Below are 288,358 nucleotides of genomic sequence, written 5' to 3' on the forward strand. Positions count from 1 at the left end.
GCCGCCAGCTTTAAACTCTGCCTGCTGGCTAACACACGAGTGGCTCCTTACCCCATCCCGCCAAGGTCACTCAAAGCCTACCTTGAACCTAGTCCCCCTAAAGTGGGTGGAAACAGAAGAGGAAAATTCTAAACAACTGTCTATGCCTTGTACCCTCTTCTGGAAACACAATCTACTAAAAGGAAAGCCAATTTGGAAAAAAAAAAAGTGTAGATGCTACTCAAATTTCAGAGCTGTTATCATTGTGGGAAAACTATTAACTAACGTGGATGGCATGTTTCTTTTCTTGTACTACAAAGTAAATTCCTCTTATTTAATAATTTTGATTAGTAATGAATTTGGATTACTTTTGATTTAACAGAGAGAATGAATCAGACTGGTTAAAACCTTAATGATGTCATATTTATTAATATAGTAACTACTGAATATAGAAGATCTATGACTCCACTAATACTTTCACTGGCTTAAAAAAAAAAGAAATGCACTTTCAAAGAACAAAGTTATAAGGCTTAAAGGAAAGAGAAAGTAATTATTACAAATTCACGATGGATCCATCAGAGATTTTTAAAATCCATATAAATCCAGGTATAGAAGATCTGACTCTGATCCTACATTATTTTTACAATTTAGGACAACTTTTCACTCACAAATTCAAGGTTACAATGGCATCTAAAATATCCACAGGAAAAGACTAACATGAAATACAATAATACGAATAATACTTGTTGCATTAGAGTGGTTATTTTCATTTTCTCTATTTTTTAAATTTCCTATAGCATGGTTATATAATTTTTATAATAAAAATTGTAAATTAAGAATTTGAGGTTACCACACATAGTTGACTTTATAAAATAAATCTTCAAACAAATATGCGGAAAGGGGACATTCAACCAAGATGAAGAAGATGCTCAATGGAAAGGTCCACGAGGTCCTGAGAGGAGCTCTGGACATGAAGCCCTTCATTAGCATTTCCAGCCCCCCTCTCCTGTGGCACCAACGATTCCCACCAAGGTGGGCATGATGCAGGATTGCTACACGTTTATCAGCCCTGTGTGCCTGGGGAATCTCAAAGCACTTTTGGAACCTACACTTGATTCGGTTTCATGGTGAGGAGACTGAGATTCACACACAAGGACCAAAATGACCGATTAATAGTGACATCACTGGCAAGAGCAGCCACTGTAGGAACCACATCACCGGACCAGCATCCTGTAACCCGCGGGCTGAGGGGAAGATTAGGTACCCCTTCTTTTTTCATATTATATTTCATTTACTCAACTATGTTCACTTTAAAAAACAAGTATGAGATTGTAAACAGACCTCACTCACTCTGACAGCCCACAGAGGGCACTCTCTGTACCCCTGCAGGGGTTTTTGGGGGCAATAAAACCAAAATCGGTATTGAAAATACGTGTGCATCTCATAAGATAAATTTTTAAAACTCATTTTTAAAATAGCCTAGTGGACATTCCAAACTAGTAACTTAACCCAGAGAGGGGAACTATAAATGCTTACTGATTTGGTCTATAAAAATACCCCTCAATAAGGATTTCAGAGTCCATTCCTCAAGAAGGTACACAATTTGTGGCCAAAGGCTACGCCCACACCAATGTAACTCCCTCCCTAACGCTAAATACATCCTCCTCCACCTCGGAGGCGTCTGGAGGCTGGGCACCTGCCAAATCCCAGTGGTGCTCTGGCGGGGTCACAGCTGCTGGCTGCTGAAGAAGAACTTGGTCTCCCTGCAGATGGGATTCACGCAGAGCGGGCAGCTCAGGGTCAGCTGCGTGGAGCAGCGCTCGTTGGACTGGATGTGTGAGTGCACCAAGTCGGCCAGGGCCTGGAGACAGACAACAAGAAGGAGAGACCCATCAGCAGCAGAGCGGCCGCTGCTTCCCACACCTCCCCTGGCCCATCTCCCCGGAGGAGCACTGTGGCATGAGGTTTCTTTTCATTCAAAACCTATGAAACCTTTGAACCCAATTCTATAATGTCTTCCTTTCTTAAGAATTCTCAGCTTAGAGAAAAGTTTCAAATACAGGTTTTAGAAAAGGAAATCCTCTCACCCCACCTGCTGAATCTTGTCTCTGAAAGGCAGATTTTTAATTAGACATAGTGCTAGGTGGGTAGAAATAAGAAAACGGGGGCTCTCTAAAGGAGAAAAGAGCGAGAGCATAAGGAATTCGATTTTATTTTTGTAATTAATTGGAACTCAAAATGTTCTAATATGTGAGAAAACCAATATTCTGTAAGAGTTTCTCAGAGGACTGCTCTTCGACATGTTCTACTAAAATGGTTGTAACACTGGAGATACCTTCGAGAACAGTGGATTTCCATTAAGAGACTCTGCTCTTCTGATGTTTTCAACCCCACACTGAAATCAAATGAGAAAAGGGAGGGAAAACACATACATGTTTTATTTTCCTTTTTTTTTTTTTAAAGAAACTGCTACAAAAAATAAAATAAATAAATAAACACACATACACAAACACAACTCAAAGTCTTAGTACCAGAGTGTTCCCAGACTACCCAGAAATGAAAAACAGTCCCGGGACCAGACACAGATGCTGATTTTCACCCCTTTATCATAAAATTGCTCTTCAATTTCTATTCCTTCCCTCATCCCATTACCTTCCCATGGGTGCTTTGTTTCCAAACCATTTTTGAGGTTTGTATCTGATAGAATACTCAAGTAATTAAATCTGCTTACCATTCTTTTTTTAGTCTACCTTTCTAATGCATACTTTTACAGACTCTACCTAAGCAGAATGTTGCTTTAATGACTTAAATTTTAACACATGTTTTGATTCCAAGTGCCAAAAGAGGTAAATTAATTTAATGTATATTGAAACTAGATTGGATCCAATATGCAGAGTTGGGTTTTTAAATATATTCTTACATAGAAAAATCTAAATTAAAAACCTAAGGATTGTATACAACCATCCCTGCTCCACTCTCCAAAAATATCCAGTTGATTCCAGCTAATTATCCCCCAAATAACTGAGAAATATCTAATTCTTATTTACTCAGGTAGCGAGGATCTTCTCTTTCCCTTTCTGAAATGCTGATGGCTTTTTTGTTGCTTTATCTTTTAAGTTAGAGGACTGGAAAGTGGAAAATGGTGAGATTCAGCAAACACATAGTTCTCAATTTAAAAAGAGATCGATCATAGTCCAAAACTTCATGGAGAAGTAACAGCAGGATAACCAGTTGGTCAGTGTTCTCAAACACTGTTTTTTTCTTTCTGGCCACACTGCACGGCATGCAGGATCTTAGTTCCCGAGCAGGGATCGAACCCATGCCCCCTGCAGTGGAAGTGAGGAGTCTTAACCACTGGACCACCAGGGGAGTCCCAAGTGTTCTCAAACACTGTTCATGGGAGACTTAAAGGATGTATTTCTGTAGGACAATCCAATAAAATATGTATCAACATTTACATTCCATTGCTAGGAATTATTTCTAAGAAAATAATCAGAAAAATGATGTTTATTACAGAGCAGTTTATGAAAGCAAAAAATTAGAAACATCTTAAATGTATGCCTCCTAGAGAAATGGAAATAAAAACAAAAATAAACAAATGGGACCTAATGAAACTTCAAAGCTTTTGCACAGCAAAGGAAACCATAAACAAGACCAAAAGACAACCCTCAGAATGGGAGAAAATATTTGCAAATGAAGCAACTGACAAAGGATTAATCTCCAAAATTTATAAGCAGCTCATGCAGCTCAATAACAAAAAAACAAACAACCCAATCCAAAAATGGGCAGAAGACCTAAATAGACATTTCTCCAATGAAGATATACAGACTGCCAACAAACAGATGAAAGAATGCTCAACATCATTAATTATTAGAGAAATGCAAATCAAAACTACAATGAGATATCATCTCACACCAGTCAGAATGGCCATCATCAAAAAATCTAGAAACAATAAATGCTGGAGAGGGTGTGGAGAAAAGGGAACACTCTTGCACTGCTGGTGGGAATGTGAATTGGTACAGCCACTATGGAGAACAGTATGGAGATTCCTTAAAAAACTACAAATAGAACTACCATATGACCCAGCAATCCCACTACTGGGCATATACCCTGAGAAAACCATAATTCAAAAAGAGTCATGTGCCAAAATGTTCATTGCAGCTCTACTTACAATAGCCAGGAGATGGAAACAACCTAAGTGTCCATCGTCAGATGAATGGATAAAGAAGATGTGGCACATATATACAATGGAATATTACTCAGCCATAAAAAGAAACGAAATTGGGTTATTTGTAATGAGGTGGATAGACCTAGAGTCTGTCATACAGAGTGAAGTAAGTCAGAAAGAGAAAGACAAATACCGTATGCTAACACATACATATGGAATTTAAGAAAAAAAATGTCATGAAGAACCTAGGGGTAAGACTGGAATAAAGACACAGACCTACTAGAGAATGGACTTGAGGATATGGGGAGGGGGAAGGGTAAGGTGTGACAAAGCGAGAGAGTGGCATGGACATGTATACACTACCAAACGTAAGGTGGATAGCTAGTGGGAAGCAGCCGCATAGCACAGGGAGATCAGCCCGGTGCTTTGTGACCACCTAGAGGGGTGGGATAGGGAGGGTGGGAGGCAGGGAGACACAAGAGGGAAGAGATATGGGAACATATGTATACGTACAACTGATTCACTTTGTTATAAAGCAGAAACTAACACACCATTGTAAAGCAATTATACTCCAATAAAGATGTAAAAAAATGTATACTAATATACTTTTAATGTATACATAATACATTTTTAAGAGGAAAAAAAGTTACAAAAACAGTGTGAATAAAATACCATTTTTATTAAATGTGTAGAAGAATACCACTTTCATTAAGATACACGCACATTTAGAGGGAAAAGGGGACTTATTTTGAACAAAATATTAACATATCTCTCGGGGGTAAGAGTCTGAGTGAATTCTACTCTCTATGTCATACTTCTCCGAAATGAGTTCTTTATTATTTTTATTATCAAAAAGCAATAATTTCTATTTCGGGCAAAAATTTCAAACTACGTTTTAGAGAAAGTTAACAGTTTTAAATGTAGTGTATTCTCCCTTCAAAATAATGAAATTAATTGTAGTAGATGGTTTTCTTTATTCTCTATATAGGCTAATATATCAGTCACTAATAATCCATTTGATTACTAAGGAATGACCTCAGTTTGGTAATATGAATGAATGTGAATTATCATGCAATACAAACAAAAATTTGTTTTCCAAATACACTGGTAGGAACTACCTTTGCACTTCAGTTTTCTAGCAAGGTCACCATTAGCCAAGGTCATTGCTGGGATACAGAAGGCATCATTTTTTTGCTTTGTTTTGGCTGTGCCTCATGGCACGTGGGATCTTCGTTCCCCAACCAGAGATCGCCTGTATCTGTAGTGGAAGTGCAGGGTCTTAACCACTGGACGGCTGGAGAAGTCCCTAGAAGGCATCGTTAAATGAAGTCCATAGACAACCCTACGACCTCAGTTTAGCCAACTACAACTTTCCCATAAATTCCTTATCGGAACTACTGACAAGTAACTTAGGCACCCTCTACCTTCATCAATGTGTGGTTGATGACCAGTACGTCCGTACAAAAACCTGTGGGGTCGGGTGCTGCTGAAGCTCTCCCCCAGCCCACTCTCCACCCTTCCTTGCACCTGCCACCTGGTCCCAGAGAGGGTGAAGTATCCTTCGAGGCCAGGGCCCCATCCATCACACGTGGGATGACCGGGGCCAAGAGGTCTGGTGGAAGACGAGAGGGAAGGGCTCCTTGGGTCCCAAGGGTTCCACAATTCCCATAGAAACAATGCTAAGAAGTGGACTCAGGTTTCAGGCCGGCCCTCAGAAGCCCTGAGACGGGTCAACAATAGTTTCTCTCCGTGTGAATGACAATCACATCCATCTTACATTACAAGACAACTCAGAATGGTATTTGTTATTTCAGTAATCAGATTGATCACAACATAGGAGCAAAGAGCTAATTAAGTGAGTGCATACAAGAGGTCAAGGAAGTTACACATACTGTGCCAGTGTCCATTCCATGCCCTTCTCTTAAATGGCGATGACTCCTATGTGCCTCCAAACCCAACCAGAAGCAGTGTAACGGCCCAAGTAAAGGGCACTGTTAGGTGAAGAAGAGGAATTATAGAACAATAAAATTCTTTTCCTCCAAACTGGTGAGAAGTACAATTATTTTTTTCTTAAGGAAATGTAGTTTTTATTACTTTCAAGGGGTATAGTAACTCAACTAAACAAAATGATGTTACCCACAGTGATCCCTGGGCCACCTAGTTTTACAAAGGCACAAAAGTGCTTTCCCACTGCAAACATGCAATTAAGTTGATGTGTTCAGAGCAGTGCTCAGATGAAGCATTATTCACAGCACTGAGGCCACAGTACCTGCAAACATATACACTGAACAATAGTTTTGAACGATACAATCAGATCACCGCAGAGAGGGTTTCCCTTTAAAACAAGTCACAGTGGGATTAATAACCACACTCACCTCACTGGCTAGAACTTGAGAGTACTCGATGTCCAGTTCATACAGCGTTTCAATGTGATCGCTGGTAAACGCTATCGGAACCAAAAGGATATTCTTCCTCCCCCTCTCACAAAGCCCTCTAATGGCCTCGTCTGTCAGAGGACCCAGCCAGGGCATCGGGCCAACCTATGAGAAAGGAGGATGAATGCACACAGGGACCCACGTCTCACCACAGCCCACTGCCCTGGACATACACACACCTCCCTGTAAGAGGGAGGGCCACGTTTTACACTTGCTCTAATGGGTTCTGGTATTTCTATATTAAGCTTGAATCCTTCTCGAAATGGGCAAAATATAAAAAATAACAATGTCTATGATTACAATTAAAAATAATCTGTTCTTTCAATGGAATCAAGGAATTCCAGTAGTCACTTGATTTTCCCTCCATCTTATTTGCTTGCAGAGTTCTTTCTGCTCATGGGAGCAGTCGGGTTACAGAACATTCTGCCTACGTGAAAGGGCCAAATCTAATCATTTTATAACTAAGTCCTAAAATACACATCCTCAAGAGAGCTGACTGCCTGCAGATGTGTGGAAGCCACCTACCTTGGACTGCCAAACCAGTCTGTAGGGATTGGAGTAACCCAGCTTATCCATGACTCTCTGGACAGTGGCGCCCACCTCCTGAGGATAGGGGTCTCCTCTGTTGACCACCTGCAACAGAGACACAGGTGTTCAGTCACCAACACCATGAAGGGTTCCAAGAGCCTTGGACTGTGCGGTGAGGTGGCGTGAGCCCTGGACCTGAGGCCGCCCCTTGTCTTCTGCGCTAACGACCATGCCGTCTGAGCTCAACGCCCAACTTCCTTGGATCGATTTCATCAGCCAAAGGAGAACACTGTTCTCAATCATCTCTAAGGTCCCTAAGAACACGTCAAATTCTATGTCCATGTTATTCACGGGAGATTGACAACGTGTGACGATGGAGGATGGGTTTCTTCAATCCCCCATCTGAAATAGGGAAAATGAGACAGAAAAGCTGGGAAGGAAGAGGCAACAAGGGATGGGCCTTCACTCTTGGTAGTCACCTGAGGGGCTGACTTTATTTCATTTTATTTTATTTTTATTTTTGGCTGCGCTGCACACCTTGTGGGATCTCAGTTCCCCAACCAGGGATTGAACCCAGGCCACGACAGTGAAAGCCTGGAATCCTAACCACTAGGCCACCAGGGAACTCCCTGATTTTAGAAATGAAATTGAAAGAGTGCTGTATGGACAGTGTACAGAACTACTGAGTCTATGGGGACCCGGTGGACACAGAGGTAAACATTAGTGGAATAAGAGAAAGAAGCAGCACGCGGGCTCAGACTCCAGGCTCCTCAAGAGCGTGGCCTGTGCCTTCTAGTTTCTTTTCCCCACTCTTCCCACAACAGCGGACCATGGCAACGCTCTGTGCACAATGTCTGTAAATGCTACTCACAGCCAGAACAGCTACTTTTACTTCTTTAATATTTAGTTGTGTACTAACTCCCTAACCCCCCGATCCTGCTTTATTTCTTCCCATAGCACTTACTACCTCCTAATATTCCAGATTGTTTTCTTACGTAGTATGTTTATTATCTGTCCCCCTTCCCCCATTCTCTGGAGGCAAAGACTTCTGTCTATTTTGTTCATTCCCGCATCTTATGATAGAGGATGGAAGACTGCCTGGAATATAGTAGGTGTTCAACAAACACTGTCGAAATAAAATGATGAACCTTTTCATGATATTACTAAAAGTTAGTTTGCCATTAGAAACATAAATGCAGAAGGAATGAGGGAAATATAAAGTCACCATTAGAACAGCGCAGAAATATCCACTGATGGAGGCTAAAATTAGTGGGCAAAAGTCTGAGGAACAACAAGATATTTGCACCGTCTCAAAGTAGCTTGCGTAAGATATCTGTAATCACAGAGAGAAAAATAGTGACTTTATAATGGACAAATCCAGAAGATACCACCTTAGACAAATGACCAGGGATCACGTCACGAGTAGTAAGACATATTGCCAGCGTGTTCCCTGGATATGCTACACCGAGGACAGACCACCCCAGGGTTTTTTTTTCCTGATAATACACTGAGAAATCATGAGAATTCCTGATAATCATGAGAAAATACTAGACAAATCCAAATGGAGGAGCATGCTACAAAATAACTAACATTCTACTAAAATCACTCTTCAAAAATATCAAGGTCATGAAAGACAAGGAAAGTTTGAGGAACTGTCACAGACTGGAGGATCCTGAGGAGACGTGACAAGTAAATGCCATGTAAGATCCTGGATTGGATCCTGGAACAGAAAAGAGACAACTGAGGAAGAAGTGGTGAAATCTGAGTAAGGCCTTCAGGTAACAGCACTGTACCGCCGTCCGGTCCTTAGTTTTGATCGCTGGACTCTGGTTATGTGAGATGTCAACATTAGGAGAAGCTAAGGGAACACTGTACTATTTTTGCAACTTTTCTGTAAGTCTAAAATGACTTCAACATAATACGTTTTTAAAAAGTCATTACGGGGAGGGCTTCCCTGGTGGCGCAGTGGTTGAGAGTCCGCCTGCCAATGCAGGGGACACGGGTTCGTGCCCCGGTCCGGGAAGATCCCACGTGCCGCGGAGCGGCTGGGCCCGTGAGCCATGGCCGCTGAGCCTGCGCATCCGGAGCCTGTGCTCCGCAACGGGAGAGGCCACGACAGTGAGAGGCCCGCGTACCGCAAAAAAAAAAAAAAAGTCATTACGGGGAAAAAGTCATTAGAAGCAAATGCAGGGGAAAAAGAAGAGCCTGTGAGAACAGTTTTCTTGCTCGACAATCCCTCTGCCTTCCCTACCCCATCCTCATCCTCCCGACTTCATGGTATTTCTCAGTCTTACCCAAGACCCTGGGCAGCAAAATAAATAAATAAACAAACAAGGAAGCCTCATGTTCAGTCCCTGAGGGGAAGAACAGGAAGTGAGGTGAGAGACGAGAGGAGAGAAGGCAGCACCTGGAATCGGTCACGTACAAAAACGTGCTTCCTCCTTTCCTGGCTAGAGAGCTTCCCTGCTGGCACTTCAGACACGGCCTCATCACACACAGGACGGCTATGAAAAGGAGAAGCACGGAGCAAGAGGATGGACATGTGAAGAGAATTTGCATGGGACCAGAAAAGAGAATAGGCAGGCTTCCAGAAGAGAGAAATTTCTCTCCAGAGCTACCTACTGCGGAACCTGGCACCGCTTAGGTGACATGCAGGAGAGAGAAGCTGCAAAGGGCTTGCCCCTGGTGACCACCAGGTGGCAGCACAGACCAATTAGAAGAGTGGCCCCAGACCCGACACTTGCACTAACTCCGTGATCCCTGGAGTTAAAAACCTTAATAACACCGAAGAAAATGTAATTCTCTACCTCTCCAGCTTTGAAAGCAATGTTTTTCGGGTACAATGCTGGTTCTAAGCTGATGAAACTGGCTGCTTATCCCAAGCACTGCTGTATATCATACATACACCAGCCCCATCATGCTTGTCTCCACAAATGCAACAGTGATGGCACAGATGCGGTATCTTAAGGAACACCCAGTGTAATACGAGAAACTCAGGAGCAACCAGATCATAATTTGACACGCTCTATATTCACTGGCCAAAATGTGCTCCCTAGCCTTGGCAAATTAAAAACGAATCACTTCCCGGAATTCAAACAGCCCAAGTCGTGAGGACAAAAGAATGGGGTTGAGAGTGCTGGGCTCTAAATCCAACACCCTGAAACATCAGGCTGAGTTCCTTCAACGGGGCAGGCAAAAGCAGTCTCCTTTTAACTGTCCCACTTATTAAAAATTCTTATGTAGGGATGTATCTTCAAGTTACCATTTTAAAGGGACTTATTAAGGCAATGTCTATTCACAATAGTATAGTCTGAATGAACTGTTACTAGGCTTCAAGAAACGAGTCTGAAATTAGCACCAAGTTCAGTGTGAGATTTTAGAGCTCCTCCTTGCCCTGGGCTTAGGCTGAATGGAAGCTGAATCCATGTCACACGTTTCAAAATCCTCTACCACTGGGTCATCCAACAGAACGTTCTTACTTACAGACATCGGCAGTGAGTGAGCAGAAAAAAGAATGACCACCTCGCGTCTCTTCTCAAGTGGAAAATGGTCCAGTTCTTTCAGAATGTGGTCGGCAAAGCACTGTGGGAACACCAAGAAAGGGGGATGAGGAGGGAGTGGGAGGAAAGACGTGGAAGGAAAAGAAAATATTTTTTAAATGAGAGCGACACCGAAGCTCTCAGAGAAGCCCTCAAACATCAGAACTGTCTTTGTAAAAAAAACTGCAAACTGTACAGTCTCTCTTGCTTTGGTTCATCATCAAAATGGCTCATAACGGTTTCAGGGGCCTGGGGAATTTGATGGGAAACTTCTAAAGCTCACTAATGGCTCACTGAAAACGAACGCTCTGGATGCTTCCCCTTGGGAGGCACAGGGCACACTTCCAGATGGAAGGGAAACACAGATGGGAAGGAGAAGAAGTTGTTTTAAGACCTCTCGTTTGCTCGGCTAGCAGGAAAACAGCTTACAGGGTCTTACTAAATCTCCCTTAGCTGGGCTTTCAGGCATATCACATTAAGGTACATTAGACAGAAATAACAGAGGAAAAAGAAAATATGATTCTATTTTTACAACCTTTTCCTCACCGAGTCAATCTTCATGACAACCTTTATAACGACAGATGAGAGGTTGTCCAACTCTCGTTAAATCCACAGAGGGGGGAGCTGAGGCTGACTGGGGGGCCCGTTCAGCCCGCTCAGCCGCATGGCATCTGCAGAACCTGGGCTAGAACGCAGCCCCCTTCCTCCTCACATCTCGCTCCACCAGACCAGTTAATTCCCTTCCTTAGTTGGCACGTCCCCCAGTCACAACAATAGGTGCTGAAGTACCAGATCTGAAGAGGCTTTCTTTTATCCCACTCTTTAATCACTCTGTCATTTAACTTATAAAGCAAATGCTACAAAGGACATTAATGGGTCAATTGACAAAATTGGAATATGAATGTAGATTAGATAGATTTAAGTATCAATGTTAAATTTGCTGAAGTTGAATATTGTATCATTGTTATGGAAAAGAATATGCCTGCTGTTTAGGTGTAAAGGGTGGTTTTATAAGTCTGTATGTATGTGTGTGTGTGTGTGTGTGTGTGTGTGTGTGTGTGTATATATATATATATATATATAAAACTTATTCTCAAAAGGTTCAGGAAAAAAATTATGTATACATAGACACACATACATATGCATACACACACACAGAGCATGCAAATGATAAAGTAAGTGGGATAAATGTTATTAATATGTGAATCTAAACAAAGAGATGAGAGTTCCTTATATACTATTCTTAGCCTTGTAACTTTTCCAATGCTTGAAATTATTTCCAAATAAAAAGGCTTTTAAAGCATTATTTTAAAAAATTACAAAGGACAATTTACCAGAACCATGTAAATGTGTACTTGTTGGCATTTTGATATATCAGTGGTTAATACTATAGGATGAGCAAATTATTCCCTAATAAATATTGGGATATTATTAATCTTTCCAGAACCCACAAAATTTGACAAATTAATGCTCTAAGGCACAAAACGGTGCCTAGAGAGTTAGCTCCCTTTTCAAAATTTATAATTTACCTATAGAGTCAATGTGATAGGATTAGATACAGACAAAAGCAATATTTTCTGGTGGTCTCTGCAGTGTTTGGAGACTAAGGATGCTCAGAAAAGACTGTTTGTACAAAAGCCTAAATAAGGAGGCCCAATGCAAAGTTTAAGTAGGAGCCTGGAACATACATTTACACCAAATATTCCAACAGCTAGATACAGTAGTAAAATGACTATTTTGAGTAATTACTACCTACAATATGTATTGACAGAAATGTAGACTAAACACAAAATTTTTAGTTTCAGTTTTTACTTTTAGTTTTTGTTTAGTTGGGTTTTTTTTTCTATTTCCACTAGATATCAAATCTCCTCACGTACTTGTCATAATACTAATAAAATCTAACCATAAATTTTTGTTTCCTCAAAATTTTAGTAGTATTTTTTCCTTTTATCATCTTGCATAACTGCAAGTAGAAACACAATTTGTTACAGCTTACAACAGACTCAGCCTTCATCAAAACTGAGGAGCCGTGGGGGAGCAGAAGTGTTCCTGAAATCATCTAAAATCCATCTGCGGTATTTTCTACGCGCAATCCCTCTGCAGCATGAAAGAAGCAGGCGGCCCTCAGAGCCTTCAATCACACCATATAGGAGGGCAGATAAATGCCTCTAAAATTCCCTTTCATTTTATGAAGGGAGACTTCCTCAGTGAAGAGACCTTTCCATCTTTCTGCTTCCCCCCTTTTCAAAGGACTGAATTTTAATGCAAATCTAATTACTCCCTCAATTAGGGCAGGCAGATGCTGTGCAGATCCCTCGCTTCTCTGCGGCCACATGTCAGTGCTAACCTGAAACCCCCCTCGTTTACAATCACAGGCCTCCAAGAGCAGAACAGGCAGGCCAGGCTGGGGCTCAGGCGGTCCGGACTGGACCCAGCAAAGAGCAAACTGGGAGGGAGGTGGGGGGGGGGACACCACACTGAGACCAAAACTACACCCATCCCTGAGGGAAGGTGCCTCCTTTTCACTTCGCACTTTTTACTTAAAACTGGATTTCAACCTAAGCGTTAACCCTTGACAGCACCTACAGGCCTAAGGAAAACACCGTCTGCTCAGGGGCGAGCCGGCTGCTTTCAACGATGTCTACCACCATCTAGTGGTTATCGATTTTAAGTTACTCCAGGCTTCAAAAAAGTGTTAAGCTGGTATTTTGCCAGAGACGGTCCGAGGAATGAAAAAATAAACGGATGAAATCCACATCACTTAGTATTTCTTCTACCTAAACTAACTCGAAGGTAGAAACTTCCGCCAACAGAACAAAATAATATTTGTTTGATCAAGGACAATAACCAGTAGTACTCCCCTATTCAAAGGGCGAAAAAGTACATAATAACACGAATTCAAAACTTTAGAATTGTAGCTTTAACTGATTCTCCTAAAATCAAACATCTATTACTATAAACATTATAAATATAAACTATGTAGGAGAAATTTGAAATTTCTTTTAATATATGAAACTTTCTCAATTGAAATGTTAAATTTATTCTATCTCAGAACATGTAGATATATTACCTTTAAAATTTTTTGATCTTTTGATATTTTAAAGGACTTAGAAAATAGAGGATCTGTTTGTCAGCTGTTCAGTCTATGAATGGAGGTTAAATGAAACAACTTGCATAATCTTTTTCTTTCCTCACATAATATTTAACGTTCTTTTGGTCACTGTGGAACACAAAACTCAAAACATAATTCTGCCATGGTCTGTAATTAATACTATTAATCTGAAGAAAGAAAAGAGTTTACCCTTTAATCTTTAAATTTATTTCCTCCTGTCATAATAAGTCAAGACTCTAATACCTTTTTTAAATCCCCAGCACACAATTTAAGTAAGAGAACAGTAAGACTTGGGACACCCACAAACCAGGCAGGGACAAGAACCTGACTCACACCAGAAGCTGGGGTGACAGACGCAGCTGGCAGTGGCTGACTTACCTGAATGAGGAGGGGGTGTGTGGGCCACCTGTCAATCGTGCTCCACTTCATCGTGGGCTTCTTGCCCACTTCATTATAGTATCTGTAAATGGCATTTAAGCTGCTGCCTGAAATAGACAGGGGCCACTTAGTACATGCATGTGGACTACGGTGAAAATAAAAAACAGACTAGTAAAGGCAGTAATTATAAGTTCAAAATAGGTAAGTCTTCTGCACTGAATCAGTCTAATTACAATCACCTCAATACTCTAAAATGCACATAGATTTAACTACCCTGCAAATGAAGATCACTAAAAAGCAATCAATTTCAATGGCCTTTCAAAGAGTATTGAGGCCACTTCTCTAGAGAAGCACAATGGCAGTGGATTTATGAAATACAAGCAGTCATTATTTGCAAGGACCAAGTCTTACAATTGAAAGCATGTTAAATTTTTTTCCCATTATGAAGGTAATCAACCCCATTTACAGAAAATGTAGGGGGTGGGAAAGAAAGCAAAAAAGAAACTGGCCATGACCCCAGCATGCTAATACAGTCATTGTTTTATTCTAAGGTAGGTCTTTCCAATTATTTTTCTTTACAGCTGTTTTGTTTTACAAAGTTATACTTTTAGGACATGTGCAGTTTTGTATCCTGAGTATTAAGGGCATTTTTACTTAGTATTATGAGATGAATATTTTCCACATTACAATAAAAGCTTTATAACCATCCTTTTTCATGGCTTGTTTGATAAGAAGATCAGCTTATTAAGGTTTCTAAGTGCATTCTCTGTTTTTACCTGCTTTATAAAATTATCATCATTCCCTAGAATAAGTTAAATGAATACCAAATCCTTACAGGTAATCTAACAAAACTTGTATTTCTAAGCAAGAGATGGAAACCATGAAAATTCAAAGACTAAGGGAAAGCAGATGGTGCCAACCCAGTGCAATTTTTTTCCTGGCCTAGAGGAGCTGGCACTGGAGCCAAGCCTTAATCCTAGGAAACTAACCCTGACATGGGGCCTCCTCCTCAATCTTCACATGAGGCAAATGCTCCAAAACCTTGCCACGCTTCCCAACACCACTGGTTTCTCCATGAGAACGATTAATCAGTTAGGTCTCCAAATTAAAATGCTAGCCAGGACAAAGCCATATTTAAATCACATGTACTCTCAGGCTAAGACTCAATTTTCAAAAAAATAAATGGAGTTCCATTTCTCTGAGCAGAATACAATGAGTCAGATAAATCCAAATTGAGTCCATTCCAGGTTCAAAAACCATCTCTCCAGAAATCACAAAGTAGTTGCCACCATCTTCACATTGCAAACCACATTTCACAGGTGAATAGCATCTTCAGATGTACAGAAGGACTTCGGGAAGCCACAGCAGGTCTTCTGAATCACTCAGAAACATGCAATGAACTATCAAAAGTAGTAATTAAGGGAAAAGCATAACTAAAAAAATTGCATGATTAAAAAAAGTGATTGATACATAGAATATACTGGCGCTGCCACAATATGTGTCTAAATAAAACAACAGATGAATGACACTCTAGTGGCCTCAAAGAATGCACATGCTTCCCAAAGGCCTTCACATCTCTGAAGTAGGGATGTACCTGCCCTTACACCAGAGGTACTAGGGAAAAGCTGCAGACACTACTGTTTTAAACACACTGCTAGAGCCAGCTGTGAAATGAAACCCTAGTCAACCCTTTGTCATATAAATAACCATCTTCTTAACTTGTTTAATTTTGAGAGCGGACATTTACGTGCTGAGTTATATTTTTGAAAGCCCGGCCAAAGTATCGTTTAGAAATTTATAAAATCTGATTTATTCTCCAATAACGTTACCGGACATTTTAAAGGTATCGAGGTACATGTCCAAAAGAAATCACAATTCAAACTCTTGAGGGTGTCTGAGAACTCAGACATTGTCACAGGTGCTCTGAATAAACATTTAAGGCACACACCAGGCTTCCAAGATTTCTTCCAGTAGCCTTTTGTTTTCTCCTTATAGTTATAGAAATAATATGCACTAATGTCCAAAAGCAGTTTGGGAGTAAAAATGTGCTGACCGCAAGCCTTGAGAAAGGATGTAAACAAATGTATCTGTGGGCGACAGTAGAAGGTTCACCTATACCTCATGATACAGAGATGGGCAAAACAGATTATTCTCCAGCTCCAATTAAATATATAGGAAACAACACCTAGTAACATTTCCCAAAGTCTAGAACACTGAGAGAAGTTTGCAAAGGAAACCCTAAACTGGGTTTTGGTTTAACCAGGAACCAACCCCTAACCAAAGCATAACCAAAATACATACCAATATTTCCAATGTTACATGGACATCTCTGCTGGCAAAACGCAAACAGCTATCCACTTTGCTACATTAATAAGAATATTAGGGTAGCCGTAAAAATAACGGTTATTACACAAACATAGAAAGTAGCTTAAGGTTCATTACTGATCCATTATACAGCTGCATTAAAGCACTGAACACTGGAAGCCACCGCCTTTCACCCACCATTTGTAATTCTCAGTCAACTGGCTAATGACTCAAGGGACAGATGAACCATGAGATTTCCAACGGACTGACCTGAACTCTCGTGTTTAACACAGACAGACTGGACCTGCCATTCAAATCGAAAATGATTTATCGTTTCCTTCCGCGCTCAGGTTCCCTGGTTATTTTTGCCAGGGCCAGATCTACCCTCCCACTGTCAGAGAGAAGCCTTACCTGTGGTAGAGCAGCTGTACTGTGGATACTGTGTGAAAGCAATCGCCCTCTCCAGCCCATCTCTCTCCATCTCTTCAACTGCTTCTTCTGTTAACGGGTGGACATACCGGAATCCGATGTAGTATTTGTGAGGGGCTATTAGGAAGCATGTGTGGAGACAGCATTCATCTTGATATAGATTCCAAACAGAATGCAGTGTCCAGAACAAAGACACTTAACCTAATTTCCTATGATGCTGATAACATGAGCGAGTTTAGAAGAGTCCTTGGATCTTAGCCAGTCTTCTGCTAGTATATGGATTTTTAATCACTATTTTCTGTGTTCAACCTCCCCTCTCACACACACACCTTTATTTAGCATATGGTTTTTAAAACTCAAGCTTCTGGGCCTTATTCTCTGCTCTTGGCTGAGATAAGAGAGACTCAAGAGCAGAGAGCATTTATCCTTAAAGTATAACCTCCTCCTATGTACCAGATACCACGGGAGACATTGTGCTTTTTTTTTTTTTTCTCATCTAAACCCCATTTTTCAGATGAGGAAACCGACTCTTAAAGGTTAATGAACCTGCCCAAGGTCACAACTAGCAGATGGTTGAGATGAGATTGCAACGTGGGTCTCCCCACCCCAAAGCCTGTGCTCCTTCCATGCCTCACCCCCAGCCTCTTCCAACACCCACGTCCCCTCCTTCTGTTCCCTCAGACCCCAGGCCACCTAGTTTATATAAAAGCTCTGGGATACTCGATAAAAGTGCACTAATAACAAATGATTCCAATGATTCTCCTCACTTATATGAAAACCAAATCAACGAACAAACCAACAACAATGCTTAAGTTGGAGGCGCTAAGTGGGATTTAAAAAATCATTATTCTGGCACCTAAATGGCCCAAGTCAGGGCACATCTTTGCGTTCCTTCTCCTATCACTTTACCAATATCCTCCTGTATTTTAAAAGCATCCTCAACCAATTTCTTAGGCATTTATAAAATCATAAAACTGAAAGTTTCCTAAAGTTACCCAGTTTTATTTCCTTGTCCTTTCATAGGATTACACTCAACTTATACTCAGGGATGAAGTTGAAAATACACTACATAAACTTTAAGTAATAGTAAACCTGAGAAGACGTTACTGTCCAGGCATAAGCCAGGGCTGCAACTAAGAACATGACACTAACTTGCCACATGAAACATTTAGGTTGAAGTGAAGAAAAAGATAATACATTTATTGCATGTGTGTCTCTCTCTCTGTGAGTGTGTGTATACATATGTGTGTATATTTTATACATATGTATATATGTGTGTGCTATATATAGATACAGATATAGAAAACATTCCTCAGAAACTTGACCCAGGGGACTGAATCAATGGAGCATGCTGCCAAGAACAGAAGCAGAATATCAATAGGGGAAGAGAAGCATGTCTGTGCAGGGGAAGGACAGTCTGATTCAATATTCTCCAGTTGGGAACTAGAAAAAGAAGAAGGAAGGGATACAAATGAAATCATTCTCAGCTGCCTGTCCCTTCTAGGCTACCAATTCTTTGGTCTCTTGCATAAAATAGGACGACCTGCAGTTAAAACACCCCAGAGGGCACGGCCCTGTAAGCAAACTCCAAATGACCGATTGTTCAAAGATTACGTGGTTCGTGCTAAAACTGCCAACTATCACAATATCATCAAGTCCATTTTTCAGGAGCTCTTGGTGCTCTGAGCTGAGGCTGAAGTGGAATTTGCTTTCTTATCTATCTTGAGACAATCCAGTGATCAGATTGACACAGTAAGGTCCCCTGAATGCTGTGGGTCAACCAGCTTCTCCCGTTATCTTTTCAGCTGCCCGGTAGTTGAAAGTTGTAGCCTAAATGCCTGGGGTCTGGGAGTTCCTCAAATGTTACAGACTAAGAGAGGTGGAGAGGCCTCCCTCACAGATAAAGGCAGGGCGGTGACCATATCTGAAAGTGAGACAGATAAAATACTCTGGAAAGAACAGATAATGCTTTCTAAACGGTCCAATTCAAGATGGCCTGCAAAAACATATTTTAGAAAAAGTGACAACGCACTGTCTCCAGCTGGGTCTATCCTGAGGAGCTAACAAGCATGCACGGAGGCTCCTGGCTCCCCCCGCAGGAGCGCGGGGAGAGGAAGGAGTCTCCTGGATGTCATCTAGCACCACATCTGGTGGGCAGCCCATCTGGCCAGAGTGAGCGCCAAACACAGGACTCGCTGGCCCAGCCCCGTCCACCCTCAGAGCAGCTGCTCGGTGAACACTCCTGGGTGAGAACTACAAAGAAGTAAAAAAAGGAACAAATAGAAAAGCCATTTTTTAAACAGTAAAACTTCATTAATCTCCAGTCCATTCATTTAGCACATGCAATAGTTCAAATGTCTGATTCGTACATGATTCTTTGAGAGAACGGTGTGAAGTTATTATAATGCTTTGTAATTTGTATCAGATCATGAACCCTATGCCAATGGTGAATAATAAAAGCTCACATTTCCTGAATTTTTATCATGTATGCTGCACCGTGCTAATGCCTTTCAGGATTATCTTATTTCATTTTCACAGTGATCCCACGAGTTGGGTTCTGTTATCATCCCCATTTTCAAGATGAGGTTTAGTCGGGTAAGTTATTTGCCTGACGTCATACAACCAGGGATGGGGAAGCCAGCTCCATCTGAAATGAACCCATTTTGCATCCAATAAAGAACGAAATTATTTTACTGAGTAGCACTTACTTAGAGCTTCATTAAAAGCAGCCATATATAACTAAACTATAATTTTTAAAATGTATTTTAGATTTAGACTTTTCATGAAGTGCAATGATTGCACTTCTCATCTATTTCCCTCTGTGTCCACTAAATGACTGCAATGCAGTATTACTACATGAAACCAACTCCAAGTCACATTCCCTCATGTAACGCACTGTAACTAGTCAATAGTAATTCTATGCAGAGCCTGTGCAAGTCTCAAAATATCTATACCGGCCACCAAGCAACAACTACTTGCCCCAAAAATGAGAGTCTGAAACATTTTTATCTGGTTGTAATCATCACTTTTTTTTTTTTGACTAAAGAGAACTTTTCCAAATACATGTAAACAAATAGACACAGTTCAAAAGTAAACTTTATAATTTTGTAGGAAAAAAAGTATAAGAAGGGAGGAGGAATGAGAAAGAGATGAATAGAAAGGAAACTCGATGATGGCCATTCTGGCTGGTGTGAGGTGATACCTCACTGTAGTTTTGATTTGCATTTCTCTAATGATTAGTGATGTTGCGCATCCTTTCATGTGTTTGTTGGCAATCTGTGTATCTTCTTTGGAGAAATATCTATTTAGGTCTTCTGTCCATTTTTGGATTGGGTTGTTTGCTTTTTCATATTGAGCTGCTTGTAAATTTTGGAGATTAATCCTTCATCAGTTTCTTCATTTGCAAATATTTTCTCCCATTCTGAGGGTTGTCTTTTGGTCTTGTTTATGTTTTCCTTTGCTGTGCAAAAACTTTTAAGTTTCATTAGGTCCCATTTGTTTATTTTTGTTTTTATTTCCGTTTCTCTAGGAGGTGGGTCAAAATGGATATTGCTGTGATTTATGTCATAGAGTGTTCTGTATAGCTGATTCACTTTGTTATAAAGCAGAAACTAACACACCATTGTAAAGCAATTATACTCCAATAAAGATGTTTAAAAAAAAAGAAAGAAAGAAAGAAAGGAAACCTGAAAGCAGGAAGGAGAAGCAGCAGGAAGGGGTGAGGGAGGGAGGGAACCCAGTGCTAGCCCCACCCAGTGGCAGCTGGGGCCTCACTGCCGAGCTTCAGGTCCACTCAGCAAAGCATGAACAGCAGAACAAGAAACTTCTTTCTGGGTAACCTGGGCGAGCCCCAAGGGGGCCCGAGAGCCACATCTGGTAATCTTCTTGCTCTTCAATGCAAAGTTCCCCCAAAGAACCTGCTAAACTTTGAGACTGTTTCCTGTTTCCTATATCCACACTCTGTGTGATCATCAGCTGCTATACTCGTTTTGTAGGGTATCCCTCCAATAAGTCTTCAAAGGATTTTTCTCTCTGCCCCTGGAGCAGACTGGCCTGCAGCAGCAAGGCCCCACTAGACTAGAAGCTTCTTGTAAGTAGAAACCATGTTTTTCAACTTTGAGTAGCAGCACTGACCAGCGCAGGGCACTCAGTAGGCCACTGATGAATGAATGCGTGGGTGGTCTTGGGCCACATTAAACACCCCCAAAGCAGGCTTGCTTAAATGATGAGGTGGTCACCTACCACGCAGGAGGAAGGCAGAATTGAACTTGCCTGCCTCAGAGGGTCCCAGCGTGGGCCACAGAGGCTGGTGATATGTCCTAGGGTCATCAACACCAGGTATCTGATAGCGAGTGGGACACTGCTGTACATCCAGGTCATTCCATGGGACTCATTCCAGACCAACCAGGGAGGCAGAGGCCACTGCTGGCCTGTCTGGTCTGGACAAGCCAGCAGTCTCACCACAGAGAAAGAAGGATGCATCTGTACTCCTTTTTCAAGGCTGACAGCTCTACTAGGGCTTTTATGGTGACGGGTGCTAGATTAAGACGTCAACAGGAAAAATGGCATCTTTCCGCCGCCTTCGTCCACCGAAGACAGCATAGCAACTGCAGATCTGGTTCACGCTAAACATTTTATCGTGATAAGCGGTTCATGACTAGAGAGTTTGTTCTCCATCAGGTAGGTGAGAGGTGAGGTCAGCCAAGAGTCCCTCACCCGACATTTTAAAAGATACACTGCGTCCCATGTGGCTGAGCTGTATAAGAAATGCCCTGAAGCCACAAGGGAAGGCAGGGAGCAAACCTAATATTCAAAATCACAATTGAACAATTTTCCAAGTGAGATGCTCTGCCGAGGGCTGGAGCCCTTTGTCCCGTGTGTGACACAAACAGTGGATTCTGAGAGCAACTCGAGCTGATGCTCAATGAAACGCTTTTGGTCCTGCCTAGCGGGGCTGCTCTCCGTGAAGGTCCCCACTGTGTCACACTGTCCTGATCCTGAGCCCTGAACTGTCTGCAATGAACACATTTCATGTGTCCTAAGATGCACAGTATTTGTTTTAACACCTTATATTGGTCTACAACAGACACCATCTTAAAATTAACTGACAGAGGTCTTGTGTCTTCGTATCATATAAAAACAATGGTGTGAGCTTCCCTGGTGGCGCAGTGGTTGAGAGTCCGCCTGCCGATGCAGGGGACACGGGTTTGTGCCCCGGTCCAGGATGATCCCACATTCCGAGGAGCGGCTGGGCCCGTGAGCCATGGCCGCTGAGCCTGCGCATCCGGAGCCTGTGCTCCGCAACGGGAAAGGCCACAACAGTGAGAGGCCCGCGTACCGCAAAAAAAAAAAAAAAAAAAAAAAAACAGTGGTGCGTCCTGCAATCAATGGTGTCTTGAATGCAATTAAATACGGCACTTAGAGTCCTTTGTGTAGTTAATGTTTCATTCAGCACATTATAATTTGCGTTAGAGGCGCTCAGAGAACAGTCACCAGATGTGTGCAATCCTCTTTTTAGTGCCATGCACAATGAGGCACTTAAATGACTCATGATCATGGTATTGCCAAGAGCTGAAAGCGGGTGCTGAAAGTTGCTTAGAGCCTCATGGCTGCGGTAGCAGGTAGCTAATTCTGTTCTAAATGCTGATCAAATTAGTCATCCACACAGAAAGAAACAACAATAGCAGCAGCCTCAACCTATTTCCCAAAGATTTCTTTCCAGGACGATGATGTATGCATCGTTTTTTTCATGGTAGGTGGCCTCTTCCTTATAATCCAGCTCAATTTAACACACACCTCCAACTTCCTTTTGAGACTAATGTTCCAAAACTTTAGCTTTTTTATTTGTAACATAAGGAAGTAATAGAAAAGGCATACATCTGGGGACAAAGGAAAATGCCACAAGAACTGAGTTCAGTGGCCGGGCATCATGTAGGAACCCCTGCAAATCGAGAGCTGCTGGTACCCAGAACTGCATTTGGCTTCCAACAGTGTTGTGAATTTCGTACCTATACTTTGAAAGAACAAACCTAGTGAGATGTGAGTTGAGAAACACCATACCTGTGTGCGGGGACAACTCATCCAGCAGCTTCACCATGCCTTCCCCTTGCTTAGAAGTCCACATCTTGATGGGGGATCCGCCTCCAATCCTGCGGTACTGCTCCTGAATTTTGGGGGTTCGGCGTTTGGCAATGAATGGTCCCAGCTTACTAAATCATTGAACATTGAAATCATTTTATTCCAGCTAAGCAACCTCAGAAACATTTTCTACTCAATTAAAAAAGAAAAATAAGATAAGCAAAATTTTAAGAAGAGCCTATTAAGATCAAGCCTTTAAAAACAGAAGCTCGAGGTCATTGACACCAGCCTGCTCTTTCGGCCCAGATTAGAGAGAACCAGACAGTCTCTGAGGAGTATCCACCCTGCCCTACAAGCTGTTCTAGCAGCAGGCCCTGAAGATTCAGGAGCCCAGACACCTGTGCAGAGCACGTGGCTGTGTGCTAGCTGCTAACTTACCACCTCTGGATCCTGCACCTAATAGGAGCTAGGACATACAAGACATTAGGCAGCGTGCAGCCCTCTTATTTAAGAAAATGCATGTTAATCCTATGATAGACTTGCCCACGTGAGCAAAGACGTATGCACAAGAATGTTCATTGTAACACTGAAAACAATCTAAGTGTCCGTCAGTGAGGCACTGGTTAAATAAATTAAGGTATGACCATACAGTGCAATTCCATACAGTCATGAAAACAGAATGAGCCAGATCTATATAATCTGTTCTGGAATAATCTCCAAGAAAAATTAAGTTTCAAAAAAAAATAGCAAAGTGCCAAATGATGTACATAAGTACATTCACGTTTGTGTAAAAAAAGGGGGGGATGTGTGTGTGTGTGTGTGTGTGTGTGCATGTATATATACACCTGGATGTGCCTGGACTATTTCTGGACCTAACAGTGCTTACCTCCGGGGTGGGTAAGTGGGAGGCTGGAGTCCAAGGGGAAAGAAACACCTGCTTTTTACTATAAACACTTATTAACTATTTGCAATTTTTTATCATATGCATATATAAATTTTAAAAAAAAAAACCCTATGCTGGGTGCTCTGTGATGACCTAGATGGGTGGGATAGGGGAGGGGGGTGGGAGGGAGGTCCAAGAGGGAGGGGATATGTGTATGCATATAGCTGACTCACTTCACTGTGCAGCAGAAACTAACACAAAATTGTAAAGCAATTATACTCCAATTTTTAAAAAAAGATATTGTGAAACTCAGTCATATACATCAAAATATACAACAAATATCAATCATACCTCAAAAAAATAAAGAAAGAAAGAAGAAGAGAAAGGAGGGAAGGAAGAATGAAAGGAAGGGAAGGACAGCAAGAACTCAGTTTCACAGCACGAATGAATAATACTCACTGCTTCCCTGAGTGTTAGACAGTTAAGTACAAAGTACAAACACATCTTTAAAGCTCCTTCAGCTGTGTCCAGACTGCTGCAATTTCCAGAGCTCTGGGGAGGAAACGGCCCAAGGGGAATCCTCTCTAACTTGCTTTCTCTCTCCCCTACAATTCTTCTTACATCATAGCCTTCTCATAACTAATAGAAAATAATAATGCTGCTCTAGCACTACCAGATGTGCGCTAAAACCATTTATTTATTTATTTTTAAACTACAGAACTGAGACACATGGAAGGCAAAATGCACTGCACAGGTTATGGATAAGTATAGGCATTTACATGTATCTTACTTTTGAACAGGAAGGGTCATGAGGTCTCGATCCAAGAAGAGCCTCAGGAGGAAGTCGTGAACTTCTCCAACGGTTTCAGGGCCTCCCATGTTCAGCATTAATATTCCAGTTTTCGGCTTCCTACATAAATCAAAAGGCAACAGTTGATTTGTAACACTTCTAGGGTAGAATTTTGTTTCTGCTAGCAAACTCTCATCTAATCTGTTCAATGCAAAGATGAAAAGCTACAGATCTCTTCACTACCGTCACAGTGAACACATGAGGCCTCCAGCTCTGCACAGTCCAAGGTCCAAGCTCAGACTCTGACTTTCACCTCCTGGCTCCATGCCTGTCCCTGGACTTTCCCTGGGCTCCAAATATTCCTCTATTAAACTGTCAGCCCTGACCAAAGATCCCATTCGTTGGGGACTGAGGGTCAAGGTGTAAACCTAAAATTGTCCTGAGGCGGAAACACTTGTTCATATGACTGCCTCGTGCCTACACAGGTTACCTGATCTCTCCAAGCTTAAGTTTCCTCATCTGTAAAATAGAGAGTCCACCAATTACCTCAAAAAGTTATTTTGAGGGCTTCCCTGGTGGCGCAGTGGTTGAGAGTCCGCCTGCCGATGCAGGGGACACGGGTTCGTGCCCCGGTCAGGGAAGGTCCCACATGCCAGAGCGGCTGGGCCCGTGAGCCATGGCCGCTGAGCCTGCACGTCCGGAGCCTGTGCTCCACAACGGGAGAGGCCACAACGGTGAGAGGCCCGCGTACCGCAAAAAAAAAAAAGTTATTTTGAGAATTAGTGCATAATGTACTTATTCAGCATAAGCTGGCACAAACAGTAGGTTCTATTCTACACAGAGGAGCCGTGGGTTTCCCTATAATTTTAAACCTCCCCAGTAAACCACCAGCCCATCTCTCACACCCTTATTTACTCTCTTCTCTTTAGTTAATTATTAAATTATTAATGGCTTAAATTATTTCTTGCTACTCTGCTTCCTTCTCCAGAGCCTGCCTTTACTCCTGTTCAGTGTCCCCTGCTGTGACAAACTACATTTCTCACTTTACACTCACCACGCCATCCTTCCTCTAAAACCCACTACTTAGATACTTCCTGTAAAACACTGTTCTGAATTATTCAAATTAGTCCCAAGCTAAAGAATCAACCACTGGATGAGCAAAAGGAAACAAAAAGAAAGTCAAGCAGCTTCTGGGAAATTTTTTTAAAAAAGGACGGTGCGAAAATGTAAACTTATAAAATCCAGAGCAGCTCTGAGGCCTGCACCGCTGAAGTGAGCCAGGCCAGGATGAGTTCTCTATTCCTAAACCAGCCAGGGGGCAAGATGGAGCCAGAGCAAGACCAAGTGTCTCCCCTGAGCTTTGGGGAGCCACCAGAAGACCATGACTCTGGTCGGAACCACAAGGTCAAAGCCTGAGATGGGAGCGTGGAGAACTGCGGGCCTGTCTTTCCCCATGTGACAGGAGTGAAAGAGGCTGCCGGTGGGCAAAAGAAAGGACAAGGAGTGTTTCTTCCACTCATCCTTTTTTTCCTTCTTGTGCACTGTAAACATTTAGATATAATTCACATACCATAACACCTGCCATTTTAAACTGTACAATTTGGTGGTTTTTAATATATGCACAAGGTTAGGCAACCATTACAGCTATCTAATTCCTAAACATTTTCCTCAGCCCCCAAAACCGCACTTATCCGTTACAGCCATTCCCCATTCTCCTTCTCCCTCACCCCTGGCAACCACTAATCTACTTTCTGGGCCTATGGATTTGCCTATTCACAGAAATAGAATCATAATGTGTGGCCTTCTGTGTCTGGTTTCTTTCACTTAGCATAAAATTTGCAAGGTTCATCCATATCATAGCATGAGTCAGTACTTCCTTCTCTTTCATGGCTGAATAATATTCCATCGTATGGGTATCCTCTCCATTCACTCTTGATAAAGCAGCCGAGGAATAAGCAGCCTGGTGTTGATTTAAAACACCATTATTACAAATGCTGAGCGGTCTGCTTTCTAAATCTCCTACGTCAAGACCACCTCTAGCTAATGCAGTGACTACAGCAATCCTGCTGAGATGGGTCTTGTTTGGAAGATTGCTCTTAAAGTGTTCTAAAGCTAATGATATCATGATGACATTTTAATTGTAATTTTAAAAAATGTTAATAATGTTTGGCAATAGTTTTAGGCAACAGAGTGTGTCAAATTTATACAAGTAGGAACCATTTTCTTGATCAAACATAGTATAGGTAGATGAAGTAGAAATCTGAATTCTCAGCCTAAGTTTTCAAAATAAGAACCAAATCCTGGGGGAAGGGAAGTGCTGCATTACAATGAACTCAGGGATTTTCTAATTTAGACCCCATTATATAGATTAACCAAGTTCACTTTTCACATCATTGTCTTAGGCCAGGGTTTCTTGACCTCAGCACTGCTGACATTGGGGGCTGGATAATCCTTTGTTGTGGGACTGCCTTGTGCTTTGTAGGAGGTTTAGCGGCAACCTTGGCCTCTACTTACTAGATGGCAATAGCACACACCCTACCCCAGCTGTGACAACCAAAAAATGTCTCCAGACATTGCCAAATATGTCCCAGGGACAAAATTGATCCCCCATCCCACCCTCTGTTCAGAACCACTGTGTTAGAGGAAAGGGGTTTAATCTCTTGTTACTAAACCAAGCAACCACTTTGAAGTTGTTGTTCCATAACTCTTCTACCCCCTTGGGCCAGAAGTCCTATCAATGAATTAACAAACTGGTGTTTTGTTTTCTTGATACCTGAAAATTCCAGATTCATTATATTGTGAAATTGTAATATTCCCTTAATCTTTCTACTTAGGCCACTGGTGTTCTGGGATTCTGTGTCTCACCCTCAAAAGCTGTGACTCACAATAAATTAAGGGCATTTTTCCATGGATTGCTGCCAGTTAACAGATTACTGGTTAAGAAACCCCACACTAAGAGACTTACCTAAGCCACAGAGGGCATCAATGTGCAAATGGGATTTAGAACTGTTTTTCATCTATAACACCTGAGCTCAGAACAAGAGTGGCTTTAAATGGGATGTTCCTCTGCCCTGCAAACCCATGTTTTGCAAACCATGTTGATCTTATACATGAAAGAAACACACGATTTGAAAATACCTAAATACGCTTGCACTTAATTCAAAACTGTGTTGTGCATGAGGAATGGGGCATTAGGAAGCCCGAGTCCAACATCCCTCTATTCCCGAATGTGAACTGCAAAGCTTTAGTCAAGGGTTACTGTCTCTTCTCCCCTCCGGACACAGAACATCTGACACCAAGGTCTGAATGGTCAAGTTCCCCTTGTTTGAATGTAAAAGTGTATACGGCAAACATATTGAAAGCTTCTCATTTGAAAAGGTGGCCACACTTGGCCATTTATATTCTTGCACTCTCAAAATATGAGGTTTTTCCTTTGAACTATTAATTGGACAAACCAAAACTTAAGCTCATCAATTAACAAAGGAACAGATTAATTCTATTCTACTATATATAGTCATCATCAAGATAAAAAAAACAAATCCCAGCTCTTCATTAAATCTCCAAGATGTAATTGGCCAGAGGATCTGTGCTGCCTCTAGAGCAGGGTTTGGCAAACTCCAGTCCATGGGCCAAATTTGTCCACACACCCCCTGCCTGCTTTTGTAAATAAAGTTTTATTGGAACAGGGCTTCCCTGTCTGGGAAGATCCCACATGCCACGGGGCAACGAAGCCCGTGTGCCACAACTACTGAGCCTGCGCTCTAGAGCCCATGAGCCACAGCTGCTGAAGCCCGTGCGCCTAGAGCACGTGCTCTGCAACAAGAGAAGCCACTGCAATGAGAAGCACACGCATCGCAACGAAGAGTAGCCTCCGCTCGCTGCAACGAGAGAAAGCCCATGCACAGCAACAAAGACCCAACACAGCCAAAAATAAATAAATAAAATAAGTTAATTTTTTTTTTTTTTTTTTTTTGCAGTATGTGGGCCTTTCACTGTTGTGGCCTCTCCCGTTGCGGAGCACAGGCTCCGGACGCGCAGACTCAGCGGCCATGGCTCACAGGCCCAGCCGCTCCGCAGCATGTGGGATCTTCCCGGACCGGGGCACGAACCCGTGTCCCCTGCATCGGCAGGCGGACGCCCAACCACTGCGCCACCAGGGAAACCCAGGTTACTTTTTTTAAAAAACGTTTTATTGGAACAGAGTTCCACTCATTTGTTTACGTATCACCTGTGGCTGCTCTCACATTATGATGGGGGAGGTGAATAGCAGCAAACAAGACCAAATGGCCCACAAAGCCTGAAAACATGTACCATTCAGCCCTTTGTGGACAAATTTGTAGTGTAGTATTGTCTAGAGTAGTCTGAGCACTAAGCAGCACAAGGCCTTCATCATATCTGGCATCAGAATGACTCACAAAGACACTCACCACTTCATCATCTCTAATATTTAAAACCCAGAAATAACCTATGTGCCCCATAACATGAGATTGGATAAATAAATTAAGATTTAATAAAATACTCTTAGGCTATTAAAATTATGTAGGCTTTTTATAGTTATGTGGTAGACATTAAATAAAAAGAGGAAGTTATAAAAATAATATATGTAGTATTATCACATTTTGATAAAATATACTGAGTAAATATTAATAGATACAGGTATAGAGACAAAATACTGGGTAGTGAGGTTATCAGTGATTTTTTTTTCCTGTCTGTATTTTCTAAAATGAACTGATTTCTTTTGTATAAATATGATATAAAGTTACTTACTAGAATTTGGGAGTGTTTTTAGATTTTTATTCAATTTTAATAATTTAATCTTAAGGCGATTTATGTTGTTGACTTTTGCCACTAGGATAACATAGTCATGAAATAATTTTTCTCCCAGGGTTCCACATCCAATCAGTTCTTCAGTTTATACCAAATACTTACCCCAAACCCTAAATACTTAAAGCACTTTGTACTATGGCTGAGGTGAGAAAAGAGGGGCCGTGGGGGGCAAGGAGGAGTGGCGTCCTGCTGGGCATGCCCCCAGGATGGAGACAGTGTCTGTGCTTCCTGTCTCCCTTCCCACGTGTGGTTTTTCAGGAGGCCGGAGAGTCGAAAGGAGATGATTTGGGACCCCACCCTACTGCCCTATCCCCAACAAACCTCAGTTCACTAAGTGCTCCATCATCATACATACCCAGGATCACACAATGAAAAGTAACAAACACAAAATATGACTATTTTCAAAGCTATAAAGCTCTCGTGGAACATCTGGTCTACCAGAAAGGTCAAGGCGTTAATAGTTCACACCTACTTTCTCTCTGCCCAGTGTTAAAGTGCATTACTCCTATCTGTGTACTCATCTAAAAAGCGACCTTTACAGTCTTCTGTTGCCTCTGTACCAGAGGAAGACTTGAAAACAGCTGTGGCCTCTGATATTGAAGAGGACACCCAGTAGCAATGCCATGCCTGCTGACATCCACCCGCAAACAGCAGAGGTGAGGTAGGGAACGTACATTATTTCTTTAATAAACTGTAAATCACATTATGTCATTTACAATAATATTCACTGCATTAACAGTTTACTACAGAAATTCTTGGTGGATTAGTTATTCCTTTTCCTGCACAGGAGATGTATTTCATAAGTATAATATGTTAGGTTCATATACATATTTCCAGCATACACATAATTTCTGTTATGGGACATATTCCAAAACTAAATTCCCACACGATTTGAAGACTGTTTGTACTCAACTATGTGTCCTTTAACAAAAGCCCTGTGGGATTTTTATTTGTCAACCAGACCTCAATAAAGCTGGGGAAAAAAATTTTAATAGAAAATGTAAAAATCTGTCAAAATTCAAAAACACTTTTAAAGCCTTAATTGGGCATGAAATCTATAAGTTTAACAGCTATTGAAAGGAAGCCAAGAAAATAACATACCACTCCTTACATACTGGGTTTTCCCAACACCTCTCCTCCTAGGTAGCTGGTATCCACCGGTGTTTGTGTCAAGAAAGAGAAATCCGTATTAGTACCTAAAATTAGATTCATACCTGTTCCCGGGCTGAACTTGAGATCTGGGGCTTCTGGCACGTTGGGCTGTTTCTGTGACGGCTGCTGCTGTGGCTGCACCCGACTGGCACCTCCGTGGCTGACAGGCCCTTGAGCCACCATATACCACTGTGACAAAATTAAAGTGGCAGCATGAAATCTAGCTGGAAAGTAATTGCTTTTGAAGAGGTCCTCAGAACATAATTCCTGGATCTAAAATTCGAAGAGATGCTACAGCAGAGGTGACTTCCCCAGCATTTCACTGCAGGTGGGTGAAGGCTCTTAAGACCTCTCTGAGGGGGTGGGACGGCGTCCCCTAGGATGGCTTACAGGACTTGCATGGAGCCTTTTCAGAAGCCACACACACCCCCTCTCACTGCCTTGGCCGTCGCTTTTGATATGACCCCTCATGAGATCACTGCATGTTATGATGGCAGCATTACTGCTCATATGAAAGGTAAGGAGCCTGCAGAAAAGGTCAAGAGCCACTGATTGAAGGAGTGGAAACTGGGCCAGTTTTCCACCACTTGCGTAGATCTCATAGCTGCCTCCTAGCCTTCTCCAATATGGTACCAGAACTAAGAACCCCAGAACTGCCCTTGGACTCTGACACGGGCCGGGGGACGGAGGTGATCTGCTTTGAAGGGCCGATTCTGGTCCGCCTCCTACTGCCCCCTGCCCCATGGGGTATGCCATCTGCATGGCCAAGGATTCATGGACCCCCAGAGTCCATGCCCCCCCCACTCCTGACCAGGCTCCCAGGACCCAGGACCTCAGAATTCCCTGCCCCAAAAGCTCCACTTCCAGGGTCTGGCGCAGGCCTCTTTCCTGCATCCATCCTCCTGATGGCAGATCCCACCATCAGTATAAGCAATTCTTGATCTGAAGGGTAGCCAACTGGTGGCTGTTCATTGGGTCAAGAATGGAGCTTGAACATACATACACACTGGAGTATGCACAAGACTCTTCACCATGCCGGGCAGGCCAGGAGTGGGAAGAGAAGAAAGGAAGTTTGCCCGCCCCAGGCAACTTTCTCAAGGCCGCGGCATTTCTGTCGGAACTGTGAAGAGTTCAAGAGTTCACCGTTCCAGGCCGTTAGCAAGGTCTATTTGTCAGCACAGCAGAACAGAACATAATTCGCAGTCTGTTAGCTTGCTGTATACGGGTCTTGTCCTGGGCACCACAAAGTTAGCTGTGGGCCTGGAGAGCCTATCTGAATCGAGGAGTCCATGGGCCATACCCAGTTATAGCATGAAGGGTATTCAGCCTTAAACAACACAGAGTGAAATTAAACTGAAACCACACAGTAGGTACTCAAGATGGCAATGCAGGACAGTAGTTACTACCGTGCCCCACAGTATACACACAACCTCCCTTCCCCAGTCTCAAACCAGCGGGTCTGAAACCAGCCTGAGATCAGTCTCCTACCCTCCTCCTACTTACAAGTCAAAGGTGTTCTGGTGAGGAACCAGGGCTGTGGACCAATGGACCCGACTCTGAATCCAGTTCTGCCACTTACTAGTAATGTAACTGGGGCTGCATTGTAATCTTTCTGAGCCTTAGTTTCCCCAGCTGTAAAATGGTGAAACCCTGCTATCTGGATCCTTGTAAAGATTACAGCAGATAAGACCAGTGAAGCACTCTTCACAGGGCCTAACTCATATAATTGGTACCAGTATTATTTTCCTTGCTAAGTGTCTAGAGCATAGGGACTACAACTTCTCTGATTTTTTTCTTTTTTTTTTATCACCTAGCAGGTCTATAAAATATAGGAGAATGATATTTCCAGGCCACTTAGATTTCCAGCTATCCAGATTGTGCACATTCCCAACAGAGCCAATTACGTGAGCTTGAGCTGAATAATCCTTAACTCAAAACGGAAGTGCAAAGATTGACATAAAGAACTTCAATTCCGCTCACATGAAGTCTCAAACCAACACACATCTCCTTATTTCAGACAAGTTCAATTCTGAACTGCACGATGAGAGTTAACCAGGTTCTCAATCAAGCTGCGATGTCTGCAATTCCTTATATAAATGAGGTTATATCAGATTCCATGGGGTATCAGAATAGAACTTTGGCATTACATAATTTGACTGCTGGTAATATAATAAGATTTCCTCCTGCAAACTTTAAAAGGGGGTGGGGCGGGGTTGGGGAATAAGGATGAGACTAGAGTCTCCAACCAGTACATTAGCATTGCTTAGTACAGTTTGGGAGCTGGTAGCTTTTCAAGCTGCCGAAAACTATTGCCATGCCCTCTACTTACAAAATTCTCTTCTCTGAGGTTAAATAAATTCTCAAAGAAGGTGATGCTGCTAATGATGGATCCTTTCTGCTCAGGACATAGGGTTAACACACGCACCTCTCAAGGACTTCTCTAAAACACTCCTCTCCCTTGATGATCTGAAGACTCTAGAAAAACAGAGTATTTCCTACCAAATGATTAGTATTAATCTAGCTAAAGGAGTTTAAAGTAATTATTCAAAGAACCAAATGAGACTCCTGAATACACTCAGCTCACAGCTTAAGAGAAATTCGAAGGCACAGGCACCATCGTGTGGTGTAGTGTGTGTGTTCTGGAGCTAGAGAGATCTGAGCAGAAATTCCGGATAGGACCAAACAAGCTGTGTGACAGTAATTGGGCAACTCACTGAGCTACTCCAAGCCTCACTTTTCTCATCTGTAAAATGGTGATAAGGCCAAACTTGCAGGGCTGTTGTAAAGATTAGGAAAATTTTTAAACATCTATGTCCAGCCCCAAGAACAGTGTCTGGCACAATGCATGAAGTAAGAACACTCAATAGTAAGGATCTGCCCACTTATGAACTAAGACCAGGTAATTCTAACCCTACTCTTAGCATGGACAACTGGTCTACCTTTGGAAGGCCTACAAACAATAAAAGCTATAAAACCAAGGGATATGCAGAAAAGATGATGTAAGAAAACAAAACTTCATTAATTCCTGGACACACCCAATAGGTGAATCATTCAAAAGTATACCTTTGACTTAAGAAGTTCATGGGTATCAAGTGATTCTCCAAAACAATTATTTAATATTTTGGATGCTTGGGGGTGGTACGTGGGAGGGTAGAAAACAAGATACACAAGTATCTAATAAAGCCCTTTTCTATCACACAGGAGATGAAGATTATTTCAAAAGGTCCTTATAAACATGAGTATCATTTTAAAAATTAACAGAAATAAGGTTCTGTATTGTAACTATTAATAAACACTTGGCGAGGGGAGGATTTAAGAAAAAAATTGTTATTTTTCTAGTATGGAGCCAGAATGTTCTCATGTATTAATTTAAACATTGATTTTCTTTTTTATTATTCTAGATTTGTTTTTTCCAATTACAAAAGACATATATGCCTAACGTAAAAAATCTGGAAAGAAAACTTCACAAAGAAACAATAATTCTTTATTCTATTAACTTTCTAAAATATACATATATACTATATACATATATACTAGGGAGCTTCTTATTAATTCTGTACTATGATAAAAACATAAGAGTGTAAAACTTTGCTTTTCTACTTTGAGAATTCATTTTGAGAAATACTACTCAATTTTTTCTAACCCAGATGTTAATCCCGTCATATAAAACAAGATAATTAAAGTATTATAACTACATCTAAAATCAGAGTCTGTAATTCAATTGAACTTCAAATCTACTTCTGCTGTGGTTTCTGAATCCTTCCACTTGGTTACTTATAACCTGGACAACAAAGCATTTAAAGTTTCTCATATTGTTTTATGACCTCAACTCTAGAGCCTGTCAGACTTTCTTTGCCACAGGAAGGGTCAGTGAAAGAAAAGACTAATTTGATACTTCTTTCAGCCCCATTACTGGCACTGTGCTTCCTTTTCTTAAAAGATAATGTCTTTCGTCTCCCAATGCCCTCAGTGACCTGATTGTCATTGGACACTGGGTCCTTATTATTTTCCCAACAAAGTCACCTGTAATAAGATATGGAGGTTCAGAGTGGACTCTCCACTCCTTCTCAGTAGGTGACAGATTGATGAATTAGGGAACTTCTTAGAAAAATAAGTCAGGTCTGTGTCCAGTCGTCATTCAAATATACAAATTAAGCATCTTAGTAGGTGGCAGCCTTTTACATACTAATAACTGAACATTTTGAGGTTATCTATGTATCTGCTGTGTGCCAGGGACTGTGCTACAGGCTTTACCTATATCCTGCTAATCTTCACAGCAAGCCTATGAGGTATTACCTTCTTTTATGTTTAGCAAAGTTCAAGCTGGGGTGAGTGCCTCACTCAGAGGGGTCACAGGAATTCTGCAGAGCTAGTGACCCAGCCAGGTGTGTCTGAACCAGAGTCCCGTTTGCTCATCCTGTGGACACAACTTACATTCACGTCTGTATCAGAAACGTGTGGGGTTGTCCATGGGTCTTATTTCTTCTCCAAATATCTCTAGAAAATACTAGCCTGAGCTGCCCCGAGGTGGGTCCTGCTGCCAAGGACAAGTGAGCACCGGGTGATGCCAGGGGCCAGGGCAGCAGTGGGCACAGTGTGACCTCCACCACCAGAGAGGGAACCCCAGGGTAGATGCCCATGGTGATAATGAGGATAATGATGCCAACGGTACTGTCTCTGTGGCAGGCCCTTAACACACTCTGCCTCCCAAAATCACAACAATCCTGAGACTATCATTATTCTTATTTTACAGATAAGAACTAAGGCTCTGAGAAATTCAGCCACTGCTCACGGCCACCCAGCTGACCGATGTGACTCCGGGACCCCCCTCCGAGGCCTCTCAGGGTCCTCGGGGGACCAACGTACCCCACTCTCGCCCCTCCCAGGGGAGCGCCCCTTTCCGGATCCCTTCTCCGCCCCTCGCCCCGTCGCGGGCAGCTTCCTGCGCAGCCCGCCGCCGCTCCTTGGAAGTTCCCAGGCCTGGGGACCCCGGCGCCAGCTGCCCGCTGTCTCCGCCTCGGCGGCGGCCGCGACAGCCCCACTTACGCCGATCGCGGAGCAGGACGCCCGCAGATCGCAGGGCCGCAGCCATGTTTGTGCTGACTAAAACCATTCCCGGGGCAGCCTCGGCCCGGGACCTGGGTTCCTCCCGCTGCAGCACACCCAGACGCGGGCCCCACCAACGGCTAACAGCAGACCTCAGCACCCACCACCCACGCCTCCTTATCAGGCGCGGCCACTCCCTGCGCCCGGGCTGTGCGCCCGCTCATTGGTGCCGGGCCGGGGCGGGGCTTCAGGGGCGGGGCCAGGTGGAGACACGCCCCTCCCCGGGAGCCCGCCCCGCTGCAGCGAGGTCCCCAGGGTAAGAAAGGGTCCCAGGCTGTGCAATTGGCACCTTCCACCCAAACCACCAAAAATCCGTGCGGGTCGCCCTGAACGAACGCCCTGGTTGCATGCGCCCACCTGACCAAGGCAGAAACTGCAGCCACGACAACGCAAAGAACTTTCTTGACATTTCCACTACTATCACTTACATATGACAATGCTTTTGCCTCAATTCTCCAGTTTTGTGGCCTAGTTACAGCACAACTGTACCGACCCGGGTTTTTTGCTTGTTTGTTTTTTGCGGTACGCGGGCCTCTCACTGTTGTGGTCTCTCCCGCCGCGGAGCACAGGCTCCGGACGCGCAGGCTCAGCAGCCATGGCTCACGGGCCCAGCCGCTCCGCCGCATGTGGGACCCTCTCGGACCGGGCACGAACCCGCGTCCCCTTCATCGGCAGGCAGACTCTCAACCACTGCGCCCCCAGAGAAGCCTCCCCGACCCTGTTTTATTTTGCTTTGTTTTCAGAATGAGAAAAGGACTTATTTTATATCAGACACTCATGACATACTTGTTAAGTTCCTCTGTAGTATGTCTATGCAGCAGAGTTTGACAGCTGGGACCAGAAAGCAAACATTAGACTGCTAACGTAATAGCATTAGGAAAAGTGAAGGCGAGTCCGGCAAACGCATTTTTGGAGGGCTGGTACGGTGAGGTTCGTCAGTATCATGTCTGTGCACCTTCGCAGGGTGACTGCCTGGCCCCAATCCCACGCACAGAACAGGTGCCCCCCTCATTTCTAGCCCTTGCTACATTCCCACACCTCCGCCCGCCCATCTGGCCCTAACGCTCAGTGCGTCTCGAAGTACAAGACCAACCTTTGGAATAGAAAGGTGTCGGGCACCATACTTTCATTCACTGAACAAGTATTGAGCACCTACTGTGTGCACTGGGAAAACAGCAGTGAACAGAGCAGACAAGGGGCTTACATAGGGATTAGGGGAGAGACAGAAAATAATCACAATATGTAGTATTTAGGGTGATGATGAGCGTTAGAAAGAATGAAGCTATGTAAGGGAGATGAGGGAGGGGAGGCTAGTGCAATTTGAAATAGATGAGTCAGAGAAGACCTCACTGACATTTGGGCAAAGACCTGAGGAAGTAAGGGGGCAAGCCACGTGGAACATTCCAGAAAAATGGAGTCTAGATTGAGTGCAAAACCAGTTTTCTGTAGCTAAAATATATGCTCTTGATTGAATTCGTTTATTTATTATTAAAGTGGATCCTCTTTCTGGTTGTCAGCTTGGTGTAAAATGTCAAGTTAAATGGATTGCCTTTCATATTATCTACATGATCTTCAAATCAGGCAAGAGGTGTCCCCTGAGAAACAGACAGTAAAACTTGCTCCTCGTATCAACTGCTTTCCTATACATTTTGCTAGCTCTCCATTCTCAGAATGAAAATTACATTAGTTTAATTTGCCCTTTGAAGAGGTGATCTTTATAGATAATATACTCCTCTACCTAAAGCCTAAACCCATTGCTTTTAAATCAACTACACAAAACGTCTCTACAGTTTGAAATGCTGTGCTGGAAAAAGTGTCAACAAGGCCAGAGAAGTAGAAAAAGCCAAGGGTTTTTAATGACTGAGCTATGTGGGCTCTTCTCGGCTCAGGAGGCTCAGGATAAGTCACGCTTCCATCCCGGGTGCTGTACCGCTCCTGCTAAGTGGAGATAGCACTGGTCCCTCCCAGGGATATGCTGATGATTAGTGACAAGGCATAAAGGTGCCAAATCTCACGTAATCAACATTGGGGCAAGTTAAATTTGTATCTGGCGAGAAAAAAGAAAGGAACTAGCAAACCATGCTTTATTAAATATATCAACATAATAACATTTTTAAAAATGAATCAGCACCATTTCATTCATTTTCCTTTTACTGACTCTTAAAAAACTCATTCAAAATTATACTCATGTATAAAACCTCCCGACACACATATTAAGACTCATAGGTTACAAATGGAAACAGAACTTCATTATTTTTCCCCAAAGAGCTCTTCATGACATTTGTTATTTCTAATCTATGGCTCATTTCTTACAAAAAGCATCAAATACAACAGCTTTTCAGTGAGTAAATTTTTATGTTCTTTTGAAGTGAAAACAGATAAAATATGCTTTATATGGGTCCTTTTCCAAACTGATAGGAAAACACAGCCCTTTAATCAGAAGATGTGAATTCTAAATATGGGTTTTACTAAGAAATCCAGAAAGCCCTTGAAAGGCTAAAGAAATTTATAAAACTATATGAGATTTATATATATGTATATAATATTTTTATGTATATATACACATATGTATGTGTATATAAATGCATTTTTTTCTGGCTTAAATATCTGTACCAAAATTATAACCACTTCCCTTAACAAACAGAAAGCACATTCTCTGGGCCAACTCAGATAAGCAGTCCTCCCACCACCTGGGAGAGGGTTTGCCTGAGCTCTGGTGACTTAATTAGTGAAGAAAGCATTCTCTTCTCAGACAGCACTTCTCAGACAGCACTTCTCAAACAGCACTCAGAGTTCAGCCTGTGATCCTAAATAAAATGAATCTGTTGGTTTCAGCTCAATGCTTCAGGAAAGGGGGGGTGAGATCCCCTAATTCATTATTTGCCATGATTGGCACCTCTGAGCTACACAAACTAAATTTAGATTACTCAATTCTGTCTCCTTAATCAGAACAACTGGGCGAGGATGGGGGCATTCAGTGCAAGAGAAACAGTGGCTGCGTGAAGCAGACAAATGGTGAGCTCTGATGATTACTCAGAGGAACCTGACCGATTGTCCCCACAATTGTTTTAAGCAAAGAGGCCACCAAATGCAGGCCAATGCGATGTGCATTTTGACTGCCACTCTTAACCACGCAGAGCCTTAAGCCCACTAGTGATGATGGGTTTATTAGTTCATCTGCACATATTTTCTGAGAGTCTACTATGAGCAAAGTGTTATATCGGATACTGGGAAGGATAAAAAAAACAAACTGTACTCTCAAGTAGCTCATTCATTTATGAAACAAATATGTATGGAGGGCACACCCAGGTCAGGCACGTGGTGGGCACTGAGCATTACAGCAATGAATTGGACTATCTCTACTTTCATGCAACTTACATTCTAGAAGGCAAGGCAGGCAATAAACAAAAGATATATGCCGTAAGGTTAGCTATGACTAGGAACCATGAAGAAAAATAATAAACGAGGCAAAGGAATGGAGAGAGGCAGGAAATGTTAGTTTCGGGGGTGCAGTGGGACAGGGCCTCTCCGCAAAGGTGTCAGTTGAACAGGGGCCTGTGGGGAGTGAGGGAGGTTCTCTGTGGAAGGGCTTTGCAAGCAGAGGGATCAGAAAGTACTGCAACACATTTGAGGCTTGTATTAGTTCCCCAGGGCTGCTGGAACAAAATACCAGAAACCAGGCTGCTTAAAACAACAAAAATGGGGCCTTCCCTGGTGGCGCAGTGGTTGAGAGTCCGCCTGCCGATGCAGGGGACATGGGTTCGTGCCCCGGTCTGGGAAGATCCCACGTGCCGCAGAGCGGCTGGACCCGTGAGCCATGGCCGCTGAGCCTGCGCGTCCGGAGCCTGTGCTCCGCAACGGGAGAGACCACAACAGTGAGAGGCCCGCGTACCGCAAAAAAAAAAAAAAAGTTATACTAAAGTATACTATTCGTACAAAAAAGGGCACACATCATAAGTGTGCAACACTACGAATTTTCACAAAGTGAGCACATCATGTACGCAGCTCCTACAATGCCCACCCTACACTCAGACAGGAAAGTGGACCATAGACCCCTCCCTGCATGAAACAGGGACTTGAGGGGCTGGCCCTTCTGTGAAATCTAGAAAACTGGCCCTGTAGCCCAGAGAAGGACATGGAAGACTGCCATCTGCCCAGGGCTCTGGACAGGGAATGAAAGCTTGCTGGAAAAAGTCAACTTTCCTGGTTTGAATGTATCTGCGAGGAGCAGCACTACCAAGCCAAGAAATGTACATAAACCCCATCTAAGACAGGCGGGACCCTGCAGTCCTGGCAGAGGCAGACCAGAAATGCTCTGGAGGGACCCTCTCACCACCCCGGGGGCAGAGCCCTCTCTGGAGAAAAACACTCTTGCCCAACATGATCTCAAAAAGAATTAGAACCCTTAGGAGAAAATGAACTCATTTAGTCATGTGGTACATGTCTTAATACTGGCGCAAGAGCTCCTGTTTCTCTCCACACCGCAGGCAAAGTGAACCTTTTGAACCGTAAGCATGGATCATTCTGTTAGAGGGAGATCACTTGATAAGAAGAAGTCTTTCATCACCTAATAGGCCGAAACTCCTTCCCCTCCACCCCACACACTCTGCTCAAGACACGCAGTCTCTTTACTGTCCCTCAAGGCCTTGTTATGGGGTGAACTGTGTCCCTCTCCCTCAAAAAAAAACCCTGATAGTTGAAATCCTCCCCTCTGGTACTTGGAAATGTGATCTTATTTACCAATAGGGTCTTTGCAGATATAACAAAGTTCAGATGAGGTCGATAGGGTGAGCTCTTAAATCCAATACGACTGGTGTCCTTCTAGAAGGGAAGATGGTTATGGGAAAAGAGACACACAGGGAGAAGGCTACATGACCACAGAGGCAGAGATCAGAGTGATGCTACAAGGTAAGGAGAACCAAGGGTTGCTGGCCACTGCCAGAAGCTAGGAAGAGGCAGGAAAGGATTCTCCCCGACACACTGCTGAGGGAGCATGGCCCTGTTGACACTGACTTGGACTTCCAGCCTCAGAACTTGAAGACAATACATTTCTGGGGCTTTTTTGTTTGTTTGTTTGTTTTGCGGTATGCGGGCCTCTCACTGTTGTGGCCTCTCCCGTTGCAGAGCACAGGCTCCGGACGCGCAGGCCCAGCAGCCATGGCTCACGGGCCCAGCCGCTCCGCGGCATGTGGGATCTTCCCAGACCGGGACACGAACCCGTGTCCCCTGCATCGGCAGGTGGACTCTCAACCACTGCGCCACCAGGGAAGCCCTAGTATAACTTTTAAAAAGACCCCCGAGTGCCTTTATCTGGGTTCAATTCTCCCTCTAACTCCCATACCCAACCTAACAGCTCTGGTTTAGAGACCCTCTCTGCTCCCTCCTCTCCAATTCTGATGCCTAGAGGTGTTCCTTTCACTCAGCTAAGAGGAGGGTCTGTGTGGAATTATTATATTTATCCAGTAGAGTTACCTGTTTATAGTGGGAGAGGAAGAGGTGAGCAGAAGTTTCCCTGATAAAAATGAGTGGTGATTTCAGGCTGAGAGGATGCAGGGATGCTTTTTCATCAGGGTGGTATAGAATTTACAAGAAAAGTAGGCTTGTTGTATACTGAATGTGAGGGGACACTCTGAAGGCAGAAGAGCACACAATTATCAAGAGCAAGACGTTCACTTGGCCACCGCACAGCATCTGGAAAGGATTCAGAGATAAGCGTGGTGAGAGAAGGCTGAGGACCGAGCCTGAATGTGCTGAGAAATTGGACCTTTGTTGGTAGGTGAGTGGGAGTCATGCATGGTCATGACAGTCATGGAGAAGAGTAGCCTGTGCTCTGAGGAAGAGGATGGAGCAAGCAGGGTCCAGGCTATAAGGGAGGAGAGACAGGGAGAACAAATAGAAGACAGTGGCCACGGTTCACAAAAGAGGTGTTGAGGGGCGTGGCCATGGAAAGTGAAGACAGAAATAGGCAAGTAATGGCACACTGGAGATTAGAGGGAGGGCAGAGTCGGGTAATTCAAGGTCTTCAGCAGTAGTGAGACCAAAGAAGAGAAACACATGAGTCAGCAGGACAGCTGGTTTGAGGCAAAGATGAAGGCACATTTTTATATTTGTTGTTTTCATATTGTCTTTGTTTTTGCCTGAGTATGTTTTACATTGCAAGAAGGACAAACAGGTACAGCCATCCAACAGAAAGTTGTGGTGGTCATCTACATCTACATCTACTGACCATTCATTCAACCATTCATTTTTTAAAATTTGTTTATTTATTTTTGGCTGCATTGGGTCTTCATTCCTGCGCACAGGCTTTCTCTAGTTGCAGCAGGTGGGGGCTACTCTTCGTTGTGGTGCGTGGGCTTCTCATTTCAGTGGCTTCTCTTGTTGCAGACACGGGCTCTAGGTGCGTGGGCTTCAGTCGTTGTGGCTCGCGGGCTCAGTGGTTGTGGCTTGCAGGCTCTAGAGCGCAGGCTCAGTAGTTGTGGTGCACAGGCTTAGTTGCTCCACAACATGTGGGATCTTCCCGGGCCAGGGCTCGAACCCGTGTCCCCTGCATTGGCAGGCAGATTCTTAATGACTACACAACCAGGGAAGCCCTAATCAGTAATTTTTTTTACAAAATAATTTACAGAGAATTCATCACTCTCCTTGCTAATTTGTCCTTCCTAATAGCTAACAAAAATTGAACATTTATTCTCTTTCACCTATGCCCACTCCCTTTTGATGTATCTTCAAATACAGAGGGAAGACCTCTGGGTTAAGATGGGGGCTTGAACACATGGATGTAATTTCACTCCCACCCCAAAACCCCACTAAAATGTCAGGAGAGGTTTTGTTGTTGTTGACAGTGATGGTGTGTTTTGTTTGTTTTCAAGCACAAACCTAAAATGATGGGGGAAAAGAAACAGAAATGACAGCAACAAATCTGGGGAGCTGGAAGGCAGATGGATAAATGGTTCATGATTTAGCAAACTCAAAACACCCTGAATCTGAAGATGGCCGTCCTAAGACAAGAACCATCCAGATTTACATGGCAGAATCCCTAGGAGGTTCCAGACTGGCAGCAGCGGGTAGCCCTGGAATTGGGGATTAAAGGGAGAGATGCTACATTGAGATAGATTTGGGGAACTAGACTTACCGAAGTTGTGGACACATAGCCCTCTTCACCCTTTTGCCTCCACAGGAGGTGGGAAGAGTCTGGAATCCAAGCGGCCCAAGAGGAAAGATCTAAGGATGTTGACATCTGGAATCCAAGCGGCCCAAGAGGAAAGATCTAAGGATGTTGACATCAGGGACTCCCATACTCCACATACTCAACAGTTCAGGCAGCTCACCCTACAGGAGGGCTCACATATCCTCCCACACACTTCAAAAGCATTTTATCTGCTATTTGGAATTCTCAGCAGAAAACCAAGTATCACCTCACATCTGAGAAAAGCCTCTAAGAGGAAAGACAGAGACCCAAGCAAACAGAAGAAAACATGGAGGAAACTGCCAAGATACAGGAAGAAGACAGCTTGGGTAAAAGACCATAAAGATGCAACTTTCTGAGGTCAGAATAAAATTTTTTTTTAATTTTACTATGCTAACAGGGATGAAAAATTCAATAGAAGGATTGGGGAAAAGTTGAGGAAAGCTCTCAGAAAATAGCAAACAAAAAAAATAAAAAAGATAAAAGGAGGTCTACTATCTGAATAATAGCAGTTGTAGAAAGAAAGAAAAACAAACAAAAGAGGGGACACTTAAAAAAAAACAGTTTAAGAAAGTTTTCACAACTGAAGGCCCTGACTTTCCGAATTTAAAGAGCCTACCAACTGCCCAACAGAATGGATGAACAGTCCTAAGGAATATCATCATATTTCAGAACATGGGGACAAGCTTCTAGAATAGACAGGTCATATGTAAAGGACCATGTATGAGAATGTTTGGGAATTCTCCATAGCAACATTGGAAGCTAGAATGGTAACACTGGAAGCCAGGGTTTCAAAATTCTGAGGGAAAAATGCTTTTTAACCCACAATTTTATATAGAGACTGTGGTTTAAATGTGAAGATAGATTAAAAACTTTTTTTTTTTTTTTTTTTTTTGTGGCACGCGGGCCTCTCACTGCTGCAGCATCTCCCGTTGCAGAGCACAGGCTCCGGATGCGCAGGCTCAGCGGCCATGGCTCACGGGCCCAGCCGCTCCGTGGCATGTGGGATCTTCCCGGACCGGGACACGAACCCGCGTCCCCTGCATCGGCAGGCAGACTCTCAACCACTGAACCACCAGGGAAGCCCCTGGAAGCCCCTAAAAACATTTTTTAGATAGGCAAGTTCTCAGTGAATTGACGTTCCATGCACCCTTTCTCAGGAAATTACTGGAGGATGTGCTCCACCAGAAAGAGGAAGTAAACCAAGAAACAGGGAAACATGGGATACAGGAAACAGGCTGTCCTTAGAGGAGAAAGGTGAAGGGGATACCTGGGATGACAGTGAAAGAAGATCCCAGGATGACAACTATGTTTCAGGATTGGCATGTGGCTGGTTCACACTACAGCAGACAAGCTCTCAGAGAAGCTTCTATGGGAAGATATAACTGATGAGCACCTGCTGTGTCTGAGCATCTTTGGAAATTGAATTAATGATAAAGAAAAAAATAAGATGACTGTTAATTATGGGCAAAATGAAAAGTTGGCCAGAAAAGGAGAAGCGATCATAGTATACAATATGGTCAACCAAAGTAATGATTTAACTAAGCTGGGAAGAGGGGGAGAAGAGAAGCATGCACATGAAGGGTGGGACAGGGAAAGGAAGAAGCGCAATCTTCTGCAGAAGAGCAGTAGAGAGTGGCTAAAACCGAATAATTGATAAAGTAATAGAAGCATGTTTTTCTTCATGACATGGAAGTAAATGCCTAAAGAATAAGCTAAAATTTTGAGCACCACCATTTCTGTGAGCCAGGGTGCTACACTGTATTAAATTTTGACGCCAGAAACCAGCATCTTTGAACTGCAGAGTACACCAATGTTTTTTCAAAGATAATATTCTTCATCTTATCAAGTTAGTAGTAATCTATGAGGTAGAAGGAAACTTTTCAGCATAAGAAACTGAATCATTTAATTGACCAGCAATTAGCAAATACCATGAATGACAGTATTTGTACATCATAGTATCTTTTTTCCTTAGAAGGACTGAATGAAATAATAGGATTCTAAGTTTAAAGGAATTCAAGCTTTGGAGTTTCAAACTTCATTCTGTCACTTTTAACAATGCATTTTCAGGCATGTTTTTTAACTTTTCTCAACCATTACCTCAGGGGTAATAGGGCTATTATCCATATATAGGGATTATAGGGCTATAATTTATATATTGTATAAATTTATAATTTATATAATTATCACAAGAGGTTATTGTGGGGATTAAAGCATGTGACAGTACATGGCTGACACAAACCAGTACTCCATTATTGGCAGCTACCATCATTTTGAGAATTTCCCAGTATGACTTGAAAGCTAACAAGTGCACAGGTGTAGTGTTTTTGTGGCCACTGGCAATACTGGACAGTCTCAACCTTGCCCCAATGTTCCCATTTTAACATTGAGATTGGGAACAATTTCAAAAGAGATTAATGTGAGATGAATGAGGACCTACAGTCATGATGATGAGAGGCTTAAGGCTGGCTTTAGAAGAGGGAGGTAGCTACTCAGTGAGTCACACTAAGTCTGCCACAGCCTCAGCTGGGCGGGCTTTTAAAAAGCATCCTGGGCCCAGCCCTGAAATTCGGATTCTATTGGTCTGGGATGAGGCCCAGGCACCAGTATTTTTACAGTCCCAAGTGACCCCAATGCGTAGGAAGGTTGCTTATGACAGAATCTTATTGCTCTATACACTAAACAAGAAATTTTTAGGAAATGCTAGAGGCAGCCATATGTGGGGAGCTGGGTGGGTGGAAACGGCTGTAGGACATTGACAAAGTCAGTATTTAAGTCATTTGAATTGCTACAGTATTAGCCTCCCATCTGTCTCCAAAGCAGGTCAGCTACACAAGTACCAAAGGCGAAGGGGGCTGCTGGCGTGAGGATCACGTATCAGGAAGAGGTTTCAGGAAGGAAAGGGCCGTGAGATGAGTCCCACGAGAGGAGGAACTCAGAACCAGGTGTCTGTGAGGTGGACACTCGGCAGGGATATGGGATGGGCTTGTGACGCTCAGATTACAGGGACAACCAGAGAAAAGGGAATCCAAGTCCACGTACGTGAGGTGCGCTGCTCGGGTTCTTGATTTGACGTCACCACAATCTTGACTCCGTAACCCCCACCTAATCCCACAGCTCTCCCTCAGTATTTAAAACTTTTAGCCCATTTATACAATTAAAATCTAATCTAATTGAGCCTAACCTAGTCATCTAAATTCTGATCAAATGAACTGCCTAGTTGCATCCAGTTAGAGCTCATTCCCATTCTTACACGTATTTTTCATTTAAAGATAGAGGCCAAATATACTACAAATGCCCCATTTCCATCTGTCATTTTACTTAACTGCAAAATAAGATATAATCTAATGTGTCCAAAATTAATACAAAAAGGATGATAAAAATGATGTAACTAGGACCCACATCTAATTTTTAAAAACCATTCCTTTCCATTACCATGTACTTTTACTAATACCTACCAAATTCAGGAATATCTAGTTTCACATGTACAAATCATGAAACATAAAGATTTTAAAAAATGCAAAAGACATGAACTAATTAATGTGAAACAGAGACAATCAGCTTAAAAAAAATTAAGTCAGCAAAGAATTTTTACGTGTATCCATTTATTGAATGCTGGGAATAGAGCTTATTGAGGATACATGACATGCATTTTGGGCAAAAATTAACCAAATCTGAAATGAAGCCATTCAATAAGCCTGCAAATTAATAAATTAGCACAGATTAGACCTAAAGACACAGTGTGGGGTGACTCCAAAAGCCATGCAGGGTTGTCATGAAGATTCCAGCTGCAAATACTTTTGGAACTTATTTACTTTTTAAAAATAAATTTATTTATTTATTTATTTTTGGCTGCGTTGGGTCTTCGTTGTTGCGCGTGGGCTTTCTCTGGTTGCGGTGCATGGGCTTCTCATTACGGTGGCTTCTCTTGCTGCAGAGCACAGGCTCTACGCACGAGGGCTTCAGTAGTTGTGGCTCACGGGCTCCAGAGTGCAGGCTCAGTAGTTGTGGCACATGGGCTTAGGTGCTCTGTGGCATGTGGGATCTTCCTGGACCAGGGGTCAAACCCGTGTCCCCTGCATTGGCAGGGGGATACTCAACCACTGTGCCACCAGGGAAGCCCTGGAACTTATTTATTCTTAATTACTTAGGAGCTACCAGGGAAGAGTGAAGATCACCCTGCCTCTTTAGTTTGAACTAATGCTAGGAAGAATGCTGTTCACTGAAGTGCCAAAAAACAAAAACAAAAAACTTGCTCTTACTTCAAACCGTTTAAGGCCATTCTATTACAAATTCTTCCAAATAAATTCGTATGCTTTAGAATGCTATAAGCAGCTATCAGATTTAGAAAAGATTAACAACTGAGGCAAAAGACTATTCATTTCATTCCTGTATCTACTGCTGATTTATACTCTGTTCTAATACCAGCAGATTTTTACAGCATGTTGTCAATTTTTCCCCACAGTGTTTGTTTTAACTCACTGATACAATAAAATGATATAAATTAAAGAATCCCAGTTACACTTAAAAGGACAGAAAGATTAAGTTACTGGAATGTCTCAGACTACAAGTTAAAACTAATCATATATGTGGTATATATGACACAAAGATTATAACCTAAAATTGGATAAAATGCTGAAATATACTCATGACTGCAGAGTTACATGCCACATATTTTCCCCCAAACTTTGTAATGGGTTTTTTTTCTTAGAATGACACCATCAATGTCACTTGATATTCACATGATTTGGATTGCTTTTCATGGTAGCAGGAATAAAAAACAAAAAGAGAAAACAGAAACGGATATACCCCAGTGGAATAAAAAGGGGAAGAGTTTGGCTGTTTTTTTTTTTTTTTTTAAAGAGGCAGCCTGTTCCTTCCATGAACCGTGTTCTTTCCTTAAATCTCCAGGAGGAATCGGTTATGGCTTGCAGCGCTGGACAAATCGAGGGTATAAGCATACATCTCGGATGTGGTATCTATCCAGAATCCAGGTTAAGAATCGTTCCAAGCCCAGGCCATAGCCTCCATGTGGACATGTGCCATATTTTCTCTGTTTAAAAAGAGAGAGAGAGAGAGGGAGAGCGATAGAGAGGAATAAATGCTCAGTTTAAAATTTTGTCCAGAGTCTCCCTGGCGGTCCAGTGGTTAGGACTCTGTGCATTCACTGCCATGGCCCCAGGTTCAATCCCTGGTCGGGGAACTAAGATCCCGCAAGCTGCACGGCATGGTCAAAAAAGAAAATTAAAAAAGTAAATTTTGTCTGAAATAGTTAAAATTTTCTACTGTAAAATGAGTCAGCTTATTGTGGTTAAGAATTCAACCCCTTATAGCTGATTCACTTTGCTGTACAGCAGAAACTAACACAACATTGTAAAGCGGCTATACTCCAATAAAAAATAATTGAAAACAACAACAAACAAAACAACAAAAAGAATTCAACCCCTAATCTAAACTCCTTCATGGACCACATGTGAAAAAATAATTTGGTATGAAAAATAAACCAAGGATTTGCCACCCTGGAAAGAAGAGATTTCAAACTTTTAAATTAAGTTAATGTCTGTGTTTATCAGAAGAAAATGAAGACTAGATATTGGTAGGATCTAATGACATTTTAAAAAATTCAGTAGCTACAAGCAAGGCCAGGAGTTAATAGGTTTTCAAATTAAGTTAACATATTATTGGCCAAAGATAAAACTAGCAGCATTCACATGCCACATTATTATAACCATGAAACTGAATATAGCTCATTCAAATGTCAAAGTATCACCCTGAATACTTCCCTTTTAAAAATTTCAATTTATACAGAACTATTACAGTGAAGAAAAGTTAAAGTGATTAACAAAATTCTTTTTACCTGATCTGTGTACCAGTAATAGGGAGTGGGGTCAATTCCTTCTCTTTTATAACCTGCCAGTATCTCTTCATTATCCCAGATACGCATCGAGCCTCCCACAATCTCACCGACATTGGGCATCAACACGTCGACCTTTCAAAATGAGTAAATAAAATGCGGTTACTACTAGGCTCTCAGTCACGGCTTTGCTCTAGAGTTTAAATGAAAATCACAATTAAGCTCCTATAACCAAAGGAGCACAATGATCATGCAAAATTCAGATATTATTCAAATTCTATAATTTAACAAGACAGGTTAAACCCAATCAGAGGACAAAAAACATTTAAGTACTGTAGATTTATAATGAAATATTTGCTGTGAGCTGTATCTTATTCCAGTGGCAGTGCCCGCCCCTTTAAAAAGCAAAATCTCTAATACTATTTGAATCCCAAACTGACAGATTCAGTAAGGCGGGAATCCTCGGGACATCGCTGCATATAGAAGGACTTGATCTCCACAGGAAATCGACACAGCAAGATGGGCTCATTAATGGTGTCTGTCATCAGTCTCTCAGGAGCTTCTGGGATATCCTGAGGTTAAACAAGACTTCATTAACATTTACAACTCGAAAGGCAACGAGACAGAAGCAGCTCTTTGACCCAGTAGCAGCCCTTCATCTTATTCATGCAACAGAGTCCAGAATACACACCCACCCATAACCCATAACCACGTGGGTGCTAAGGACAATTTCTGCAAAACGAACTGTAAATAGATCTGCCTCCTCCTACAGTATATCTGTGCCATATTGCTTGAGGAACGAAAACACACACAAAAAACAAACAACCTCCCAGATACGGCTCAGTTATTTTTTTTTTTTCCAGTGGCCAGTGTTATCTAGGTCTGAAGCAAACGCAGTCCACTCAGTCCCACAAGGCATAAGATCACCAGTAAATGCTCCACAACATCAGTGATCTACACACAGAGTATGTTATTAATAACACCAATCTTTAAACTCTCCTGTTCTCTCTGCTTCTTTCCTGTTACAATAAATCTGCATGCCTTCAGTGGCAGTAAGACACAGTCATAAGACAAATAACCAGTGTCAAGTTTATAAGTGGAACCACACCTGCAGTAGTTAGCCAAGACAGGTTAGATGATGATGAATCAAGTTAATCTGCTTCCCTCTCAAACATCCTTCAATAAACCACACATAAATTCAAGTTAAAAGTGAAAACTCATGTCCCAGTAAAAACAGATTGAGAGAATTGGACAAGACTCATTGATTTGTTTAATGTAAGAACCTGAGAGGGAGCTTAGCCATCACCTGGCACAGCTGTTTTCAAGCTCTCGTCCCTGGAGCCCTGCGTCGTCTAAAGTCCAGAGAGGAAACGGGAGGTGAGTGGGAGAGCTCTGGTCTCTCCGCCTGTAACTGCTTTACATACTAGAGTCCATACAATTGAACTGGGGGAAAAGGGGTCGTACTGCACATTCCGAAAAGTTTGAAGTCCTCTTCTCTACTCTAGCGCCCTCATGTGTATGGGATGATACTGACACAAAGAGGAAATGCTGACACACATGGAGGACTTCCTGCGCCTCGGCCCTGCTAAGCATTTAGCTCATTAAGTTCTCATAACTTTGCAAGGTGGACGTTACCTCCAAGGCAGAGATAGGGAACCAGAGAGCGGAGTCACTGGCCTTAAGTTACCCAGCAATAAGGACAGAGGTGGGAGCAAAGCCCACCTGGGGGGCTTCTTACTCCAAAGCTTGTGTTCTTTCCACTCAACCACACTACTTTGCTGAGTGCTGGGTGCTAACAGTTCTCAGGTTTTCAGCACAGGATTTGGTTATTATACATCATCAACTGAATTCATGATACAATAAAAGTAATTTACATAGACCTAGTACACTGTCTGTCCTCTGTAAATTCTTTCTAAAAACGAAAGAAAACTCTAGTTAGCAGCTATTACTCACATTTCATCTGTAAAACGGATTTGCAAATACTATGTAAAGAGTGGTTAAATGCACAGGGAAGAGGGCTTAGAATAATGTTAACAATCTATACCCCCAAAACATGCTGGGAGGGTGCTCCTGGGCAAGACAGACATGCTCAGTGTATCTGGGGCACCGGGCCACCTTCCCCAACAAAGCCTCCTCTCTTGGTTTTGCATTTTAATCAGTGGCGATTTTCTTCTTTGAATTGCCTCCATATGAAGGAGTTATAATTCACCGTTTTGGGGGGAGGAATCCTTTTTGAAAGAGCCAGACGGTTTCTCCAGAAAACCAAAACAAATATATACACATACCAACACTTTGCATGTGATTTCAAAGTTTATAACGTTCTTAAGCATCCTGCCAGTCTAGAGAATTACAGCTAGAGCTTGTAAGTCAAGACCACAGAGTGATCATGGAAGAGGAAAGAGATAAAGGATGGGACGTGAAGGCTACAAACTTGCTAATATTTACTGAACACTACAGAAAAGGCACTGCTCTAAGGTCTACTCTACATCTACTAAGCCACGGATCCTCAGACAACCCCAAGAAGAAGGGTCTGTGGTTATCATTTATTTGACAACAGCAGATGCCTTCTGCATTACTCGTTAATTAACTGGAAGTAGCAATCCACTTAAGCACAAGGCTACCTTTGAAACAACGACTAGAAAGGAATACATACCTCTCCAAATTCATAGAAAGTTCCATCTTCTTTCTTTATATTGTGTTCTTTTAGCCACACAATAGCATCTGAATAGTTCATCCGTTTGAAAGGCCGTTTGGGGGGCTTGAAGTTCTACAGTAGAAAGGAAAAATACAGTGTATATAAAGAAACCATTCACACTAACATTTCCATTTTAAGAAACACTATTTATCATTATTATAAAATATTATTTCAGACTTAAAAACAATGTGGTGAATTCCCTGGTGGTCTAGTGGTTGACTCCACACTTTCACTGCTGAGGGCCTGGGTTCCATCCCTGGTCGGGGAACTAAGACACGCAAGCCATGTGGCATGGCCAAAAAAAAAAAAAAAAAAAAAAATCTGTCTGGAAATGAGTTAAGGGAGTCAAAAAGTATAAAATTCCAGTTATAAAATAGGTAAGTTCCATTAACAAGATGTAATGTACAGCATGGTAACTAGAGTTAATAACTCTGTATTGTTTTAGATATATAAAATTATTATGCTGTACACCTAAAACTAATATAATGTTATATATCAATTATACCTATATATATATTAATCATTTATTTCAAAGCTCACAAAGCTATTAAACCTATAAAAACCTAAAAAAAAATCTATTGAAAAAACCTAAAAAACGTAAAAATCTAAAAAAAAGACTTCACTGCCTTCCGAACAGGATCCTAATTTTGTGTTTCCATACGATGGCAGACCTACCGGGTTGAGGTCATGCACTACGCTTGCTGCGGGTGATTTCAAGACTCTATCGACCACGTCACAGACCAAGTCCTCCAATCGGTTCAGGAGCTCCTCAAAGGTCAGGAAAGGGCACTCTGCTTCCACGTGAGTGTATCTGAGGAACAAGACAGTAGCTCAGAGCCTCTCTTCTTTTCACAAAGTTTCTCTTAAGCAAGGGTTTTAATGCTGGGAAACTGTCCAGAAAGGGAAAACTCCCACCCTGCTAATCAACTCCCAACTCTCCAAAGCAGTTTTAGCCCACCTGCCTTCCTTTCCCCCTTAATAGTCATTTCTTGTTTATTCCTCAACACATAAAGGATCAAGACAAAGTGAATGAACAGACCTTAGTGAGTTATGGCCTAAGAGGCAACACTTCTTAGACAGTTTCCATTAGTTTATTCAACTGCCCTTCATAGAGCCTCTTAATACATCGGAGGTTTTTACACAGACATCATTTACCTACATCAAGATTGCTTCTCTAAGGTAGATAGACAGTGGGAAGCAGCCGCATAGCACAAGGAGATCAGCTCGGTGCTTTGTGACCGCCTGGAGGGGTGGGATGGTGAGGGTGGGAGGGAGGGAGATGCAAGAGGGAAGGGATGTGGGAACAGATGTATATGTATAACTGATTCACTTTGTTATAAAGCAGAAACTAATAAAAAATACGTAAAAAAAAAAAGATTGCTTCTCTAAACATATTTTCTTTAAAAAAAATTTTTTTTTAAATAAAAACAAAATGACAATTATGTACTCAGCCAGGTGCCTTCGTGTTCTGGATTGCTCTGCCCTGTATGACTGTGCGATACAAAAAACATCTCCCAGAGCTGGAATGCAGGTCTCCAGGTACAGCTGAGAGGACTGAGTCAGATACGCCTCTTCCCCAAAATAGTCCAGCTTGAAGAGTGTGGCACCGCCTTCCACTTGTGTTTGCACTAACGTTGGAGGACTGATCTATTCAGGTGGAAAGGAGTAAATAAAGGCCTTCTGTGAGCACCACTGTTCAAGCTCAAAAATGCCAAAAGGCATTGTTTGCAAAGCATGATGAATGCATACTTACTTCGTAGTACCCCCTATCGAAGAAGTGATCTCTAAAGCACCTGGTGACCACAGAACGTGCTTTTAGGATTTTGGACATGTTTTCTCCCCGGATCATCATGTGTCTGTTGTTGAGCTGGACGTCAACGTCAGACTCCTCATTGATTAAGTTATCAGCGCCTCCAGCGGGGGCCAACCCGATCAGTTCCCAGAAGTCACAATTCAGCTCATGGCCCCCTGGAGCCTACATTTTTTAAAAAGGGGTAGGGAGGGAGAAGGAAACAGAAAATTTACCATATGAAAGATTCTCATTTATCTAAAAATGTTTAGTAAGCTCATATTTCTAAGAACCTTATCATTATTAGCCTACCCTTCTAAAAATGAAGACCCAATAACTGAATTTTATATTTATTTAATATTTCTTTCAGACTAAATACACATACACAATTTTTAAAAATAGAAAAGCACAAACCAGAAAATAAAATAAACTATAATCCCACGACTCGGAGTAACCACTAACTATTGTCAACATTTTGGTATATCTTTCTAGCCTTTGCCCAATAATTTAAAAGTAACATAATACACACATTGAAAAACTCCTTAAATACAAAGGTTTTACTAAAAGGTGTTTCTCTTTGGAACACATATATATCTAGTAAAAATTCAAATTCTCCCTACTAATTCCATTGAAAGCATTACATTTTAGAAGCCACATAGTATGAAATATATAGCTATCTTGGTACCAAACACTGGATAGCAAGTAATAACACAAAAACCATTCCATTTTACAATCACATTACTTGCAAGGAAAATTCAGTAAACCTGAACCAGATATTCACTCTTAACATAGGTTCTTCACATAGACTCTGGGAGACTCTCTTTTATCAGTATTTCTAGTCTATCAGGAGGACACTATGGACTCCCTCTGGTGGTTGATATGTCACGTCTGTTTGTTTTCTTTCCCAACAAACAAATATAACCACAACTGTTACTTGACCAATAATTACCAACAAGTAACTCTAACTGGTATAGGTTACATGCCTGTTGGCTGGGGAACAGACAACTGTCTGACTATCAAACCTAGCTTTAAGTTTTTAAAAAAGAGGCTTTCAAATTCTGTTTTAAAAGTTTCAGATTTATTTTACTTTATTTATTAAATATTTATTCGGCTGCGCCGGGTTTTCGTTGCAGCATGCGGGATCTAGCTCCCTAACCAGGGATTGAACCCGGGCCTCCTGCATTGGGAGTAAGGAGTCCTGACCACTGGACCACCAGGGAAATCCCCAAAGTTTCAGATTTAGATCACTGTTCTTTCCTGAAAAACTTTTGGTAGACTAAATCTTCATTTCCACTTCGCTGAAAAATTATTCACATACACACAGCAAATTGTTCTCACCCATGAAGTTTATTCAGGAATTCCTTAGGTTGAAAATCCCTGAGATCGTTACAAGGGCACACAAGCTGTACAGTCTATGTATCTCACCAGAAAAGGAAAAGGCATTCTAAATTTAGCAAGTGCATCACATTTGTATATTTATATGCCAAATACCAAAAGTATTGATACAAATAAAGACACTGGAAAACAAACAAGTACACAACTCCTCTCTCAGTGAGGAACTCAACGCACTCACCTGCTTGCCCTTTGGGGTAAGATTTAGCATTCCATACACTGCGACACTACTCTCAGTGGACAAGACTATTCCGTTGTAACACAGACACTGTAAGAAGATCAAGTTCAAATTCAGTCACTCACATTTACATTAAAATAGTCTACCATATAGAAAGCAAAGGGAATTATTCACAAACAAGTTCTCTCATCCAAAACTAGTAAAATAAGACAGCCATCAAGCATTTATCTTTATACAGATACACGTATATATATGTAAATACATACTTTACATACATACACATGCATAAATAACACTAGCCCATATCTCTCAAAAATATCTGGAAAGTTCATTTCTCTTTTTCTTTAAAATTTAGACTATTAAAATAATACACAGAGTTCACTTAGACTATGATAATCAATACTTGCTAAAATCATTAGGAGAAAAGTGATGGAAAACTTTATAAAGGAGGGATCAGACCATCAACATCTGAACCCACTAATCATAAAGACAACCAGAATTATGTGCTTCATGATGTGATGTCATTGGAAGAATACAGCTTTGTCCATGAAGTAGTTATATCAAGAAGAAAAAGAAGCAGAACATGAATCTGACCAGACCTAACCTCCAGCTTATAAGAAATACAAAGGATACAGAAACATGTTAAATGACACCTTTTGATGCAATCAACCAAATCCAGAATGTGAGAAGTCCCACAGGACCAATGACCAGACTTTTTCCAATAAATGGCAAGGGGGAGTGGAGTGGAGAAAAGAGAATGAAAAGGGAGATCTGTTATAGATTAACAGTGTTTTCAGAGACATATCAACTAAATGCAACATGTAGATCTTGTTTGGATCCTCATTCAAACCAACCAACTGTAAAAAAGACATCAATTGGGAGAATCTGACTGGATATTTAGGAGTTGTGCTAATTTTGGGTGTGTGTGATAATGGTAGTGTGGTTATATTAAAAATATTTCTTCTTGGTGATGCATATGCAAGTATGTTTATATGAAATATGATGTCTGGGAGGTAAAAGGGGGGAAGCAGTGAACCAGAACTGGCCAAATATTAATCATTACTCGTTATGGACTTAACGTGTATCTGCTGCAAATTCATATGTTGAAACCCTTCTCTGCTCTCTGCTATGTGAGGATGAGCACACTACAGGAAGTGGGTAGCCTGCAACCCAGAAAAGGGCCCTCACCAGAACTTGACCATGCTGGCACCCTGATATGGACTTCCAACCATGAGAACCATGAGGAATAAACTTCTGTTGTTCACAAGCCACCCAGTTTATGGTACTTAGTTACGGCAGCTCAACTAAGACGTTACTGAAGCTGAGTGATGAGCATGTGAGGTTTCCTCCTACTGTTCCATTTTTGAGATGTTGGAAATTTTCCACAATAACAGTTAAAATAAGTACAGACCCTAAGATTCCCAAAACTAACAATAAAGTAACCTATTGAAAAAAACTGACTTTTCATTGTAAATATCAAAATATTTACCAAATCATCTGACAAGACACACTGGAGATAACCCGTACCATCCCGCAACACCAGAAACATTAAATTCTTTCCTAAAAACGAGAAAGAGAAGTTTAGCTAGATTGTTCAAGAGGCACTTGAAAGCACTTTCTCATAATTTAATCTTATGTAAAGGAACCGCCACGGTTAAATGTTGAAAGTTCAAACCTCCCACATGGCCCCATTCCTCTGAAGCGTTCACCAGTAATATCACTTCTCAGTATCTGGAAAGTATTTTGCCTTCTTCATTTTTCAAATCCTTCATACTTTTAAACCCTATGTGAGCCTCCTGACCCGCACAATCATGGGAAAGCAAGACAGTAAGCATGGGAGTCGAGGGATTAAGTCTTATTCACCGTTGAGTCCCCTGCAATACCTAGCAGAGCGCATTCAGCGGGGGGTGATATATACTGCCGCACAGAAGCACTCTTGGTTTTTTATGCCCCCTTTCTTTTTACGAAGGATTTGACAACCACTTACAGTAAAAGACATGTAATAAAATAATAAAATAAGAAAGAGAAAGCAAAACATCAGGACCAAGTACAAATATACTAATTATAAAAATTAACATCACTGCCATCAGTAAGTTTCAGATTTGACTCTGCACTTCCGGTAATATACCCCCTGCTTTCCTTAAAGAATTCAATTCAATTAGACAAATATTTCCTGGATACCTCCTGATCACTGTGACTGCTTACAGTTAAGTACCATTTAAATAACTTTTAAACTTTCAATAGTCATATTAAATAAGAGCCAATTTAGGATACAAATTAGTACTTCCTTTAAAAAGCTAGCATTCTCAAACAAAAATACCCCCAAGTAAATGTTTTTTTTAATGTTCTTCATCATCTAAGAGCAGGGATCTCGAAAATTAAAGAGAGAAAAGGACAGCCATGCCAGTTACCTTGCCTACGCAGCCTGTGGACCCAGCCAAATACCTTTACTCTTTGGCCTCTATATCCTTCTAATTCACGAATCTTCACCTGTCAAGTTAAAATAAAAAACATTTGACCCAGCATGTCATTTATCACATACCAACTTTGTCACGAATATTAGATAGATGGCAGAAAAGTGTTAAAAATTCACAAGTGGTGTAAAACTTCTGACAGTCACTCTACTACAGGTCAGAGCCAAAAAATTTTACCACACTGGGGGAGTTAAAAGAAAAAAAAAATCCAAGTCTTCTTTCTCCTAGTGTAAAACTGTCAGTGAAACAACCAGAACTTCAGATATTGTTATATAAAATCAATGAATTCACAATAGCAACAAGCCTAGTCCACACAGAGCCCTCTGCCTGACCTCACCATCCCTCCCACCACTCTGGGTGGTGGAAGCTACAGAGGCTGGCTTTCCCTCTGAGGGATGGAGGAGAGAGGGGAGGGGAGGAAGGGGTTGGTGGGTGTGGCCAAGAAAACAGCCTCCTCACTAAGGAAGCAAAAAAAATGACAATCCAGCAGCAGTAAGAACCATTCGAATTCTAACCATGTCCATTCACAGTCCAGCATTCTGGTCTAGAAAGAATATAGACATAATCAAATTTCTAAACCTTTTTCTTTATTTAAGAAATCATGAAAATCTTGGATTTCAACCTCTTCTTTTTACTGTGAGGAAACTGACACCCCGGGAGGGTAAAATCACTTGTCTGAGACCACACAGCCCACCAGGCCTGGATTCCAGGGCTGCTAGCTTTTAGTCAGGACAGAATTCGTTCAACATGCAATTACTAAATTTTATCAAAAAATGAGCCCCGCAAGGACCAGCCTCATAACTCTCAAACATTATTGTGCTCTCTCCCTTTTGAAAGAAAAGAAGAGACAAACAGTGCAAAGGAACAAAGCACGTGGCATGCCCCTCAGACACAGAAATAATAGTTTGACTCCGTGAGTCCATGATATTGGAAACGATACACATCACACTTACGCAATTTGGCTCTGGAAGACTTGGGTCGTTTTTAATGGTAATCTTCTTTGCTTCTTCCAGGTTCTTCTCTCTTCGTAAATTGTCTTCTGCCTAGTTTTAATAACCGGGCAATTTGTTAACATGGCTTCTGGTGTCCCAACTTGAAAAAGGTTCACAGAGCAAATCTACTGCTCACCTCTTTCTTTTCCCGGGATTCACTCTTCATCTGTTCCCTGTGCCACAGTTTTCTAATGTTCTTCATCTGTGATTTAGAAATGACATCCCACCTCTGGAGGGATAAACAGATATTTAATGTTTTCAAGACCGCTGTATTCTAATGAAAGTTTCTTCACAAAATCTAATTCTGTAAAGCTTTGGGTTCACCCTACCTCATTTTCTTTTTGTGAATCTACGTAAATGGTAGGAAAGGGTTCTTTTCCAACTGTCATCAAAGCCTTGGGGAGGGAGGGACAAAGAAAAAGCACATTTCTTTAACATTGTACAATGTTTAAAATCAAAATAACACCTGAATTATGAGGTAACTTTGATCACCTAGAACATAATTGAGAGCCCAGAAGAAAGCATAAGACCCCACCAGCCAAAGATCAATGTCAACAGAAGGAATGGCGGAACATTCAAAGAACATTTTCCTTAAGGTAGAACGTCCTTTCCCAAACAATTCTAGCAAGTTCGGTGACATAGTATATAGTTTCCCATACTAGTGGACTAGAAGCAACAGATTTTAAGTGGCCATGGGGACCGACAGGAGGTACGCTGACAAAAAAAGAAGAGACAGCTGATGGCAAAGGCCAACTGCAGGGCACATCCAGACGATTAATCCTCACGAAGAAATGAGAGAAGTCATGTCTGAAACTCTCAAGAGCATAGTGGTTAGGTACACAGAAGGCTAAGTTTCATTTAATTGGAAAAATCCCTGTGTGTAGAATGTATGTACCTCTTTTCACCAATACTGGGACATATCAGACATCAATATTATCATTTAATATTTTATAGTTTATATACTTTAAAAAAGCAGATAGTTGAAAGTATGTAAAAGATAAGTGTTTTATTAACTGCTTCAAATATTCCTTCAAATTTTCTCCTAAGTTATCATCAACCAAGAAATGCAATGAATGACTGTCTCTCATGTAAGATGTGAAGCTTATGAAAACTGACCTTTTCTTAAGATCTAGTTTCCAAACCTGAAAAATACTTTTCATCTTGATTTAACACTAGTCTCAACTCAATTATTGCTACACAGGAGGAGGAAACCTGGATCTTTTGGAAACATCCAGGAGAGTTCAGTTCCTCCTTTTAACAATTAGACTTTGTAAGGATGTTTGTAAATCACTAAGAATTCATTTACTACCTGACCGTCTGTACTGATCCCTCCTTTGTTAATCACTGATATTGAAAGAGTCAAACTATGATTCTCCAAATCAGAATGGCACACTTCTGCTGACAGCGACATTTTGCAAACATTCATCTAAACACTATTGTCAGTTCTGGGTAGCCACAGGAATCACCCCAACAATCCAAAATGAGAAAGATTTCCCTCTAAGAGTTAAAAAATTAAGATCCATGGTTGACACACCAAAACATAACCAGAGTATGAGCTAAAAGAGGAGAGAATGGTCCCAGGACAGGAACACTTGATAATAACCTAAATGAATACTGTAACAAAGCTCACAAGAAAGGGGGATTGGCCAGACACAGATACACAGAAAGAAGTGGCAGGGCAGTGCGCTTCCTGGTGCTGTCCTGGGAGAGGGCTTTAATCAACTTCCTTATGTAGCAGCTGTAGCCATTCCAGTCTACAGGCAAGCCCACGGCTACTTGCAGAGGGATGTCTTCTCGGCCCACACTGTAACCCGATGCCATCAGGTACCTACTCAATCCTGAGTCGAAGCTCTCAAAGAACCCATCTGAACTGTATTTGGCTTTCCACGTAAGTCTGCTTAAAGAGAATATGCTAAACTCATTGGAGGATTCTACACCCTGAGAAATAATAATATATTGTTAAATTAGCATTCTGGCTTTAGGCTCCAGACTCATGAGTTCCTGAGTGTCTGCTCTGTTCTTGGTACTGATATAAATCAGGTCTTTGAGTCTCAAGGCTCAAGATCACATCTGGATTCGAGTGGTAAATTCACCGAGAGAACTCTTAGGAGTCAGTTTGAAAGAAATGTGAGCATAAACTCAGATGACGAAATGTGAGCATAAACTCAGATGACTAAGGGAAGATGATTTTTAGTTGTACAAGAATTAAAAAACTGGCCAACTGACTCACTGGAGAGAAAAATTCTGAGATGCGATGCCATATAGTAAGGAAGAAAAGAAGACACCTATTAAAAACGTTCAAGGGGAATTCCCTGACGGTCCAGTGGTTAGGACTCGGCGCTTTCGCTGACAAGGGCCCAGGTTCAGTCCCTGGTCGGAGAACTAAAGATCCCACAAGCCTTGAGGCGCGGCCAAAAAAAAAAAAAAAAGTTCAAAAAAGTTTAGATGTAGATATCTAATACCCTTAAAGCTACATATCTGTATACACCCCTTACTTGCCCTTTTCGGAAAGTTCTCTTCAAACCTAGTGCTTTAAATAAAACTCCTGACAAGTCACATAATAACTGACATGAGTCATTAATAAATGCAAAGTCGTTTTCCTAATGAGAAAGAGGCTCTACCTTAAGGCCTGTTTTAAAAGGTTTCTCCTTGGTTCCATCACCAGTAGCATCACTTCCCTCTCGGTCTGAGACATACAGCTCTGCTGTTTCACAAAAAGAGAATAAGTTACTCACTTGGCCAATAATTATCAGTCACCTCATACTGCAGCTACTTTATCCATTCTTTATCTTTGTAAACAGAACAAGCATCTGATTGGTAAAAATTATCAAGGTCCGAAAGAAATTACATAATTATTTTCCCACTCCCCTATCCAAGGACATCCATCCCATAAAAAGGGATTAGTTAAATTTAGCTTTTCAAAAGGAACTTTGATCATTTTCATTTGTGGTACTGCTTCTATCTACTCGAATCCCCAACAGAAAGCAATGGCTTTTCAGTTGGCCAGACCAAACTGGAAGCTTGGATGTTGTACCTTAAAAGCCAGAGTGACCCTGGAGAATTCACTTAACCTTTCTGGGCTTGTTTCTGAGCCTATAAAATGAGGAAAACAATACCCATCTTGAAGTACTGAGAATGACATATATAAATCAGATATGCTGGTGCTAGAGCACAGAAATCAAATAAATACCGGTTTTCTCTGGTCTTTAAAGGAAACCAAAGCTCTGAGGTTAAACAAACTGAAGAAGGCCTCACAAGGAGTAAGCGAGCAGAGACATCAACCCAGGTCTCCTGAATCTCTTCCTTTTCCTACTGCACCAGATGGTCTCCCAGGAAATCTCAATATAAGTGAGGATATGTGAAAAAGAATTCGCATTCTGAAGTCCTTTCCTGCCGGTCACTTGGAAGAGTCACATATTTGGGGTCTGCCCTGAGGTCTGGCCATGCCTCGCTCTGCCTACGTCTCAGCTGAATCACAGGATTTCTCGCAGTGGGACCGGGCCGGGAGCGGCCGCCACCCCAGCCGGGGCACCCAGGGCTCGAGGGGAGCCGGGCCTGCTCCGCGAGCGCGGACCCAGGGTGGGTGCTGGCCCCTCCTCCCTCCCACCATTCACGTAAACAGCGACGGGGCGCCCACTCTGCGCCCGGCACCAGGGTAGTAAGAGCTGTATTCGACCGGAACAAGGCTGCTGCCCCAAGCAGGAGCGCCGCGCCGCGCCACTTACACACCCCGGGGTCCCCGAGCCTCACTCACCTAGCACCATCCCCGCGGTCGCCCTGGTCACCTCCAAGGACATCGCCTCCAACACGCCGCCGCCTTATCACCCGCAAAGTGCACCGGCGACTTCCTCAACTCGGAGGTTGCATCAGATAATGTCGTGCAGAAGTCGTCGCAGTAAGTCACCCGAGCGCGCGGCTCCATTGGTTACAGGAGGTTACGGAGCGTGGGCGAGCGGCGCCGCAGCCGCCATCTTTGGTCCGGGCCTAAGCAACTTCCGGGTATGGCTCCGCCCCGCTCCCCTCGCTCCCTCCCCGTGAGCTGGGGGCTTCCGGGGGCACCAACTGGGACTCCTTGGCTCCGCGACATCCGGGTGGCGCTGCAGTCCCGATCCCTCCGGCCTGCGTCTCCCCAACTTTCCCGCTGAATCTTCCAGTTCCGCGCCACCCCCCACCTCCCGTTGTGGGCACGGTAGGGCCCTTCCAGAAACCGGATCCTGCATTGCGTTCCACATCCCCAGATGGTGGAATGCTTGTGGAATTAATGTCGTCATCAAATACATTGAGCTCCAGCCACAAGCTGGGGGTGGAGGTAGGGGTTAGGGACAGAGCTAAGGGTAGTCCTGTCTCCCATTCACTAACTGATTTGAAATATGAAGATGTTTTAACTTTCTAACTTCAATGAACGAATGAATGTATTTCTGTATTTGTCACTCCGACTATAGGGTGTGTTTTTATTTTAAGTTGCAAGAATCACTATTACGGAGGCCGTGATAACGTTGTGAAAAGAACTAGGGCTTCAAAGCTGGTTGGAATTCTGGTTCTGCCTTTTGCTGTGTGCCGTGGGATAAATGAGCTAACTCGTCTGAGCTTCAGTTTCCCTACTTGTGAAGGTTGATTAAGTTCACCGCCCAGCAGTCATAGGTACTAAGTAAAGGGTAGGTAACATCATCATTCTCAGCTTAGTGGAATACCAGAGTTTGTCCCTGAATCAAAGGAAAACATACTCTTGTTATGAAAGAAACTCTAAAAATAATTCTGTGCATAGGTTCAGAGTCTATCAAAGATATGAACCAGATACTTTTCTTGAAGAATCTTTCCCCCAGTTTCACGGACTTTCCCCTTTCCCTCTTTGCTGAATGGTTTCTCTTTGCTCATGTGTTAGTTATCTATTGCTGCAAGGCAAATTCATTACCTCACATAGTTTCTGAGGGTCAGGCCTTCGGGAGTAGTGGAGCCAGGGGTTCTGACACAGGGTCTCTCCGTAATCAAGCTGTGGGCAGGGGCTGCAGTCACCTGATGCCTTGACTAGGTGAGGATCTGCTGCCAGGCGCACTCGTGGCTCTTGGCAGAAGGCTGTGGTTTCACGTCAGGTGGGCTCCCCAGAGGGCTGCCAATGACGGGGCAGCTGACTTCCCACAGAAGCAAGTGATATGAGAGAGAGAGATTGAGAGAGAGAGAGAGAGAGAGAGAGAGACTGTATTGGTTGCCTATGTTGTATAATAAATTACCCCCAAACTCCAAGCAACAGTCGTTTTCTCACATTGCCTGTGGACCAGGAATCTGGGCAAGGCCTAGGTGGGACCTCAGGCTCTGCGTCTCTCAAAAGACTGCAATCGAGGTGTCAGCTGGGGCTAATTTAAGATTTTTTTTTAGCAGTTTGTTTTGAAAGTTGTATGTAAGATTACTCAAAAATACGGAATGCTTCACACATTTGGTGCCATCTTTGCATGGGGGCCATGCTAATCTCTGTATCCTTCCAATTTTAGTATATGTGCTGCTGAAGTGAGCACAGCCTAAGATTTGTAAATCTCACCTGGATGATACTTTCCCACACACTCCTGTGGGTGTTGTCAGGATTCAGTTCCTCACAGGCTGTTGGACTGAGGGCCTCAGTTCTTCGCTGGCTCTTGGCCAGAGGTCTCCCTCAGCTCCTTACCACGTGGGCCTCTCCGGTGGGCCGCTTGCTTCATCAGAGCAAGCAAGCAGGAAGGAGAGCATGCAGGCAAGATGGAAGCCACGGTCCTTTGTATCCCATCACTTTTGCCATATTCTGTTCATTAGATTCGAGTCACTTGGTCCAGCCTACACTCAAAGAAAGGGTTTTACACCAGGGCACAAATACCAGGCGGCAGGGATCATGGGGCCATCTTAGGAAGCTATCTGCCACAACAACTAAACCCCGAGCTGTAGTGCCTTATCATAAGCTAACCGATGAATGACATTTCATCATTTCTGCTATATGTTACTGGTCACACAGACCAACACTAGTATAATATGGGAGAGGACTACACGGGGGGTGAATTCCAGGGGGTGGAGGTCACTGGGGGCCATACTAGAGGCTGACACCACAGCCCAACCAATGAATTTCTCCCCTTCATCCTGCTTTGAGCCCCCAGAGGCTGGCTTATGTGGACACATCAATGGGCTCTCTGGCTTCTGGTCAGATGCAGCCAATGGGGAGCACTGGCAAGGTAGGGGTACATATTCCCCTAGCTCCCTCATTGCAGGCTGGCTGCACCTTCAACTGAAGGCCACAGGACCTGTCAGGTGGCACTAACAGTCATCTGAACTACCCTTCATGAATTTAGTTTCATCTGATCCATAAAATTGGATGTACACAGAAACATTCCACTGTAAAGAGGAAAGTGGGTCTACAGGACTGGGCCTGAAAATGACAGATTCCCATAACACCTGCTTTGACCACTCCTCCACCCACACGTACAGACTCAGGGGATTTCTCCGTGTCCAGTCCGTGACACCCGCATAATATGCTGGCATGAGCCAGACGTGAGCAGCTATTGTATTACAGCCTCACTTGGGTGCAGCTCTGAAAAGACAGTGGCGAAGGGAAATCATCTCAGATGCTAGAACGCTGAGTGGATGACTGGTTTTCCACTTCTTACATGAGTAGAGATGGCCTGAGGGACTGAGGGACACTGGCTAAAGGGTTGACCAGTTGATCAGAGACTTGGAAAGAACATGACTAGAGATTAGGTATGGCCGTCTGGTGGGGAAGTATGTGGATGAATTTTTCTGCATGGGCCCAGAATGTGAAGATATCTTGCCCTGTGTAAATACCCAGGAGAAGGCATTCAGTCTAGAGGAGGTCTTTGTAAACTGTGGATGTTGGCCTTTCCCACTCACCACCACCCCCGCCCCGGCCCAAGACCCCCAGTGCTTGTTCAAAGAAACCATATACAAAGTCGCTGTAGTAACAGGATGGAGGCTATGCATGGGTTCAGCGGCATGGGCTACCCTTCATCAAGGCTGATTTGGCTGCCTGACTACCACTGCGGAGGACCCAGCCTGACAACAGCAGAAGCCAACTTTGAGGACCTGATAGGACACTAATCTTTGGGGGGACCAGGTGGCCAGCTGGTGGCTGGTGGGTTACGTTCAACTCCTGGAGGAGGCAGCAATATGCCTGTCAACTGTAGAGTCATTGTCCACATGCGGCTGTACCCTCCCTGCCTGCGGCACTGGCATCTGCGGACTTAGAGAATGCTATGTCCATCTCCGCAGTACACAGCATCTTCTCTAACCAGGGAACACATTTTCAATGAAGGAAGTGTGACAGTGGGCTCCTAACTGTGGAGTTCACTGTGTAATCATGTGCTTTGTGTCAAATTAGATTATTGCTTAAAATATTCACACATGCTTCCCTTTCCTATGTGAGAGAAATGTACTTTCCTGCTTCATTCATGTTGGGCTTGGCCATGTGGATTTTCTCTGACCATGGGAGGTGGGCAGAAGTGATGCAAGCAAAGGTTTAAACTGTACTTGTACAGTTGAGTTTGTTTTCTTGTTCCTAACATCATCATGAGAAGAGTGAACCCCAGCTGGCCCACTGGTCCAAGGGAAGTGATAGAAATGTGACCTGGACCCAGTCTGCATCTTGGAGCCAAGCCCATCGGAACCCAGCCCAGACCAGCTTGACTCCTAGATGCATGAGTGAGAATAAATGATTGTCTTTTGCCTCTGAGTTTTGGGGCAGTTTGTTACACAGCTTTATTGTGGCAAAAGTAGATTGATACATGCCCCATTACCCAGAAGCATCTGGCTTAAAAGAGAGCTGAATAGCCTACTGGGAGGCAGTTATGACACCCTGTGAGGTGTCATAGACAATGTTGGGTGCAATCTCCCCCACAGTGGAATGCATATTATTATTTTTTTGTATGTTTGTTGGTTTCAAACAATTCTCCAGGTATTTTCATTTCTGTGAAGGAGTTGAAATGTCTGTGACCCACACTGAGGCCAGTAGGCAGAAATCTTTACTGTTCTTTGCCCAAGGGAAGGACAACCTCTCCTAACACCAGTGAGGACCACAGGAAATGAAAGTGGGAGAAGGGAACACAGCTCCAGGGCTACTGCAGCCCAGCCCCTCTGCCCACTACCCTCAGCCTCTACCCCCAGTAATAAAAACAAAGTGGTCGGGTCGCACCTCCTCTTTCCCAGGGCGGTTCTCTCCTCATCTACCCACAGCCGGCATTGAACTTGCCTCTGCTCTGTGTCTGGTAGGTGGCCCGTACATGTCACCACCAGATTGTAGGTAAGAGGCCATCCTGGCATCCTTCCAGGGCACTTAGCACAGAGCCTTGCTCTCAGTAAGTGATTGGTATCATTCTGTTGGGGGGACAATCTCGTTTAGTCCAGCCTCCCTCCGGAAGCAGAACTTCCCTTACAGCATCGCGGAAGGGGTCACTTCCAAGAACAAACGGAAGTTTGTCGGTGCTCATGAGTGCATGAATAAATGAATGAATTCAGTGAATGGCATTGCTCTTCTCTCCTCATCTGACTGTGGCCTGCTGGGGGCACCCTCATCTAGCGGTCCTCGATGTTTCGGCCCCACGCCCAGTCAGGGTTGTTCTAGTCTCTCGGCGGACGTCCCCTTCGCTCCACCAGGAACCACAAGCGAGTCGCGGTCCTAAAACTGTAATGGCCCCCGAGGGCCACCGTAGCGCATAAGGGCCCGCGCCGGCGGCGGCGCCATTTTGTCTCCGGGCACTTCCGCGTGTGCGCAGCTGGTCCTGCTTTTCCGGCTGCGCGCGCATCTCTCAGGTGTGGTGGGCCGGCCGGACCTCGGGCGATGCTTTCAGCGTTTCATCTCCGAGCAACCTCACAGGCGTCTTTAGAGCTTTCTCAGGCGCTCGGTTATTTGCTCCTCAAAACAGTTTCGAAGAGAGAAGAGGCAGAAATCACTGTAAGCGCCTCTCGGGCACCTTTCCCCATGCCGGGGCCGGGAACGGGGGTGGGGGGAATGGGTACTGGGAGGGGAGGCCCAGTGTTTGCTTAATTAGCAAATTGGTCAAGCAATCAAAAAAAAAATCTCAGTAATATTTAAAACCGGTTTGAAATTGCAGACAAAAAGAGTGGGTTATCATTACGGTGAAACTGTTAATTTAAGGAACTGAAAACGTAACTTGTAGAGTTAAATGTAAACACTTAGGTTTGCTTGTTAATTTATTTCAGTGATTCTCAGGCTCCTTCATGTTCGTCAACTGCTAGCTTTATCTATAATTTCCTCCCTTAAAAAGTGAGTGAAATTATTTTAAAGTTCTGCTGTCCTTTAAGGAGGGTGAATAATGGGGCTCTGAAGCCAGATACCCTAGGACACAGGGCTCTTAAGTTCTGCCTCGGTGACCCTGGTCGGGTTCCTTAACTTCTCTGAGCCACAGGATTTTCGACTGTAAAATGCTAATCATCCTCTGGAAAGGTTGCCTTTGTGAGGTTGGTATGAGGTCAAGTTATACAGAAATGCCTAGTGTGTGCTTGGCATCTAGTGAGCCTTCTGAATTAGGGCACAGATGATATCGATAGTTAATCATGGTTCTTTTGTTTCACGATCCTGCATAATCACACTTTCAAGCCTTCAAGCTGCTGAGGGCTTCTGGTGGGCCCGCCCCATCCCCTGCCCCGCCCTCCTTCACCCCCAGTGAATTCAAAGTATCTCAGACCCTGGAGATCCTTTCCACTGCCCCACTTCTCAGGAAATGACCCATCTTTTGCTTCAAGCCATTAAATAGGAGCTTTCTGAAGGTCCTTCCTCAAAACTCAAACTTTTCAGCCTCAACACCCATCCTTACCTTCTAGTACCATGTAAGTACAGTTGACCCTTGAACAACACGAGTTTGAACTGATAGGTGGATTTTTTTCAATAAATAGATACTGCAGTACTACACACCTGAGGTTAGTTGAATCTGCAGATGGTTGATTATAAGGTTGTATTTGGATTTTCTGCCGAGTGGGTGCTCCTGACACACCTCCCCCGCCCCAACCAAGGTGTTCAGGGCTCAGCTGTGGCATCATCCCTCCTGTGTTCTGGATCCTCCTTAGTTCTCCATTCTAATTTCTACACTTCAACCAGGGCCAACACTTAGAAACATAAATTCCATCATCTCATTCTCCAGCTGGCGACCTTCCCTGACTTCGTTTCCTCTCAGGATCCACCCCAGCCCCCCTGCAGGCTCACCGGGCTGCGTGTGCTCTGGCTGGTTGTTGCTTTCTGAAAGCACAATTCACAGTAGCCAGGGGTAGTTTCTTTGAATTGTCCTGGGTACAGTGTGGGATCTGGGGTAGCCTTAAAGAAAGGTGAAGGCAGAGTTCAATGAAAGGAGCTGGGGAGGCTTTCAAAGCAGAGTGAATTGTGTTTTCTGAAAGCAATGAGGGAGACCTCCTCCAGGTGATTTTGAAGAGCAATCATGGTATCAGTTTAGCAGGAGTTGAGGCTTCTAGAGGCCCAGCTAATGATATTTTGGTTTATGGGGTGTTTTGTTGTTGTTTGCTGTTGGAGCAGATCAAAGTGAAGGTATGTTCACCCAAAGCCACCAAATCCTAAGAAATATCCCAGTCTTGGATAAACCCAGTAAACTGAAAAGAGCTCTTCTGGTCCACATTTACTCAAGATGTTTACAATGGTGAAATTCTGATGCAAATTCTCCAAAAACTTGAACTGTAACTCTACTTTTATCAATAATCCTTAGTGTTACCGCTATGAAACTCTTCAATACGCATGCACTTTTATGTCAGTCACACAAAATTTAAATGAGGAAGCTGAAGGTAGGTGAGCATTCCAAAGTGAATGGTAACTGGAAGCCTCCTGTAGGATTTCCATAGACTGGCTTACTCATTGTACAACATGGCTCAGCATCCACCATGTAATGAACCTGCAAGATGACTCCCATTTGGCTAATTGACCTCTAATCTAAAGGTTGATTCTTATCACTTGGGAGAATTGATTCCTGAGGAGACATGCTAGGCAGTGGAACCTTCCCTCCTTGGCTTCGCAATCCAGATCCAATATCTTTAATCCCTTGGTGGAAGGAAACAGAAACATTCCATGGCTCATGACAGCACTGTGACAGTGACTGCTGTTGTTGAACAGCATCAGGGGCCAAAGGAACATTGATCGTCTCTCCAACTGGAGATCCTAGGCAGGTTACCTGGAGTGAGTAACATATCCTGAATTTGGCAGGAGCACCCTGGGCCTTTAACCACCATAGTTGGTTGGGAGGTTTGGATTTCTCTCCATGTTAGAATTCCCTTCCTCCTATGTTTATTGTAAACAGCTGCATTATGATTTGATTCAAGTTTGTTTTTTGTTGTTGGTGGGTTTTTTTGCGGAACGCGGGCCTCTCACTGTTGTGGCCTCTCCCGGACGCCTGCTGACGCAGGGAACACGGGTTCGTGCCCCGGTCCGGGAAGATCCCACATGCCGCGGAGCGGCTGGGCCCGTGAGCCATGGCCGCTGAGCCTGCGCGTCCGGAGCCTGTGCTCCGCAACGGGAGAGGCCACAACAGTGAGAAGCCTGTGTACCACAAAGAAAAAAAAAAAAAAAAAACAAAGTCTCACTCCCCACTTCTTTGCTTTTTTTTTTCTTTCTTTAAAACAGCTTCTTTTGAGGTACTCATACAGTAAGCCCCCTACATACCAACGAGTTCCGTTCCGAGAGCATGTTCATAAGTCCAGTTTGTTCGTAAGTCCAACAAAGTTAGCCTAGGTACACAACTAACACAATCAGCTATGTATTAATAGTAGTGTACTGTAATAGGTTTATAATACTTTTCACAGAAATGATACATAAAAAACAAACACAAAAAATAAAACATTTTGAGTCTTACAGTACAGTACCTTGAAAAGTACAGTAGTACAGTACAACAGCTGGCACACAGGGGCTGACATCGAGTGAACAGGCAAGAAGAGTTACTGACTGGAGGAGGGAGAGGAGGTGGGAGGTGGAAGAGCTGAAGGATCATCAGCAACAGGAGACGGAGGGTGGGCTGCAATTTCACTCACGCCTGACTGATGGACCGCACGTTCGCATCTTTGAAAGGTCACAACTTGAAGGTTCGTATGTAGGGGACTTACTGTTTTAAAGTGTGCAATTTTATATTTATAACATGTCATATACCTATTAAACCATCACCACAATCAAGAGAGTAAACAGATTTGTCACCCCCAAAAGTTTTCTCGTGCCTCTTTTAATCCTTCCTCATGCATTTCCCTAAGGACTAATGATGTTGAGCATCTGTTCATGTGCTGTTTTGACATATGTGTTATCTTTTCCCCCCTGGTTTTATTGAGGTGTAATTGACATACAGTACTGTGTAAGTTTAAGGTGTACAGCATGATTTGACTTAAATATATAGTGAAATGATTCCCACATTAAGTTTAGTTAACATCCATCATTTCATATCAATATAAAATAAAGAAAAAATTTTTTTCCTTGTGATGAGAACCCTTAGGATTTATGCTCTTAACAACTTATGTATATATTTATCATACAACTTACATATGTATTTATCATGCATATAGTCATCATGCATCCCTAGCACTTATTTATCTTATAACTGGAAGTTTGTGCCTTTTGACCACCTTCATCCAACTTCTCCCACCCTTCTCCACCTCCTTTTTTAATTTTTTTAATTTTAACAACAGCTTTATTGGAATTCATGTGCCACACAACTTACTCAAAGTGTAAAATTCAGTGAGAATATATTCACAGGGTTGTGCAACTATCACCATAGTCAATTTTAGAACATTTTCATCATCCCCCAAAGAAATCCCATAACCTTCAGCAGTCCCTCTCCTCCATTTCCTCCCACCCCACCCTCCCCCAGCCTTAAGCAACCACTAGTCTCCTTTCTCTCTCTATGGATTTGTCTATTCTGGACATCATTTCATATAAATGGAATCCTACAGTATGTGGTCCTTTGTGACTGGCTTCTTTTACTTAGCAAAATGTTTTCAAGGTTCAGGTTTCAATGCCTGCCTGACCTTCCCCAGTGTTCAACTGAAAAAATAAGTGTAACCTGTAAAGTGCCTGACCCTTCTATCTTGGTGATGGGTTGCATCCTCCTGGAGGTGTCACCCACCTCCACAACTGGGGGACTCTTACTGTGAGCAGCTTCTACCACCCCCCCACCTTTTCTCATTCCTTTCAAAATGTCCCTGACTATGCCCAGGTCTTGATGCCTACTTTTCCGGGGATAATCTGAGAAGCTGGTCCTTGCTAAAGTGTCTTTTTTTTTTTTAATTTTTAAAATTTTTGGCTGCATTGGGTCTTCGTTGCTGTGCACGGGCTTTCTCTAGTTGCGGCGAGCAGGGGCCACTCTTCATTGCAGTGCGCAGGCTTCTCCTGTTGCAGAGCACGGGGTCTAGGCACAAGGGCTTCAGTAGTTGTGGCTCGCGGGCTCTAGAGCACAGGCTTAGTAGTTGCGGCGCACAGGCTCTAGAGCACAGGCTCAGCAGTTGTGGTGCACGGGCTTAGTTGTTTCGCGGCATGTGGGATCTTCCCGGAGCAGGGCTCGAACCCATGTCCCCTGCATTGCCAGGTGGATTCTTAACCAATGTGCCACCAGGGAAGCCCCTTGCTAAAGTTTTAATGGCTGCTCGTGCCTTACAAGGTTGACCCTTTGCAGTATTTAATCTCCTTCTGTGTACTGTTCAATAGAATTTCAAGTACAAAACAGATTAATAGGGAAGATATTTGGGGATGGATGGTGTTCTGTTTTTCCTATATTTAATGAAGTGCAGTGCAGCAAATACACTTACTAAGTTAACAGATTGGATTCATTAATGGAGATCATCTGTGTCAGAGCATTCTGTGGAAGAAACTGCCCAAGAACGTAGTGAGTTGATCACTGTGGCTGTTGTGATTTTTATGGAAACTGGCTCAGTCGAACAGGGTACTGGGTGAGGGTGTGGCAGGGATTTCAGCGATGATCAGACACAGTGTTTGCACTCTAGCAGGTAGACAGGCACATAAATAACTCACGCGGGCAGAGAGCAACATTGTGATCAAGGTTAAGCAAAGCATTCCTGGAACCTTGGAGCAACTTTGGATTCTGGCTGGGGGCGTGGGGACAGATTTTTAGAGGCAGTGTGGTTTGAGCAGTTGGGGTGGGGTAGGGCAAGACGCAGATGGAGGGAGGGCGGCTGAGATCTGAGCACAGCCTGAGCAAAGGCTCCCAGGTAAGAAAAGGCAGGGCATCTTTGGAGAAGGACAAACAGATGGGGAATGCAGGGGTCTGTATGCGTGAATGTGGGCGGGGGTTGGGGGAGGCATGTAATGGTGGGAAAGGCTGGCAGGGAGCGAAGTGGGGAAGAATTAGACCTCTCAGGTGAGCTGTTTGGAGGACAGTTGATATGTGGTGGGAAACCACTAACCATTTTGGGCAGGGGAGGAGCTGACAAGATCTGTATTGGGAAGTGGGGGCTGGTACGGAGGAGGAAAGGATCTGTGTGTGCACGGAGGGGACTGGATGCCAGGGGCTGAAGGTGCAAAGAAGGCCTGCCTCTGTTGCTTCCTGCATGTGTGACCTTGGACAAGTTCACTTCCATCCCCTGAGCCTCTTCTTCCTCATCTCTAAAATGGGATCCACCAGTTCTGAGGGTTTTGGTTTTTTTTCTTTATTGGAGTATAATTGCTTTACAATGGTGTGTTAATTTCTGCTTTATAACAAAGTGAATCAGTTATACATATACGTAGGTTCCCATATCTCTTCCCTCTTGCGTCTCCCACCCTCCCTATCCCACCCCTCTAGGTAGTCACAAAGCACCGAGCTGATCTCCCTATGCTCTGCGGCTGCTTCCCACTAGCTATCTGTTTTACGTTTGGTAGTGTATATATGTCCATGCCACTCTCTCGCTTTGTCACAGCTTACCCTTCCGCCTCCCCATATCCTCAAGTCCATTCTCTAGTGGGTCTGTGTCTTTATTCCTGTCCTGCCCCTAGGTTCTTCATGACATTTTTTTCTTAAATTCCATATATATGTGTTAGCATACGGTATTTGTCTTTCTCTTTCTGACTGACTTCACTCTGTATGACAGACTCTAGGTCCATCCACCTCACTACAAATAGTTCAGTTTCGTTTCTTTTTATGGCTGAGTAATATTCCATTGTATATATGTGCCACATCTTCTTTATCCATTCATCCGATGATGGGCACTTAGGTTGTTTGCATCTCCAGGCTATTGTAAATAGAGCTGCAATGAACATTTTGGTACATGACTCTTTTTGAATTATGGTTTTCTCAGGGTATATGCCCAGTAGTGGGATTGCTGGGTCATATGGTAGTTCTATTTGTAGTTTTTTAAGGAACCTCCATACTGTTCTCCATAGTGGCTGTACCAATTCACGTTCCCACCAGCAGTGCAAGAGTGTTCCCTTTTTTCCACACCCTCTCCAGCATTTATTGTTTCTAGATTTTTTGATGATGGCCATTCTGACTGGTGTGAGATGATATCTCATTGTAGTTTTGATTTGCATTTCTCTAATGATTAAAGATGTTGAGCATTCTTTCATGTGTTTGTTGGCAGTCTGTATATCTTCTGTGGAGAAATGTCTATTTAGGTCTTCTGCCCATTTTTGGATTGGGTTGTTTGTTTTTTTGCTATTGAGCTGCATGAGCTGCTTATAAATTTTGGAGATGAATCCTTTGTCAGTTGCTTCATTTGCAAATATTTTCTCCCATTCTGAGGGTTGTCTTTTGGTCTTGTTTATGGTTTCCTTTGCTGTGCAAAAGCTTTTAAGTTTCATTAGGTCCCATGTGTTTATTTTTGTCTTTATTTCCATTTCCTTAGGAGGTGAGTCAAAAAGGATCTTGCTGTGATTTATGTCATAGAATGTTCTGCCTATGTTTTCCTCTAAGAGTTTGATAGTTTCTGGCCTTACATTTAGGTCTTTAATCCATTTTGAGCTTATTTTTGTGTATGGTGTTAGGGAGTGACCTAATCTCATACTTTTTCATGTACCTGTCCAGTTTTCCCAGCACCACTTATTGAAGAGGCTGTCCTTTCTCCACTGTACATTCCTGCCTCCTTTATCAAAGATAAGGTGACCATATGTGTGTGGGTTTATCTCTGGTCTTTCTATCCTGTTCCATTGATCTTTCTGTTTTTGTGCCTGTACCATACTGTCTTGATTACTGTAGCTTTGTAGTATAGTCTGGAGTCAGGGAGCCTGATTCCTCCAGCTCCATTTTTCGTTCTCAAGATTGCTTTGGCTATTCGGGGTCTTTTGTGTTTCCATACAAATTGTGAAATTTTTTGTTCTAGTTCTGTGAAAAATGCCAGTGGTAGTGTGATAGGGATTGCATTGAATCTGTAGATTGCTTTCGGTAGTAGAGTCATTTTCACAATGTCAATTCTTCCAATCCAAGAACATGGTATATCTCTCCATCTATTTGTATCATCTTTAATTTCTTTCATCACTGTCTTATAATTTTCTGCACACAGGTCTTTTGTCTCCTTACGTAGGTTTATTCCTAGATATTTTATTCTTTTTGTTGCAGTGGTAAATGGGAGTGTTTTCTTGATTTCACTTTCAGATTTTTCATCATTAGTGTATAGGAATGCCAGAGATTTCTGTGCATATTTTGTATCCTGCCACTTTAACAAATTCATTGGTTAGCTCTAGTAGTTTTCTGGTAGCATCTTTAGGATTATCTATGTATAGTATCATGTCATCTGCAAACAGTGACGGCTTTACTTCTTCTTTTCCAATTTGGATTCCTTTTATTTCCTTTTCTGCTCTAATTGCTGTGGCCACAACTTCCAAAATTATGTTGAATGAGAGTGGAGAGAGTGGGCAACCTTGTCTTGTTGCTGATCTTAGTGGAAAAGCTTTCAGTTTTTCACCATTGAGGACGATGTTGGCTGTGGGTTTGTCATATATGGCCTTTATTATGGGGAGGAAAGTTCCCTCTATGTCTCTTCTCCACCTCTGATAACCACAGATCTGATCACTTTTTCCATGCTTTTGGCTATTTTATTAGATTCCACGTATAAGTAAGATCATCTAATCTTTGTCTTTCTCTCCCGGATTTTTTTCACCTAGCATAATGCCCTCAAGGGCCATCTGTGTTGTCACAAATCGGATTTCCTCGTTTCTTACACTAAATAATATGTGTATATAGCAGAGCTTCTTTATCCATTCATCCATTGATGGATACTTGGGTTGTTTCCATGTCTTGGCTATTGTAAATAATGCTGTTGTGAACATGGGGATGCAGATACCACTTCCACATGTTTTTGTTTTCTTCAGGTATATTCCCAGAAGTGGGATGTCTGGATCATATGGCAGTTCTATTTTTAATGTTTTGAGGAACCTCCATATTGTTTAACATAGTGGCTGAAACAATTTATAATCCCACCAAGTGTGCACAAGGGTTCCCTTTTCTTTGTATCCTGGCAACATTTGTTATCTGTCTTTTTAATGCTAGCCATCCTGACAGGAGTGAGGTGATATCTCATTGTGGTTTTGATTTGGATTTCTCTAATGATTAGTGATATTGAGCGTTGTCATGTACCTGTTGGCCATTCGTGTATCTTCTTTGGACAAGTATGTATTTAAGTTCTTTGCCCATCTTTTAATTGGATTCTTATTTTTTGTGCATATGAGTTCCCTGTGTATTTTGGATATTAGCCCCTTTTCAGATAAATGGTTTGCAAATGCTTCTTCCCATTCCAAAGGTTATCTTTTAATTTTGTTGACTTTTTTCTTTTGCTGTGCAGCTTTCTGGTTTGATGTAGTTCCACTTGTTTATCTTTTATTTTGTTGCTTGTGATTTAGGTGTCATATTTAAAAAAATCATTGCCAAGATCCATGTCGAGGAGCTTTTTTTCTATGTTTTCTGCTAGGATGTTTATGGTTTCAGGTCTTACGTTTATGTCTTTGATCCATTTGTAATTAATTTTTGCGAGTGGTGTACAATAGGGGTGGAATTTCATTCTTCTCCATGTGGATATCCAATTTTTACCATTTATTGCAGAGACTGTATTTTCTCCATTGAGTATTATTGGCTTCCTTGTCAAATACTATCTGACCATATATACTTGGGTTTATTTCTGGGCTCTTGATTCTGTTCCATTAGTCTATTTATCTGTTTTTATGCCAGTACCATACTGTTGATTCCTGTAGTTTTATAAGTATAGCTTAAAATCAAGAAAGTGATACCAGCTACTTTGTCCTTTTTTTTTCAGGATTGCTTTGGCTATTCAGAGTCTTTTGTGCTTCCATATAAATTTTAGCATTGGTTTCTACTTCTGTAAAAACTGCCATTGGAATGTTGATAGGAATTGCATCAAATCTCTAGACGGCTTTTGGTAGTGTTGACATTGCAGCAATATTCTTCAAATCCATGAACACAGGATACCTTTCCAATTATTTGTGTTGTCTTTGATTTCTTTCTTTCATCAGTGTCTTGTAGTTTTCAGAGTAGAGCTCTTTCACCTCCTTGGTTAAATTCACTCCTAAATAGGCTCTTGTTTTTGATGCTACTATAAATGGAATAATTTTCTTTCTTTTCCAGATAATTTGTTATAATAGAGATGCTACTGATTTTTCAATGTTAATGTTGTATTCTACAACTTTACTGAATTCATTGATTATATTTAAGTGGTTATTTTTGATAGAGTCTTTAGGAATTTTTTTTTGAGTTTCTGAATTTTATTTTATCTATTTTTTTATACAACTGGTTCTTATTAGACATCAGTTTTATACACATCAGTGTATACATGTCAATCCCAATCTCCCAATTAATGACACCCCCAACCCCCACCGCTTTCCCCCTTGGTGTCCATATGTTTGTTCTCTACATCTGTGTCTCAATTTCTGCCCTGCGAACCAGTTCATCTGTACCATTTTTCTACGTTCCACATACATGCGTTAATATACGATATTTGTTGTTCTCTTTCTTACTTCACTCTGTATGGTAGTCTGTAGATCCATCCACATCTCAACAAATTACTCAGTTTCGTTCCTTTTTATGGCTGAATGATATTCCCTTCTATATGTGTACCACAACTTCTTTATCCATTCGTCTGTCGATGGGCATTTAGGTTACTTCCACGACCTGGCTATTGTAAATAGTGCTGCAGTGAACATTTGGGTGCATGTGTCTTTTTGAATTATGGTTTTCTCTCAGTATATGCCCAGTAGTGGGATTGCTGGATCACATGGTAATTCTATTTTTAGTTTTTTAAGGAACTTCCATACTGTTCTCCATAGTGGCTGTATCAATTTACATTTCCACCAACAGTGCAAGAGGGTACTCTTTTCTCCACACCCTCTCCAGCATTTGTTGTTTGCAGATTTTCTGATGATGCCCATTCTAACTGGTGTGAGGTGATACCTCATTGTAGTTTTGATTTGCATTTCTCTAATAATTAGTGATGTTGAGCAGCTTTTCATGTGCTTCTTGGCCTTCCGTACGTCTTCTTTGGAGAAATGTCTATTTAGGTCTGTCCATTTTTGTATTGGGTTGTTTGTTTCTTTAATATTGAGCTGCATGAGCTGTTTATATATTTTGGAGATTAATCCTTGGTCCGTTGATTCATTTGCAAATATTTTCTCCCATTCTGAGGGTTGTCTTTTGATCTTGTTTATGGTTTCTTTTACTGTGCAAAAGGTTTGAAGTTTCATTAGGTCCCATTTGTTTATTTTTATTTCCATTACTGTAGGAGGTGGATCAAAAAAGATGTTGGTGTGATTTATGTCAAAGAGTGTTCTTCCTGTGTTTTCCTCTAAGAGTTTTATAGTGTCTGCTCTTACATTTAGGTCTCAAATCCATTTTGAGCTTATTTTTGTGTATGGTGTTAGGGAGTATTCTAATTTCGTTCTTTTCCATGTAGCTGTCCAGTTTTCCCAGCACCACTTATTGAAGAGATTGTCTTTTCTCCATCGTATATCTTTGCCTCCTTTGTCATAGATTAGTTGACCATAGGTGTGTGGGTTTATCTCTGGGCTTTCTATCTTGTTCCATTGATCTATGTTTCTGTTTTTGTGCCAGTACCATATTGCCTTGATTACTGTAACTTTGTAGTCTAGTCTGAAGTCAGGGAGTCTGATTCCTCCAGCTCCGTTTTTTCCCTCAAGACCGCTTTGGCTATTCGGGGTTTTTTGTGTCTCCATACAAATTTTAAGATGATTTGTTCTAGTTCTGTAAAAAAATGCCATTGGTAGTTTGATAGGGATTGCTTTGAGTAGTATCGTCATTTTCACAATATTAATTCTTCCAATCCAAGAACATGGTATATCTCTCCATCTCTTGGTATCATCTCTAATTTCTTTCATCAGTGTCTTATAGTTTTCTGCATACAGGTCTTTTATCTCCCTAGGTAGGTTTGTTCCTAGGTATTTTATTCCTTTTGTTGCAATGGTAAATGGGAGTGTTTCCGTAATTTCTGTTTCAGATTTTTCATCGTTAGTGTATAGGAATGCAAGAGATTTCTGTGATTAATTTTGTATCCTGCAACTTTATCAAATTCATTGATTAGCTCTAGTAATTTTCTGGTGGCATTTTCAGGATTCTTTATGTATAGTATCATGTCATCTGCAAACAGTGACAGTTTTACTCCTTCTTTTCCAATTTGTATTTCTTTTCCTTCTCTGATTGCCATGGCTAGGACTTCCAAAACTATGTTGAATAATAGCGGTGCGAGTGGACATCCTTGTCTCGTTCCTGATCTTAGAGGAAAACCTTTCAATTTTTCACCATTGAGAATGATGTTTGCTGTGGGTTTGTTGTGTATCGCATTTATTATGATGAGACAGGTTCCCTCTCTGCCTGCTTTCTGGAGAGTTTTTATCATAAATGGGTGTTGAATTTTGTCAAAAGCTTTTTCGGCATCTATTGAGATGATCATATGGTTTTTATTCTTCAGTTTGTTAATATGGTGTATCACATTGATTGATTTGCATATATTGAAGAATCCTTGCATCCCTGGGATAAATCCCACTTGATTGTGGTGTATGATCCTTTTAATGTGTTGTTGGATTCTGTTTGCTAGTATTTTGTTGAGGATTTTTGCATCTATATTCATCATTGATATTTGGTCTGTAATTTTCTTTTTTTGTTGTATCTTTGTCTGGTTTTGGTATCAGGGTGACGCTGGCCTCATAGAATGAGTTTGGGTGTGTTCCTTCCTCTGCAATTTTTTTGGAAGAGTTTGAGAGGGCTGGGTTTTAGCTCTCCTCTAAATGTTTGATAGAATTCACCTGTGAAGCCATCTGGTCCTGCACTTTTGTTTGTTGGGAGATTTTTTTTTTTTTCTTTTTTTGCGGTATGCGGGCCTCTCACTGTTGTGGCCTCTCCCACTGCGGAGCACAGGCTCCGGACACACAGGCTCAGCGGCCATGGCTCATGGGCCTTGCTGCTCTGTGGCATGTGGGATCTTCCCGTACCAGGGCACGAACCCATGTCCCCTGCATCGGCAGGCGGACTCTCAACCACTGCGCCACCAGGGAAACCTGATTCAAGTTTTGAGGCCAGGGAATTCCCTGGTGGTCCAGTGGTTAGGACTTTGGGCTTCTAGTGCAGGGGACACGGGTTCCATCCCAGGTCAGGTAACTAAGATCCTGCAAGCCGCACAGCGAAAAAAAGAAAAAAAAACGGGGGAGTTTTGAGGCCAAATTTACTTTTTTTTTTTTTTTTTGGCCGTGCTGCTCGGCTTGTGGGATCTTAGTTCCCCAACCAGGGATTGAAACCCGGGCCCTTGGCAGTTAGAGTGTGGAGTCCTAACCACTGGACTGCCAGGGAATTCCCGAGGCCAAATTTCTGATAATTTTAAAACTATGAGAGTTATTTCTTCCTATGCATCTTACTGCTGAGCTCATCTTAGCTGATACTGGGTGGTATAGAAGCAAATCTGTACTGGTCTTTGAATCTGGAACATTGTGTCAAATTTTATTGGTGCTACCCCATATTTGACATGACCTTAACATGTTAGTCAGCTTCTCCTGAGGTCAAAGAAAACATATGTACATACACATGGCCTAACAGAACACTGCTCTCAGTCTATAACCACGAACAGGAAGCCACCATGTCTTTGGATTCGCAGTCACCCAAGCGAGCAGAGTAAACAGCTGAGGGTTGCTGGTCTAGTGAGGATTTTGTGGGCTCGGGAGATCCTTTGAGAGGGTTTGTAGCTTAAGCAGGAAAAATATCAACTCAAGCTACCCTTTTTTGGCTTAAATATCATTTCTATTTATTATTTAATTTTTGGAGTAGATAATATATATTCATATGGGTCAAAACTTTTAAAAAATGTTAAAAATGTGAAAAATAATTCATTTTTAAAAGTCTCACTCCCCAGGCTTCCCTGGTGGCGCAGTGGTTGAGAGTCCGCCTGCTGATGCAGGGGACATGGGTTCATGCCCCGGTCCGGGAAGATCCCACATGCCGCGCAGCGGCTGGGCCCATGAGCCATGGCCGCTGAGCCTGCGTGTCCGGAGCCTGTGCTCCGCAACGGGAGAGGCCACAGCAGTGAGAGGCCCGCGTACCGCAAAAAAAAAAAAAAAAAAGTCTTACTCCCCACTTCTTTGCTTTTTTTTTCTTTCTTTAAAACAGCTTCTTTTGAGGTACACATACTGTAAGCCCCCTACATACCAACGAGTTCCGTTCCGAGAGCGCGTCCATAAGTCCAGTTTGTTCGTAAGTCCATCAAAGTTAGCCTAGGTACACAACTAACACAATCAGCTATGTATTAATAGTAGTGTATTGTAATAGGTTTATAATACTTTTCACAGAAATGATACATAAAAAACAAACACAAAAAATAAAACATTTTGAGTCTTACAGTACAGTACCTTGAAAAGTACAGTAGTACAGTACAACAGCTGGCACACAGGGGCTGACATCGAGTGAACAGGCAAGAAGAGTTACTGACTGGAGGAGGGAGAGGAGGTGGGAGGTGGAAGAGCTGAAGGATCATCAGCAACAGGAGACGGAGGGTGAGCTGCAATTTCACTCACGCCTGACTCTGATGGACCGCACGTTCGCATCTTTGAAAGGTCACAACTTGAAGGTTCGTATGTAGGGGACTTACTGTTTTAAAGTGTGCAATTTTATATTTTTTAACATGTCATATACCTATTAAACCATCACCACAATCAAGAGAGTAAACAGATTCGTCACCCCCCAAAGTTTTCTCGTGCCTCTTTTAATCCTTCCTCATGCATTTCCCTAAGGACTAACGATGTTGAGCATCTGTTCATGTGCTGTTTTGCCATATGTGTTGTCTTTTTCCCCCCCCCCCGGTATTATTGAGGTGTAATTGACATACAGTACTGTGTAAGTTTAAGGTGTACAGCATGATGATTTGACTTACATATATAGTGAAATGATTCCCACATTAAGTTTAGTTAACATCCATCATCTCATATCAATATAAAATAAAGGAAAAATTTTTTTCCTTGTGGTGAGAACCCTTAGGATTTATGCTCTTAACAACTTATGTATATATTTATCATACAACTTACATATGTATTTATCATGCATATAGTCATCATGCATCCCTAGTACTTATTTATCTTATAACTGGAAGTTTGTGCCTTTTGACCACCTTCATCCAGTTTCTCCCACCCTTCTCCACCTCTGATTACCACAGATCTGATCACTTTTTCCATGATTTTGGCTATTTTTTTAGATTCCACGTATAAGTAAGATCATCTAATCTTTGTCTTTCTCTCCCGGATTTATTTCACTTAGCATAATGCCCTCAAGGGCCATCCATCTATGTTGTCACAAATAGCAGGATTTCCTCGTTTCTTACACTAAATAATATTTCATTGTGTGTATATAGCACAGCTTCTTTATCCATTCATCCACTGATGGATACTTAGGTTGTTCCCATGTCTTGGCTATTGTAAATAATGCTGTTGTGAACATGGGGATGCAGATATGACTTCTACATGTTTTTGTTTTCTTCAGGTATATTCCCAGAAGTGGGATGTCTGGATCACATGGTAGTTCTATTTTTAGTGTTTTGAGGAACATCCATATTGTTTAACATAGTGGCTGAAACAATTTATAATCCCACCAAGTGTGCACAAGGGTTCCCTTTTCTTCGTATCCTGGCAACATTTGTTATCTTTTGTCTTTTTGATGCTAGCCATCCTGACAGGAGTGAGGTGATATCTCATTGTGGTTTTGATTTGTATTTCTCTAGTGATTAGTGATATTGAACGTTGTCATGTACCTGTTGGCCATTCGTGTATCTTCTTTGGACAAGTGTATATTCAAGTTCTTTGCCCATTTTTAGTTTGATTCTTATTTTTTGTGCGTATGAGTTCCCTGTGTATTTTGGATACTAGCCCCTTTTCAGATAAATGGTTTGCAAATGCTTCTTCCCATTCCAAAGGTTATCTTTTAATTTTGTTGACTTTTTTCTTTTGCTGTGCAGCTTTCTGGTTTGATGTAGTTCCACTTGTTTATCTTTTATTTTGTTGCTTGTGCTTTAGGTGTCATATTTTAAAAAATCTTTGCGAAGATCCATTTCGAGGAGCTTTTTTTTTCCTGTGTTTTCTGCTAGGAGTTTTATGGTTTCAGGTTTTACATTTATGTCTTTGATCCATTTGGAATTAATTTTTGTGAGTGGTGTACGATAGGGGTGGAATTTCATTCTTCTCCATGTGGATATCCAATTTTTACCATTTATTGCAGAGACTGTATTTTCTCCATTGAGTATTATTGGCTTCCTTGTCAAATATTATCTGACCATATATACTTGGGTTTATTTCTGGGCTCTTGATTCTGTTCCATTAGTCTATTTATCTGTTTTTATGCCAGTACCATTACTGTTGATTCCTTTAGTTTTATAAGTATAGCTTAAAATCAGAAAAGTGATACCAGCCACTTTGTCCTTTTTTCTCAGGATTGCTTTGGCTATTCAGAGTCTTTTGTGCTTCCATATAAATTTTAGCATTGGTTTTCCTACTTCTGTAAAAACTGCCATTGGAATGTTGATAGGAATTGCATCAAATCTCTAGATGGCTTTTGGTAGTGTTGACATTACAGCAATATTCTTCAAATCCATGAACACAGGATACCTTTCCAATTATTTGTGTTGTCTTTGATTTCTTTCTTTCATCAGTGTCTTGTAGTTTTCAGAGTAGAGCTCTTTCACCTCCTTGGTTAAATTCACTCCTAAATAGGCTCTTGTTTTTGATGCTACTATAAATGGAATAATTTTCTTTCTTTTCCAGATAATTTGTTATAATAGAGATGCTACTGATTTTTCAATGTTAATGTTGTATTCTACAACTTTACTGAATTCATTGATTATATTTAAGTGGTTATTTTTGATAGAGTCTTTAGGATTTTCTTTTTTTTTTGAATTTCTTAATTTTATTTTACATATTTTTTATACAACAGGTTTTTATTAGTCATCAATTTTATACACATCAGTGTATACATGTCAATCCCAATCTCCCAATTCATGACACCACCCCCCAACCCGTCACCACTTTCCCCCTTGGTGTCCATATGTTTGTTCTCTACATCTGTGTCTCAACTACTGCCCTGCAAACCAGTTCATCTGTACCATTTTTCTAGGTTCCACATACATGCGTTAATATACGATATTTGTTGTTCTCTTTCTGACTGACTTCACTCCGTATGACAGTCTCTAGATCCATCCACGTCTCAACAAATGACTCAATTTCATTCCTTTTTATGGCTGAGTACTATTCCATTCTATATATGTATCACAACTTCTTTATCCATTCGTCTGTCGATGGTCATTTAGGTTACTTCCATGACCTGGCTGTTGTAAATAGTTCTGCAATGAATATTGGGGTGCTGGTGTCTTTTTGAATTATGGTTTTCTCTGGGTATATGCTCAGTAGTTGCATTGCTGGATCACATGGTAATTCTATTTTTAGTTTTTTAAGGAACTTCCATACTGTTCTCCATAGTGGCTGTATCAATTTACATTCCCACCAACAGTGCAAGAGGGTACCCTTTTCTCCCCACCCTCTCCTGCATTTGTTGTTTGCAGATTTTCTGATGATGCCCATTCTAACTGGTGTGAGGTGATACCTCATTGTAGTTTTGATTTGCATTTCTCTAATAATTAGTGATGTTGAGCAGCTTTTCATGTGCTTCTTGGCCTTCCATATGTCTTCTTTGGAGAAATGTCTATTTAGGTCTTCTGCCCATTTTTGAATTGGGTTGTTTGTTTCGTTAATGTTGAGCTGCATGAGCTGTTTATACATTTTGGAGATTAATCCTTTGTCCGTTGATTCATTTGCAAATATTTTCTCCCATTCTGAGGGTTGTCTTTTGATCTTGTTTATGGTTTCCTTTGCTGTGCAAAAGCTTTGAAGTTTCATTAGGTCCCATTTTTTTCTTTTTATTTCCATTACTGTAGGAGGTGGATCAAAAAAGATCTTGCTGTGGTTTATGTTAAAGAGTGTTCTTCCTATGTTTTCCTCTAAGAGTTTTATAGTGTCCGCTCTTACATTAGGTCTCAAATCCATTTTGAATTTATTTTTGTGTATGGTGTTAGGGAGTGTTCTAATTTCATTCTTTTCCATGTAGCTGTCCAGTTTTCCCAGCACCACTTATTCAAGAGACTGTCTTTTCTCCATTGTATATCTTTGCCTCCTTTGTCATAGATTAGTTGACCATAGGTGTGTGGGTTTATCTCTGGGCTTTCTATCTTGTTCCATTGATCTGTGTTTCTGTTTTTGTGCCAGTACCATATTGCCTTGATTACTGTAACTTTGTAGTCTAGTCTGAAGTCAGGGAGTCTGATTGCTCCAGCTCCATTTTTTTCCCTCAAGACCGCTTTAGCTATTCGGGGTTTTTTGTGTCTCCATACAAATTTTAAGATGATTTGTTCTAGTTCTGTAAAAAAATGCCATTGGTTGTTTGATAGGGATTGCTTTGAATCTGTAGATTGCTTTGGGTAGTATCGTCATTTTCACAATATTAATTCTTCCAATCCAAGAACATGGTATATCTCTCCATCTCTTGGTATCATCTCTGATTTCTTTCATCAGTGTCTTATACTTTTCTGCATACAGGTCTGTTATCTCCCTGGGTAGGTTTATTCCTAGGTATTTTATTCTTTTTGTTGCAATGGTAAATGGGAGTGTTTCCATAATTTCTGTTTCAGATTTTTCATCATTTGTGTATAGGAATGCAAGAGATTTCTATGCATTAATTTTGTATCCTGCAACTTTACCAAATTCATTGATTAGCTCTAGTGATTTTCTGGTTGCATTTTTAGGATTCTCTATGTATAGTACCATGTTATCTGCAAACAGTGACAGTTTTACTTCTTCTTTCCCAATTTATATTTCTTTTATTTCTTTTTCTTCTCTGATTGCCGTGGCTAGGACTTCCAAAACTATGTTGAATAATAGCGGTGCGAGTGGACATCCTTGTCTCATTCCTGATCTTAGAGGAAATGCTTTCAGTTTTTCACCATTGAGAATGATGTTTGCTGTGGGTTAGTCGTGTATCGCCTTTATCATGTTGAGACAGGTTCTCTCTATGCCTACTTTCTGGAGAGTTTTTTTTATCATAAATGGGTGTTGAATTTTGTCAAAAGCTTTTTCTGCATCTATTGAGATGATCATATGGTTTTTATTCTTCAAAATGTTAATATGATGTATCACATTGATTGATTTGCATATATTGAAGAATCCTTGCATCCCTGGGATAAATCCCACTTGATTGTGGTGTATGATCCTTTTAATGTGTTGTTGGATTCTGTTTGCTAGTATTTTGTTGAGGATTTTTGCATCTATATTCATCATTGATATTGGTCTGTAATTTTCTTTTTTTGTAGTATCTTTGTCTGGTTTTGGTATCAGGGTGATGCTGGCCTCATAGAATGAGTTTGGGAGTGTTTCTTCCTCTGTAATATTTTTGGAAGAGTTTGAGAGGGCTGGCTGTTAGCTCTTCTCTAAATGTTTGATAGAATTCACCTGTGAAGCCATCTGGTCCTGCACTTTTGTTTGTTGGGAGATTTTTTATCACGGTTTCAATTTCATTACTTGTGATTGGTCTGTTCATATTTTCTTTTTCTTCCTGGTTTAGTCTTGGAAGGTTATACTTTTCTAAGAATTTGTCCATTTCTTCCACGTTGTCTGTTTTATTGGCATAGAGTTGCTTGTAGTAGTCTCTTAGGATGCTTTGTATTCCTGTGGTGTCTGTTGTAACTTCTCCTTTTTCATGTCTAATTTTATTGATTTGAGTCGTCTCCCTCTTTTTGTTGATGAGTCTGGCTAATGGTTTATCAATTTTGTTTATCTTCTCAAAGAACCAGCTTTTAGTTTTATTGATCTTTGCTATTGTTTTCTTTGTTTCTATTTCATTTATTTCTGCTCTGACCTTTATGATTTCTTTCCTTCTGCTAACTTTGGGTTTTGTTTGTTCTTCTTTCTCTAGTTCCTTTAGGTGTGAGGTTAGATTGTTTACTTGATATTTTTCTTGTTTCTTGAGGTAGGCTTGTATAGCTATAAACTTGTCTCTTAGAACTGCTTTTGTTGCATCCCATGTTTTGGGACGTCGTGTTTTCATCGTCATCTGTGTGTAGGTATTTTTTGATTTCCTCTTTGATTTCTTCAGTGATCTCTTGGGTACTTAGTAACGTATTGTTTAGCTTCCATGTGTTTGTGTTTTTTACCTTTTTTTTGCCTGTAATTCATTTCTAATCTCATATCATTGTGGTCAGAACTGATGCTTGATATGATTTCAATTTTCTTAAATTTACTGAGGCTTGATTTGTGACCCAAGATGTGATCTATCCTGGAGAATGTTCTGTGCGCACTTGAGAAGAAAGTGTAATCTGCTGTGTTTGGATGGAATGTCCTATAAATATCAATTAAATCTATCTGGTCTATTGTGTCATGTAAAGCTTCTCTTTCCTTATTTATTTTCATTTTGGATGATCTGTCCATTGGTGTAAGTGAGGTGTTAACGTCCCCCACTACTATTTTGTTTCTGTCGATTTCCTCTTTTATAGCTGTTAGCAATTGCCTTATGTATTGAGGTGCTCCTATGTTGGGTGCATATATATTTATAATTGTTATATCTTTTTTTTTTTTTTTTTGCAGTACACGGGCCTCTCACTGTTATGGCCTCTCCCATTGTGGAGCACAGGCTCTGGACGCGCAGGCCCAGCAGCCATGGCTTATAGGCCTAGCCGCTTCGCGGCATGTGGGATCTTCCCCAACCAGGGCACGAACCTGCGTCCCTTGCATCAGCAGGTGGACTCTCAACCACTGCGCCACCAGGGAAGCCCAATAATTGTTATATCTTCTTCTTGGATTGATCCCTTGATTATTATGTTGTGTCCTTCCTTGTCTCTTGTAAAATTCTTTATTTTAGAGTCTGTTTTATCGGATATGAGTATTGCTACTCCAGCTTTCTTTTGATTTCCATTTACATCGAATATCTTTTTCCATCCCCTCACTCTCGGTCTGTATGTGTCCCTAGGTCTGAAGTGGGTCTCTTGTAGACAGCATATATATATGGGTCTTGTTTTTGTATCTGTTCAGTGAGCCTGTGTCTTTTGGTTGGAGCATTTAATCCATTCACATTTAAGGTAATTATCAATATGTATGTTCCTATGACCATTTTCTTAATTGTTTTGGGTTTGTTTTTGTAAGTCCTTTTCTTCTCTCGTGTTTCCCACTTAGAGAAGTTCCTTTAGCAGTTGTTGTGGAGCTGGTTTGGTGGTGCTGAATTCTCTTAGCTTTTGCTTGTCTATAAAGCTTTTGATTTCTCCATCGAATCTGAATGAGATCCTTGCCAGGTACAGTAATCTTGCTTGCAGTTTTTTCCCTTTCATCACTTTAAGTATATCATGCCACTCCCTTCTGGCTTGTAGAGTTTCTGCTGAGAAATCAGCTGTTAACCTTATTGGAGTTGCCTTGTATGTTATTTGTCATTTTTCCGTTGCTGCTTTCAATAATTTTTCTTTGTCTTTAATTTTTACCAATTTGATTACTATGTGTCTCAGCGTGTTTCTCCTTGGGTTTATCCTGCCTGGGACTCTCTGCGCTTCCTTGACTTGAGTGCCTATTTCCTTTCCTATGTTAGGGAAGTTTTCTACTATAATCTCTTCAAATATTTTCTCAGGTCCTTTCTCTCTCTCTTCTCCTTCTGGGACCCCTATAATGCGAATGTGGTTGCATTCAATGTTGTCCTAGCTGTCTCTTAGGCTGTTTTCATTTCTTTTCATTCTTTTTTCTTTAGTGTGTTCCACAGCAATGAATTCCACCATTCTGTCTTCCAGGTCACTTATCCATTCTTCTGCTTCAGTTATTGATTCCTTCTCGTGTAGGAAGGAATTCCTACACTATTGATTCCTTCTAGTGTAGTTTTCATTTCAGTTATTGTGTTGTTCATCTGTGTTTGTTTGTTCTTTAATTCTTCTCGGTCTCTGTTCCAACATTTCTTGTATCTTCTCGATCTTTGCCTCCTTTCTTTTTCTGAGATCCTGGATCATCTTCAGTATCATTATTCTGAATTCTTTTTCTGGGAGGTTGCCTATTTCCACTTCATTTAGTTGTTTTTCTGGGGTTTTATCTTCTTCCTTCACCTGGTACATAACCCTCTGCCTTTTCATCCTGTCTTTCTTTCTGTTAATGTGGTTTTTGTTCCACAGGCTGCAGGATTTTAGTTCTTCTTGCTTTTGCTGTCTCTCCTCTCATGGATGAGGCTATCTGAGAGGCTTGATGGGAGGGACTGGTGGTGGGCAGAGCTCAGTAAAACTTTAATGCACTTGACTGTTGATGGGTGGTGTTGGGTTCCCTTCCTGTTGGTTGTTTGGCCTGAGGCAGCCCAACACTGGAGCCTACCTGGGCTCTTTGGTTGGGTAATGAGAGACTCTGGGAGGGCTCACACCACGGAGTACTTCCCAGAACTTCTGCTGCCAGTTTCCTTGTCCACACGGTGAGCCACAGCCACCCCCCACCTCTGCAGGAGACCCTCCGATACTAGCAGGTAGGTCTGGTTCAGTCTCCCCTGGGGTCACTTCTCCTTCCCCTGGGTCCCAGTGTGCACACTACTTTGTGTGTGCCCTCCAAGAGTGGAGTCTCTGTTTTCCCCAGTCCTGTCGAAGTTCTGTAGTCAATTCCCACTAGGCTTCAAAGTCTGATTCTCTAGGAATTCCTCCTCCTGTTGCCAGACCCCCAGGTTGGGACGCCTGACGTGGGGCTCAGAACCTTCACTCCAGAAGGTGGACTTCTGTGGTATAAGTGTACTCCAGTCTGTGAGTCACCCACCCACCAGTTATGGGATTTGCTTTTACTGTGATTGCACCCCTCCTACCATCTCATTGTGCTTCTCCTTGGTCTTTGGATGTGGGGTATCTTTTTTGGTGAGTTCCAGTGTCTTCCTGTTGATGATCATCCAGCAGCTAGTTGTGATTCTGGTGTTCTCTCAAGAGGGAGTGAGAGCACATCCTTCTCCGCCATCTTGGTTCCTCCGCCAGTATCATTTTCTGAATTCTTTTTCTGGAAGGTTGCCTATCTCCACTTCATTTAGTTGTTTTTCTGGGGTTTCATCTTGTTCCTTCATTGGAACATAGCCCTCTGCCTGTTCATCTTGTCTTTCTGTGAATTTGGTTTTTGTTCCACAGGCTGCAGGATTATAGTTCTTCTTGCTTCTGCTGTCTGCCCTCTGGTGGATGAGGCTATCTGAGAGCCTTGTGCAGGTTTCTTGATGGGAGGGACTGGTAGTGGGAGGAGGTGGCTGTTGCTCTGGTGGGCAGAGCTCAGTAAAACTTTAATCCGCTTGTCTGCTGATGGGTGGTGCTGGGTTCTCTCCCTTTTGGTTGTTTGGCTTGAGGCGACCCAACAGTAGAGCTTACCTGGGCTCTTTGGTGGGGCTAATGACAGACCCCTCCTACCATCTCATTGTGCTTCTCCTTTGTCTTTGGATGTGGGGTATCTTTTTTGGTGAGTTCCAGTGTCTTCCTGTTGATGACTGTTCAGCAGTTATGATTCCGGTGCTCTTGCAAGAGGGAGTGAGCGCATGTCCTCCTACTCTGCCATCTTGAACCAATCTCTAGGATTTTCTATATATAAAAGCATTTCATCTGCAAATAGAAAATTTTACTTCGTCATTTCCAATTCTGATGCCTCGTTTCTTTTTCTTGCTGATTGCTCTGGCTGGAACTTCCAGTAATATGTTGAATAGGAGCGCTGAGAGGGGCATCCTTGTTCCTTATCTTAGAGGAAAATCTTTTAACCTTTCACTATTGAGTATGATAGTACCTGTAGGCTTGATATAAATGGCCTTTATTATGTTGAGGGGTGTTCCTTCTATACCTACTTTGTCGAGTTTTTATCATGAACAGATGTTGAATTTTGTCAAGTGCTTTTTCTGCATCTATCAACATGATCACGTGTTTTTTCTTTCATTATATTAATGTGTGGTACGGCATTGATTGATTTGCATATGTTGAACTGTCCTTGATCACAGGGATAAATCCTCCTTGATCAGGGTGAATGATCTTTTTAATGTGCTGCTGAATTTGGTTTGGTATTATTTTATTGAAAAATTATGTATCTATGTATGTCAGGGATATTGGCCTGTAGTTTTCTCTTCTTGTAGTCCTTTTCTGGCTTTGGTATCAGGGTATTGCTGGCCTCATAAAATGAGTTTGAGGTATTCCGTCCTCCTCCAGTTTTTGGAAAAGTCTGAGAAGGATTGGCATTAATTTTTCTTTAAATGTTTGGTAAAATTCACCAGTGAAGCCATCTGTCTGGTCTTGAGCTTTTTCCATTGGGAGATTTTTGATTACTGATTCAGTCTCCTTGCTAGTAATTGGTATGTTCAGATTTGCTATTTCTTTTTGATCGAGGCTTGGTAGGTTGTATGCATCTAAGAAATTTTCCATTTCTTTTAGGTTGCCCAGTTTTTCTACATACAGTTGTTCATAGTAGCCTCTTATGATCCTTTGTATCTCTGGGGTATCAGTTGTAATATTTCCTTTTCATTTTTAATTTTGTTTATTTGGGCTCTCTCTCTTTTTTTGTTCATTAGAATAGCTAAAGCTTTGTCGAGTTTATTGTTTCAAAGAACCAGCTATTTGTTCTTTTAATCTTTAAACATTTTTTCTGCTGTTTTATTTATTTATGATCTAATCATTATTTCTTCTGCTAAGTGTGGTCTCAGTTCTTCTTCTTTTAGTTCCTTAAGGCATACAGTTGATTATTTGAAATTTTTATTGATGATTAATAAAGGCATTTATTGCTATGAATTTTCCTCTTAAAACTGCTTATGCTGCATCCTATAAGTTTTGGTGTGTTGTTTCCATTTTCATTTGTCTAAAGATACCTTTTGAATTTCCCCTTTAATTTCTTCTTTGATCCATTGGTTGTTGAGGAGAGCGTTGTTAATTTCCATTGTATTTGTGAATTTTTCATTTTTCCTCCTATTGTTGATTTCTCATCTCATACCATTGTGGCCAGAGAAGTTGGTGTGATTCTAACTTTTGGAATTTGCCAAGGATTGCTTTGTGGCCTAACATATGGTCTATCCTAGAAAATGTTCCATATGAGTTTGAAAAGAATGTGTGTTCTGCTGTTGTTGGATAGAATGTTGTTTATGTCTGTGAGGTTCATTTGATCGATAGTGTTGTTCAAATCTGCTTTTTTTAACATAAATTTATTTATTTTATTTCTTTATTTTTGGCTGCGTTGGGTCTTCATTGCTGTGCACAGGCTTTCTCTAGTTGTGGTGAGCAGGGGCTACTCTTCGTTGTGGTGTGCGGGCTTCTCATTGCAGTAGCTTCTCGTTGTGGAGCATGGGCTCTAGGCACGTGGGCTTCAGTAGTTGTAGTGCGGGCTCACTAGTTGTGGCACATGGACTTAGTTGTTCTGTGGCTTGTCTTCTCCCAGACCAGGGCTGAAACCCGTGTCCCCTGCAATGGCAGGTGGATTCTTAACCACTGTACCATCAGGGAAGCGATGGATCTGCTTTTTTTAATTGATTCTCTGGATGATCTGTCCATTGTTGAGAGTATTAAAATCTCCAACTATTATTGGATTGCTGTTTATTTCTCCTTTTTCTGTTAGTTTTTGCTTTATATATTTAGGTGCTCTGATGTTGGGTTCATGAATATTTACACTTGTTATATCTTCTCGATGGAGTGACACATTTATCATTATATAATGACCTTCTTTGTTTCTTGTTACCATTTTTAGTTTAAAATTTATTTTGTCTGATGTAACTATAGCTATCCCTGCCTTTTTTTGAAAAAATTTTTGGGGGGTTTTTTGTTTTGTTTTTGTTTGTTACCATTCTCTTGAAATACCTTTTTCCATTCCATCACACTCAGTCTATGCATGTCTCTAAGGCTAAAGTATTTGTCTTGTAGGCAGCATATAATTGGGTCTTGGGTTTTTTGGTTTATTTGTTTTTTAAGCCATTCATCCATTGTGTCTGGATTGGAGAATTTAATCAATTTATATGTAAGGCAATTATTTATAGGTAAAGACTTACTATTACCATTTTGTTGCTTATTTTCTGGTTGTTTTGTATATCCATCATTTCTAATTCTGCTGTCTTTTTTGTGTGTGTTTTGGTGACTTTTGGTATCAATATGCTTTGACTTCTTTATCATGTTCTTTTGTTTAATACTACAGGATTTTTGCTTGTGGTTACTATGAAACTTACATAAAATATCTTTTTTTGTTGTTGTTTTTTTTGGCTGCATTGGGTCTTCATTGCTGCACATGGGCTTTCTCTAGTTGCAGTGTGTAGGTTTATCATTGGTGGCTTATCTTGTTGCAGAGCACAGGCTCTGGTCACGCAGACTTGATAGCTGTGGCTCTTGGGCTCTAGAGCACAGGCTCAGTAGTTGTGGCACACGGGCCTAGTTGCTCCACAGCATGTGGGATCTTCCCAGACCAGGACTCGAACCCATGTCGCCTGCATTGGCAGGCAGATTCTTAATCACTGTGCCACTAGGGAAGTCCCATAAAATATCTTAAAGTTATAACACCCATTTTAAAGTTGATAACAACTTGGCTTCAATAGCATTCCTAAACTTCACAATTTTACTTCTCCCCCCTCACAATTTAGGTTATAGATGTTACATTTTACATATTTTTTATATTGTGTGACCAACAGCATATTATTGTAGCTATGGTTATTTTTACTATGTTTGTTTTTTAACTTTTATTTTATTTTATTTTATTTTTTGTGGTTTGCGGGCCTCTCACTGTTGTGGCCTCTCCCGTTGTGGAGCACAGGCTCCGGACACTCAGGCTCAGCGGCCATGGCTCACGGGCCCAGCCGCTCTGCGGCATGTGGGATCTTCCCAGACCGGGGCACGAACCCGTGTCCCCTGCATCAGCAGGTGGCCTCTCGACCACTGCACCACCAGGGAAGCCCTGTTTTTTAACTTTTAAACTAGAGCTGTAAGTGAATTTTGCACCGCCATTACCATATTACAGACTCTAACTTTTTGTATGTATCTGTGTATATATATATATATATATATATATATATGTACCATTACCGGTGAGTTTTATGCTGCCTTATTATGTTTTTGTGATGTTAATTTGTGTCCTTTTACTTTAGCATTTCTTGTAAGACAGGTGTAGTGGTGAATGCCTTCATCTTTTGTTTGGGAAAGTCTTTTATCTCTCCTTTATTTCTTTTTTTTTAAATCTTTGTTTTAAATGGAAGTATAGTTAATTTACAATGTTGTATTAGTTTCTGGTGTACATAAAAGTGATTCAGTTTTTTATATATATATATATATATGAATATATATTTTTATATATGTAAAATTATATATATAGTCTTTTTCATGTACTTTTCCTTTATAGTTTATTACAAGATATTGAATATAGTTCCCTGTATTATACAGTAGGACCTTGTTTTTATCTGCTTTATATGTAGTATTGTGTATCTGTTAATCCCAACCTCCTCATTTATCCCTCTCCCCCCCACTCCCCTTTGGTAACCAAAAGTTTGTTTTCTATGTCTGTGCTTCTGTTTTGTAAATAAGTTCATTTGTATCTATTTTAGATTCCACACATAAGTGATATCATATGATATTTGTCTTTCTTTGACTTACTTCACATAGTATGATAATCTCTAGGTCCATCCATGTTGCTGCAAATGGCATAATTTCATTCTTTTTTGTGGCTGAGTAGTATTCCAGTGTGTGTGTGTGTGTGTGTGTGTGTGTGTGTATACATATATATATGTGCATATGTTATGTACATATACACATACATACCATGTCTTCTTTATCCCTTCATCTGTTGATGGACGTTTAGGTTGTTTCCATGTCTTGGTTATTGTAAAGAGTGCTGCCACGAACATTGGGGTGCATGTGTCTTTTCAAGTTAGTTTTCTCCAGGTGTATGTCCAGGAGTGGGATTGCCCGATCATATGGTAACTCAGTTTTTAAGGAACCTCATACTGTTCTCCATAGTGACAGCACCCATTTACATTCCCACCAGCAGTGCAGGAGGGCTCCCTTTTCTCCACACCCTCTCCAGCATTTATTGTGTGTAGACTTTTTAATGATGGCCATTCACACTGGTGTGAGGTGGTACCTCATTGTAGTTTTGATTTGTATTTCTCTAATAATTACCAGTGTTGAGCATCTTTTCATGTACTTTTTTGCCATCTGTAAATCTTCTTTGGAGAAATGTGTATTTAGGTCTTCTGCCCATTTTTTGATTGGGTTGTTTTTTTGTTTGTTTTGTCATTGAATTATTCTCTTTCATTTCTGAAGGACAGCTTTGCCAGGTATAGAATTTTTGGTTAACAGTTTTTTTTCTTTCAATATTTTGAATATATCATTCCATTCTCTCCTGGCCTGAAAAATTTCTGTTGAGAGATCCACCTGTAGTCTTACGGAGCTTCCCTTTTATGTAATTTCTCTTTTTTCTCTTGCTGCTTTTAGAATTCTTTCTTCATCTTTGACTTTTGATGGTTTAATTATAGTTTGCCTTGGTGTAGCCCTATTTGGATTCAACGTATTTGGTTCTTTTGGGCCTCATGGATCTGGATATCCATTTCTTTCCCCAGGTTTGGTAAGTTTTCAGCCATTATTGCATTAAATATACTTTCTTACCCTTTCTATTTCTCTTCTCCTTCGAATTCCCACAATGCAGTTATTGTTTTGATTGTGTCCCTTAAGTCCCATATACCTTCTTCACTTTTTAAAATTCTTTTTTCTTTTGGTCCTGTGATGGGATTTCAAATGCCCTGTTTTCTAGAACATTGATTCTTTCTTCTGCATGGTTAAGTCTACTTTTGAAGCTCTCTATTAAATTCTTCAATTCAGTCATTGTATTTTTCAGCTCTAGGATTTCTTGGTATCTGTTTGTTGAGGGTTTCTATTACTTTGTTGAACTTCTTGTTTTGCTCATGCAATATTTTCCTGATTTCATTTAGTTGCCTGTGTGTTCTTGTAGTTTACTAAGCTACTTTAAGAGGACTATTCTGAATTCTTTATCTTACAGCTGGTAAATCTCCATTTCTTCAGGATCAGTTATCAGAGCTTTATTAGTTTCCTGTGGTGATGTCATGTTTACCTGATTTTTCATGGCCCATAATTCCTTATATTGTTATCTCCGCACTTGAGTTAGCAGTTTCCTCTTCCAGACTTTATTCACTTTGGTTGAGACATTTCTTCACCAGTCAGCTCAGTTTGGGCTTCTGGATGTGTCTGCTGGTAATAAACAGGTGGGGTTTACCATCAGGGTTTATTTTTCTGTGAGGACACTGCCTGAGCTTTGGGGTTGGGAGATGGGGGAATGCCCCTGGCTGAGAACAGTTAGATAGGACTGCTGGCTTGGTTCCCTGCCCAAGCAAGGCTGTGAGATGGGTACTCTGGCCAGGCTTACTAGATGCTTGGAACTAGGTACTATACTCAGCAGTGGATGGCACTATGAAATAGCTTTCTTGCCCTGGTAGGGCAGCAGGACAGGCTCCAGGGGGTGCACAGCCTTTTGTTTGGGAACCTGAATCAGGCAAGACTGTGCACTGAATTCCTGGCCAGATGGGGAAAGCCAGAGGCTGTGCTCTTTGTTCAAGTACCACTGTAAGCAGGGCTATTGGGTGGGTTACACCAGTTCCTGAGTGCTGTGGTTAGATTCCCTGGTCAAGTGGACCGAAGGCTCTATTCAGCAGTGGGTGGGGCTATAACTTAGTTCCCCTGCCCAGGCTAGTTCCAAGCAGCCTCACGGTGGAACCAGGTCAGACTTCCTGGTCTAGAGGGACTGGGAGCTACAATCAGCATGCTGGCTATGACACGGCTCCCCTTTCCCTGTGGGGAAAGCTAGGTAGCAGGGCTGCACAGCTCTTTGTTTGAAGACTGAAGTCAGACAGATCTGTACCCCACTGAATTCCCTGGTCAAGGTGTGGTACTTTCTTGCCTCTGCAGATGAGCACAGCCGCCTCTTGGGGCTGTTCCTTGTGTGGTACAGGTAGGAACTCATTCTGCCAAGATCTGAGCACTGGCTGTTGCAAGCCCCTCTCCCCTCTCCATCACAATCAGATTTCCAGTGGTCAAGCACTGCAGATCTACCCACAATCCCTGTGGGGCAAGATCAGAGTGTAAGCTCCCAAGAAACAACCCAGAATGCTGGAGGAGCTGGGTGTCCACCCTGGGCTCTTTTTCCACGGCAGGAACTTTAGGCTCAGGGAGACCCCTCAGAGTGGTGCCATGCTGCCTTGGGGAGGGGCAGTGTGATCAGCGTGTAACCACACCTCTTACCCTTCTAATGAGGTCTGTCTTGGTCTGTGTTGCAGAGGGGTGCTTTAGCCTCTCTCCAGCCTTCTAGGATCCTCTCAGTGGAGTCTTGTCAATGAATGGTTGTTAGTTCATCTCCTTATGAGGGGGAGTGAAGTCAGGAACAGCCGATGTTGCCATCTTGGTAACATCACTCCTGAATATCTTCTTTGTTGAAGCATCTATTCAAATCTTTTGCTAATCTTGAGGTATGGATCCAAGCTCATTGTTTTGGTTTTTTTTCAATGTGAATATCCAAATGTTCCAGAACCATTTTTTTTTTTTTTTTTTTTTTTGCTGTTCGCGGGCCTCTCACTGTTGTGGCCTCTCCTGTTGCGGAGCACAGGCTCCGGACACACAGGCTCAGTGGCCATGGCTCACGGGCCCAGCCGCTCCGCGGCATGTGGGATCTTCCTGGACCGGGGCACGAACCCGTGTCCCCTACATCGGCAGGCGTCCTCTCAATCACTGCACCACCAGGGAAGCCCCAGCACCATTTTTTGACAAGGCTATCCTTTCTCTATTTCATTTCCTTTGTACCTTTGTCAAAAATTAGTTGTTCATATATACATGGATTCATTTCTGGACTTTTTACTCTGTTCACTGACCTATTTTCTGTCTTTAGGCCAATATCATGCTGTTTTGATTACTATATAGCTTTATAATAATTCTCCAGATCAAGTAATGTTAGCTTCTCCCACTTTATTTTTCTATCTCATTTTGGCTACTTTAGGTTCTTTGCATTTCCATTTAAATTTTAGAATCAGTTTGTCAATTTTTACAAAAAAATTCTATGAAATTTTGATTGGGATTGTGTTGAATCTATAGATGAATTTAATCTCCTTCCCCTCTTTTGTTTTACACATAAAAGGTAGCCACCACAAACACAGTTCTGTACCTGGCTCTTCTCACGTCATAATGAATCATGGAGATCTTATTCTCTGATAGTCTCCATTACAGTTTCATTGTGTTCTGTCGCGGGGATGTACTTTACTTCATTTAACCAGTCCCTTTTAATGGATTTCTAGTTCATTGCCAGTGTTTTGCTATTATGAACAGTACTGCAGTACAATAGTACATGTCATTTCCCTTGTGGGCAAATATAGCTGCAGGATAAATTTGAGAAATGTGATTGCTAGGTCAAAAGATATACACATTTAAAATTTTAACAGACGTTGCTAAGTTGCTAAGAGTTTTCATCAATTTATATTCCTACTGGTAATATTATAAAATAGAGGGTTTGTTTGCCATAGTCTCAGTGTTGCATTGCCAACCCTTTTCTTTTTTGCCAAGTTGATAGGTGAACGTGGTCCACTGAAATCATTTTGATTTGCCTTTATTACACATAAGGTTAAACATCTTTGTGTGTAGGAGTCATTTGTATTTTTTTTCGTGATTTCTTTGTGTGCTTTGCCCATTTTTTTCCTGCTGGATTGTTGGAGTCTTTCAGATCCAAGGAAGTCTATTTATTAGGGAAATTAGCTCTTAGTCTCACGAATTGCAAATGTATTTTTATCCACTTTACCATTTATTTTTTTTTAAGTTATTTATTTATTTATTTATTGATGGTGTTGGGTCTTTGTTGCTGTGTGTGGGCTTTCTCTAGTTGTGGTGAGCAGGGGCTACTCTTCATGGTGGTCCGCGGGCTTCTTGTTGCAGTGCCTGCTCGTTGCAGAGCACGGGCTCTAGGCATGTGGGGTCAGTAATTGTGGCTCTCAGGCTCTAGAGCGCAGGCTCAGTAGTTGCGGCGCCCAGGCTTAGTTGCTCTGCGGCATGTGAGATCTTCCTGGACCAGAGCTTGAACGCGTGTCCCCTGCATTGGCAGGTGGATTCTTAATCACTGTGCCACCAGGGAAGCCCCTACCATTTATCTTTGTTTTTTTGTTGTTTTGTTTTTTTGTAATAAGGAAGGCTTTTACATTTATGTATTTGAACTTATTAGCCTTTCCTTTGAAGCTTTGTGTTTTTAGCCCCTACCGCCCTTTTTTTTCCTGGCTGTGCTGTACGGCATGTGGGATTTTCGTTCCCTCAGCAGGGATTGAACCGGGCCCTTGGCAGTGAAAGCACCGAGTCCTAACCACTGGACTGCCAGGTAATTCCCTAGTCTTAATTAGAAATGCTTTCTTTACTCCAAGTCTATATTTGAATTTTCTGATGTTTTTCTTCTAGTACTTTTATGAGTATTTTTACTTTCAAATCTTTTATTTATTAGAAGTTTATTCTACTACAGTGTAAGGTATTCAGTTTGTTTTCCTGTTGTTCCAACACCATTAATTAAAAAGCCTGTCTTTCCCCCACTGATTTTTTTTTTTTTTTTTTTTGGCTGCATTGGGTCTTCGTAGCTGTGCACAGGCTTTCTCTAATTGTGGCGAGCAGGGGCTACTCTTCATTGCAGTGTGCGGGCTTCTCATTGCGGTGGCCTCTCTTGTTGAGGAGCATGGGCTCTAGGTGTGTGGGCTTCAGTAGTTGTGGCTCATGGGCTGTAGAGCACAGGCTCAGTGGCCATGGCTCACAGGCTTAGTTGCTCTGCGGCATGTGGGATCTTCCCAGACCAGGGCTCGAACCCGTGTCCCCTGCATTGGCAGGCAGATTCTTAACCACTGCGCTACCAGGGAAGCACCACCAGCCACTGATCTTTGATACCACCTTTATGTGTAGTAAATTTCCACATATGTTTGGGGCTATTTCTGGGTCTTCTGATCTGTTCCATGGAATGTGTAATCAAGCATCAGAATCACACTGTTTAAATCAGTTTTTAAATTATATTTAATGTCTGGTAGCGGTAGTCTCCCCTCATTGCTTTTTCTGTTAGTTTTCTGGCTCTTATTAATCTTTTCATATGAACTTTAGAATCAGTCTGTGTATTAAAGAAAACTGTTGTCATTTTTATAGGGATCATGTGCCATTTATATATTAGTGAGACTCAACTCTTTATGGTATTATGTCTTATCCAAGAACATGACATGCCTTTCATTTGCTTAACTATTCTTTTGAATTCACTACTGTTTTAAAGCTTTGTTCATAGAGGTCTTAGTTGTAAAGTTTATTCCTCAGTATTTTATCTTTTTTGTTGCAATTGTAAACATAGTTGACCCTTAAACAACACAGATTTGAACTACACAGGGCCACTTTATATGTGGATTTTTTTTTCCAATAAATACTACAGTACTACACAATCCATGGTTAGTTGAATCCATGGATGTAGAACTGCAGATATGGATGCCCAACTGTAAAGTTATATGCGGATTTTCAACTGTGCAGGGAGTCAGCCCCCCTAACCCCCACCTTGTTCGAGGGGCAACTGTACCATCTTTTCCCCATTATATCTTCTGTTTTGGGTATAAATGAAAGTTATCTTTATATTTGTTTTGTTCCCACTATCTTGTTGAATTCTTACTATCATAGTTTTTTAGTTGACTCTACTGTGTTTTCCAAGAATACCACCATATTACCTTCAAAAGTAATAGATTTTTCCTTTCTCACATTTTTTTTTTTTTTTTTTTTTTTTTGCGGTACGTGGGCCTCTCACTGTTGTGGCCTCTCCCGTTGCAGAGCACGGCTCACGGGCCCAGGCGCTCCGCGGCATGTGGGATCTTCCCGGACCGGGGCACGAACCCGTGTCCCCTGCATCAGCAGGTGGACTCTCAACCACTGTGCCACCAGGGAAGCCCTCACAATTTTTATGTATCTAATTTATTATTATTTTTTGTCTAGTTGTATTCAAATTATTCTCCCCCTTTAAACTTCTTCCTTTTTTGGATTTGCTGTTATTTCTTCCGTTTATCATTTAGAATTGCTTTCAGCCATAAGTAGCGGAAAACCTAACACAGCTTAAGCAAGTAAGGATTTATTTTTCTCATATGGAAGTAGTCTGGAGGTACGACTGGCAGTTCAGCTATGTCAGTAACCTGATTTTCTCTTTGCCATCTGTCAACCCAAGGTGACACATTAAAATTAACCATCACAATGTGTATGGGCTTTTCTTTTGTGGTAATGAAAATGTTTTGGAACTTGGTAGATGTGGTTACACAACATTGTTTTTTAATTTAATTTAATTTTTTTATTTTTATTGGAGTGTCGTTGCTTTCCATTGTTGTGTTAGTTTCTGCTGTACAGCAAAGTGAATCAGCTATACATATACATATATCCCCTTACACAATATTATGAGTGTACTAAATGCCCCTGAATTGTACACTTTAAATGGTTAATTTTATGTACATGAATTTCACATCAACTGAAAGAATACTAGAAAAACGGATTTTCTTTTTATACAAAACAATAACAAAGCTAAAACCACCTTAGCCTTCGAGGTTGTAGTGCTTACTTAGGATCAGTTTAAAGGTCTTCTCTCCATATAAATATGAAGAAGTAATGATGCCTCTGATAGACGCTGCTGATGGGCTAATTCACTGCCCATTCCCATTGTGATGGTTAATTTTATGTGTCAACTTGGGTAGGCTGTGGTGCCCAATTGTTTGGTCACACACAAATCTAGATGTTGCTATGAAGATGTTATTAACATTTAAATCAGTAGACTTTGAATAAAGCAGAATACTCTTTGTCATGTGGGTGGGTCTCATCTAGTTAGTTGAAGGCCTTAAGATAAAAGTCTGAGGTCCCCCAAGGAAGAAGGAATTTGGCCTCCAGTCTGCAGCATAAAAACTCTGCCTCCGTTTCCGGCCTTTGAACTCAAAACCACATCAACCCTTATTGGAATTTCAGCCTGCCAGCCTCTTACTTCGCACATTTTAAACTTGCCAGCCCTCTCAATGGTGTCAGCCAATTCCTTAAACACCAGTTAGTACTATTTCTCTGGAGAACCCTGACTAATACACCCATTTAGCATTTGCTCCCTATACCCTCCTGCTCCCAGCCCCTGGCAGTCACCAATCAGCTGTCTCTATGGATTTACCTATTCTGGGTATTTCACATTAAAAGGAATCATAAATATGTAACCTTTTGAATCTGGCTTCTTTTACTTAGCATGTTTTCAGGGTTCACCCACTATGTAGCATGTATTATCATTTCATCCCTTTCTAAACTTTTTCAAAATTTATTTTAATTGATATAATTGACATGTAATATTCAAACATAATGAGTTGATATTTGTATATATTGTGAAATGATCACGACAGTAAGTCTAGTTAACATCCTTCACCATACATAGTTACAGTTTTATTTTCTTGGGATGAGAACTTTTAAAACTTAGTCTCAGGACTTCTCTGGTGGTCCGGTGGTTAAGAGTCCATGCTCCCAATGCAGGGGGCACGGGTTCGATCCCTGGTCAGGGAACTAAGATCCTGCATGCCTCACGGGCGAGATTGAGAGAGAGAGAGAAAAGAAAATTAAATTTTAAAAAAAGACTCTCTTAGCAACTTTCAAATGTACAATACAGTGTTATTAACTATAGTCACCATGCTGTATATTACATTCTCATGACTTATTTATTTTATAACTGGAAGTTTGTGTTTTTTAACCCCCTTGACCTATTTTTCCCACCTCCCAATCTGCCACCAGTTTTTTGTATCCATGAGCAAAGGAGTTTTTTGGTTTTGTTTGTTTTTTATTGTTTTGTTTTTTAGATTCCACATATAAAGTGAGACCATATAGTGTTTGTTTTTCTTTGGCTTATTTCACTTAGTATGCCCTCAAGGTCCATCCATGTTGTTGCAAATGATGAAATTGTATTTATTTTTTTCATGGCTGAATAATATACAACAGTTGTATATATATTCCACATTTTCTTCATCCTTTCATCCATTGATGGATGCTTAGTTTGTTTCCGTATTTGGCTATTTTAAATAATGCTGCTATGAACATGGGGGTGCAGATATCATTTTGACACAGTATTTTCATTTACTTTGGATGAATACACAGAAGTAGAATTGCTGGATTGTGTGGTAGTTCTGTTTTTATTTTTGAGGAACCTCCATAGTTTTCCATCATGGCTGCACCAATTTATATTCCCACCAGCAGTGCACAGGTGATCATTTTCTCCACATCCTCGCCAGCACTTGTTATTTGTCATCTTTTTGATAATAGCCATTCTTACAGGTGTGAGGTGATACCTCATTGTGGCTTTGACTTACATTTTCCTGATAATTAGTGATGTGAGTACCTTTTCATGTGCCTATTGGCCATCTATTTGTTTTCTTTGGAAAAATGTTTATTTTTGTTGTACTGTTCGGTTTTTTGCTATTAAGTTGTATGCATTCTCTATATATTTTGTATATTAACCCCATATAAGAAAAGTGATTTGCAAATATTTTCTCCCATTTAGTGATGTCCTTTGCTGTGCAGCTTTTTAATTTGACATAGTCCCACTTGTTTATTTCTGCTTTTATTGCCTTTACTTTTCATGTCAAATGCAAAAAATTATCACCAAGACTGATATCAAGGAACTCACCACTTATGTGTTCTAGGAGTTTTATGGTTTCAGGTCTTAAGTTCAAACATTTGGTCCATTTTGAGTTAATTTTTGTGTATGGTGTAAGAGAATGGTCCAGTTTCATTCTTTTGCATACAGCACCATTTATTGAAGAGACTGTCCTTTCTGTATTGTATATTCTTGGCTCATTTGTTGTAAATTAATTGACCATATATGCATGGGTTTATTTCTGGGCTCTCTATTCTGTTCCATTGATTGATGTGTCTCTTTTATGCCAATACCATACTGTTTTGATTACTATAACTTGTAATAGTGTTTGAAATAAGGGAGTGTGATGAGTCCAGATTTGTTCTTCTTTCTCAAGATGGCTTTGGCTACTCAGAGTCTTTTGTGGGTCTTTACAAATTTTAGGATTGTTTATTGTATTTCTGTGAAAATGCTATTGGAATTTTGATAGGGATTGCATTGAATCTGTAGATTGCTTTTGGTAGTATTGACATTTTTAAAACATTAAATTTTGCAGTACATGAGCATGGAATATCTGTGCATTTATTTGTGTCATTTTCAGTTTCTTTCATCGTGTCTTAACAGTTTTCATTGTACAGGTCTTTCACCTCCTTTTTTTTCTTTCTTTTTTTTTTTTTTTTGCTATTGTGTTATTAGTGTGTAGAAACCCAGTAGGTTTTCGTATATAATTGACCCTTGAACATCATGGGGTTTGGGGCACTGACTCCCCTCCCCCCTACACACACACACACACACACACACACACAGTCAAAAATCTGCATATAACTTTATAGCTGGCCCTCCGCATCCACAGATTCAACCACCAAGATTGTGTGGTACTGTAGTGTGTATTTATTGAAAAAAAGTAATGTGTAAGTGGATCCATGCAGTTCAAACCTCTGTTGTTCAAGTGTCAACTGTATTGATATTGTATGCTGCAACTGTACTGTTTTGTTTATTAGTTTTAACAGTTTTTTGGTGGAGTCTAGAGTTTCCTGTATATAATATCATGTCATCGGCAAATATTGAGTTTCACTTCTTTCTTTCTGATTTGGTTGCCTTTTCTTTTTCTTACCTGATTACTCTGGCTAGGACTTCCAAATCCATGTTTAATAAAAGTGGTAAGAGCAGCATCCTTAGCTTGTTCCTGATATTGGAAGAAAAAAGCTTTCAGCTTTTCACCATTAAGTATGTTAGCTGTGGGCTTATCAAATATGGTCCTTATTATGTTGAGGTATGTATACCTCAACATAATACCTCTATACCCACTATACCCAGTTTTTATCATAAATGGATGTTGGATTTTGTCAGGTGCTTTTTCTGCATCTATTGAGATGATCATATGATTTTCATCCTTCATTTTGTTACTGTACTGTATCACAGTGATTGATTTGTGGATGTTGAACCATCCTTGCATCCCTGGAATAAATCCCACTTGATCATGGTACATGATCCTTTTAATGTATTGTTGAATTCTGTTTACCTATATTTTATTGAGGTTTTTTTCATACATGTTCATCAGGGATATTGGCCTGTAATTTCCTTTTCTTGTGGCATCCTTTTCTTGTTTGGTATCAGGGTAATACTGGCCTCATAAAATGAGTTTGGAAGTGTTCCTTCCTCTTCTGTTTTTTGGAAGAGTTTGAGAAGGATTGTTATTAATTCTTTTAATGTTTGGTAGAATTCACCCATGAAGCCATCTGGCCCTAGACTTTTTTGGGGGGGAGGTTTTAAATTACTAATTCAATCTCCTTACTAGTATTTGGTCTGTTCAGATTTTCTGTTCATGATTCATCCTGTTAGGTTATATGTTTCTAGGACATTTTCCATTTCTTCTGGGTTGTCCAATTTGTTGATGTATAATTGTTCATAGTAATCTCTTAGGATCCTTTGTATTTCTGTGGTATCAGTTGTAATTTCTACTCTTTCATTTCTGATTTTATTTATTTGAGCACTCTCTCTCTCTCTCTCTGGTGAGTTTCACTAACAGTTTGTCAATTTTGTTATCTTTTTGAAAAACCAGTTCTTAGTTTCATTGATCTTTTCTAAAATCTTTTTTTTTTTTTTTGTCTTTAGAGCAGTTATTTCCATTCTGCTCATTGTTATTTTCTTCCTTCTACTAACTTTGGGCTTTATTCTTCTTTTTCTAGTTCCTTGAGGTGGTGTAAAGTCCTTGGGATTTTTCTTGTTTCTTGAAGTAGGCATTTATTGCTATGAACGTCCCTCTTCAAACTGCTTTTGGCACATCTTATGTGGGTTTTGGTGTGTTGTATTCCATTTTCATTTGTTTCAAGGTATTTTAAAATCTCTTTTGATTACTTCTTTGATTCATTGGTTGTTCAGTAGTATGTTATTTAATATTCATATATTTGTGATTTTTCCAGTTTTCTTCTTGTGATTGATTTCTAGTTTTATACCATTGTGGTCAGAAAAGATGCTTGGTATGACTTCAGTCTTAAATTTATTAAGACTTGTTGTGTGGCCTAACAAATGATCTACCCTGGAGAACGTTTCATGTGCACTTGAGAAGAATGTGTATTCTGTTACTTTGGGATGGAATGTTCTGTATATATCTGTTATATCCATTTGCTTTAACATGTTTAAAACCAGTGTTTCCTTATTGATTTCCTGTCTGGATGATCTATCCATTCATGAAACTGCGGTATTTAAGTCACCTACTGTTATTGTGTTGCTTTTTATTTCTCTCATCAGGTCTGTTGATATTTGCTGTATACACTTAGGTGCTCTTTATGTTGTGTTCATAAATATTTACAAATGTTATATCCTCTTGTTAGATTGACCCCATTGTACCTATGTAATGATCTTCTTTATCTCTTATTACAGACTGTTTTAAACTCTATATTATCTGATATAAGTCTAGCCGCCCCCCCCAGCTTGTTTTGGTTTTCATTTGCATGGAATATATTTTTCCTATCCTTTCACTTTCAGTCTGTGTGCCTTTACATCTGAAGTGAGTCTCTTGTAGGCAGCATAGATGGGTCTTTTTTTTTTTTAATCCATTCAGCCACTCTGTGTCTTTTGATTGGAGAATTTAGTTCTTTTACATTTAAAGTGATTATTGATAGGTATGTACTTACTGCCATCTTGTTACTTGCTTCCTGGCTGTTTTATTGTTCTTCTGTTCCTTTCTTCTCTTGCTTCCTTTCTGATTTGATGCTTTCCTGTAGTGGTATGCTTAGATTCCTTTATCTCTCTCTTTTGTGTATCTACTATGGTTTTTTTTCTGTGGCTTACATATAACAACTTATATTTATAGCAGTTTATTTTAAGGTGCTAACAACTTAAAAGTTTGAATGCATCCTACAGCTCTATATTTTTATTTTCTGCTTCCTCTTGTTTTATGTTTTTGATGTCACAATTTATATCTTTTTGTGTATCCCTTAGCAAATTATTATAGTTACATTTTTTACTACTTTTGTACTTTAACTTTCATACTAGCTTTATTAGTGATTCATATACCACCTTTATAACATTATTCTGAATTTTACTATATATTTACCTTTACCAGTGAGACTTTCATGTTTTCCTGTTACTGATTAGCACAGTTTCCTTTCAGCTTATAGAAGTCCTTTTAACATTTCTTGTAAGGCTGGTCTAGTGTTGATGAACTCCTTTAGTTTTTGCTTGTCTGGAAAACTCTTTGTCTCTTCAGTTCTGAATGACAACTTTGCCAGATACAGTATTCTTGGTTCGAAGCTTTTTTCTTTAATCACTTTGCATATATCATGCCACTCCCTATTGCCTGCAGAACTTCTGCTCAAAAATCTGATGATACTCTTAGGGGGGATTCTTTGTTTTCCTCTTGATGCTTTTAAGATTCTCTCCTTGTCTTTAACTTTTGACATTTTAATAATATGTCTTAGTGTGGGTCTCTTTGGGTTCTTATTTGGAACTATCTGCTCCTCTTGCACCTAGGTGTCTGTTTCCTTCCCCAGGTTAGGGAAGTTTTCAGCTGTTATTTCTTCAAATGAGTCTTCTTCTTTCTCCTATTTCTGTGACCCCTTTAATGCAAATGTTGGTCCATTTGATATTGTCCCATAAGTCCTTTAAGCTATCTTCACTTTTTTTTCATTTTTCTTTTTGTTTCTCTGATTAGGTGAAGTCCACTGCCCACTTGTCCTTTCTTCTGCTTCGTCTAGTTTACTGTTGAACCCCAGTAGTGTACTTTTCAGTTTGATCATTGTTTCTTCAGCTCTGTGACTTTTTTTTAAATTGCAGTATAGTTGATTTACTATGTTGTTAGTTCCTTCTGTACAGCAAAGTGAATCAGTTATACACATACATATATCCACTCTTTTTTAGATTTCCTTCCCATTTAGGTCACCACAGAGCATTGAGTAAAGTTCCCTGTGCTACACAGTAGGTTCTCATTAGTTATCTGTTTTATATATAGTAGTGTCTGTATGTCAATCCCAGTCTCTCAGTTCATCCCACCCCCCAACCACCAGCTCTGTGACTTCTATTTGATACTTTTTTTTTTTTTTTTTTTGTGGTATGCGGGCCTCTCACTGCTGTGGCCTCTTCCGTTGTGGAGCACAGGCTCCGGACGCGCAGGCTCGGCGGCCATGGCTCACGGGCCCAGCCGCTCCGCGGCATGTGGGATCCTCCCAGACCGGGGCACGAACCCGCGTCCCCTGCATCAGCAGGCGGACTCTCAACCACTGCGCCACCAGGGAAGCCCTTGATACTTTCTTATACCTTCTATCTCTTTGTCAAAGATTTCACTGTGTTCATCCATTCCCTTCCTGAGCTTGGTAAGCATCTTTATGATCTTTGTTTTGAACTCTTTATGAGGTAAATTACTTATCTGCATTACATTCATTCTTTTTCTGAGGTTTTATCTTATTTCATTTCATTTGGGACATATTCCTCTATTTCTTCATTTTCCTTGACTCTCTGTGTTGGTGTCTATGCGGAGGTAAAATAGCCACCTCTCCTTAATCTTGAGGGGGTGGCCTCATGTAGGAGATGAACCTTGTCATCCAACCCTGCTCTAGCTCTTGGTTGTCTTTCAAACCTTTGTGATTGTCCAAGCTGCCCATTTTAATTTTAGAGGTTCTCAGTTGTTGAGCGTTGGCAAGACCTGTCAGTATCCCATAGAGGAGGATCTCAGCAGGCTTATTGGAAGCTAGACTCTCAGGTAGCAGTATATGCAAATATATACAGTACTGAAGGACTGCAAGCATAAACCTGCTGGCTGCAAAAGCTGGATACCCTAGAAGTGTCCCCCTGGGTATCAGTCACAAAAAGTGGGGCTCCAGACAACTGTACAAACTCCTTTCTGAGAGATACTGGTGGGCAGATGGAGAGCACAGAAATGGTGTCCTCTGGCTTTTGTCCAAGGAGAGCATCTCAGTAGGTCCCTACATCCAACCAGAAGCCTGCCCCTCAGGCCAAAGCTCCAGGACAAGCCAATATTCCTTTATCACAGAAAGACTGGGGTTTGTTTCAGTCAGCTGTCTCGCTGTGCCCTGGGGCTGGTCGCAGGCCAAGAACTGTCTCTCCGTTTATACCAACGCCATGGGACCCAGGAACACAAGCCCTGCCGGCCCCCAGAGGCAGGTGAGTAAGGGGCATCCCCTAGGTGGCAGCCACAAAAACTGAGGCACCAGATGTAACGTCTGGGACCAGACACATGGATGAGCTCCTCCCTGGGGGACAGTAGTGCTCTGAGGGCTGTGGGGTGAAAGCGCAGAGAGCGTGCTCACCCTCCGAGGTGGCTGGAGAGCGTTACCGCAGACACGTAGACGTGTGCTTCCTTGGAAATCGGCTCCGCAGGCCACAGTTAGGAAGGTCAGTCAGTGGGCCTCTCATAGTAAGACTCCTCGGACTGTTGCCCTTGCTGTGCCCTGGAGATGGTAGCCGGTTAAGAACTCTTTCGCTGTTGGTTACAGTCCTGCTGGACCCATGAGCATAAGCCCCACTGGCCGCCAGAGCCAGGCAATCAGGGGTGTCCCCTGAGTTGCAGTCACAAAAACCAGGGTACCAGACATAAAAAAAGGATACCAGATGCATGTAAAAGCTCCCCTCTGGGAGATACTGGTGCTCTAGATTGCAGCATAGGGAGGGCATAAAGATGGTGCTGACTGGGGGGAAAAAAAGAACGTAGATTAAGATACTAAAAAGATGGTTCCCTGCTGGCAGGAGTGAGACAAAGATGGCATCCACCAGCCTTTATCCTTGGAGGGTACCCCAGCAGGCATGTGTGTTAAATCTGATCCCTGCCCCTAGGACCAACACTCTAAGGTAAGCAATAAAGCCTCTTACATAAAGTCTGGATGCATTTCAGTTGGCTCCTTCTGTGCTGGGCCCTGATGCAGGTGGGTCTGAGAGTCTGAGCCTTTTTTTTTTTTTTTAATAAATTTATTTATTTATTTTTTGGCTGCGTTGGGTCTTCGTTGCTGTGTGCGGGCTCTGTCTAGTTGCGGCGAGCGGAGTCTACTCTTTGTTGCGGTGTGCGGGCTTCTCGTTGCGGTGGCTTCTCTTTGTTGTGGAGCACAGGCTCTAGGCACGCGGGCTGCAGTAGTTGTGGCTTGCAGGCTCTAGAGCGCAGGCTCAGTAGTTGTGGCACATGGGCTTAGTTGCTCCGCGGCATGTGGGATCTTCCCGGACCAGGGCTCGAACCCGTGTTCCCTGCATTGGCAGGCAGATTCTTAGCCACTGCACCACCAGGGAAGTCCCATGCACCAGCAGTTTTATTACAGCTATAACTTAGAAGCAGATTCTGACAAGACTTGTAGAAGCTGTCTTAAAATTTTCCTAAGCTTCATTCACATCACATGAAGGCAGCAACTGTTAAAACATTTAGATTCCATTAGGGTACATTTTGCTAGCACATTGGAGTCTCTTAAGAACCACTTTATCCCCATCAGATGCCTTTACTGAACAGTTTCTGATCCTGAACATCAGTAAGAACCTTTAGGTGGTGCTCTTTGGTTAAAAACATTTATTCCTCAACCAATTTAAATATAGTAGTATATCCCAAGGAAAAAATGGACCTTAATTTTTTTTAAGGGACCATCTCCCAGGCCTGCTCAGGTTTTCTCATACCATTTCTATTGCAGAGGCTAATAATCTGTCCTGTCTCCTCCCACCCATTTCTAACAGGTTGCCCTGATGTAGATATGAAATTCCGCTCTGGAAGCAGGCTGTCCGGAAGCCAGGGTCCTGATTTCCTACCTTACAGAACACCCCTAGACTGATACTCTCTCATCACCTACTAATTATGCCTCCCAGAAAAGTCCCCCATCTCCGTCCTCCTGCAAAGAACCTCCTCGTCTGTCACATTTCCCTAATGGGGTCACAGCTTTCCTTACTGTCCAGGAACTGACTATCTGTCCTGCAGCTAGCTCATCAGACTCGGCCCTCCTCCAGCCTCAGGCATCCCTCCTTGTCCTTACCTGCTCTCCTGCCCTTCAATATCCTAATGCCCCTTTGCTCATTTTCTACTCACTTCCCAGCCCCTACTTTTGGTCAGGGCTTACCTTTGCTTTTATTCTGGCTCCAAAGAATTGAGGTCACTTGGAAAAATTGTTCCCTAATATCCTAAGATGCACCCTCCCGGGGTACAGTTGGTCTTGCCAACTATAAATCCATACCCTCTGCCTCTGTAGTCTGATCCTTTTCTCAGCCACTTTGACCCTAACACTTAGTACCCTGCCAGTAACTTCTTACCACCTATGTTCCTTTAAAAACCAGGTAGGCCTAGATTCTTCCGTCATCTGCCCCAGTCTAAAATAAAGAACTCAACTTAAAAAATATTTTAAAAGATTGTACTTCCAAAGATTTTACTAAAGCATTTATTTTTTAAACAAAAATATACATTAATCTCAGATTTACAGAATATAGAAATAATTTATCCAAAGCAATTTGCATTTTAAAATTGTTAATATTGCACCCAACCATGTAAGTCTTTGACACATTTGCATTGTCGACCTTTCCCACAATTTGCAAAACGGGAGAGAAATCTGAAACTGACAGAATTACACAAAAATCTTACAGTTTTTAAATTTACAAGATAAAGTTGTAAACTTCCGGAAATTTACTTCCTTAGACTAAAGAGCTATATTCTTTTCATATCTAGACAATGAACTATATACATGCTGTGATTTCCTCATAAGGAATTCAAAGGACAGATATTGTGAACATTCACAACCTAATGGTAAAGAACAGAATTACTGAAGACACTTCTCTGTCTTCACTGAAACATGGAAACTAGTGTGTGAAACACACAGAGTGAGAAAAGCCCCTGGATAAATAACTTTTACCTCTTTGAGGATAGTTTCCATAATTGCCTAAAGTTATCTTCAGTTTTAAAATGATACACTGTTAGTCTTAGAAATATGGCTACCAACAGCCTTTTCCCTCAAGACATTAAGTAGAAAAGAGTGAGGTCTCTGTTCAAGTCCCTTATAAAATACTTTACATATAGGCAGGCACAAAAGTTTGCTTTTCAAAAGAAAGCTTTGCAAAATATTCTGCAGTTTATCACTGATACCCTCAGTTTTTAAAAGCTTTTTTTTTAAAAGCCCATAAATATTTAAGTGTATCTTTTTTTTAATGACAGTAGAAAATAAATGCACTTGGTACTACAGGAAGTGTCTGAAATAATATATAATAGTAAGAGTAAACGTAGGTAATGTGCTCTTTTAACCTGGTAGTAAACCAAAACAGATCAAAACCTTGTACTTATGAAATGTGAAGTAATTTTTGTTGATTGAGCTGAATTAGTAAACCAATGAGAACATGAAACCAAGCAGCCCCATTATCAACTCTGAAAAAGTCATCAGACCACTTGGCTTCTAGGGGATGAACATTCATGAATCTTTCGTCATTACCATTGTAAATAAAAGATCTTTGTTAGTAAGGTCGACTCCAGGAAAAAAGGAGCCTCTGGGAAATTTGTGCTGAAGATCCCAGACGGGAAAATCTAATTGTAATTTTATAGTACAATACCATTTGAACTGAAATGAGACGTTTTCTAATTCTCTTGTCCTAGATTGAGATGGGGTTAAAAACGTTCACTTTGAATCAAAACAAAACATCAGCAGGTGAATAATATGACTTTTCAAAAGGTCTCCTTGGCTTTGCTATTGCAGTAGTCCAACCCAAGTATTGTAGCTTGTTTAAGAGGTGATTGCCTTCAACATCCTCGTGACAAATTGTTTTTTTTTTTCAAAAAGTCGAGTCTCTCATAAAAAAAGAAAAAAAAGAAGACATTTTACTTTGTGTGATTGTTTTGCTACAGGTCACCCGAAGCAAATGCCTCAGCTCTCCATGGTTCGCCTGTATTCTGCCGTCCCGTCGGCAATGACTGCATCCAGGGGATAGCGCTTCTTGCGGATGCTGCGCCCGGAGGAGATGAGGTCGGCGTAGCCACGTTGGTGGGAGAAAGCGTAGGCCGAGCGCCGCGTGGACATGCCCCGGCGGAACACATTCTGCCGCCGCTTCCACTGCTCTTCAGCTTTCAACTGCTTTCGGTGCTTCTGAATCTGTGAAAGCGGGAGAGATGGGGTAAGGTTAAAAAGAACTGGCTGCACACCTGTCTCATTTGGGGGCGGGCATAACCATCCTCGCTTTAAAGTGGAGAAAATGGAGGGAGGCAGGTTACATGACGTTTCCAAGCTCTCAGAGCTAGAAAACGGGGTGCCAGGATTCCCACTCCTAAACTAGTGCTCTTTCCATTTCATAAATCAGACTGGTACAGGTTTAGAAAAGACTGTTAGCCTCCTTCTGGGTTGCTACCACACACCCTTGTCAGTGGAGGAGGGAAAGCTGGAGGATAGTGAAGGCTGCCTACCTAGCAGCTGTTCTCTCCTCCTTTCTGATGGAAATGGACTTTACTCAGGTACCATCCTCCTGCTTACAGCCACATTCCTCCATGTGGACCCCCCAGGGGTAGGACTGATTGACTTCCCTTGCTCTCTACTAGTCCAGGAATGGGCATGTGATCTCATTCTGGCTAATGAGACCTGAGGAAAGTGTGCTGGGCCCTTCCATAAAAAGTTGCCAGGCCAAAAAAAAAAAAAAAAAGTTGCCAGGCTCCTAAGGGAAAGCAACAGCATAATCAGTCTTTAATCTTCCCCTGGATATTGACATGTCAGGACGCATTGCCGGGAACTGCTGTAGCCATCTTTCAGCAGAGCGGGGAGATGGAAAAAAAACCCAGTTCTTTTTTGATAACATTAAGTTGCCCATCAGCTGAGCCTGAAACCTAATTATTATGTGAGTGGAGGTGATACATCATCACTGAACCATTTTGAGCCGTATCTTCCTATTACTTGTAGCTCACAGGATCCTGCTACAAGAGGATTTTTCATTTTCCTTTAAATGAAGAAAAACCCCAACCTGTGTATGCAGGGCAAAATATTAATAGTATAATTGCTAAATTGAGAGGATAGATATATGGGGGTTCATTATACTGTTTTCCTTTTGATATTTGGTAATTTTTGTAATAAAAAGCAAGCAAACAAAAATACCAATCCCAAAGGACTTATTTGCAAGGGGGAGTTAAAAAAAAAAAAGAGTAGTAGTCCTAAAAAATTTTCAGACCAAACTTCCCAAGAGCTTAGAATTTTGCAGGAAAGCTGCTTTGGAGAAATGCTTTGATTTCTGTGAGAGGCACTCAGAGTTAGGAGAAGACTATTTTTTCTATACCTTATCACTTTCTGATGGCCAAATGGTCATTGACAAGAATCGTATGGCAACAACAGGCAGCAAGCACACGGCAACAGTCAAGATGATGGTCAACCAAATATATGGCTGTCTCAGAGCATTTGAAGCTGTGCCTGGAAAAAGCACAGAGAATGAATCACAATGGTTTTCATCCCAAGGGGGGCATAGCTAATATTCCACAGTCCACAAATGGATTCTCTGTGGTGAGCTTTTACAACCAGATTGCCCTCCCGAAAACATCCCACCACTGCTCAAGGAATGAACATTTTAAAACCAGACTAAGCAAAGCAGAATTAGGCACGTAAATTCTTTGGAACAAGGCAAATGTATATAAGTGAACAAATAGCAAAAAAAGAAAGTACATTTGTTGACATTGCATTAATTAAAAATGGAAAAGTAGGATTTTTTCAGGAACTTAAAAAAGCACTTCCAATTTATAGTTTTGGTTTGAAACGCCACATATTTAACAACGGGCACTGCCATCTGTGGGATAAGCCTTATGCTGGGTGTTTTAGGTCATGCCATTTAATCATTTCTGAGAGAGGAGTATTGTCCTCTATCACATGAAGAAACTGAGTTGTGGAGAGTAAAAAAATTTGCCCAAGGTAACAGAACTAGCTATGGCAACTCCTGAATTAAAACCCATGTCCATCGGACTACAGCTAGGCTTTTACCACTGAATTAGGCTACTAGTTTTTATGTCAAAGGAAGTAACAATTCAATTCTGTAATACAACCAGGTGCAGGTGACCATATACTACTCAATTTTAAAACTAGAACCAAATTTCTCAATATTTTCTGTACTTACACTGTGAGTTTATAAAAATAATAGCATAAATGTGTATGGGTTTAAAACACATTCCCTATGGGAATGTTCTAAGTAAGTGGATACTAAAATTTTAAAACAGAGAGTCAGTAAACAAGAACACAGTCTTAAAAAAAAAAAATGAGCTCAATCCCAATAAGAAAAGGGTTACCATAGCAATTGTGTTAACAAACGAAGAAAAACCTAAAACCTAATCTTTTACAGGGAAATTAGTTTATGGGGAATTTTTTTCCACTGTGAATCCAAACTACCCTATGCATAATAAGATGTTCATAAATTCCAATTTATGCTATTTATAATATTTTTGATATTTATCATTTCATCCTAGCATTTGTCAATTTGTCATATATTTTATAATATTTTTGATATTTATCATTTCATCCTAGCGTTTGTCAATTTGTCATATATTTTATATAGCTGTAAACTTTTGTTTTCCATAAGTTTACTTATTGCTCTGTATATGTATTTCCGATGATGCAGTCCACTTTTAAGTTCTAGAATTCCATCATCTGGGATTCATAGTTTGTTTAGCTAATTTGATATTCTTAGGTCTTAGGGTTATTTCCAATTTTTAAAAGACAATTAGAAATGTTGTAGTGATGCAGTCTTTGTACAGATTACCTTTCCAAAATTTGGTGTGTTTCATCTTAGGGTATTTTCCCCATGTGGAAATACTGGACCAAAATGTACAAAAAAATTCATTACATATTTCTAGGTAGTGCTTTAGAAAGATTAAACGATTGTGCTACCAGCAATACATGTATTCCCAGTTTCCCAATAACCTACCAATATTAGGTTTTATGGAAGAAAAAAAGCACAATTATAGCTTAGTTATTTTAATTTGCTTTCCTCCCATCACGTTACCGCCCTTCCAACCCACCACCCCCAATTCTAGTCAGGACATTAATTTTCACTAGCAGTAATTTACACTTTATGTTTTTACTTACCCTGAAGTTATGTCAGAATCTAAATTAATGACATATTTCTATTTATTTACTTTTGGAATTTAGAAAATACCAACCTGTAAATTTAAATGCAGATGGGAAGAGAACATGTATTCCAGCACTATGAAGGTCAAATATGATGCCAAAATAAAGTGCAATGCTTCCAAAAATTGAAAAAGCATTCACAAAAGTCCAATAAGAAGTATCCAAGCCAATCTGTTGGGAAACCAGAGAAAAACAGAGCACTCATTTTGGGGAGTTAGCAAGAAATAAAGGATCTAAGGATTTTGAAAATAGTAGAATTCAGCAGTTTAAGCATGGTATGGCTTGAATACTGAACAATCAGAAGCTGTCTTTGGCTCAGGCAAGAAATAGGAAATATGTTTGGTATAAGGGATGAAAATAGCATCCATTCACATTTGCAAAGCAGCAGAGGCTCAGTTGGAGGAAGAATGGGAGCCAGGCGGATGTGCACGCTGGTCTACATACAGAAATGCACACAGTACCAACAGGTACTGAAAACAGTCGACTAAAGCCACATACCTGGAAATTGACTGTTATTACAAGAGCAGAGGCAATTGTGACAGCAAAAGATTGGTAGTCTGAGGGCGCCTCTCCATCCTGTCCCACAGTTTGCAGATAAGCTCCAAGAGGTATGAAGAAGAGGATCAATGATGTTAGAACCCCGTGCAACAAGCTTACGAAGAATCTCCTATAGTTGAATAGTAAGTCTCTTTGTCCCACCACGTATAACCCAGGGAAGCGGAGGCTTAGTTTGTCGCTCACATCCTTAAGGGGAAAACACAAGTAGAGTTGAGTGCTGTCCATTGGGATCAAAGAACTCAGAGACACGTCACCACCTCTATGTCGAAAAGAGTTGCAACTTGTTAAGTTCTAGGAAGGCAAAAACTAAACAAGATGATAAATCCTGAATAATTTCATTGTGCAGAGAGCATTGCTGTAGTCCACCATTATTTGATATTTAATTCTGAGACTAGGTAAAGTATTATTTTGCTACTTAAAGCAAATCAGTAATGTTTTTATAAAAGGGGAAGGAAGCCTATTTTTACCTTCTGAGAGAATATATTTTTTCTAATACTTTGGGAAAGCATTTTCACATACACATTGATGAATTAATTCCAAATTATTCCTTTTATTCTTGAAAGCAGTTTCTGTAAAAATTGCTACTAGATAGAATGCGGACTAATTTGGAAATTAAACCTGTAAGTTTGGGGAGGTGTTAAAATAATTTACTTTAAAGATGTGTAAGTTGTTGTTGTAGAGACATACTGCTAGGTATCTAACAAGAAACTCTTAGTGTCCAAAATGAGGGTAATAAACTCTTTTGTCAATGAATTCAACCCAGGCACAGAAATCCTCTTTTCTTACTATAAAACAAGCATAGCAGCTACTCTTGTTGCCTGACAGCAGAAATATAATAGGGTTTACTCAGAAAGAAGTGAAAACCAAAAGAATGCATTGAAATATTTGCTTTGAAACAGTCCCTCGGTCTGTCCAGCAGCGACCCTGTCAGTGCCAGGCTCCTACCTGGTCGAGCAGCCCCATGAGGAGGACGGGCAGGCTGGAGTACAGCACGTTGTAGAGGGTGATGAACCAGTCTTCGTACGCGGTCTGTGAGGAGATGACAGAGTCTGCGTGTCACCGATGAAGAAATATTGCCCACCTAGTTGACACGTGTGCATCTGCCCTCAAAGCTGGGGTGTCCCCAGGGAAAGTAAAGCCCCGCCGCCAGCTATGCCAGTAGCAGGCACGAGTTTGTTTTGATGGAATGGACAGGCTTTCCACAGGCAATAATCTTCCCTGTAAAATAAGTGGGGAAATAGACTCCGAAAAGTTTTTGGAAAAGGAGTCTGGTCTATTTGAAGAACGCTGGAAAACAAATCAGTGTTCATCGTCTTTTATATCCCTTTTATTAATGAATTAGATTACATACAACTGGTTCAAAAGCACGTAAGTACCGTTCAGATATACTTTTCTCTTGCCAGTCCAGCATCTCCATTTAAACATTTTATAAACCAGAATTTGAATATAAGAAAGATGCTTCTGAAAAGGAGCACACCCCAGCTGTGCACACCCCAGTCCTCAGTGGGGGATAGAGGAAATGGGCTTACTCAGCACCAACAGTGATATACCATCCTGCACAGAAACAGGAGGAAGGCCCCAACCTTGCTCAAAACCCCAAGACATCCTGGCCTCCAGTTTCTACACCTGGCCTCCTCTCATGCCAGTCGTCTGTAGCATAGCATCAGAGAAGTTTGGACAACCACAGGCACTGACTTAGGTTTTTTGCTAATGGTGTGTTTCTGCCATATCAACGATTTAACATTGTAGATATGCCCCCACTCCGATTTCAGCAAAAGGTCAAAATTAAAAAACCAACAATGGAGACATGATGTTAGCTCTATGATCACCCCAAATTTATATAATCCCCTCAGCCCCAATGTAATTTTATACTTAAATTTGAACAGTTTTTTCAAAGTTGAACAATTTGTTATCACTATTCTTTTTTTTTTTTTTTTGCTGTACGTGGGCCTCTCACTGTTGTGGCCTCTCCCACTGCGGAGCACAGGCTCCAGATGCACAGGCTCAGCGGCCATGGCTCACGGGCCCAGCCGCTCCGCTGCACGTGGGATCCTTCCAGACCGGGGCACGAACCCGTGTCCCCTGCATCGGCAGGCGGACCCCCAACCACTCTGCCACCAGGGAGGCCCTGTTATCACTATTCTTAATGGCAAGGTGACTTGGGAAAAAAAAAAAAAAATCTATGGTGAAGGCAAAGACACATAAACAAAAGCCAACAGACCAGGAACAAATCCTACCTTTTTAAAGGCAAAATAAAATATGTTTAAAGCACCAGAAACATTTTAGAAGCTTCATAAACTTAATCTGTACCTCAGCTGTTAAGAGAGAGCACCAAAACTACAAATATGGAGGGGGAATAAAATGTTTTTCAGACATAGTTTTATTCATGTAAGAGAAGAGCTCTACTCATTTAATAATAATGATGATGGTATATTACCTGTGCAGAGTACCCGTTGAAGAAGGAGTACCAGAAATGAACCAAAGTAAATGCAAAGTTTTTATAAAAGAAGTATCGTAGGAACTTGCACATCCTTATGTAAGACCACCTGCCGTGCACCAACAGCAGTCTCTGCAAGTATCTGAACTGTGCAAAGGAATAGTCACTTGACATGACGGCTTGCATGCCTTCTTGTCCACTTATTCCAACACCAATGTGGGCAGCTATGGCGGGGGGGAGAAGATAACTGTGAATCATAAGCTTATTTTAAGGCAAAACATTGAGATGATAAAAATGTTTCCATAGCAATACAAAAAACCCCTCAAATTTATGAAACAATAAATGTGAAAACTGTTGCTCACCATCCCCCACCCCCAGCTTCTGAACTCAGAAGTACGAGTTGCTAAACAGAGCACGTGGTTGGGCCTCCATAAATATTTGTGAAAGGATCTCAAATGGGTAATGAATTCCATTTGGATTATCTGCCCAGCTCATAAGCCATCCTTCCCACCCAAAGGGTGAGCCCCAGGCACCCATGTGTACCGTGTATCCCTGCCTCCCTGGCCACAGCTGAGTCAGCCATGGGCAGATACATAATCTATGGTAGATACTACGAATTGGCTCTCCTTCGTTCTAGAACTTTCGTTCTAATTGGAGAGGTGGGAAAGCAAATAAAAACCCTACATTGCTTAGACTCCCTTGCAGCTAGGTTCTCTTTGTGAATTAAGTTCCACCTGTTTGGACCTGCTTGTGACTTGGAAGCAGAAGCAAATTGGAGCCCAGCATCCCTTCCCTTTTTGGCATTTCTGCAGCAGAATTCATATCCATTCTCCAGCTGCCCAGATGTTGATAAACAACTGCAAGGGCTTCTCAGTTGGAAAGCTCTTCAGAGGAGCCTCAAAGCTAGAAGCTCCTCTGGTGAGTGACCCAGACTTGCAGACACAGCCTAGAACCTACTTCTTCAGTTCATCCAGAATTTTCATGAGCACCTGGTCCCCTATATTAATCACTTCCTGCTTAAAGTACCTAAAGGGATCTGTTTCCCTCAGTCTCTCTTGGTATTTTGGAATTAGGATTTGGGTGTGTTTGTGTTTGGAATTTTAACATGTAAATTTTTGAGTTGTGGGATGGATATACCTCTTTCTGAGGGGCAGAGAAATAAAGTCGTCTAGAGAAAGGATGAGAGAGAAGGGCAGATATTGGGTTCCTGGTGCAGCTTCAGGTCCTGGTTCTAGCATATTCCTGAGGCCCGGCTTCTTGAGCAGCATGAGACATATTTGTAACTTTTAAAATAGGTTTCTTTTCGTCTTAAGCTAACTTGAATTGTTCTCCAATACATGCAACCAAAAGTGTTTCAACTTAGATACTGTTAAACTTTCAAAGGCTTATGCATGGCCCACTGAGACCTCAAGACACACAGTTGTTTTGAGGGGGGGGAGGTTTCCAGAATGGATAAAAAGGAGAGTCCCAATTTTATCCATCCTCCCAATAGTCATTAAATCACATGTTCCACTTAGAGAATTATGAGTTTTATCTAGGTCTTAAAAGTCATGGAAGTGAGATCACTTTAAGAACATGTGTTGCAGAATACAACCTATTATTACTCAGACCCTGAGAAGTGTCTGCCAGCTCAGCAGTCTCCAACTAAAAGAAGCTCCACAACTCCTGCCCCACTTGCAGAATACAAGGTCTGGCATTAACATAGTGACTTGTCCAAAACCTAAGTTTTTAATAACACTTTGCAATTCTGTAAAATAGAATTAACTGCATCTCAATCAATACTTATAACCTCTTTATACACATAAATAGTTCTTAATGACCAGTTATGGTTGCCAAACTGTTCTTTCCTACCAAACCATGGCCTTCTTTTCTGAACAGATAACAGGGAAATGTTGAGATTCTGTCAGAGACAAGGAAGAGGAGCCACCGCCCCAGGCCCTGACATCCAGTCCAGCCTCTGCCGAGCAGACCAAGGACAGTATGTGAAGTGAACACTGCCACAGTTTACAGAGTGACTCAAGGCAACTGAACAGATGTACTTTATCAGGCCACACTGCTTTTTGTTTGTATTTTCCTAAAATCTAAACATAGGCACCTAGACTTCCCTGCAGTTGCCAACGTGGTTTCAATTGCCTGTCCGGTAGGCCACTTCATCATTCCCTAACTAGCTGATCGCTTCCTCTTGCCTCTCTAATGCCACCTGTTCATTCTCAGAATTTAGACCAAGGAAAATAACACCCACCAGCCATCTTCAGGCACAAGGGGGAGAGAGGGCAGTATCCGAGGGTCCTTGGAACCTTGCTAGCGGCAGACCATGGTGGGCTCCGGTTCCCTCCACTTCTGCTAGACTACACCACTAACCATGAAACATGTTAGCAAATGGTCAGATTTGTTGGACACTTAAATTTCACTGTACTTCTTTATAAACAACAAACAGTTTCTTTCGGTTCATTGTTCTTGATGTAGGTAAAAGATGACAGTTTTCACAAAGTTCAAAAAGGCACTTAATACTTGGGTTAAGCTACTGAGTTCCAAGGAGACCTGAGCTGCTTTGATTTTCATCCCAAATGGATGTCTCCTACATTATATATAAAAATGTGTATCACATAACAGAGCTTAATAAAATTCTGAAAACAACTTAAGAAAAAAGTCTCTAGGAGGTTATCTATGCCAACTTTGTGTGATCCCTTTTGCTATCAGTTGGTGAACTCAGAGGAACAAGAGTTTTCAAGTCTCAGTCACATAATCGGTAAATCTGAAAGGGAATCAATCCCCCTTTCCCGACATCTAGAAGTCTTCATTATAACTGAAGAAAAATAATGTTTGAGTCACTTGCCCTTTTGGCACAGTCATTTATGTTAAAAGGTACATAATGGAAAATAAACTAGAGCTGGCTACAGAGGAAGGAAATAGATCTAACTCAGAGCAAGAATCGCCATTTGCATGGCAGGATGAACATGTGCAAAAAACACAGTGGAAAGGAATTAAACTGGCCGTGGCCACAGACATAAACATGAAGAAGTGAGAAGACGTACATTATATAGCTGACTCCTTTTGAGGAAGATAAAGTTGGAATATTCTTAGTATATATCAAGGAGGAGAAGGAAGAGACTCTAAGGAAAGAAAGAGAAGAGTTACGAAACAGGCTGAATTAAAAGTCTAGTTATACATATAATGCATTTAAGCTACCCGGCACCACAGGACATGTGTATACATGCCATGGATAGTTCATCTTAAGAAAAATACTACAAAGCTAGAGGTGACATCAGAGATAATTTTCTTGTTCTCAAATGAGAAAACTGAGGCCTGAGCATGAGCCCAGGGTGACACAGCATGCTGGCATTAGGATGAGGACAAGTATTCAGAGCTCATTAGTTTGGGCATTTTCATTACAAGATACTCCTGTATAAGTAATACAGGGAGAAAAAGGACCAGGATTCAGACATATTGATGAGGGTTTGGTTCCATATGCTTTTAATACCAGCAGAATTGTATTTCTGCAGTGACAGGACTCAGTCCATCAATTTGGGGGTACCTAGGGTCCTCCAACCAGCAAAATGACCTTGGGAGGTCAGAAGAATGTTGAGGCCATGTCAGAGCTGTGCTTCAATGTTACACTGAGCTCACACTAGGTCACCTAAGGGTGAAGTTCAACAGATTTACCAAAGGCAAGAAGAAAGCCCCAGAAAACAATGCTCAGGTGTGGGAGAATAATATTCCCAAAACAAATAACAAAGAGAGTTCAATAATTTATGCCAAGCTCAGCAGGAATTTTTGCAAAACATTAAATAGCAGGGTTCTTAATAAACCCTGAAGAAATAAGGGAGGAGAAGCAGCAGGAGCAAACACAAAACCAAATCCAAACATACGTAAAAGAAGGAAACAAAAAAGGATAAGTTCACCCACACAGAGCTCATCTTCGACTTGGCACTCTTTGTATAGAATAGTCATACCTGTGCTCTCCTACTGAGTGGACTGTAAGCTTCCTGAGGGCAGGGTCACAGGTGTAGTTACCACAGTTAAGTGCCTTTATTAAAGGTCTGCTTCATGAAAGCCCAAGCAATGAAATCAGAAAAAAAACTACCCCAAAAATGTTCCTGCCATTTCCTCTCTACCAATTCAGGTGGCACTGGCCATGTGCGAGACTCACTTTTGATCATGTTGACATCATTGGCCCCGTCTCCAATGGCGAGCGTGATGGCTTTCTTGTACCTCTTCACCAGGTCCACCACCATGGCCTTCTGCTTGGGGGTGACCCGGCAGCAGATGACTGCACTGCACTCACAGGCCAGGTCAACAAAGTTCTGCTGCTGCTGCTCTTTTTTAGCTTCCATCCTCCTCTTACTTTGTGTCCGCATTCGTCTTTCTTCTTCTGTCCTGGGGAACTTCAGTTTCAAAATCTTACTTCTCTTGGTCTTTTTCTCAAGAAGAATTTCATTCTGTGAAAATCAGAAAGGGAAAGGATTCTAACCATTTGGGGTTTAATAACAAGAGTACCATTCCGGGCTTCCCTGGGGTGGTGTAGTGGTTAAGAATCCGCCTGCCAATGCAGGGGACATGGGTTCAAGCCCTGGTCCGGGAAGGTCCCACATGCCGCAGAGCAACTAAGCCTGTGCGCCACAACTACTGAGCCTGCGCTCTAGAGCCCGTGAGCCACAACTCCTGAGCCTGCGGGCCATGACTACTGAAGACTGCGCACCTAGAGCCCGTGCTCTGCAACAAGAGAAGCCACCGCGATAAGAAGCCTGCACGCCGCAACGAAGAGTAGCCCCTGCTTGCCACAGCTAGAGAAAACCCACGCACAGCGACAAAGACCCAACGCAGCCCAAAATAAATAAATAAATAAATATATATATATATATATATATTTTTAAGTACCATTCCCAAGACTTTAATCATCTGAAGGATAATTCTTGGGTTGTATCATTGATGATATTGTTCCGATTATAAAATATTTACTATAAAAATATAGAAAAATTTAAAATATACAAAGAAGAAAATTTTAAATTTAAATTAATTATCAACTAGTTGATAAACTGGTAATCACCACTGCCACCAGTTTGAATCATATTATATGTATCATATAATATTAACTCTCAGACTTGGGAAATTGCACTTGATTTATAGGCGAAGAGATTTTTAGGTTGGTAATTAATACGACAGACCATCTAAAATTGGTCCAGAATGACCTGCTTTAGTTTGAGCCAAAGGGAGAGACACGAACGATACATACCAGCCAAGAGCCAGTGATGATTAAGGCACGGTTTCCACCAGATGGAAAAAAAGGTTCGTGCACTTGGGGTACAAATTTTGCATAGACTCCACTTCGGTTCCTCTGGTTTTCCATCCTTGTATGAAGAAGAGCACTGGGGGGAAAATTTAAGTGTTTAAAAGTACAAGACCATTGGGCTCCCCTGGTGGCGCAGTGGTTGAGAGTCCGCCTGCCGATGCAGAGGACACGGGTTCGTGCTCCGGTCTGGGAGGATCCCACATGCCGCGGAGCGGCTGGGCCCGTGAGCCATGGCCGCTGAGCCTGCGCGTCCGGAGCCTGTGCTCCGCAACGGGAGAGGCCACAACAGTGAGAGGCCCGCGTACAGCAAAAAAAAAAAAAAAAAAAGTACAAGACCATGAACAGGCCCTTGACTGTGAGACAATTTTGATATATAATCTTTTAAAAATTGTGGTAAAAAACACATAACATAGAATTTATCATCTTCACTATTTCTCAGTATACAGTTCAGTAGTATTAAGTATATTCATATCACCAACCTCCAGAACTTTTCCATCTTTGAAAATGAAACTCTATACCTATTAACTAACAACTCCCCATTCCTCCCCTCCCCCCAGCTCCTGGTAATCACCACTCTGCTTTCTGTTTCTATGAATTTGATGACTCTAGGTAACTCATAGAATGGAATCGTATGTGTCTTTTTGTGATTGGCCTATTTCACTTAATACTATCTTATTTCACTGTTCTCAAGGTTTACTCACGTTGTAGCATATGTCAGAATTTTATTCCTTTTTAAGGGTGAATAATATTCCATTGTATGGATATACCACATTTTATTTATCCATTCATCTGTCAGTGGACACTTGGGTTGCTTCCACTTCTTGGCTATTGTGAATAATGCCGCTATGGACATGGGTGGACAAATATCTATTCAAGTCCCTGCTTTTAATTCTTTTGGATATATATCCAGAAGTGGGATGGCTGGATCATATGATAATTCTATTTTTAATTTTTTTGAGGTACCACCATACTGTTTTCCATAGTGACTGCACCATTTAATATTCCCACCAACAGTGCACAGGGTTCAAATTTTTCCACATACTTGCCCAGACTTGTTATTTTCTGTGTTTCTTAAATAGTAGCCATCCGTGTGAGGTGAAATTATGGTGTTAATTTGTATTTCTCTAATGCTAAGTGATGTTGAGCATTATTTCATATGTTTATTGACCATTTGTATGTCCTCTTTGGAGAAATGTCTATTCAAGTCCTTTGCCCATTTTTTAATTAAGTGGCATATAATCTTACTAAGTCTTGATTCCTCCACCATGGAGGCACCATGTTCATGGTACTTCATTACTTGCCAAAGGCAGCTAAAGGAAGATACAGTTGAAAATGTGTTCACAAGCAACAGAAGGAGGGCAATCTTGATCTGAATTCTAATACACAGGGGTGAACCCTCGTGTATTACCAACAGTGACCACTGTTGGGCAGAAAAAAACTTATTTCCACATAAAGTTATATCTGCTTTTGAGATATTCTCAGTGCTTTATATCAACAAATTATTGAGAAGACCACATGTAACTCACTCATGTGATAGAAAAATGAGTCGTGGAATTTTGGAGTAAAAGGGACTGTAAATATCCAATCTCTTCATGTTACAAATAAGGAAATCAAGCCCGAGAGAGAGAGCGTGATTTGCCTGCAGCGAGTTGATGGGAAAACTGCAATGAGGACTCAGGACTCCGAACTCTCAGCCAGAGTTTTCCTCGTTACACACATGGAGCCTTTATTCTTCACCTTTAAGAACAGGTTTCTCAACCTTGGCACTATTGACGTCTTGGGCCAATTAATTCCTTGTTGCGTGTGGCTGTCTATTGTATTGTAGGGTGTTCAGCAGCATCCCTGGCCTCTACCCCCTGGAAGCCAGGAGCACCCCCCTCCTTCCCCACTGTGACAGTCAAAGATGTCTCCAGACATTGCCACATGTTCCCCGGAAGGCAAAGTCCCCACCTCCCCTACCCCAGTTGAAAACCACTGCACTAGAAGATTAGGTATTTATTATTCACTTTCCACATTAATTCTCATTTTCAAGTTGAAAATAAGGAGTGATCAAGACAAATCACTAAAGGCTGAAAGAGAAAAAATATGTATGTAATTCATACTAAATAGTGGTGTCTCAAGCCCACTTCCTTTTTCAGCAGACAAGCACTGAGTGCTTCCAAGGACTACAGAAAAACGGCCCCTGAAAGGGCAAACAAGGCCCCAGGTTTTCCTACAACATAAGGTCGAAACATGGTAAATTGGAGCTGCCTGTTGTTTCCTTGCTTCATTTAAACTTGAGGAAACTGTGCCAACTGACACATTCTAGCTCCCATTTCTCTGTATCTGCTGTGTCTACTGGGTCTAGTCTTGCTTTTATAAAAATGAGACATGACATATTCTCATACTGCAGGCCCTTTACTCACCTGATATCTTCCCCATAGCAGATAGTGGTATCTTCAGTAAGAAGTTCACAGGCAAATCCTATATTTTCAGCAGTTTCTGCAACAGAAAAAAGTTAAGTCATATGTCATTCCTACTGAATTTAATAATGGACTTTAGTAATGATATTTTTTCAATTAATGAAATAACCAGATTCAATCAAATATGTTGTTTTTCTGTAGCAATGTCTAGAAATCACATAAAGAAAAAAATCCCTTTCTCTGTAATAAAGTAAATGTAATAAGTCAAAGTCTGGTTGAGATGTTTTCAATAATAAAATGTGCTATATATCAAATACATAAACCGTTATTTAATAAATCAATGCTGATTGAAATACTGAACACATTTAGTTCATGTGGTTTAATCATTCTGTTATAGGGGAGAAGGATAACCATTTCCATAAGCCCTCACATGGGGCTCCTACTGGAGATTTTTCCCCTCTTCCACCACCATTATTTGTTTAAGGTCAGGACTTAATCCCTTAGCTTATCAAAGTGTGTAACCCATCAACTATGTCAATCAGAGTAAGAGATGTGATCTAGTTTCCCATGGGAGGCTTCTGAAGTAAAGAATCAATACAAACAACTTGTTGAGCTCTAAATTTAAAAATGAAAATCTTCCCTTGGGTATAAAATTTTCATTATTTTCAAGCAGTAAAAGGGTATAAAATGTTCATTATTTTCAAGCAGTAAAAGGGGCAGGAAAACAAAAGTTGTTCAGTATTTTGTACTGTTCTACTCTATGCCCAACAGGTGCCAAAGTGCTGGGGACGACAGAAAAGACCAGAGTATAGCAGCCCAGTATAGCAGCCCACATCTGGTGGGAGAGAGAAGACTAAACACAATCAGGAACACACGACAAAGAGCTCAATTTTAAGGAGTAAACTCTGCTACTGAGGGAGCTTCGGGAAGGATGCGGTCAGGATGGGCTGGAATAACAGAGAAGGATTTCTTAGGGAAAGAGTCTCTGTCCCAAAGAAATAGACAGTGTTTGTACAGGATGGAAAGTTTGAGGTCACCTTGAGCAAGGGAAACAGGAGCTGTGAATATTTGTGAATTAACAGATATGCTTCCCTGCAAACTAAATTACCCTTTTTGTCTCCAGTAAGCACCCAGATCTTAATGTCAGCTTTTGCAAGTTTTGAAATGGTTTCTGGGACTCCATCTTGTAGCTTGTCTTCAATAGCTGTTGCTCCCAATAGCTGAAATGTGCATTAAAAGAAAGGAATTAGCAAATAAGCCAAAAATGTTCTGTAATTGCAGTTTGCCAAACTGTAAAAAGAAGGACTAAATACACCCCAGTTGGTGCTCTATTGGGGCCGGTGGCCAGCATTAACTGGGAAGGCTGTCATGTGTCACACTCATCAAAAACCAAACAGCCAAAAACTTTTTTCTTAAAGTAATTCACCAAGACAAAAATATAAGTACAAATCAAAGACAATAAAAATATACTTTCATTGTGTGTATACTACTTTACATGGACACAAGCCAGTTTCTCTTGCTAAAAGTCAATACTGACTATTCACTGAACATTTCCTTTTAATATAAACACTAAAGGCAGTAAGTGTTAAACTTTAAAAAGTCTCTTTAACAAATGGTATATTTTCTCATTTCAAGATTTTGCAGAATATAAATCTCAGTAATTCTCACAATGTAATAAGTATATGCTGGCTTGTTACTGTATACAAATCATAATGAATTTTAATAAGTGATATAAAAATAACAATCAGAATCTCATAGTGTTTTCTGTCATTTGGTTTCTCCTAATGGCCACTCCTATTTTGCTTGCTGAACAAAAGAAATTCAAGTGACCTAGTTCCACTGTACCAATTTCAAATACTGAAGTTGGAATTATCTTTCAAGCATGAGATCAAAACTGTAATAAAACTTAATAAAATTTCCAATTCTGTTTGGAATATCAAGGAGAAAGTTACAAAGGTTAAGACTCACAATTAAGTCTTTTTCAATCTCCTCATATACTTTATCCAGAGCTTCATCCCGGTTGGTTGAGGCTACACTTGCAGCCATAAACTTTTTATTCCATTCTTCAAATTCTTTTTCTTCAATTTCCTTATAGCAAAGGCACAGGGTTCTAAGAGTCTCACCTGCAAAGGTCTGTTTAAAAGACAATCCATTCACCCAAAGAATAGTTAATTTTATGTAATTCAAGATCAAGTTTGAAATCTTACTTTGAAATAATACAATAAGAGAATTTTAAAAGACTGTGAAAGATGGATTCTGTACACATACATTCCATAGAGGAGATTAAACAAATACTTTGTTTTTCTAAGTATTCTCAGTATCTTAGGAATATATTTGTAGTTCCCAAATTAGTTCAAGGGAAAAGCATATCTTTCTTCTAAATCAAGTCATGAGAATTAAAAAAACCCTTTTTCTCTTAACTAAGAAAATAACAGACCAAGGAAGCTGCCTTGGGGTATGATGATTTTGTAAACCTGACCTGACTCCTTTATAATTTGTTTCTACAAACTGTTACAAGTCCAATCAACTATGAACTCTCAACCAAGCATTATTCCCTCAAACCATTTCTGAAATACATGAGCCACTGTTAAAGCTGAGATAAAACATTTTAATGAGTCTGGAAAATTTAATCATGGTGAACAGATTTAAGCCATTTTAAATAGCTTAAATATGAACCAGTAAAAATGTTCCGTTACTTCACAATCACATCTTGTCTAGCCAAAAATGGCAGAACTGGTTCACCCAACTGAGGGTCTGTTGTCAAAGACTCTTTGCAAGGTTCTGCGTGTATGTGATTAGACTGCCTTTGTTCATCTCCTCATGAGAAATTATCCAGTGTAACTGCTTCAGTAACATTTACAACCTTAAAATGTGACCCCACTTACTAAACATATTCATCAGGCTTCTTTCTGAAGGACCTTTGGCCCCCAAACTCAGACCCGTCAAGTGAAGGGAAGAAAAAAACCCTTTATTAAGCACCTACTAAGTGCTAGGGGCTGTGCAAGATGGTTTTCATCCACGAGGCTTTGCACCAACCCTCCATGGTAGGAATTATCCCCTTCCTCTTCCACACGGGCAATTAATGATTCATCTGAGACATCAACCATTTCCCCCCAGAGGGCACGAAACAAGTAAAGAGGCAGAACTGGGACACCACATCTGACAGATATGCTCCATACTTCACTGCCATCACTGTATATATAGGCAAAACAATATAAGGGTTGGTAGGCAATTCTATCTAAAAGAGAAATTTCCAGAAGCCTTCTGAATAACTGCAATATCACTGGACCAAGTACATAGTCCCCTAAAATAGCAGGTTTGAAGTAATGAAGACCAAACTGATTCTCTAACAAAGATATCAGAACTTGATTATCCAGTGCACTGCTTTGTCATGCCCTATCATACATGAATGCTTTCTTTCCTTCACTGGACACTAGGACGTTGGAATTCTTGGAGACTACGGCACAGGATGGTTATGTAGCTTGCTCGAGTTCACCAGAAGAAAGACCAGTGTTTCTCCTGGATCAGTCCTGCAGATACTGCTGACCTGGATGCTGGGAAGTGGTAGCAAGGTCATTTCCTAGGAAGTCAGCGTCAGGGACAGAACATATTCCTACTTCGGTGCTCTTTCCACTCAACTACACCAAGACAATAGGTCAACGGTTAACACAGAGCTTTCGTTGCAGCTTAAGAGATAGTACCAGAAAATAAGTTTGGAATCTGTGGCATAAAGAGTGGAAGTGAGACTTACATCCAGGGCATCCTGTGTCTCTTGTTTCATAGGAGTCGTTCGATGTAACCGTTCATAAATTACAGTGTCGGCACCTTTACAATAAAGCCTGATATTGCCTTCTAGGGTTCTTACTAGTAGCAAGGGAAGGAAAAGCAAATAGTAAAGTTAATGTTTGATTTCTTAAAAGAAAAGTACATTCATGAAGTTAATTTGAAGTGTTACAGTGCTAAACATTCATAATTAGTTTAAAATCAGCAATGTACTGAGAAAAATGGTCTCAACAACGTTGGTAAGCCACTGTCTACATAGAACGTAATAGTGAAATAAATATGAAAAGATTCCTTCAGTCAGCTCCGTTTTCCATAGCCTTGCTTATTCTTTCAGCAAATATTCACTGACTCCCTACTATGTGCTAGCTTCTTCCATAGAGCCTTTTTTGTCCATGCCAGCCAGTGGGAATCTTTCTTACCTATAAACCCACAACACTTAACTGCCTTTAATACTGGGACCAAAACACGCTCCTTGTGACCATTTTCTTGGCGTTTTTGATCTCTGCAGTAATTTAATTGTATTACGTGTCTCATCAGTAACTAGATTTTAAGTTCTCTAAGGTAGATGCCAGGCGTGATAATCAGCCCAGATCAGTGCTGGGTACGCAGAAAGCACTCAGGAAAATGAGCCTAATCAGAGTTCAGGAGGCAGTTAAACCTATATATCTTTTTGGTTAAAAAGTCAATCTCATGGTGGAAAAGCTTATAGATATCACTTAACCCAGTGACCCAAGCTGATGTGACCAGCAATCACAGGCCTTCTGATGTGATGTGCTGGGAAAGACACGGCACCGATCTACGTACCCCTCCTGCCAACAGTGCGTCATCTGAACCTAATCATGAGGGAACATCAGACAAACCCAAACTGAGGGACTCTCGACAAAATAATAGGCCTGGGCTTTTCAAAAATGTCAGTGTATGAAAGATCAAAAACAGGTTCTGGAACTCTTCTAGAATAAAGGAGACCAGAGTAACAATCACCGAATGCAATGTGGAATATTAGGTGGGGTCCTGAATCAGAAAGAGAATTCCTGGTAAAATTCGAAAACGTTCTGTACAGATAATAATACTGTAATGTTAAATTTTCTGAGTCTGATCAGTGTACTGTATATAAAAATAAGTGAAGGTTCCCGATCTTAGGAAATACCTACTTAAGTGTTTGGGGGAAAGGGGCATGAGATCTGCAATTGACTCTCAAATGGCTGAGAAAACAAGAACTTGTAAATGATAATGACAAAGGATTTGTGACCAGTGCTAACAATGGTGGATATGGAAGAAAATACAAGAGTTCTTTCAAGTGTTCTTGCAATTTTTCTGTAAGTTTGAAATTAACGTCAAAAATATGAACTTGAAACACTCCAATATTATGAAGTGATCATTGTCTCCACTTGGCTGCCTGGGCTGGAGGTATGATTTTGATTCATAAGCACAGCCTCGCTTTTCTCAGAACTCCTCTCCTGCTACACTCTCCCTTCCCTGATGTCCCTCAAGCCTCCAGCAGAAGTGCTCAGAGTGACTCACGATATAAAAGCTCATGTTGTGGGTCTACCACCCACAGTGCTGCCACCCCAATTCCACAGCTGGCAGCCCACATCTTTGAAGATACCCCAACATCTGCAAGATTCAGATCTACTGCATTTGTCCCTTTGAGTGATGGACATGGTGTAGAATGAAGAAAGAAAACACTAGTTTGGACAAGCCTGCAGAAATCCTCCGGGAGCCAAGTTTATCACTGCCTAGTTTATCCTGGTGTCGCTAAATAAAATGTGTGAAAGGCAGCATCTCCATGAGCCATTCACAGACGTACCCTGAGGGCGACCTACCAATTATAGACATTCGCTTCCGGTCACTGTTGAAGTCTAACATCGCGAGAACATTGTAGGTCCTCTCAGTGCCCAACTCACTGATGGTGATCGTGTTCTGGGTCCTGGTGAGGAAGGCAAAACCGAAGTTCCTGGCGGCGCTTACCAGAGCACCTTCGTCAGGAGAGGCCGCCTGGTAGTTGAGCTGACCTAGCAAGCAAGGCAGGAGAGAAAACCGGAAAAGCTGAGCTCACCACCAAGAGTTCACCAGTGCAGTTCACGTGCTGGGTGAGGATGTATGGTTACCCCTCAGTACCAGCAGGGGACTGATTCCAGGAGCACCCGCAGGCAAATTCTATGGATGCTCTAGTCCCTTATAAAATGGCAGACTACAGCAGATACAGCTGGTGTTCCACATCTGCGGGCACAGAGGACCAACTGTATTGCAAAGCCCAAAACAGCCTCAAGAAAACAAGTCACTGATTTTTAAGGAGTATGCCAACATTAATTTTAAAGTTTTTCAAAGGTAAACTTTTATTTCTAATCATAAACAGTGATATAAACTAGAAGTAAAAAACAAAAAAATCTGGCCAAGAATAGGGGGAAAAAAATCTCATAATCCCACCATCCAGAGGAAAAACAACACTATTGACATTCTGTTATCATTTCTTCCAGTCCTTTTGGAAATGCCTATTTCTGTAGTAGTTTCCATCATGTTAAATATACATTTACATCCTGATTATTTTAACATTGTATTTTGAGCATGTTATCATAGCTTTAAAAAAGTCTTTCTATGTATTATTTTAAAGGAATGTAACCTGTGAATGTAACATGTGACCATTTTCCTATTACCGGCACTTAGTTCCTTCCCCCAATTTTTTTACTCTAAAAAATAACATTGTGGACTTCCCTGGTGGCGCAGTGGTTGGGAATCTGCCTGCCAATGCAGGGGACATGGGTTCCATCTCTGGTCCGGGAAGATCCCACATGCCACGGAGCAACTAAGCCCGCATGCCACAACTACTGAGTCTGCGTGCCACAACTGCTGAAGCCCGCTCACCTAGAGCCCGTGCTACGCAACAAGAGAAGCCACCGCAATGAGAAGCCCGCGCACCACTGCGAGGAGTGGCCCCCGCTCACCACAACTACAGAAAGCCCGCGTACAGCAACCAAGACCCAACAAGGCCATAAATAAATAAGTAAACAAACAAACAAAAAATTGCCTTCTCTCAAACCACTAAAAAAAGTTTTAAAAATAAATAAATAATAAAAAAACACTGTAATAAGCATTTTGTATGTGTATAAAGGTTTTTCTGACTCTATTTTCTAAGGATAGCTTCCTAGTCGTGAAAATACTGGGGTAAAGAATATTGACAATTTTTAAACCTGTTGGCACATATTTTACTCCTTTTCTAAAAGGGTTGTACCAGGTTATCTTCCCTCTAGAAGAGTGTGCTTTCTTCACCTTAGCTATATTCTCATAATTTAAAAAAGTCTCAAAATGTATCAATCTGTTCAATATCTTGATATTTGAAAGTTATATAATGGGAAACTGCCTTTATTTCACAACTAAATTGCAACAATAGGAGTAAATCTCACAATGTTGAGTGGAGAAGCCAGACACCAAGTACAAACCACATAATTCCATTTACACGAACCGCAAAGCAGACAAAGCTAACCCACACTATTCGAAGTCAGGACAGTAGTCACCCCTGGACGGGCAGTGACTGAAAGGGAACATAAAAGGGATGTCTAGGGGATGGGAAATGTTCTTTTTGTAAAAATCTGGGTACTCATGACGAGGGAGTATTCAACCTGTGAAAACGAGCTATACGCTTGTCTCTGTACACATGTTGTACCTCAGTAAAAAATTAAAAGAAAAAAAAGCTCCGCCTATCCAAGAGTTTCTATTTTTCTACTCTTAGTTCTTCCAACTTAAAGTAGAATGAAAAGTATTTCTATAGTCAGATGAATTTCCACAGGAAAAGGCATTTCGTTTTCCACCATGGTAATGATCAGGATGCACCCATAGATGGATGGGCAGCTCTTTACCCCATCCGTCTATGGGGAGGGGGCGGATGCCCCAGGGTGCACAGCTGTAGGTAGAGCTAAACGCCCGGTCCCTACCCTACTCCCTTCACATACATGCTCAGGTGGTTCACTCTAAGTCAATATTAATCACTCCCAAATAGTAATTAAAGATGACTGTTAGGTTGGTCTCTCTCCATCTGTTCACCCAGAAAGTCATACACCAGAAGTTACGAATGTACTTGCCAAATCCAGCCATTCTACAAACACACACATACCAGAGGGTAAAATATTTAACCAGAGCTAAACAAGCAGCAGTGAGAACACAGTCCCCTCCCTTCAGCAAGTTTCACTGGCAGGGATATATTGCATCATACTGAAGGCAAACTTACTTCCAACAGAAAAAAAAGGAACAAAATGATAAAAGGTGGTAAAGTTCCCATGAGTAAGACAATCATATCTGGAGAGAACACTGATATTTTTATCATTAAAAGAAAATCCTTCCATTTTGTTCTAGTAATGGAATCACAGAATTGCAGACTAATAGAGACAGGAGGAACTTCAGAGACCTGGTCCAAACTCCAACTTTATGTTTGCAGGAGGAAACCTGGACTAAAAATTAACCTCCTGAAACCTCTTCTGCAGAAAACTCTTTATTTACCACACGCTCAGACACAACCAAAGAGACTTTCTTTTCTTTTACAGACTAATTTGTGGATCACGGAACTGATGCAAAAAAAAAAGATGCTGAAACAACAAACCCCACCTCTCATTATCCTGATTCCATAGCTTCCTCTGGTTGATAATCTTCTAGTCACCAGTCTTGAAACAAGTTACGTCTCAAATTGACTATCCCCCCCCGCCAATTTGTTAACTTTCTCATCCTTCCCAAAGACTCCACGCTAACCCAGGTCCTCAGTTTCCTCACCCATCTCGTGTGTCCCGGCTCCAAACTCCTAAAAACTCAGCTCTCTAATCATAATCTCATGGTGCATCCCAACTTAAAGGGCTTCAGGTAAAGAAAATGCCCCCAAGCCTTTTGAACGCTTCTCTCCCATGGCCTCTGCAGGAGGCAGGAGGCTATGATGGCCCCAAGGTGTGTCTCCCCACCTCGTGTACACATACACTTTCTCCCAGTGACTCAAGCAAACTCTAACCAAGGTATTTCTGGGAAGGGATTTTATTGATATAATTCAGGTCCAGATCGGGGTTGACCTTCAGATAAGGAGATTATCTGGGTGTTCCCAACCTAACTGGGTCAGTCCTCAAAAGGGACGGGGCTCTTCCTGGGGAGAGAGATTTGAAGCATGAAAGGGGTTTGATGGAAGGGAGATTCTCCACTGCTGGCTTTGAAGACAGGGGGAACCACGTGGCAAGGAAGGAGGGAGGCCCTGGGAGCAGAAAGAAGCCCTAGCTGACAGCAAGGAAATGGAGACCTCAGTCCTACAACCACACAGAACTGAATCCTGCTCTCAGCTTGCAAGACGATGCTGATCTCCAGTTGAAAACGTGGCCTGACCTTGATTCTAGGGAGATTCTTAGCAGAGAACCCAGTCACGCCGTGTGCCCAGACTGCTGACCTAAAGAACTGTGAGCTAATGAATGGGTGATTTAAGCCTCTGACTTGTGGTGATCCACTACAGAGCAAAAGAAAACCAATGCAGCTTCTCCACACTCAGCCTCCATGTGCCCTACATGTACTCAACACTTGGGCCACACAAACCGTCTGCTGAGCATACGTGACAAGATTCTTACCTCTCACTGTTGATGTTATGCATAATAAAAGATGAGCCAATCTCTACTATTCTTGTAAAAGAGGGAAAATGAGAGTGCAAGAGCAGAGGCACCCCAGCATGGTGGAGTGGGAGGACTCAGCTAAAGTGAGTCCTAACATGCTGTCTGAGCTCAGGTAGGTCTTGGTGCTTCTGGGTCTGAATTTCCTCATCTATAACATTTGGAGGAGTTACTCCCAAGGTCCCTTCCAATGGACCCTTTCAAGGTGCTTTTATGTATCAAAGCCAAAATCAATTTTTCTTTTACCTCCAATAGCTTCTACACATTTAGTTTTTATGCCTATTTCTCCTCTGGAGATTTCATCCACTACATGTGAAGCCTCAGCATCAGAAAACAGAAAAGGACATTCGTTTGTATGCTGGGGCTGATTAAAGTGGAAAATGCATATGACAAAAGGGCACCTTTTGCTCTCTCCAGAATGCACATGTGTATCTATATAATGTATCATTGTGTCCATAGGTGACAAAACCCCTAGCTTTCATTAATACTGGACAAATTTGCTCTAACAAAGGTAGCACAAGCTGCATTTAGAATGCTGCAGACTTGGAAACAACCTAAATGTCCATCGACAGGTGAATAGAAGATGTGGTATATATACACAATGGAATATTACTCAGCCATAAAAAAGCATGAAATGCCATCTGCAGCAACATGGATGGACCTAGAGATTGTCATACTGAGTGAAGTCAGAAAGAGGAAGACAAATGCCATGATATCACTCATCTGTGGAATCTAAAATACGACACAAATGCACTTAAACAGAAACTGACTCACAAACAGAGAGGACAGACTTGTGGTTGCTGAGGGAGAGGGAGGGTGGGGGAGGAATGCAGTGGGAGTTTGGGATTAGCAGATGCAAACTATTGTATAGAATGGACAAACAACAAGGTCCTACTGTATAGCATAGGAAACTGTATTTAATATCCTGTGATAAACCATATTGGAAAATAATACGAAAAAGAATGTACATATAACTGAATCACTGTGCTGTACAGCAGAAATTAACACAACACTGTACATCAACTAGACTTCAATTTTTAAAAAAAAGGTTAATTTAAAAAAACAATTCTTCAGAGGACTCTAACAAGTCAACTTGCTTGTTCCCATGCAACTACACATGAATTATGCTCCTTCAAATGAAAAAGGCAGCTTCAGGAGGCCTAGGCTTTTGGCTGCTATTATTTCAAACCCCAAACATATCTGAATGTAAAACATAAGTTCTCTCTGAAATTATTTTGTAGTAAAGACTGTCCAAGTTTAAAGTCCACTAATCATCCAGATAAGGTCTGACTCATCATCAATATTAAGTAATCAGAGAGTGAGAAGATTTTGATCCTTCTGTTATAACGCCAGAGTCAATCATTTTTTTTTTTTTACTGAAAAGCTTTCAATTCCAAAGTGATAAATACATCTGGAGCTAGAACTGTCAAGGAGATGTATATCTCCGGAGGCCAGGAGCCTGTTTTCATGGGTTGCTGGCTCGTATACCATCTAGTGGAAGGGGCCCACAGATAGTCATCGTTTGGGTGGAGATTCGACAAACTTGTCACGCACACAACTCTTCTTTAATGTTTCCTCTGGACAGTAGTATTTACTATTATAGGAAATACTTACACACCTTGTTATATTTGTACTTTGAATTAATTTAGTGGTAATGTGCAATATGCTATGTGGATTCAGACTGCAATCATCTGAAACTGTACGTGATGCACCATCATGATTCCTACGATCCTGTGATTCTAAAGTTTACATCTCACCAGGTTGAGATGGGAATTTTCAGAAGTCGTTTACCTTGACGATATTGGGGTTCTCTGACATAAGTGACAGGGTCCCCTGGGGGAAGGACTTTGAGACAGTTGCACTGCTATTCATTCACTTCTTTTCCCCAGAGGGGGTCGGAAAAAAAAAAAAAAAAAAAGGACTGAGGCGACCTGGTCTAACTGTTTTGTCAGCTGGCCCTCTGGGTAAACAGACCGATCATAGTTTCTAGGAAGAAGAAACCTTATATCAGAAATGCCTTTGGCAGGATATCTCTGGCAAAGAATTACCTATGGGAAATAGAACCCAGGATCTAGAAGGCAAGGCTCCCTGGAGTATGCCATGTAAGCCATGCACTTCTCTGGGGTATAAAATATCATAAGTGAAACCTAACTGAAACACCTCTAGTTCATACAACTCTTTATATGTGCATTCGAGTCCCAGGCACGAGTTCCCCGTAAACTAAAAAAACTGGTCCCCGGTGTCCGAGATGCGAGAGCCACACTCACCGTCGAGCCTGTCCACCATGACCGTGTGGCACACGGCCAGCAGGAAGAAGAACTGTCGCACTTCCGGCTCCTTCCCTGACTGGATTTGCTCGATGAGATAATGGTCATAAAATACAAGCTTCCCATCGGAATACGTATTCCAGCTAAAATCCACTGGCTGAAAGCAGCAGAGGAGGAAAAGTCAGTGTGATTTAAAAGAAACAACTCGGGCTTCACGAATGATAGGGACTTTTCTCTGAAGCCGTGTCTTCATGCAAGCGTCACCTTAGGATTTTAACACGTTCTGAAGTGTCAAGAGGCTCACATCTGTCTTAACGCAGCCTGTTGTAAGTTGAATTGTGTTCACCCAAAAAGATATGTTGCCCTAACCCCTGGTACCTGGGAATAGGACCTTCTTTGGAAATAAGGTCTTGGTAGATGTAATCAAAATTCAGGTATACTGGATTAGGGGGGCCCTAATCCAGTGACTGGTATCTTTATAAAAGGAGGGAAATCTGGACACAGACACACAGGCAGAAGGCCACGTGACGACACAGGCAGACTTCTGAGTGTTGAGTCCGCAAGCCAAGGAACGTCAAGGATTGCAGGCAACCACCAGAACCTAGGAAAAGGCAAGCAAGGAGTCTGCCCTAGAGCCTCCAGAGGAAGCGTGGCCCTGCTGACGCCTTCGTTTCAAACTTTGAGCCTCCAGAGCTGTGAGGGAATACATTATTGTTGCTCTAAGCCACCCATTTTATGGTGGTTTGTTACAGCCCAGGAAACTCATACACAACCCAAGAGATTTCCTAAGTGAAAGGACTCACCTCTATCTTGCTATGATTGTTCTGAGAAGCATCCCGATGGTCTCCTGTGAACAAACAGGACAAGACAAATTGAGTCAACGGGTCTCGAAGCCCGTTTCTGGACAGCCCTCGAGTTAAGAATAGTTTTTCAAGAGTTGTAAAAAACAAACAAAGCATAACCAAGAAGATACTTGATACAGACCATAGGTGGCCGGCAAAGGCTAAAATATTTCCTATCTGGCTCTTTACAGAAACAGTTTGCTGGCTTCTGGTCTAGAGGTTCAAATACTGGCAAATTGTGTCCCTCTACACTGCCATCTCCTCTGGGGCCAGAATCACGTCCTATGAAGTGCTTTACCCCTGCCCTCCCCCAGCTCAGAAGGAACCACCACCCACGCAGAGGAGAACCCCTTCCTCAAGCCCTCAGCATCCCACCTTCCTCACTGATGTTCTGGGAAAGTACCATACACAGCACAAAGTTTCCTCCAAGTGGAAAGCATATGATGTTATGCTTACAGCTTTTAAAAGAATTATGTCGTTTTAATTTAAAAGTTAGAGCACCCTTTTTTTTTTTTTTTTTTTTGTACACGGGCCTCTCACTGTTGTGGCCTCTCCCGCTGCGGAGCACAGGTTCCAGACGCGCAGGCTCAGCGGCCATGGCTCACGGGCCCAGCCGCTCCACGGCATGTGGGATCTTCCCAGACCGGGGCACGAACCCGTGTCCCCTGCATCGGCAGGCGGACTCCCAACCACTGCACCACCAGGGAAGCCCCCTAGAGCACCCTATTTGAATACAGCATTAGCCTTGTTATTTTTATAAATATATAGCACATTTCAGAATATCAAATGGAAATCAATTTTTAAAATATAATGGTAGTGAAATACATGTTAACATACAATTTACCATCTCAACTTTTTTTTTTTTTTTTTTTTTAGGTATGCAGGCCTCTGCTGTGGCCTCTCCCGTTGCGGAGCACAGGCTCCGGACGCGCAGGCTCAGCGGCCATGGCTCACGGGCCCAGCCACTCCGCGGCATGTGGGATCTTCCCGGACCGGGGCACGAACCCGTGTCCTCTGCATCGGCAGGCGGACCCTCAACCACTGCGCCACCAGGGGAAGCCCCATCTCAACTGTTTTTGAGTGAACAGTTCAGCAGCACTAAGTCCAATCACACAGCTGTGCAGCCATCCACACCATCCATCTCCATGGCTCTTTCGTCTGGTAAAACTGAAACTCTGTACTTATTAAACACTAACTCCTCATTCCCTTCTCTCCTCAGCCCCTGGCAACCACCATTCTACTCTCTGTCTCTATGAATTTGACTCCTCTAAGTACCTCAAATAAGTGGAATCATACAATATGTGTCCTTTTGTGCCTGGCTTATTTCACTTAGCAGAAAGACCTCAAGGTTCATCCATGTCGTAGCAAGTGTCAGAATCTCCTTCATTTTTAAGGCTGAATAAAATCCCATTGTGTGTATATACCACATTTTCCTTATCCATTCATCCACTGATGGACACTTAGGTTCCTTCTAAACCTTCACCATTGTGGATAATGCTGCTACAAACATGGCTGTACACATATTGCTCGAGTCCCTGCTTTTGGTTCATTTGGGGTGTGCACCCAGGAGCAGAATTGCTGGGTCACATGGCAAGTTAAATTTTTGCAGAATGTGTACCTATTTCTGACTCCTGACCTCCCCGAGCCATTCTGGAAAGGCAGCCTCTGGCCACACATGCCCAGGGACTGAGTAACTAACAGCTTCCACTCACCGTAAATTTGCCCATTGATGCAGCATTTTTTAAAGGTCATGATGTTCTGTGTGAGCGTCCCTGTCTTGTCAGAGAAGATGTAATGGATCTGCCCGAGCTGCTCATTCAGCGTGGTGGTTCTTGCCTTTGCAGGTGTGTCTTTCTCAGGATAGTACATCTGCAGGTCCCAGTTGATGAAGTAACTCTGTCCAAGACGAATCACTTCCACACTAGGACGACAAAAGATTACTTTTGATCGAGCTCTCAGATATGAGTGGCAGGCAGTGGATCTTGTCCTAACTTTGCACCAGGAGCGAGCTGCTTATCTATTGATACAAAGAGACAAGCCCTGCGGTGACCCATGTGCCCAGTCTCTGGGTTCTCCGGACCAAACACATCTTTCTCCAGCTTCGGGGTCAAAGTGTCCTCTCAGTGTGATTTCCTGCTCACTCCTGAGCACATCTGGCCACGGCACCCCACATTCAGAACACGCCACCCACACGAGTGACATGGTAACATTGCAGGGGGCACCCCACAATGTGACAGCTTCGACTCTTGTCTCTCATCCCCATCGCACTCAGAGACAACTGGAAAGGCATGTTCACCTGTGCCCTCAACTGGAGGACAAAGGGAGTGAGAGGGTCCACTAGGTTATACACCCCCGTGTACTCTCAAGTAGGACAAAGGGCTTTTGGCAAATAACCCCTAAAGCATGGTTTTTTCCTAAATTGTTTTTTTTAACCATTTTTTAATTGAAGTATATTGTGTTAGTTTCAGGTATACAGCAAAGTGATTCAGTGATATATATATACATTTTTTGAGGAATGTGCACCTATATTTACATATTCTTTTTCAGATTCTTTTCCATTATAGGTTATTACAAAATACTGAATATAGTTCCCTGTGCTAAACAGTAGGTCCTTGTCATTTATCCATTTTGTATATAGTCCTAAATTCTTATAAGGTTACAGAACGTCCAAAGTATGATATTCTAAAAGGATCATTTCCATTTAAAAACTAAAACTGATTAAATCTATCTCAACTATTTAAGAAAGGTGCTTACACATCCAGCAACTGTTCAGTGGGCAAAGGATGTGTCTATAATAAGCTAAACAGATGGAAAAATAACTCCCTCCTTCTCTCCTCCCTTATGTATTTCCTGAGTGCCTACTATGTACCATACACCATCCTAGGTACAGGGGACACATCGGTAAACAAAAGAGACAAAACCCCTGCTCTCAAGGAGGTTACCTTCTAATGGAGACGGACAAATAAATAAACCGGTAAACACACAGTATATCAGGTGATGAAAATTCTCTGCAGAAAATCAAAGCAGGGTGAGGGGAGCTGGAGACCGACAGGCAGAGGAAGTGTTGTTTAAGAAAGGGTCAGGAAAAGCCAGGGGGATTAATGTGATTTTTGAGCAGAGACCTGAAGGAAATGAAAGAGCAACCATGTAGATATGGAGGGGAAAAGCATGTTATAGGTGGAGGTCAGAGCAGGTGCAAAGGCCCTGTGGCAGGCACTGGTACGGCTGTGGAATTCAAGGAGGCTAGAGATGAGGGAGTCTAGGGAGTGGGTAGAGATGCTGGAGGTTATGGTTGGGTGTGGAGGGCAGAGCAGCAGATCACATGGGCCTTGTGGGTATAGTGTGGCTTCAGTGAATCTATTCTGAATGAATAGACTGTAGGGTTAAAAACAAAGCAGAGATACTATCTGAAATGACCTGACCGATTTATAGTTTGAAAGGACCTTTACTTCCAAGAGAAAAAGAAAATCATATTAGTCATATGATATGACTTTTTAAACCTAAAACTACATATACGGTTTATTTCATAACATACATTTATAGATAGAGACAAAATAATCTGTATAATAGTTCCCCTAACAAAGGTAAAACTCATCTCAGTTTTTTTTTTTTAAATAACTGCAAACACATGGCTCCCCAGGGCTTTACTTCATGTTAAAAGAACAAAAGTAACTACCTGTAATAAAATTAAAAATAAAACAAATGCACATGTAATAAAATTAAAATAAAATAAATGCTTCTAATTACAGGTGTGCATGTGGCCCTATATGCCTCTGGGCTATTACTTCTTGGAACTAAGAGAAGGCTCTGAATGCTGGGTATATTTCAAGGCACAATTTCTCTCCCAACGGTCTAAAGTTGAATTGACCAGGGATAGTGAACTTTGATATTAAAAAATGAAAAAGTAAAAAAACCCATAAATATCACAAAACAAGGTGATGACCATTTGTCAGAGATATAATCCAGACTCTTATCGCGGTTGAGGTTGAGATGAGAAACACAGAACACTTGGAGAAGTTGATGGTGGGCAGGGAGAGTGGTATTCCCATTAGAAGGCAGCGTTCAGGAAACCTAGTGAGTTTTCCAAGCAATAGGTGTAGCAGGTGGTAAAAAGGAAGACACAGAAAAGAGGTTAGGAAGGCTCCTGAAAAGGAAAACCACCACGTTATTCCACGATGTTCTAAACCTTCACCCAGCTCTTTCTGATGCTTGGGCTTTGGAGCCCACCAGGAAGGAATCTTGCCAAGCCAGTGACTAAGAAGTAGAGTTTGATCTCTGAATCTGGTAGCCGTATCTGCCAAGAGGTCGAGATAAAAGATGCTGTGTCTGGCACAGAGCAGACACACCGACGTTAATTTCCTTTCCCCGTATTGATTTCCTTCTTCCCTCAATTCTGAAATGAAAGCTATTTTCTTACTTGTTCCTTACGACCTTTGAAACAAGAATTGCTAGAGTTGAAGGTGTTCAGTTGGGAAGATGTACTGTTCTTCTGTTAAAGCAAAAGGCCAAAGAGAAGACAGCCTTACCTGACGTAGAGAGAGATGGGCACCAGGGTATTCAGAACAATGATGTAGCCCCAGAAATTTAGGAATCCACGGTAGGAGGGTGCAGAATCTTCTCCATCATAGAGGTACCAAGAAAAATTGCCAATTTGAGCTTCCCAGTAAGCATGGCCGATGGCAAGACCCGCAGAAAGCAAGATAAGAACCACAATGATCTAAAAGAGATTCAACAGTTAAGTGTATTCTAAAGATGCACTGTCGACCCCATGCTAGTTTATCTTATCAATACTTTCCTTATGTATGATAATTTAGTAGTCTGTAAAAACAACACACTTAAAATAGAAACAGTGTTAGAATGCTTTGAAAATCTATTTATTTCTATGGTTGATTGATTTATCCTACATACCACATATAAGGTGAGGTTTTGTTCCCAAAATTATCTTTCAGAAGAGAAGGTGGTATCTTACATTCAAGCCTTTAAATATTCTCATATTATTGGACATCCTCTCAATTACTTTTCCTTTGAACAATAGCATGCTGTTTGGGGAAGACACCTTACCTTAGCACGAAACAATTTCAAAGAGTGCTAAATTGGGATACGTATAGAAAATGTTTGAAGGAAATGATTTTTTAAAAAAGAAGGCAAGGAAATTTCACCCAGATTTGGGTAATTATTCCTGAAGGTTTAATGATCACTTAACGTTTAAGATCCTTAAGAAGTCATATAGTAAGTATTCTGTTGTGGAAATTGAGCATATACTTAAAGGATGAATAAAAAAGTCAACAGCCCTAGTGCTAGTTGGTTATTTGTGGGTAAGAATAAAATTTCCAGGGGCAAATTTAATGTTCTGGACACAGATTCCGAAAGTGCTGTATTTCAAAAGAACTTGGCACAGAGGAGAGATGATGAGCCTCTCATGAAGGCTCACGCCATAACCAAGACAATGACATGGAAGATGCATCAGAAAAGTTCAAATGAAGTTTTCATGAAATGTGAGAGCAGGGAAAAACGAATTGTCTCTTAAATTAATATATTACTTTTATGTGATTTTGAATATGTATATGCAGTTGAAGTACTGTAAGTATTGTAAGTCTCTAAAAGTTTATGTATTCAAATTAAACTAGATCAGATTGATCAAAATGGTGGACTAGAAGGACCTGGAATTCACCTCCCCTGTGAACATACCAAACTAAACGAAATACCTGAAAAAAATTCTCACTGGCAAACTGGAGGACTGCCTGATATTCAGGGCCACGCTACATGCAGAACAGTTAACAAAGCAGCCCTGAGACTGCTATCCTTAGAAGGCCTGTTTGCAAGGTTGACTGTTGGCTGGCTTCTGGGAACTTAGATTTTGGAAGGGTTTCCTGATTCCTTATTTCTTATTCTCTGATAAGAATGGCTCATTGTACCTAACTATTTGTGTAAAACAATATGTTTTATGCTGAATACCCACATTCCTTTAGGGAGTCTGAAACTTTGGTACATGCCAGGCAGATAAATGCCTACACGACCAGACCCCAATAAAACCCAGGCACTGAGTCTCTAATGAGCTTCTCTGGTATAACCGACATTTCACATGGGCTGACACAAATTGTCACTGGGGAGGATTAAGTGTGTCTGGTGTGTATGACCCCACTGGGAGAGGACTCTTGGAAGCTTGCGCCTGGTTTCCTCTGAACCTTGCCCCATGAGCCTTCTCCCTTTGCTGATCTTGCTTTGTAATAAGCAAGAATTATCATAATTAATTCTAACTATAAGGACAACTATACACTGAATTCTGTAAGTCCTCCTAGTGAATCATCAAAACTGGGGGTGGTCTTGGGGACCCTTGAGAGAACTTATACCTAAACTTGCCTTATATTTGGACTCATACAGTACATGTTGGGGAGGGGGGCGGGAATGGTTGGCTTTTAAGAGAACTATCCTTACGGGAAACTAACAGCAGTAAAATCAACCCTACATTGACTTTAGGAGCCCAGTCCCACTAACTTATCTAAAGGCTCCCTGGTTTCCCAACTGATCACTCCACTCATCAACTCAGGGTACCCAACAACTGAAATTCACATTCCCAGGGAGATTCTCCAATTAGAAATGTAGCATTTCTGAGAAAAGGTGAGGGAATCTCCTCTCCCGCCCACCCCTCCCAACTTTGGTGCACCTTATGAACTTTTCTACTTGGCCTACAGAGATAAGACTTCTCTGCGTCAACAAATCTAGACCAAAAGACAGCAGTCTACCAAAACAGAAAATAAATACCGTATACACCATGTAGTTCATCAAGTAATCAATTTTAGTTCTTTTAAATCTGGTTTTCCCACTATTCTTCATTATTTTAGTGTCAGCACCTAAAAATGGAAAATTCAATATGATCAACAATTGGGAAAATCAATTCACTGGCATGTCAATAAAATGACTCTTTCTTTGGTTTCAACAGAGAAAGGACATAAAATCAATTTCCTCCTTTAAATTTTTAATGAGCCCACAGATCAATTTCCCAAGAGACTCAGAAAGTACCTGCAAAAATGACCAATCCATGGCAGAAATCAGTGTTCCTGATTACACAGCCGCGTAACAAAATTTTATCAGCATCCAAAGGAAAACTTGTATTTCTCCAAAATAGTGTTCCTGTAAACTTATCTAGTCGGTTATTCGGTTCCTCACATTCAATAAAACCTTTTAAAGGAGATATGATCTACATAAGTACTCACATATGAAAGATTTTCTGGTTTTAATTAATACGGACTGAATCAAGCAATGAAAATTTGAAACAAAGTAAGACATGTTTGCACAAACCATCAAATGTTGCCAATGAATTTTCTTTTTGGAGATATTGGTGTGTGACTTCAAGTGCCATTTTGAACTTTAAATTGGTTTCTCTAAAGGAAGAGAAAAAAAATTAAATGAACAAATTTCAGAGTTCGAAAAGGACGTTAAAGAAAATTATACAAAGTAACATTAGGCATACCTGGAAGTGAAAGGTAAATAATTAGTTTTTTTCTATTTTCAAGCTCTCTGTTCACTTTGGAACTTCAGGTTTGGATGAAGTTATCCCCTGAACTAGACAAAAATCCCTAACCCGGGAAATGTTGGCCCCCTTTGCTGTTTGTTACAGTGAGGCAATCTGGGTAGGAAAGAGGTACCCAGAAGCTTCCTTTCCCTCTTCTTAACTAAATTCTTACCACCAACCTGAACAATCAAACTGCTGTTTAAAAACTTAGCTTCTAATATTTAATCACACTAAGATAATTCTACAAAACATATTTGTGTTTGAAAGGATCAAGACTCTATCAACTTAATATTTTCTAGAGTGAATAACTGGATCCTATGCCTCTGAAAGATTAATTCTATCTAAAAAAGGACATGGTCACCTTACCCCCAATACTTGGCATGTCCCCACCGCAGTGGAAGACTAGGCACATGCAAGAGGACACGCAGGGCCAGGCTGGGTACACTGACAGAGCATGCTATAGCATTTTATATCTTTGTAAAACTTTAGAATCTCTCACTCACGGGAATAAGAGCTGTTTTACAGTTAAGGTTGAACAATCAACAGACTGACTTACAGAGCAAAGAAAGCCCTCGTTTTTACTCAGACGATCTCAGCTCTCCATAAAGAAGCTTACGCACATCTAGGGTGTGGGAAAAGGGTTTTATGCCGGAATGGGAAACACAGGCACTGGCCTTGGGAGCGAGCACAGGGGAGCAGCACTCCAACTCTGCCACCCACTGTGTGACCTGGGGCAGGCGACCTCCCCTCCAGTGCCTCCGTTTCCTCATGGGTAACGTCGAGGTAATAATAATATTGCCTCATAGGGTTGTTGAAAAGAGTAAATGAGCTACCACGTAAAACTAATGCAGCCTAGTCGGCACTCCATAAATATACTGAAAACTGGTCAAAAATGGAAGTTTATCTTTTCAAGTGGTAGCATAAGAACCAAAACCAACAAAGGGGGAAAATAGTCCACTGGCAAAGACTTTAAAAATCTATTCTTTTTTTTCCAAAACAGATACTAATAGTCATTCATCTGTGTCTGAACACTGATCGGCAGCTTACAAAGGGCTCAGGCATACATTGTGTCATCAAACCTCTACTTTCCCTGAAAATGGGCTTTCAAATATGGCAATGGAATAGGCAAAGAGAAGTTGGTATACTAGGGAGTCAGACCGCTGTTGTCTTACTGTGGGTCCTTCTAGGTACTAACAAGGCAAAGACAAAGAGAGAGTGGTCTCCTACAGAGGTTGCTGGACAGCCAGCAGGGGGTAGAGGTAAGGCCAGACCTCAGGGCTTCTCATCCAAGTGCACAGCTTTCCATGTAACAAAGGTTAGCCTTCCAAAGGTTAGCTTTCCAACAGGCCCACTTAAGACCCACTTACCCATCCAGTTCAGCCGTTTCCACGTAGCAGAGGCTGTTAGGTTCAGAGCTGGACAGCAGCAGGATGTCAGCCTGTTTGAAACAAAACACACCAATAACACAGAGAGACCCCGACCCCCGAGGCAAAACTGAGCACCAGGTCAGATGTGAGGACAAGGAATGAGACGGCAGAGCTTGTCCACTTACCGGGATGAAATCATTTTTTTTCAGACGAATGACATCTCCGACTTGAATCTCTTTCCACTTGGCAATTTTGAACCTAAATATTAAAAAAAAAAAGATAGTTTAGTGGCTTTTTAAAGTTACTGACAAGGGATTTGGAATTATTCTGTCTGGAAGCCAAAGATTCTGGGAAAACATATACATCACAGGGAAAAGCTGTGCCCAAAGTTCAGCCATCTGATGATTAAGGCGTCACAGGATCGTCTTCTCCGCTGAAGGAAGTCACAATGGCAGTGCTGACTTTGATGTGTCCTTTCCATTCTATGTTGTGTAACTGAGGGTCAATGGGGGCTCCTTAAATGTGTGGGAAGGAGACACATGCCGCCCCTCTGTTTTTGCTCATGTCCTGTGCTCCCAGCCCTTCTCCTTCCTTTCCTCTCAGTTATCCATCACCTGCTGGTCCCAGGACAGGGATGCACTATGGCTCCCACATGGGCCACCTGGACTCATCATGGAGCTTTAGCGCTGGCCTCCTCTCTACTGTTTAAAGTTATCTTTTTGATGAGTGTGTACCACTTTCCTAATGAATCTCCTAAGGATATTGATAAAATAAAAAGACTGCTTCCTTCAGTATTAAATTCTACTGGAGACACCCATTTAAATGTTTACCAAGTCAACATTTTTTAAAAGTTTTAAAATATAGTATAGGCAGACCTCGGAGATACTGCAGGTTCAGTTCCAGACCACCACAACAAAGCAAATATTGCAATAAAGCGAGTCATATGAAATTTTTGGTTTCCAGTGCATATAAATGTTATGTTTACACTATAGTCTATTAAGTGTGCAATAGCATTATATCTAAAAAAAAAAAGTACATACATTCTTTAAAAATACTCTATTGCTAAAAAACACTATCTGAGCCTTCAGTGAGTTGCAATCTTTTTGCAAACGCAACATCAAAGATCACTGATTACACACCACCATAACAAAAAAATAATAATGATTAAGTTTGAAATATTTCAAGAATTACCAAAATGTGACAGAGACATGAAATGAGCAAATGCTGTTGGAAACATGGCACCTTGCTTGATGCAGGGTTGCCACAAACCTTCACTTTGTTAAAAAATGCAGTATTTGTGAAGCGCAATAAGGCAAAATGCAATAAAGTAAGGTCTACCTGTTGTCTGTTTTAAAGATTTTCATTATAGAAAAGATATCCCTAACAGATATTATGAACCTACTGCAACTAATAACTTTAATTTTTTTGGAGGCAGAAATCCAATTACTATGTTGGTCCTCCCATTAATTTATGGATAAAAGAGACCTGGAGATTTAAAATACATTTAAAATATATGCTGATACCCTAGTTTCCCCAATTTTACAAGAATTTAATACACAATTTTTAATCTCAAGATTTTTCTTAACCTGGCTTATCTTTCACTAAGAGGAATGGTAGTTAGTTTACATTTTAATATTTCTGAAATGATCAATTAGCAATGTGCGTGTGGGTCTCAATTATAAATGGATAAGTTAAGCACCTTCTTGCCACAGCTCTTCAGGGGTATTAGAAGCAATTCCGTTTGACTCTTCCACTGTGATGTCCAGTTTCCCCTTGGGAGACCCCTGTCACTTTGCCCCACGAATGCCCAAGTCCCCATACATGGGCTGTAGGGGCCACAGTCATGCCCTATACGCACTCCTAACCCCAACTCAAGGCTACTCAGAGCTACTCTTTACCAGTGTAGTCAGCCAGGCTGTGGGCTAAACAGGGCTCTGTGGGCTAGCTATGAATATCACCACCATCCACGACAGTGATTCTAAGTGACTTGAAAGGTAACCTTTGGAACAGAATCTATTTATTTGGAAGGGAAAAAAAGCATCTAAACATATTTATAGATCGCAATAGTCTATATTCAAAGTAGACACCATTGAAGTGTGGCTATAACTCGGGTTATTTTCCTCAGTGTTGACACATGAAACGTCTTTGAATTGGGCCTTAGTCACTATTTTTAGCACTTGAATTTATAGTTCTGCCTCGAAGCTCTTGCTCAAAAAATGACTCACCACTGGTCCCTGAGTTGGCACGTTGGTCACCATTGACTAAGTTACTTTAGCAAACATTGATGAGCTCGTTCTGTGCGCTGGATGCTCAGGTGGACACAAAAACAAATACCACCAGGTGCAGTCTCCCCAAGAAACTTAGAGCTCCAGAGAGATGAGACTTCCACACAAATAATTGTAACGAAATTCAGATCATAATAAGAAAGATGAAAACAAAACGCTCTGAAAACACAGTGAAGGACTTCCCTGGTGGCGCAGTGGTTAAGAATCAGCCTGCCAATGCAGGGGACACAGGTTCGAGCCCTGGTCCAGGAAGATCCCACATGCTGCGGAGCAACTAAGCCCGTGTGCCACAACTACTGAGCCTGCGCTCTAGAGCCTGCGAGCCACAACTATGGAGCCCACGTGCCACAACTACTGAAGCCCACGCACCTAGAGCCCGTGCTCTGCAACAAAGACAAGCCGACGCAATGAGAAGCCTGCGCACCGCAATGAAGAGTAGCCCCCACTCACCTCAACTAGAGAAAGCCCGTACACAGCAATGAAATAAATAAATATCTAAATAAATAAATTTATTAAAAAAAAAACACACAGTGAAGGAAGAAATCACTGTAGCTGAGGAGTCAGGAAGGGTGTCAGGACATCTGGGCAAAGCCCTGGGCAGCATAAGTTTGGGAAGAGCAGAGATGGAGCAGCGCGCTCCAGGATGACGGGTTGTGTAAACACAGGAGTGCCGAGGACACAGAGCCCCGTCGGGCAACCGCCTGGACCCCAACTTGGGTACAGCTTTGTCTTAGGAAGTGAAGAGAGGCCTTTATCAGGAAAAGGTTCATGCACTGATAGACTTTCAAGTTCAAATAGTTATCTCTAAGGATGTTTCTAGATGTATTTGTACATTACATCCTTGGAAGAAAGTCACACATTCAGAAAAGCGTGGTACCTGCCATCCTTAATGACTTCACACGTCCTATTGTTGATTTCCTTGTCCATTTTATGGCGAGCCTTGAGAGGACAGATGGGAAAGGTTATGTTAATCATCTCAAAATGTCAAGTATTAATGCCACTTGAAAATATGCTTGCAGCAGTGAGGAGGAAGCTGCACAAAAAATCCTTACCACATCGTCCACGAGGTCTTTGATGGCCGTGATGCCCAGAACCACAAGCAAGGGCACCAGGGTGGTGTACCACGCCAGGGTCGAGATTTGAGGGATGGCCTGAAAGAGATAAAAGAGAAGGCGTACGTGTGTGCCCGGGAAGGCACAGCTAACCTACAGGTAACTGCTAACTCTAAGCTTGTTGATTCTAAGGCTAATCTCCATTATCATCCAGGTCTGCATCCTGCCAAGCAGGCATGAAAAGGTGCTGAAGCATCCAGCTAACCTTTCTCGTGCCTCTCTCTCTCTCTCTCTCTCTGTCTCACTCACTCACTCACTCACTTCTGGTCTCCTGGGACACAGCCCAGAGGACAGTGGCTCCTGGTCTCATTATGGCTTTCACTGGACACCAAGGAAGCTTTGTAACATGATACCTAAGAAAGAACTGCTCCAAACGTTTTGTGAAAGTCATAATTAACAACGGGCAGGCACTGTAGGGTCCCAGGGAGAAGTATCCTTTAACTTTTAGGGAATGCATACAGCAGGCTCTACGCTACTGGTTGTCCAGCAGTGGTCTCTGAGGGTCCCATGATGGAGGCAAAAATGGCAGTAGTTAGTGGCTGGCTCTGGATTGGGTGGGGCATCTATGGGACCATTAGAAGAAAGTGCTTCCTTCTTGGTCCTTGCTATCGGTCTAGCCAAGAAAGAGGGTGGCCTTGCAGGAAGCCTCACATCCATCAGGATGGCCATCACGTTGGAGTAAAAGATTGGGAAGCAACTAAAGATCTCTTGCAACCATCCTATTGATCATCAGGCCATATCATGTAGTGGTTAAAATGACAAGCTTTGGAGTCAAACTCCTGGATCCAAGTCCTACCCAGCCTCACCACGTAGGGTGATAGGACTTGAAGCAAGTTCCTCTACCTCACCAGGCTTCAGTTCTTCTCTGCAAATTGAAGGTTATGATAGTACTTAACGAGCACAAGAATTAAGTGAAGTAATAGTGCAAGGAAAAGGCCGTCTAAGGCTATTACTAGTTCCCTAATTTGGATCACTGTACCTTCAGAAAAGATAATTAGGGGATGGTTAGAAGAGAGAAAGCCCATTTCCCACATTATTGTCAATATGTGGAAGTCCCTTTTTCCCTCTAGAAGGAAGTAAAGGGAAGGCAGCACTTTGCTCTCCAGATAAGTGAATTCCTTGCCACGATTAAGATAAAAACAACAACAACAAAAAAAAAACCTCAGGAAAAAGTTAGGCCTTTCCAGTAGTGTAAAACCAGTTCACAAAAATAATTTGAGAATTATGACCAAAATGCTAATAAAAATCAATATTTTGGCATCTAAATAAAAAAAATAAAGGCCAACCATGAAAAAATGGATTTAATTTTAAGGTACGATTATTTTACAAAGTGAAGATTTTAACTTTACTCACTTCAGGGAAACCAGTTTTACCACTGACATCAGTAGGAAATTGAATTTTTTAAAATACAGAATTAAAATAACATTTCCATTTGCTCCCATTCCCTGTTCACTTAACACTGTTGAGTTCGTTGTCTATAAGGCACTTTCCCTTACATGCAGAACGCAGATGTCCATATAGAAAACTTTCAAGATTATTCACATTTCATATGCAACTTAAACAATAACAACCTGAATGTTATTAAGTCACCATAATTCAAAACAGATTTAAGATATCAAAGGGTATTACCTGTAAGATAAGAAGGACCAGGAAATAGAAATTGGCTGCTCTCTTAAACTGCTCAAACAAATTCATTGGTAGAAAGGTAAATGCATTATACTTGTATGTTTTAATTGCATTATTCTGTTGGAAAAAATGAGAAAGTCATTTTAAACAATGCCACACACTTATCACAGTGTCACAATGTATATACACCTGCAAAAATCACTAAGCCCTGTGGCCTACAGGGACCAAGGATGTAATTTGTCAGAAAGATACTGAGATTTCCTTTAAGCTTTTACTTCTAACTGGGCCTCAAAATGACCCCTTGGAGGCTTATGTCAGAGACAGTAACAAGATGCAGACATTTCACCTCAAAGGTCTCTTTGGCAAATCTGGCTGTGACCAAATGGATCCTGCTGTTGGGTCCCTTGACCCCTTAGAGCCTCCTTGAAAATGGGGCAAAGATAGGAAGAAAATGGGAGACATCAACATGGGGGGAAAAGGAACATTCTTTTACTTAAGAGGGATGGAGGCTATGTAAGAAAAAGAAACGGGTGTGGCTGAGTTGTGTGCCCCAAAAGATATGCTCAAGTCCTGACCCCGATACCTGTGATGGTTATCTTATTTGGAAATATAGTGTTTGCAGATGTAATCAAGTTACAGTGAAGTCATGCTGGATTAAGGTGGCCCTAATCCAATGACTGCTGGCCTTAGTAGAGAAAACTTGGGCAAAGACACAGAAACACACAGGGAGGCCGTGTGAAGACAGAGGCAGAGATTGGAGTGATGCATCTACAAGCCAAGGAACACCACGGATTGTCAGCCAGAAGCCACAGGAGAAGTTTGGAACAGATTCTCCCTCAGATGCTCCAGAAGGAACCAACCTTGCTGACACCTTGATTTTAGACTTCTGGCCCCTTGAATTGTAAGAGAATAAATTTCTGTTGACTTAAACCATCCAAGTGGTAATACTTCGTTAGAGCAGTCCTAGGGATCTAACAGACAAACATTTCAGCCCAGACATAATGGGGGTTCTTTATATTTCAATGATAATTTTGAGGTGAAAATATCTTCGAAGTCTCTAAATCCATCACTGGCAGAGGAGGGGGAAATAAGTTAGTAAGATTCCATTCCAATTCTTATTACTGTCAAAAACAAGGCTTCTGTGATATTACTGTAGATTCTTTTATAAAATATTTTTAAAAGAGCTTTGTACATACAGAGGGGAAATTTCAATCTACACAATTTTGTTTTGTTTTAAGCCACCCCCATACACTCTTAAGGTAGTTAATCTTAGTGTGATGAATAAAAATGACATTCTAGGAATCTAAAATATGACACAAATGAACCTGTCTATGAAACAGAAACAGACTCACAGACCTAGAGAACAGACTTGTGGTTGCCAAGGGGAATGAAGTGAGTTTGGGGTTAGCAGATTCAAACTATTCTATATAGGATGGATAAACAACAAGGTCCTACTGTACAGCACAGGGAACTATAGTCAATATCCTGTGATAAACCACAATGGAAAAGAACTTTTAAAAGAATGTGTGTGTGTATATATATATATATATATATATATATATATATATATAGCTGAATCACTTCGCTGTTCAGCAGAAATTAACACAACATCGTAAATCAACTATACTTCAATTTAAAAAAATGACATTCTAGAGAACTAATGATGATCATCAGTAGCCCCAGGCCAGAGGTTACCTGGAAGGCAGGTGTCACACAAAGCCAGTAAGCATGATGGCTATTGGGAAAAACTGGCTTTCACTAAAATTAATTTAGGAAGTTAAAATCAACTTACCTCATATTTGCTCTCCTTAATGCAAAAGAACTTTGTGTTCATAAAATGAGGTTGTTCGTAGAAGTTTCGATCATTTGCTTTGACTTGCCATGTACAATCTTTAAAAAAAAAGAGAAAAAAGTCCATCAAGTAGAAAATTCACATGTTGCTATGGGTTGAATTATGTCCTTCCTAGATTCACACATTGAAGCCCTAACCCCCATCCTGTACCTCAGAATATGACCTTATTTGGAAATAGTCACTGCAGATACAATTAAGTTAAAGTGGGGTCATTAGAGTGGACCCTAATCCAATATGACTGCTGTCCTTATGACAAAAGAAAATTGGGACAGAGATACCCATAGAGGGAAGACAGTGTGAAGTCACAGGGAGAAGACAGCCACTTACAAGCCAAGGAGAAAGAGGCCTGGAACAGAACTTTCCCTCACAGCCCTCAAAAGGAATCAACACCACAACACTTTGATCTCAGATTTCTAGCCTCCAGAACTGCGAGACAAAAAATATCTGCCGTTCCAGCCGCCCAGTTTATGGTACTTTGTTAGGGCAGCCTGAGCAAACCAAAGACCATGTTGTAACTGGACCCACTGTTCATAGAACATTCAGTTCTAAAAGGGAAATCCTCATTTAAACATGGCCCGAACAAAAATCCCAGAGCTCTACAAAATGACAGCTAAATTATTACTTCAAACTCATTTACCTGGTTTGTAAAATGTATAACCCATTACATACTTAGTGAATGAATAAATCAAAGAAAAAGGGTATCGCTGACGAATTCAACACTTTTGAGTCCTGATCATAGATCGGGGTTGTGCACGGCTTTATCCTGATGGCCAGCATCTGCTGCTGTCTTTCTAAGTTCATTCCATGCACTTAATGTCACATCTACCACTCAATCGCCAGTTCTCAATTCCAGGCAACTTTAGAAAGCCCTCGGCTTCTCTGTTGCTAAAGGGAACAACTCTCAGGCGATAGGTTCCCATAAAACCTCTGACAGGCTGGAAGGACCCTCCGAGGACATGCTTGCCGACCTTCTGAATGGACAGGAAAGGTAAAGTTCACTAACAGTGACATACAGTTTATCTCTAGCCTGATTCCTTTCCATCTCAATGGTGGAGTCCAGCTCCTAATGGGAATTTCAGCCAAAGGGACCTTCCAACCTAGAGGTGACTAGCCTGGCAGTCAGGCTACAGTTGTCGGGAAGAAATGTCCACCCACCTGTTCTGTCTTTGCCTATCTGCTCTTGACTTCTACTGTCCCGTGATCTATGGCTCTAAAGGGAACATTTGTTCAGTGCTTAGTAGGCGCTAGGCATCATGCCAAGTAGTTAATATCTCAGCTTTACAGCTGAGGAAACCGAGGCAGAGACAGGATTCAGGGGGAGAATCAGAATTCAAAGTCTGGCAGTCTGACCCCCAAGCCAACCTCTCCATCCACCTTGCTCTACTGACTGGACTTTCTTTTGTGATTTATGCTACAAAGCACCATGAGAACTGCCTTGTTAGTGAGCAGACTTTGGGGCGGGGGTGGTCACTTATCAGTATAGGGTCAACCTTTCCACTGTTACCTAATATCAGGCTGTGCTTCTTCTCCTAACAGGAAGGCATAAGCTGTCACCGCTATGAAAGCTCAAGACAAGGATATTATAACTTAGGAAGAAAAGTTCAGGAAGCACCTTTTTGGCATAAGGTCCCCCACCGACTGTGTGTTTGAACATGCACGTGAGATGAACTTCCCTTGTGTGACACACACGAGAGTGGGTGAACCAGGTGTTGTTGGTTTTTTTTCCCACATTCCTCTTTTTTTAATTTTTTAATTTTTTTGTGTGTTTTGGCCGCACTGTCTGGCACATGGGATGGTTGCCGGACCAGGGGTCGAACCCAGGCCTCCACAGTGAAAGTGCCAAATCCTAACCACTAGGCCACCAGGGAACTGCCATGAACCAAGTCTTGATGAGCTCCTTCTGCAAACTGACAAAGGGGGATCAACAACTCGTGAGACACTCTTTTTGGAGATGGGATTAAAGAACATTTACAAGTAAAGGATTATAAGATTATCAATCTTATGACTACAATTATAAAAACTTAAATATGCTTTAGAAAAAAACATTTCATTTTTTAATGATTCATTTTCTAGACTTTTACTTCAAAGAAAGGACGTATAATACTGCAAAAGGAACAGTTGCGGAGTACTGAAGAAAGCAAATAATTAACCTTATGGCTTTTTGAAAACCACTATACCATTACTGAACATTTCTCTTGCATCATTTGGACTGCCGTTCATTGGGTAATCATAACTGTTACGTCATGACAAATGGAAATGTTCTAAGCATCTTTTTAGCTTACATGCAATATTATCAAAAGGGAAAATTTTAATGGAACTACACGACGGCTCCTAAGGGCTTTTAGAATGTCTGCCATCAGAACATTTCTTTTCGACTGAAAAAGGAGATGGAAATGAAAGTAGGTAAAAAAAAAAGATATTTTATAGGGTAATCTTGAATCCATTCTATTTTATGGTAACTTGCAAATTTTTAAAGGTTTAATTCGGCTCCCAGATGACTTGTAACACATCCCTCTGGTCACCAGTGTTCTAGAATACCTCTGAGAACTGCCGTTCAAAAATTCAGGAAGGTTGAGAAGAAAAACAGACAGGATTCCTCGAGAAGGGAGAAAAGACCAATGAGAAGGGATAAAATCAATCTCAGAAATACTTAAGAGGAAAGAATAAGCTGCCCTGTTAATGAGTTGGATTCTTCGTCCCCCTTGTGGCTCTTTAAATTTGCTTCATAATTAAGTCCTCCAGCCAGTGGTTCCTCTGTCTCAGCACAACCCCCTCGTTCCCCAGCCCAGTTTGAACTGGATGCCTCAGATAGAGGGTAGTATCTGACCTCAAGTAGGGGCAGTGAAGGGTCTGCTAGAAATGACCTTGGTCTCTTAACTTTACAGTTTCAATAACACGTTGGGGAGCTTGGAGAAAGTAACTAGTGTCTTCCTCTACAATAAACTGAGCTTAACCACAGAAGCATTTGTAGTTAATTTCAGAAATCTGATTGCAGTCAAGTAATCAATAACCCTATTTCTAACAAGGTTCCTTGTTGGGCCTAATTCAGACAAATCAGCAGGCAAAGAAATTGGTTCCTTTTCCTGATACTTTCCTGAGTTTCACGCTAATTGCTTGAGGAATATTTCAATCAGAGACCATAAAGTAAGTGAAACGTGTTCTGTGGTCAAATACATTTGCAAAACGCAGCATTCTACATCCCTCCCTTGGATATTCAATAGACCCACTGGTGTATTAAAGGCTCTGAGAAGTCCTGAAGTAAAGAAACATTTAATTTTATTTAATTCAATCTTTTCAAAATTAATGTGACCACAGGCACATTTTTAACAATCACAGAACACCTATTAATATGGTTTGAGAAATGCTGTGCTAAAGCACATGCCTTTAGGAAAGGTAGCAAAATGACACTTGGAAATTTGTGGTTTTGATCAAACATTTACTAGGTACCCAGTTAAAACAGAGAACCTTACCGGACACTTGGACCACAAGGCTAATTTATAGAAAAAGTAGGAACCTTGCCCCATTTTCTAGAATGGAAACATTGACCAAGAAAAGAGAAGAAGTAATACAATAACCAGCAAAAAATTCACCTTCACCATATGACCCTTTGGTTAAAAGCTAGAGAGAAATCAGCTAACAAAGGTTGTGCCGAATAAAATCATCAATGCATGTTGCATTTACCATCAGCCAGCTCTGGCTCAAAAATCGTCTGGTAAACAAGTATTTAACGCATGTAAATGTGGCTACATGATGTTGGGTGTTCCCAGGGTCACCAAGTCCTTTGATCATCACCATCCAGCAAAGAAAGTCAGCTTCGCCTGGCCTCTCATCCTCTCACAGCTGATTCTGAACTCTTGATTTATAGACAACTCTGCAACCAAAAAGTTGCATTGGTTGGTACAAGCTGCAGCAAACTAGCAGAGTTAAACAATCAAAAGTTTAGTGTCAGAAAAGAAAAAAACAAACAACCCAACAGAGAAATGGGTAAAGGACAAATAGACCATTCATACACAGGGAAATTCAATGGCTCTTAAATACGTGAAAAGATACTCAAGTTCATCAAAAAAGAAGTACAATTCTTCAGTTACATGCCCATTTTTATCCTATAATGGCAAAATAAACAGGCCCTCTTAGGTGGTCTCTGTGGAGAGCAATTTGGCCATATCTATCAAACTTTAACACAGACACATGTGCTGAGTGAGTGTATATATACTCTTGGATAAAGAAACAACATATCTCAGGGCTATTCAATGCATCCCTGTTTATCAGAAAGATTAGAAACAACCTAAATACCAACCAAGAGCAGCTGGCTAAACATCCACACAGTGAAAGCCTATGTGGTCTGCAAAAAAGAATGAGGTACCTTGATGTGTACGGATAGGGAATATCTTCAAATTACACTAAGTGATAAAAGCAGGGAGTATCTACCATGCTTTAAGCCATGTGACAAAAAGGATGAATGCACAATAGGAATGCATGCATGCACACACACTTGCACACATGTGATTATGTGTATGTGTATTTATGGGTCTATAAGGGCTCATGTTTGTAAGTATTCTTTGCGCAAGGAGTGTGTGTGTATCTCCGGAAGGACATACGAGAAATTGGTAACAGCAGCTTCTTTCTGGGAAAGGAAACTGCATGGCTGAGACACAGAAGAGGCAGGGAGGGAGACTTCATTTTCATTCTGTACCCTTTTATCATCAGCTCTATGTGCATGTATTACCTTTGGAAAAAAATATGTTTGCAGTTCAATTCCTTCCCTTTATAGGTTTACATATAAATCAAATACGTAAGTTGCTTGACTTTCTTATGGTCATTATGCCATTATGCTTAATATTCTAAAAAAATATTATTCTAAAGGCAGTGGGATGGTGGGTGGGAATAAATCAAGAGAAGAGAATACAGGAAAAGATGGAAACCTATGCAGTCACAGGTAAAAACCACATCTACATTCAACAATGAGTAAATATTAAAAATATCTCAGAATAAAGCCACACACACACACACACATACATACAAATACATACTGTATTCCATTCCAAATCATTCCAAGTGTCTGATTCCATTTATACACAAAGTTTGAAAACATGAAAAACTAAACTGCAGTGTTTAGGGATACATATGTAGGTGGTAAAACCATAAAGGAAATCAAGGGAGTTATTACTATAAAAATGAGGATGGAGGTTACCTCTGAGGAGGGAGCAGGAAAGGGTGGGTAGGACGGACTCGGATGGGGCTTCAGGGGCCCCAGCAATGTTCCTTGCTGGACCTGGGTGGTACTTACACATGTGCTCACTTAATAATGATCTGTTAAACTATGTATTTGTTTTCTATGCACTTTTCAGTATTTCAAAATACAGGAAAAGTAGATCAAAAAAGAGGCAAGGATAAAAGTAGTGACAGGGCTTCCCTGGTGACGCAGTGGTTGGGAGTCCGCCTGCCGATGCAGGGGACATGGGTTCGTGCCCCGGTCTGGGAGGATCCCACATGCCGCGGAGCGGCTGGGCCCGTGAGCCATGGCCGCTGAGCCTGCGCGTCCGGAGCCTGTGCTCCGCAACGGGAGAGGCCACGGCAGTGAGAGGCCCGCGTACCGCAAAAAAAAAAAAAAAAAGTCGTGACAGAAGGGAACTAGCCCAGGATGCTGACAACGGCCAGAACTCAGAACAGGTGAATGAGAGGAACAGTGACCCAACAGTGAGCCAGGCCAAGTTCTCCTGGGGCTCTGGTTGGACATGTCCTGGAGGGAGTCACGTTGGAGGGGGAAGCAGATGGTAGTGAGAAAAGTGTGTCCTGTCCACACCCAGCCCTGCTGCCAGGAGGGGCTGTACCTCTCTCAGGTCACGAATGCGTATCGGTCACTGAGCTATACATGCGCTGGGTCCTTCCACTCTAAACTGGGTCCAGAACCATCAACAGGCCACAAGGGGTAGAACAGAAGGTGAGATTGAACAAATCATGAGGTCAACTCTGCCTGGGAAAGTGAACGAAGTGCCTCCCCCTGGTGTCTTGGATTCTGGTCTTCCCAGATTAGGCTCTACCTCTAGGTACACTCCTAGTCTCTAGAACATATAGATGGAGAAAACACAGGTCAGCTGTAATCAGGACATGTTTTGTAGCAGTGGTTCACAGAGTGAGGGTTCCAGACCAGTGGCAGTGGCATCACCTGAGAACCTGTTAAAAATGCCAGTTCTCAGGCACTACCCCAGAAGTGTCATATCAGACTTCCAGGCATGGGGCCGACGAAGTGTTTTCACAAGCCTCCCCTGCTGATTCGCACGCACGCTCAAGTCTGAGAACCACTCATTTAAAATAAGGTACACCTAGGGGTTAGCAGATGCAAACTACTACATATAGAAGGGATAAACAACAGGGTCCTGCTGTAGAGCACAGGGAACTATATTCAGTATCCTGAGATAAACCATAATGGAAAAGAACACAAAAAAGAATACACACACACACACACACACACACACGTATGTATGTGTAACTGAGTCACTGCTGTACAGCAGAAATTAACACAACACTGTAAATGAACTATACTTCCATTTTTAAAAAAGCAAAAAATAAAATAAGATAGAACTAGAACTCATTTCAATGGAAACCATCTCTCCATCAGACACAATCCCTACCTTGAGGAGCCCATTGTCTCTCCATGGTAGGCAGGAGAGATACCTAAACACATACAGGAGTGAAGACAATGTATAATGTGGAAGAAAATGTAAGGAAAGAGCTAAGCCCTTGGCAGTACAGGAATTCTAAGTAGCAGCATTGAATCCAGCCAGGCTTTGGTGGCGACAAGAGGTACCTTTTTGGAAGAGGTTCCTCTTGAGTGGACTCTTAAAAGCTACCCCCAAATCATGCCTGTACAGGGAGAGGAGAGGGGTAAAGGGCATTCCGGGCATAAATACAACAGCAATGGCCAAAGCACAAAGGCAGAAAACAGCCTGGCCTGGGTTCATATGTGAAGAGCTGGGTGTCAGGGGACCACAGGAAGGACAGGAGATGAGCTGAGAGCCAGTGGAGTGAGGGGGCCTGGTACGGCAAGCAGAGGGCAGGGGACATCCACCAGGGGCTTCAGGATGGGAGTGGCACAGCCAGACCGTGGTTTGCCCAGGTCACAGTAGGAGCAGTGCACAGCATACATTTGGAGGGAAGAAGTCTAAAGGCAGAAGACAACTTCAGTCATGGAAGGGAGAGTTGAGGAGAGCCTGACCCAGAGCTAAGGGGACAGAAATGGGGAGAAGACAGATTCAAGGACAGCTGACTGAATGTGGGCAAGAAAGAATGGGGAATACAAATGAAATCAGGAGAAAGACAAACAGCCTATGATATCACTTAAATGTGGAATCTAAAAAATGATACAAATGAACTTATTTACTAGACAGAAGTAGACTCATAGACATAGAGACAAACCTGTGGTTATCAAAGGGGGAATGTGAGGGAGGGATACATTGGGAATTTGAGATTAGCAGATACACATTACTATATATAAAATAGATAACCAACAAGGACCAACTGTATAGCACAGGGAACCATATTCAATAACTTGTACTGTAATAACTTATAATGGAAAAGAATCTGAAAAATAATATGTATACATATTATCTGAATCACTTTGCTGTACGTCTGAAACACTGTAAATCAACTATATACTTCAATAAAATATACATATAAATTTTAAAAATTAAAAATAAAAATGAGAAAAAAGTGACCCCAGGATCCTAGTTTGGGTGACTGGATGAACAGAGGTGCCACAGATGAGCTAGAGAACTTAAGAGGTATCCATCTAGTTGGGGGAACAATGCATTTTCAGATCTGGTGAACTGAAGACCCCCATAGGACACAAGGGTGGAAACGTCCATCCAGGAGCTGCAGAAACCAAGCTGGAACTCCAGGCTGAGGTGCAGGTCAAAGATACAGATTTGAGGGCTTCCCTGGTGGCGCAGTGGTTGAGAATCTGCCTGCCAATGCAGGGGACACGGGTTCGAGCCCTGGTCCGGGAAGATCCCACATGCCGCGGAGCAACTAGGCCTGTGAGCCACAACTACTGAGCCTGCGCATCTGGAGCCTGTGCTCCGCAACAAGAGAGGCCGCGATAGTGAGAGGCCCGCGCACCGCGATGAGGAGTGGCCCCCGCTTGCCACAACTAGAGAAAGCCCTCGCACAGAAATGAAGACCCAACACAGCCATAAATAAATAAATAAATAAATAAATAAATAAATAAATAAATTTTAAAAAAGATACAGATTTGAAGGTCCTCAACACTCAGACGTTAGTTGAAATCATGAGAGTGAATGGATTACATAGGAAGGGAGTATGGACGCAGAACGGTAAGCCAAGAGCAGAGAGTTATGGAAGTACTGGGGGGAGGGGGAGGAAGCCGTGAAAGGGACTTCAAGGCTCAGGGAGAAATCAGGAGAATGGGGGGTAACAGCAGTGAGAGGGCGCAGGCAGGAGGGGCAAGTAGCGAGCTGCCCAGTAAGAAAGGGCATCGATGCCCAATGATCTGGTGATCACAAAACCACACTGGTGACCTGATTGAAATACGTTTCTTCTGGATGAGAAACTAAAGGGGAGGTGGGCTCATTAGGAGGTGTTTTTTAGGAGGGGGAGACTGAAGGGGCCAGGAGAGAGGGAAACAGGCAGAGAGGGGATGGCTGATGGTGGGGGAGCGTAGAGCAGGCAGGATGGCTCCAAGGCGAGGGGCAGAGAAGGAGAAGCGAGGGTTTTAACAGCTTTGAGTTTCTTGACTTACGAAGCACCCTCCGGAGAGTGGTGACAGTTTGAAAAGCTTTTCAGAAAATGGGAAAGGCACTAAGTATGGGCAGGGAAGAGGCTAGAGTCAAGATTTTATCGAGTTTATCTGCTTGATTATGTGGTGTTTGTAGCATTCAGCTCTGTTGCTCCCCATTCCCACCACCAAGTAAAAGAAAAAAAGAAACTCAAACACTTAGATTGAAGGCAAAGCAAAAGGCCAAATGCTGCTGTTTGCTTGTGGAAGAAAAAGAAAAAACACACAACTTCACTCTTGTTCACACTTGCTACTCAAGGTGTGGACCAGGTGTATCACCTGACATCCAGTTAGAAATGCACAATTTCAGGCCATGCTCCAGACCTGGCACCAGAAGGGCATTTTAACAAGATCCCCAATGAATTCCTGTGCACCTTGACATGGGATGAGTTGCTCTTGATTCTGCTGGAATCCGGGCTTTTATCCAGATGCTCAGGGCTCCACCCCCAGGGATTTTTGCATTAGACTGGGGTGAACCCAGCAAAGGTCTCAGGTGACCCTCATCTGCAGGCGAGGTTGCTATCCACTGTTCAAGAGCAGCATTTCCCAGCCTTTCTCCTGCCTCCGTCACATCCATCTGAGGGTGACAAACCCTCCTTACAGCACACCTTGTCACTGAAGCAATACACTGCAGGGTACGAGCAAGGCAGGACTTTAGATTTTAAAATAAATGCCCCTCTCCTCATTGAGAATCCTTATTCTCATGGTGCTTTCCAAACTTGAATGTGCCTACTAATCACCTGGGGTCTTTGTTAATAGATTCTGATTGGCTGATCTGGGAAGAGCCCAAGGCTCTACATTTAATCAGAACCCTCGTGAGGCCAACTGGTAGACCTTGCTTGAAGAGCTGGTGCACTAGTGGATGAGATGGACTATTCTGTGATGTGAGGTTGAACCTGGTGGAATTCTCCCCTTGCCTCACTCCAGACCTACTCTATCAGCGCCTCCGGGGGCTGGGTCCAGGCACCTATGGAGTTTTAAAAGCTCCCCACGTGATTCTAATGCATCAGCAGGATTAAAATCCCCTAGAGTTAGGGACTTCCCTGGTGGCACAGTGGTTAAGAATCCACCTGCCAATGCAGGGGACGCGGGTACAATCCCTGGTCCAGGAAGATCCCACATGCCGCGGAGCAACTAAGCCCGTGTGCCACAGCTACTGAGCCTGCGCTCTAGAGCCCGCGAGCCACAACTACTGAGCCCACGTGCCACAACTACTGAAGCCCGTGTGCCTAGAGCCCATGCTCCACAACAAGAGAAGCCACCGCAGTGAGAAGCCAGCGCACTGCAACGAAGAGTAGCCCCCGCTCGCCACAACTAGAGAAAGCCCATGTGTAGCAACGAAGACCCAATGCAGCCAAAAATAATAAATAAATGTATATATATATTAAAAACAACCCTAGTTAGTGTCCTCCTAAGTTGACTTCTATCATTAAACACCTACTTTAGAGACTCAGGTTCCAAAGTGGCATCAGGAAAGCAATAGCTGAGTTGGGTGTCCATGAGCAAGAGCTTCTCACTTGAGGTTCAGTCATAAATGACACTGCTCAAAAGCAAGTTCTATAAAGTGAGACAACGCAGTCTCACCACCCCCTCCGTCATTACAAATCACTCAGCTAGGAACACCCCACACAGCCTTTAGTTTACAAGCCACCAGTTCCTGTGGTGTTCTTAAGGCTGCTGTAGTGGAAGGAAATTTATGGCTGATTAGAGAAAGAAAATAAGTAGCCAAAGTAGAATCTCCACATGGGGTGTGGGTCAAAAATTCAAAATGCATCAAATTAAGTGGAAAACATAGCTCCTCAGCATGTTTCCTGGATTTCCTAGGATTTCCATATTTTAATGGACTAGCTTAATCTGTTTTTTGATTCCAGATAAAAATTCATGGATGCTCTAAAGATCAACACCCTTAATTCTGTATTTTTATCTGAAGATATCACTTTCATCAGGGATCTAGCTGCCCTTGTTTTGATGATGCCACATCTGGTCCGAATTTATGCTCTAAGAGAGAACTTCCTCTCTGTGTTCTGATGCTCTTGTGGTGATATCTTTAAGCCTTAACGATTAAACATTCCACCTTAAGTACTGTCGACCAATGATCATTTCGCCCCTGAACAGAATTTTGATCAATGAAATTCTGAGTTGGAAAAGATTTTTTAAACAAATGCAGTTTTATATTTTCAAGCACAGAGAGCCACCCAACCCCGTCAAGAAGACACCTCTTTGGGGATGGCCTCCCACGGAGAGAGATATGTGCATGCCTAGCCTGCCAGCTGCTCGCAGGCGTGTGCTTCAGAGGTGCCTAGAAGTGGTCCTGCAAGGGGTTTAGCATCGCCTGCATGATCTTGCTCACAGTATTATTTGGCTTTCAACAAAAAAACAAAAAAGATAAATGACACTAAAGCCTCTGTCCGAATCATCTCTAATTCCAAAGTTGTAGAATAAGAATTATTCAGTTCTCCTGGACATTAGTCGCATGTCTTTGCTAACTTCACAAGCACAGACAGTATGCAAACTGGGCAAATGGGTACTCCAGGAGCCCGGGGTCGGGGTGGGGGGGTGCCTGTGTGCTTACGGTGGGGGTGGGGGCAGATGCTCACTGGAGGGGCTCCTCTCCTGAAACTGAACTCACCTCTCCCTAAGAATACACAGTCTGGGAACTAAAGTTCAGTACTGTTACCGCGTGCTTAAGAATTTTAAATTCTAACAGTTCCCAGGAACAACGCTGCACCATTCTTGGTCATTTCTTACTTCATCCTATATTTCTAAGCTACCAGCTACCCAGCAACACTAGTGGAATTCCAACCAATATCCAAAACTGGTCAAGTTCAAAACAACAACCCTCTCGACCTACAAGGGGCTCCCCCCACCACTACTTATCCCCACAAACAGCTCTGTTATTCACTGAGACAGAAGGCACCTTCTAAAGGCAGCTGCAACAGTATCTCCAATCCTGCAACGTGACCTTGTTACTCCTCCATCAAGAAGAGGTGTCTACAGCAATCAGAGAAGAAAAGGAAATAAAAGGAATCCAAATTGGGAAAGAAGAAGTAAAGCTGTCACTGTTCGCAGATGACATGATACTATACATAGAGAATCCTAAAGATGCTACCGAAAAACTACTAGAACTAATCAATGAATTTGGTAAAGTAGCAGGATACAAAGTTAATGTACAGAAATCTCTGGCATTCCTGTACACTAATGATGAAAAATCTGAAAATGAAATCAAGAAAACACTCCCATTTACCATTGCAACAAAAAGAATAAAATATCTAGGAATAAACCTACCTAAGGAGACAAAAGACCTGTATGCAGAAAATTATAAGACACTGATGAAAGAAATTAAAGATGATACAAATAGATGGAGAGATATACCATGCTCCTGGATTGGAAGAATCAATATTGTGAAAATGACTCTACTACCCAAAGCAATCTACAGATTCAATGCAATCCCTATCAAACTACCACTGGCATTTTTCACAGAACTAGAACAAAAAATTTCAAAATTTGTTTGGAAAAACAAAAGACCCCGAATAGCCAAAGCAATCTTGAGAACGAAAAATGGAGCTGGAGGAATCAGGCTCCCTGACTTCAGACTATACTACAAAGCTACAGTAATCAAGACAGTGTGGTACTGGCATAAAAACAGAAAGATAGATCAGTGGATCAGGATAGAAAGCCCAGAGATAAACCCACGCACATATGGCCAACTTATATTTGATAAAGGAGGCAGGAATGTACAGTGGAGAAAGGACAGCCTCTTCAATAAGTGGTGCTGGGAAAACTGGACAGCAACATGTAAAAGTTTGAGATTAGATCATTCCCTAACACCATACACAAAAATAAGCTCAAAATGGATTAAAGACTTAAATGTAAGGCCAGAAACTATCAAACTCTTAGAGAAAAACATAGGTAGAACACTCTATGACATAAATCACAGCAAGATCCTTTTGGACCCACCTCCTAGAGAAATGGAAATAAAAACAAAGATAAACAAATGGGACCTAATGAAACTTAAAAGCTTTTGCACAGCAAAGGAAACCATAAACAAGACCAAAAGACAACCCTCAGAATGGGAGAAAATATTTGCAAATGAAGCAACTGACAAAGGATTAATCTCCAAAATTTATAAACAGCTCATGCAGCTCAATAGCAAAAAAACAAACAACCCAATCCAAAAATGGGCAGAAGACTTAAATAGGCATTTCTCCAAAGAAGATATACAGACTGCCAACAAACACATGAAGGAATGCTCAACATCATTAATCATTAGAGAAATGCAAATCAAAACTACAATGAGATATCATCTCACACCAGTCAGAATGGCCATCATCAAGAAATCTAGAAACAATAAATGCTGGAGAGGGTGTGGAAAAAAGGGAACCCTCTTGCACTGCTGGTGGGAATGTGAATTGGTACAGCCACTATGGAGAACAGTATGGAGGTTCCTTAAAAAACTAAAAATAGAACTACCATATGACCCAGCAATCCCACTACTAGGCATATACCCTGAGAAAACCATAATTCCAAAAGAGACATGTACCAAAATGTTCATTGCAGCTCTATTCACAATAGCCCAGAGCTGGAAACAACCTAAGTGTCCATCATCGGATGAATGGATAAAGAAGATGTGGCACATATATACAATGGAATATTACTCAGCCATAAAAAGAAACGAAACTGAGCTATTTGTAATGAGGTGGATAGACCTAGAGTCTGTCATACAGAGTGAAGTAAGTCAGAAAGAGAAAGACAAATACCGTATGCTAACACATATATACGGAATTTAAAAAAAAAAAAAAGTCATGAAGGACCTAGGGGCAAAACGGGAATAAAGACACAGACCTACTTGAGAATGGACTTGAGGATATGGGGAGGGGGAAGGGTAAGCTGTGACAAAGCGAAAGAGAGGCATGGACATATATACACTACCAAACGTAAGGTAGATAGATAGTGAGAAGCAGCCACAGAGCACAGGGAGATCAGCTCGGTGCTTTGTGACCGCCTGGAGGGGTGGGATGGGGAGGGTGGGAGGGAGGGAGATGCATGAGGGAAGGGATGTGGGAACAGATGTATATGTATGACTGATTCACTTTGTTATAAAGCAGAAACTAATTAAAAAATTAAAAAAAAAAAAAAAAAAAAAAAAAAAAAAAGAAGAGGTGTCTAATTTCCTTCCCCTTGAATCAAGGCTGGCCTCAGTGACTCTTCTGTAACCAAGAGCAGGTAGCACAAGGGATGCTGCATGAATTCTGTGACCAGCTTCTACTCTGATGTCTTGGGACACTGGTTCTCCAGATGGTCCCTCTAGAATGCTCCCATGGCAGCCCAGCGTTATGCTGGGAGAAGCCCAGCCACGTGGAGGTGCTCCCACTGAAAGACCCAGTTGAGCCTTTGAGTTACCAGCTCAGATGCCAGACATAGGAGTAAAGAAGCTTCCAGTAATTCCAGGCCCCAGTCACCTCAGCTGTTCATCTCCAGAGCTGAGGGCCCAGATATCCTAGAGCAGAAACAAGTTGTCTCTGCTGTGTCCTATCTGAATTCCTGACTCACAGAATCTGTGAACATCGTGAAACGGTCATTTTGGGCCAGTAAGTTGAGATTGTGTTTTATGTAGCAATAGATAACTGGAATATCCACTGGGCGTGGTGGGGGGTGGGTGGGCAGCTAAGCCAGAAATTATTCCTCAGGCATCCTTCCCCCTTGACCCTCCCATCTAATGGGATTTGTGAATGTCAAATCCCTAACATATGTCATGATCTGTCCCCTTCTCTGCATCCTGGCCATCTTGGTTTTGATCCTCACTTGGATTATAATCTACTCCCTTCTCCCCACTGTTGCCAATGTAGGATTTCTAAACAAATGTATGTACCCAGTGTATATTTATTGAGCATCTATTACGTGCTCTGATGGAACAGATATGGCCTCAATTCTTTTTTTTTTTTTTTTTTTTTTTTTGCGGTATGTGGGCCTCTCACCGCTGTGGCCTCTCCCGTTGCGGAGCACAGGCTCTGGACGCGCAGGCTCAGCGGCCATGGCTCACAGGCCCAGCCGCTCCGCGGCATGTGGGATCTTCCCGGACCAGGGCACGAACCCGTGTCCCCTGCATCGGCAGGCGGACTCTCAACCACTGCGCCACCAGGAAAGCCCGGTATGGCCTCAATTCTCATGAAGCCAACAGTCTACTGGGGAAGCTTCATCCCTACTTCACACAGTCATCCAAGGACATAATCATTAATGCCCGCAGGGTATGAAGGAAAGTGCAAGGGGCTCTGAGACCAGACGACAGGGGTCTGCTCCAGGCTAGGGCTGGGGCTCAGAGAAGGCTTCTTTAAGGAAGTGATGCCTATATCAAGCCCTGAAGGGTGAGAAGGAGACGGCCACAGAGAAGGGGGCTGCTCTGGTCGTTGGGAAGAGTGGATGGGAAGTCGTGGAGGAGGGAAAGACTTGCTGGAACCAGGGACTGAGCGTAGAACAGGGTGAATGGAACGTGTGGATAAGCCTGCAAGCTGCAGGCAGGCAGCCAGCCAGCCAGCCAGCTCGGTCGGGAGAGGAAGATGGGGCCCAATCACACAGGCCTGAGCCGCCAAGGAAAGGAGATGGAATCAGATCCCAGTGCAGTGCCGTCTTTTGCCACCCTGGAGATGGGACTGAGAGGAGGAAACATAGCTATGGAGCAGCTGTGGTGGGAGGAGACCGATGCTGCACTCTCAGCTGTGTTCCTTTCAGCCTAAACTGCTGGCAGGCATGGCTCCCTGAGGTCCTCAGGAAAGGGGTCAAACTCTTCAGCACGGCCACTGTCCCACCCCATCACTGAGCTCCAAGAATGACTTGAAGTTCCCTGAACTCTCGGCCCCTTGGAGCTTTCCTTCACGCTGCGTCGGCCTGGTAGGCCCTGCCCAAGACCATGGGGACCAATTTGCCTCTCACACTTATTCAGGACTCAGCGCAGGTGTCCTCGCCTCCAGGAAGCCTTCCTTGACCAGGGAAGGCCTCTGAAGGGCTCGCTTACCTGGTCCCCTATTCACACTTCTGTTGAAGCCTCCAATGCTGTCAGTCACAAACACCCACCAAGCCTCTACGACAAATGCCCCCCACGCCTGCTGCCCTGACACCAGCTCAGAATAAGACAGATCGGACCTTGGGTCCTTGGAGCACTTACAGATTTATCTGGAAGACGGGTAATGTACAATCAGCATAAAATAGAAACCAGTCGTTTCTAAGTTACAATGGTGCTGAAATGGAGGGAAGGGAGATGACTAATCCTCTCCCCAGAACATCTTCATTCCCCCAGGCTGCAGTCCTCCACGTGCCACAGGCGTGCCACCTTCCCTCCTGCCACAGAGCCTCTGGATGTGGCCCCCTATTCGGGAGGCTCCTTCCTCTCCACGCCCCTCATTAACTCTTCTTCATCTGTCACTTGACAGCGCGGGCACGCCTTTCCACAAGGAAGCCTTCCCTGACCCCCATCCAGGGCAGACTGTTTTGTCACAGCTCCTGGAGCGGAACCACAGGTCAGTCCATTAAAAGACCAAGTCATGGCATGAGCGAGACTTTTTTTGCAACCTCTAGCCTTGTCCCTGTCGCTTTGTGTGTGCGTGGGCGGACTTGTCCGTAACTACAGCTCTCTGTCTTCTCTGTCTGAAGACTCTTATGCCTTGCCCCCCAGCAGGTGGGCTGAACTATCGGAGACGCAGTCTAAGGTTTTATCTGAGAACCCACTGGAGCCTAGGAAAGCCTGAGGGTGGGGTCAGCATAACTGTCCACAGATTTGCAAAAAAAAGAGAAGGCTGGAGAAGCTTGTACTAACAGGAAAGGTTTATAAGATGGCAGAGGCAGGGGTGACACTACATCACCAGAAGTTTCCTTAAATGTGTGGGTAAACTCATTGCTGGGAAATTAACTGTTCTTCAGCCCATCCGTCTTTCCTCTCCATCCATCCACCCATCCACTGTGCTTAGATGTGGGGATGGAAGGATCCATTAAAATGAGTGACTCAGCAGCTTCAGCCTGGCGGGTAGTCCAGGGGAATCTGAATATCCCAAAAGGAAGTGGAAGGGTCAAGAAGAAGATCTGATGATGGAAAGATGAGAGAGGAGATGACGGGTGGGGGTGATAACAGCTAATATTTATTGAGTATTTACTGCATGCCTGAAACTGTTCTCATTCCTTTACATTTGTTTTCTGACTTAATCCTCACAACCACCCAATGAAGTAGGTACTCATATCATGTCCATTTTACAGATGGGGACACTGAGGTAGAGAGAGAGGAAGTCCTTTCCTCAAGGTTACACAGCTAGAAAGTGGTGAAGCCAAGGCTGAAATCCACACAGCCCGTGCCCAGCATCCTCCCTCTTCACCACCGTGCAACACTGCCTCTCAGGGTCATGTACAGAGATGCGGTACATGAAGTGGATTAAAGGGGATTAGCTTGCCAAAGGCAGGCCTGTAGACAGAAAACAAAGGATGACCCAGAATGGGAACATTTTAAGGGTGGAAGGAAGCCAGAAGGAAGGAGAAACAGGAGGAGTACTGAGACAAGAAGGTGTCATCACCTGCCAGGGAGGCCAGCGTTTACTGAAGGAGAGACTTTCAAAAAGGTCAAGCACTTCAGAGCAAACAGAGGTAGGAAGAGAATGGTTGACAAAAAAGCTCACTGGACTTGGCACTGGGGTTCTTGGTGATCTTTAAGAAAATGTTTCCCACAGGGAGGTGGGGCAGCCCGCGGAGGGGAAGGACCGGGGGAACGGGTGGATGTGATGGTAGAGAAATGGGTTTTCACGGGCTTCCCTGGTGGCGCAGTGGTTGAGAGTCCTCCTGCCAATGCAGGGGACATGGGTTCGTGTCCCGGTCCGGGAGGACCCCACATGCCGCGGAGCGGCTGGGCCCGTGAGCCATGGCCGCTGAGCCTGCGCGTCCGGAGCCTGTGCTCTGCAACGGGAGAGGCCACAGCATTGAGAGGCCCACGTACCGCAAAAAAAAAAAAAAAAAAAAAAGAGAAATGGGTTTTCAGAAGCTTGGTCATGAGAACAGGAGACAGGACAGCAGCCAGAAGCAGAAAGCAGGACTCAGGTAAGAGTTTGCTGTAGGACAGGGAAGCGGTGAGTGTATTTGTAAGCCAGCCAACGCGGAAAGAGGGGAGAGTTAACTGACAAAGCAACGCTGCCAACAAGGTAGGACACAGCTTTCTCATTGCATCCGCAGGCTCCCAAGAGCGAGCCGAGGCGCACTCATGCAGAGCACGTACTGATTCCCAAGGACTTCATCTCTAAGCTGGTTCCTGACTGGCACAGAATTACCCAGGGCGTTGACCTGGGGACACCCGGATGGTGGAGGGGTAAGCTACACAAACAAACCAGAAAAGCACCTAGAGTCAAGGAATTTTAGGAACCTGTGGCTAAATAAAATTAAACTAGCTTCTTTAAAGTCTAAACTTTCTTGCATCATTTTCTGCTAGTGGACAACCTTCAACTCCAAGAAAAGGATAAAGAATTCTGAGTTTCTGGTCTCAGGGACAACAGAATCTTTGTGTCTGGGAATATCTGGCAGAACCAGTGTTTCTCAGAACACATTCTGGGATGTACCGTTCTTGTGTGTTCAGGGAACGAGAATGTTCATTCCATCAGATGGAAACACTCCCGCTCGCTTTTGTCACCAGTTGCTCAAAGGAAACCAAGGGTAAAGGTGCTTTAGTAAAATCTGTGGGCTTCTTTCTTCCTTCACGGCACATTCTAACAGCAGGCTTATACCCGTTCTCGATGCTCACAGCACACAAGAAACGTCCTTCCACTGAAAAGCACTTGCAATGGTCTCTCAAAACACTCGCTTACTAAAGCTCAGTGGGGCTAAAGCATCTTTAAAAAAAAAAAAGAAAACCAATTTTCTGCACTACGATATGGTTAAAGGACTTCCCTGGTGGTGCAGTGGTTAAGAATCGGCTTGCCAATGTAGAGGACGCAGGTTCCAGCCCTGGTCTGGGAAGATACCACATGCCGCGGAACAACTAAGCCCGTGTGCCGCAACGACTGAAGCCCGGGCGCCTAGAGCCCGTGCTCCGCAACAAGAGAAGCCACCGCAATGAGAAGTCCGTGCACTACAACGAAGACCCAATGCAGCCCCCCCGCCCAAGAAAAAGATATGGTTAAAAAATGAACATGGTTCACACATTTTTAGACATTGCTCTGCTGTAATAGGCCTGGGTCCCTGGTGTCACTCAACTGGATGGTACTTCTCAGAGTGACTCACGCTCTAGTGTTCTAAAGAAGTGAATTCTTTTTTTTTTTTGCAGTACGCGGGCCTCTCACTGCTGTGGCCTCTCCCGTTGCGGAGCACAGGCTCCAGACGCACAGGCTCAGCGGCCATGGCTCACGGGCCCAGCCGCTCCGCGGCATGTGGGATCCTCCCGGACCGGGACACGAACCCGTGTCCCCTGCATTGGCAGGCGGGTTCTCAACCACTGCGCCACCAGGGAAGCCCAAGAAGTGAATTCTTTGAAGAAAATTGTCCTTCACGTAAAATGTCAAGACAGACAGATTATAGTTAGAAAGGAAAGTCAGCGTGACACTGACCTTCACTGGGAAAATGCCCAAGTTAGACTATGGGAGAAAATTTAAAAGAGGGGAAGAGGGGTGCAGGGAAAGAAGGGAGGACGGGGTGGGGGCAGGAAGCAGAGCGGCCTTAGGGGACACAGGGCGGACGAGGGAACGGAAGTAAAGAGGTCTAGCACTTAATAAATGCCCTCTCGGTGTTTGGAAAGGGCACACAGAGGTGTTAGAACAAATAATATGTTTTTGGAATTCCCAGGCGATCCAGGGGTTAGGACGCAGCACTTTCACTGGTGGGGCCTGGGTTCAATCCCTGGCCGGGGAACTAAGATTCCGCAAGCTGCACAGCAAGGCCCAAAAGAAATTAATAATAATGATAATAATGTTTTTTAAAGTCACAGGCAAAGTCACTTGACAAGGGTTTTTGAAAACCACCAAATTCCCCTAGAAATATAAACCACCACTGGAAAAGACCCTGAAGAGCCCAGATCAAGTTCGAGATCCCTCAACGCCTGTGCTCTGGGGGTAGAAATCTACAAGAACTATGACCTGTGAACTGAACGATCCGAAAGAGCCCAGGGCAGCAGCATGTGAAGGCAGAGTTGGAAAAAAACAGAGGTGAGGGTTTCCGCCCACTACGTGCCCCTCTGACATTTCCGAAGGCACCCAACCCCATCCCTTGGCCTTGTCCCGGACCACACATCTGATAACATGGCACCGAGCACCAACAGCAAAGTTCACCCCTAGAGAACTGCAGTGCCAGCTCATCAGATACCCACATATGGTAGAGCTATGAAACTTACAAGCACAGCGGGAGAAGGAATAAGAAACACATTATGTACTATTTGGGCGATCAGCTAGAACTCCCCGTGCTGACTCGTCAGGCTACTTCAGCCCGAACAATATCCAGTCTGGACGTGTTATGACAGACGCCACATTCCTGTTCAGATTGGCAGTGATTCCATTGCACCGTAGCTCGATTATCGTGATTTTAGTGCCTTCTGCTTCAAGGCAGAAAGCACTTATACTCAATAGCTGAAAATTACAGCCAGAAATCCAGTAAGATCTGATCATTCTAAATGTTTGATATGGAAAGCTGAGGATGGGAAAACAATAGACTTGAGACAATGGCCTTCCCAGGTTTTGGAGCCTGCGGTGGCAGGGGCCCTTGTGGCACATGCACGTCCCCACACAGAAGAGCAGAAGACAGGCACCATCTGACCAGAGAGCAGGAGGAATCATTACATAAGTGGGATTTCATGCTTTGTCACTTTTTCTACAGGTAAAACCTGTTGGGGCAAAAAAAAAAAAAAAAAAAACCAGCTTAACAGGCAGCAGAATCCTGGAGGGAGAGACAAGCAGGGAGTGACATATGGAAAGCAGGCTTCTGGCAGGCCTGAAAGGGCAGATCGGCAATGACAGAGGCTCTGGGGAAACCAGATAAAACCAGAGGTTACTCTGATTGAGGCTGGGGAGAGGTGCACGTGGAGAGTCAGAAAGAGAACAATTTCTTGGAGATTTCTGTGAATGGGAAACTGAAGTTATTTAGCTGGAATGCAAGGGACCGTGGAGGAAAACATTTTCAACCTGAAACCTGAAGCAGATCTGGGGTCTAAAGAGAAAAGGATCAGCTTCCTCATGGAGCAAAGGAAAAAAAAGAACACGTGTTTGCCGGGGTAGAGAGCCAGCAGGAAATGAAATAGAAAAGCCACAAGGGAAAAAGCAAAATCATAAAAGTCAGCTACATTCTGTTACCCTAAATGACAGACTGTCTATGGCCATTTTCAAGAAACATCAGTAATGCTGAGTAGTTTTGACAGAGACTGTATGACTCACGAAGCCTGAAATATTTACTACCTGGCCCCTGACAGAAAACGTTTGCCAATCCATGATCTAGACCCTGCCTTGAAGCTGCCCTGATCCTAGGCAGGGAGCACAGTTTGCTGCATCACAGGCTACTTGTGCCGAGCAGAGCCCCATAATTTTTTTTTTTTTTTTAAACTGGAGAGTCAAAACCCTTTTATATTCACAACTGACTGAACCAAAGGTATGGTGACTCCAAGGTTCTTGGGTGTGGTAACAAGCAAATTCTTCCACACTCAGCTTCCTTCTAAATTTATAGGCACAAAGCAAGAACTTCTATTTTCTCTGCAGAACTTGTCAGCTATGGTCCACCGGCCCTACCACACCGAGGACAATGTGTACTCTTTTCCAAGCGCTTCAAGTTTCATCTGAAGCTAAGAGAAAGAAGGTGCCTCCTGGACCATCTGTCCTTTGCACCTGTTGCCACTGCCCTTGTGAGGACGGACAAGTACCCCATTTCCAGGTCCCAGCGTGTTACCTTTTTTGAATGGCTCCCGGTTTTCCTCTGTTTCTCTGTTAACTCGATTCTGCTCTGGTTCCACCGCAGGCTCCTGGTCTTCAAGTTCATCTTCTGTTTCATCATCACTGTAAGGGACCACTTCATCATTAGGCTGAGAATCCTCCTCAAATGTCGTTTCTGAGTCTCTTTCTGTATTCATTCTGCTGGCAAATTGGAACTACCTGGTTTAAAAGAAAGGGAAACCAGAGTGGAACATGACTCATACCCAGTTTTTGGTTGAATTCTGCCTGCATTCGGTTACAATGCTTTTAACAGAACCTGACTTACTAACATGGAAATATGCCTGAATAATGATCCCAAAGTTCAAATTGTCATGCAAATTAACAACAAAACCATTCATTAGTGATTAAATGCTGGGGTGAGAATTTACAACTGTCATGTAGCTGCCAACTTTTTTTTTAAGGATAGACAGGCTTTAAGGTTGTGTTTCAAATCGTGGGTCTCTACCCAGCAAAATTAATTTAATTGGTTCACAACCAACATTAAAATAAAGTGAAACAGATTTTAAAATATCAGAGTACAGCACGCATAAAAAGAGTTAGTACTGTTTGGGGAAGAGTTTTACAAAACAGACACATATATACATTTATTTGCATTGTGGGTCTTAATGGAAATGAATTTCTTTTGGAAATTGTGGATTGCTGGCAAAGTTTGAAAACCACTGTCCTAAGATATCTGGTTTCTGCCAACGCTAATATTCTGAGCTTTTACTCTGTGATGCATTTAAATACAAGCTTAGGTCCTCAAACTTTACTAATGACTTCTTGAAAGCACATCCTACTAGCCTACTGCCTAACTGCCACCACCCACTCCCTATATTTAAAAGCTGTGTTTGTGTATACACCACCGTATAAAGTGACACTTTATAAGTGCCAAGTCCAACCTCAGTTATATTTATATTAGGAAAATATTTACACTAATACCCCAGGCTTTGTGAGGACAGACATACAGCCTGGCATTATTATTATTATTATTATTATTTTGGCGGTACGCGGGCCTCTCACTGTTGTGGCCTCCCCCGCTGCGGAGCACAGGCTCCGGACGCACAGGCTCAGCGGCCATGGCGCACGGGCCCAGCCGCTCTGCGGCATGTGGGATCTTCCCGGACCGGGACACGAACCCGTGTCCCCTGCATCGGCAGGCGGACTCTCAACCATTGCGCCAACAGGGAAGCCCAGCCTGGCATTATTTACATAAGCTTCATACTGACATGTACTCAATATCATTAATAAAGGCAGCTCACATTAATTTAGAGTTAACTGCATGCAGGGCTCCGCGTGAAATGCTTTATAAACACTGGCTCCTTGAAATGTCCTATACCACCCTAGTGAAGGTGGTATTATTGTTATTGGTACTCTATAGAGGAGAAAAGCAAACCTTTGCAATGTTGGATAACTTGTACAATAATTACTGAAATTTTGAAGCAAAAGCAATTGCTTTCCAAGGAGACATCTTTTATATTCTACATTTATGTTACAGTTTGTTAGATATTTTCATCAAGTGTTAGTTGCCTCGAGTGGAACTATTTCCCTGGCTGCATGCTTTATACCAAATCTAGCATCTTGAACATCTAAATTTTTATAACCATAGGTGTACATCTAGGAAATGTTCAAATACTTATGTGAGGAATTTGTCCAATATTGTTTAAAACAAAACCCAGAAGCAACGTGGCTATCCAATGATTAGCAACTGTGTAAATAAGTTGTGGCATCTTCACACAATGGGACAGTGCAAAACAATTTAGATCACGGTGGGACAAGTTTTTAATGACATTACAAAAATCCAAACACATTTAGTTGAAAGGTGAGTTAACAATCCTCATGTACAGAATAGTTCCAGTTATTCGCAGACATTTATTCATTTTCCAAAATTTCAACAACTGCCATGCATGATTCTCAGTGAGATGATGCACGTAAAGTGCTCGATTTGGTCTTTAGCCTAGAAAGTACTCAAATGTCAGTTGCTGTTATTGTTAACAATTATTTCCATAATTAGAAAAACTGTGTTTTATAATAACAAATGGAACAGTGTGGGGAATCTAGCCCTGTTGCCTTTTCCATCTCCAAAAATCACTTCTAAAATGCATGTGCCCCTCACTGGGAAGTAAAATATTAGACTATTACAAAATACGGTTATACTTAAGCACAGGCATATTCACAGTTAAAACCTTTAATCGACAAGTAAAACATTTTTCCTCTCTCCCAATTTTCTGCGGGTTAGTAAATGACTATTTCTTGGGATTTTACATGTGTTTAATTGGCCCTACTTGTGGCTTTATGCTTTAGCTAATATTTTAATATACTCCTTAAAAAATTCCCAAACTCTCAAAGGCAGACTTTCACCAGAAATTTTTCAGAACAAACATAAGAAAAGTGGTGACCATTTATTGAGCACCTACTACCTGTCAAGCAGGAAAACCCTGTGAGGGAGATGTTACCTACCCACCTTTCGGATAAGGAGACTGAGGCTCAGCTAGTAAGTGGCAGAGTTAGTATCTAATCTCTCCATTACAGGGGCATAGAAAATATTGAAAAGTCTGAAAGCATCATACAGAAAGTTTCTTTATTGTAGTACATATACACAACTAAATTTACCATTTTAACCACTTTTAAGTATCCAGGTTAGTGGCATTAAGTGCATTCTGTAGAAACATTTTGTAAGTGATCATTATTGCCAAGCGTCTCTGTGCTTATTTCCCATGTTAAAGTTGGACCCAGGGGGACTTCCCTGGTGGCAGTGGTTAAGAATCCACCTGCCAAAGCAGGGGACACGGGTTCGAGCCCTGGTCCCGGAAGATCCCACATACCGTGGAGCAACTAAGCCCGTGCGCCACAACTACTGAGCCTGTGCTCTAGAGCCTGCGAGCCACAACTACTGAGCCCACGCACCTAGAGCCCGTGCTCCGCAACAAGAGAAGCCACCACAGTGAGAAGCCCGCGCACCACAACGAAGAGTAGCCCCTGCTCGCTGCAACTAGAGAAAGCCCACACGCAGCAATGAAGACCCAACGCAGCCAAAAGTAAGTAAATAAATAAATAAATATTTAAAAAATTGGATCCAGGGAATTCCCTGGCGGTCCAGTGGTTAGGACTCCGTGCTCTCACTGCGGAGGGCCTGGGTTCAATCTCTGGTCAGGGAACTAAAATCCCACAAGCCACATGGCGCGGCCAAAAAAAAACAACAACAACAAAAAGATGGAAGATGAAATCCAGTCTGAATCCAGTCCTTCGAGGTTGAAGGAGGAGACAAACAAAAAGGGATAGATTTACAACCACAAGCATGGGATCCAAAGAAAGCAAACCACTGCACAACCAAGCAACTCACCATCCGAACACCTGCCACAGGCCAGATCTGGGCGGCTGACTTGGAAGGCTGGGTGGGGACCTCTAAGCTGAGCAGGAAGTTCTTTGCTGTATGTATATGAGTGTAATGCAAACACTCATGGAATAGTTTAGCTCTGCCGTCTTAGACTACCAAAGAAAAGTTAGCTAGAAATCATTTCTTGGAAGTCCTAGGTGACCTAGTCCTAGGTAAAGCAGCTTTCCAGGTCTAAACCATGATCTCTGTAAAGCAGGCACTACATACATGGATTTGGAAACTTTGTAATGTCTCTTCCCATCACTCCAGCACGTCACAGACACCTGTGCATTTATTCAACCTCCACTGAGCACCTGCTCGGCACAGACTGCTACCGGAGGCACCGGGAACCAAACCATCGTCCAGGTTATTGAGGGATACGGGTAACTAAATTATGTGTGACAGCCCAAGGACACAGCAAGGCCTGTCATTTCTCCCCAAACACATACCTCCATCCCATTTCCTCCTCTCCATCTCCACGGCCACCACCCTGATGCAGGCACCACCATCTCTCTCCTGAAATGCTGCAGGCGGAGTCTAACAGGACTTCCCACCATCCACTTCCACCCGGCCACCAGAGTCATGCCACTCTCCTGCTTAGACCCTTCCTATGGGTTACGGACTGAACTGCCTCCCCCTAAAATTCAAAGATTGAAGCCTAACCCTCAACGTGACTGTGTTTGAAGATAGGGCCTTTAAAGAGGTGACTGAGGTTAAATTATGTTATATGGGTGGGGCCCCAATCCGACGGGTCTCACGTCCTTATAAGAAAAGGATAAACCACCCAAGAGCTCTCTCTTTCTGCACGTGCACAGAGGAGGGGCCATATGGGGATGCTGCAAGATGGCGGCCAAGGAGAGATGCCTCTCCAGAAACCACACAGGAGGCACTTTTGACTCTGTCCTTTGGAGACTTACAGTCTAGACAGGAGTCAGCAAATTACAGCCTGAGGGCCAGATTTGGCCAACCATCTGTTTGTGTAAATAAAGTTTTATTAGAACACATCCTTGCTCTTTCCTTTATGTACTGTTTATGGCTGATTTTGCACAACAGAAGAGTTGAATAGCTGTGATAGACACTGGATGGCTTCAGAGGCTAAAATATTTACCATCTGGCCCTTTACAGAAAAAAAGTCTGTTGACCCCTGAACTAAAAGAAAAGATAATAAGAGACAGCAACAAAAGAAGTGGTCAATATCAAATGCCCATGGTCACATAAAATCGTTATTGACCCAGATAAATCATGCACACTTTGGGAATGTGGAATAAACCACCAGGTGTAGTGGTGGGGAAATGTCCCTAAATCGTACGGTTGCCCTACTGATTGGGAATGGTACTATTTCAACTGCTGCATAACTGTTTAACTAGAAAAGACACACAATTCCAAATGCCTGAGGTAACAACACACCATCATCTCCCGTTTCGTGTGAGGAAGCTGTGGTCATGCATCTGCCAATACCCAGTTCAATGCAGTATTTCATCATTAATCCATGCGCTTATAATCATGACATTGGATATAAATGTAAATAAATATTAGAGCAAGGAAGCAAAAGATTTATCAGGATTTTTTAAAAGTCATCAATGTGATTTAGCATTCAAGGATTTTTCTGGTCACATGATCTTAGGAAAATGTCCTTGGCTCCTGCTCAGGCTGAAAAGCAGCATGATTAATTGGAAAGAACATAGGTCTGGATTCAAACCATGGCTCTACTGTTCACCACTTTATTACCATTTTGGAAGCTCATTTTTCTCATCTGTTAAAAGAAGGGAGGAGGAGGAAGATGTCTTATTTCCCATCCTGCCTTCTGCAGTATTCAGCCCTCTTGGTCATAAACCCCAGAAGACAGGAGGGGTAAATGGCAAGATTTCCAGATCTGAACCCCTAACATCTATCACTTGACATCTTTAAATAATTGGCTATGAAATGCTTGTGAAGTGAATGAATTCATGAAATTCTCTATTCCCTTTGTGGAGGAGGGGGTCTGAAGGAGAGAGAACAGGGAAACCCAGGCACAAAGAAATACCTTTCTGCCTTTGCAATAAAACTCTGAAGTCAGAAGTAATGAAAGCACAAACGTTTGTTGCTATCACAAGGTTTCTAGATTCAAATGAAGGGAAACGAGGAACAAAAAAAGTTAAGTTCTGCCACTGCTAGGGTCTGATCTGTACACATAACACAACTCAGAGGCTGGGGAAGGCCAAGAGTCCCCGAGCAATGATATCTTTGTGGTATAAACTGATTCATGTCCAGGATGACTCCAGCCTAAACAGGAAGTAACATTCACAATATTCATCTTGGTTCCTTCTTCATCATCTTTTTTATGGTTCTTTAAAGTCCTCAACAAGAAAGGGTATTTCTGAAATGGAATTTTCCTCATTTCATTTGCCTATTTTTATTATTATTATAGATAATGCAAAGTATTTAACATAACATATATCATGATATAATAAATTTGTGTATTATATTTCTGTATGCTCTATGCTATCTATGCATGTTTTAATTATATGTTTCATACTAAATATAATAAATTACAACTCTGGGGGACTTCCCTGGTGGTCCAGTGGGTAAGAATCTGCCTTCCAATGCAGGGGATGCAGGTTCAATCCCTGGTCGGGGAACTAAGATCCCACATGCTGCAGGGCAACGAAGCCCGCATACCACAACTAGAGAGCCCGCGTGCCACAACTAGAGAGCCCGCATGCCACAACTAGAGAGCTCCCGCACTGCAACTACTGAGCCCGCGCACTCTGGAGCCCGCACACCACAACTAGAGAGGCCCGCGTGCCGCAACTACAGAGAAGCCTGCATGCCGTGACAAAGAACCAGCACAGCCAAAAAATAAAAATAAATAAATAAATAAATTACAACTCTGGCAGGCAGAATCTAAGATGCCTCCAATGATCTCACCACCTGGTGTTCATGCTCTTGTGTAATCCCCTCCCCGTGAGAATGGACTGGACATAATGCCTTGCTTTTTTTTTTTTTAAACATCTTTATTGGAGTATAATTGCTTTACAATGGTGTGTTACTTTCTGCTTTATAACAAAGTGAATCAGCTATACATATATAATGCCTTGCTTTTAACCAACAGAATGGGGTGTCTTGTGCATGATTAGATTATAAGAAGTTGTGACTTCCTTGTTGCCAGCCAGCTCTCGTCCCCTCACCCCTTCCTGGCTTTTATGAAGCAGCTATCCTATGGAGAGGCTCATATGGAAAGAAACTGAGTGGGCGTCTGGCCAACAGCCAGCAAGCAACTGGGGTCCTCAGTCCAACAACCCTTAAGGAAATGAATTTTGTACATGTACAGCATGGTGACTATAGCTAACAATACTGTACTGTATAGTTGAAAGTTGCTAAGAGAGTATATCTTAGAAGCTTTCATCACACACAAAAAAACTGTAACCATGTGAGATGATGGATATTAACTAAACTTACTATAGTAATCATTTCACACTATATACATATATCAAATCATTCCATTGTATACCTTACACTAATGCAATGTTATAAGTCAATTATATCTCAAAAAAACAGGACAAATAAGCACATTTTTTGAATTTAAAAAAAAAAGGAAAGGAATTTTGGCAACAACCACAGGAACTGGGAAGTGGAGCCTTTCTCAGTCCAGCCTTCAGATGAGACCCCAGCCTGTGCTGACACCTTAACTGCAGGCTTGTGAGAGACCCTGAAGCAGAGAGGGCTCAGTTAGGCGGTGGTCAGATTCCTGATCCACAGAAACTGTAAGACAACATATGTGCTGTTCTAAGTTTTGGAGTAATTTGTTATGTAGCAATAAATAACTAATACACATATCATTAATCACAAATAATAAGAATTCTATGGTAAGACACCTAATATGGTTGGTATTATTTCCAAGTAATTCCAAAGAAGAGTCCCATCCAAAGGGCAGCAGAAATCTCTATTACCCTAGTCAGTCTAGACACATGCCACACACTGTTTGGAATCTGCTCAACACTCTTTTTTTTTTTTAATTAATGTTTTATTGGAGTATAGTTAATTTACAATGTTGTGTTAGTTGCTCAATACTCCTGAGAGTAAAATCTGATAAGCTGGACGACCGTTGTAATTAGACCAAAAAAAATCTCATGAACCAACAGTAATAAAACCTCCTAAGATCTAGATTAAATTCAAACTTTGTACTGTTCTAGAAACAACACAATGACTGTTCCTAGGACAATGGGGTCATCATTTTTATTTCCTCCTAAACTGAAGCCTAGAAAACCTAGAAGCCTGGGATAACTAACACAAAACTAAGGGACCATCAATATCACCGTTGTAGGGACAATTGAGCCAGGGCCTTTACTCGTGATAGAAAAGGCTTCTCTGGATCCACAGCTTTATCCTCTTTTCCTCTGAAAGTCCACCCAGAGCCCTTTGCCACGAAGGAAGACCGACCCCCAGTTCACATCACACACCTCTGACGGCTACCATTTAAAAAGGTGCGGGGGGGGCTTCCCTGGTGGCGCAGTGGTTGAGAGTCCGCCTGCCGATGCAGGGGACACGGGTTCGTGCCCCGGTCCGGGAGGATCCCACATGCCGCGGAGCGTCTGGCCCCGTGAGCCATGGCCGCTGAGCCTACGCGTCCGGAGCCTGTGCTCCGCAACGGGAGAGGCCACAGCAGTGAGAGGCCCGCGTACCGCAAAAAAAAAAAAAAAAAAAAAAAAAAAAAAGGGTACAGGGGAAATCTCAAAACTTTGACCTCTCGGAGAAGGGCAGTTTTTTTCATTCTCCTGATAAAACGTACAGGATTTCTTGGTGATATTGTCGTCCCAACTCTGTCATGGGCTCCCCAGCATATCCTAGTAATGATGACTGCTTCTTGTTACCACTAGGTTGCCCCTTACCGTTCACTCCTAAGTATTTACACATACATCCTCTCTCACAATTGTGGAATTATTCTGAGACAGGTGGCCAGGTGCTATCATTGCCATTTTACCAATGAGAAAACTAAAGTGGTTAAGGAACCCTCCCAAGGTTATTTAGCTCCTAAGTGGTACCATCAGATTGGACGCTGGCCCCCTGACCGCATCCCCGGCTCTGTGCTGGGTGTGGTGCAGTGCACGCACTGGGGCTTCAGGGTGGAATTCAAGCTCCGTCCAGGAAGCATCAGAGCCTGCTCCCCGACTGCAAGTGGCAAGTGCTTTCCTTGTCTACAGACCAACTTAGAGCCGCCCAAGTCACAAGAAAAACGTAAGCAAAGGAAATGCAGAACTTGACAAACAAACTAAAGCCAACTCTGGGGTCTACAGACAGGTCTCTCCTTCACTGATGAGTTGTAAAATTTTAAAAAGCTTCTCCTTTGGGCTTCCCTGGTGGCGCAGTGGTTGAGAGTCCGCTTGCCAATGCAGGGGACGCGGGTTCGTGCCCTGGTCCAGGAAGATCCCACATGCCGCGGAGCGGCTGGGCCCGTGAGCCATGGCCGCTGAGCCTGCGCGTCCGGAGCCTGTGCTCCGCAACGGGAGAGGCCACAACAGTGAGAGGCCCGTGTACTGCAAAAAAAAAAAAAAAAAGCTTCTCCCTTTATGTCACATTAGAGTGTATGGAAATCAATAATCATTTCCTAGCTGTTTTGAGCTGAGCAATGTGTGTGGGAATCACAGAGGGCAGCAAGAACTCTGGATGGATGGGAGAGACATTTTCAGGAATGAGGAACAGGTAGAGTGAAAACAGCAGCAGGAAAGTAAATATAAGGCACCTGCCCGGCTGAAAGATTTAGGGGGTATCGGGGCAGAGCTCGTGAAAGGCTGGTTGGAGTCATCTCCCCCCGCCTACTAGGACCTGACAAGGCTTTAGCCCAGGCAGTGGACAGGAGCACTGAACGTATCTGCAAGGAGAGACATCCGATCTGCCCCGTGCTTCAGCAGGATGAATCTGATAGCGGAGGGAGTGTGGGTGGCCAGGAAGGTGAGAGCCAGGCAGGGAGACCATCCAGAGGTCACACCGGACACTGAGCATCTCCCAGGCACACTTGTCACCGGTAAAACCAAGCAGTTCGGTCCTATTACTTCTGTGGCCACATTCAGCAATGACGCTCAGTGTGTGAATGTAGCTGCAGCCAGAAGGAACACAGGCCCGAAATAGGGTGGTGGCAACTAGAAAAATGTGTTTCAAATTAAGATTGGGTGGGGCTGCCATTCTTTTGTCTGGAAAACTTAAGAAAAATAAACAAAACACTAGAATGGATTCCCATAGGATAATAATGCCAGAATTCCCCACAGGATGACTTCGGAGCACAGCTTCAATCCAGTGTGTTTTGATAATAAATACTGAAAGTTACCAGGAGAAAAACATTGTTATTTTTACATTCAAGCGTCATCCTTACTTGTTAGGGACAATGGTCCCATTTTACTTCATTACTATTGCCTCTGTGATTAGGTTTTTCACTTTTACTCATGCTTAAATAATATAAAATCATTGGGGCTTTATATTTGACAGTTGCCTGGAAGCCAAACCTCCAAGGTGAAATAAAAAGTGAGTCTGTGGAGTTGAATTAATTTTAATGTTTGAAGAGTCACCAGCCTACTGATGGATGGATGCAATTAACAGAAAGATTACACTACAGAAGGATATAAGAATCAGCAGAATCTTGCAGAACTGAATATAAATCTTAAACTTTTCATTCTACAAAGAGACAATTTGTATTCCCCATTCAGATTCAACAGGAACTGCTTGTTTGAATAAAAGGATAGAAAAAGGTCTGATGTAACAAGTAAATGGGAACAAACACACAGGAAAAGATTACTCTTACTAGCAATCAGGGAGGGGAAAACTGATGAAGACGTAAGACACCATTTTATGCCTATTAAGTTAACAATACTCAATGACTACATCTAGTGCTGGGCAGTTGTACAGCTGAGTGAATTCCCTCTCTCTCTCTCTCTCACACACACACACACAGGCCTCCCACTGCTGACATTGAAACTGGTACGTTCCAATGGAAAAAAATATAGCAACACTTTATGTCCCAATAACACTAAAGATATTTATAACATGTGACCCAATAATCTCATTTATAGAAACATTTCCAACAGAAACAATTCAACAAGTAAAATAACTCTATTCACAGAAATATGTTGGATTGTTGTTGTCAGTTATATAAAGCAGGAATAGAAACCATCTGAAAGTCCATCAGGATAATGGTTTTATAAATTATCTTAGAGTATCCATTAAAAAAGACAGCCCTAGAAACAAAGGAAATGCTTTAAACACAACATAAAATTGGGGAAAGACAGAAATCATAATTGTGTCCTATTACTGCAGCTCTGTAAATAATACATACATGTGTATTTTGGAAAAGAATTTTTGCTCTGAAAGAAGAAACCCACTGTGTGTGTTTTTCTTCTAAAGTAATCAACAATTGATAATACCTACCCACCCTTATATCTGAAGACTGTTCAGCAGTCACTTATGTGCTGGGCTCATTTCATGAAATCATCACAACATACCTAAAAAGCAGGTATTATCCTCATTTTGCAGGCTTTATAGAGGTTAGGTGACTCCTCCAGGGTCACAGAATGAGATTTCAACCAGGTGTGTTTGCCCTCAAATCTCTTAAGATTTGTCACAGAGCTGTTTAAAGGGAGAGAAAAGATGTGTCAGGGTATCAGGACCATGCCCACCCGCGCTCTCTTACTATCAATCCTATCTCTTTGCAAATGATTACAAAACCGAAAGCAGGCTGCTTTCATCCCGAGGTGGTCTGAGCCCTGAAAAGGGATGGTTTGCATGTCAGGGCAGGAGAGATGAAACCTACCTTTTTATCTTTCGTATCAACACACCTTCCCGGTGCATTAGTCAATATAAGATCCCAATTTTCTCCTAAGGATCATGAAATGCCATGAAATCTAGTCTGGGCCCATTTTTTTCCTTACAGCCCTCTGTGCCAATGGAGACCCCAAACTACCAACCTTCACTAAACTTCCGGGCTTCACACAGTAAAAAACAACAGACCTCACGAGCCCTGGACAGAGGTCCAGTGATAAAATGATTTAAAATGTTAGTTGTTCCTCATCCCATCATAATAGACATCCGAAAGGTCTGTGGCCTCAACTGAAAATACAAACTCCCTTGTGGTACCTTTTTATATGTAAAGATGTTTTATATTTTCCAAATATTCATCTGTAAATATGTTTCAAGGTTTAAATAGACAGTATGTATGATTGATACATCAAGGATGATCAAGGCACCTACTTGGTATCTTTTCAAGACACTGTCATGGGGACTTCCCGGGTGGCACAGTGGTTAAGAATCCTCCTGCCAATGCAGGGGACACGGGTTCGACCCCTGGTCCAGGAAGATCCCACATGCTGCGGAGCAGCTAAGCCCGTGCGCCACAACTATTGAGACTGTGCTCTAGACCCCACGAGCCACAACTACTGAAACCCGTGCACCTAGAGCCCATGCTCTGCAACAAGAGAAGCCACCGCATCGCAACGAAGCGTAGCCCCTGCTCGCCACAACTAGAGAAAGCCCACGTGCAGCAACAAATACCCAAAGCAGCCAAAAAAAAAAAAAAAAAAAAAAGACACTGTCACGGTTTCATGAACGTCTATGCCTGGTCACAGAGTCTTACTTCTCGGTCCATTTGAACGTTAACATCTTCACAAATTCTGGGTCCCAGAAATTGAAGGGATGAAGGCCACAGCTGATATTTCATTACTGTCTCCCCTGCTGTATTTAAAGTCAGCTTAGAGGACACAACTTAGATCACAAACTCTTCCCAGACAGCTGAATTCACACCCAAAGTTTTGGACCAAGATCATATGCAAACACATGGTTAATATTTTATATGTCCCTTGGAAACATGTTTGGTTTGAACGATCTCCAGAGTTTCCTACAGATGGCCAGCGATTCTAACTATCTGTTCTGGCTTTCAGATTTTTGGACAGGTCAACTAACAGAAGTGTCTACGTTTCTACAGATCTGATAGGTTTAAGGATTTATGAGAATACTTATAGAGCTTCCAAAGCTTCCAGTGTTTTCCTGGGATGACGGTGGTGAGTGTTTAAAGGTAGCTGACGACACATTCTGTGTATCAGTCACTGAGCTGAGAGCTTCGCATGTACTATTTTATTTCATTTGCTGAGGGTCAAATTGTTATTCCCATTTTACAGATGAGGAAACTGACATTGAGAGGTTAAGTTCTCTGCCCAAGGGCATATAGGAGGTACATGGGATCAAATTCCTTATTGAAAGTCTATGCTCTTAGTCACAACACTCAGTGCCTTAACTGTACCTAATAGTATCACCATGGGGTAAGTTGGAGAAGAGATAATTAATCCAATTTATAGCTGAGGAGACGTATAACTAAGAGACACACAGTTAACTTTGTGTTGGAGCTAGTATGGGCGTGTGCCCAGCCAGGATGCCCTCGACATCCTCGGATCTCTCCACTCAAGGTCTGACCTCTGAGGAAACTGAGCAAGGGGGAGGGGCATAAAATGGAGGTCACTACTGGCAAGCGTGGGTTCACCCTTACAAGCGAATTCCTCACTGTCACCTAGAATCCGGGTCTCTGACTTTATATGAAATGCCTTTATGCCCTCTGTTTACCTGGGAGGAAGAAGTCCTTGGAGCTGCCTGGCTCCTGCCCTCTACCTCATCCAGCCCCCTACGCTGACTGGTCACGTGGTTTCCCAAAGGTGCCCCTTGGCAGTGTCCTTAGAAGAGCCCCTGGGGCAGAGGGGCTCAGTAGTTCAGCCGCCGTCTTTTTTTTTTTTTTAATAAATTTATTTATTTTATTTTTGGCTGCACTGAGTCTTTGTTGCTGCGCGTGGGCTTTCTCTCGTTGCAGCAACAGGGCTACTCTTTGTTGCGGTGCGCGGGCTTCTCATTGCAGTGGCTTCTCTTGTTGTGGAGCACAGGTTCTAGGGGTGCGAGCTTCAGCAGTTGTGGTGCACAGGCTCAGTAGTTGTGGTGCAAGGGCTTAGCTGCTCTGCGGCATGTGGGGTCTTCCTGCACCAGGGATCGAACCCGTGTCCCCTGCACTAGCAGGCGGATTCTCAACCACTGCACCACCAGGGAAGCCGGCCATCTCTTTTAAATCTATGGTGTACTGTAGATTTTCATTTGAAGAACTATGGCTTTCAAAAAAAAAAGATATAATGACCACTGCCTTGGCCCATTCTCCCAGGAACTAAGAATGAGAGATGTGTGTGATATCATGATTTACAATAAGAAATATATATTTGGTCTTTGTCCTGTTCCTGGGACAGATCTCCTAAAAACTTGGCATCTCCTAAGTGGTGCGAGTTACAGAAGTGTCTTCTGCTATTTAATGAGGTGACTTTAGGAAAGCACCTAGGGACTGGGAAAGGGGCTACAGGTTGAATCAATCACCAATAGCAATGACTTAACCAATCACATGGATGTAACGAAGTCCCATTAAAACCCTAAAGGAGAGGTTTGAAGAGCTTCTGGGTTTGCGGACAGGTAGAGATTTGGGAAGAGGGTGCACCTTTCCCCATACCTTGTACAATGCATCTCTTCCATCTGGCTATTCCTGAGTTATAGTCTTTTATAATAAACCAGTGATCTAGAACAAGCAAAATATTTCAGTTCTGTGAGCTGCTTTAGCAAATTAATTGAACCCCCAAAGGGGGTCATTGGAACCTCCTATCCATAGCTGGTAGGTCAGAAGCACAGGTGACAACCTGGACATGCCATTGGTGTCTGAAGTTGCGGGGAGAGCAGTCTTGTAGAACTGAGCCCTTAACCTGTGGGGTCTGATGTCATCTTCAGGTACAATGGATAGTGTCAGAATTATGTCGAATTGTAGGACAGCCAGCTGGTGTTAGAGAATTGCTTAGTGGTGTGGGAAAAGCACACACACATTAGAATTGGGTGCAGAATCGTTTAATGTGACTCATCCAAGTTCCCACAGCTAGTCAGGGTCAGGCTGCCACTGCAGGGACCTACAGGAGTAGGGAGTTTGGTTAGCCCAGCTTGCAGGTAATAAGGAAGTGCATTCCCTGTAGAAGATTCAAAAACAGCAAAACCAACTAAAAGTCATAGTTTTTCTTACATTATTATCGCCATGAATGGATGTCAGTGATAAAACACTCCTCCTCTCAAAAATCTTTTTGTTGTAGTTCCTGCTCAATTTTAATAATATATAGGTAAACTTAAAAAAAATACTACTTATCTACAATAAATGTGGGATTCTATGGAAGCTAATTCTGAGAACTCCTGGTTACACAGCCCACCTGTCACACCCAAGCTCAGGTGCATGTGTTGTTGCAACAGCAGCTTTGAGGCTGGCTTCCAGCAGTAAGTGGCTTCCAGCCTCTGGTATTACATATGCCTGAGCTTCTGCAGCAGATTTGAAATAAGCAATTATAAAGACAAGAGACAGAAGAGTGACATGAAATTTAAAACAATCAATCACAAAACAGAATGCTTCCTTCAATTCCATCACCCTCTCTAGCCACTTGGAGTTTTTATTTGCATTCAAAATTTAAAACAGTGAAACATACAGTGAGTTCTGACTTATCTCCAAAAATTCAAAATGAATTCTAGTTTAATAAAAGAAAACAGCACTGCCTGGGTTTCTTTTCCAGAAATGAAAATTATTCTTATTCATTTCATTTCCTGATTGCTAACTAAAAATAATTTTGTTCTATAGAGAAGGAGGCTTTAAAAAATGATCTGCACTGCATGTCAAATACTTGCGGTACACCATGGCTGGCTGGTCTCCAACTCCTGGGCTTTAGCTCTGTTACCCATATCATGCTGCCTGCTACGAATGTCACCCCAAATTCATATGTTGAAGTCCTAACCCTCCAGTACCTCAGAATGTGACCTTATTTCAAAATAAGGTCATTGCAGATGTAATTAGTTAAGGTGAGATCCTGAGGATGAGCCCCAATCCAGTATGAATGGTGTCATTATAAAATGTGGACATCTGGACACAGAGACAGACACACACACACAGAGACTGCCATGTGAAGATCGGAGTTATGCTGCCACAAGGAACTAGCAGAAGCTGGGAAAGAAACCTGAAACAGATCCTTCCCTAGTACCTTCAGAGGGAGCATGGCCTTGAGCTTGGACTTCTACAGCCTCTAGAACTGGGAGACAACAGATTTCCATTGTTTAAGCCGCTCAGTTTATGGTACTTTGTTACAGTAGCCATAGTAAATTAATACATTGTTTCAATGTGTGGTTTTAAATTTTTAAGTTCCTTAATTCCTAGGAACAGAAGATGTTACAGTCAGATACTGCTTATTGTGTGTCTACAAATTCAGAATTCACCTCCCACCATGACTGTGAACCTAAAAGGGAAAGCGGTGGCTAGCTTTCATAACAAATTATACACTTAAGATGTAAATGACCATGTTCTATTTTCTCTCTCCTAACTACCCAAAGATAAGACACACTACTTTTTTTGCCACTTAACTAGGTTACAAGTTATTTGAAGTGAACAAGGGGAAGAAACAACTGGTATTTAATGCAAATAAGGGCAGGCTGCTCAAACAGCAATGACTGATGCAGGCCTCCTAGAAACATCTATTCTGATTTGCATTTTAAGAGAAAACATAAAACCTATAGAGATGTCCAACATTTATTAAAACAGCTGCAAAATGTTTTGAGGTTTGAAAAAGTGCCAATTAAAAAAGCTTTTTACTCCATCTCTTAAAAAACATGGCCCCAGGAAAAAATGCCAATTCATTCTAAACGTTCTTCTCCTCTTGGTCAATATTTGCTTCCCTTTACAATCTCCCTGTACCTTTCTGGGAGCATTAGCACATGGTGAGGAGGCCTGCGCTGGATTTAGCAATACCGCCCCCTCTCCCACACCTACTCCACCCCGAACACAAAGGCATGTAATACCGAGAAAACATTTTTTTTAAACGCTGAAGTGAAATAAAATGTAAAACCACCAACCAAAATACATTTGAGTATTGTTTACTCTTTCACATGCCAACCTTCTCCAAAGACCCAGACTTCAGCCCTCACCTCCTGCAAGGACTTGCTCTATTGACACAGAAAAATTACTTCCTCAGCCCAATTGTTATCATCATACTATTCATAACTTTTATCATGCTGTTACTAATGCTAATAAACTTTTGTAATAGTTAACGAGGGACCTCACCTGGTTTAGGTGCAGGCATGCTATGGAACTCTGAGTTGAGTTGGGAAGATGGTCTGGGGAGGAAGCAGGCCTTGGCTGAGGTGTTCAGAGGACCCTCCCCATCACCTTCCACCCCACCTCTACGCTCCAGAGCAAACCCTCAACTGTCCATCATCAACTCCCAACAGGTAGCAAATCTCACTGTCCTGAACCTCATATTTCAACACAATAATCCTCCTGACTGCCCAGAGCTCTTTACAAAAAAAGGAAAAAAAAAAAAGTAGTGTAAGAATAAAGAGAAGAGCATCAATAACTCAATCAATAAATGAGGGGCTTAAATAATCATTCAATCTTCATAGCCACGCCAGGAATGAGTATGTGCACACAGCACACAATCCAAGAAAAAACTACTTAAAAGCCTTGAAATACTTCATGGATTTGAATGTTAGATATCTGGAACAAATGGAAATCTTTTTCAAGCACTCTGAAAAGACTCTGCTCTGGATTTACAATTGGCCATTCCTCAATATCTGAGTTGTGACACACATGCTCTGTCATCCTATAGTCAGTGAAAAGCCAAGCTACACTCAAGACCCAAAGTTGGTGTTTTGGCCACAAAACGGGCCACCTCCAAACACTCCTCAGCCAGACCTGCCTAGCAGGTCAGCCCCTGGGCTCAGGGCTGCCTACACTCAACCCAGACTCAGAGGCCACACCCTCTCCTTTGCTTTTTCACCTCAGAAATCTGGCGATGGTGACTTCACGTCTTAGCTTTCTAAAGTCTAAATGCCATGCACAGAAAACAACGTTGCCCAACCCTGATGCTGCTAATCCTGTGTATGTCTGTACATGTCACGTGAGGATTTATCTTTACGCACCTTGTCACGGTTTAGACACGCTATCAATAAGAGAGGAATCATTCAAAAGAGATTTAAATTTTGCCATCAAGACCAAATACAAAATACAACTAACATTCAACACATTCTGAAAACTGAATCAATGACCTAGGCTGTCCTAGGTCAGATGTGGAAATCTGGGAGATTATTCAGGTTGTCTTCAAAAGCTACAGACAGATGGTTTCTGTTGTGCTCCATTACGGAAATGATTAGTTTTACATCTGCGTTAGCATTAGAAAGGCTATGGCTCTCAGCTCTGGCCCCGCCCATCGTGGTTCCCCCCACCGCCCCACTCCAGCCACCTCCTGCCCACACACAGGGACACACTCACAAAGGCACTTTCATCCCTTTTCCAGATCCTCAAATCCTGATGCATTGGCTTTTTCATTTGCGAACAGCTTACTGTCTGCCTGACCCATTCTTTGTATTCTGCCTTGTATTATGGTTGCTTTTGTTTCTTAAAAAGAAGTAAATTCCAAAGCTCAGGACCAAGCCCTATTCCTCTTATTTCCCAACTGAGGCAGGATCACGGGATGGTTAAGGGCTTCTGTCTGAAGACAAAGAGACACGGCTAAAATCCCAGCTATACCTCTTTCCACTCATGGGACCTTGGGGAAAATAGCCTCACTAAGTCTCCTCATTGGTAAAATGAAGGTAATGCCTATCTTACAGATCCTTGTGAAGCTCAATCTTGGTCTCAGGAAAAACCCCTAGCAGAGTGCACAGCATCTGGGACCCAAGTATCCACTGAGTGAACCATTTCATCAGAAATTCAGCAAGACAGCACAGCTATGAGACAATGAAAAATATATTTGTCAATAAAACTTAGTTTCTTATAAACTATTATAAGCCTAGAATACTTGTGGGCTGAAGTTTTCAAGTGAAAAGCAGAGTAAGAAAATAAAGGTAATAGTAACCTTTGTATTTTACTTGAGAGTTTGCAAACAGTATTCACATACCATTAATGCACTTGAGCTATACAATGTCATTGAAAAGTAAATTATTTTTGTTTTATTCTCTGTGATATCTCCATGGCTCAGAACAGTGGCTGACACACAGCTGACCTCTGAATAAAGAACTACCAAATGAATGAACTTTATAGATAAAAAATCAAGCTCAGAGGTCACTGTTGTATCCACATTCTCAGAGTTCATAACGAGCAGGGGACCAGAACCAGATCTTATCATCTGAATACAAATCCTGCATCCTCTCCCCTTATCACCTTGTCTCTGGCCACTGGGGGTAGGTTTCAGAGAACTATGATCATTTAAGGCACTATACACTTTCTAGAGGATAACTCCAAGAACTCCTAAAAGTGGACCCAAATTAAACAAACAAAACTATCACTCTTGTACAGCTAGGAAAGAGTTACAGTTAGTAATCTAACTACTTAAACTGAAATGCATATTTTTGCTGTCCTCAAGTCTGCCTAGCAAACAATCATGGTATGAAAAAAGTGAAACAAATTTCAAAACCAGGTTTGATGGAAAGATACACTGGCTGAGTTTGCTTTGAAATAATACGGGGGAGGGAAGAAACAGAGGTATAGATGAAAGACTGTTGGCCATGGCCATGAACAAGGGGGGTTGACTATATGATTATTTCTATTTTTATATGTGTCTGAAATCTTCCTCAATTAAAAGTAAAGAAACAAAAAACGAGCCTTAAAATTAATGTATTACCATTAGGTCACCATCATATGCAGCATATGTGTCCTAATTCATAACACAGGCTCCGAAGGGACCACATGCTTTGCACAGTCATTAGCCCATCTTGAGAACTCATATTAAATAACTCACATGAAATAAGTCTGCTCATGGTCAAAAGGAGAGTATTGTTAAGTGAAACCGAATATTTCATATTTTCTAAAGTGAAAAGTGGATTTCACTGAGTATTTCATAAAGTGAAATGTCACAGAAAACTGCAGCATTTTCTAGGTTTGGGGCTGCCCTGTTTGTATGATACCTGAGGAGGCATATGTGCTCTTTGGATCACTAAGAACATTTAGCATTTATCTTGCTTTTGTGCATTACAACTTTCAAAAAGAAAAGTTTTATTGGAGTATAGTTGATTTACAATGTTGTGTTGGTTTCTGCTGTACAGCAAAGTGTATCAGTTATACATATACATATATCCACTCTTTTTTAGATTCTTTTCCCACATAGGTCATTACAGAGTTTTGAGAAGAGTTCCCTGTGCTCTACAGTAGGTCCTTATTCGGTATCTATTTTATATAGAGTAGTGTGTATGTGTCAATCCCAGTCTCCCAATTTGTCCCTCCCTCCCTCCCCCCCAACATAATAACTTTTTTTAAGAATCACTTTTAGCTCAAACACTGTCCCATCCTTGGTTTTCTGCTCCTCTACATGTGAGTAAAATATCATTATCTGCATTTCAAGGATGCACAAACCGAGGCTGAGAAAGGTTACAGGGAGTGCTCAAGGTCCACAGCTGGTTGCCACAGGGCTGAAACCGGAACCAAGTCCAAATTCTCCAGTTGCCAAGGTTATGTCCCTGTGCCATGACCCAGCAGCATGCTTAACATGCCCACAGTTCTTCCTAGGGCAGCAGTGGTGAAGAGCATGGGCTCCAGAGCCACACTTCCCGCCAGCTGTGAGACCTCAGGAAAGCTCATTAAGTAACACTGCTGTTCCTCAGTTTTCTTGTCTGTCAAATGGGTACGATAATAGTGTCTGCCTCTTAGGGTTGCTGTGAGGATGAAATGAGCGAATATATAGAAAGTTCCTGGAATAGAGCCAGACCCAAAGGGAGAGTGCAGTAAATACCAGCCGCCCTAATTCTCACCGTGAGAGGAGTAAACACTAGAAGAAACGTGCGACCAAAGAAACGCTTCAGGAACAGCTAAGAAATTACTACAGCCCATGCAGGGCTCAAATTTACCTTCATTTGTTGAATTATTCATAGGGACGGGAATACCTAGCTCGTAACCTGCCGTGCTCGGGCCGCAGGAAAATGTCACCCTAGTAGTGAGGGAGACATTAAATATTTTACTCTCCCAGCTGCTCACAACAAAACAGACTGGGGTGTATCCATTACCAGCTTTTTCAACTCTCCTGAGTAAAGGAAAAACACGTCACAAAACCCAAACTCTGGAATTCAAAATATAATCTAGACCACACTTCTTTTGGTCCGTATCTTTGCACAATGAATAAAAGTAGGATTTTTCAGAGTGAGAAAGTGTTATTTTCAGACACAGAAACTGTCTTTACATCTGACACCTCTGCCACCATACACAGTGTGTCTCTTGCCAGCAAGAGACACACTATACCAGCCAGCCCAAAATAGTCTCAGGTTGTTTATCAACAATGTGTAATTGTACATTGGAGAACCCCAAGCTTAATGTATTCTTATATTCACATATTACACTCCCACTGGAATTGGTTTATTAAACTGTTCCTATGATGGCATCCTATTTCAATGGTAAAACTCATGCGTTATATAACCATGTCAACTTTTGGGAAGGGAAAAATTAGAACACTGACCGACTCTTCTCATTTTTTTCCTACCAAGATAAAAAACCTTGATAAAATTTCCTATGGTTTTGGCAATTTCACATCAACTGCTTCATCAAGTTAATCCTTGATTATTTGAGTGTTTAATGATTGATTTCTTCACTGTCTATGGATCCCCGGCCGGGCTCCCTCCTTGGTCAGCTGCATGGCCTCCCCTGTTTACACAGGCAAGCTCCCAGAGAGAGTTTCTAACTTTTAACTGTTTGAAGAGTGGGGAGAAATGGTCAATACCATTACGCTAAGAATTTCCAGACCTTGAATGCAGAGAACCCCTCTATATTCTCTTACGTTCTCTACAGAGTCATAGAAGAGTTATCCAGTTATTTCCTTAGGATAGATTCTAAGGATAGAATAGTTGTTAAAAAAAAAAAATCTTCTCTAAAGATGGAGTTCTGTTTCCACAGGTTGTATAAGGAACATGTTGGAGTACTACTACATGTAGAACATGAACACTACTACATGTATAGTTGTAACATGTTGGCATTTAAGTTTTCATATGCCTTTTTCTTTCCCCCAAATTCTAACAAACATTTTCAAGGACCAACTGGAATAAATTCTACTGATTTTATTTCTTTTAATACAATTTATCATACAATAGGTACTCAGTGTATAGGTTTTAATTGATCAAAGAAGTACATTTAAGAAAGTTAAGGAAGGGCCCTTTCTCTGACATTATCCTTAAGTTAACTTTTCTCTTTCAAGTACTCAGGTGTCAAAAAACAAAAAATAACAAGTATTGGTATGGGGGAGGGATGGATTGGGAGTTTAGCATTAGCAGATGCAAACTATTTTATATATGGAACGGATAAACAACAAGATCCTACTGTATAGCACATCCTGTGAACAAGCATAATGGAAAAGAATATGGAAAATATATATATGTATATAGACATATATATATATAACTGAATCACACTGCTGTACAGTAGAAATTAACACAACATTGTAAATCAACTAGACTTCAATAAATTTAAAAATAAACAAGTGTTGGTGAGGACAAGTTGGAACTCTTGTGCATTGCTGATGGAAATACAAAGTGAGGCAGCCACTGTGGAAAAAAGTATGGTTGGTGGTTCCTCAAAAAATTAAGCATAGAATTACCAGACAATCCAGCAATTCCATTTTTGGGTATATACCCAAGAGTTGAAGCAGGGATTCAAGCAGATATACATACACCCATGTCATAGCAGCATTATTCATAATAGCCAAAAGGTGGAAATAACCTAAGTGCCCATCAGTGGATGAATGGATACATTCTGGCATATTATACAATGGAATATTATTCTACCTTAAAAGGAAATACTGATACATGCTACAACATGGATGAACCTCAAGGACATTACTCTAAGTGCAATAAGCCAGCCACAAAAGGACAAATACTTTATGATTCCACTTATAAGAAGTACCTAGAGTAGTCAAATTCATAGAGAAAGATAGTAGAATAGAAAGGAGAATGGTGGTTTCAGAGGCTGGGGGGAGGGGATAATGGGGAGTTAGTGTTCAAAGGGTACAGAGTTTCAGTTTGGGAAGATGGAGAAGTTCTGGAGACGGGTGGCGATGACGGTTGTAAACCATGTGAAGGTACTTACTGTCGCTGAGCTGTATGGTTATTAAAATGGTAAATTTTATGTATACTTTACCCTAATTTTTTAAAAGGTGCTCAGTTGTTCTTTATCTCCTCTGGAGAAAGGAGAAGAGATTTAAATTGGTTTCAGCTAAAAATTCTCTGACAGGACAAGCTGCCTAAAGCATAACCAAAGTATCATCTTTGGAGGTGTTTCTTGAGAATCCACTCCTCTGAGCCATGCAGTATGCTAAAGGCTGGGGACACCGTGTCAAATGGGAAGTCACAGATTCCTACCTTCACGGAGCTTATGGTTTAGCTCAGTGGTTCCCAAACTTTAGCTGGCATCAGACTCCCGTGGAGGGCTTGCTAGGCCCAACCTTCAGAATTTTTGATTCAGGAGGTCTAGGCTGGGACCTGAGAATTTGCATTTCTAGCCAACTCCCAGGTGATGCAGATATGGCTGGTCCAGGGACCACACTTTGTGAAGCTCTAGTGTAAGGGGAGAGACTTATAGGTAAATAAGCAATTTCAAACAAGTGTGGTAGGTGCTATGATGGGGATACACCTCGGATACACAGCAGCAGGGGCACCTACCTGTCCAAGGAGAGGTCAAGAAAGCTTTTCCCAGAGGAGATGCTACAGGAATCGACATCTAGTCTGAGACCCATAGGACGTGTAGGAGTGAGCCAGGTGAAGGGAAGGGAAAGGGCATTCCAGGCAGAGGGCACAGTGTTTGCAAAGGTCTAGAGGGGAGAATGCACACAGCCTGATCTTGGAATGCAAGTCTGTCCACATGATGAGAAGTCAGAGGATGATGGGGAAAGTGATGAGAGGGAAAGTGACGAGCAAGAAACTGAGAAGTGACAGATAGTAAACGCCGTTAGGAGCCTAGAGTTTATCCTCAGGGCGATGTGGAGCCTTAGAAAGGGCTTTCAGCATTAAAGTTCTAAGGACTAAGGTTAGATCATCACATCCCAGGGAGGGCTTACTTCCAGCAGAGACACTGCCTGAGGGGCTGCAGACGGGGCAGGGGCACCTGTCCCTCTGATTCTTAGTTCACCCAACCCCACTGAAGCTCTAGCTCCTCAGACAGCCAACTGCTGCCTGAGTTACAGGCTATTTCAGGTGGGAACAGTCCAAGTCCACTCTGACTACATACTAGTAGCCACCAGCCATGTGAGGCTATTTACATGTAATTAACTCAAGTTGAATTAAAAGCCAGTTCCTCAGTCAGTTGCACTAGCCACATTTCAAGTGCTCAACAGCCATGTGTGTCGAGTGACTAGATACAGGACACTTTCATCATCATAGAAAGCTCTACTGGACACACTGGTCTGGAAAACTTAGGCAGGATTGGATCTAAAACTTGCCAGGCATCTTGATTTTATTCATTATAGGAAACCAGCCCACAACTGTTTTGAGACTTCATTCATGAAAACACACACACATACAGTTCTAAATTGACTTTTTAAATTACAGAGTAAAAAATTAGACCACTGGCAGCCCTTTACAATAAGTATTCAAGCTACAAATACCCTAGATAGTATTTACATAAGGAGATACAAGGAATACTTTTTCCAAGCCACTAAGAAGAATCCTAGAATCACACTTATTCTCCAAAGCCATTTTGAAATCCTCAAAATAACTGGCCAAGGGAATTGAGGGAAGATAATACACCCTAGATTAAAATTCTAAAAGGCCGTTTTTACTGCTTAGGTGCCCAAAGAGTCAAGCTTTTACAGCTTCTTCTCTATTGTGTATTTTACCTACCTAATTCAATTCACAGGATTCTTAATATTACATTGCTAATCCTCACTCTAAGTTCTAAAAATAAAAGACAAAGGTATTGCCTGCCAAGTTGGTAACAAACCCCAAGCCAAGGACAGAACTGGAAATCGATGCACGAGGGAATGAGTTATGCTGTAAAATGAAACACACGCCCGGGAGAAAGGTTTAACCCTTGAACTGACCATAACAGCCATCAGTTTTAGCCACTTAAAAAGCGCAAGAAGCCAGAGGTGGGTGATAATTTCCGCAAATAAAAATACAGAGATGGGACTTCCCTGGTGGTCCAGTGGGTAAGACTCCACGCTGCCAATGCAGGGGGCCTGGGTTTGATCCCTGGTTGGGGAACTAGATCCTGCACGCACCACAACTAAGAGTCTGCACGCTGCAACTAAGAAGTCCGCATGCTGCAACTAAGACCCGGCACAGCCAAAATAAATAAATAAATACATAAATTAAAAAAACAAAAAAAATACGGAGATGTTTTTATTTTCTCAGCTGGGAAACTGACCAGGATGTAACTGACCAGCCTGCGTAGAGAAGCAATGGCCAAGATCCCACTCTCCAAACCCCCCGGAAGAATCTGGTGGGTGCGTTCCCAGTCAAGAACTGGGTTCTTCCAGGTTGCCTGAGTGTTCTGGTCCTGATGCCAAGGGACGGGGGCTTTGAGGAGTGTACCCAGGCAGCCCACATGTAGCCCCTTTGTTCCCCATTCTCCAGGACCAGGCATGTCACAAAGAAACAGGAGCTGGTGTCTGCGTTGCTCAAAACCACTCAATAGCCCAGGAGAGCCCAGCCAACCCCTAACCCTACCCCCAGCCCTCTTTTCCGCCAGCCTACATGCAACTCCCTCCCCCTCAGTGCTCCGTCTTTGCCTGGATCTGCCCTGTGGGGAGATGGAGAAGATCTAATCAGCTCCTTCCTCCATACTCTGTGATTGGAATCCTTCGGGTTAAAACCAGTTTCTCTAGAGCCCTTCCAGGAATGCCCATGAGACTTTCTACAACAAGCCACCATGAATGGAAGGCCATTTATTTACCAATTCCTGGCTTAGTTAAAATCAGGAACAACCAGCAAGAAACGGTGTAAGGCTCCTTGAGGGTGCTGGGGTAAAGCAAGAGGCAGTTAGTATGTGGATTATCTCAAGTGGCAAGAAAAAGCCAGAGAGCATCCCGGAATAGACAGTCAGGATGGGAGCTGGAGAAGAAAACTAACTCATAAGGAGCCCTGTGCTTATAGCATTCCAGATGCATAGCAAATGGCATATATTCTCCAAGAATTGTTTATTTGTAATTCTGATTGAATAATGTATTAATGATAACACTAGCCAGCATTTATTGAACCTTTGTGCCAGGTACCGTTCCAACCACTCACACGCATAAATGCATATAAAGCTCACAAAGACCCAGTGAGGTTGGTCCTGTTATCCCCATTTTACAGACGAAGACACTGAGGTCAAGACACTCACCCAGGATCTCACAACCAATACACAGTAGAACCTAGATGCAAATCTAGTCAGTTTGGTTCCAACATCCTGCTCATAAAACCATCATGCTGAGAACTCCTTTTTCTTGTTCTCAGGCAGAAGTGCCTTAGCCCAGCAGTCCTCCCCAAGTACCCTACCCACCCATGCTGCCTACCTTCTAAAATTTTAGTTTATTGTCTGGAAATAAGGTGGGATCTTTCCAGAATAGTCCTCAAAATGCACATTTGCCTCCAGAGGCCTGTGTTCTACATAAAATGATACCAAGGAACTTGGTCACCTTGTGCATTAATGTTTCTGTTCAGTTTGGAAGGCCAGAGGCCCTCTCTCCACTCCCCATCTTCCTTGGTCCATGACCTGCGTGCGACACAATACTGCTTCCACTATGTTCAGCCAGCCCACTGTGAGAACAAGGAGCCCTCAGAGTCAAACCATTGAGACAAGAGCTTCAGAGGGGTGGGAAGGGGCTAGAGGAGAAGGAGAGGCTGGGACGGGGACTTGAGATTAACCAGCCAGCAGGGCAAACCACGTGTGAAAGACGGGTGTGTGGAGCCTGTCTCCTGCAGCAGACCTCAAGTGCATGGCAATATACCCACATGTGACAACATCTGGACATGTTAAAGAGAGACAGACAGAAAAGGGACAGGGGACAGTCAGACGTGGGTTATTTAGCATCTCCTCTCTACTAAGAAATGGACTTTCATTTTTATCAGAAGGAAATGTGGACTTAGTGCTGATACAACTGATGGGAGAATTAAGATAGTAAAACTTTTTTCACAACTACCTCATCAAATCAAAACAGAGCTATTTCTGTTGGCGAAAAACTCCCTCCTTTAGAGGATATGTTAGTCACCCTTCACACACTCAGATGGCTTCACTGAGCATGATACAGCCCACCCCCAGCAGTGGACTTTGTACATCTCATATTTTGAGATAATTCCCTTCTGCGCCTTATTCTGACCCTTCAATCTGCCTTCTTCATAATTCCTAAGTGATCTGACATTACCAGGTTCTCCTTACTTAAGCCTCCAAGAATCAGGCTGAGGAGTCCTTTTCAGGCATTTGCACTTTAAAAGTCCAATGTTGAATTTCCTTTTTAACAAGTGATGAGCTGTCAATGCCTCATGAGTCTCTCAGGCCACACACAGAGGGGCGTGCCCTGGGGTACCGGCCTCAAGACTAAATTTTACTGTAATCCCTGACAATGGGAACCAATGAGCTGATCAGAATACATCCAGTTTCCGAAGATTTGAGTGGTCTCAAACAAGATAAATTAGTTTTCCAGTAACGTCAAGAGGCACACTCTGTATTTTCCTTGGAACAACCAGAAAAACCACATTCAGAAGGGAGCACAGCCTGAGGCCCAGAAATTCATGATTACCTGGGAGGAAAGAGGCCTTTAGCTTTGAGACAAATAAGCCAGATACTAGACCTCCAAGTTCAGAAAGAACCTGCCTGCCGCCTCCAATGTCACACTTGTAATTTTGTTACCTACATCAGCGCTTTACAAAAAGAGTAAAGATTAATCATGAGGAACAAAACTCATACAGTGTAAAATGTCACCATTTCCTCTGTTAACCCCCAAATTAATGCAAGAAATTATTAGTTATATATAAAGTATATAAAGATACAGAGAGATATATCAAGATGTAAAGTACCCATAGCATATGAAGCATATCTAAGTATATAAAGTATAGAGAGATATAAAATATGGTCCTCATCCTCGTAGGCTTGCAGCCCTTGCAGCAAGTGACAAAAACACACCTCACCATAATAGAACTGACTGTGACAGGTGCTAGGAGGGAAATCCATAGGAAGAGCAGTCAACTACACCTGAAGAGCAGGGACTTCAGGGAAGGAGTGGATTGAATTGGGCCCTGAAGGTCAGGTGGGTCCGTGATCAGGCTGGGAGATGAGAAGTAAGAGAAGCAAGACATTTCAGGAGAGGAAACCATGGGTGCGAAGGTTCTGAAGCATGGAAGGACGCAGGGTTAGTTTAGTTACTGAAGTGAGGGCAGGTGTAGGAAGACGATGGTTGGAGGGGAGGCTGGAGAGGGGGACTCAGGTGAGACTGTAAAGGCCTTGCAGGTCAGAGGCATCTGGATATTTGCTGACTGGATGAAAGGTCACCTTGTTAATGAGGCCTCCCAGTCATCTATGTAAAACCATAAGCCCTCACCTCTTTCATCCTTACTCTTTACCCCCCTTGTGCCAATTTATTTTTTGCTTTGCATTTATCACTGATAAATGACATTCCACTTCTTAATGTCCTTAATGACCAAGGTCTCTCTACACGAGAATGTAAGCTCCATGAGGCCAGGGGACTGTGTCTCATTTTTCTCCCTGCGGTATCCAGAACTTCTAGCCAGCAGCTTGCACATAGTAGGTATTCAAATATTTGGTGAAAGACAGAGAAAGAGACAGAATGAAAGAACAGACAGAAAGAGAGAGAGAGAAAGAGAGAAAGAGAGAAAGAGAGAAAGAGAGAGAGAGAGAGAAAGAAAGAGAGAAAGAAAGAGAGAAAGAGAGAAAGAGAGAAAGAGAGAAAGAGAGAAAGAAAGAGAGAAAGAAAGAGAGAAAGAAAGAGAAAGAGAAAGAGAGAAAGAGAGAAAGAGAGAAAGAGAGAAAGAGAGAAAGAGAGAAAGAGAGAAAGAAAGAAAGAAAGAAAGAAAGAAAGAAAGAAAGAAAGAAAGAAAGAAAGAAAGAAAGAAAGAAAGAAAAGGAAGGGGGCTTCCCTGGTGGCACAGTGGTTGAGAGTCCGAGGGGACAAGGGTTCGTGCCCTGGTCCGGGAAGATCCCACATGCCACGGAGCGGCTGGGCCCGTGAGCCATGGCCACTGAGCCTGTGTGTCCGGATCCTGTGCTCTGCAATGGGAGAAGCCACAACAGTGAGAGGCCCGCATACTGCAAAAAAAAAAAAAAAAAAAAGAAAAGAAACAAAAGGAAGGAAGGAAAGGAAGACAGAAAGGAAGGAAGAAAACAGAGGCAGAGATGTCTGGAGGGAGGGAGGGATTCTCACTCCATATCATCAGGGTCACAGATGAGGGGCCTAAAATAAACATTAACTGGTTCTTCTACCTAAAGAAAAAGATTCTATCAGGGAGCAGTGAAATAATTAAGCATTCATTTAAAATGAGTAACTACACTACCAAATGTGAAATAGATAGCTAGTGGGAAGCAGCCACATAGCACAGGGAGATCAGCTCGGTGCTTTGTGACCACCTAGAGGGGTGGGATAGGGAGGGTGGGAGGGAGACGCAAGAGGGAGGAGATATGGGGATATATGTATATGTATAGCTGATTCACTTTGCTATACAGCAGAAACTAACACACTATTGTAAAGTAATTATACTTCAATAAAGATGTTCAAAAAAAATTTTTTTTAATGAGTATCTAGTAAAAATGCCAGGACAAAAACTAGACAATACATTGGGTCCCAAGGAAAGGGATCGTGAGGCACCAAACATCATCATCATTTGTAAGCCACCTTCTTCTATGGTTCTTTGAGCAATTATCACAAAGGACTGGCCAATCTTGTAAGTCGGCATAACCAGCCTACTTCATGATTTAATTCCATTTAAAGGCAATACTACACATTAAGGAAACAAAACGAACCATCTGTGTTCAGCTGAACTCTGCCCAATTGTTCTTTCGCCTCCATTGCAACTTGTCCGGCAGGCCATCTAGAATTTTAAAGGTAACGACTGTAATGACAGTACCACCTCAATTCATAAGGCACCCTTCTTCTAAGGCATTTATTAGTCTTCAAATACCATAGTAATCAGGCTTCCACCATTCTTGAAAGTTATGATTTAATCACCTTCACCTTGCAGAAGGTTAATGGAGACATAAACAGTTCAAATGTGTGGCAAAGGTCTCAGGGCCAGCTGGGAAGGAGCAAACTCTTGCCCTGGGACACCATCCACACGATTAACAACAGCTACCACCGGGGGCTCCACCACGGGGGTGATAAAAAGAAACAGGCATAAAACGGCAGGAACAAGCCCATCACTTTCTTCTTTATATCTGTTCCCAGGACTCATTGCACACCTAACCCAGGGTCATCTTAGTTCCCTAAGGTGTCCAGAAGCAAGTCACACACACACACACAATCTAATTTTTCACAACAAAAAGGGCTCTTAGGGAGAAGTTGGCTGGAAGATAAGAGGAGAAAAGTCTGGAACAACTGACTTTTTTTTCTGATCTTTATTTTCATTGTTTATTTTATCTTTTATTTATATTTATTTTTATTGATTGATATTTATTTTCTGATATGGACAGTTATTTTCACCACCCCTTTCCCCAAAGATCAACATGATGCTTCATTGTGGAAGCCTCTCAAGAGCAGCTCACCTGGATGTATTAACTTCTCTCCTGCCCACAGGCAAGAAGACAAACCAGATGGCCCCTCTGGGTCCTGCTAGCATTCTGCCCTATCATTATGCAATATGTTATCTTCCTTTCAAAGGTTCTTCAACTGCTTCCTCAAGTTAATTTCTTATCTATTAAGAGCAGAATCCGTTGGCAGAAATTATTTAAGGTTTCAATCTGTTGCATATCAACCATACTCCCGATTTCAAGCGGAAGTTGAAAGTCAAATCCCGCTGCCATTTGCGTTAGGGGAAGAAAAGAAATATGCATGTTCGCCTTTGTAAATGCAAAGACTGTCTCTAGAAGGTTAACCATAAACTCACAATGGCTGTTGCCTTGGGAGAGGGGGACTAGGGTAAAAGGGGGCAGGAAGATTTATTTTACCCTTTACATCTCTCATACCTTTTGAAGGTTAATTAAACTGAAAGACAATACGTGCAACAAAAACTGAAGTTTGGAAACTATTTTTGCTGGAGCCCTTCATCAGAAAAATAACGATGATGACTTGGCATCTTGGCTTACCTACAGTGTTTGGCAACCGAAGAGCTTACCAGATAGATGGTGAGCTCCCTGAAGGCAGGGGACACTTTAATTGTACCTTAAATCTTTGTCCCTGTATTAGTTACTGATTGCTACATAACAACCCCCTACCCCCAAATTTAGCAGTTAAAACACAGGTATTAGCTCAGTTTCAGTGGCCCAGGAACTCGGGCATGGCTCAGGACCTCTCAAAGGCTACAGTCAAGGTGTCACCCAGGGTGCAGTCCTCTAAAAGGTCACCTGGGAAGGCTCCCAGCTCACTCACAGGGCTGTTGGTGGGATTTGGTTCCTCATGGGCTATTGGCTGCCTTAAGTTCTTTGCCATGTGCGTCTCTCCATAGGGCAGCTCACAATATGGCAGCCGGCTTTGCTCAGAGCAAGTCCAAGGATGCAACAGACAAGGGCTTAATCTCCAAAATATACAAACAGCTCATCCAACTCAACAACAAAAAAACAAACAACCCAATCGAAAAATGGGCAGAAGACCTTAAGTGCAAGTCCAAGGAGTCTTTTTGCACCCCAGCCTTGGACATGACATGCCGCCCCTTTTGCCACATTCTATGCATTAGAAGCGCATCACCAGGTCCAGCACACACGTGAGGAGAGTGAATACCCAGAAACAGAAGCCACAAATTACACTTAATGAGAACCCTGAGACATTGTAGCAGGGTCCCAAATTTGGTCAAAAGTCATTTGAGACAGCTCTTATGGAAGAAGCGTGAGAGTTCTCGCAGTAAAATGAAACCAGAGAGACACAGCTTCACTCAGACCAGCTTCGGAAGAGGCATTATAAGCACTCACGGATGGAGCTGGGGGGCTCCCAGAAGAGGCAAAACTAAAATTCAATTAACTTTCAACATCAAAGTTGGTATCAGCTATGGTCTGATGTTCATTTGTTTTTTATGTTCACAACACCGTACTGTGGTGTTTATATCCTATTCTTTTCAGAATGATTAATTATCAATTCTTAACTTGTGCAATGAAAGAAATAAAATACTCAGGTATAATGTCAAACATTAGCTTTCTGTGAAGCCCACTGTAAAGCACTGTGGCATTTAAATGCTAGAGTTCAAAAACAAGAAATCAACTGACCTTGAAGTTCACATATTCTTCGATTATGATGAATCTGAAATTCACGAGCTTATCAGTATATGTAAAGTAGGTAAAAAAAAAGCAAACAAGATTTTTTTCTTTTCCTTACTTAAGTAAATCCTTGAAAGGGTTAACAAATATTCAACTTGTCAATTGCTTTAAAAAGTCCTTTTAAAATGAAAATGCATAAATTCACCTTGACTCTAAACATAGCTGAAAGTTTTAACAGGATTCACTCTGTAAATGGCTCCCTCTGGCCTGGCTCCCAAGTCGCTATGTGCAGCTGTAAGGAACATCCTGTTGTATGTTTACATATATTAACAGCTTCGGGAATATAACAATTAAAAGAGTCAGATCTTATCATGCTGCTCAACTATGGTAGGCTGGCTTCCAATTCAGGGCAGGGTTGCGGGGAAGACCAAGAAAACTCGGAAGATGTGTGGGTGGGCGGAAGAGTCACAATTACACTGGCAACAGGGCTTTACAAGGGTTTGCCAGTGATACCCAAGGCCAGAGAGATGATTTCATTTAAACTCTCAGATACACTTGCCTACTCTTCACATTTTGCAGCCCTGAAAATCTGTTCATTGGCTTTAGCCAAAGGGGTTGCCTGATGGCAATAATATTGCACACAAGATGTGAGAAACTTGTTTTTCCTGTGAACGGTTTTATCCTAAGAGAAAGATGTGGCTTCACATTTCCTTTTCCAGCTCACCTGCCCCTCCCCCTCCCCCTAACTGATTAGGAGATGATTTCTAAGTGGTCAAGAGTCCAGTTTCAGCAGCCACGTCCCTGATTCCATCATGATTTGGATAGAAGACAACTTCCTTGTCTCAGCAATGCAAGCATGATTTATGTGGCCCGGCGAACGCTGGCTGTGCAAACAGGCTGCTTTTGGGTCAGCCAGGTGGTAAAAATTCATTAAACAGACTTACAGACCATTCACATAACCACTGCTGGTCAGATGTGAGCGACCTCCTGAGCAGCAAAAGGCGGGCCTTCAGTTCAGATTGATCTATTTCCAAATCACTTGGGGAACGTCAGAAAAAGAAAAGGGCGAGGACCCAGGAGTGTCTACTTTCTCAACTTCCTGGGAAAGTAGGTTGTATTGATGCACAAGAGTTAGGACCAGGTTCCCGGTCTAGGCTAAAATGTAAATAATGAATTTCCGTTCTTGCCAACAGATGAGTTATTTTGATCATATTCTTTACTCTTTTATTCTCAAGGCTTTCGTACCCATCTGAAGAGCTCTGCTGAGTTTTTATAACGCCATCAAGTGGTTAAGATCTTAAAACAGAACCACCTATTTTAGAGCCATAAGGGTTATTAGAGAAAATGTCCAAACTCTTCATTTTTACAAGAGGAACTTGGAGCTCAGAAAGGTCAGGTAGAGGTGAGAGTGCTGCTGCTGTGTTGAGTCTCCTCCTTGCCCCAGCGTCTCCATCTGTGAAGTGGTAATTAATGGATTACCTAAATCTTCAGTTACTGAATGCCTACCAGGCTATGGACACTTGGGATGAATAAGATATGATGACAGTCTCCTCAAGAGGAGAGCAACCATCACAGAGATCATTATAGTTCAATATGGTAAATGCAGGAGAGGGTTGCATGCCTCAGATGCAGTGGGAGCTTGAAGAAGTCATACCTGACCCAGCCTGGTACTTGACCGAGCCCGGGAAGTACCCGGGAGGGGCTCCAGGCCAGAAGAACACTGAAGCTGAGCCTTAAACAATAAAGAACTGTGTTCCCTCAAGAAAGTGCAAATGGGAAAAAAAGTGCCCTGCCCTCCCTTTAGAATTCCTGTGAAACTAATGTCCAGCATGTGAAGGTACTTGGTAATCAGCAAATCACTACACAGACCTTAGCTATGAGGTTAAGTGACTGAATCAAGGCCACTCACAAGCTGATGCTTTTCAGAATCCAGTCTGATGTCTTTGAGCTATTCCACTCATTTATTTCAATCGCTTCCCCCAATGTTTATATCTAGACACTTCCATAAACTTGAGTGAGTTTCTGATACACTAAAAGATACCCCATAGACAGCAGACTCTTACAGCATCCAAGCAGTTCTCTGCCTTGACTTCGGGTCAGAATGACGCCAGGTGCACCCCGGTTGGGTGATCAGTATCTCCAGCATCAATGTATTTGATGCTCCACAAGTGATTCTAATTTGTAGCCAAGTTTGACCACCTCATGCATTTGCACAGCCAAGAATGGGCTGCACGCTCCCACCCACAGACAATTCCTCAGTCACCTCTGGTTTATGCATCTCAAGGAAGGCTCCAGAGAACATGAAATCCATTTGCTTCAGTCTGGACTATAACGCGGTTCTTTAAGGAAAACAGGTTTAGCCTCTGAATGATGACTGGCCTAGATTAATACTAGTTTGTCTTTTCTGAAGATACACAGGTTGATAGGGCGGCGGGGTGATGCCCAGAAGCATGACAGGTGGCAGAAAACAGACTGTCTGGGCTAAAAGTGCCCTACAGAGAAGGCATAAAATAGATAATGGTCAGATTAGAGTGGGAAGAGTGCACCTGGAGGAATAAAGGCACGGAGACAATAATATCTAAGTGAATTCCTGTCTAAGAGAAGTACTACTGTATTTATTGTGGTTCTTTGAAAAGGATGACAGTCATAAAACAGGATGGATGCATCTGTCTCAGAACAACAACTTTTTTATGTTTCTATTTCTTTTCATCATACAGGCAGGCCCATGTAAAATAAGAACTTTAAAGATACCAAATACAGCTGGTAGATGCTGAAAATGAAGCCATAATATACTTCTTGACACGATTCACAGGAAAATCTAAAAGGAAATTAAGTATTGGAGAAAACACAGAAGTCATCTTTTCTACCATTTATCAAAGGTCCCCGTTTGTTGTTCTTTCATCAATGTATCTGGTCCTCCCCATCCTCGGTGTCCTTGCTACTCAACGTGAGGTCTGTGACCAGCCGCATCTCCATGATCAAGAGCTCGTGAGGATTACAGAATTTCACCACCAACCAAACCAGAATCCACTTTTTAACAAGAACCCCCAGGCGATTCACATGTGCATTCATGTTTAAGAAGCCGCTGGTCTACACTATAGAAGTAGCCACTTTCTGGAAGGTCCATCCCAGCCATTGGTGGGCACAATCAGGCACCAGACTGTCTTTAAGATCCACTTAATTTCCAGTATTACCCCCACCCCAATCGGAACTTTTTATTATTTCCCAAGTCATCTTCTGAGGAACCCAAATCATTCCTCAAGGTGGCCCTCCAATGTAACCCCTTCTTGGGAACCTTCCTGAACACCCCTAAACTGAGCTAGTAACTCCCTCCTCTGTGCCCCCATAGCCTCGAACTGCACACACCCCTCCCTCACCCCTCCAGGCTGGTCTCCATTCATTCCCCACCCACTTACTCCCACTAACATTCCACTGATAGTCATCAAGCCACAAGCTTCGGCCATTCTGTCGGCCACTGAGCTATAGTGAGCAGGACAGAAGCTTCCAGGCTCATAGGGCAGCACACCAGTCATCCCACAGATAAATAAAGGGTTACACGCGTGAGTACAAGAGAAAAAGAGCAGAGGGCATACATTGGGAGAGACCTATTTCATTAGGGTGGTCAGAGAACGCTCTGAGGAAATGACACTTGAGCCGAAAAGCAAAAGATAAGGAGGATTCATTCAGGGGAAGAGTTTTTCAGGTGAGAAAGCAACAAATGTGTAGGTGCTGAGACAGGAAAGGGTTCGTCATGCTCCAGAAACTGAAGTAGGACAAGAACAGACCTAGTGGGGAGGAAGCGAGGGTCGGAGGAGGCAAGGCCGGGCCTGGCGAGCCATGGAAAGGAGGTAAATGCTGTTGTAACTGCAATGCTGAGCTACAAAAGGGTTTTGCAGGCGGGTGTGGACGTGCTTCGGGATGAATGGCTGCTCTGGGCTGGAAGATGGAAAATGGAGAGAGGCTTCAGTCAGGAGACTCCTGGGATGGTCCAGGAGAGGGAGGGGGTGGCAGGTGGAGAGAACCAGGTGGATTCAAGATCTTCTGGAGGTAGAAGCAACAGATCTTGGAGATGGAATGGAAATGAAGGTCAAGGTGGTGTCGTGTGGGAGAGAAAGGGGTCACAGCTCAAGTCCAGCTAGAGAGGAGTCGTCTTCTAAACTGGTTGGTGTTCAGTGCTGGATGTGCTGTGTCTGGGGTGGGCGCTCTCAAGAGATACTCAAGTGGAGGGAACAGGCTGGCAGGGAGAAAAAGCTGGCTGTAATGGAAAGTCAGCAGAAATCGGCACATTAATAGTATTTAAAGCCATAGAAATAGAGGCGATTGGGCTTCCCTCGTGGTGCAGTGGTTAAGAATCCACCCGCCTTTGGGAGTGATGAAAATGCTCTCAAATTGATTGTTGTGATGGTCTTACAACTTTCCAATATATTAAAAACTATTGTATACACTCTCAAAAAAAAAAAAAATCCGCCTGCCAATGCAGGGGACATGGGTTCAAGCCCTGGTCTGGGAAGATCCCTCATGACGCAGAGTAACTAAGCCCATGAGCCACAACTACTGAGCCCACGTGCCACAACTATTGAAGCCCGCGCTACTAGAGCCCGTGCTCCGCAACAAGAGAAGCCACCACAATGATAAGCCCGCGCACCACAACGAAGACCCAACGCAGCCAAAAATAAATACATAAAAATAAATTTATTAAAAAAAAGAAATAGAGGCGATTACCTCGTAGAGGGGGAAGCAAGCCTGGGACTGAGTCCTGCAGAACCCCAGCATTTTATGATCATGCTTGTCCATCATTTACAGCAGGATTTCTCAGCCTTGGCACTACTGACACTCTGGGTGGGAGACTTCTTCACGGTGGAGGCTGTCCTGTGCATCATCTGTTTAGCAACATTCCCAGCCTCAACCCCTAGATGCTAGTAGCATCCCCTACGTTGTGACAACCAAAAATGCCCCCTGGGGGCCCAATCACCTCTGGTTGAGTAGGTCAAGGACATTTTTGCAAAGTTTTTAATAAACCTGGTGCCTGTTTCTGTCTCAACATGTTCACAGCCGACCCAGGATAAGTGTCCCACAAATCACGTCAACTTTCTCATGTTCTGGCTTTGTGGACAAGCACATAAAATTGATTGAATAAAAGCAGCCCTAGTATTAAGCTTCACTTTGCTCCATCTCATGGAAAACAATTGTTATATTAACCCCAAAATACTTTCCAGATCCTGAAAACTCATTATCTTTTGACAATAACGTAAACCCAAACCAGAACAGTGAGTGAATATAGGCATTAGCTGTTTTCCCTTGGATGCAAATATTTTCTAGTTCAGAGTTATAGAATGATCTAGAAGTTTCCAAGTATCATTAGTAAAAAGATCTCTAACCCAGACCAAGATGTCACAAGAGTCCATTTTTCCCAAATAGGAGCTAACTAAAAATAATCCCCGGTATTATGTGGCATTTGCAAAAGAATGGCAAGAAGTTACAAAAGGCACGACCAAACTCTTAAAATATCTATTTTTGTGTGTGACTATTTTGCTAAGGAATAAGGTCCAAGAACTTGGTTAGTCTCATCTGGCATCTTTCTAAAAGAATGAAAGCCATAAAATTCATGTGATCAGGCGATCGTGGGTTATTTTTATCCCAGGGTCACTGCAAAAACCACCAACTTAATATACTTAAGATGTCACTGTATTTAGAACAGCTCCTACAATTTAAGCACTGTGCTGGGGGCTGGGCTACAACATGAGTGAACCTTAAAAAGGGGCTCTTCTCACCGAGGTGACAGTGACAGTCTTATGCAAGAGACAAACAGACCAGCAATCACCATAGCGTTCAGGGGTGACACACCCCTGGGCCGCATCCTTCCTGCTTCTCGCCTGCTTGAGGTGTCGTCACCAAGGAATCCTAACACACTCTTCCCTGCCATGGCTGGACACTGCCTGGGAATCCTACTCATCCAATACCTCTAGGCCAGTGAGTCTCAACCTGGAGCGTCATCAGAACCATCTGGAAGTTTTCTTGAGCCACAGAATGCTGGGTCCCACTTCCTGAGTTTCTGATTCAGTAAGTCTGGGTGGGACCCTCAGCTGTGTTGACCATACTTTGAAAACCAGTATCGAGGCAACTACTACGCATCAAGCCAAGTTGGCACGTGAAATAAAAGCTAGCCACCGTCTCCGAGATGGCGTGATCCAAGCTGGGAGAGGAACGTACAGAGAGGGACTGGAGCAAAGGAGGGGCCCCTCACTTTGACCTGGGAACGTGAAGCAGCAGGAAGTCTTCCAGGAGGAAGCAGCACCTGGTCAGCAGGTGGAGGGGGGAGGGGAAAGAGGGTCACAGGTGAAGAACACAGCATATGCAGAGACCCTGAGACAGAGGGAATGCACTCTGTCCCAGTAGAATTCTGGGTAAAAAGGGACATGACATGGGTTATCAGGTAAAGTTAGTAGAAGCAACTGCACTATTAACTGCAGGAATGAAAACATCCCTTTCCAACGGAAAGCATTTTAATGATCAAATATTTCACTGTCATCCTTTTTCCTTTTGTGCTGAATGCTTTCCTCCTTAAACAATAGCCTCTGCTTTAAAAGAGTCTATCACAATACCAGGGTTATTAAATACTAATAACCCTGCCATTTGAATATCATTAAGGACATGTGCAAACATGGCATGCTCAGAGTTAGTCTAAAGATGGTGCCTGTAACAGACCAGAAAACAAGCAAAGACATAAAGTAAAAACCTCAGGATCACCTTTTAAGTGGAGACCAATTGAGGCAGAGGTAGAGGAGGGAAGGATCTAGGTGTATTTTGTCATACACCCTATACACATAGTAAAAAGCATGATTTGGTGTGGTTTTGTTTTTGTTTTTGGCTGCGTTGGGTCTTCGTTGCTGCGCGCGGGCTTTCTCTAGTTGCGACGAGTGGGGGCTCCTCTTCGTTGCGGTGTGCGGGCTTCTCACTGCGGTGGCTTCTCTTGTTGCGGAGCACGGGCTCTAGGCGCCCGGGCTTCAGTAGTTGCGGCACACGGGCTTAGTTGCTCCGCAGCATGTGGAGTCTTCCCAGACCAGGGCTCAAACCCAGGTCCCCTGCACTGGCAGGCAGATTCTTAACCACTGCGCCACCAGGGGAGCCCCATGACTTGGTTTTTAGACGAGGCCACACGAGCCATTTTAAATACCCTACTGTCCATGAGAAATTCCCTGACTTTAGTGAGTTCCCATTAAATATACAACTGGCCCCTTCCCGCGTCTGATACAAACATTTTGACCTGTGTGTGTTGGTCCTGCCAACTAGGCAATACTGTATCAGGCTTCCACTGCCATCCTTGTCCATAAAGCAGGGCTAGAGCATTTGCACAGGTGCTTTCTTTGCTCAAATTTAAATGCTTGATTGGCATTAAAAAATAGTTGAATGTATGATTTCACAAAAAAAGGCCAAAATTAAAAGGCTGACCCCAAGGATGGGAAGCACTGGTTTCATAAGGTTTCCAATGTCCCTGTGGAAATCGTCATACCTAACTCCACACTTCTGGTTCCCAAGGTTACGTGTCTCCAGCCAAGATTTCTGAATCTATCAGAGCTTGACCTCTGGCCACTCCTGGGTGTCCCGGCAACTGGAAGTTAACACGACCAAAGCTGCATTCTTAATCCTCCAGCCTGCTCCTCTGTCTCTGACATCATTATCTTCCATCCCTTATGTCAGAAACCTGAGAATCACCTGCTCCTTCCCTTCCGTGAGGTCCTCGAATCTGATCCATCACCGAGACCGAGACTCCACTTCTAAAATGCAGCTCCCGCCCTCTGCGTCTCACCTCCACTCTGTCATCCTGGCCCAAGCCCCCATGACCTCTCTCTTTCGGCCACTGCAGCAGCCTCCTAACTGGTCTCCTCCCTGCTTCTGGTCTTGGCCCCCTCCTCCCTACCCATTCTCCACATCACAGCCTGAGTTTTCAGCTGAAATCAGAAATCAAATCATGGCACTCCACTGCTTACAAATACATCAATGCCTTCCTATCAGCCTGGTCTCTGCCTGCCTCACCCCACGCTTCTTAGCTCCACTGCCACTTCTCCCCAGCTATCCTGGCCTCACAGTTCCCAGAACACAGCACTAAGCTCTCACCACAGGGTCTTTGCACATGCTGCTCCTATGGGCTGGACCAGGAAAAGCCTCAACTGGTCTCAACTTAAGAACATTCGCCTCCAAGAGATCTTCCTGGGCTAAATCTTTTATTGTGGCAAAATATATACGACATAAAATTTACCATCTTAGCCATTTTTAAGAGTACGGTTCAGTGATATCAAGTACATTCACATGGTTGTGCAGCCATCACCACCAGCCACCTCGGGAACTCTTTCATCCTTCCAAACGGAAACTCTGTGCTTATTAAGCAATAATTCCCATTCCCCCTCCCTCTGCCCCTGGTAACCACTGTTCTACTTTTTGCCTCTATGAATTTGACTATTCTGTGTACCTCATATGAGTGAGTGGAATCGTACAGTAGTTGTCCTTTTGTGTCTGGCTTATTTCATGCAGCACAACGTCTTCAAGGTGTGTGTCAGAATTTCCTTCTGTTTTAAGACTGAATAGTATTCCACTGTATGGATGGACCACTTTGTGTTTATCCATCCATCCTTCCACGGCCATTTGGGCTCCTCTGGGGCCACTTTAAAGTCAGCCCTCGTTATTCTCAGTCATGTCTTATTTTCCTTTAAGTGCTTATTACAGATTCTAATTCTAATATCGGTCTGTTTCATATCTCTTTTGTTCAATATTTTGTTCAATATCAACTCCCGCCACCTCTCCCGCAACAAGCCCGTAAGTGTCACAAGGGGGCAGCCCCTGTCTGCTTTGTTCATCCTAGAATTAACCACCAGGACCTGGCACGGGAGCTGGAGTGTAGTGGGCATTTAATAAGCAAATGTTGACTTTTTAAATGAAAGAAAATCATTAGGTCACTAGAAAGCCACTAGTCTTCAGATTCACTCACAAATTCCACGTACTTTGTATTCAGCTATGAAAGATAACAAATTAATGCACATGTGCGTGTGTGCGCACACACACACACACCCCTTCACAGAGACATATTTAGCTCTCTGGGCACAAACAATTCCCTTTCTAACATTAGTCAATCTATTTGTAACTAACATACATTTCCATTTCCTGTGTTCTTTTCAAGAATGCCTCATGTGCAAAAGGAGCTTGTGTCCTCAGCAATTAAGAACTTAAATACTGATAAATGCTACAACGTGGACAATTACACTAAGCAAAGCACCAAGGAAACATTATGCTAAGTGAAATAAGTCAATCACAAAAGAACATACGTTGTATGCTTCCTTTTATATAAAATGTCCAGACAGGCAAATACAGAGAGTCAGAAAGTAGAGTATTGGTTGCCAGGAGCTAAGGGGAGAAGGAATACGAGTGACAGCTAAAGGGTACTAGTCTTCTTTTTCGGGGTGATGAAAAGCTTCTAAAATAGACTGTGGTGGTGGCGGTACAACTCCGTCAATATACTAAAAACCATGGAATTGTACGCTGTAAAAAGATGAACTTTACAGTACATGAATTATATCTCGCTAAAACTGTTTGAAAAAAGATAACCTGTGTGTGTGGAGATGGGGGTGGCCTGCCTGAGTTTGCAGGCTGGAAAAAGCTTGCCTTCCCAATCAGACAATGCATGGCAAGGTTGGGAGGAATGGGGCAGGGATCACAGCTTTGCCTGCAATTTGGCCACAGGCCTGCAGGGACAGCCTGTTCTCTCTTACAGAGGAGGCCTCCTGGCCCCACGTACCCCGTTGGTTACAGACCATCTTCCTTCCAATACAAGCAAAGGCCTCTGCCTCCTGGAAATCATCATTTTCTAACACCTCCCCTCTCCCTCCAGCAAGGTAAACAACATGCTCTAATGATAAACAAAGTTCTCTGTTGAAGTTCTCTGAACCAACACCTTATGTAAATGTGTATCTCTGAGCCTCTTTATAACCTATTATGAGCGATCTGAGCACACCGAATTTACAGCGTTTTGAAAGTCAGATTTCCATTTGCAGCCCAAGCTCTGCCAAGAAAGTTATCTGTGCCTCCTCTTTCTCTTACACCCCATATCCAATCTGTCCAGAAATCCTGTTGGCACTACCTTTAAAAAAATATCCACAACCTTCTCTCTCTCAGACGTCTCACCCTGGTCCCAGGCTCCAACATAGCTCACCTGTTTAGCCTCCTAACTAGTCTCCCAACCCAAGAGCCCTCCCTGGCCTGGTCTCCACACAGCAACCAGAAGGACTATTTAAAATACAAGTCAAATGACAGATCACAACCCTCCAATGGGCAACATCCTGCACCGACTCCCCCCACCCCTCTATCCATCTTGCACAAAGTCACAGCCAAAATCCTTCCGCTCCTAGGAAGAAGCCCTGCACGATGGGGCTCCCCACCTCTCTGCTCTGTCTTCCCCATGCCCCGCCCTCCCCACTCACAGGTTGGAGGAATAGCCAACTACCTGCCTTCATCACACCAGCCAGGCACCGAGTCATCTGTCTCCTCTGCCTGGGACACTCTCCCCAACCCCAGATCTTTGTGATTCACCCTCTCCCTGCTGAGTCTTCACCCAGATACCACCTTCTCCACTCTCCAACTGCATCTTGCCCCCTTGCACACCCTCCCAATTCCTTTACCCTGTCCAGCTTTCTCTTTTTATCCCCTGCAGCCAATCTTCAAACATACCATGTAATTTACCTATTTATTATCCACAGTCTCCCTTCCCTCTCTAGAACGTGAGCTCCTTGAGGGCAGTCTCTCGAGCTCCTTGATTGACTGACAGATGCCAAGTGCCAGGCACACAGGATGTGCTTTGTAAGTATCTGTTGGCCAGCTGGCTGTTTGTTTTGGACTTTAAAGGCTAAGGAGGAGGGTCCACTCTGTGAATTGACTAAGGAGACAGGAAATTCCCTAGGAGAAGCCATGAGTTTACTTCTCTAGCCACTCAAGACACCAGAACTCAGGAAATGAGACCAGCAGTTACTAAGAGTACAGGGTCTGAGCAAACTTTCTTCAGCTTTCAAAAAGAGTGTTGGTCCGAGGGATCTCAAGGATCCAGGACACACTGGATGCTACTTATGTCACCACTCAAGAGTCTGAGGTTCTCAAACTGACCTCTGAGAATTTTCACCATGTTTCTCTATGTAAGGGGGAAAAGGCTAAGACTGATTTAAAAAAACATTCTAAACAATCTCAAATTGAGCTAGACAAAGTATCAAACCGCCAAGAGATTAATATCCTTTTTGTGGCTGGGACTGGCACAGGATAGGAAGATGGAATGATACCCAAGAATGGTGATACTTGGGGTTAGTTTGAAGTCTGTGTGTGTGTCTGTGTGAGTGTGTGTGTGTGTTACTTAAAAAAGAAGTCTAGCTTTTTAAATATCCTTATCTTGGCTAATTGTCAGGGCACCATATGAGCAAAAACTCACATAAGAGTCTACTGTTCTCTAGAAAATACAGATTAAGATGTCTTTAGCCTAACAGACTGACATCTAATCATGATCGAAAGGGTTCTGGGTTTTATCCTGCTCCACGAAGAAGCACATTAGTACACAGATGCAACATCTGATGATTCTGTCATCCTACAGTCTATTAGTGATCTCTTGCCTTTTTTGAAAGCCTATCTTGAAAACCATGGATTTTTCTACCCTAAGGTAGAAAACAATCTGATTTTTAAGTATTGCATTTTTCAGACATTAAATATCAATTTTTCTCTCATTCTAATCCTGCCTCCTCCAAAAACAATTTTTTTATCTTTAATTCAAGTCAGTTCTGGGGGAAAGTTAAGGATTTTTGCCTCCACTAGAGAATATCCTCCCGGGAAGGCAGCTGTGGTCTGCACAGGTCTCCAGATGGTGGAGCCAGGTCTCCTGAGCTTTTACACCCACCCCGGCACACAGCACAGTATCACCCACACTGCAGGCCAGCATGTGATGATACGCTAAAGGATCACCAGCTTCGTCAGAGCAGCTGCAGGTGAAAATGAGAAATGAGGCTGCCCCTCACGTGTCTCCCAGGTAACCAGCCTCCCTGCAGTTCCTCCTGTTCTTATCTACAAGCTGTTTTGGAGGAAACTGTGATATTAAATACTACATGTCCCTGCCCATCTTAACCATGTTCTACGAACAATGAATCTCACAAAACTGAATCAGATCTCAACAGCTCCCGTGAAGAAACAGATACTCATATGCCCATGTCTGCAACAGCATCATTCACAATAGCCAAAGATGGACACAACCCAAATGCCCCTCAACCAATGAATGGATCAACAAAATGTGGTATATAGACACACATATTATTGGAATATTATGGAATATTATTGGAATAATATTGGAATAGTGGAATATTATTCAGTCCTGAAAAGGAAGTGGAAGGAAATTCTGACTCATGCTGTGACAAGGATGAACCTTGAGGACATTATGCTGAGTGAAATCAGCATCACAAAAAGACACATATTGTATGATTCCACGTACATGAGGTACCTCAGCATAGCCAAATTCATGGAGACAAACAGACGTTATCAGGGGCCACAGGGAGGGAGAGATGGGGAGTTACAGTTTAATGGATACAGAGTTTCTGAATGGGACGATGAACAAGTTCTGGACGTGGATAGTGGCAGAGCTGCAAGATACTGTGAATACGCTTAACGCCACTGAATTCACCTTAAAAATGGCTAAAATGACAAATTTTATAAATATCTTACCATGATTAAAACAAAAGTCCCATGAAGTAAACATCTGCACTAGGATGAGATCATGAGGAATCTCCTCAGCTCCCAGTGTTGTTCTGGTACCAAGACCAGAGCATAGATTTTCACTTAATTCTCACCATCTCAGCGGCTGAAGAACCCTACACTCTTAGTTTCATTGTTTTAACAAAAATTCTGGAGGCTTATAGAGCATCTGCCAGTGCCTGGTTTAGAGGCCCACACATGTATTTCCAATATCGTGGTAGGGCCACTCATTTCCAGTGTGAAATATATAAACCCCGACCTGCATCCCCACATGAGTGAATATTTCAACCACCGAAGTCAAATGGCTATGTTTTCTTACAGAGAGTGTTAAATGTTTCTCCTGGATGCACAGACCTCTGATCTCAGAAAATAGTCTCAGTAGTTCAGTGTGTCCCAAGAAGACAGAGTAGAGATTTGTACACAACTCATATCACACTTTATAAAATAAGTAATGCAACCAACCCACGGGAACTTCTCCAAACAGCAAGAATGGACGATCAGAGACTGTAAGCGGATAATGCTTGGTGCCTGAGTTGTTCCGATGAGGATATTCCAGCTCAACTCAATTTGAGTAAAGGTTAGAAAACTGCTTTCAAATGCTGCCTTGCTCTAAATCAAGCAAACCTCAACTCTGGTGAACGAAAGCCACACAGCAAAGAGACAAAACCATAAATGACAGCCCTGTAAATAAAGACCAGAGCTGCTAGCCAAAGGTCAGGCTACACACGTACTCAGTGAGAAGTGCCAGGCTTCTCAGTCACGCTAGGGGGAGGTGTCATCACCACAGAAGGATGGCCCCAGAACAAGGGTGACCTCTGACACCCCCCAACCCCAGGAGTCCTTTCCCCAAGACTGAGAGCCAGCCTCCTACCACTGATCTGCCATAGCCTCCAGGCCCAGCTCTCCTTTATTAAATGCAAATTCACTGGACTTGAAGACTGATAATGAACACAGAGCTTCAGAACTGGGAGCGGCCAGGGCCACGCTCCATGGTCTAAGGCAACCATCTCTCCAGGCAGAGAGGGACAAAGTCCAGAGCAGGAAGAGAGAGAACACCAGATCTGCTTTCTTACCAAAGAGGAAAAGATAAAAAACACGACTCAGGCCCTCTGTGAATCCCGCAGGCTTCCGTGAAGCAAGTAGGTAATCCCCAGCACAGTGCCTGGAGAAGATGTTCAAGCCATTGTTTTAAATGAATGAATGAATGGATGCATGGATGGGATTGTAGCAAAGGTCTCTGTCATTAGTGATGCTTACCAGGTGCCCCAACTCAGAAACCATGCAGAAAGCACTGATCCTTTAAAAGGAACGTTTAGAAACTCCCAAGTTTTGAACAGGGAAGAGTTTGTGTTTTTTTTTGTTTTTTTTTTTTGCGGTACGCGGGCCTCTTACTGCTGTAGCCTCTCCCGCTGCGGAGCACAGGCTCCGGACGCGCAGGCTCAGCGGCCATGGCTCACGGGCCCAGCCGCTCCGCGGCACGTGGGATCCCCCCGGACCGGGGCACGAGCCCGTGTCCCCTGCATCGGCAGGCGGACTCTCAACCACTGCGCCACCAGGGAAGCCCTAATTTTTATTTTTTAATACAAGAGTACGGAGGTGAGGCAGATGAAAGACAGGAAGTGGGGGAAAGGAGACCCAGCAGTGCTCAGTATGTTCCCAGGGCCTCCCTCCACCTGCAGGAGGATAGAAGGCCCCGGTGGGAGCGGCCACCCCTCGTGGCGGTGACTGAGTGAGCACGTCCCTAGGTCACTGAGCGCCCTGGTCCGTCGTGCCACTCCCCAGACACTTGGGCTCCAGAACCCAAGCCCTGGATCTGAAAGTTCAGAACCTCACCCCTGCTCCAGGGGACTCTTTCTTACCAATGCCTGGTGCAAACAGACACCTATGTTTGCTAAATGAATACTAACCTACAGAGTGATTCCCGTTTCCCGCATAGTCTAGGAGAAAGGCAATGGCTGCATGAGCCATAAATATTTGCTGAGAGATATCAACAACGCAACAGTAATAATACTGACTACTTTTAACTGAGCTCCGTGCTGAGCCCTTTTAGATCAATTCTCTCATTTGGAACTCATCACACAACGCTCTGAGATAGTACTATTCCTATTCCATCTTACAGGTGAGGAAACTAAAGCTAGATCAATTAAGTACTAATAACTTGCCCTGGGTTATACAGCTCGGGAGCAGTGAGGCCTGGATTCCAAGCCAGGTCACAGGACTCCAAAGCACCTGCTACTAACCCCTCACTGCTGCCTCTGGGTTCAGTCTCCATGGGACCAGTTATCAAACATAGTTCCCATTGTGCATGGTTTTGGTGACAATTTATTTTAACATGCAACACATTCAGAAGAATTAGGAAAAGTATTAATATGTTCCTAAATAATCAGATGATAAAAAATCCTTTGTTTTCTAATAAATATGGGAAACAAGACTGTTTTATATATACACACACACATACACTATGATGTGCGTGTGTGTGTGTATACTTTCTAGACCCTTCCTCCATAATGCCAGCTCTTCAGTGACACAGGACCTCGAAAGATCTTAGACTGGATATTATTTAGAGCTGGGCACAGGGATGGGGATTAGGGAGTAAACTGCTTAACAGAATAAACCTATCTTCTTTTCGTGTTATTAAAACTCTGCTGGTAGCAAATTCATTTTTACGTGTCTTAATAAGTAACAAAACAACACCTACAGGCATGAATACAATTAATCTAATTGAACCATGCCAACAAACAGACCTGAAAACTCACGAGATACTTAAAGACACCACCGAAAAAAACACGTCCCAGGAGACTAATCTAGAAGCAGATATAGAAGCAAATTCTAAAATTAAGTGCCTAAGAACTTTTAAAGGCACCTCTCTTTACAGACATGGGACACGAACAGACCCCATAAAACTTGTTCTGGTATCTAAAAAGCAAGTTCCTCTGCATTCATAAGAGTGTAGGCTTCTTTTACAATGACTGAAACTAAAGAGCAAAGGTAACTAGTAGATTAAAATCTCTCTCAGGTGAGTTATAAGGATCACCTGGATTCCATGAATGCTCAGGAAACACTAAAATTGAATTCAAACTTTAGTAAGGCAATAAAATATTTAAAATACACCAAATATCTGGGCATCATACTAAGTTTTTAAAATATCCATTTAATAAAGAAAACAAGAAAGCAACATTCGAACACCTATTATGTATAAGGAAGGTTCACCTGTTCTCTCATTTAATCCTCAACCCAAGGAGGCTGAAAAATATGTTTTCCAGCAAATGAGTAAATTCAGAAAATTTAGGAATTCATCTAAGGTTATACAATTTTTTTTTTTTTTTTTTTTTTTGCGGTATGTGGGCCTCTCACTGTCGTGGCCTCTCCCGTTGCGGAGCACAGGCTCCGGACGCGCAGGCTCAACAGCCATGGCTCACGGGCCGAGCCGCTCCGCGGCATGTGGGATCTTCCCGTACCGGGGCACGAACCCGTGTCCCCTGCATCGGCAGGCGGACTCCCAACCACTGCGCCACCAGGGAAGCCCTATACAATTTTTAAAGTAAATAAATAAGAATAAATTGCAAACGTTAAATACAATTTAAAGTAAAAGAACTGAAATCTGTGGGAATCTAAATCCATATGTTTTCCACGACTCCTTGCTTTAGAAAAAAGAGAAGGAAGGAAAAAGAAAAAAGGAGGAGGGAAAGGCCAACAGATAGGGTAAGAAACATTCCACAGCTACATGTGGTCAGCGCTGTTAGTGCCAAGACCGCAGAGAAATCCAGCTGAAACAGAGCCAGTCCTCAACTTGCTTTACACCTGCAGACAACTTACACATGCACGTTTTCACCAAATTATGTTAAAGGCTCAATTACAAAAACAAGCAAATAGAAAAACCCCTATTTCTATCACTAACAAGTAATAAGTGCATACTGATATGCATTTTCCTTAAAATAAAAAACAGAAAGAAAACCTGAAAGTGGCCAAGGCCGCTTTCACGCAGATGGCATTTCCGTTCACTAGTATTAAGCGGTCTGAGCCTTGTTTGGCCCCCAATAATAGACCAAAGAAATCCTAAAAATTATGAATGTACAGTCATCATAAAATGGCGAAGGAACAAAGGTTAAGATTTCTCACCTAACATTAGAACAAGGAAGCCTCCACTACCTAATGAATACCATTAAGAGGATTCAGAGGAATAATTGCAGGCAGGCAGACTTCTCCCCCAGAAAGTAATCAGCATCAGCTAATAACCGTTCATCATCTTTTGCACAGTATATGCATTTATAATAGGTTTTATTAAGGGCTTCAACCACAGGCCCGGAATTAATGAATGGCATTTTAGGTCCAATACAAAAGTACTCCCCAGACATGAAAATTAGAACTTCTACTTCACATTTTGTGTTGTTTTCTCTTTTTATCTGCCCTTGTGTTTACCAACACTGGAGATTTTATCACACATCATTTTTACCTTTTGTTTTTAAAAGCAGTTAACCTTCCTCTGGAACCTACTGCGTGCTGGGGGGTCTTTCAGTACTCCGCCTGTGTTGTCTCGTTTCATTCTCGAGGAATGAAGGCAGAGTTGTGAAGGCAATGCAACCAGGAAGATGGGAGAGAAACTTTTCTTAAGCCAACAGGGCGGGCCGTTTCCGGGAGGGGAAACTGGCGGCGTCCGGAGCTACCCAAGGACTTCGAGCGCGCCAGGGGCTTCGCGGGCAGGGCGAAGGGTTCGGGCGGGGTTGAGGGGGTCACTAAGCAGAAATGGAGCTCGGGTTCCCCTTCCCCGCGCGTATCGAACCTCCTCCCCCGTTCTGCATCCCCTCAGCACCCTCGCCCTCCCCTACAGCTGTTACTGATCAGTGTTCCAAGCCTCCCCTCCCCACCCCGGTCGGGGACCAGGCGCTTACACGCCCTCGGAGAAGCTGGGCGGACAATTACAAGCTCTTCCCTCACTTGGGGAGGAGTGGGGAAGTGGGGGGGGGGGGTTAAAACACTCGCCATTCCCTGCAACACCCCTCCCCCAACAAGCTGCCACTCCGCACGCCCAGAGCGAGGTGACAGCGCCGGGCATCAAACTGGGGAGGGAAGGAGATGGCCTGCTGGCAGCGCCATGGGAGCTGGCGGATGCGACCCTACAATCACCGGGGGAAAAAGTACCCCTCTTCCTCACCACCTCCCAACCTGCATTAAGGCCCTCGGAAGATGTCTGCAGGGTTCCTGGTCCCGCAGTGGGCGCGGCGGAGGCGACCTCACCCTCCATCCCTCCCTGAAGGTGCTGCCGGTGCATTCGGCCCAAAGGTCTTTTTTCGGACGCGTCTGCATCGGCTCCCAAAGGGGCCACCAGCAGAACCCTGTCAGGAGGGACTTCCAGAGGGGCGACAGATATTGCAGGGGAACCAGCGGCGCTCCTCAAGGACCCACAGGCCCTGCCAGGCTTGCCCCTCGGAGCTTAAGCCCGGACCTGAGCGTAGCAAACGAGCGAAGAACCGAAACACCTCCCGCAAGTTCCCTCTCCTCCCGCAGGTGAAAAGCCCATGGCCTCCTCCACAGTGCTGCCTGCCCCACCAGCAGCGTCTCCCCATCCCCGAGGCAGCGAAGGCTCCCGGCACCGCCACCCAAATCCCACCCTTGCGGGCTCAGGAGCCCGAGGGCGCGGACAGCTGCTGCCACTGCATCCCTGTTCCCCGGAGTCCGCCGCCCCCCGGGCGGCCAGGGGACCTGCGGGGCCCGCGGGGTGAGGCAGATCAGGGGTCCCGGCGCCGCGCCCCTCCTTACCTGGCGCTCGCTGGGCCCCGGCTGGGGCATCCGCCGGGTGCGCGCCTATCCGCGCGCTCGCTTGCGCACCTGCCCGCAGCCGCAGCAGCCCCAGCCCTGGCCGCAGCACTAGCGCTTCATGGCGCACGGGGCTGGCCCGGGGCCCCGGGAAGCGTGTCCAGTTGGCGGCGGCTCCTCCGGCTCTCGCAGCTCTCCAGTGGCTCCCCGCCTGCCCCCGCCCCGCGTACGCGCCCCCTTCCTCTGCGGCCGCCCTTTTCCCTCCGCTCCGCGAGACCAGCCAAACTGGTTTCTCCGCTCCCGGGTGGTGCCTTTAGTCTCCTACTGGCAGCCGCAGCTGGGGCTGGGGGCGGGCCCGGCCGTCGGCCCTCCTTCTGTTCCTCCCCTGGGCGGAGAAGAGCTGGACGGCTAGCCCCGGCACGGGCAGACGCGGCCCAGGTCGAGCCCCGTGCCCTCGTGCGCCCCGGCGGCAGGGGGGCACCCCGGCCGTGCCCCGAGCGCGTCCCCCGCCTCGCCTGGCCCGCTCTCGGCTCCCCGGATGCTCCCGCCTCCCTGGGGAAGCGATTGCCACCCCGCCCCGCCAGCCCCGCGTCACTTCGCCGCCACCCTCGGCCAGCCTGACCGCCGCTTGAGGTCGGTGACCGCGCCAGCCCGGAAAGCTGGCGAGGCCGCCGCTCGCCCGGGACCTGAGCTCCCTCGGTAAGGGGAGCTGTACCCTCTCGATGCCAAGTCACGTTCGGGGACCGGTCACCGAATGCGCGTCACGGTTCGCCGCGCGGAGGGTGGGGGAAGAGACAGCGCCAAAAGACTTCGAGAAACTTATCCTGTAATTGCAGCAAGCAGGCTTTCGGCTGAAACCAAACGCCCTCACCTTTACGGGTTTGGAGTCAAAGGGGCCAGGGCGCGGCGTGCGAATGGTGCGGTGTAATTGGAACTTTTGGACTCACGTGCCTGGTTGCTCGCTGGTGTCTGGGCGCTTTGAAGCACCCTCCCTTACACCAGAAACTCTGTTCCGCAGAATTTTACTGCTCACTTGCTATGGAGAAGTCTCTGCAATAAGAATGGAGGAAAGTCAAAGATGAATCAAAGAGTTTGTTGAAAATGTAGTAGGGGAGATAGGACTCACAGACAAATAGCAAGTGATCTGCAGATCAGAGAGGCCAAGAGTTCAGACTCCAAACTGGGGGCTTAAGGAAGACTTCATTGAAGAGGCCATGCTTGAGGTGGAACTCATCCACACTTTCCGGGATCCGGGCTGCATGAGGAGGATATTCAAAGAGTGGTCCACCAACTTGATCTTCAGTATATGAAAGAGTGAACCGATATTGTTAAACACTAGACTGCCTTGGGTTTCTTTTTCATTAGATACCCTTGGTCCTTGAATAGGTGGTGCTGGTCAGTCATTTAATCTCTCTGGGCCTCAGTTTCCTCATCCATAAAATGAGTCTGGAGCGGATGATCTCAAATAGTTCCTTCCAGTGCTTATTTTCTGAGCCCAACAACAGAGCAAATGTCCAGAAGCCAGAAAACACAGGGCCTGTTTAGTGACCATGGGATAGACCAGATGGCTGGCAGTGCATCGGTAAACAAGACTAGTGAGGGAACTGGGGCCTGGAAACAGGTCCCAATTGAAGGCAGGCTACAGTGTTGGGGGTCTTGCTTTTGGCAGCACCTGCAAACGATTCAAAGTTCATGACCACAGCACGGACTTGATCAGGTTGTATTTTAGGGAAAGTAAAGGAGAGAGTTTGGAAAAAGATAAGACTGAAGATTGGGATACCACTTGGTACAGTAGGGGAAGGTGGGCCTGAAGGAGTTGCCGGTGGACATGAAAAGGAGAAGGAGCTTCCAGGGACACCACGGAGGAGAAATGGCCAGGGCGCAGAGTGGCCAGAACCTGCAGCTGACTGGCAGGTGGAAGCATGGAAGATGAGCCAAGTTCTCCAGACTGGGTGATGGTATTAGTAGGAACAAGAGAGTTGGAGGGGAGAGAGGCTGCTGAGAAGGGCAGATGCCAGTAAACCTGGGAATCAAGAGATGACTCCAGACTAAAGGAGGGATCCCTTCCACCTTGCAGACATCCCAGCAAGAGCTCAATCTGTCCAATAAAACATTGCATAGAAGAGAAACTATACTCAAACACATCCAATCCACGCCCATGCCCAGCTCTGATAAATACCACCCCCACGGCTGCATTTAACATCCCTGTGTAGACACTGAGGATTACAAGCTAGGTTGCTTCTCTTACAGACTATGAGCGAGAGGGAGAGGGGTGGGGGAGGGGTAGATGGGGAGGTGTGGACAGTGAGACATGATGGGTGTTGTTTGAAAGATTTATTCATTTAACGAATGTTTGTTGAGTCCCTGCTATGTGCTAGGCACTGTTCTAGAGACTTGGATACATCAATGAACCAATCAGGCAAATTGTATCTTAAAAGGCGACAAATGCTTTGAAAAAATAGAACAGGACTGGCTGGGAGGGTGCCACTGAGGAAGCCTTCTAGGGCGCCGTAAAAGTTCTATATCTCGAACTGGGTGGTGGTTATACTAGTGTATACATACATAAAAGTTAATTAACTGGTGCACTTAAGATTTGCACACTAAAAAATTAAATAATAAAAAAGAGCAAAACCAGACACCATAAAACTTGACGAAAACATAGAACACTCTTTGACATAAATTGTGGCAATATTTTTTTGATCTGTCTGCTAAGACAAAGGAAACAAAAGGAAAAATAAACAAATGGGACCTAATTAAATGTAAAAGCTTTTGCACAGCAAAAGGAAACCATGGACAAAACGAAAAGGCAACCCACTGAATGGGAGAAAACGTTTGCAAATGATATGACCAAAAAGGGTTTAATATCCAAAATATATAAAGAGCTCATACAACTCAACATCAGAAAAACAAACGTGATTAAAAAATGGGCAGAAGACCTGAATAAACATTTTTCCAAAGAAGACATACAGATGGCCAACAGACACAAGAAAAGATACTCAACATCACTAATCATCAGGGAAATGCAAATTAAAACCACAATGAGATATCACCTCACACCTGTCAGATGGGCTATCATCAAAAGACCACAGATAACAAATGTTGGCAAGGATGTGAAGAAAAGGGAACACTTGTACACTGTCGGTGGAAATATAAATGGGTGCAGCTCCTATGGAAAACAGTATGGAGGTTCCTCAAAAAACTAAAAATAGAGCTACCATATGATCCAGCAACTCCAGTCCTAGGTCTTTACCTCAAAAAAAAAAACTAATTTAAAAAGATACATGCACCCCAATGTTCACAGCAGCATTATTTATAATAGCCAAGGTATGGAAGCAACCTAAGTGTCCATCAACAGATGACTAGAGGAGAAATGGTATACATATACACACACACACAATGGAATACTACTCAGCCATAAAAAAAGAGTGAAATCCTACCATTTGCAACAACATGGATGGACTTAGAGGGTATTATGCTAAATTAAATAAGTCAGACAAAGACAAATATTGTATGTTATCACTTATATGTGGAATCCAAAAAATAAAGGAATTAATGCAACAAACAAACTGACTCACAGATATAGAAAACAAACTAGTGGAGAAGGCAGGGGGGAAGGGCAAGATAAGGGAAGGTGATTAAGAGGTACAAACTAGTACATATAAAATAAGCTATAAGGATATACTGTACAGCACAAGGGATATAGCCAACATTTTAAAATAACTTTAAATGAAGTTTAATCTATAAAAATTTTGAATCACTATGTACACCTGAAACTAATATAATATTGTAAATCAACTATATTTCAATTTAAAAAAGAAAAAGAAAGGGCATCACCTAGGGGAAAAAAGATCAGGGTTAAGAGACTAGAAGTGGGAAAATGAGGTGCAATTTTAAATAATATGGTCAGAGTAGGCTTCATGAAAACTTATATTTGAAGAAACCTTGCAGGAAGGTAAGGGAGTTTCATCCTAGGTGAGAGAAATTCTTTGAAAACTCATCTTACCTGGAACCCACAAGAAACGGGCATGGTCAAACCTTGTCCTGTTGCTTTTCCCACATGTAAGTCTTTTGCATCTTCCTGGTTTTGGGGAATGAGACTCTCAGTGCATGTCAGCTGATGTTGCTGATAAAGGAAGTCATTCACCTGGAAGCCCTGACCCTTGACATCTCTGAAAGAACTGTGCCATATTTCAGGGTGCCTCATCAGGGCAATGACTGAAAGTGTCTCATGCATGCAACAGGGATTGATTTTGAAATGTGTCTTTCTTGAGTCATTTGAGTGATGGCTTCGTTGTCCAGGCGGCAGCTCTGATCCCATGAGCCTCAGGCATACTTGCTCAGCGTTCCAAGATGGGATTGAATAAGCAGTCCGGTTTTGTTTAGAAGCCACTGCCACTCAATAACCAACACCTTTACCTTGCAAGCTGCTGGGGGAAATTATTAAACAGTCATTTCTAAAAGAGGGTGACAATGCTTTTCAGCTTTTGTAGCTCATAGTTTCCTCTGTTTCTTTCATTTTTTTTTCCCCTTGGCAACATTCCTGTGCATTTCCATGATGTAGGTAGGAAGGCTGGGGAGGTTGCCAAGAGAACTAGCTCAATTTTACTAAAAATTGTTTTCCTAGAATTTTTTTCTCTAAGAACTAAGGGATAAAAGATACGTTTAAAGGGAGGAGATACTGCCTGTATTCAGTTCTTTGCTAAGCTCTGTGGTCATTTAAGCTAAAGCATTTAATGCCAATGGAAAGGTATTCATGCCACACTAGGTGCTGTTGTAACCCGTGCTTGGCAGTCAAGATGAACTCAGCTGGAAGGCGCATTCTTCACAGCCAGTCTAGACCAGCTCCAGAATTTTAAACATGATAAGAAGGTACATCTTATGTGAGCCTGTCTTTGTAATAAGTGACACTAGAAGCTTCAAATAGTCTGTTTTAAATGGTGTTTAAAACAACAGATAGAGATGATATATTCTGTTGTTCCTGCACAAATTTTCCAAATTCCTTCTGACTTATATGCTTTCCACCTCCTTTACTACCAAGTGACATTTTTTTTCTGACCAACATTTTAAATTAGACTTGCAAAAGAAATGTTAAGCGTCAGGTAACAAAATGTGTGTCAGTTAATTTGTTATTACCTGTGCTTCACATGCAAGAGATGTTAGGGGAGGTATTATTCCTGGGCCTATTGTTAAAATTCACTTGTCTTTCTTCCATATTCATGAGTTTGTAGATGTGTAGGATTAGGCTACAATTTTTTCTTTTCTACAAGGCAGAGATTTTAATAACCTGTTATCTACATGGAATGTAATGATAATATGATGTATTAATATTTAGTATAATATATTAATAATATGACACATTAAATTTAATTCATAATTTAGACAATCAATGCCTTTTTGTGACTTAAGCATTTAAAAAATTTTTTAATTAATTTTTATTGGAGTGTAGTTCATTAACAATGTTGTGTAATCAACAATTTTTGAAAATACCTTGGGGTCACTGTTAGAACACATAGCTATGTGTTTATGTGATTGTAAGAAGTTTGTATGTATTACCTTATGCTCTCTTTTCATCATTTACCATTGTGACATGAAAACACGTTTACCTTTCCAACTTCATCCCCCATCCTTGGAGACCTAAGCTCTCCCCATTCCAAGCTACTTGCAATTCACTGAATTCTGAATAGCACTTGTTCCCTCTGCTTGAAATGTCCTCATCTGCCAGATCTCCAGTTCCAAAGTGACTTCCTCTGGGAAGGCCTTGCCCCAATCTCCCCCAGAGAGTAGTACCCAAAGCATTTTGCACCTAACGTCTAGAGAAGCCTTTATTCCATTGTGTTTTAATCGTTGATCTGGCTCATTCCCCACTGTACTGTGAGCCCTTTGACACCCCAAAACTGGGTCTTATTCTACTTGGTCTCTCTTGGTCTAGAATATTGTTCTAGTACCCCAAGTGCCTATTTGTTCTTGTAGAATAAATGAATGGTCTGCAGAGTCATATTCTCAATAGTTGTATAGTATTTTCTCCTGCTGATGATTTTTCTAATCATTTGCTGTCATTGAATATTTATGCATTTATCAGATTAGCTTCCAGAAATATCTGATCAATCACAACACACCATCTATTTTAATGGCTTCTAAATATCTTATTTCTCTCTGGTTCCTATTTTTTAGTGGGTGTGATTTGTCTTTCTTTACTTCAGTCTAGAAATGGTGTGCCTCCCATACAAGAAAAGTTTTTGTTCTATTAGAAATACGACATGAGTAAGTCTTTGATGCTGTTATTAGAACAATAGAAAGAATGGTATTCAAGATTTCCATAAAGTTATAGCAGCCTATGCTTTGTATGAGTACTTCCTTTTTTATTTTCCTAAACTGCCAGCCAGCATGAGTGGTTATTATTCCTCCAAATTAAAGAAAAACAAATTAAATGCAAAAACAAACAAAAAACAGTCTGGTATTGCACTGCATTGGCAGTGTTCACAAGGACATGGGCTTTCACACACAGTTGGTGGCTGTGCAAATTATACAACTTCTTTGGAAGGAACTTCAGAAACACATATCAAAATTTTAAACATACATGCCTTGTGCCCTAAGAATTCATGTCTAGGAATTTATCCTAGAGATGTATTTGAGCATTTACACAAAGGTAAATGTACGTAGATATTTATTGCAGCATGTTTTTCACTGCAAAGACGGGAGGTGACCTCAGTGTCCATTAACAGAGGTTGCATCCATACAATGAGATAATTATCAGCCATTTTTTAAAATTAGGGAGATCTAGTTGGGCTGTTGTTAGGAACATCTCCAAGATACATTGTTACCTGAAAATGCAAAGTATAAAAAAGGGTATGTGTGTGTAAATAAAAAATATGTGTGCTCCTTAATTTCAAGCTATATTATCAAAGTTATAGTAATTAAAACAGTGTAGCATTGGCATAAAAACAGACACATAGACCAGCAGAACAGAACAGAGAGCCCAGAAATAAACCCACCCATATACCACAAAGGAGCCAAGAATATACAATGGGGAAAGGACAGTCTCTTCCATAAATGGTATTGGGAAAATTGGACAGCCACATGCAAGAGGATGAAACTGGATCACTATCTTACACCATACACAAAAATTAACTCAAAGTGTATTAAAGACTTGAATGTAAGATCTGAAACCATAAAACTCCTAGAAGAAAACATAGGCAGTAAGCTCCTTAACATAGGCCTTGGTGATGATTTTTTGATTCTGACAACAGAGGCAAAAGCAACAAAAGCAAAAATAAACAAGTGGGACTACATCAAACTAAAAAGCTTCTGCACAGCAAAGGAAACCATCAACAAAATGAAAAGCCAACTTACTGAATGGGAAAAAATAATTGCAAGTCATATGTCTGATAAGGGGTTAATATCCAAAATACATAAAGAACTCATACAACTCAATAGCAAAACAAACAATCTGATTTTTTAAATGGCAGAAGATCTGAATAGACATTTTTCTACAGAAGACATACAGATGGCCAACAGGTACATAAAAATATGTTCAACATCATTAATCATTGGGGAAATGCAAGTCAAAACCACAATGAGGGATTCCCTGGCGGTCCAGTGGTTAAAAACCCACACTTCCACTGCAGGGGGCACAGGTGTGACCCCTGGTCAAGGAACTAAGATCCCACATCCCTAGCGGTGTGGCCAAAAGGAAAAAAAAAAATCAAAAAACAAACCACAATGAGATATCCCTTCACACCTGTCAGAATGGCTATTATCGAAAAGGCAAGAAATAACAAATTTTGGTGGGGGTGTGGAGAATAGGGAACCCTTGTGCACTGTTGGTAGGAATATACATTGGTGCAACCACTATGGAAAACACTATGGAGGTTCCTCAAAAAGTTAAAAATAGAACTATCATATGATCCAGCAATTCTACGTCTGAGTATTTATCCAAAGAAAACAGAAACACTAATTTGAAAAGATACAGGCACCCCCATGTTCATTGCAACATTGTTTACAATAGCCAAGATATGGAAACAACTTGTGCCCATTGATGGTTGAGTTGATAAAGAATTGTGAGATATGTAATATATGTATATATGTAATATATAATATATGTTATGTATGTATATAATATACATATATGTTATATCTATATATATGTATAACATATATAGTATACATATATATATATATATACACACACACATAAGTATATAATTCAACCATAAAAAATGAAATCTTGCCATTTTCAAGACAACATGGATGGACCTTGAGGGCATTATGCTAAGTGAAATAAGTCAGACAGAGAAAGACAAATACCAAATGATTTCTCTCTCTCTCTCTCTCTTTTTAAATTTTTTTGGCCATGCCACACAGCTTGCAGGATCTTAGTTTCCCGACCAAGGATCGAACCCAGGCCTCAGCAGTGAAAGTGCCAAGTCCTAACCACTGGACCGCCAGGAAATTCCCCAATGATTTCTCTTATATGTGGAACCAAAAACAAAAAGGAAAAATAAGCTCATAGATACAGGGAACAGATTGGTGGTGGGGGTGGGATTTATTCAATTTAAACTAAAATCTTTTTTTAAGTTTAAATAAATTGAATAAAATTTTTTTAATTTTTAAAAAGGATGTTAATTTTGAAAATTATTTGTAATATAGGAAAGAAAAAAACAAATGTCCATCAATAGTGTACTGGTTAAATAAAATATAGTATAATCTATAAAAGGAATACTATGCAGTTAGACATTCCCTATGACACTAGAATCCCCTTGAGATATTCCCTGCTGTAGCCTTCTGTCCTTGTTCCAGTATGAATGGGTTACCCTCATGCAGGACTTTCCCTTCATTATCATCCTGAGAATTCATTTTACCTTTCTCCTCCACATTTTCTCTTTTGCTTTACTTGGGAATTCTGGTGGAGCACATCTGAAAAAGAGAACATGAGAGAAATAGCTTGAGGTTTATCATGTTGGTTAGGATGGCTTTAACTGTGAATAATAGTATTCTGGAAAGTAAATGGGTTTATTATCAACATCATCATCATCATCATTGTCATCATTCTCATCTCACTTCTAACTCTCTGGAGGTAAAGAGTTCATAGTTTGGTTAATGGCTCAACGATGTCATCAGGACCCAGGCACTTTTCATATTTTTGCTCTGCTTTCACCACGATGATGGTGAGGTCTCCCCTTTCAGGTTACAGGTAGCTGCAGTAGCTGGCTAAGTTTCCTTTGCCAGAAACTGGTCATATGGCTGATCCTAGCTTGATGGAAGGCTGGAGAATGAGTATACGGCATTACCAGCATCTATTGTGGGAACTGGTCTCTGGTAATAGGGATGGAAGATTGGAGGTGTAACCACTGGATAGATGACCTACAGGTCTGTGTATCTTACAAGTCTGGAAATGTGTTTATTCTACTCATAGTTTGGCTGGGTATAGAATTCTAGCTTGGAAAGCATTTTTTTCTTAGAATTTTGAAGTCATTGCTTCTTTAGATTCTAGATCCCAGTGTTGCTGTTCAGATATTTGATGTTATTCTGATTTCCAATCCTTTTCATGGGATCAGCTTTCTGCTTTTTAAAAGGTTTTTCTCTGGTTATAAACTTTTACTGGAGTGTGTCTTTGTGTAAGCATGCATTCTTTTTGTATTTGATTTGTTTTCTTTTTCTTTGTCCATTTGTGATTGGCCTAAGGTAACCTTGATGACAATGAACTATCTTTTCTAGGCTGTTCACTTTTTGCAATCCTTAATGTTCCCTGGAACCCCAGACTTAACCTCTTACCACTTCACTGCCTTGCCCCAATCTGTTTTCTTTGCCTTTAACTAACATACAAAACTAACCCCAAACCAGTGCTTACAACCAGAAAAGCTAACCTTATAAAGTGATTCACAAAGAGGTGTCAAGAACTTAAAATATTTTCATGAGCTTCCCTTACTCCAAACATGTAGGCCTTCATGGTCTTCAATATTTTTTATCCCAAATGAATGAGTAAAAAGTGGGAATTCTACAATAGTAAATGATGATTAAGAAATCCGTATTATTTTATCCTTCAAATCATCTTTCCTAAGCAGAGAGGGGCAATAAAGGGGTAGGGGAGTAAAAGGTACAAACCATTAGATATAAAATAAGCTACCAGGATATGACATGGGGAATATAGCCAATATTTTATAATAACTATAAATGGCATATAACCTTTAAAAATTGTGAATCACTATATTGTACACCTATAACATATTAATATTATACAGCAACTATACTTCAATTTTAAAAAATCATATTTCCTAATTAGCTTCTAACTTCCCTTTCTTTCTTTCTTTCTTCTTTCTTTTCTCCCTTTCTCTCTCTCTCTTTCTTTTTTTACATTTAGATCCCTTATCCATTTGGATTTTATGTCTTGTGTATGGTGTAGAGTATTAATCTAATTTTATTTCTTGAAAATGGCTAACAAAACGTCCCAGATTCATTTATTTAAAAGCCCACATTTGCTTCAGTGATTTGAGATGATGTTTTTATCATGTACTCATCAGACAGTTGCATCTGTGTCTATTCCACTGGACTGTTTGCCTCTGTGTGTACCAGTACCACACTGTGTTAACTAGAAGGGCTTTCTAATTTTACTTAATACCTATTGGAGCTGCTCCCTTCTCATAGCTTTTCTTTCTTTTTTTTTTTTTCCAACCTTATTAAGATGTAATTGACATATAACATTGTGTAAGTTTTGGGTATACAATGTGATGATTTGATACACATATGTACTGTGAAATGTTTATCACAATAAAGTTAGTTAACACATCCTTCCCCTCTTTTTCTTATAAATTAGAATTGGGTATCAAAGATTGAAATGTATTACATACCTTTATTCAAAGATACTACAAATGGGAGTAATACAAAACACATCTTCTTTTTCTTACTGTACAAAGGGTTGCCAGGATGTCTTTGCTGTACATTTAACACGTATTTGTACCATGATACCTCCAATTCATCCTGTAACATAGCACGACACTATGGAGCCCTCCCGGGACAGACCCCTCTCCCATATCCTCTGCTTTAGCTTCTCTCTGAAGTACCTGGATAACACTATCTGATGTACATTTCCTGAGTTGTTCTACAGATGCTAAAACCTCCACCAAATGGAAGATGTTAAATACTTAATGACCATGAACACATAGCCCTCAGAGCTACTGGAGCCTAAGGGTTGATAATGTTAAACCCTGTGACTCCACCCTGTTACCTCACCATCAACCAATCAGAGAACTGTGCACGAGCTGATCACACACCCTGCAACTCCTTTCACCTGGCCTTTAACAATGCTTTTCTAAAACCCATCAGGGAGCTGGCGTTTTTTGCAGTGCTAGCTGCCCTGGACTCCTTGCTTGGCATCTGCAATAAATGCTGCACTTTCCTTCACCACAACCTGATGTCGGTAGATTGGCTTTACTGCATCCAGGCTAGCAGACCCAAGTTTTGGTTCAGTAACGATCCTGTGGCTTTAGAATACCTGATCTATTGGGAGTTATCAGGACCTGCTTATTGGAAGGCACTTTTGCGGGGCCCTGTCTCCTGATTAGAACAAGACAAATCCTGGTAGCGCGGGGTGTAGTTTGTTTTTTGGAGATTTGTTTGGTTGGTTTTTGGTTTTGTTTTTTTTTGGGGGGGGGTTTGTGTGTGTGTGTGTTTGTGGGGTTTTGCCGGGGGGTGGTTCGGGCAGCAGTGTTTCCTTTCATGTTTCTCTCTGGAACAGGATTTGAATAGTACTGTGGAATTTGAATCTGAGATGACAGAAAAATCACCTCTCTTATGGTTCTCAGTCTGACCCTCACCTGCCAGCAGAGAGTTCCACAGATTCCTCAGATACGTCAGGCAGTCCCCAGAGGCTAGCTCCGGAGAACTCACAGACAGATCTGGTTAAGTACTGGCAACAATCTCCTCCTTTCCTGCGGCCACTGCCTCTAAATATGCTGCATCCACCAAGAACCACCGTCTTCTATCAGGCACTGTCGACCTCAGTCCCCTGGAGCTTCAAAGCAAAGAAACCTGTCCCTGGGTCTGTGGGAGAAAGGAGAGAAATGTCATTATAGAGGCAATGCCTCTCCCCACTTTTTCTTGTTACCCTCTCAGTAGGGTCCAGAGCACTGATGGGTGGACCCCAATATCTTACAGCATTTTTAAAACCCAAGAACAACCCACAGACAAGGGATGGAGCTAACCCAGAAAAATCCACACTCCACTCAGGACAACTCTCTCCTCTAGATTATCAAGGATTTGAAGGTGCATAAAGCTCGTTGCTCTAATCTCCCTCTTTCCTTAGTATGAGGATGGTTCCAAGATGTGCCTCACATTTTCATGCACTGAGAATTCTAGCAGATGTGCCTTCACCCATCCACTAATGGAAATAAATGTCATTATTTAAAACACACACCAAAAAAAATTTGGCTTTTTAAGGTACATTTCATTTGAAAGTAATTTTTAAATCTACAGGTATTAAAATCTAAACAATCTAGACATCTTGTTGTGGGGCACCTGATCAAGAGTTACTCAAATTCCATCTTGTGAGTCAAAGGTTACTGTGCTTCCCTGAGTCCCATCCTGTACGTCCTGTACAAGCATATGTCCTATGACTCACTTAAAATAATTTAATTTCTCAAAAATGTTGACAATGAAATGCTGGCAGGTGACTATGTTTGCTACTGTGGCTGGTCCTAAGCAATGCTGAATGACAGCCAGTGCAGAGGAGTGATTTTCAAACTTTTTTACAAACTTTTTATTTAAATTTTAACTGTAACACCTTAAAGCAGGCGTATGGTGTAAAACAGAGGTTGGAAGAACTGACCTGCTTGAATCCATGGTGGGACCCCAGTGGCAGGTTCACCAAGAAGCTAATGGTACTGAAACTTCAGGCACCCTCCAAGGCCTTTTGCCTGATTTTGTATTTTTAATTTTGTAGTTGTGTTTTTGGGGGGGGGTTTTTTTTGGGGGGGGGTTTGTGGTACGCGGGCCTCTCACTGTTGTGGCCTCTCCCATTGCAGAGCACAGGCTCCGGACGCACAGGCTCAGCAGCCATGGCTCACGGGCCCAGCCGCTCCGCAGCATGTGGGATCTTCCCGGACTGGGGCATGAACCCGTGTCCCCTGCATCGGCAGGCGGACTCTCAACCACCGTGCCACCAGGGAAGCCCCTGTAGTTGTGGTTTTTTTTAAGGAGCTCATCCTTCCACCAGTTGTATAAACTTCAGGCCCCTTGAAACCTGGTTCCACCCCAGTAAAGCTCCCCAGAACCTCACCCCTTCCCCTCTCTTCTTCAGCCCTTCTCCAGGGGACCTTAATCCCCTGTGGAACAAAATAAACAACTGGTAACGTGGTACCATTCCTGGACTAGGAATCAGGATATAGGGTCTGAGGTCTGTGCCTGCTACTAGCCATCTGTGTGCTTCCTTCATGTCATGTAATCCTTCTCAGGCTTGGTTTCATCGTCTGTAAAATGGGTATGTGACTAGATGATCACCAAGGTCCCTTTCAAAACTCAAAGTCTTGGGAATTCCGTGGAGGTCCTATAGTTAGGACTCCACACTTCCACAGCAGGGGGCATGGGTTCAACCCCTGGTTGGGGAACTAAGATCCTGCAGGCCAAGTGGTGCAGCAAAATAAAAAATAAAATAAAATGTGAAGGACAGCAAATGACAGAGGTCAAGATCAATAAAAATTAACTCAAAAAACCCCCAAAACACCTCAAAGTCTTTGATGTAAAGTCCACTGGGGCTACTTCCTATAGTATCTCCCAGGAGCTCCCACTCCCAGGCTTGTTCCTCCTCCCTAAGTACCGGAAAACCTCAGGCCCCCCTCTGATGGCCCACCGGCTTCAGGAGAAGACTTTGGTGATTGCAATGGGACAGCTCTGTCTTCTCCCCACAATTCAATGCATCCTCTCCCGCTAGGTGTCAGCTGAAAGAGAGAAATGACAGGTTGTAGCCACATGTGTTAACCCTTTCAAGGGTATCTTCATTGTAAATAGAAGGTAAGGTTTAATCTCAATAACTCTTCAGTGGTGAAATTTTAGGCCGTGGCTCCAGTCAAGTTTGAGAAGAGACCCTTCCTGAATTCTTGGAGCAGGTGTTCTCTCAGAGAGCCTGAAATCCCCAGGGGCCACTGCCCAGTGTTCCGGAAGCAAGAGACCAACCAAGGTTGAAGGACACAAGAGTCCTGTCACCCTGGGCACAAGAGGAACTTTCTCTCACTTGGACACTCATTCACACTCACAGCTGTTTAGGTTAAAGACTAGTGTGGTGGAGACTTTAGGTGCCCAGCCCGACGTCCACTCTCCATTTCCTCCCTACAGAGGAGGTACGGACAATCCTTGGGGCAGCAATGTGCCCAGGGAAAGGACCACATGTCCCAGTCTCCCTCCAGCTATAGGTGGCCATCGGACTAAGTTCTGGACCGTGAGGTGTAGGCAGAATATTGGATGTGTCGACTGAAAAAAATGTACAACCTAAAAGTTGAGAATTCTGTTTTATTTGGCGGACAAAACTGAGGACTTAAGCCCAGGAGGCAGCCTCTAAGATAGCTCTGAGGGACTGCCCCAAAGAGGTAAGGGGGGCCAGGATGTATAGGAGTTTTTGCAACAAAGGTAGTAGGAACTTCAAAAGATTACTATTAATTAAAGAAAACCAGATATCTCCAGTTAATGAACTTAGCACTTTTCTATGTATGGTAAGATCCAAGTGTCTGGGCTCATTGAAATCATGCCTTTGATATGCACCTCACCTATCTAGGACCAGTATCCTGCTTTTCTCTATCCTAATCCCCTCAGGGTGCACTGTCCTGGGCAGCTGTAGTGGCTAGATGGCTGCAACATCCCTTGTTTACTAAGATGGCAACAGCATTTTCCATTCACAGATGGAACTTCCAAGAAGGCTCTAAAAGTAAATGTCCTCTTTCTTAGTCTAAAATGTCCTCTTTCTTAGTCTTCTCATCGGCAAGGTGGCCGTGATGACTGCTGAGCTGGTCACCTTCTTGGATCTCAGGGGACGCTGAAGATGGAAGCCATTTGTTGAGGAGGATGGACCAGAAAGATAAGAAAAGCCTGGGTCCCTGATGGCATCACGGTGCCACACCACAAACCCAGACTGCCTCCCTCTGGACTTTGTGTATTTAAGCCACTGTTACTCAGTTCTCTGTGGCTCATAGCTAAATACGGTTTCTCACTGTAGTAAGGGGAGACTAAATGGTACGACTAACATTTCCACCTTTTTAAGAAAGGAGTCAGCGGGCCTCCCTGGTGGCGCAGTGGTTGAGAGTCCGCCTGCCGATGCAGGGGATACGGGTTCGTGCCCCGGTCTGGGAGGATCCCATATGCCGCGGAGCGGCTGGGCCCGTGAGCCATGGCCGCTGGGCCTGCGCATCCGGAGCCTGTGCTCCGCAACGGGAGAGGCCACAACAGTGAGAGGCCCGCATACCGCAAAAAGAAAAAAAAAAAAAAAAAAAAAAAAAAAAAGAAAGGAGTCAGCAAGCAAAAATAGAATGTGATCTTGGAGAAATAGAAACAACGTTAAAACACTCAACCAACCCCCCCATTTTACGCAGAGGAAAAGTGAGGCCCTGAGCGGAGGGTGTGGCAGAGTCAAGCGAAATAAACAGTTTCAGTGGCCCCAGCACAGCCCGCTTTGCCTTTCTAAAGTAGACGTAAGTGCAAGGTGTTTCAATTAAATGCAAGTACTTTTTAGCTATTAATAATGCCGAATGAGGGAATTCCCTGGCGGTCCAGTGGTTAGGACTCTGCACTTTCACTGCCTAGAGCCTGGGTTCAATCCCCGGTCAGGGAATTAAGATCCCCGCAAGCCAAGTGGTCCAAAAAAAAAAAAAAAAGTCAAATGACACTGTATTGCAGATAATGGGGGTTTTGAACATTTGTAGCTTTAAAGAAACCAAAATAGGTTAGTATGTGTCCATTTTCCTAGAAAATGTTTTATTGGGACCCACTCAAAGAGATATTTGTTTAAACCCTAAGTCCCAGAAATTCAGATGTATAGAAAGGGAAAAGAAAAAAAAAGCAAATACCTTGGTATCAGCATTGGTGGATTATTGTTTCTCCCCCAGAGGTTAGAAGATAAGAAGGTGGGTAGGTCAAGCATCGGCTGTTACAACCTGAAGTTGTTTGGGAAGGGACATTCCCAAAGCATGAGCAATGCGAAAGCCATCCTTGCTTTAGGGAAGCATGAAGTCACCTGCCTGTGCTGATTCCTGTTCTCTTTGCTCTATGAAAGGTCTGGCTCCCCAGCACTGCCCTCAGACCAATCTCTGTTTTGGCCACTGCAACTGCAAACTCTTTTCTTGTCTAAGACTTCATGAGCCATCTTTGGAAAGCTGGGATATCTACCTTGTGAACAGATTCAGGGCTGTGTTTGTCTCATTTATTCACTAAAGACTCACTGAACGCATCCTATGCACAAGCCCGTAGAGCTGGGGAACACAACTAGTGACCCAGAGTCCATGCTTGCCCTGAAGGAGGGGACAGTTCAGTGGGATCATAGGTAAGGAAACAAGGAATTTGGACTCAGGAGGGTCAGTGCCGTCAAGGCAGAAGGCAGGTAGGAAGGCGGGGGTGGGGGGTGGGGGTGGGGGCTGACTCATACTTAGAAGTCACAGACGGCTTCTCAGTGAAGGTGACATCTAAATAGAGACCTGGAGGATGAGTAGGAGTTTCTGTCCTCTCAGGGCCACTCGCTGTCCAGTGACAGCTGCCATCATGGGACAGTTCTTACTCCAGATCCACAGAGTGAAGAAGGTGGCTACAAGGTGGTTAAAAAAATTAAATGCCCTCTCCCTTCCATCCCTTGAAGTCGGCAGACAGTACCATCTCATTTGTTCTCGAAGGAGTCAGAAGCCAGGGTCAAGAGTGGGGCTAAGGATGCTTTCCTCCCCTGAAGATGCTGGGTCAGGAAATGCCAACCTGGGCACCTTGGAAGTCATGCCCATTGGAATCTTCTGGCCATGGGTGGCAGTGTTTATGACTGTGGGCTTCTCACCCCTGTAAGTATAAATATAAACATATATAAACATAAATATAAGTATGTTTTGGTAACAGATTTATTGAGATATAATTTGAAAATTATATATATATAATTTTATATAAGTCACTCATTTAAAGTGTACAACTTAATGGTTTTTAGTACATTCATAGAGATGTTCAACCACCTCCACATTCGATTTTACATTTTCATCACTTCAAAAATAAGCCCCATACCCTTTAGCTGTCACCCCTAATTCCCCCATTTTCCCCAGTCCCCAGCAGCCACTAATTTACTTTGTCTCTATAGCTTCTGCCTATTCTTAACATTTCATATAAATGGAATCATACAATATGTGGTCTTAGTGACTGGCTTCTTCGCTTAGCATAATGTTTTCAAGGTATGTCTGTGTTGGAGCGTGTACTTTGTTCTTTTTTATGGCCAAATTATACACACATGTCATTTTGCGTGTGCTTCAGGTTGGCATCTGGGCCAACCATCAGTCCTATACATTAAAAAGGCCACTGATTCATTGATTTGTTCTATAAACATGTAGCAAATGTGATGCCTAGGGTTTTATGTTCCCCCAAACTTTCCAGTTCATCTCCATGTTTCCATCTCCATCACCACCATCCCATTCTACCATCATCTGTCTCCTGGACCAGGGAGCTTTCCAAAAATGAAATATTAGTCTTCAGAAGTGACCCCTCCCACACACACACCAAGGCTACCCTTGGCCTCAGAATAAAGACAAAACTCCTGGGTGTGGCCAACAGCACTCCCCCTAGTCTGGTGACATCCCCACCGCTGTCTCAGGGTATCCCTTTGCCTCCAGATGTCCTGCTGTTCTCTAAGTCCTCTCACATGCCATGGTCCACACTTCTCCCCCATCTGGAAGCCTCTGCCTGGAACAGTCTTCCATCTCTTCCTCTGACTAAAGCTGAAGCCTGTTCATGCTTCAGATCCCGAGCCAGTCATCCCTTCCAAGAGAAATCCTTCCTGAGATTCGTATCCACACCTCTCATGACCCTCATAGCGTTCTGCACTTTTCCTTTGTCACAGAGCTTGACCCAAGATCAACTGGACATTTGTGACTGATTAAGATCTGTCTCCCCTCTAGACTGTAAGTTCTTTGAGGGTTGTTGTCTAGTTTTGCTCACCCCTGGATCCTTCTACCTAACTGTGCCTGGATTATAAATACAGAGAGGATGCGGGTACCAATATTCATAGAGTACCCCCTATAATCAGACACTTTTACAAACGCTGTCTCATGTAATCCTCATAATAATCCGATGTGGCGGGTATTGTTAGCTTCCTTTTACCAATGAGATCAGTGAAGCTGAGACAGTATAAATAAATAACTTGCCCAAAGCTGGTAAGTGGCAGAGAAGGATTATATAGTAGGCCTCTTGAATCTAAGGCCACCAAGATCATTCCACTAATACCGAGCTGTTTCTGGAATCAAGAACACAAATCCCTTCCATTCAAGAGTTATGAGATAAGCCCCTTTTCACAAATGAGAATTAAACACAGAAAAAGAGTGATAGGTCAAAAGTTTATGCTCCAAGGAAGGCATAAACCAAGGGTTGCAGAGATCACAGCGAGATTGTATCAGGATTGGGCCTTCGGGGAAAGCTTCCTGATATTTGAGACTCATGAAAAGAAGCTCCCCCTTCCCCCCCGCCCCCAGTTTGTCAGTTTGGTTCTTATTGATTTGCTGGAAGTAAGGTTTCACATTTCTAAAGGGAGACTGAGTATTTCCTTTGGAACTTTTTTACATTGTTTTATTCTTGGGCGTCAACCTTTCATTTCAGTCCAGCAAAGAAGTCACTGTTCATTTCCTTTGGGTTTTTTCCTTTTCTTTTCTTTCTTAAATCCTTCTTTAGAAAGGCAGTACCTCTACCAGGAAAAAATGGTTACCAGAGCTGGCCCCAGACGACAGCTGCTTTTGTGTAGTTGTCACTGAGGCGTTTCCACCTAAAGCTTCTCTGTCATTTTGAGGCAGCCTCAGAGCCTGGGAGCCAAGGCTCATGGGTGACCTCATCCTTCTGGACCGGGTCCAGCAGCTGCTCCTGATCCAGAAGATTTGTCATCACAGTGTGGGTGGCTGACTTCTTGCTACCATAGTTAGGTCATTAATAATTCCTTCTCAAACCAGGAATTTCCCAATTGACGTTAACTGGGAAAAGAATGGTCAGTCAGGGCCCCTGGCCCTATGAAACTAGGTCATTTTCATATTACAAAGGACAGACTATTTAGGGCAGTGACTTTTGCCCTACCTAACAGATTCCTTATGCACTGAAGCTCTCTGGCTGTGTTCTTCTGTAGCCAAAACTGATGATCTTATCCATTTCCTACAGAGATAAATTTACTGAAACATGATGTCTCTATGAGCACAATTAGAATAGTATTCAGCCCTAAAAAGGAAGGAAATTCTGATACACTCCTCACCATGGATGAACCTTGAGGACATTACATCAAGTGAGATAAACCAGTCACAAGAAGACAAATATTATATGATTCCACTTATAGAGGTTCCCAGAGTCAAATTCATAGAGACAGAAAGTAGCATGGTGGTTGCCAGAGGCCAAGGGGAGGAGGAGGAATGAGAAGTTAGTGTTTCATGGGTATAGAGTTTCAGGTGGGGAAGATGAAAATGTTCTGGAGATGGATGGTAGTGATAGTTGCAAAACAATCTACTTGATGCCGCTGAACTGAACATTAAAAATGGTTAAGATGATAAATTTTAAATTCGATATATTTTATCAGAATATAAAAATAATGTGTCTGAAGATTTTTTCCTAAGTCTTGCCTATTGTCCTTGTAATTGTTCATTAGTTGCACCTTCCTGTAGTGTGCCACTTATTATCTTGAGCCTTGTTACTCAAAGTGTGGTCCCTGGACCAGCATCAGCAGCATCACCTGGGAGCTTGTTAGAACTAGAGAATCTCAGGCTCGCCCCAGACCTACTGAATTGGAATTTGCATTTAACAAGACCCCCAGGTGATGATATGCATGTTAAAGTTTGAGAAGCACTGCTCCAGACCAGTGTCACGCAAGCTTGAACGCACATTAGGATCACCTGGGGAATTTTTAAAATACTGATTTAATTGTTGGCTGTGGCCAGGCACCAGGATTTGCAACTACTCACCAGGTAGTTCTAAATTTGCAGCCAAGGTTGGCTCTACCAATATGAAAATAGACTGTAGTACTTCCCACACCAGCATACTTAACCACATTTTCAAAGTTCATTTCACAGGTTCTGGGCTTAGAACAATGGACATCTTTGGGGGACCATGATTCTATCCACCACAGTATAACTATGAATGCAAACCAGCCTCTACATTATCATTTCCATACACAAGAGTCAACACACATAAACAAAATTTCCCCTCACTTCTGACCTAGAGTTGAAACAATTAGAAATGGTTGAGTTTAGGGAACCAGAGACCTCCAACAATTTGAGGATTTTTCTTCCGAATGCCTCTTTATCTCGTGTCGATATTGATATGTAACATGTTCCCGAGGCAGGAAAAGATGGAAGGAGGTTTGCAAATCTAACTCAAGGTGATCTTTACCAGATTTGCCTATATTTTATCAAATTTCTTTAGTACATCAAGATGTTTTAATAATTTTTTAGAACGTTAAAAATGTAAAAATATACCAAACTTGATTTTTCATCTGTTCAGAACAAGAATTATTCACACTTCCAGTCTCATATTAGAAGAAAACTATTTACAAAGAGTATCGTGTGAAGGCCTCTTTTAATGTCAGTTAGTAACAACTCACAGAGATTATTTAAGAACAAAATTTAAATGCCCAAGCATGAAAAAAATAATAATACAAAGCTTTCCTCCCTAATACAACCAATAATGTTCAACTCTGAAAGAGGCTTGATTAAGAATTAAAAATGATCATGTAATATGTTATAAAAAAATAAATGCATGCTTACATTTTCTACAAATTTTTTAATATTTTGGGTTACAGTTGACACACTAACCTTAAAATATCACATGGTATCATGAAGTCCTACTAGCATTTAGTTCACACCATAAGTGACTCAGCACCTGAATTCAGCCATACATGAACTCTTCTAAAACCCCCATTCTGGGGAAAGACCCTCAAAACTTCTGTACTTAACTTATATCAAACTGGTAACAAACAGTTCACAGACTAACTCCAGTGTGTTACCCTACTTTGAGTAGCACCGTTTTAAAGAGAGCAGTCAGGGGTTGCCTCTTGAAAGAGGTGACATTTGAGCACAGACTTGAAAGGGGTGGGGGAGAGCCAGCTTTGTACATCTTTGGGGGAAGAACAATCCAGACTGAGGGAACAGCGAGTGCAAAGTCCCTGAGGCAGAAACATGCTCTGTGTCCTTTAGGAATAGCCAGGAGAGCCATGCGGTTGTCATACAGTAAAGAACGGATGAGACAATGGGAGATGGAGTTGGAGGATGCAAGTGGGGGCCAGATGACAATGGGCTTTGTGACCAAGGTGAGAACTTTTGACTTTGCTTAGAGTGTGGAATTTGAGCTGGCGAGTGGCATGTTTTGACCAAACAATATAATTAATTTACTCCCAATGTAAATTTCTCAGGGCCTCCCAGGATCCTCCTGTATATGGTAAATCTTGCAAATGGTCAGGAAGTTCTGGTTTGATAGAAGAAAGGGAACACCACAAGCCCCCTCTTGGAAAATCCCCTAATTTCTCCTTTACTTATGATTTCTCCTCTCCCGGCGAGAGGGTCACTTCCTGTCACCACTGAGTCTGTCAGCATCTTCTTGGTGCACTCAGGTCTTCTGGCTCTCCTCCATAGCTCAGCCTTGAATGTATCACATCCAATGTATCACATAGTGAACAGATGTAACCTTTTCTAAATTACTCAGCCCTTCATTCTGAACCCAAATCACTGTTCAGTGCCTTTTTTTTTTTTTTTTTTGGCTGCGTTGGGTCTTCGTTTCTGTGCGAGGGCTTTCTCTAGTTGCGGCGAGTGGGGGCCACTCTTCATCGCGGTGTGCGGGCCTCTCACTGTCGCGGCCTCTCTTGTTGCGGAGCACAGGCTCCAGACGCGCAGGCTCAGTAGCTGTGGCTCACGGGCCCAGCTGCTCCGCAGCATGTGGGATCCTCCCAGACCAGGGCTCGAACCCATGTCCCCTGCATTGGCAGGCAGATTCCCAACCACTGCGCCACCAGGGAAGCCCCCTGTTCAGTGCTTTAAATCAACCCTCCCACCCCGTTGCCACTTAGTGTGGACATAGGACTAAATTCTGGCCAATGGGGCTTGAGCAGAAGTGCTGTGTTTAATTTTCAGGTCATGCCCTTGACTGATCGAGTTAGCAGGGCAAGGAGCAGCCCGGCTGGATCATGAGAAGTTTAAAAAACCACAAGCTGAAGACTGCAAAGTAACTACGTAAGCGTTGAGGCCCTAAAACAATCTCTGGTATGGCTGGTATTGTCCTACTAGCTTGGACTTTCATGTGTCAGAGAAATACACCTGTTACCTAAGAGTATACTAAGGCAGTATTATTTTGGGCCCTCTTTGTTATAGCAGATGACCTGGTATCCTAACTGATTTCACCATCAAAAGAAAAATAATAAGGCAAGGGGAGGGAACCATGAAAGAAGGAACAAAAGTCAAATTTTACTCACTTCATAGTTTGGTTCGAAAGCATTTTTTTTTTTTTTTTGCCCATGATGCAGCTTGTGGGATCTTAGTTCCCCACCCAGGGATTGAACCCTGGCCCTCAGCAGTGAGAGCACGGAGTCCTAACCACTGGACCGCCAGGGAATTCCCTTGAAAGCAATTTTGAGCATGTGGAAGAATGCAATAAATAACTGTAATTCATCCAGAAAAATAAAAAATTTCCACAAGTGACAAATGCTTTTGCCCTCATTTTCTCTCTTGTGAATTGATAGAATAAAATTCAGGTCCACGTATTGATATCCAGCTCCTGTCAGTGACCTCAACTGTCAGGGTAGACAGTGGCAATCTTATCCTTTGGTCTCTATCTAAGGATAGACTCGTGGCCAGTATATTTCACAGGCTCAAGGACCACAGTTACTTCTCATCTTAGAATGAATGATCCAAGTCTGTGATGTTTGGCCATCTTATGAAGCAGATAAGGCTTGTGATTACAGTAGACTTTTCCATAAGGGATCCCTCAACATTCACGTCAGGGCTGAGTTGAAGGTGAATGTCACGCCCAAGACCTTACTTATCAGGTTGGAGTTTGTGTTCCACATGGCAGGCAAGGGAACAACGGAGGCTGAGTAATCAGACCTGGTTTTTGACAAGGTGGTGTGATGACCTGTCTTTTATCTCAGAGAACCATCTAGCCTCCCTTTCTCTGCTGTCTGCTGTCAGGGGTGGAGAAAATGACCGTTATCGCTTTCCTACACTCTCTACTCCAGCTCTCATAAGTGAAGGAGTCTTGAAAGTGTCAGCCCTTCCTTAGCTGATGGGTAGAAAGAGATGCAGGGTCAAGTCTGGCTTTTAAACACTTGAGGGACCTACAGATTTGACTATTTTCATGTACAGTGTCTGATCTCTACCCTTCTTTTATCTCCTAAAGGTTTTCTTCTGAAGTAGAGTCAGCTTACTCAGATTTGTAAGCTATTACCAAAATAATAACATTAATAATAATTATAATAGTAATATCAAAATCAGGTGTAGTTGTTTTTAATTCCCTGGACATTTTGGCCATGAATTAATTACGACAATTTTAAAGGGTAAAGGGCACCATAACAAATCTCCATGCACTCACCACCCAGCAGAAGGAATAAAATATTCCTTCTATATTACCACTATAGGAGCCCCCTCTGTATTCCTTTCTTTCTCTTTGAATTTAAGGCTTATACTTAATTTGGAATTTATCATTCCCAGGCATTTCTTTATATTATATTTTAATACATATGCATGTATTTCTAAATTATATATTATTTAATTTTGCATATTTTGAAACATTTTATAAATAGAATAATTCTACCTGCATTCTACTGAAACTGCCCTCCCTATTCAACATTGAGTAACCCATTGGCTTGGTATGTATAACTCTGGTTCATTAATTTTCACTGCTATATAATAGATGAGTATTAATATATTATACACTACGTATATACTACAATTTGTTTATCCATTCTCCTGTGAATATGCATATAAAATGTCTTTCAAAAATAAAATAAGTCTCTGTACACCGTGTAAATTGTGGCACGTAGAATTGTGTTTTCTAGAGCTGCACAATCTCAGACAGTAGCTGTGAGCCGTGTGTAGCTACTGAACACTTGAAACCTGCCAGGTCCAAACTGAGACATGCAATAGCTGGAATATACGCACCAGATACTGAAGACTTAGTGTTGGAGAAGGAAAAGAAAATATCTCCTTACTAATCTCTTGGATATATTGGGTTAAATAAAATATATTATTATAATTTCTCCTGTTTCTTTTTGCTGTTTAAACTGTGGCTACTAGAAAATTCAAAATTACATATGTGTCTCGCATGTGGCTCACATTGTATTTCTACTGGTCAGCTCTCCTCCAGACTGTATGTTTTTGGTGGCCTGGGACCCAGTCTGTCCTATTAATCTTTGTAAACCCAGTGCTCAGAATAGCAATGGTACAAAGAGGTGCATGGGATATACCTACTGAAGTGGATGAATCAATGACCACAGGAATAAGTGAAGATGATTATTTTATAATTCCACCCTTCACCCTCAACAAGGCTGCATGAAGTCGTCTCAGAATGAAATTCTTTTACGAATCACACTTGAACCTGATTTTGTCTGTTGACTCCTAGGCTGACCACAGATGGACGTAAGACCCTCCCCGCACCCAGTTGAGTGGAGGTTGACCCTTGTCCCTGGGGAAGGCACACCAGCCGTAGCAGCCTAATGCAGCTGTGTTTGTGCTTAAGCCTGTTACTGTTGTTATATGGTGTCACTGAGCCCAATAGTGTGTGTGTGTGTGTGTGTGTGTGTGTGTGTTTGAGGTGGGTGGGGAATGGGGAGATCTTCTTCCAACCAGTAAACCAACACAGGACCATCCTCTGGAGTCTGGCATCATCATTTTTGTTCTTGAGAACTTTTCAGTCTAAAATAATCAACCTCCTTTTGCCTAGCCTCAAGTTATACTATTTTTTTTTTCTTTTTTTTGCTGTACACGGGCCTCTCACTGTTGTGGCCTCTCCCACTGTGGAGCACAGGCTCCAGACGCACAGGCTCAGAGGCCATGGCTCACGGGCCCAGCCGCTCTGTGGCACGTGGGATCTTCCCGGACCAGGGCATGAACCCGTGTCCCCTGCATCGGCAGGCAGACTCTCAACCACTGCGCCACCAGGGAAGCCCCCTACTCTTTATTTGAAGCAGCTATTGGCAAGAAGATCAGTTCTTTCTGCTGCCCTCTCCTAATTCCAGTGTATTACATACAGATGGGGTTCCTGAGCCACAGGTGGTGTGATTGAAGGTATAAGCACTTGAAAACATGGAGGGTAATGCAGACACTAAGATAACCATGAAAACAGCTTATGCCTAAACACAGTTGTATACTTTAGAGAAACCCAGTAGACAAAAAAACCAAAGGTTACCAAACAAATAAATCAAGGGATTTTGTTTTATTATATACAACTCAGTTTATGCATAATTTAAAAAATGCATACTCCTTGGGCATTTTAAACATGATTGCACTGCTTTAAACGTTGCTTCAGATTTCTTCAGGGACATTTGGCTGCATGGGATAAGGGGGACCTCTCTCCCTGTTTGACAGGGTGAATGATGTGGGTAACTTCTTTTACCAGGGTAAGTGATAAAGAAAAATGTTGACTTGTGTTCTTTTATCTAAGTCCAAGGAACATCTTTTGTGTTCTTTTATCTAAGTCCAAGGAGCATCTTTGTGGGTGTGGGATAGGAAAGGAAGCAGATGTACCTTCCCCTCCTCCCTGAATCCACAAGGAAGAAGAGGGGAACCACATTTTTGGAGGTTTGCCCAAAACCCAGGAAAAAATGTCTCCCTGAGAAAAATCACAGGTTCAAAGGCAGGGACATTTCTCATGGTGACCAACAGTGTTTTATTCCATTTCTTTTACTTCAGTGAACTCAGTCATGAAAATACTTAAGGCATAAAATGTTTCATGTTGATGACCATTTAAAAAATTCAGGGAGTTCCCTGGTGGTCCAGTGGTTAGGACTTGGTGCTTTCACTGCTATGGTCCCAGATTCAACCCCTGGTCAGGGGACTAAGATGCCACAAGCCACCAGCATGGCCAAAAAAAAAAAAAAACCCAGCCACTCACTGTGTTCCACTCCAGCTGCCTCTGGTTCCTCATCCATGTAATTGAGAGGGTCACACTAGCTGAGGGACAGGGGGTTGGTTATCTCATGTCCTCACTCCTCCTCCTGAACTTGGGCAAACATCACTCTGCTCTGAGCCCAGACCTAACCTCTGAATCCTGCTCAACACTGATCTAGGAAGCCACCAATAGTCACTGAGTTGACACAAAGATTCCATTTTTCGTGTAATAAGCTTAGGATCTTCTTTGTCGTAGACATGAAGAGAAATTTATGGCCATCCCGCAACAATCACCTCCATCTCTGACATCTCCTGATTTTATGAAACTAAAACAGCCACTGGAATCAGGGAGCAAGCACAGGGTTAGGAGTTAGTGGCCGATGGTGAGGGTCACGGGTGAGTCACTTCACCTCTCTCAAACCCCATCCTCTCCCTTCAGGTTCAAATGTTACATCCCTGTGCAGGTCCCCTGACCATCGTGTTGACGCTACAACAGTTGCCTCCCCTTCCCATGCTCCCTACCCCAGTTCCTATTTTATTTGTAATCCTTAGCTCTTATCTCCATCTGCCATTCTATATTTTAAAAATCTGTCCACTGTCTGTGCCTACTAACTCAAATGTAAACCCCATGAAGGCAAGAATTTTTGTCTGGTTGTTCCCCATTGCATCCGCAGGGCCCAGAACAATGCCTGGCAAGTACTAAGAGCATATATTGAATTCATTCACAATCTAGGTGATAATAATTCCCACTTTATAGAGTTATAGTAACAATTCTAGAGAGATTCTCTCCACCTCCCACCATACACACACACACACACACACACACACACACATACATATAAATATAAATATTCCATTTCCAGGCATGGTAAAAAGTATTTTATATACACTAAAGCAGAATATATGAAAGGCCTTTGTAATGTTAATAATGATTGAAGGTATAAGTATCTGTGATGGTGGAGGTGATACTGTGCATGAGAGGAGAAGGTTCTAGAAGATACTGAGAAAGGTAGTATAATGTGATAGTCAACAGTGGGGGCTTTGGGGTCAAAGACACCTGGATTTGAATGTGACCTCCTCCACTGACTCGCTGGGTGACATTGGTGAAATCACATGGCGTCCCCCACCACCTCGGTTTCCTCGTCTGTAAAATAGGATGGGGATGGTACCCACAGAGGTAGTAGAGTGCAGTGGTTTCCAACATGGGCCCTGCAAGCTGGCCATGTTGGCATGTTTGATTAAATCATTGGCCAGTGGTGATTAATTTCTAAGCCCAGTTTTGCCATTTCCCAGCTGAATGAACTTGGGTAAGATATTCGTTTCTGTGCTTCAGATTTCTCATCTGTGAAATGAGGATGATAATGATATACTTATCTCAGGGTGATGGTGCAGGATATATATATACAACTTATAGATGTATAACAAATGTATACGTGTGAAACTTAGAGAGTATGTGGCACATAGTACGATATAAGTACTACAGTGGTAGCTATTTTTATTATCTCATAGAATTCTGAAGGTTCAATGAGTTCATACAGAGAGAATGCTTAATAGGATGCCCAAAATGTAAAAAAAATTCAATAAATGATAACTAAAAAGTGGAGGCTTCCCATTCTTTGGATCTGATTAAGTAAAAGATGATAGAAAGATTTATATTAAAAAACTTTAAAAAATAAAATAAGTAATAACATGCTTAAAGGCAGAAGAAATGGAGTAAGGATCCCTCACAGAGTTTGGATACTGACGCTCAAGTATCCCGTCCTCTCTTCCCCACCCCACAAGTGTAACATTTCTTTGAGGTCTAAAATGTTATTTTTTAAGTGCTTGTGGATATGGCATTATACTCTATAATATTGCTGCGCTTATTTTAAATTATTTATACTTCGGGCTTCCCTGGTGGTGCAGTGGTTGGGAATCTGCCTGCCAATGCAGGGGACACGAGTTCGAGCCCTGGTCTGGGAAGATCCCACATGCCGCGGAGCAACTAAGCCCGTGCGCCACAACTACTGAGCCTGCGCGTCTGGAGCCTGTGCTCCGCAACGGGAGAGGCCACGACAGTGAGAGGCCCACGCACCGTGATGAAGAGTGGCCCCCGCTTGCCACAACTGGAGAAAGCCCTCGCACAGAAACGAAGACCCAACACAGCCACAAATTAATTAATTAATTAATTTTAAAAAAATTACTTATACTTTAAATACTTACTACTCTAGAAAGAGATGCTTCATGTTTATCCTATGGTTATACAGCCTGGGGTATTAATAGCAATTACCTAGCAAAGGTGCTTATATTTTCTGGGGGGAGTTGGAATTTCATTTTTTGGGGTTGATAGTAGGGGAGATGTTTGCCTCATTCTCTATCATTCTTTTAGTTTGCAAGGTCTACCACTACGAGTGCCCTTGCAAGAGGAGCAAGTTCAAAACTAAAAACCCTATCAGTGAACACTGGGCAGATTCTCTCATGTTTAGAACTTCGAAATAATGACTATTCATCTCAAGCTACTTTTAACTCCTTAAGCAAACAGACATCCTCCGCCTCACAAGCCAGCAGTACTCTGCACACCTGCCCCTTTGTTCCACAGATGGCAGTGGCTCAGTACCATGGATAAAGTGTGTGTGGCTAGAGACGTGGCCGGCTGGAAAGTGGTGGGCTTTGCATATGGTGCTAAAGGGTTTGAACCTAAATGTACAATGCAAAACTAAAAACTTCTAGGAAAAATAAAAACATAAGACGAACTCTATGAAACCCAAGACTGAGTGAAGAGGTTTTAGATTTGACATCAAAAAGCACAATCCCTCGAAAAGTTGATTAATTGGACCTCATCAAAATTAGGAACTTTTGCTTTGTGAAAGAGGATGAAAAGACAAGGGATAGATAGAAAATATTTGCAAAGCACATATCTAATAAAGTACGTGTATCTAGAATGTATTTTTTAAACTTTCAAAACTCAACAGAAAAAAAAAAACCTCCCAAATAATCCAATCAGAAAATAAACAGGCAATAAACAAGTGGGACCAAGCTTTTTCACAGCAAAGGAAACCATTGGCAAAACAAGAGGAAAACCTACTGAATGGGAGAAGATATTTGCAAATGGTACGACCGATAAGGGGTAAATATCCAAAATATATAAGCAGCTCATACAACTCAGTATTAAAAAAACAAACCCGACTAAAAAAATGGGCAGAAGATCTGAATTAGACATTTTTCCAAAGAAGATATACAGATGGCTAACAGGCACATGGAAAGATGATCAACATTGCTAGTCATCAGAGAAATGCAAATCAAAACCGCAATGGGATATCACTTCATACCTGTCAGAATGGCTGTCATCAAAAAGTCTAGAAATACCAAATCATGGCAAGGATGTGGAGAAAAGGGAACACTTGTACACTGTTGGTGGGAATGTAAACTGGTGTAGCCACTGTGGAAAATAGTATGGAGGTTCCTCAAAAAACTAAAAATAGAATTACTATATGATCCAGAAATTCTACTCCTAGGTATATAGCCAAAGAAAACAAAAATACTAATTAAAAAAGATACATGCACTCCAACGTTTATAGCAGCATTTTTTAAGCATTATTGATAATGGCCAAGATAAGGATCAACTTAAGTGTACATCAACAGATGAATGGATAAAGAAGATGTGGTACATATATCCAATGGAATATTACTTAGCCATAAAAAAGAATGAAATTTTGCCATTTGTAACAACATAGTTGGACCTTGAGGGTATTATGCTTAGTGAAATAAGTCAGATAAATACTGTATGTTATCACTTACACGTGGAATCTAAAAAACAAACAAATGAATATAACAAAACAGAAACAGACTCACAGATATAAAGAACAAACTAGTGGTTACTAGTGCAGGGGGAGTGAAGAGGAGAGGGGCAAGATAGGGGTAGGAGACTAAGAGATACATTCTGGGACTTCCCTGGTTGTCCACTGGTTAAGAGTTTGTGCTTCTACTACATGGGGCATGGGCTTGTTCTCTGGTCGGGGAGCTAAGATTCCCACATGCTCTGTGGCCAAAAAAAAAAAAAAAAAATCAAACCAAGCAACTGGCTAGTTTGAGGATTAAAAAAAAAAGAGAAGTACAGGGCTTCCCTGGTGGCGCAGTGGTTGAGAGTCCGCCTGCCAATGCAGGGGACACATACCGCATAAAAAAAAAAAAGAGAGAGAAGTACAAACTACTATGTATAAAATAAGGTACAAGGATATACTGTATAGAGCAGGGGATATATATAGTCAATATTTTATAATAACTTTAAACAGATTACAAGCTATAAGAATATTGAATATGTTGCATACCTGAAACTAATATAATATTGTAAATCAACTACACTTCAATTTTTTAAAAAAAGAAAAGAAAGAAAATTAACAGACATTTCATTGCAAAGCATATACAAATGACAAAACACACAAAGAAATGTTCAACATCATTAGTCATTATGGAAATGCAAATTAAAACCACAGTGAGAGGACTTCCTTGGTGGCACAGTGGTTAAGAATCCATCTGCCAATGTAGGGCACATGGGTTCGAGCCCTGGTCTGGGAAGATCCCGCATGCCATGGAGCAACTAAACCCGTGCACCACAACTACTGAGCCTGCACTCTAGAGACCATGAGCCATAACTACTGAGCCCACACGCCACAACTACTGAAGCCTGTGCTCCGCAACAAAAGAAGCCACCACAGTGAGAAGCCCGCGCACCGCAATGAAGAGTAGCCCCCGGGCTTCCCTGGTGGCGCAGTGGTTGAGAGTCCGCCTGCCGATGCAGGGGACACGGGTTCGTGCCCCGGTCTGGGAAGATCCCACATGCCGCGGAGCAGCTGGGCCCGTGAGCCATGGCCGCTGAGCCTGCGCGTCCGGAGCCTGTGCTTCGCAATGGGAGAGGCCACAACAGTGAGAGGCCCACGTACAGCACAAAAAAAAAAAAAAAAAAAGAGTAGCCCCCGCTGGCTGCAACTAGAGAAAGCCTGTGCACAGAAATGAAGACCCAACGCAGCCAAAAATAATTAAATAAAATAAATAAATTTTTTAAAAACATGCTTTATAAAAAATAATAATGAGATATCACAACACACCTATCAGAATGGCTAAAATAAAAAATAGTGATAACACAAAATGCTGGAAGGATATGGAATCATTGGATCTCTCACACATTGCTGGTGGTAATATAAAATCTTGCAGCCTCTCTATAAAATAGTTTTTCAGTTTCTTAAAAAAAGAAACAAGCACTTACCATATGACTCAGCAATTGCACTCTTTGGCATTTATTCCAAGAAATAAAAACTTATGTTCATGCAAAACCAGTACACCAATGTTGATAGCAGCTTTATTCACAATAACCTCAAACTGGAAACAACCCAGATGTCCTTCAATAGGTGACTGGTTAAACAACCTGCAGTACATCCTTATCATGCAGCACTACACAGCAATAACAAGGAATGAACTCCTAACACACACCACAACTTGGATGGATCTCAAGGGAAAAAAGCCAATCTCAAAGGTAACATACTGTATGATTTCATTTATATAACATTCTTAACATAACAAAATTACAGGTAGGGAGAACAGATTAGTGATTTCGGGGGGTGGGGATGGGAGCTGGAGGGGATATGAAAAGGCAACATGAGGCAGCCTCGTGGTGATGGAACAGTTCTGTATCTTAATTATGCTGGTGGTTATGTGAAGGTACACATGTAATAAAACTGCATGAGACCCACCCCCTCACACACACACAAACACATACACACCATACACATGAGTGCTTGTAAAATTAGTGAAATCTGAATAAGCTCTCTGGATCCAATCAACATCAATTTCCTGGCTTTGATACTGTACTATAGATTTTGCCACTGGGAGAGGCTGGGCAAACGGTACACCAGACTTTCCCTGTACTTTTTTTTCTCCTGCAACTGCCTGTTAATCTATCATTATTTCAAAATAAAAAGTTAAAACTGCAGTTGGGCATAAAACAATTTTTAAGATTCAAAATTACCTCCGGATATACACATTTATAGAACTAACATTTTACATACATACCAATTTGCTTTGGTAATTGTATCTACTTGTAGATCTATCCTGCCGTTCCACTTCCTGTGATTTGTTATGCCAAATATAGCCTTAAACGGCATCTTTGGTATGATAATTGTGGACTGTTGTATGCTTTTCTAGATTTTTGCTAGATGGATCTAGGTATGATATGCGGGCAGTCAACTGGATCAACTGGTTTGAACACTGTGGTTACTTTTGTAAACACCTCATGGGCAATCTTGTTGAAGCACAAACAGATGCTGTGATTCCACATGGGGGGAGTAAGCTTGCTTTGCCCTGGGGGGGCGGTCAGAGGGTTAGGAGTATTTTTCATGACTGTCACTTCCTGAACTCAACCTACATTGTACTCTCCATATTTGCTAATACATCTGATACCCTTGAGGTGTGTCTTTAAAATAATGTGACTTTTTAAAAAGCACGCAATACCATGCTGATCTCCTATTAGATGCCAGTTGTTTTGCATGTATCATTTACAACTCATACTAACCAAGAGAAAATATGTTTTCTTCTTTGCTTAAAATGTGGACCTGAGAAGCTATTTATCTTAATAAATGGTTCCTGAACATTGTTATTCTAGTAATGCTGTTATTGCTCAGAGCACTGTTGAAACTCTCCTTTGGGGGCTTTATTTTTATTTATTTTCTGACTCTGTGGCATTTTGTTTTTTTTGACTGATCTCAGTTGTAGAGATTTTTCACCTTTTAAACTTTAGAATTTGTCTATCTACCTATCTATCCATTCATATCTATCGCTCATCAAAAGTAATTCTGCACAAATTAAAACAACAAGGTAGTATTTTTCACTTGCCAGGTTAGAGAAATTCATCCCTAGTACCATCAAGGATGTTGAGGAACAGGAAACCTTTGCCTGGCCGGGGACAGTGTAATTTGCTACAACTGTTTGGAAATCAATTTGGCAATATATAGGTCCAAAGCTTTCAAAAATGTTCATGCCTTTTTTACTGGCACAAAAACAGAAATATAGATCAAGGGAACAGTATAGAAAGCCCAGAGATAAACTCATGCATCTATGGTCACCTAATCTATGACAAAAGAGGCAAGAATATATAGTGAAGAAAAGACAGTCTTTTCAATAAGTGGACATCTACATGTAAAAGAATGAAATTAGAACACTCCCCTAACACCATACACAAAAGTAAACTCAAAATGGATTAAAGACCTAAATGTAAGGCTGGACACCATAAAACTCTTAGAGGAAAACACAGGCAGAACACTCTTTGACATAAATTGGAGCAAGATCTTTTTTGACCCACCTCCTAGAGTAATGAAAATAAGAACAAAAATAAACAAATGGGACCTAATTAAACTTAAAAGCTTTTGCACAGCAAAGGAAACCATAAACAGGATGAAAAGACAACCCTCAGAATGGGAGAAAATATTTGCAAATGAAGCAATGGACAAAGGCTTAATGTCCAACATATGCAAGAAGTGCACACAGCTCAATTACAAAAATATATATATAACCCAATCAAAAAATGAGTGGAAGATCTAAATAGACATTTCTCCAAAGAAGACATCCAGATGGTCAAAAAGCACATGAAAAGATGCTCAACATCGCTAATTACTAGAAAAATGCAAATCAAAACTACAGTGAGGTATCACCAAAAACCGGTCAGAATGGCCATCATCAAAAAATCTACAAACAATAAATGCTGGAGAGGGTGTGGAGAAAAGGAAATCCTCCTACACTGTTGGTGGGAATGTAAATTGGTACAACTACTATGGATGTCCCTTAAAAACTAAAAATAGAACTACCATATGACCCAGCAATCCCACTACTGGGCATATATCCAGAGAAAAGCATAATTCAAAAAGATATGTGTACCCCAATGTTCACTGCAGCACTATTTACAATAGCCAGGACATGGAAGCAACCTAAATGTCCATCAACAGAAGAATGGATAAAGAAGATGTGGTACGTATATACAATGGACTATTACTCAGCCATAAAAAGGAGTGAAATTGTGTCATTTGTAGAGACGTGGATGGATGTAGAGTCTGTCATACAGAATGAAGTCAGTCAGAAAAAGAAAAACAAATATAGTATATTAACACATATATGTGGAATCTAGAAAAGTGGGATAGGTGATCTTATTTGCAAAGCAGAAATAGAGACACAGATGTAGAGAACAAATGTATGAATATCAAGGGGGAAGGAGGAGTTGGGACAAGTTGGGGGACTGGGATTGACGTATATACACTATTGATACTATGTATAAAATAGATAACTAATGAGAACCTACTGTATAGCACAGGGAACCCTACTCAGTGCTCTGTTATGACCTAAATGGGAAGGAAATCCCAAAAAGAGGGGGTATATGTACATGTATGGCTGATTCACGTTGTTGTACCGTAGAAACTGACACAGCAGTATAAAGCAACTGTACTCCAATTAAAACAAAAAAAGAAAAGATACATGCACCCTAATATTCATTGCAGCACTATTTACAATAGCCAGGACATGGAAGCAACCTAAATGTCCATCAACAGAGAAATGGATAAAGAAGATGTGGTACATATATACAATGGAATATTAGCCATAAAAAGAACAAAATAATGCCATTTGCAGCAACATGGATGGACCTAGAGATTGTCATACCGAGTGAAGTAAGACAGACACAGAAAGACAAATATCATATGGTATTGCTTATATGTGGAATCTAAAAAAAGGGGAGTACAAATGAACTTACTTACAAAACAGAAATAGAGTCACGGATGTAGAAAACAAACTTACGGTTACCAAGGCATAAGGGAGGGAGGGATAAATTGGGAGATTAGGATTGACATATACACACTACTGTATATAAAAATAGATAATGAATAAGAACCTGCTGTAGAGCACAGGGAACTCTACTCACTACTCTGTTATCGCCTATATGGGAAAAGAATCTAGAAAACAAAAAAAGAGTGGATGTACGTATACGTATAACTGATTCGCTTCACTGCACACCTGAAACTAACACAAGATTGTAAATCAACTATATTCCAATAAAAATTTTTTTAAAATGTTCATGCCTTTTAATGAGGCATTTCACTTCTGGGCATGTATGATATATTTAAAAGTTTATCCAAAGTGATGTCCACTGCAGCAAATATCAGATGGAGGGAAATAACCCAGTCCATTGCCTATAGAATATATTCCAACCCCCAATTTACTGTAGATGCTACTTTTCTCCTCAGTTGGGGAGTCATGGTGGGGTCAGCAAAGGAAGCAATTAAGCCATGCTGCCAACGGTAGGTAGAGGTGGTTAGGAAAACCGCACCACAGCTACCCCTCTGCAAGTGTGATACAGTTCCAGTTAATTTCATTTGCATCTCAAAGTACAAGGTACTTTAGTTGACTTCTGTTTTGCATGTGTAAAGAGCCCAGCACACATCCTGCATGAAGAGTTCAATATATTCTGATTTCCAGCATGTTAATCATAAATGCAGAACTTCCAGGACTACTATTTTGAAGTAAACAGTTATTTAAATGTGCATGTTCTCATATGCTCATTTGCAAATCAATCTCAAAGGCTGTTCTTCAAAGCCATTGTTGTTCGCCTTTCCTTCTCATCCACCACTCTTTGCCCCCAGTGATTTCACCATTCTCCTCCCGCCTGTCCCCCAATTTAGCTCTCTATTTCAAGGGCTTGAAAGTATTTGTAAATACTTTCAGGACAGGGTGCAAATGAATCCTCCTATGCACTTTAAAGGGATCCTGCAATATCTTTCAACACCTATATCACTCACCCCCTACGTGTTTATCGCCCCCTAAGCAACACCCATCCTAGTTCCTTTCTTATTTTGTTAGATATATGGAATCATTGCTCCCCATCCACAGTCTTTTCTTAGAAATGCCTCCCTTCCCACAGGCTGACAGCTACCCCTACCTGCCATGTTACTACAAACTGGACCTGTTCCCGGTGAATTTAATGTTCTTGCCTCGTAAGGAAGGAATTCAGAAACGAAATGATAGGTAAGAAGTGGATTTATTTAGAGAGAAACACACTCCACAGACAGAGTGTGGGCCATCTCAGAAGGTCAGAGGCCTCGAAATATGGCATGGTTAGTATTTATGGGCTGGGTAATTTCATAGGCTAATGAGTGGGAGGATTATTCCAACTATTTTTTTTGGGGGGGAAGGGAGGAGATTTCCAGGAATTGGGCCACCGCCCACTTTTTTGACCTTTTATGGTTGGCCTCAGAACTTTCATGGCGCTGGTGAGTGTGTCATTTAGCATCCTAACGTTTTACAGTGAGCGTATAATGAGGCTCAAGGTCGACTGGAAGTTGAATCTTCCACCATCTTGAACCTAGTTGGTTCTAATCAGTTTTTGTCATGTCCTATGGCTATGTCATTCTTTTAAAGGTTGTGCCTTGCCCTCTTCCCTCCTGTTTCAGACCCAAGTGAATGTTACCTAAATTGGGACATTTAATCTCTTCCAGGAATTTGGAGTTGGGACAAGAAGATTCTCTCTTCAGAATTTGGACATAGAGACTGAGCAAATCATCTGTGAAGGACCAAACAAGAAGGCCATCAAGTTTTGGGGTTAAACTACCATTTTGGGACAGCAGGAAAGAAGAGATGCTAGGGAGGTAGTGGTGAGGGGGAGACAGTGAGAGAAGCAGAGACAGAGAGAAACTGCCTGGAGTTATTATACCCAATCCTGAAGCTCAGTGTTCCTGGGGTCCCATTTCTTTATAATAAGTCTCCCTTTACCTGAACTGAAATGAGTGGGTTTTATTTAATTACACCAAATAATCCTTGAATCAGATTCTCAGAGTGGGTCTTCAAAACAAAAATTATAAAAATCAGTGAATATGAACCATATTAGGAGTTAATCCCATTCATTTTTCTTTTCTGCTCTTTTTAAAAAAAGTGAAATATACCATCAATACAGGAAAGTGCATAAGATTTATACGTACAGTTTAAAACAACCTCTGGTTGAAACCATACATTTATGTTTAAGGTACTCTTCTGGGCCACCAGATAGTAAATATTTTTGACTTTGCAGTGAAATCATGCCCCACAGAGTTAACAGAAGCTGTTAACTAATAGAAATTCTTGAACTTGTCTTACAGAACAATAGATAAGGGAACAGCTTGTTAAAACCCCTCTGCTTGTAAACTACCTTCACTGATTAACTGGAGTCAGTTGTTTTCTTGTTTCTTTTTTCCTCTCTTTAAATTGTGTATCTTCCCAGCTTCACACAGCCCGGTTGTTTTACAGGAACTTTGAGTCAGGTCCTGCCCAGTGTGATCCACTGACCCTAAAACTAGGCCTGTATAGATGTCCCATGGATGGCCTGTTAACAACAGAGGACTGGAAAACTCCACCTTCAGATCATGCTAAGTGCCTCTTTTTTTTTTTTTTTTTTTTTTTTGGCTGCACTGCATGGCATTCGGGCTCTTAGTTCCCCAACCAGGGATGGAACCCATGCCCCCTGCAGCGGAAGTGCAGAGTCTTAACCACTGGACTGCCAGGGAAGTCCCTCTTTTTTTTTTTTTTTTAAATTGAAGTATAGTTGATTTACAATATTGTGTTAGTTTCAGGTATATAGCATAGTAATTCAGTATTTTTGCAGATTATATTCCATTATAGGTTATTACAAGATAATAGCTATAATTCCCTGTGCTATATAGTATATCCTTGTCACTTATCTATTTTATGTATAGTAGTATTTATCTGTTAATCCCATACTTCTAACCTGTCCCTCCCCCCTTCCCTCTCCCCTTTGGAACTATAAGTTTGTGTGCTACACCTGTGAGTCTGTTTTTTATATACATTCATTTGCATTATTTTTTAGATCCCACATATAAATGATATATAGTATATCATATATAGTATATAGTACTTGTCTTTCTCTGTCTGACTTATTTAACTAAGCATGATATTCTCTAGTTCCATCCATGTTGCTGCAAATGACAGTATTTCATACTTCTTATGGCTGAGTAATATTCCATTGTGTTTGTGTGTGTGTGTGTATATACATATACATATGTATATGACATCTTCTTAATCCAGTTGTCTGTTGATGGGTACTTGGGTTACTTCAGTGTCTTGGCTATTGTAAATATGGCTGCCATGAACATTGAGGTGCATGTATCTTTTCAAATTAGTGTTTTCATTTTCTTTGGATATATACCCAGGAGTGGAATTCCTGAATCATATGGTAGTTCTTAGTTTTTAAGGAATCTCTGTACTGTTTTCCATAGTGGCTGTACCAATTTACATTCCCATCAACCATGTATTAGGGTTCTTTTTTCTCCACATCCTCTCCAACATTTGTTATTTGTGGATTTTTTGATGATAGCCATTCTGACAGGTGTGAGGAGATAGATACCTCATAGTGGTTTGGATTTGCATTTCTCTAATAATTAGTGACACTGAGCACCTTTTCATGTGCCTATTAGTATTTCTTCTTTGGAAAAAAAGTCTACTCAAGTCTTCTGCCCATTTCTTGATTGGATTTTTTTTTCATATTGAGTTATATGAGCTCTTCATATATTTTGGATATTAACCCCTTGCTGGTTGCATTATTTGCAAATATTTTCTCCCAGCTTGTCGTTTCATTTTGTTGATGGTTTCCTTTGCTGTGCAAAAGCTTCTAAGTTTAATTAGGTCCCATTTGTTTATTGTTGCTTTTATTTCTTTTGCCATAGGAGACTAATCCAAAAAAACATTGCTACAATTTATGTCAAAGCGTGTTTTATATATGTTCTCTTCTAGGAGTTTTATGGTTTCATGTCTTACATTTAGGTCTTTAAACTATTTTGAGTTTATTTTTGAATATAGTGTGAGGGAATGTTCTAATTTCATTGCTTTACATGTAGCTGTCCAGTTTTCCCAGCATCACTTATTGAAGAGACTGTCTTTTCTCTGTTGTATATTCTTGCCTCCTTTATCATAGATTAATTGACCTTAGGTGCATGGGTTTATTTCTAGGCTCTCTATTCTGTTCCACTAAGGTATGTGTCTGTTTTTTGTGCCAATACCATGCTATTTTGATTACTGTAACTTTGTAGTATAGTCTGAAGTCTGGGAGGATTATACCTCCAGCTTTGTTCTTTTTTCTCAGGATTGCTTTGGCAATTCAGGATCTTTTGTGGTTCCATATAAATTTTAGAATTATTTGTTCTAGTTCTGTGAAAAATTTCATGAATATTTTGATAAGGATTTCATTAAATCTGTAGACTGCTTTGGGTAGTATGGCCATTTTAATAATATTAATTCTTCCAATCCAAGAGCATGGAATATCTTTCTATTTCTTTGAAGAATTGGAGATGTCCAATTTCCTTTATCATTGTTTTATAGTTTTCAATGTATAGGTCTTTCACCTCCTTGGTTAAGTTCATTTGTAGCTATTTTTTTTTTGATGTGATTTTAAACAGGATTTTTTTTTTACTTTCTTTTTCTGATATTTCATTATTAGTGTATAGAAATAACAGGTTTATGTATATTAATCTCGCATCCTGCAACTTTGTTGAATTCCTTTATTTGTTCTAATATTTTTTGGGTGGATTCTTTAGGGTTCTCTATATAGAGTACCATGTCATCTGCAAATAGTGACACTTTTACCTCTTCCCTTCCAATTTATATACCTTTTATTTCTTTTTCTTGTCTGATTGCTGTGGCTAAGACTTCAAGTACTATGTTAAATAGAAGTATCAAGAGTGGGTATCATTGTGTTATTCCTGAATTTAGCAGGAAGTGCCTCCATTTTGAATATGCAAGAGCATGTAACCCAGATGCACCTGAGCAAAACACTGATTGCCTCATCTTTTTCCCTACCTCCAATCACCTTTCCCCATGCCTAAGGCCACGTTACTTATCCCATAAATATCACAAACCCCTTTGGGGAAGCAGATTTGAGAGTTGTTCTCCTGTCTCCTCACTTGGCTGCCTTGTGAATAAGCCCTTTCTTGGCTGTAAACCTTGGTATCTCAACATTTGGCTTGCTGTGTGTCAGGCAAATGTACCTGTTGTTTATTGGAGGCAATACTTGTGAAAGATCAAGACAGGGAGCAGGATTGGGCAGAGAAAGACACAGGTCTCAATGTAGATCTGACACCTGTGAAAGGAGAGTGGAGGCAAGAATATGAGAATATCTTGACAGCCCAATGGGGAGCTGTGGCTGAAAGATTTCCCCCAGAGGAACCCCAGGCAGGGCAAATGAGGTGAGTCCTTCCTCCACCTCCATGATCATTCAGGGGCTGGAGGCTTCTCTGGAAGTGCATGGGCCAGAAGGAGATCCTGAAAGCACCTGCAGCTAGAAGCTGTGAGCTAGCTTGGAAGGGAGATCTGAGAGGCACATCTCCATGACTGCCACAGGATATCTATTACGACCAATTCTATTCAACACTGTATCGGAGGTCCTAGTTGGGGCATAAAGAATAGGAAAATATGAAAAAAAAAGAAAAAGAAAAAAAGAAATGATACTGACATTATTTGAAGATTATATGAATACATACATATAAAATGCCAAAGGAATAAACATTTAGAATAAATGAAGTACATTTGTTGCATACAATGTCTACCTAAAAATTTAATCCTGAAATAAATCTTTCAGGATTAAAGGGCCTGATATAACGTTCCAATAACATAAAAATCAAGTATGTAGAAATACAATTAATAAATAATATGCAAATAACAAATGATGTTCTCTTTATACAGAGAATTGTAATATATTATTGAGAGAAATACACACATATGCACACATCTAAATATATATAGAGATAAACCATGTTAATAGATTCATAAAATAAATATTGTAAAAATGTCTCTTTTCTCCAATGATCTATGGATTCAGTGCAATTCTGGTCAAAACTCCAACAAGTTTTTTTTTCTTACTTTTATTTTTTGGAACTTCACAAACTAATTCTAAATTTTATATAGAAATGCAAGAGACCAAGAATAGCCAAGGTATTATTGAAGAATAAGGTGAGAAGACATACTTTACTATCAAGATTTATTATGAAACTACAGAAATTAGGTAGTAGAATGATGGTGCAACAATAAATAATCAGATTAATGAAGAGATTGGGGACTCCAGAGATAAACCCATGCATAGACAGACATTGACTTATAACAAGGATGGTACTTCAGAGCAGTAGGGAATGGTCCCTTCAGTAAACAGTGCTGGATAACTGGACACTCATATAAAGGAAACATAAGTTGCCCTTGCTTCAAACCATATGCTAAAGTTAATAACAGGCTGATCATAGATTAAAAGTACAAAGTAAAACCATAACAGGGAGTAATATAGATTAACAGGGAAAGATTACTTAAGCAGCACACATAATTCTTTACACATAAAGAAAAAGATTAATAGATTTCCTTAAGAGAGTGAAATGCAAACCGCAAAATGGAAGAAAATATTTGTAATACACATAACAAGAAGGGCTTCTATTTGAAATGTACACAGGATGTCTACAATTCAATAAGAAAAAGAGAGTAAAGGGGGAAAATGAGCAAGAGATTGGAACATGCACTTTACAAAAGGTGGTATCCAAAGAGCTAAGAAACATGACAATGTGTAAATCTCATTAGTTCTCACAAGAGAACTGCCCATGAAAAGTACAATGTGAAACGATGCTAAGTGTACCAGAAAGACTAAAATTAAAATGATTAAAAAGAACGCAATATCAGTTCCAGAGTGCTCCTCTCATTTTTGCACATATGAACTTAATAATGAAGAAGCATTAGATGCACATGAAATGGGAGACACCATATAAAACAACTGTGTTCTTTGAAAATGCCAATATTGTGAAAGACAAAAGCAGAGGAACTATTCTATTCTAAAGGAAACTAAATTCATTGAGTGACCCTGGATTGGACTCCATACTAGAAAAATTAAAATTGCTGTAGAGGACATTTCTGATACAATTGGTGAAATCCGAATAAGACCCACAAACATGAAAATGGTATGTTTCAATGATAAAGTTTTGATTTTGGTGATGTACTACGATTACATAAATGAATGCCCTTGTTCTTAGGAAATAAATCTTTTGGGATTAAAGGGTCTGATGTCTGCAACTTCTTTTTAAATGTTCAGAAAAATATTATATATGTATAACATATAATACATATATTATAAATTATATATAATAAATATATAAAACAAATGAGGCAAATGTTTTCCGTAGACTAGATTGATCAAAGATACTAGACAAGTTTCTTAAAATGTAATCTATAAATTAATATTGATTTATATAAAACCATGCTGTGAAATCCTGTTCAGTTAAACTAGTTTCCTTAGATATATTGAGAGAAAGAAGACAGATCTCCATTGCTTCCTTAGCAATTTCCCATAGATATCTCTGACTGACTTTTCAGATATTCTAGATGTCCAGAGAGCTCTCCCAGTAAGTCGTCCAACTCTGGGTGGTAGAAAGCACATTACTGAAGTTCAATAAACTTTGGCTAATGGTAGTGACATTTACAAGTAATAATAGAAGTTTGGGTTGATGAATTCATTATAAAGATTATATCTGGTGGCAGTGTCTTGCTTTGCAAACCTAGTTAATAGTTCTGAGGCATAATTTAAGGCTGTTCATTTATCATCAAAGAACGGTTAGAAGATGTCATAGTCCTTTTGAAGGTAATCACTAGTACCTTCTTTTTGCTCAGGAGCTTGTACATTTCAAAGCACTGATACATCCATTTTCCCTGCACAGTCACAGTTGCATATTCTCCATCTCAGCTGAAGCAGAAAGAACTATAGTTCAGAGTTATAGTTTAAACTAATGGCACATCTGTTGATGCCTAGCCCAGCACTGGTTACTAGGCTGGGCTATCCCTACTACTGTTAGGAAACTAAAACCGTATAAACATTCACTACAATATTTTTTTCTTATACCAAAAAGGAAAAAATTCTGAAAGAAGATCATTCCCACTAGATCTTATGTTCTTTAAGTGATCCACAGCTTAAAATATACATGAGGTCTTATGTACTTTTACTTGCCTGAAGAAATTCTGGAAGAATATACCTGAAACTGATCAAAGTAATTAGTGACCTGTAAGAGCTTGGAGATGAAAACTGCACAGATGTGGGACACAAAAAAAGTTGGTTTATTTTCCCAAATGGTTTTAATTTTATTTTTTAATATTTTCTGAGAAAGTTTTTGCTGTAAAGCATTTCAAGTTAAGTTCATGAACCATGTGTATTTACCATTGAGAAAAAGAAAAAAAAATCCACAGCTATCTGGTCGGCTCACCAAAGATGCAAACTTGACTTTCAATTGTATAACTGTAGTTTTCTGCCCCTGAATGCTTCTTTTGTTACATCCAGTCCATTAGGCAGGTGTTGCTGATAACAGGTGGCAAAGAATAAGTTGAAGTTTATGAGGCTACTTGCATATAAAGTACACCTGCCCTCACCACTGTTCAGCAATTTTCTATCCAAAGGTAAATGTAGTACATTGCAAATAAAGTTTGTGGCATTGTTCAAGAGAGGCGGAATCAAATGAAATCTTCTCAGTGCCAAATGGAATTTTTTCAACTCTGATTTTTCAAAATCACATGAAAGGAAGCTCCAGAGTCTATTTCCTTTTGAAAAAAATATTTGTTATATTGTTTTTCTGATAGCTAAAAAATGAAACATGTTGTTGTAGAAACTTTGAAATTCACAAAAAAATTAAATATTTTAAAAATCTTTTTTAATTCACTAATACCTAAGTCAGAGTTTCAAAGAGCTGAAGTTAGCCTTTTATATCAGGAACACATATACAAGGCAGGGAATGAATTTCAACTCATTGGATAGGGTATGATAGGATAGTTTATTTTTTCACACAGGGTGTGATATACCAGTCTGAGTGTTAGTGGGAACCACAGCCTCCTTTTAAAACTGGAAATCATCTGGTCCAATTTATAAGCATGTCATAACTGAAAATTCATTTGGAATTTTATTTGGAATGCCAAACAATTTCCCCATTGACCAAATGGCAGCAAGATTCTGAGGCAGAACACAGGAGTCCACATAATCCACAGCAACTCAAAGGGCAACAGTGCTTTATTACACTGAAAGGAAAATGGATAGACCTTTTCTTTGCCTCAAAAAAAAAAGTTTATACAGAAAGTATTTTGTCACACTGATATGATAAATAAACAGCAGGATAAACTTTTATCAATTATTTACCTAATGTGATTTTATTTCTTATTTGCTCCATTACTGTTGGTTTCATAGGCTTTCCCCCTCACCTTTTTTCATAATTTCTATCTTTCCTTCACCATTTTTAATTCTTTCCCCCATCTTTACTACCTTCATTATTGTCAACCCTGATGTTGAATTCAAATCAAATCAGCTTATATTCCATTCATGCAAATCATATATCTGATAAGGGGATAATATCCAAAATATATAAAGAACTCATACAACTCAACAGCAAACAAACAATCTGATTAAAAAATGGGCAGAGAATGTGCCCTGATTTCAAACCATACTAGAAAGCTACAGTCATTAAAACAGTATGATACTGGCACAAAAACAGATACATAGATCAACGGAAAAGAATAGAGAGCCCAGAAATGAACCCATACTTATATGGGCAATTAATCTATGACAAAGGAAGCAATAATATACAATGAGGAAAAGACAGCCTCTTCAATAATTGTTGGGAAACTGGACAGCTACATGCAAAAAAAAAAATCAAGCTGGACTACTTTCTCAACCCTATATTCAAAAATAAACTCAAAATGGATTAAAGACTTAGATATAAGACCTGAAACCATAAAACTTCTAGAAGGAAGTTTTTTTGTTTGTTTGTTTTTGTTTTTCACCTCATAATGAAATACTTTATTCTGCATCACAGTATCTGGAAAATGAAGCTGCATTTGGGGCACATTACAGATGAGGAATGATCCATATGTGGTGAGTACAAAACTCAGTTACAACAGAATTATTTCCTAGCATTACCAGATACTCCTTTACCAATGCTTTATTGAAAGTAAAACATGATTTGCCACACTAGAAGCCTAGAAGTGAAATATGGCAGAATTTAAACAGGCAGATATAAAAGTAGCACCTATATGTATTAAAAAAAAAAGTTGGAAAAATCAAATACTGAGGAAGAGCTCTGGCTTTAAGCACATTTTACCCAAAACAGAAAGCCAGTCCATTACTTTTTTTTTTTAAGGCAATTCATTGTATGGGAAAAAATGATGAATGCTAGATGAAGTTAGTGACAAAAAGGGCAATTTTTGGCTAAAACTACAAAATAAACTGATTTTCTGAAGACATTTAGGAAAACATTTCAAGTCATTTTCAAAATGTTTAAATGATACAGTGATCTAGAAGGAAACATGTCTCCTCAAGCAAGGAAGACAAAAGCAAAAATAAACAAATGGGACTATATCAAATTGAAAAGCTTTTTCACAGCAAAAGAAACTATCAACAAACTGAAAAGGCAACCTGCTGAATGGGAGAAGATATTTGCAAAAGATATATCTGACAAGGAGTTAATACCCCAAATAGACAAAGAACTCACACAGCTCAACATCAAGAAAACAAACAACCTGATTAGGAAATGTGCAAAGGACCTAAATAGACATTTTTCCAAAGAAGATATACAGATGGCCAACACGCACATGAAAAGATGATCAATATCACTAATCATCAGGGAAATGCAAATCAAAACCATAATGAGATACCACCTCACACCTGTCAGAATGGCTATTATTGAAAAGATAATAAGTTTTGGCCAAGATACGGAGAAAACGGAACACTTGTGCACTGTTGGTGGGAATGTAAATTGATGCAGCCACTAAGGAAAACAGTGTGGAGATTACTAAAAAATTAAAAATAGAACTACTGTATAATCCAGCAATTCCACTTCCAGGTATTTAACCAAAGAAAACAAAAATACTATTTCAAAAAGATACATGCACCCCTATGTTCATTGCAGCAGTATTTACATTAGCTAAGATACAGAAGCAAGCGAAGTGCCCATCAATAGATGGATTGATAAAAAAGATGTGAAATACATATATATATATAGTGGAATATTACTCAGACATGAAAAGAATGAAATCTTGCCATTTGCAACATCACGAATGGACCTAGAGGGCATCATGCTAAGTGAAATAACTCAGTCAGAAAAAGACAAATACTGTTTGATTTCACTTATATGTGGAATCTAAACAACAAAACAAATGAAGAAACAGAACAAAACAGAAACAGTCATAGATACAGAGAACAAACAGGTGGTTGCTAGAGGGGTTGGGGAGGAGAGAAATAAGTGAAGGAGATAAGAGGTACAAACTTCCAGTTGCAAAATAAGTGAGTCACAGGTATGAAGTGTACAGTGTGGGGAATATAGTCAACAATTATGTAATATCTTTGTATGGTGACAGATGACAACTAGACTTACCATGGTGATCATTTTGAGCTGTCTAGAAACATCAAATCACTGTGTTGTGTACCAGGAACTAATATAGTATTGTAGGTCAATTATACTTCAAAACCAAACAAACTCATAGAAAAAGATCAGATCAATGGTAACTAGATGCAGGGGTGGAGGAAGGGGGAATTGGTTGAGAACAGTCAAAAGGTACAAACTTCCAGTTATAAGTATGAGGGATGTAATGTACAACATGATAAGTATAATGAACACTGCTGTATGTTATTCATGAAAGTTGTAAGAGAGGAAATTCTGAGAGTCTTCATCATAAGGAAAAGATATCTTTTTCTATTTCTTCAATGTTGTATCTATGAGATGATGGATGTTCACCAAACTTATTGTGGTCATCATTTCGTGATGTATGTAAGCAAATCATTATGTTGTACACCTTAAACTTATACAGTGCAGTATGTCGATTATATCTCAATAAAACTGGAAGAAAAAAAAGAATGCGCAGAGAATCTAAATAAACATTTTTCCAAAGAAGATATAAAGATGGCCAACAGGGCTTCCCTGGTGGCGCAGTGGTTGAGGGTCCGCCTGCCAATGCAGGGGACATGGGTTCGTGCCCCGGTCCGGGAGGATCCCGCATGCCGTGGAGCGGCTGGGCCCGTGAACCATGGCTGCTGAGCCTGCGCATCCGGGGCCTGTGCTCCGCGACTCGAGAGGCCACAGCAGTGAGAGGCCCACATACAGCCAAAAAAAAAAAAAAAAAAAGCTAAAAAGATGGCCAACAGACACATGAAAAGGTGCTCAACATCACTAATCATCAGGGAAATGAAAGTCAAAACCATAATGAGGTATCACCTGTTACAAGGGATTTCATCAAAAAAACAAGAAATAACAAATGTTGGCGAGGATGTGGAGAAGAGAATCCTTGTGCACTGTTGGTGGGAATGTAAATTGGTGTAGTCACTGTATGGAGGTTCCTCAAAAAATTAAAACTAGAACTACCATATGATCCAGCAATTCCACGTCTGGGTATCTTCTCAAAGAAAACAAAAACACTAATATGAAAACATATATGCACCGTCACATTATGCAGCACTATTTACAAGAGCCAAGATATGGAAGCAACCTAAGTGTCCATCAACAGATGAATGGATAAAGGAAATGTGTATATATTTACAATGGAATATTATTCAGCCAGATAAAAGAATGAATTCTTGCCATTTGTGGCATCATGGATGGACCTCGAGGGCATTATGCTAAGTGAAATAAAACAGAGAAAGAGAAATGCTGTATGATCTCACTTATATGTGGAATCTTAAAAAAACAAAAAAGACAACAGCAACAAAAAGCGAGTTCATAGATGCAGAGAACAGACTGGTGGTTGCCAGAGACTGGGAATGATGGGGGATGGGCAAAATGGGTGAAGGGGGTCAAAAGGTACAAATTTCCAGTTATAAGGTAAATAAGTCCTGGGGATGTAAGGTACAACATGGTGACTATAGCTAGCAATACTGTGCTGCATATTTGAAAGTTGTTAAGAGAGTAGATCTTAAAAGTTCTCATCACGAGAAAAAAATTATAACTCTGTATGGTGACAAGTATTAACCAGACTTATTGTGGTCATTTCACAAAATATACAAATGTCAAATCATTATGTTTTACACCTGAAACTAATAATGTTTGTCAATTATACCTAAAAAAAAATCTCGTGTGTAGAAAACACAAAAGTTAGGTTTGCCTTTTTTTTGAGGGTCTCTGTACCTTCTGGGGCTGTAGAGTGGTCTGAGATCCTCCCTTTCAGCGATGACTGTAACAGAAACGTGACTACCAGCAACAAAAACAATAGCAGCAGTGATGACTATAAGAGAAACAACTAGGACCACCCACAGCTCACTTACCCTGTTCCAGGCACTGGGTTTAAAAGAAAACTTTCGGGCTTCCCTGGTGGCGCAGTGGTTGAGAGTCCACCTGCCGATGCAGGGGACACGGATTCATGCCCCGGTCCGGGAAGATCCCACGTGCCGCAGAGCGGCTGGGCCCGTGGGCCATGGCTGCTGAGCCTGCGCGTCCGGAGCCTGTGCTCCGCAACGGGAGAGGCCACAACAGTGAGAGGCCCGCGTACCGCAAAAAAGAAAAAAAAAAAGAAAGAAAACTTTTTTCCGCCTGCCTAAGTCGTGAGAATCACTTGCCCAAAGCAAAAGCAAGGACCACCAACTGTCTCGGTAATGAGTTAATTTGCTAGGGCTGCAGTAGAAGATACCACCAACTAGGGGCTTAAACAACAGAAATTTCTCTCTCACCATCTGGAGGCTACAAGTCTGACATCAAGGTGTCCACAGGTTTGGTCTCTCCTGAGGCCTTTCTCTTGGGTTTGTAGGTGGCCACCTTCTCCCTGTGTCCTCATGTGGCCTTTCCTCCATGTGTGCCCACGCTTGTCTCTCTTTCTCTTCTTATAAGGACACCAGTTCTACTGGATTAGAACTTCACCCAGGTGACCTCATTTAACCTTAATTACCTCCTTAAGGGCCCTACTTCCAAATACAGTCACATTTGGGGGTTAGGGCTTCCACATATGAATTTGGGTGGGGACACAATTCAGCCCATAACAGGCAGTATAGCCCTGCACTTTATCTCTACCTTTAAGGTCCCCTCTATAGCTGATTAAACATCTGACCTGTGCTGGGTCTCCTGGGAGTTTGGAATTGGGCAGAGATGCTGTCTATCTTTGCTGATTGCTTCCCTGGGAGGGATGTAAACCTGGATTGGGGCAGGCATGATTGGAAGTTTACACCTCAACAGCAACAGCAGCAGCCTTGGCATAACTTAACATGTGGCAAGCATTGTCCTAAGTTTTTTGTTGTTGTTGTCACTGTTGTTGGTTTTTTTTGCTGTTTTTTTGGCCGTGCTGGGCAGCATGCGGGATTAGTTTCCCAACCAGGGGTGGAACCTGTGCCCCCTACAGTGGAAGCATGGAGTCTTAACCACTGGATTTCCAGGGAAGTCCCTCTTATTGTTTTATATGTGTAATTTTCTTTAATTTTCACAATAAACCTATGAAGTATTATTATTATCTCCAATTTATAGTTATAGAAGGGAAAGACAGAGATGTTGAATAATTTACCCAAAGTCATCCAGTTTGAATATTAGCTTTACATAAAGAAGCAGAGAGGGGCTCCCCTGGTGGCACAGTGGTTGAGAGTCCGCCTGCCGATGCAGGGCACATGGGTTCGTGCCCCCATCCAGGAAGATCCCACATGCCGCAGAGCGGCTGGGCCCATGAGCCACGGCCTCTGGGCCTGCGCATCTGGAGCCTGTGCTCTGCAACGGGAGAGGCCACAACAGTGAGAGGCCCATGTACTGCAAAAAAAAAAAAAAAAAAAAAGAAGCAGAGAAAAATATGACAGAGAGAGACTGACTGGTTGATTGACTGATTGATTGAGAAGATTCACAAAATGGAGAGAGAGAGAGAAAAAGATTCACAAACCAGGAAAAGCAAGAATTCAGGCAGAGAAAGAAAACAATAGCTATATAGACATTGGTATTTGGGTGTTCAAAACCATGATAACTGGGTAATAATGGGACAAGGGTCCTCAGTTGTATTCATAAGCTAGTGAAACCTGGATGTACCTAATGACATGTGTAAAGCCCTCGTCAAAATGCCCAACACAAAATAAACAATAAATGGATGAGTCTGACACTGATACTATTGTTCTCTACTCTCCTTGAAAGCAAATATTTTGGTTAACACTTGGGAATCAGAAAAGTTAGGCATATATCATTCATTTGACAAATGCTGAGTAGGATCTATGTGCTGGACCCTGGGCTAGATACTGGGAATAAGCCAACAGGACCCGTTCTCTGTGCTCCCGGGTCTCAGCATCTGACCTCGGGGGAGATGGAGAGGATGGGCAGTCACACCTTAGTGTGAGGAGTGCCCTGGTGGTATAAGGTGTGGTGGAAGCATCTAGGTCAGCACTTTCTAAACCTTGAGAATCATGGAAAAGCTCCGTGGGAGAAGTAACTTCTGTTATGAGCTTTGAAAGACAAGCAGAAGTTCACTTATTTGTTCATTTCATTTTCATGTGTTTATCCAGGACCTTTTAAGCCCAAAGCGTTATGCTAAAGCTAGGAACACAGCAACGACTGAGATAGGCATAACTCTGTGCTCACAAGACTTGCAGTGTATTGGAGGAGACAAACATTAAATGAATAATTGTACCAAGAGTGGGCGGGAGAGGGAGAAAGCTCCAGGCATCAGGACAGCAGACGCAGAGGCCCAGGGCTGAGAGAGAGATTCTGCTGGAAGGCTCTTTTTTTTTTTTAATTTAAGTATAGTTGATTTACAATTTTGTGTTAGTTTCTGGTGTACAGCAAAGTGATTCAGCTATACATACCTATATAACAAAGCAAAACAAAGCCATTGTGAATTATATATATATATATATATATATGTAAATTTTCATTTTCTTTTCCATTATAGGGTATTACAAGATATTGAAAGTAGTTCCCTGTGCCATACAGTAGGTCCTTGTTGTTTACCTATTTTATATATAGTAGTGTGTATATGTTAGTCCCAGACTCCTAATTTATCCCAACCTGCCCATTTCCCCTTTGGTAACCATAAGTTTGTTTTCTCTGTCTGTGAGTCTATTTCTATTTTGTAAATAAGTCATTTGGATATCACTTACCACATATAAGTGATATCATGTGATATTTGTCTTTGTCTGACTTACTTCACTCAGTATGACAGTCTCTAGGTCCATCCATATGGTTGCAAATGGCATTATTTCATTCTTTTTTTCTGGCTGAGTGGTATTCCATTGTATATATGTACCACATCTTCTTTATCCATTCACCCGTTAATGGACATTTAGGTTGCTTCCATGTCTTGGCTATTGTACATAGTGCTGCTATGAACATTGAGGTGCATGAATCTTTTCAGATTAGAGTTTTCTCCCAGAGATATGCCCAGGAGTGGGATTGCTGGATCGTATGGTAGCTCTATTTTTAGCTTTTTAAGGAGCCTCCATACTGTTCTCCATAGTAGCTGCACCAATTTACATTCCCATCAACAGTGTAGGAGGGTTCTCTTTTTGGAAGCCTCTTTTGAGGGGTGCGGAGTGATAGGGCTGAAGAAGCAACAGGGTCCAGATCACTAACTACCTGGTAAGTCATGTTGTGAAGCTGGGGTTTTATCCTGCCAAACTGGAGATCCCCTGCACGGAGTGATCAGTGCATTTTAGACAGTTCACTGGGGCTGCTTGGGTACTGGATGGGAGGAGACAAGCAGAGAGCGACTGAGTCCAGTTGGAAGACTGTTGCTGCAAGCCAGCTGAGAAGTGACGGTAGTTGGGACTGTTATGGCAGATGTGCTGTAGAGAAGGGGAGGACAGGAGAGCTATTCAGGCTCTAGTAGAGAACGATCTCCCCCACCCCACTCTTGGCGAAGAAGGGATTCCTCCTCCCCCATAGCGTTCAAGTGAAAAAGAGGCTCCCACTCCTGGGAAGCAAGACTTTGTATTTCCCTCCTGAACCAGGGACAGACAGACTCCTATCTGCCCCATTCCAGCAATGAGAGAAGAGTCCTTTTTTCCTGTAATACCCCCTTCCCCTGCAAGAGCATCAAGCCGGGAGAGGGGCAACTCCCCCACCCCTGAAACAAATGGGTGTGTGTGGAGGGCAGGGGGAGGGGAGCCCCGGGGCTGGCAGTTGAGAGACCTGGGTTTCACTGCCACGCTAGCGCCCAATCTCCTAGAGCAGGTCCCAGCCACGTCCCTGTGCCTCATTCTCTTCCCTGGTGAAGCCAAAGGGTAAGTTCAAATCCTGTAACCTGTAGGCCAGATTTCAGAGTAGCATTCACAGAAATGAAAGCCTTTTGAGAAGCTGTTATTTACTTTGGGGTTTGATAAAAGAACATAAAAGGCCCTGATTGGCGCTATTTAAATATTAGTTCCAGGACTGATATTTGCATTTAGGGTGAAATGAATTGATGCACATTATGTATGATTAACTCCCAAGCTCAAGGAAGGGAAATAATATACTGAGGTAGAAGGCAGACAAATCAGCCTGATCACGAGTAAAATAGAGCCCTTCCTATCAGCTCTTCTTCCTATTCGCTAACACTATCTATCTCCATCTTGCGTGTACATTTTCAAGTGGCTTTAAAAGCCTATTCTCAATGCTTCTAAAGGTTTTACAACCTCTAGGGGGAAAAATGCCTGCAATTGCACTATACAATAAACAGTAAACACTAATTGCCCCCCAGTGAAAAGCTAATGGTCTTCTAGGATCATCTACAACAGACTCCATTTAGCAGCAAATATTCTCCTGCGAACGGTCAATTCTCTTTCAGCAATAAGAATCAAGGCAAATGACCTAAACTTTTTTAAATAACAAAGGGTACAATAAATGGACCGAAAATTGCTCCTTTCTCCAGCAGCAGCGCTCTCAGAGGTAAAATTTCAAATTGCTAATGGCCAGAATATTGGACAAGTGAGGGTTTTCCTACTGAGGGACCAGAGAAGGTGACAAAAGATAATGGCTTTCACAGAGAGGGCTGGAAGCTGGGAAAATTAAATCCTTGGATCTGAGGCAAGATGGGAGCTGTGAAAATAGTTAGAATCAGAAAATTGTCTAGCTCTCTCTACATTAGCCTGGAAAGGAGCTTTCTGATTACTTGTTGCTCGATTTAATGGTATATTGAGAGCAGAATCAGATACACCACTGCAACCAAAAATCCTGGATAAATTGAACAAAATCTACCAATCTTCCAGGGAAGATACATAAAAATCACCTTTTTTGCACTTGGATCTTACGGGTACTTCTGAAATGCCACCTGATTCATGATGGTAAATAGCTAAAACTAATTTAATGACATGAATTGATTAAACCCTCTATCGAAAGGAATCCTTCAAAAAGGAATAACTGGAAGGGGGAAATCAAAGTATCATGGGAACATTACAGAGCTAGAAGCAACTGTGAGATCCTTTTCTGGACCAAGGACCTGAAACCTAGGCTTTGTCCTGAAATTTCCCTCTTTCTCTCCCTGAATCATTAATTCCTCCTTTTTACTGAATTTCTTTGATCTTAGGTTAAAAAATTTCCCTTTTCCCCACATCCTACTCCAGCTATGTCTCATTTTTCTGTTCTCCTTTACATCAGAACTTCTCCAAAGACTTGTCATACTTCCCGTCTTGACTGTCCTCTGTTCTCTCCTGAGTTCACTCCAATCTGGTGGTTGACTCCACCACTCCCCCCCAAATTGCTCTCGTCAAATCCATGAGGCAGTGCTTATCCCACCTGAGCGACAAATCGGGAGTGTTTTTACCAGTTGATCACTGCCTTCTTCCTGAACTTGGCAATCATGATGGCTGTTGCAGAGTCAGATTGATGTCCACCGCTGACTCATCCTTCCTTTTCCATTAAGAGCTGTTTCTGGGATGCAGCTGCTCAGCTGGTCACCACATTTCCCAGGTCCTTTGCCCACCTGGCTAGGGGCACAAACCTAGTTCTTTCAGAGGCATATAAACAGGAGTTCCTATTATCCCTGGCTAAGGATGTAGTGTTTTCTTTATCCTGCTCTTTCCCATCTCACTGTGTGTGGATGCCCAGGTGACCTTGGAAGCCACTTGTTGCAGGTGACAAAGCTTCTGTCAGCCTGGGTCCCTGAGTGACTATATGGAACAGAACCCTTCTGATGCCAGACACAAACATTGCCTTGGACTTCATAGGAATGAGACCCCAAATCTGAAATGGAAACAGTTAATGTGTTCAACTTATCCTATTCACAGGTCACTCTAACCCAACTTCATTTACTATTCTTCTTCTCCCAGACCTTCAAATGTTGGCACACTCCAGGGTTCAGTCTGTGGACCTCTTCTCTTCTCTATCCGCACTCACTCCCTCTGTGGCTCCGTCGAGCCCCACAACTGTACAGACATTCTCTAAACTGACAGTTCTTCCCTTGAAATCTCAAACCTTGAACTTCCCCTGAACGCCGGCCCCATGTATCCAATAAACACTGGCTACCTCCTCTTGGATATCTAATGGCAGCTCAAATGTAACAGGTTTAGAACTTTGCCTTGACTCTCTCCCCCAAATCCATCCCTCGTCCAGTGTTTCCCAGCTTAATAAATGGAACCAACATTTATTCAGTTACTCTGGCCAAAAACTTAGGAATAGTTCTATATTCCTGTCTTTTTCATAATCTGCTTTCAATCTCTCAAGATTAAACTCCCATCCATTCAAGCATTTAAGTATTTATTTCTATCCATTTATCACTACCTTTACCACTGGTCTGAACCACCATTACCTTTCTCCTGGACTTCTGCAAGAGCCTCCTTACGTATCTCCCTGCTTACCTTCCCCTCAATATTTTATTATTCTGACAGCAGCCACGGTGAACTTCTGAAATCACAAATCAGATCATGTTGATTTTCTGTAAAAAAACTTCCTATTCATTTTTTTAAATCACAAATAAAATACAATCTAGAGTCCTTTATTATGGTTTATAAGGCTCTACATGGTCTGGCCCTCACCAAACTCAAACCGCACCCCCTACCAACCCAACACCCACCCCTTTATTCAGCTCCTGTCACCCCGGCTTCTTCCTGATCTTCACTCCAACAGGCATGCCATTTGCTTGGGAGACTTTGCACTTACTGTTCCCTCTGCCTGGAACATTATTCTTGCACTCAGTTCCCTTCAACATACTTGTTTTGGGTTTTATTTTCTCCTCAGTTTTCCCTCCTGTTATGGATTGAATTGTGTCCTCCACCCCCAAATTCATATGTTGAATTCCTAATCCCCAATGTGACTGTATTTGGAAATAGGACTTTTAAGGAGGTAATTAAGGTTAAATGAGGTTGTATGGGTGGGGCTCTAATCCAATAATATTGTTGTCCTTATAAGAAAAGGAAGAGACACCAGGGAGGGGCACGCACAGAGGAAAGATCATGTGGAGACATAGCAAGAAGGTGGCCGTCTGCAAGCCAAGGAGAGAGGCCTCAGGAGACACCTACCCTGCCAGCACCTTGATCTTGGACTTCCAACCTCCAGAACTGTGAGGAAATTAATTTCTGTTGTTTAAGCTCCCCAGGCTGTAGTATTTTGTTACAGCAGCCCTAGCAGACTAATATATCTCCCCTCTGATTTCTCCAATGTGTCAACTCCCCCTACTCTTGATTTCTTACCTTAACCAGTTTAGACTCTACAGACCATCATTTCAACCACCTTCTTTTTAATATCTTCAACTCCCTTTCCTCTTGTCCTTTCATTTTACAGGTTCTGAAAAAAACCCCAACAAATCTGAAAATCAGCAAGTTGCCCTCTTCTCACCAACCAAAGAGAGTGATTTTATAGTAGATTCCCTCTGCTTAAAACCCCTTGGGGGGTACTTGCCAGAACTTGTGCTGCCAGTGTCCTTGTCCCCACAGTGAGCCACAGCTACACCCCTCCTCTGCAGGAGACCCTCCAACACTAGCAGAGTGGAAAGAGCTACAGACCAAGTCATCAAGCCAGTCAATGTGGGAGCTCTATCAAAATGGGTTGGGAAGATACCTCCACATGTTTTACAAAACATGGCAGTGATTACACCCATGCTTGCCAAACTTGGATATGACCCATATGCCAATCCACCTAACTATGGAAAACCTGATCACAAAATCCTTGAAAACACTAGAAGGCAGGGCCCTGGAAGCTAAGGACCACACAAGATTGGGTGATCTTGGACTTCCCTGGTGGTGCAGTCGTTAAGAATCTGCCTGTCAATGCAGGGGACATGGTTCAAGCCCTGGTCCGGGAAGATCCCACATGCGGCGGAGCAACTAAGCCCATGCGTCACAACTACTGAAGCCTGCGCGCCCTACAGCCCATGCTCCACAACAAGAGAAGCCAGCGCAACTAGAGAAAGCCTGTGTGCAGCAATGAAGACACAACGCGGCCAAAAATAAATAAATAAATAAATTACTTTTTAAAAAAAACCCCTTGGAGGCTCTTTGATTCCTCAGAATAATGTCCCAATTCAACACGGCCATGAGGCTCTTTGACACTTGGCCTCTATTGACTGCTCCAGTCTGCCCCTCACTTTGTCTTCTATACTCCACTATACTGGACTCTGTCACTTACCTCCCATACTCAGGTCTCTGCACATTCTCTTTTTTTGTGGGGGGGAGAGGTGGCGCGCAGTGCAGCTCTCAGAATCTTAGTTCCCTGACCAGGGATTGAACCCGTGCCCTAGGCAGTGAAAGCGTGGAGTCCTAACCATTGGACCTCCAGGGAATTACCTGCACATCCTTTTATACCTACCTGGAAGTCTTTTCTCCTGGCTAATGCTTACTCTTTTTGACATAATCATTGTTTTCTATTTAGTTTCTCTCCTGGAGGTTCTATACTGTCCCCTGCACCCAAAACTCTATCCCCACTTCCAGTCTCTGCTTCATAAAACTTGTCACTTTTAGGCAATGGTCTACCTCTTCCATATACTCTGAGAACCAAAGAGGGCAGGTGCCTTGTCTGCTCATTATATTCCCATTTCTAACACGAATTCTGGACCATGGGAGGGTTTAATGAATATTAGTTGAGTGAATGAATGAATGAATGTGTATAAGAGGGTTAAGAGGATAGAGTTCCCTCAATGTTTTAACCAATATCTGACATTCAAAAAACTACATATTTTCTACATAGTTATGTTCTACTTCCTTTAAGAGGCCCAGTAGAGCTGATGCATAGGAAGCAATTCCGAGAAAATTGCTGATGAGCAAGTGGAGGCTTGATGTCGGCCCAAGACTCCTTAATTAGAAAAGGAAGTTGTAGCCATTGTTATTCCCGCCACTATGCTGCACAAAAGAATGTAGATGTTGATGGGTTTTATGTGCAAGGCTAACCAGGATGTGATAAGCCTCTGGGTTGTGTTTGAAATATTTCAGATTATTTCCTTAGGATAGGTTCCCAGAAATGGAATTATCGGGTCAAAGTATACAGACGTTTCTAAGGCATTTTGCCAGATTCCTTCATTGAAGGAGTGGAAGTGAAACTGTGCACCTCAGGTTGGGACTTGAACCCACGCAGCCGGGACTCGAACCCGACCAGAACCCACGGTCTTCCAACTGAGATCACACGCCTGGTTGCAGGACTTAATGAAACTCAGGTTCTTGATGTCTCATCGCGGAAAGAATTTCGTGAGAGGCAAAGTGACAGGTAAGAAGTGGATTTATTTAGAGAGACACACACTCCACAGACTGAGCGTGGGCCATCTCAGAAGGTGAGAAAGGCACCAGCGTATGGGGTTGTCAGTTTTTATAGGGGTGGGTAATTTCATAGGCTAATGAGTGGGAGGAGTATTCCAGCTCTTTCAGGAAGAGGCGGGGATTTCCAGGAATAGGGCCACCGCCCACTTTTTGATCCTTATGGTCTTGGAACTGTCATGGCGCCTGTGGGTGTGTCATTTAGCTTGCTGATGTGTTACAAAGAGCGTCTACTGAGGTATAGTGGAGGTTGACCTGTCTGCCATCTTGGACCCACTTGGTTCTAATCCGTTTACGTCATGTCCTCTGGCTGTGTCATTGTTTCAACAGTTGTGCCCTGCCCCCTCCCTCCTGTTTCAGAAGGACTAAATTTCAATATTTATAAGGTGGCTGTCAGTGACTTATTTGATTTTTTTTTTTTCTGGCCACGCGGCATGCGGGAGTTCCCTGACTAGGGAACTGTTCTTCCACCCCTATAGTGGAAGGACAGAGTCTTAACCACTGGATTGCCAGGGAGGTCCCCTATTAGTGATTTATTTGAAAAGGTGTAGATGGACTCCAAACAACCATTGGCCAAGGCTAAACTAGAATGAAAGAGAAATATTTTTTCAATGGGGGTATCGTTTTCAGATGCTCTCAAGCTCCCTGTCATTGGAAATATTGAGGCCCTCTCCCCATCTTTGACAGCTCCTGACTGCATGAAAAGTGGCTCTGACCCGAGGTAGAAGGTGATCCACATCAGTGTTTCCCAAACCAGCTTGTCTACCAAAACCATTTTTTTAAATAAATTTATTTATTTTATGTATTTTATTTTTGGCTGCGTTGGGTCTTCAGGCTTTCTCCAGTTGTGGTGACTGGGGGCTACTCTTTGTTGCGATGCGTGGGCTTCTCATTGCAGTAGCTTCTCTTTGTTTTGGAGCATGGACTCTAGGTATGCGGGCTTCAGTAGTTGTGGCACGTGGGCTCAGTAATTGTGTTGCATGGGATTAGTTGTTCTGTGGCATGTGGGATCTTTCTGGACCGGGGCTTGAACCCGTGTCCCCTGCATTGGCAGGCAGATTCTTAACCACTGCGCCACCAGGGAAGCCCTACCAGAACCATTTAAAGGGCTTTTAAAAGTTAGACTCTAGATTCTGGGACTCTACCCCGGACCTACCTACTGAGATCCTGCATGTGGCTTTGGGAACCATGGAGCTACATGCCCCTCCAGCCATGATTCCAACATGGCTTCCAACTATAATTCCATGACATGATGGGTTTATCAGATACAGTTGAGGGTGTGAAAGAATGAAGTTCACAACTTTTCCTCTCATCTAACAAATGCTACATGCCCGGAAGGGAACCCAGGAAAACTATACAAAGATATGCTGCCTCTGCTCTAGATCCTGCCTTTGTGTAAACATCTCACCTTGCCTAAACCCTTGTTTTCTTGGCTGAATAAACTGGGATCTTGCAGCAGTGTGCATGTGTGCATGCATGTGTAGGTATGTGTGTGCCTGTGGTCTCTCTTCCCCACCCCCACCCCAGTCTACAAGATACCCACCATGGTGCAGAGGCCTGGCATGCATGATCCCAGACCGTTCAACATTGCCTTTCATTCACTATACAATCCCTATCTCCCTTCCCTGGTTTCAGTCCCCAGTTATGGAAGTCAGACTAACACAATTCTCTCGGGGAGCTTCAAAGGCAGCATAAGAGAAGGGAGCCCCTGGCGAGGAGTGAGCAAGTTCTGGTCTTCAGCTTCCTCAAGCATCCAAGAGGACGTCTGGCCCAAATGCTCTCTAAGAAACCTTCTGGAGCTAAACCCCATGGGTCAGGTTTTTTCTGTGTTTTGTTTTTTGTTTTAATGATGGTGTCTGGTAATATCATGCAGCTATCAAAAACAAAACGCTTGCATATTTTGCCACACCTTAGAAAAGTACTTGCAAAAGTATATTAAATTTAAAATACCACAAAGTTGCACAAACTGATGACAGTCAAATTGTGTATTACCATTCAAGAGGATAAAGGTACCTGGAGCTATGGAAAGTTTTGGGGTTGACCAATAAAAGTGAGGGTGAAAATAATTTAAATTACTCAACTTGTTCTACAAGTGGTTTTTTTTTTTTTTTTTTTTTTTTTTTTTTCTTTTTGCGGTATGCGGGCCTCTCACTCTTGTGGCCTCTCCGTTGCGGAGCACAGGCTCCGGATGCGCAGGCCCAGCGGCCATGGCTCACGGGCCCAGCCGCTCCGCGGCATATGGGATCCTCCCAGACCGGGGCACGAACCCGTATCCCCTCCATCGGCAGGCGGACTCTCAACCACTGCGCCACCAGGGAGGCCCTACAAGTGGTTTTAACGATAAATATTTAAACAATTTAAAACGATAGTAGTTCAGATGGCCCACACTGAGCCAGGAGTCCTTTCCCAGATGTGCAGTGTTTGAGGGGAGAGAAGGAGTTGTGTACATTTCTGTTAATCGTTAACTATGATTGGAGCCCAGTGTAGTTAACGTGGCTTGAGAAAAAAGCTTTCTGAAACATGGATGCCTTTTACAATTTTCTCAATTTTTTAAAAACTGAATTTTGCCTTTTCTGGGGCTCCTTTTCCAAGATTTCTTTTAATATTAATATTCCTATTCCTATTCTTTAAAAACTGTCAGTAAAATTTGTATTGATTGTAGGATGAAGGTAGATGCTCTTAAAACACAGATTGGAGATGTTTGGTAGTAGAGAGTCAAGGACTTATCCCAGTTCATTTAGGAAGGGTTTAGATCTTTTCTGTTCTCTTCAGGACTTCCTAATTTTGAAAAAACTGGGGATGTTTTGAAATGGACTAGTAATCAAGGAGGAACACACCTTGTTCATGAGATTACTTTGTACATTTTTATATTCTCAGTATTAAGGAAGGAAAATGGTTCAGTAAATATTTGTTGAATGAATGAATGAATATAGGGAATGCGCACATAAAATAAGCACGAATGAATCTATGGAAATAAATGGAAAGCTTCTATGGAAATGTACTTATCCAGTGTCTGGCAGACCCTTATGGTCATCGGCAAAAATACTCATTTTCCCCTAATCCCACTTTTCACTTGTAAAATATTAGAGTGGTTGACATTTTGCTAGGAATTCCTTTTAATTCTGTGATTAATGCACATCTCACAGTAAAGCAGAACTCTCTCTTATTAGCCTGGCATATGCTAAAAATTTGACTGTCTTGATTCACGGGAGAATGAGTTGCTACCGAACTGTGCCTAGCTTTCTGTGCTGAGTCAGAACTTGGGGGTCAGGAGGAGAAGCCTCTCATTTTTCCATAGCTTTCCAGGGGGTTTAGAGGCATGGCCGTGTTTGGGAACTCCTGACCCAGCTTCTTATTTCACAGGTGGAGACCTGGGAAGAGTTGTCCACAGATGGTCAAGGCTGAGAGTGCTTTCTTGTTGACCTTTGGTCTTCTACCCTCACTAGATCATTCATCCAATGTATCATTTTAATGCACGTTTTAACCCTGTCTCTGGTACTTTCTTGTGATTTGGGCCCCAGGGTTGTGGTTGAGAGTCTGTACCAAGGACAGGCCCAGGGTGGCATTCTACGGAGCTGGGCTCTGGGCTATGCAAATCCGGCTGCTGGCTCCAGGCCAGTAGGTAAATTC

General features: G+C 42.1%; 3 protein-coding genes and 1 long non-coding RNA gene across 8 annotated transcripts; 1 reads left to right on the forward strand and 3 right to left on the reverse strand.

The window, feature by feature from the left end:
- Positions 1–388: 388 nt before the first annotated feature.
- On the reverse strand, positions 389–35,809 carry FECH (ferrochelatase). The gene is made up of 11 exons (XM_081251719.1): positions 35,649–35,809; positions 30,665–30,791; positions 24,624–24,743; positions 22,933–23,081; positions 16,855–16,989; positions 14,140–14,246; positions 10,594–10,692; positions 7,108–7,215; positions 6,523–6,687; positions 2,315–2,374; positions 389–1,840 (listed from the first exon to the last, which is right to left on the reverse strand). Exons 1-11 carry the CDS (start codon positions 35,713–35,715, stop codon positions 1,706–1,708), a joined length of 1,272 nt encoding a protein of 423 aa, XP_081107845.1. The 5' UTR covers positions 35,716–35,809; the 3' UTR covers positions 389–1,705.
- Positions 35,810–46,479: 10,670 nt separating this feature from the next.
- Positions 46,480–62,257, reverse strand: NARS1 (asparaginyl-tRNA synthetase 1). 2 transcript variants are annotated; one of them, XM_081252466.1, is made up of 15 exons: positions 62,023–62,257; positions 60,890–60,969; positions 58,598–58,663; positions 58,405–58,497; positions 58,230–58,319; positions 57,214–57,292; positions 56,292–56,362; positions 54,806–54,892; positions 53,197–53,418; positions 52,891–53,090; positions 52,119–52,254; positions 51,402–51,515; positions 49,189–49,320; positions 48,752–48,883; positions 46,480–47,947 (listed from the first exon to the last, which is right to left on the reverse strand). In XM_081252466.1, exons 1-15 carry the CDS (start codon positions 62,063–62,065, stop codon positions 47,816–47,818), a joined length of 1,677 nt encoding a protein of 558 aa, XP_081108592.1. In that variant the 5' UTR covers positions 62,066–62,257; the 3' UTR covers positions 46,480–47,815. The 2 variants fall into 2 exon arrangements, with proteins under 2 accessions (XP_081108592.1, XP_081108591.1); XM_081252465.1 differs by having other exon boundaries at positions 60,890–60,972; positions 62,023–62,256.
- Positions 62,258–67,022: 4,765 nt separating this feature from the next.
- LOC308626905 lies at positions 67,023–122,916 on the forward strand. Of its 3 annotated transcripts, XR_014017319.1 has the most exons (4): positions 67,023–67,188; positions 112,658–112,923; positions 116,486–116,578; positions 120,772–122,916. It is a non-coding gene; the product is annotated as an uncharacterized lncRNA (long non-coding RNA). The 3 variants fall into 3 exon arrangements; XR_014017320.1 differs by lacking the exons at positions 116,486–116,578; positions 120,772–122,916 and adding an exon at positions 115,920–116,006 and having other exon boundaries at positions 67,025–67,188; XR_014017321.1 differs by lacking the exon at positions 116,486–116,578 and having other exon boundaries at positions 67,026–67,188.
- ATP8B1 (ATPase phospholipid transporting 8B1) lies at positions 111,196–227,060 on the reverse strand. 2 transcript variants are annotated; one of them, XM_081252463.1, is made up of 28 exons: positions 226,808–227,060; positions 176,533–176,735; positions 154,797–154,894; positions 153,008–153,121; positions 151,319–151,417; positions 151,144–151,205; positions 148,167–148,239; positions 147,982–148,052; positions 146,401–146,483; positions 146,122–146,280; positions 145,864–145,952; positions 143,628–143,818; positions 140,814–141,022; positions 139,063–139,106; positions 138,260–138,416; positions 132,192–132,380; positions 130,337–130,449; positions 128,554–128,718; positions 127,694–127,805; positions 126,589–126,664; positions 124,127–124,259; positions 123,044–123,332; positions 118,894–119,117; positions 117,402–117,485; positions 116,397–116,642; positions 115,931–116,069; positions 114,067–114,197; positions 111,196–112,901 (listed from the first exon to the last, which is right to left on the reverse strand). In XM_081252463.1, exons 2-28 carry the CDS (start codon positions 176,711–176,713, stop codon positions 112,677–112,679), a joined length of 3,756 nt encoding a protein of 1,251 aa, XP_081108589.1. In that variant the 5' UTR covers positions 176,714–176,735; positions 226,808–227,060; the 3' UTR covers positions 111,196–112,676. The 2 variants fall into 2 exon arrangements, with proteins under 2 accessions (XP_081108589.1, XP_081108590.1); XM_081252464.1 differs by lacking the exon at positions 226,808–227,060 and adding an exon at positions 187,401–187,499.
- Positions 227,061–288,358: the final 61,298 nt, after the last annotated feature.

The sequence above is a fragment of the Mesoplodon bidens genome, assembly GCF_964165515.1.
Source record: "Mesoplodon bidens genome assembly, chromosome: 13".
Taxonomy (NCBI): Eukaryota; Metazoa; Chordata; class Mammalia; order Artiodactyla; family Ziphiidae; genus Mesoplodon; species Mesoplodon bidens.

Bases quoted from the DNA above. Each gene is read 5' to 3' on its own strand.
- NARS1 (XM_081252465.1), bottom strand. From the start codon at position 62,065: ATGTCCTTGGAGGTGACCAGGGCGACCGCGGGGATGGTGCTAG. The intron at 51,516-52,118 runs GTAGGTCTGCCA...TTTCTACTGTAG, and splicing joins TAGTGCATGACCTCAACCCG to AACTTCAAGCCCCCCAAACG. The intron at 48,884-49,188 runs GTCAGTTTGGGA...TCATTTTGAAAG, and splicing joins ATTCCCGCCTTACTGAATCT to GTCGACGTGTTGATGCCCAA.
- FECH (XM_081251719.1), bottom strand. From the start codon at position 35,715: ATGGTTTTAGTCAGCACAAACATGGCTGCGGCCCTGCGATCTGCGGGC. The intron at 24,744-30,664 runs GTATGAATCTAA...TGATTTATGTAG, and splicing joins CAAGTTCAGCCCGGGAACAG to GAAGCCGAAAACTGGAATAT. The intron at 7,216-10,593 runs GTAAGTAAGAAC...TCTCTGTTGCAG, and splicing joins CTCACTCACTGCCGATGTCT to GTGGTCAACAGAGGAGACCC.
- ATP8B1 (XM_081252463.1), bottom strand. From the start codon at position 176,713: ATGAATACAGAAAGAGACTCAGAAACGACATTTGAGGAGGATTCTCAG. The intron at 145,953-146,121 runs GTACTTTCTGAG...TTCCATTTTTAG, and splicing joins TGGATTGGTCATTTTTGCAG to GTGCTGACACTAAAATAATG. The intron at 116,070-116,396 runs GTATGTGGCTTT...GTTTCCCAACAG, and splicing joins TAATAACAGTCAATTTCCAG to ATTGGCTTGGATACTTCTTA.